This window comes from Lepisosteus oculatus, chromosome 1, assembly GCF_040954835.1.
Source record: "Lepisosteus oculatus isolate fLepOcu1 chromosome 1, fLepOcu1.hap2, whole genome shotgun sequence".
Classification (NCBI taxonomy): Eukaryota; Metazoa; Chordata; class Actinopteri; order Semionotiformes; family Lepisosteidae; genus Lepisosteus; species Lepisosteus oculatus.
The window spans coordinates 67,848,580-68,107,321 of record NC_090696.1 but is presented as its reverse complement, the minus strand read 5'-3'; the positions used below and the strand labels follow the sequence as shown (position 1 = coordinate 68,107,321).

Sequence of the window (258,742 nt, the reverse complement as noted above, 5' to 3'; positions counted from 1 at the left end):
TTCCTGGGAGTGTATTTATTCAAAGACCTGTCAAACAGTTTTTCAGAACGATCGCAATCTGTTTCAAGAGCAGTGGGTCCCAACTCTGGAAGAGTTCTTTCAGCTCTCCTACAGTCTTCAGGAGTGTTAGTTTGTAAATCACGGAAAATTAGTTAATGGAATACGTTTTTCTGTTGCACAACCACAGGCTGGACTTCAATGATGAAGAGAAAAGAAATGTAAAGAAACAAGGCTTTTGGGATATAATTAACAGTAGAGCAAAATTCCACGTATCAGGCTTGAAGCATCTGTCGCATGACATTTACCAAAACGTTATCATCCACTTTCATTGTGCAAAGGTTTTACTGACAGGAAAAATGATACCCGAGGCAAACGCACAGTGTAAATTAAAAAAAGAAAAATAGAAACTTAGTAAAATGCTGTGATGATGCAAGAAAGAGACCATCTATAACTGAACTATTATTGTTGTTGAAAAACGCAGCGTGTTCATTTTGAAATAAAATGCTCTGGCCAGGACGAAATTCTAGAGAGGACGCACGTCCTCGTGAAACTGTGGCAGTCATTGACAATCAGGCTCCAGCAGAAATGTGTCTCATTTCGCATCATCATCGGCCTTAATGCAGTCAAGTCCTCCGTTCTCCCAGTCTAATTGAACAGGAATTCCAAATGCCTTTCTCTCCGCCATTAATAAATGTCTGAAGCAGTTCCAACAGTCTGCTTTTCCTGCCTCTACTGAACACTATAACAGATTCATGCTATTCTTTCACAACAAAACACATTGCATTAATAACCGGTTTTTGACCTCATCCCATGCAGACATCCACTCCTGCTTTTATAGGCTTAGGCTTCTCTCAGTTTTAACTGCTGAGGATGAGATATACATATGACTGAGTTGGTGGCTATAATGCAAGCTACTGTACATCCTGTATCTTTTATCCAATTCCTACACCCCTAGTTCAAAGATAGCTTCCTTACCCAGTACCCATTCATTACTAACGTCATCATTACATCCCTGAAATCTGATCTTGTACCTGTGCTCTCAGCGTCAACCTCTTTCACACCTGTGCTATGAAATTAGCCTTAGCCTCCCAGTATGTAGCAACTACCATCCTATTTCCAATTTGTTAAGCACAATTTTGGAACAGGCAGTGGCAATTAATCTAATCTTGTATGTCATGATCTCTGTAAAAACTTTCCATTTGGGATGTAGACAAAGACACCGCACTGAAACAGCCTTTGTTAATGTAGTTAATGATTTGCTGATGGCTTCTGTCTCTGGTTCATTTTATACTCACTCCTCCTAGATTTAAGTGCAGCTTTCGATACCCATGTCATCCTGCTGGATTGGCAAACAAAATATAAATCACATTGTGCTCTAGCTAATATTTCAGTAATTTGGTCAAATACTAATTGCAATGAGACAAGAAGATGAATATAAAGGGACAGGGTACTTAATATTTTAATATTTGGTGTTAACTTTCCTGGCTGAGGAAATGACATTCCTAGTTGTAAGGTCATATCTGCCACAACCCTCGAGGAATGAGCCAGGGAGGCTGCTGTAAGAGTGAAGATGGGGTGGAGGAAGGCGTGCCAGAAAAGATACACGCAAAGGGTACTCAGCAAATGAGTATTCAAACATCAGACAGCAGAAAAGTGGGATTACAATTTGACTTTCCCCCAAATTTCTGTTTAACAATCAAAAAGTAATCTTTGATTTTTCTGCACCGGAAAAAAAATGTTTTGGTGTTTTAGCTACTGGCAGGGTATGCAATGGATATGGAAGACACTAATTACACTAATTGGAGGGCACCTTAGAATTGTCCTAAATGTTGCAGCAGACCTTGACCCATTGTGAAAATCGAACCTTTTCTTTATTTTTGTGTTTTGACTTTGCGTTTGCAGGCTTGCAAAAGCATCTGAGGCCTTAACTAATATTGAAAGTAAAATTCACTTAATTTATTGACTTATTTTGTGTTGAAACTATGTCTTATATTTATCTGACACAGTACAAAGCAAAAAACAACAGCAACTATCCTGTTTCTTACTAAATGTATATGTTCCAGGAAAGACTTACAAAATGGTGGGGAAAAAACACACAGCATAGAGGACTGACAGAAATTCAATTTGGCGTCATCTCCTCACGCCTCCTCACTGGAGGACGTTTCTTTAAAAGGTGAGGTCTGAGGTGTGTTGCAGTAATGCACATGGAATGTTTACTGCAGCCAATCGCTTCAGTCAGCATTGAGAGGCAGATACTGTACGTAGCAAAAAGAATAAAGAAATACCCATTGAGTCAATGAGAGCCACTCCTCCGGCCTTTGAAAGAGAGGTGCTGTCTCAAAGCCATACCCTCCCACACGCTCGTATCATTGGAACGGTTGCTAGGCAACCCCTGGCCCCGCCATACTGAAGTGACATCAGGTTTAACTGGATTCCCCAGGTGAATGAAACAGAAACAGCAAACTGTTTCGGCCCCCAGGCTTCCAGATATCAGGACATTAACAGCCTTTCCAATGACTAGTCACTGTTCAGCGTTCAGGAGGTGTGGCACTAATCCCAGGGCACTCTGGTTAGCCTGAAGTCAACGACCTGTTATCAGGTGAACTCAGGAAAGAGACCACAGCAGATCTGTAGTTATATGATATTTTAGTACCTTTATCCCCAAACCCTCTAAATCACCTACTAAGGATCAGAGGGTTTCCATCTTCCTTTCTATTACATAATCATATTTGTAAAGATTAAATCCCTTCAGATGTAGGGTCCAATTTACAAGTTGTATTTATTCTCGTTCAGGAAAACAAAATTAAATTAAAAATCACAAAACATCTCCTTTCACTTGCCCAAGATCTTTTTTTTTAAACCTATAGTACTCTTCTCTTCAAACACGAAAAAAACAACACCCTAGCAAACACCACAGATTCCAATCCTGCCTATAGTAGCACTAAACCGTCGCTCTACATTTGAACACAGTATAGTACCAAAAGAGAGGCTCCATCTACGTCAAGAGGGACCTTTCTGTGTCTCCGTCCAGCTGCCGTTCCCTGAACTGATACGCAGTAATGTTATAAATGACAGTCCCCCTGTCCCTATTGACCGTCTGTCCATCACCAGCTTTAAAATCGGAGCTGATGGATGGAGTCTGTGAAAAACTTCCCATGTTCACCCCGCTGCCTCGTTGCATTTTTATTTTGTCGACCAACTGTGGGACTCCTGAAGATACGATGATATACATTTTAAGGCTTTAAGGATGTTACTATTGTAAATGACACTTCAGGAGTGCTATGGTTGGGCAGTGGTTAGCATCGTGTCACGAACCGCACGCAAACGCGCCGGCGCCGCCGCATTCTCACGGGCACTGTTCACCGTAAACGTCCACACGCCGGTTAACACCGCACTTTCCTCTTCAAACACCTCACCCTCGCTCACTTTCGTGGTTTCCTCGCCGAGCTTTTCTACTACTTCCTATTCCAGAAGGACGCTTCTGTCCTTGCTGGCTTGGACTCCATTCTCGGCCACGACTTTGCATTGCGTTTTGGGCTTGTTTGATACGGAACCTTAATAACATCCTGACCAGACGCCACCGGAGACAGCTACGCACAGGGTCCTACCTGTAACTCCTGATGCATTGCTGCTCGGTAGCTGGCGCCCTGTGTTCAATTCCTGAGGTGCTGTCTCTGTATAGTATTATCATTCTAATCTATTATTGGAGTTAGTATTTTAGTGGTTATCAAATAAGAATAACCGGTGTTTTGCTACTTTTGTTGTTGTTATGTGTTAATAAGAGAGATGTGAGAGTAACAATGGTCAGAAACGTGCAAGAAAGGTTTACAGACAACAAGAGACACAAGCACCGACAGGCACAACACAGTATCCCTTCTTAAAGGATTTGAATGTAAAAAATTTTAATAGACTTAAACTTAATGAACAAGCGATCTGAGCATTTATTGCCTGCTGAAGTGGTTATTGTTCCCATATCATCACGCAGGAGTATGTATATAGTATTGCTATATAGTATACAGTATGTATATACAGTAGAAGAGGTTTAGTGGGGCCAGCAGGGGGCGCTCACCCTGCAGTCCATGTGGGTCCTAATGCCCCAGTATAGTGACGGGGACACTATACCGTAAACAGGCGCCGTCCTTCGGATGAGACGTAAAACCGAGGTCCTGACTCTCTGTGGTCATTAAAAATCCCAGGGCGTTTTTTCGAAAAGAGTAGGGGTGTAACCCCGGCGTTCTGGCCAAATTTCCCATTGGCCCTTACCAGTCATGGCCTCCTAATAATCCCCATCTATGAATTGGCTACATTACTCTGCTCTCCTCCCCACTGATATCTGGTGTGTGGTGAGCGTTCTGGTGCACTATGGCTGCTGTCGCATCATCCAGGTGGGGCTGCACATTGGTGGTGGTGGAGGGGAGTCCCCATTACCTGTAAAGCGCTTTGAGTGGAGTGTCCAGAAAAGCGCTATATAAGTGTAAGCAATTATTATTATTATTGAGACATGAAGTAAGGATCTTGTATTGGTGGTGGTGGAACAGTGGTTAGCATAACTGTCTTGCTGCATGGGGGTGCTGAGTTCACTTCTGGATCTGGGGTGGGCCCTGCTTGAATTGTGTCCTGTGTGGGATACCTCTGCGAACTCTAGTTTCAAAGACATACTTCTCGTGCCCATTGCTTGCTGAAGCTCTGGGTCCCCTGGTGACCATGAATTGGACGAAGCAGGTAGAAAATAAATGGATGGATTATCCATTCAATTCTGTAACTCTTAACAAATTATCTAATTTGTCCTCAGACTAAATTACCCATGGAAAAAATGTACATTCACAAGTTAAAGGTTAATGACTTCTGCAGCATCTTCTGCAAGCGCACAGGGTTAATAGGCTCCAGGAAGCTCTTGGTTCTGGAGTTCATGGTCCAATCTGGCTAACTTTTATTCCGCACAACTCTGCGGCGCTGAAACCACACCTGTCGTCTTCTGGAGAAAAGGGGGAAAATTTTGGGATATGTGGGTCTGTGAATAAAAAAAAGAATACTAAATAAAAGTGAAGTAGAAACTTTAGATACAGAAAGCAGGCAAAATGTGTAATGTACTGTATATAGACTGTGTTGACATCTTTCTGTATGACCACGTTTAATTATACTTATTAAGTTATAGTTATTCAATTTTCAAATACCATCACCAAAAAAGTAATAATACTCATTTTCACACGGTAGCGTTACTATTACAATTTTTAATGGTTACTATCCATGGGGACATATTTTAAGAGTTGGAGACAATTTTATTTCTGTATTTTTTTAATTAGGTATTTATTTCTCTTCCATATATCCATTTACTAACCGCTTCTAGCGATTCATGGTCGCACGGAGTTGGAGCCTAACCCGACAAGCAACGGGCGCAAGGTAGGAAGCACCCTGGCCGCTTTATTTTTTTTTAAAAAAAAAAGATTAAAAAAATAAATCCGTTTTCCAAACTCTAATCTTTGTCCAATACTGACCTCTTGTGGATTATCTCCCTTCGGTTTCTGGATATTGATTCGCTTGAGTGAATAATCAACCGTTTACCGTACTGCGGTTCAGGCACGTACGGGACGTGGCGTTTCAATTGCACAGAGAACTTCAAGAGTCCAAAAACACCTTGAACTAGCCAGCTGATGATAAGAATGGAGAAAAACATCACGGCATTATTCCGCAATAATGATTGCGTTTTAACGACATATCATGGTGTATATAATTTAATGGCGAGCGCCTGTCTCAGACGTGCACACGCTCTCGTCGTCCCTTCTGTACTACGAGACAGAAGGGCGCCGCGGACACTTAATTACGCCTGTTTTGGGAGTACCCACATGTGGCCTTTTTATAAAAGAGACTGGTCTTTTTATGTCCACTGATTCATCAGTTTCACTACGGGATTAATAAAGTATTATCTATCTATCCGGGAAAGCACGGTCACTGCTTACAGCCTGTGCACTCGATGACTGTCGTACAGTGCGGCAGAAAACAAATCTGTTTGGCAGTGGCTGTGCGCCTCATTGAAATGTTGAGTTCTTCCCAGCCATCATCTTGGTTTTTCTAGACATTATATGGAAAAACGTTGAGGTGCAGACTGTTCAGGCATTATGTGATGGGAAACGTGTAGCACTGATAGGGTGAGGAGCAGATTGTGCTGGGTGGCCAGACTGTTTTGTTACGCCTATGTGATATTATGTTCAAAAACAAGAAGTGTTCAAAAAGAAAGAAAATTAGGGTATCGGTAGAAATAGACATGGTGAAGTAGAAGCACTATAACGTACAGTATTTCAAGGTAGCATCAACTCCTGAAGAACAGCTGACCTTTGTTAGAAGGGATTCAAGCGCCAATCCTGACTACAGATGAAAGTGTTGTTTGGTTTAAAAAGCTCTCTATATAATTAAGCTGCCTGCCCTAGTTTAGCATCTTCAATTGTTAAATGCCTGCTCCTTGCCCTAAGCTACAGTTTGCTGTCCATGTTTTAGATAACTGCTCAAGTAAAAGCCCATTTTATTTCATTAATTTTTAATTGTGAAATGCCATTAGCTTTTACAGGCAGAAACACGTTAACTACAGCCACTCCAGCAGCTCAAAGAAGCCTATTATAGCACGTCTAGTATGTGGTATATACTGTAACGCTTACGGCCGACAGGCACTGTGTAAGAGCCGGCGTACCAGAGCAGGTGACATCACCGCCCTTCCCTGTGATAGCAGGACCACAGCTACTGGGCTGTGGAGAGATCTCTCTTTAGCTCATGGGGCTAGGTCGCTGCAGAGAGACGCGGGAGTCCCGGGTTCGAGCCTCCAGTCGGGATGGGGCCGACCAGATGCGGCAAGGGCGCCCGCCTGAGCCCCCGTTGCGTTACAATACTATGTGCATTTAAAAAATCTACCTTGTGTTGTATATAAATATAAAGACTGTAGATGCTCATGAACACTACTCCTATCAGTTCTGTCCTGGTAATACACACAGTAGAGGCTCTGGAGTGAAATCAGACAGCTCTGTCAATGGCTGAGTATCACATTGACAGCAGCCTTGATGCATGGAGAGACACTCCTCTTCTCCCCTCCTGAGTTCCTGAGTTCCTAATGTCTCCTGTCATGGAAACCAGACAGCAGCCTCGAAAAGGGGCGAGGAAATTCAAGTGCGTGGTATTAACAGAGCCGAGGAAACGAGGAGGTAACGTTCGCGTAACTATTTACACCACTTGCTGTCTCGTTTTCTCTCATTTGCCTCTGCTTCCGCGGTTCAAAGGCAGACTGATTTTACCTGACACCGACAGCGTCGACTCAGCAGCATGTCTTCGTGCCGAAGAACGGTGCAACACTAACGAGAGGGCACGAGCGGAAACTACAGTAGGTGGAAGTGCATTTTGAAGCAGAAATAGGAGGAGTGTCTTTACGCTAAGGGTTGTGGAAGTGTGGAACAATCTGCTGGCTTCTTTCAGTACACAGCCGGATAAGGTCCTCAGTCAGTCCTCTATCTATTAATTAGCTACTAGCTACCAAACAGGCTCTTTTCATTTCTTATAGTACTGTTGGTACTGTTGGGGCAGGGCAGTGGAGTAGATCTAAGAGGTTACTGTTAACAACTTATAAAGACTTGTGACACGCGCACTTTGAGCAGGTTAGAGTTTAATTGGGTCCATTAAATCAGGAATGGTCAACTGTGGTGCTTGAGGGCTCGGGGGTTAATATTTTTATTTCAAATAATCTCTACGATGTTTTAGTTCTCAATTTACAGTACCTGCATATTCTGTGAAAATAAGGGTTTTCCAAAAGTCTTAACAATTATGGTTTAAGGGTGACATACTAAATCATTATAATTATCCATAGAGGCTGCTGGATTGTGGCTCTCTAAGACAAAGGTTGGCCACCTTTGTTAAAGTTGTTACTTGAAATGTTGCAGAACATTAAAGACAGTGGCCATATTTAACAGGAGTGTTTATAAATAGGAAAACCCACCCAAGGGACTCTCTGTTATCACACCATGCTGCAACTCTACTGTATTGTATGCTGGGGTGGAATGGAATATTACAAATGAATAAAGCAAGGACCCTTTGAGAGCTGCTCTGGCTGGGTTATTGAGCTCTTTAGTTACTTTAGTTACTTCACTGGAATAGCTGGCTTCAGGCATTGGTGACTACCACTCAGGGCCAGCAGGGGGCGGCCTGCTCCAGTCTGCTGTGACATACTGGTTAGTGAGCTGAGCCCTGCTACAGTACAGCTGAAATACGACAGCTGTTTGAAAAGGAAATTACCTTCACAAACAGAAGAACCTGTGCAGCCGCAGTTATATGAAGCCATATTTCAAAATTTTTGTTTTTTTTTGCGCTTGAGCGCCAAGGCGCTTTCTCTTCTGACCCGAAGGTTACCTGAGATTTTAGATTGGTTCTACTTACAACTGTTTACAGCCATACATTACAGTGTAAGTAAAAAAAAAAGTTACAGTTCATGTAAGTCAGTTACAAAAGCAAAATACGTGAAAAAAATCCAATTTGCAGCCTTGAATTCTTTTGCCTGTGAAAACCTTTGTGAGAGGAACACTCCTCAGCCATCAGGATTTCATGAACTCATCTTATGTCTAAACTCTGAAACTTGTGCTGACAGGGTTTTCTTGAGATACATAGACACTGTATACCTTTGAATATTCAGATTTCTCTTTATTACACACAGCATTATCAACAAAGTTATGTACATTACACAGAGGTGCAGCAAGCTTTGTGAGCCAGAGACATAAAGAGATGTCACAGCAAGCATCTAATTTCTATTCACCACTCCATACCTGACTTCCCCTGTGTCATTAGTTCAAATTTGTAAGATAAAAGATCCTCCTGTCTGCCATCTGTCCCTCAGCTGTTTTCTCGTGTATGGAATGTTTTCTGGGATTGTGTGGTTGTGTCTAGCATCGCACAGAGCTGCCCTACCAATTGAGGACAGTGTGAATACAGTATCATCTATGTTAATAATCTGTCGTAATTTGAAAATCTCACTTGCACGTCTCCTTTCCTCAAAAAACACCTTTTGTCCCACGCACAAATTCAAAAGATGTCTTAATTAAGCTCTTCAAAATGCTTGTAGATTAATAAACATTCTCAACACATCTGCTGTGTAGATATAGGGTTCCAATAATGTTACAGCTAGGATTGAAATGATTCGGTGTTTTGCATTTCCTTTCAATTTCCTGGATGGCTGATAAAAAGTATTACTACTAGCTGTAATTGCAGAAGCTGACACCTGACTAACGTCAAAGTTTCAGGTTACTCCTGCAAAAGCCCCTCACACTGTCTTAATTAAGTCATTTCAAATCTTTCCAGAACCCTGGTGTACTTAAACGTCTTACCCTGCTGATTACTTATACCCATTTGTATTGATATGGTCTATGAACACCATGTTGATTTCCAGTGTGAGGCATAACTGAATTAACACATCCCAGATAGCAGCAAGATCTTTGCCCTGTTTAACTGCTTGGTTCAAAATACAGGTAAGTCCATTTGCAACCTCATTCAAAATGTATTTCAAACCACAACAGACCAAAGCATTACAGGTTTATAAATGGAGATGTAATAAGGATCATTTTAGTAAGTCATTTTAATCAATTCTGATTGCAAACTCTAGATCTGAATACATTGCATCGAGACTGGTCTGAGAGTATCACTTAAAACACTGTTAAGAGCTGATTGTATTTCACAGAAATGACAGCTTTACTGTTGGTTTGTGACCAGTGCTGATAACTAAAGTACCCTTGTCCAAAAGTCAGTGTTCTGTCAGAAGAAATTAATTATTTAGCATTGATTAATTTTTATTATGTTCAAGTTCTTATAGACAACTAGTTTGACCACTTCAGGAATATGTTTGATGTGCATATGACTTTTTGGCCAGTTGTTGCAGTACTGGTCAGTCGAGAGTTAAAATGAGTAAAATTAGACATCCCTTTAAACTGTTTTTTTTTTAAAATGGAAATATGAAGACAAACCACCACAAAATGTCCATTTTTTTTTCAAACATCAAAGAAATGGGAAAACGTTTGCTCTGGACTAGACACTCAGAAGCTTTGAATACAATAAAGACAGACTGCACAGGAGGTGTGTCAGGCTAGTAGAGGAGAGACTGACTATTACAGCTTACTTGTACATTAAAGTTCTTTTACATGAGGGGCAACACCAACCCCTGTCCAGACTCAAAGTGTCCGACTTTAAATGGGTCACAAGGCCCTCAGCTAAAGAGCCAGCTGTTCAAAGTCTCCTGTGATTCTGGAGATCTCGGACTTGGACGGTCCACTCAAGTTCTGAAGGACATCTGTTGCTCAGGAGGTTTTTGTGTTGTGCCCACACAATTTTGAAAAAAAAATGAGGTTATTACATCATTGTGGGCTTTATGAAAGCTCCTTCTTTCAGTGCCCATTCTAATGGAATGTAGTCAAGAATCTAGGTGTCTCCATCACTGATGTAACTTACGCAATCTCCATCTGTTTTAGCCTTGCACTTCCCATATTATTGAAGAGGACAAGGCTGACTGATCAATTCTCAGTCTGTTGTTAGCAAAGGACTTTCAGCTTTATCCTTTTCTCTACACTGAGATTTACATTGTCTTCTTCAGGTTATTCTGTGTCTCATGAGCCTAAACAGTGGGTTAACAGATACAGGTGATTGTGAATGACCTGGTGCTCTCGGGACTCAAAATGATCAATTGGCCTCAAATTGTGTTGCATTGTTAATTGTATTTTGAGCCCTTAATCCTTCAATCCTACTGTGTCTATTTTCACACCCCATTCCAGTATTTGATTTGTAATCAATGGAATCTATCTCCTGAAAGGTAATGCAGCATAGACACTAAAACATTATCTTTATACCGATTTCAGATCTTTTTTTTAGCCTTTTAGCCTTTGAGGTCAAATGCATTATATTCCCTTACAATGTCCACTTGTGTCTCTTGGCTGGCCTGTCTGAAAACTCAATAAGGGTTTAACTCTACATGGGTTGGCACGGGCAGATAGGCTAGCAGTGGGGGAAGTTACCATACCTAATTCTAGCTTGCTCTTGAGATTCAGATCCAGAAGGTAAGCATGGCTGGGCCTTGTCACTCCTACGATGGGCGACCAAGGAAAACCAGGCCGCTGCTGTAAGTGTTTTGGTGGACCAGTAGGTGGCTCTCTTCCCACTGGACCAAAATGTCCAAAAGGCAGTGTCCCAGTGTGGCAACTGGCAACAGAGATGAGATGTTAAAACCGTGGTCTTGACTGTTTAATCATTGAGGACTCCAGGATCCTTGCAATGACAGGTGCTGACTGATTAGGTTTCGTTGATGGGTGAATAAGACATAGAAGCAAATAATTGTACTAATCTATGCTACACTGTTCTTAAACAGTGCTTGGCGCATTACTGTATTAGAGAACTTAAGCGTTGTAACAACTAAATGTAATCTTTAATCATACGGTGACACACAAATGCTTTTATAAATGGACCTTAGGTTTATTAACGAAGTATTAATATACCCAAAGGCATTGACAAAGTCAACCCAGTGAATCACCAGTCAAACACAAACCAGAGGACGCAAGTACAAACTACAGGAAGTGCGTTTAAAACTTAGTACAGGAGGCAGATTTCAGAATGAACAGTGAAACAGGAAACTGAAGGAACCAGTGGTAGCTATTGTGCATGGAAATATATTTAAACCTGAGAACTAGACTAAAGTGTTACCCAACATTCCCTGCAACTGGTTCTGAATGTTTATGTAACTGGTCATCCAGTGTGTTTCTGCTTCCAGCTTCTTATTCCATGATAAACACTTCTTCCACCCAGCAATCAGACCCTAGTCTCCTCGGGGTCATGCTTGTGCTCAGCTGGACATGACAGAATTTTAAATGACCTGCTTTCACACAAAAAGCTCCTTAAGGTCAGTTGTTTAGGTTTTTCATGAATGATTACTTGCAAATATCCTGTCTTTAGAATTCGAAACCTGTAACAAAAGATAAACTGCTGTATGACTAATTCACAATACAATACACAGCATTACGTGGGAGGTTTCTAGATGTGCAATACAAGGTTACAGACATTGCAGTTAAGATCCAGAGGACTTAACTCTGCTTAGTCACACTATAACGTGTCATATATCCTCAGTCCAACTGTGTGAATCACAGTTTGGTTTTAGCTGCTTGCTTATACGCTGTATACAGTCCCTGGCAACCATGAAGGCGTCTGTACCCTGCTGCCCACTCCACACACCCTTCTTATCGCACTGAACATTACAAGCACTACATGTCATAAATATTTCCTTGCATTTATATGAAAGTGTATTTTTGCAAAGGCCTCCAGGCAGAGGAGCATGGCCTTGACATCACGTGTAATGTCCCTTCACTCTGCTCCCTCTCCTAGTCAACAGCACGTTTCTGTCTCGAGGTTTTACTGCGTTGCTCGCAGAAGTAATAGCACGCAGAGCTGGCAGTCAGTGGGCAATGAAACACCTTCCTGACGGTGCTGTGAACACATCAAATTTAAAAAACTCAGCAGAATGAATTCACGGTGTGCCCAGAACAACCCTGATAAAGCTGCTGTTAACGGCTGTTCAAAATGGATAGGCATTTCTGGCATTCCCTGTCTCATACACAAATAAATGCATGTTCATTTAAACACCTAGTTTTTTTTTTAAATGCAAACACATTTAACTGGTCTTTTATTTGTTTAGGCTTTAAAATTATACCGTTTTTATTAGGGTCATCTTCTACATCAGCGGTTAAGTCTGTTGTAGTAAGGATCGGAAAGCAATTCTCAGGAGGGATTTTGTCAGGTTCCCACGACAGGTGTGACAGATGTGCTTCCTGTGGCAGACACATTCTGTGGAGGAATGCTAATTCCTCGGCTGAGTGAGGCGACCAGACAAGTGCAACGCTTCACTTGGAATGATCTGCCTCTTTCTGCACAACTGAAGCAGGAAATAATGGATTTTTAACCTGTTGCCTGCATGACAAAACAAATGGGGAGTAGGCATTCCTGTTCCTGTTCCCCTCTTCCCACGAGGCTCATCTGATCAAAGACCAAAAAGCGATCGTTTCCGAAAACCCAGTCATTTGCCTTCTTTTGTTTTTTCGTAAGCCGCACATCTGCAGTCACCACAGCAGCGCACCGTGTGGAGGAGTGGTCAGCTTCATTAGAAAACAGAACACATTTTATGACAATTTGGCACTTTATCAGGTAGCTTATGAATGAGAGCTTGATCGTTTTGGCTAAGATTGACAACGTGGCTCCAAAGAATACACATTTTGATCAAAAGCAGCTGAGTTCAATTGCTAATTGGTTTACGTGAACAATGCTTTGGCTTGTCTCTTTCAATTTTTTCACCTGCTACTTGTGCTTCATGACTCAATATCCTCAGTTTCTGGCCTTCATTACTTTGTCAGCCCTTTATGGGGCTGTAAGGCTCCAGGAAGGATTGAATGGCTCCTGGAGCAATGAAATTCTCCTCTTCCAGGTCTCTCACTTGGCTGGTGCACAGCAACGGAAATACAGGAGCCATCTTGACAAATGTGTCTTTCAAAGCTCATCCCACAGAAGCTCCAGATGGATTGTGCCCGGGGGTGAGGAGAAATGTCTCTAGCCGAAAGACGTGATTGAAGTAGCTACAGTACGCTGTCTTAAGCTTCACCCATGATGAGGTTTTCCTGTTTCCATCAACCCCTGTTTGAGGTTTTTCTTTCTGTCTGTTTTACACAACTGTATTTCCCAGCAACAAGCTCCTCTCTCCTGTAACATGGTATATTTGGTAAAGGGTTAATAATGACTGACAAGATCTTTCCCTTCTCGAATTCTGACAAACGTCTGGTGTCACTCTTTGGCTTGTGCAGTTTGTTGCTGTGTGTTCACACACACACACACAGCACCCCTTGATCAGATAAGGGAAGGAGAGCTTCCCTTTGAATTTCCCTGCGTTTTCTTTGTTATTTTTCTTTGTTTTCATGACCTAAAATTGACACATTTGTCTGGATATTGAAAAAAGGTGATCAGTAGGTTTTGGATGACTAAGAATATGCCTGAACATTTTATTTCACCTTGCTGCACAAATTAAACTTGGGTTTAATAACCCTGTCACTCAGGTAATTGCAGTGCAGAGACCCTGATCACACACAGTTTGCTGTTCCCCCTGATGTCTGAATGGCCCATTAGAGCCTCATTAGAGCCCTGTGATTAGCAGATAGCTGCTTCAAGTTCTCTTACCAGGAGTCTAGACACAAGTTTGCTTTTCATGGCCCTAACATGATACATTTGCAGGCTTTTATCGTTTTAGTCATTTACTACTGTGTTTATATGGGCTGTCTTGTATAAATGTGGGGCTTACAATATAGGCATTATAAATTTCTTGGTCTAATGGCCACATAAAACAACATTAATGTGACTGATGTCAAAGGTAGAAAAGATAAGGAATGTGGAAAGGGTCTAGCATTAAAGGCACATTCCTAACTAGTTATCTCCAGAGTGTCATACACATCTGTGCTCCAGGAGTTGCGTCAGGTGGACCTGCAGACTTGAGAGCTCAAACCATCAGTTCTGAACACTCAGTTCTGCACGGCAACCCAATTTTGTCGACTCCAGCGCATTTCTCTAAAGAACTCAACGCAGTGACTTGTCCCATGCATCCAGTCATCTGAACAGTGAAGTGGTTCATCTACTGACATGACACGTACTGACTGGCATGATACCCCTTCTATAGTTTTGTGATAAAGATTTATAATAAAGACTTCTATCATAAAAGAAGGATGCTGCACTAACTCTATTATAAATGTACTTTCAACAACAAGTTACTCAGTAATATTTTTTTGATAAGCAAAAGAAGTACATGTAACAGTGTCAGTACTTGTTTTTGGATAATATATCCTCTCAGTATAGTTACATACAGTTAGATATACTGTATGTATATATACTGTATATAGTAAGTACTATATGTAAAGCATGTCTTAACTGTGTCTTTATATTGTTTTAAATATAGGCATCAGGCAAAGAGCCTCTATCTCCTGTAACCTCTTGCTGTACAACTTCTCTGCCTCTGCTGTAGGTCAGATTCTGTGCTTTATGTCACAGCGTTAAAAAATAAGCCATGAAAATCCCATTGCGTGTTACTTCATCTTTGAGCAATCTGTGAACAAGCTTTGCCCCTTCCATCTCTCGCTAGGCAGCTTTGACGGCACCGTGCCGAGAGAGGAAAGCCAAATAACTGTCAAGTCACAACATCGCCGCTCACAAAGCCTGCAGCCCGTCCCCGCAATTAAGATCGGCGAAGTATCTCCATGTTTGTTTGTTTATGTTGCGCTTCGTGAGGATCTCAGGCAGGCGATGCGTGTCAACAAGGCAGAACAAAGGCACTGCTGCCCTATTCGCTTTTTACGTCTTCGGCAAAAGCAGAGAGCAGCAGCACACATCTTTTAGCTGCACCGCGCTTGCAATTTACATGACCGCAGCAGCCGTCAATTGGAATTGGAAAAACAAAATCCTTCTGTGAAGGTGAAGGCTAATTATTGTGCCTGATTTAATATTCTAGTCCTCCCACTTACCCCCACTACTGCTTCTTAATACTAGGCGCTATAGCCCTTACTATACTATATAGGGGATACTATATCCCTTCCACCCACCCCTATAAAACTGAGTCTGGAAGGATGACATTTCGAGTTAGTTATGGCTCATGTGGTGCAAGCAAATGCTACAATCTGCAACACTCTCCGTGACTAGCACATCCCTGTAAGGATTAGGGGTAATAAACTTTTGTGAGCATTTCTACACCGCTGACACTCTCTGTAAAAAGGAATATGCTTTAATATCTGTAATGCTTCTTGCTTTACAATTGCCGTTTCAGTATGCCAGGCCATGTTAAGTACAGTATGTCCAGTGATTTAGAATTCTGTTAGGAAGTCATAAGAACACAAGGCAGTGTTGTTTTTATTGTTTATATCGGTGCAAATCTTGTACACCTGACAGGTACGCAAACTTTCTATCCTTCATTGTCTGTGGAAAGATTTCATTCTGCTTGTTCAAGATTTTCTAATGTACAGAAGCTCCCACAATTGTGTTTTTAACAACAGAGTATACACTGAACCTTTTCCAACTGAGGTTCATTGTCAAAGTTCAGGTGTTTTTACTGTGACCACAGCATGCACTGACAACATGCAGACGCTGACAGTTTCTTTGACAGGCTGTTCATCACTGTCCCTTACTCTCCAAATAGTGTCCGTGGCTCACCATGACCCACAGGACATTTCTTAAGGAATGCTTGGAGTTAGTTCATCGGTACTGCAACTTCCAGTCTTAATCTTACATTTAACCCCTCCAGGATGAATGGTAACACTTGAACTTTAATACAATTACAGCTGTTGCCCAGTAAGAGAACCAACTCTGAAACAACTATTCAACTTTGACCTTCTGCTTAAACTGTGTGTCGATCTGCTGCCCGACATGTTATTAGATGAAGTCAGGGTTGCCAAAAACTATGATAAGTGACTTTTAATGGTTAAATGAGTGTCTTCGACTGGGGTTGGACAGTTTTGGTCCAAGGCACCATGATATCATCTGGTTTTCTTTCTAGCTGGGCTCTTAAGTGCTTAACCAAAACGTTTCTTCACCGAATACTTTGCAAATTAGATGTCATTTTTCTGAGTTCTGAGACTCAGGGTAATTTTGTGCATAATGATTAGGAATATGAAATCAGCTTCTCTGTTAGGAGCTGACAACACTTTAAATTGAACATTTATTTTGAGAATGAAAGCCAGCAGAAGCCGGGTTGGCAAGCCCAGTTTTAGAAGCTAAAGTTGAGTTCTGAAATGTATTCAGAAGACTTTTTAATGTCCAGTAGTTCTGTGTGAATATATTGTAAGGGAGCAGGGGGAGTTTAAATAACTGCTGATAAGTAGAAACAAAAGAAAAATAAACAACATTTAGACTATGGAGTCTTAATGAGGTGAATATATTGTGAATCTAATTGGAATGATTTTTTGTGGTTTTTAAATATTTCGCTCAACCACCAAAGGAAAAGATTACATATTTATTTGACTAACTTTGAATAAATATAACACAGCTACAGTATATGTGTTGTGTGAAGGACTTGCAAAGGAATTTTAAAAATACTTCTTCTTTTGTGTTTTTTTCTGTCTCTGAAGTCGAGTCATTTTGGTGGTCTTGGCAGTCATTCTGAGGTCAGCGATTGGAAAGAAAACTGAATTAAAACCTCTATCAGGACTCTCTCTCTCCTGCTACGGTGCTCACAGTTAGTGTACAAAAGCATTTTAACTTTGGGAATAAGCCAATGAGCTTTAACAGAAAGACATTAAACTCAGTGTCTAGAACTGGAACAAAAACTGTTTTTTTTTATTTATTTGTCCAGGGCACAGACAAACACAGAATACTGTGCAAAACTGGAAAGTCTCCCCAGTTACTTTTCTTGCTCTTGTTGTTCCAAAGGGTAATGGGGCAATCTTTATAAAAAACAGCAAATACTGGATAAGGAGGGTGAGGTGTTAAGCACTAACATCACTGTTCAACAAGGCCCATTGAAAGGCCATGCAAGGAGTTGCTATGGAGCTATGGTTCAGCCACACAGGGAGTCAGATGCCACATAGCTGGAGAATCTGACTCAAGAGCATCAAAGGTCTCTGTGAAGGGAGGGATTTACACTTATTTCAAAGATGCTCATTTGAATATGCGACAGTGAACTAGCCACATGAAAGTTTGTTTTACATAAAGCTTACAATGTCTTGCTCGTCGTAGTATCTTCAAACAAATAATAAAATATCGAATGGTAGTCTATATGATGCGCTGTGCTTTCGGTAATTTTGGTAAAATTGAGGGAGTTTTTCAAGAAAAGTGCCAAATATATTATTCTCTTATTCTTTGTTGGATTATTTTAAAATAGATTTTAATGTTGTCGAATTACATATGTAGGCATTCAGTCAACAGATACAGGTACACAAAATTAAATTGTATTATTCCTACACTTTTCAAAGATCATCACCATTTGTTTTGAAATGTTGTAGTTTAATGTAACGATTGCAAGGATAAACTCAATAGACAACAACTGGAAACTTAAGAGACTTTATTTCCTTAGGCCCCTCCCATCTCGTACATGACGGGGGGGCTGGGTTTGTAGACTGTTTCCATAGCGCTGGAAGCTCGACGGTACCAATAGGCAAAAACGGGGGGGGGGGGGGGGCTTCCAAAACTATTGAACTGCTTCAGCCTACAAAATAACTGTGGACCCTCTTCTAGGGCTAGCAGGTATAACTTCAGAAATCAAAACTTAATCCAGTACCCGGACTCAGTGAACGGCTTCTGTCACGCGAGCATGCGTGGCCCGACATCGTGGTGTTGTTCCTACCCCAGGGCGCAGTGGAGCAGTCTGTATTTGAATAATACCGTGTCCAGCGCGGCGAAGGGAGCGGGGCGGGGCTGGTTGTCCCTTCCCTCCGGCACCTGCGAGAGGAGCAGCGGCTCGGCCGTGATTTATTTCAGCGCCTAGCGGAGCCTCCGCTCAGCGCGATGAGAAGTGCTGCTACTGACACTTGAAGCACCCGAGTTGCGTCAACTTCTCAGATCTTTTTGAAGATACGCGTCTGGGTAAGGCTTTGGAAAATCCCGTGCAAAAAGAGACCTGAAAAGGGGACTTCAAGTTAAAAAGCTGCCTCATTTGTGTTCACTGTTCCAGCTGTGACGAAAGTTTATTTTTGTAATGATAACACTACGTCAGTAATAATAAGAGTTGTGCAAGTTACAGGTAGCTGTCCGACTCTGAGCAATATGTAAGCCAGTGTTTTGTTATTGTCTGAACATTTCTAGTGTGTGAATCTCTTAATCCACCAATTCTTGTTTTTAAGACCAATTAAAGCAACAACTATGTGTACTAGAAAAGGTATCGTCATGTAAGTTTTCGGACATATTCAAACTGCAATGTATTTGGATCTGAAAACTATACTACCAGAACAAAAGCGATTCCTGTGCTGTAATTCTCCGGTGAACCCACAGCAACATAACCTGTAGGATTCTTTAGAAATTGTAATACAAATGCAAATATTTTTTCTGTAGAAAAATCGTGACATTTCTGAGATACCTTCGGTTTATTCTCATAAGGGCTGCATTCAATATTTACCGATGAAACTGTACAAGGAAATAAATAGAGTGGTTAGGAACGGTAAATGTTTTCCCTATTGTAATTTAACTGGTATGGTAATCAATAAAGCGAGCAAACGTGACATAGTTGTACTTTGATTTCAGCTGATGACGTATACTTTAACGTCCGTAGTATCGTGAATTAAAACTTAAAAAGACTTCTCCAAACCGAATTTCTATGTCAAAATATATGGCTATGCACACACAGGTATGGGAAAGTTGTTACTCTGCCTTGGAAAAAGTTGCTTCAAATCCACTTGCACAAGTTAAATTCCAATTTGCTCGCATATAGGCCTCAGCAACTTAGATCAACACAGCACTCTACCAAAATAACCCGAAGGCTGCTCCTACTGGGACTCCAGACAGCATCACAACCTTTTCCCAGATGTTTTTCTTTTCATTTACAGCAGACTTGTGGCACATCTCCTAAATAGCAAGCCAGTTCTTTTTTTGAAGCAAGTTAACAAAGGTAAATATGGAGTATGACTTCTCTAAAGCTGTCTTCCAGAGTCTGACAGTAAAATACGTTATCATGGAAGAGTCTGGCTTGGATAATTCTGTCACATGCAGAGTAGGGCTGGTGGCCTAACCGATATTATCCAATGAAATGAGACATATTCTTTTCTAAAAAAAAAAAAGCATTCGTGTTTTAGTTCAAGGTGGGAGCTGCGTCAGCGTGTGTTGGCTGCAAGGGAACAAGTAAAGGTTTGTTCTAGGCTGAAAAGAGAAGACAAGAAACACGACGTTTCAGCTGTGGAGCCTTCTTCAGGTGTGAATTCATGTTTTATACCTCCCTGTGAGAGCAGCAGGTGGGACTGGCACAGATTTTTGCTATGTGTGTGTGTGTGATTGTGGGTGGCATGGTGGCGCAGTGGTCTGTGTGGAGTGTGTATGTTGTCCCTGCTTTCCCAGTGGGTTTCCTCCAGGTGCTTCCAGATATACTGGAAGGTTATTTGGCTTCTGAAAAAATGGCCCTGGTGTGAGTGCGGACGCGTCTGTGTCTGTGTTTGCCCGGCGACGGACTGGCACCCCTTCCAGGGTGTACCCCACCTTGTGCCCATTGCTTGCCAGCTCCCCTCTGACCCCAGATTGGAAGAAGTGGTTCGGAAATGGACGTATGGATGTGTGTGTGAGTTTCAGCCAGTTAATAATGTTGCAGTCTGAGTTCTAGAGGGTCGACACAAGCTTTTTAGGCACTAAGTGACTCAACTGGTAAAGACTGGTGCCCAAGCGCCAGTTGAAGTCTGGGTCATGTCACTGGCTGGCTGTGGCCGGGAAATAACTGACCAGAGCAACTCTTAAATGGCTGAGGCTCTCTTCTTCAGCTCGGCTGCCCCTCTAGCCTCTCAGGCTCTTGCAGATGCAGTGCTGTCAGCGAGGGACACAGCTCTTCTCCAATTGGTGCAGAACCTCCGGCATGGAGGCGTAGATTTTCAACTAGTGAGCAAAATGTTAGGGACGACTCTGCCCTCCTGTGTAAATGTTTCCCCGTTTTTCCCAGACTAGTGGCAACACTTAAATACAGTTGTGATCATCTTTGCCAAAGACTTCTTTTAAGTTCAGGAGCTGAATAACAAAGGGAACAAATGAGCGGCAGAACTGTTTGTATTTTTAAAATGTGGAATATTAAACTTTGACGTGCAGACGGGTGGAGGAGGAGTCGGACAAAAGTGCAGATTACACTTTTGTCGGTGTTCCAGTTCATACGCACCTGTGGGGCGCTAACTCAGGCAGCCAGTGGACAGGGAATGGCACGTACCGATGAAGCATAGGCAATTGTCCATTAGATTCATATTGCTGCTAATGAAGCTACAGTACTTCAAAAAGTCTGACCTCGAAAGCCCACACAAGTGCCAAACCCACTATGCTAAAAGGCCAGCCCCCTGCCATGGAAAGTGTCATGGGGAATGATGTCACTGTATCTTTATGACTGTGCATTGTTAGTCCTGGGATCCTCTAAATTAATTCACAGAATTAAGCATGGGCGCCCACCCCTTCTAACGAAGTTACCTGCCATTGTAATGTTAATGGTTTATGAGATACTGTATAATAATACATTTTTGGCAATTACTTGCCAATCAATTCTTAGTGATGTCTTTCCTTATTTTAGCAAGTGGTAGTCAAGCTTTTCAGGGAATTAACTAAATAACTTACAAAGTCTGTAAACTAAACTGTTGCACTTTGTATTTGAACTTTAACTTGTGTTCTGCTTCTTAAAGGAAACGTGTTGTTTGTAGTGAATTCCAATTAAAACTTGCACACAGTACCATCCGGTCCATGCTTGGGGTGCTCTGACTTGGTGTGGGATGACCCCAGAAAAAGATAGACATTATAGACTAAGTTTAAAGATCCAGCAATTAAATTAAATTGAATTTAAAGAAAAATGCAGTTGATTTCTAAGCTTGAAGTTAAAGTAATTTAGACAGGTTGTAAAGTTCTCTAATTTTGTCATCTTCAGTATTTGTGTTGTAGTGTTTAATCTCATGGCCTCTCACCCCTCTCCAGTGTTACTACTTATACACACTCTTCTTAACTTGCCATGTATATTAAAACACCATTTTTTTAGTTTCTGTACGAAATAGGTTGCACTGCTGTCAAACCACAATGCTTTGACCTTGCCTGCTGTCATATTCCTGGCTGGGTGGTGATGAATTGCTTTTTCAAACTTTCTTGAAGTGTCGAAAAAAGTTGCAGCTTGTTGTGCCCAGTAAACTCCCATAATCAGAAGGGAAAACAATCATTTTCAGTCTCCGTTTAGTCCTGCTTATTGGTTGTCAACACAATTGGACATGAGTAAAAAAAAAATCACTTTTTTATTGCATTGGTTCAATAAGAACTGCTCTGTAATGACTTGTGGTACTATAGAGAGTCACTTTCTCCCCAGAGACTTCTGAGATATATGGATAGATACATTTTGTCTAGAAAATGAAATTACAGTCGTCTGCCTTTATAAATTGATTTTACTAAGGAAAAATAATTATGTTTTTTGACAACATTTTCTATCGCTTTAGCTTATGAAGCTTTGCCTTCTTTGCTTTTACATAAACTTTGATTTACAGTTTAGTAGCTAAATAAATCTAAAATTTCATCCAGTCCAGATGCTCTTAACTACCTGGCTGGGAGAGTATTCCCAATACTCACAACTCTTTGAGTACAGAAATGGTTCCTAAATTGTGTTTCATTATTATTTAAGGATTTCCAAATGATTTCCCAGCAGTGCTGAGTGAAGAAGAAATTTTCTGTCATGGTCAAATTATGGATGGCTGGAAAATGTGATTTTAAGAGGCTTTACTGGTTGAAATTTGGACTTTCTAATATAAGCCAAGTCTGAGATTGACATTCTCCATCCGGAAGTACCATCACCCTTGTGTGTCTGTGTGTTTTAGTGTAAAGCCATGGAAAAAACCATCTTAGACTGAGACAGTTGTTTTCGCTACCTCAACCTCTTTCAAGTTCAGCTATTCATTATTTACAATGGCCAATCACACAATCTTCACTCATGCTTAAATAATGGAGAAGCTGCAAATGATTGTTTTATGAACAACACATTAGAGTTCTACTTTCACTGGAACTGAAGTGCCATACTAAATCATACTTAAAACCCATTTTAATCTAACTTTTCCTGAGATTTATTAAAGGTGAGAGCAAAGTCAAGCAAAATTACCCGTGTTCTGTTGTTAAACAGTGCTGTAAATTAAAGGTGTGAATTATAGGGAAACTTTAATTACAGTGCAGTGCCTTGCAAAAGTGATGTCCCGGATTACACTACAGTATACAATATTATAATATTTAAATTATCTTTACTCAAAACTTGATTGCTCAGCTTGATTGAATAGAATAGAGTGAAGGAAGTTAAATGTCAGCCAAGACGGTCAAGTCCAAAATGAAAATATGCTCATTCAATAATTATTAATTCCCTTGAGTCAATACTTGCCGGAAGTCTCTTTGCCATTAGGATGGTGCAGTTTTCACCTGTTCTTCTCCGCAGACGTGCCGAAGCTTCGTCAGGCTGGCTGGGGACTGCTGATGGATAGCAATCATTTTCAAGCCTTGACACAGATTTTCTGTCATTATTCAAGTTAGTAAATGGGCCGCTGAAGGACTTTCGCTTTCTTCTTCTTGCGCCAGTGTAGCTTGGGGTCGCAGTCCTGCTGAGTGGCGAATTCCTGTCCCAGTCTGAGATCTTTAGCAGACTGAAGCAGGTTTTCCTCTCCCATCCATTTTCAGTCTTGACAAGCTTGGCTGTGGGGATGTGGTTGACTGGGTAATAGACTGGATTGGGTTTCTGCCACGTGTAAGGCTTCTAATTTTGTCTCGTCGTTTCGCAAAATTGTTTGCCACAGTTTGGCGTTATTGCTTAGGTGGTTAGACTCGCATTTTGCCATTCTGCCAGAAAGGCCACCTCTGGGGAGTGAGTGTGATATTGCTGTATATTTTGTCCTTTGACAGCCACTGAACTCTGTAGCTTCTCGGAAGTCACCGGGGGCCTCGCAGTGGCGTCCCCTAAACAGTGTTCTTGCTCTGCTGTTCAGCATGGCCTCGCCAGTGTCTGAGTGGTCTGTCACACTTCACAATGATTGATTTCACTGTGCACAATGAGATTTTTTTTTTCACGCCTTTCTCCTGATCTCTGCCTTTCTACAGCTTTATCCCTGACGTGTTTTGAAAGCTCCTTGGTCTTCGTGGTTAAATCTTTGCTTGACATTCACTACCTGACCGAGGGGACCTTACGGAAATGGATGTATTTGTTCCGGGAAACACTATTACTGGACACAGACACAGACAATAGTTTTGTGCACCTGAATTCTATTAGGTGTCCTATAACAAAGGAGATGGATATGTATGCAATCGACATACTTAAGTTTTATGATTTTTCTTTGCAGGTTGTGCTGAAACGTAACTAATTTTACCCATACGCTGTTTAACTTCCAGCCTTCAATTTTTGGTTAGAAATAGTCATTTAAATGCATATTCATCATGTGTACTTAAACAAAATGGAACGTCATTGGAAAGAGGTAAACACAATTGCAAGGCAATGTACTAAACCCATGTGTGCATTAGGTGGCCTGCAGCATACGTTCAGTGCTAATCGTTAAGAATTTTTGTTTTCTAGTTTAAGCCATCTAGAGTCTAAGAAGTATCCTCTTTGCTAGTTTCTTCATGTTTTAGGATATTATTAGGCTTTCATTGAGTAAGTACCTTTTAAAGCAATGTGGAGAGTCTGACTTATGAGCTCTGAGGGCTGGCTGGAAGAAGCTGGGATCACAACAGGCCAGATCAGCTTTTCCTAATCTTTCGGACAGTTGCTGGCAAGCCTGCAGACTTTATTCATACTTGCCAACATTGGGAGCATTGCTAACCCTTCTATTCAAACCTTGGGTGTCCCAGATACCAGCAGGTGTCTCCTTCACCTTTGGAAAGAAATAGTAAGAAAGGCAATATGACTTGTAATGCCTGCATTCATTCACCTTCTTCGTCGATCTTGTCATTTCAGTCGAAAACGGCTGTGACCGAGATCGGAGAGCAACATGGAGCCCCGGTCTCAGAGTCCTGAGATCGGAGCGGAGATCTCCAGCTTCGGAGACCTGTCCATTTCTCACAAGGTGGATCCTTCCAAGAAGAGCCCCGCGGTTTCAGCTGAAAGCGGTGGCTACCCGGACTACGTCTACGTCCACGCCGCGGCCATCTTCTTCACCATCCACGTGGAGAAACCCGTTGACCGAAGGCTGGTGAGGTACGGCGACCAGATCAGCTTCTCGGTGCCTGAAGCGAAGAATGAAATCGCTCAACATTATGCTCATGAGCTGGCCTTCAACGCGCTGAAATGTAAGTGACTGGAGTTTACTGGACTTGCAACACTCGGTTCCACAAGAGCTTTTCTTATTAAAACCCTTTATAATTGCACAGTACATAGGCAGGGCTGTGACCCAGGCTATTTTCTTCCTTTCTGTTGGACAAGTGAGTGAATTGCTCATTGCAGTGATGTGCACACATGATTTCCAGGCAGAGAGCTCAGGAGGAGTTAATATAGTCTGTCATGGTTTTCATGTACTTCAGGCTGTGATTTCTGTGTTGCTGAAAGCTCTTCTTGCTGTGAAAGCCCCCTATTAATGTGTAAGATCTTCTTGTCGACCTCTTCTTATTATAGACTTACTGAAACACAAGTTAATTTAAACATGTTCCCTACAAAACACAAGTACACTTGACTAACTTGTGAACTTTGTACAGTCTTAATGAAATCAAACTCCATCATGTCTTTGGAGCCTAGATATACTAGATAATTTAACAAAGGCCAAGCAAACATTGCATATAAAACAGAACTGTCACACTATTTCAGAATTTAATTTTATAAATTTATTTTTCTGACACTTTTGTCCAAGGCAACTTTCATTTGCACCTATATACAGTATGCAGGTGGGTGTTTTACTATTTTACAATTCGGGCAAAGTAAGACTCCAACAGTAGTGTCTCCTATGAGATTTGAGCCTACAACCTTCTAATTACAAGTCCAGAACCCTCTCCACTGCTCCACACTGCTGCCCTTGAACCTTTTCTTCCAGTCTGGGATGACAAGCATAATAGTATCTGGCTAAATTGTGTTTCTGCTCGTGGTGGTAGTATCAGTAAGTTCTGTATGGAAGTTGTACAGTACTGTGAGAGGCAAAGGTTCAGAAGGGGGTGGAGTAGGAGAAAGCTGGCGTGAAAGGAGATGGTGACGTGCATGTTTTTTTCTCTTTGAGACCATGAAGGCACTTCAGTAATAAACCAAAAACGACGCTACTCTGTTGCCGGATTTCTTGACACTTCTGAAGTGCCACACGAAGGCACATGAGAGTTTGGAAAGTGTACAGAAGGAGACAAATTCATTCCTGCTCCCACAACGTCTGTGATAAACTATGCACACTGCCGCGCTGTTCCTGTACGTTTACGCATTGCCTTCTCTGAAGGAGTATTATTTGAATGGAGTTAGTAACAGAGGTTCGGGAGGATTACAAGACCCAGTTTTGGCCGATCCCAATCTTCTGCGTGCAAATACAGGTCTTTAGACCACTGTCTCTCGGTGTTCAACACCCCTCTGCCATTCCCTGTGCAGCAGCTCATTGGCTCATGTGGTGTGGGGGGTTCCTTCTGCCTGCAGCCTGGTGCTCAGTCCTCAATAGAGATTCTTCCCACCTTTGCATTATTGGGGTTTCCCTCTATCTTCTGAAACAGTTTTGCGTGGTTTTTTGCACAGACTGTTTTGGAATGCTAGACATACTGTACATGAACTCCATTTGAACATCATGTTTGGCCAATGAAAAGGAAGAGTGTTGCAAACGTGCAAAAGAACAACAGTGAACATTGCACAACTCCTGATGTGCAAAGCTGGGAAAGATTTCTTTAGAAGGTGCTACAACTGCAGGATCCTACCTGGCTTTTGAACCCGCAACCTTTCACTCTGGAGTCCAGAGCTCTTTTCTACTGCTCCACACTGGTACTGGTTGTCTTCCTTTCTGTTGGACAACAGCTGTTTTGCTGATGTTTATTGAGTATTTAAGAATAATACGTTTTGGCTTCAACCCGTTGGGTTAAGAGCCTCCTGGCCATAGGATGAGGAGGATCAACCCCCATTCAGAGAGAGGAGTAAACCAAAGGGCAGCTGCAAAGGTGGAGATGGGGTAGAGGCAGGATGAATACCAAAAAAATGAGAAAGAGGAATTTATTTGCCTTCTATAAATGTACATTCAGATTCTTTTTCACGCTGTTCTCTCCAGATGTGCACAGTACAATAGGCAACGCCACACAATGTGCACAGTACGTTACAAAAGGGTAAATAATAATGACAGTCACAGCCAACCAAAATGCACAACATAGCACAACAACACACAACCGGTCGTACAGAACAATAAACACAGAGGACAGTAGGTGCATGATGGTCAAGGTAGAAAGTGCAGAGTGCAGAAATACACGCAGGAGTTATATATAGCAAAAGCTGGTAATGATTAAATGATTATAATTTAAACCAAGTGGGAGAGTTTTGGCTTATCTTATCTTGTCTTATCCCTCTCAAATTCAGTTAGGAACTCAGATTTACGTTTTGTTTTTTCCTTGCAATTTTTGCCGACAGTTACTCTCTTTCACCCAGAAAAGCATGCAGTTTGAGCGTTCGAGTTTTGATGGAAAATATTCACTGCATTTGTTTCAAGAAAATGAGCCATTTTCCAAGGCACTGTGTCCGTTCTGCTTTCTCAATACACTTTTGCAATGCACAATCAATAACCACAGCTCTGTCAGCCAAACCCAGCCGCGGGGTTGTTATTTGCTGCAGAATAAACATTATCTCTGTGTCACATTGGAAACCTCAACTGCACCCCCATTACTGAATGGCAGTGAGATTCAGTATTGATTATCTGATGATTCTCATTTGTTCTGCTCTTGATTGGAGTCTTCCTTATGGAAAAAAATATAACTTTAGCACATATTCATCAGACAGCTATGAGAAAGCGACAAACTACAAGGAGTAGTTTTTAATTAAAAAAAAGCAATACCCAGTCCAGGGAGACTCTGGAGGGAACGTGACGTGACAGAAATTAACCTTCAACGTTTGCTCTTTCCCACTCCTCTTTCTCAGGTGCTAGTGCGTCACTAGCTAGTCTTGCTAGTTTGAATAATATTCTCTCAGTTGAAAGTGAATATAAAGGATTCTTGCAGTGCAGTTTACATCTAATTCTTGGCAAAAACAAGAAGAATAATGTTCTTAATAACAAAAACAATAAACTAAGGTGGTCTACATGTACATCTTTTATAGCTGTGCACAAATATACATCTGTACTTCACTAAGGATGACCCAGATAAGGTTATTTTAAGGTTAAATCTTAACACCTGTGTAATGAGTGTACATGAAATTCAAAATGAAGCCCGGAAAAAACCTTTACCCCATTCATTTTGTTTTAAATATTGGAGCTCAGATAGGTTTGAGAACTTGCACTATCGTACGTGTTTTACTGCTGTGGTGCTGTATGCTCTATTTCTATGTTGTTCTAAGGGAAAAAACAAAAAAACAGCAAATATTTAAACTTTTATGATCTGAGTGAACACATATTATTATTATCTGTTAAAAGTTAAGTGAGTGGATTACTGTAATCCTTTAAGCAACCAGTAAGATCTCCAGATGTGCTGCAGAAATAGATGATGCTGTGGTTCTATTATGAAAGTTTACCAGGTTAAATTAAATTGATATAGTATTTTTGTAGATTTCCCATGTTTGTACCAAACTGATTCTCTGTTTTTGCCTTGGTTGCCAATGACTTTTTATCTTGCTAAAGAACTAAAGCAAAGTACAACATCAAATTTCTTTGTGCTGTAGAAGCCCCTTATAAAGACCACCAGCATTATGTCTGCTCATCACAGGAACAATACTGAAAACTGTCAATTGATAACTCCGTATGAGATTTTGTTGTGTGACAGATTTTAGCTCGAAACATCATTACCTCTGGGGAATATCAGAATAAACAGAAAAAAACGTTCACCTGTCCCAGCATCTTACACTTCACCGCCTTTGTTAGGAGAGAGAAATACATGAAGCAAAGAGACAGGTTGAAGAAAGTGACTTTCTTTAGACTTGAGGAGGGAGTACAGTGAGACTTAACCTCTTCACCCACTGCGAAACGGGCTGGGGGGTGTGTTTGTAATGCCAAATGTCATTTACATGTAATCGTCCTGTGTAGAGGCAGAGACACACGGAGGTAACCTGTGTTTTGAGGCACTCAGCATCTGGCTGAATTGAGCATGATAACGCAGACATTACATTCATAATATGGGCAGGGGCCTGCACCAGTGTAGGTGACTGTCCATTCAGGTCAGTGTTCGTGTAATCTGACCAAGGTGATCTTCGTTTGGCCATGTGTGGATCCTGAGGAAGAAGCTGGACTCTCTGTAGACAGAGATGGCGGGGAGTACCTTGTAGTTTCACTGAAGTCTATGTTAATATACTCACCTGGACGTTTTGGCTCAGCAGGCAGAAGGCGTTGATTCAAGCCTGGCAAAGTCCTCAATGTGTCTTGAGACAACCTGGTTGGCCTGCTGCCCCCTTCCCCTTTGCAACAAGTTTTCATTTCTACTTTGTCGTACTGGTGAAGGCGGCAGGTGGTTTTAACCCAAGTGTTTCTGTTCTTGACAGAGTCAAACCAGGGGACTTACTTCAGCCAACAGGTACAGGTAGAAACCAAAAGGCTATTCAGACGAGTGAAAACAGGAGACACCCTGTTACACAAAGGGATGTGGGTGTCTCTACAAACAACCTGACCATGTGGTTGACATAGATTTTCTAGTATCTCTGGGAACATGGCTTCATAGATCATGAATCGGTACCTACAGTCAAACTCAACCAATCAAGCTACAAGCAAAGATTTCATCTTTCTTGTGTTCCTGATGTTTTGTTTTTCAGTCAGGACACCTAAGCTAGGTCAAATACATATTTATTCTATACCCCTAGGCTTAGACGTCTTGGCTTGAGCGAAAATAAAAGTCTTTGGACAGTTAGCCAATGGCAGACATGACCATACGCCTGTCCCAGTGATGGGTCCCTGACAGCTCCCTCTAAAATGGGAATGAGCACCTCCACAATCACAACCATGTGCCTTACGCTGTTCTCAAAATCACATTGATGACCGATGCACTCAGACACGCCTGGGGTGGGTCCAGTTTTGTGGTTGCCATTTCCATGCCTTATAAAGCCGAAACGTATGTCCACTGTGTTTGGAAAGTGCAGACCTCCTATCTCAGTCAGACACCTGCAGAATTCATAAATAATTATCATGCTTTGATTTCAGAAGAAATCATGTTGGAGCTTAAGAAATAAGTGTACTATAATGCCTTCAAGATTAAGGAATTGCTGCAGTCTTAGTGAAGCAGTCAGACTCTTATTGAAAAGTGAAATCTCTAAATCTCTTCCTCTGTTCGAGAAGAAATGCCCGTCTCTGAAAAGGGTGTTTTGTGTATTTTATTTCAAATAGGTTTTGCTTGTGGATTATCACACCGTGCCTAAGAGTTGAAATTAGATCTGTTTTAAGTGGAGCTTTCCTGCTAAACTGAAGAGGTGCCGATTCCAAGCCATGCATTTAGAATTTGCCCATTTGAACGTATGCTTGTGTGCTCCGAAGAAAGAAATGAGTTGTTCCTCTTCTGCTCGCCTTCTTGGAAGCAAGGCTTTTGAATAAGGTTATTTTGTGGGCAAAAGTTCCATTTTCCTAGAACGTTCCAAGAAAATTGAGAACCAAACCAATATATATTTTTGAACTGAAGGGTTATAGAGCCAGACGAATCTTTTCCCCATTGATTTAATAATTCACAGAGCCGCTGCTTGTTTGCACTGATCAGATCATTTCAGAATATCTGAAATCACTTCTGTGTTCTATCTCAGAACTCCATCGGAGATGCATTATGAGATTTTAATAAGCTCTCCACTTATTATAGATGGGCTGTTGGCATGTTGTTGACAGGAGCAGAGTTTTTTTGTTTGAAATCTGAATAAAATTTCCCACTGAACAAGCGACCACAAAGCTATTCTTTCAAGGGAGAACCCCTTAGCGATGACTGAAAGCAAGAATAAAACTTGGTGAGATTGATTCTTTCAGACGCTACTACTGAGGAATTTAGTGAAGTCATTTATTTTTTCTTATGCTCAAGTTCGTCCTGGGCAGTATGTGATATTGGATTGTTTTTTAAGCTAATGTTATTCTATTATTTTAGCCATAAAAGTGTAAAGATTGCTGTGCTGTGACTTATGTTGTAATTACAAAGGCACAGTTGGAGCAGAGGCATTGATTTGTGTTCTGCGGAAAAGGTTCAGAGAGTCACAGATCTTCACCTTTCATCTGCAGCCCTTTTATTAGATGAGCATGGGGTGAGATTCAAATCCCTCTTTTTGCCATTTTTTATTTCCTTCTCATAATGTGTTATACTGTGCCCACGTTTATAGGATATTCACCTTGCATTATTAACATCCCCATCTTGCTCTATTCCCATCCTACACTTTTACACTCAAATGCACAATGTAAATGAAGTTTTGATCAGCGATGATTATCGAACCTGACAAGCCTTTTGAGAAAGTGGTTCACAACGTACAGTATAGACCTATTTACAACATTTAAAGCAACCTCACAGTCAGTCACACAAGAATACATATTTGACTCTGTGAAGGGTCTTAATAATTGTGCAGAGAACTGAGTTTGTTTTTCTTTTCCTCATTTCTTATACTGTATTTATTTTTAGTATACCTAAACACTGAACGTAAGCTTCAGATATTTTGATTATTCTGACATCAGTGTATTACTTGGCATTTACACTAAAAAAAGGAGCTTGGTGTGTATTTAATGAAGGCAAAAGAATTGCTGAAATTTTGTAGCAATGCTTTCTGCCCTCTGTGTTGCTCAGTAAATCTTTAGTATTTCTTACATGATGACCTTTACCAAGTGACCTACTTTATTTTTAGTGTTGGTTAAGCTTTTATTTCATCGTGAAGTTAATTGATAATTGCAGTTGCTTATTGCTGTGTACTGTAAGGAGTGTTTATTGATGTGGAAGGCATGAATCACTTGACACTTATCCCTTCTTTAAACTGTTTTCTGTATCCCATGCCCTAGTCAGAGAGGTTTTGACAGCTTTGATGTCTTCTCTGCCTGTGGTTTTTTCTCCCGTGCTTCAAAATAAACAGGAATTGACGTAGACAGGTACTAATCGATTGAAACAGAACGTTTCTCAAATATAAACATGGAGCAAATAAGGTTATTAGATTTGATCAAACAAGAAACTTGTCTTGAGGCAAATGTTGAACTTTATTATGACAATTTATGTAAATGTTCACATAATGCCCAGAGATATCTATTAGCAGCCATTGTTAGCACAATCTGTAAGCATTACAACTCACATTGGTCGCTAAGGATGATATTTAGAAAAGCACTTAAATAAATATCAATAAGGGCAATTGTGAACACGAGTAGATACATCAAAGGTAACCATTGCCAGTATTTTTTGTTGATGTTGTTTAATAAGGTTTCCAGGTGTTATTCCATTGATGAAAAGAAAAAAAACTTAAATAAGAAATTACAAACCATTCAGGTTTCGAATGCAAGGTTATAGAAGACCCTTTTAGAGACAATCAGAACATTACTCAGCTTGAACAAAAATTATCTTCTAGATCTCGTCAGCACTTATTAATACAACATGGACTGTGATGAAATACTAGACTAGATCTTCATCAGTGCATTTTTCTATTAATGTACTTTATTGGGGCTTTCTGAAAGCTTTTGATGATGTGCCACTATGAATTCGGAAATATAAGAATCCAAGGTGGTGTACGCACATGGATTAAGAAATCACCTCCGTCTGGAGTGAAGTCTCCTGAGAGGCACCACAGCGGTCAGTTTTAGGATTACTGCCTTTCCCAGTTTGCATCACTGGTCTAGATTCTGGGTAATATTCTATAAGGCCATAACAGATGGAGTTACAGTAGGGTACTGCATCAGCAGCACAAGCTGTACAGAAAGGCTGCGTGTTTTACTTATGTGAAGAGACACATGGCAAATTAAACTTAATGTCAATGAATGGATGGCATTACAATCAGGCAAAACAGAATGCACAGTTTAAATTTAACATGGGTCGTATTGAACAAAAACTATCGTATGGAAAAAAAATGACGATTTACGTTAACTTGTTGCTTTCGTCATATAGAGAGTGTGATTGTGGGGAAGCAAACGAAAGACTAACATAATTGTTGGCTTTCTAATTAGGAATGTGATATTTATATCGAGGGTAGATCTATAAGAATTTACAAGGTACTGGTTAGATCTCAAATGGAAATTTTTGTTCAGTCCTGGTCACCACCATGCTTTTAGAAATATATTTAAAAGGCACTAATTCCTGATGTGAAGGAGAGCCAGATTCTGACAGATAAAGGGGGACTGAAATGTTTATGGCTGAAACGTGTTGACTTGATTAAAGTATTCAGGATCCTGAAGGGCATCAGCTACAGCAGGTCATGATCAGCAACAAGGGTGAGGAAATACACAAGAGAAAAGTAGGCTGAAGAATACTGGCGACAGAAGACAGGAGACACGTTCTGTACACAGGAGATTGTAGAGGTTTAGACCCATCTCCCTTGCTAGGTTGGCGAAACTCACTGGAAGGGATCCTATGAGAAATGGCCTTGTGGATTTCTGGCTCATTAACCAGCCAATCTAGTGCGATGGACTGCACGCCCCGCGTCTCATTTGTGTCCTTGTTATGTTCTTGTGAATGATTGATCTGAGCGAGGATTTGGGGGATAAATATCCCAGCTGGTCAGTTGGCCAGTTAACCATCACAGCAGACACCTTCTCCATGCATGTCAGGAGGCAAAGGACAGCCTCAGTCACAGCTGAGGACTGGAGCTGACGACTGCGGTCCGGTTTCTGAGTGGAAGCCCTTGATCTGATTTTTTTGAACAGAGAAAAAAACCCCCAACAACACAAGAAAGAAGCTCATAAAAGAAAACGGGGGAAAAAAAAACACAATTAAAAGGTAAAAGCTTGTCAAACAGGATTTGTAAAGAAGAAAGACAATCGGATGTCCTAGCCGACAGAGGTTTGGCAGCTGCACCGATGCGGTCTAACTGTTCGATTTTCCACTAGAGCAGTGTCTCCAAACAAGTGCAGTCATGTATGATTTAAAGTCCCGGTCTCCCAGGAGCACAAGATGGATTTCCTGGCTGTGGGTGCAGCTGACATCTCCTCCACTGCTTAATAGAGACCTGATGATCGTTGCCGAGCAGGAGGTGTCTGGGTCTTGTTGGCATGATCATGGAAGCTATGTCGGAAAGCTCGCCAGTTATACACTTCCAGAACTGGAATTAAGCTATCCTCCTAATACCTTTGGCTGAAAATCCCAGTAGTAAGATTTCAAAACGGGCGTTGTCAATGCAAAAGCTTTAGGATGTTATATGGCTGCCTGCTGAGCTTTTAAAAGTCATAAATACAGTACCTAGCAAATAACTTCAATCGGAGGTGAAAGGATACAAACCACTGGCCTGGGACACAACAATAATTTCTTGTGATGTGAAGGTTGCGAAACAGTCTTTTTAAAGTCGATCTTCTTACAAACTCTTTAATGTCTTCTGGGCAAGCGTTACAGAAGCCGTAGCCAATACTTGGATGGATTTAGCCAAAATCATCTTAGTAGTTGTGTAATTACCATGTAATTAATACTTTGGTTATTACTCATAACCACAGTTAACTTAGAAAAGCCTGGAACAGGAGATTAAAGACTTCAGGCTTGGTCTTTGTGTACCTCTGGGATACCTACAGTAGTCTCAGAAAGTTTTAAGTGGAATTCAGTGCAGGACTGCACTTTGTGACCTAGTTTATGGTATACAGGAAGGCGTGAAGCCTTAACAGTATTTAAACTGTTATAAAATACTATAACATGTTATAAATATGTGAAATATTGCATAATAACATGTTGGATAACCATGAAGTGTAACGGTCTTCTCTAATTGAAAAATGTCTCCTGGAAAACAAATAAGAATAAGATCAGTCCCTTCACATGGATTCCTTTGCATCATTTGTATACCATCTACAAGATCTATGTGCACACGTCTTTCTCTCACTCAGTAATGTTTTCTCTTTGCAGCTTTCAGTTCTAGTTCATTTTTTAACACTTGCTCTCCTTACTTTTGCAGATCAGGACTTACTTGAAGACATAATGATTGACAGCTGCTTTTACCTGTCTCAATCAATTGTGAGTATGCAGATGAGCACTGCAGTACAAGCAGTCCGGTGGATGTTCTGCTTTTCGTGATCGTTTGAAACACGAGAAGGGTTATAATCGAGAGGAGGCTTTTTAGCCCATCCAGTGGGATGGATACTTTTAAGGCTTTTTTTTCCCCCCGTTTTGAAATCTGTATGACACCCTGTCTGTTTTATTGTGCAAAGTATTTGCAATAGAACTACCTGCTCCAGCTGAGAAGCCTAATCAGGTTATACTACCAAGAAGTGAATGGAAGAAGCTCGTAAGCATTGAACCACAGCCTTTGGCACATTGCTTTGTTTCACTAAAGTGCAATTGCACTAAGGTGCAATACTGATATTCCACTCTTAATGTCAGCATCTTTTAATCTACTTTTGCCTTATTTTCAAAAGCTGTATATACTAGATTTGTCAGCTCTACTTCAGCTCACTTCATCGAAACAGGAACAAGGGGAGGAAACTGCATTCAACATACTATGATACCTTTACAGGACACAAAATAGAAGCATAATGTGTCCCAAGACGTGCAACATGTCTTTATGATGCATAATGCAACGGATTAATTTAGCATAATTTATCCCGCATTGGATTGTACCAACGGTTTCTTTAATGATAAGTCTCAGGCTGATATTTTAACAAGAAGCAGGTTCAGTGACAAGAAAAAGACGTCTAATTGCGAACGGGTTTTCTATGTTATGGTACAAAACAACCTATTTTGTCAAACCCTGACTGCTTCCACTATTCTTGCACTTGCAGCAATATCAAATCTGCGATTTCCAGACATGACGAGCAACATTCAAATAATTATTTTCTAGGTTTCTTACCAAGTTTGAGGAATGACCTCTTTTTCTCATCTGCATTTAACTAAGGACTCATTTTTTTGTGGTGTACTCACCCTAAGCCTAATGCAAACAGACTAGCTTTGGTGTTATAAATTCTGTCAGGTCTGTGCTCATCAGGAAGGACCCCTTCTGCTGTTGAGTACTGTTGCTTTTCTTGCAGATCATTGTTATAGGTCATCTGTGGTCCTCAAAGATGCAAACTATGACCCCCGAGAAACTGCACAAGTAAACTAAAATGTCTACTTTGTTAATGATAGAGCTCCTCAAAACCCTTTGCCCATAACGTACAGTATATGTAATTAAAATAAAGGATGCTTGTGGGTTTGCATTTTCACATTAAGTGTGTGCTGGGTCCCTTGGGACTGTTACGAGCGTTATGTGCGTGTGGCCCTCCAAGTACCTTAGGTATCTTAGGTGTGAGCAGCTGTTTCCTTTCACAGTTCTGCCCTCCTTAAAGATGAGAAGAACATTAAATCCCGTAAACACTGGGAGGCAGAAACGCTCAGGGAAACACCTGGACTTCAAATGGCAGCTTTGTTCTCCCGGGTCTAAAGAAAGCTCGGGTACTTCATCACGCGATTCATAATCCGAGGCGGAAAACAATCGCTTATTTCAGTGCAGCAGAAGGAACTGAATTAAGTGCGTATTGTGTTCTGCTAAATGGCTAAATAACTGCTACTTAAGTCTCCCCATTTACCCAGGGACACAAGAAAAATAACATCATGATTTGCTCTGCACAGCTTGGCCCCTGGTGCAAACAGTTCCACACAGCAGCCAGTGGTATATAGCTCCTTTGTTTATGACACCTCCCCACGCATTGGTTTCATTTCAGTCCATCTTGTAAAAGCGATCCTCTTTGCGTTTTCCAAAGTAATACGCTAGGTTCTTGTGAGATGGATCTTGAACTGCATGCGAATGATTCGACGGCTGCTTCTGTAGAACGAGCTGTGAGTACGAACCCCGTGTTAACTTTGCAAGCACATTCATTGCACAGGGGTGAAGAATCCCTAGAGCAGAACTTCCCAGTCCAGGTCCTTCCTGTGCCCTCATGGTTAGCTGGGTTTTATTCCAGCTGAGCTCATCATTGTTGAATTGAACCTCAGTTGTATCTAATCATTTTCTATTTTGATGACGATGAGAATATTTTGAATATTATTATTATTAATAATTTGACATTTAATTAATACTATTTTAATGATAAAATCAAATGAATTCTGCTTAAGAAATATTTGCATTGTTTTAATCTTTGCCCATTGTAGATTGTAGCTGATAAATATTGTTGTGTGCTTACCTGTAGGTCAAATGCACGTACAGTAAGATTGTGAGATCATGAGTCGGAGTATGAATGGGTGGGCAGGTGATCTTATTGTACCTCACCTTGCAGAGCTACAATCGTCGAGAGCAGATATTATAAAGTGTTAAAAAAGCGGAGGTCTTGGATGAAAAGTTTTCCCTAAATTTTGAGGTTGGCTTTTTCAGAAGATGGCCAGCAGTGTATGTGACCATGTTACAGTACATACGAAAGACAGACAGCAAGGAACAGCAGTAAAATTAGAAATAATACTGTGTAGCAGGAGGGATGAGGCAATAAAACAAAAAAAACTATAAACAAATTACAGCTTTGTATAACCTACTCCCCCTGACTTGGTTCCTTCGTGACAAACTGAAACCTGTGAGGTACTGTGCACTGGTGGACCTGTATTTTCAAATTTGTGCAACTATTAAAGTTTCCTTTGTCAGCCTGACAATCAGAATCAAAGGCTGTGTTTTCGGCATCAGTTAAGTGTCATACGGGGATGGTAATTTAGTTTATGAATGAAGTCCTATTCCCCTTGTGCCTTCTTCTGACTGCGTTAATGTTAGCGATGTAGGGGAGAAGATAGAATATAAGGTATGGGGCTTTCAGAGGTGCTTGCAATTAAAAAAAAAATTAGTAATATTAGTCTTTGTATTTTATTTTATGTTTATAAGGATATTTCATCAATATTTGCAGTTTAAGGTATTGTCTGTTTTGTTCTCCCTCTCCAAATGATTCCCTATTGATTAGGAAGCCTCGTGACCTCACTGAGTATTCACTGCCCAGTGGGGGTGTGTTAGTATTAACTGGTATAACGTGCTTGTACTCAAGCCTGTGTCAGGACTGACTGCTATTTTTAATCAAATATCTCTCATAATGTATACAACCTCTACAATCACTAACAGCCCCTTTTTAATTCGAACATTTGTGAGTAAATTGAAAACTCTTTTAGGAGCGGAATTTAATTTAAATAGGTTGTAATCAAGGGTACTAGTAAAGCTAAGTAAACAATAGCTAGAAGAATCCTTACAAAACATTAGCATTTTAACAGTGCATTTGATAATGAAAATATATACAACATTATATATTTAGATTCCCAGAAAGCTTTTGAAAAAGACCCTCGTAAAAGGTTGTCTTAAATTTGAAATTAATTGTAATATATGTAAACAAAATGAAAACCACATATGAATAATGGTCTTGCAGCATTTATTTTCGTAAAAATATTCTATACTGTAATATATAGGTGAGGTTTAGTATTAAGAAGTGCCAGGTAGTGCTTCATTACTCTGCTGTATGCAGTCTGTAGCGAGCCCTCAGTGTGCTCACAGAACTGTGCAGCAGAGCAGGGTATTGCTTGGAACACAACAAGATTTGGCTCAGATCCTCTTCCCCACATCAGGAATTGTGTTTATTAAGGTGAAGCTGTGTTCTCTATCAGTCCTGCCCTACAGTTGCCGGTGGCGAGTGGAAATTATCCTGTGGCTGCCCAGAAATATTTTTGTTACTCGTGATGAACTGCAGCTTTCAAACCTGCGCACTGAGAAGGATATAAATCCAAAATCAGTTTATTTCATATTTGTTTGTGTACCTAGACCATCTGCTAGGTTATGGGCTGAGCCTTGCAGATAGAATCTCTGGGGGGAAAAATATTGTAATTTTTATGTATTATTATTATTGCTTCGGGCTGGTATGTGAAATATATGATTGATGCGTATATATATTTACTGTATCTATTGGAGAGATCAATTGGTTTAAAAATCAGAATGGAAAAATACAGTATTGCATTCAGAATGTGGTTCAGCAATATTGTTGAAGACGGAGGTGTGCTAATCAACCGTGAATGGGTGGCATGCACAGCAATAATGTCAAACACTGGGTTCGGAGCAAGATAGCATTTAATCCAGGAACTAAACTGGAATCAGCATATGTTTAAAATGATAACCATAATTGATTTTGCGCAGCGTATGTTTTTTTTCTTCAGAATGAATTAATGGCCCTCCACAAACATGAAACTAAACTGGCCTTTCCAGCATGTCCAATGCAACAACACTCTAGAAATAATCATAAATAAAATGAGATGTGAAAACAGTTTTGCTTGAGATGAAACTCATTAAGACATAATGTAAGGTAAAACAAGCCATGGGTGTGATTATCTGAGGCGTAGAAATGTCTTTAGATAATCCCATTAAGCCTACCGAACCTTTATAAACCTGTACGCTGCTCATAGTCAGTAGGTTTATGTTGGTGTTACTCTACATCCGTAAAGCATAACAATAAATTCAGATGCAATGAACTGCTCTTTAAAATTCATTTTGCTCCTTTATTGCACCAGGTGTTATAAAGTTCAGCCTTGAAGATATCCCGGTATCCAGTAAAGATCGTAACTCTTACAGGGCCGCAGCAAGAGTGCAGATAGCAGTTTTAATTTCTCTCCCAAAAGAAAAAATGAAAAGATCTTGGGAGATAATCCTGAGAGGTGCAGGACCTGGCACAGCCCAGAATTAACGAGTTCGAATATAAGAAGCAATAATGTATCTTCTCGTTTGAAAAATACAAAATTGGAAAAAATAGGGTTATTTGAGCTTGGTGAAGCAGTTCACTTTATGGTGGGAGACTAGGGATTTACAGTGAAAACAGTAAGGCTGTAAGGGGACACAGTGAAAGTCATGGAGACCCTTTATCTGCAGGAGCACACAGGGAAGAGGAAGATTATGTGTGCTTAGGGATGCTCAGTTCATCCTGGATCAGTGCTGGTCTTGGATCTCAGCTTGGTGACTTAGCAAGTTGCGCTGTTCTTGGCCTAGGATTATGTTGTTGCTGCACAAAGAAGATTCAAATTGAAAACATACAGTAGATGCAAGTCTGGTATATTTTGTCGAGGACCAAAGATGGATGATTGTGTAGTGAAAACTATATGGTGATTCTATAGCATTTAGAGACCTTGTATGATGGCTATGCCTGCATTTTGAAAGTACTATTTTTGTATTATGTTTTTTTTATTATTTTGATCCTCAAAGATAAATTGACTATGACATTTTCAGTTTATGATCCATTTTTTTAGTTTTTGTTTTATTGCGTCAAGTAGTTTTAAATACAGTCAATAAAGTTAGAGTTCGAGTAAGGTTTGGTAACTGTATGGGAAAACTCCTCATGGACTTTCTGTTCCTCTTCCAGCCAGTCTCACATTGGCATTTGAGCCAGACTCTGTTCATTGCTTTAGAGGGTTTAGATTAAGTCAACCACCAGCCTAAAACATGCCATTTGCTTTCTACGGATTTATACAAGTGCAGAATGTGACATTCATACCCATAAAAAGAAGAAGCAGCTACCTATAATAATATCTTTTTCTGTTTTCTAGGCAATAAAAAGCCAAGGGAAGGTTAGGATCTATAGTTCGAAGCACAGAATTCAAGTCAATGTATGTCACGCTACAGTAGTACAATAGACTAATAAGACTTTCTAGTATTGTTCTGGAATCTATCCAGAAGAGAGCCTCCCAGTACCGTCTGAAAACGAAGTCTCTACGCCGACAGGCAAAAACAGCTGAACATGTTTTAGCCTTGAACAGAGAAGACCGTGAGGCAACCTGCTTTGAGCTGATTTGAAATCCACGGAGGCACTGACAGCGTCACTCCAGTGGACTTCTTCAGAACGCGCAGGGAAGCCTGAAGCGGAGGGCACAAATGCTCAAGGGGAAGCATTTGTTTCATGCTCACATGAAACTGGGAGCAGGCAGCTGTGGCTGGAAGGTAGCTGGTTACAATCCCGCGGCCAGCAGAGGAATCCTACTCTGTTGGGCTCCTGAGCAAGACCCTTAACCCCAACTGCTCCAGGGGCGCTGTACAATGGTAGACCCTGCGCTCTGACCCCAAGCTTCTCTCCCTGTCTGTGTGTCTCATGGAGAGCAAGCTGGGGTATGCAAAAAGACGAATCCCAAATGCAAGAAATTGTATATGGCCAATAAAGTGATCTTATCTTATCTTATCTTATCAAATGGCCGAATCAGATCTCCGAATCAGTGACTGAAACCCAGACGGGGCTATATGAGCCGAATGGCCTCCTTGCAAGCTTTGTTAGTTTAACCCCATATTAAAGAACGGTATCAGTGCTCTGGGCCAAGGTTTCACTGCAGTTAGACACCGCTGTCACACACCTACACAGATCATTGCAGAAAATGAAAATGGCTTTGTTCAATTAATGACTTCTACAAAATGTAAAGAAAGCACTAATCAGACACCGCGGTTCCATGTCATTACCTTTACAGATGAGTGATAGCGATCTGTTGTGATTATACCATCTGCTAATAATGTGATCACTGTCTTCTGGTGTGTACACCAAGGAAGAATAATTAAACTCATCCTATAATTAATATATCCCTCCTGAGTTTAATTAGGAAACTGTCTCGGATATTAAAACAAAAATTCATCATAGATAAAGTCCTTATTATGGCGTTCTGTAATTCATGTTGTACTCGGTAATAGTCTAAGAGGTAATAGATATTTATTCAAGTAGTATTTCAACAGTTTTGTTAATAATAATATTGGACTATGATCAAATATCTACAGTATGAAGAGGTGATTGGATTCTGCCTGTTTACATACAAATATGCTAATTATAAAGTGCTACCTACAGTTGTATATTTATCAATAATGTTGTGTGAGAATACGTCAGGAAAGTAATGGGGTTTTAATGTTAATTGATTTGTGTAAAAAAGTAAAGGGAATATAACGTACTTTCATAATGCGAGACGAAGACCATACAAATGACAAGAAGAAAGCTTATGGAGTTCTCAGAATTACTGGGTCTTTGTAAATGTATTAGTTTGAAGAAGAATTCCCATTTTAAAACAGTGTTTCATCTACTGTGAGAATTTAAGATAAAGCTTATCCACAGTAGATCAACATTGCACAAAAATGAGCTGTATCGTCTCTCGCACCCAGATAAAATAAATGAAACTGGAGGAATCCAAAACAGCTGAAGTATGGTTTTGATAGATGATTTTTGTCTATGCTTATATCTTCAGAAACAATAAAAGAACCCATAATTATATGATCCCCCCAGAAATACCCTTTGCTTATTCTTGTGCATCCGTAGATAGATAGATAATACTTTATTAATCCCGTAGGGAAATTGATGATAATACTTTAGTGTACTGTAGTGCTAGTGCTTAGTACATTTTCCTAGCAGCTGGGCCTCAAATGTCCATTAGTCTTAGGACACATTTTTATAAATACTCAGTATCTGATGTGTTGACTGCTTAAATATTCTTCACATCAGTTCAACAGGAGTGGCATCTTCAGGTTGCAGCATGGAAACCCATTTAGTCATTTAAGGTTTGGCCTCATCTTTGATGGACAAACTCTTGAATGATGGAAACAGGAGGGTAAAGGGATGAGAGGGTTTTTCATGTGGAAAAGAGTGGACACTACCCATTTTCAATCCCTGTGGCATCTGAATCTGGTCAGCCACGTACAGTAGCTGGGCTGTAACGATATTACGCACATGTACAGTACGCACGTGACTTATACTTGTGCCACTCTCTTTTCCAGCCTGACGACCTGACCAGCCTGGTGGTGGTCATGCTGTACGACTTCCAGGATCGCAAATTCCTGCCGCGAGCGTGCCCCGAGGAAGAGGAGATTGAGGAAGTGAGAGACGTGGAAAAGTGTCTTCTGAGGTCAGTTTCCACTGCCAACCTTTTCCACACGATCCGTTTCCCAGAACTGCGATTTCTATCCCATCCTGTCCATGTGGTGATGACAGCACTGGCACATAATGCGACCTCAGTCCAGTAAAAACAAACGGCTTGCATAATCCCTGATAGAAAATCAGCACCGTTCAGCTCAAAATACAATTTGTGATATTGGAAGTGGAATTTACTCCAGTAAATGTCTCCCTGCACAGAACCTTCACAGAATCAATTTTCTACCTACAATGCAATTGAATGAGTATGAAACTGAGGAATGCTGACTAGTCTAAAAAAAAATCAATCATTTTTTATATCGTTAATATTTGGAAATTTGATTTTGTGGTAGATTCATGGGGTAAGCCTCAACCGTTTTGTATTGTACAAATAACAAAGAAACAATATTAGAGAATATAACCAACAAAACATTGAGCCCATATACTGGAATTTTGGAGACACGTGCGACACGTGCTGTATATGGAAAACTGAACGCTTGGTAAACAAGACTGTGGTTTTGCAGAGTCAATAAACTATTTGTGGAGGAAAACTCATTCCATTTCTGTAGAAGTGCCTTTGTAGTGAATCCCACTGTGCACTGCTGCGTCCTGGAGAAAGTGCTCCGTGGGGTTCGTTATTGTTACGTGTGTTTCTCAAAGTCATTTTTCTTTCGTTTGCGATTCCCTTTCTGCACAGATACAGGACTAAACTTGCTGCTGCCCTGGCTCGATGTCGAATTAAACACAATCTTCTGACCATTGACTACATTCTACCAGAGTCTGTGCGAAAAAAGCAAGAGAGAGCCAGCACTCTCCCCCTGTATGCCTGGGTAAACACAATGAAAACCAGGTAATTTATTTTTATTTAGCATTACGTGATATACGGCTACATTTATTACTCCACACCTTGGTATTCAGTCATTTTACTCTGAACTCACAACATTTATGGGCATTTCTCATCATTTCTGGAGATCCGTTCTTCAAGAAACGGCTCTGATCCGTTTAGTGCTAATTGCCAAGCAGGCCATAGCCCCCTCTCGTTTGTGCCTGTTTTCTAATCGCATTGAATTCCTTAATTTCATGAGTTTAATCCCGTGCCCAAGTCCATCAGAAAATTCAATAAAATATAAGTTGAGTCTTGAGCAGCAGTGCTTTTGAGAGAAACGAGCATGAATGTGCACCTCTCGTCTCACTGTCACCCTCGCTCCTCAGACACTTTCATGCAGTGCATGCAGAAACGTCATGACCGCTATGAAAGAGTGATGAAATAATCGACACCAAGAAACCTACAGACACTTTGGGTTCTGAGGATCAAGAGGGCGATTTTAATGAACGATCACGATGCATATAAAATGCGAATTTTCCTGTATCATTGATGTGAAAAGCCGTGCCACAGCTCTGAAGGAGGTGTGCCTTAGTCCTGTATCGTGTGCATTAAATAATGTTATTCAGGTCGGTTCAAGCTGTGGGTGAGTTTTGGTGCAGGTTAAAGTAATTTTTCAGTAATGATGTTTTCTGCATTCATTGACCTACAGTACATAAAGGCATGCCCCACTGCGGCGTCCTCATTCCTGGCAGCCATACGTAGCATGTTAAATGGGAGCTCATTTGGTCTTTTGCATAATATCGCTAAAAACATTTTTTTGTTTCCGTATTTGTAACTTACAGCAATTCGAATTTGGACCACTGTTTTAAACCCACAGTGTCAAAGCATCTCATTAACTAAAGTAAATGGAGTTTTCACATTACAACGCACAGTGCTCTTATTTATCAGTTCTCTTTTTTTCTCGTTTTTTAATGGACTGTTTAAGATAACTGTAACAGATCGGACTAGAAAATTGGGAACACAACCAAGAGATGAGGCAGAACGGTTAATTAGTCGAAACAGCATTGGCGTTTTCACAAGGCGATTAAGGAAGCAGCACTGAAGCACTGATGTTGAATGCAGGTGGCCAGGTGGTCGGGGAAACAAACTCATCCTAGCAAACACAGACGGATCACCATGAGGTAAATTAGAGAAAGAAAGGACATCGAGGCAAAACCCAGAGAAGAAATGCATTCACCTTACAGTACGCAAGTCGGAAACAGCCCTTAGCCACTGTGTGAATGCATACAGATAATTACCACTGGTGATATTTGCCCTTGCTGTGTAGGGGAGAGAGGAAGGAGGGACAGGAGAGCAGAACTGTAGGCTCTCTGGGGTTTATTCTCCTTTAATGGTTAACGGGTATCAGAGGGCAAGAGAGAGAATGTAGTAGATGCAGCGAGAGAGCTAGAGAGAAAAGGATTGGAAAATTACCTTGTTTAAATAGGGGGAGAATAATGAAATCCCAATGAATTAAAAAAGTTTTTAAACCTTGTCATTAGAATAATGAAATACCAAATATAGAGTACACTTAAAAGTGCTGAGTACTGTAAACAAATGAGAATGAGCTTTTAGCCAAAATTGTACTGTTCATTACCTTGGATTGTGCGTTTCTGTAATTAAACAGGAAATAAAGCACACAGTAAATAGTACAAATAATAACATCACTTGGGTGCTTCCCTGAAGTGATTCCAATATGCGTTACTCACATAATTCACTGACGGAGTGAGATAATATGCAGAGGTTATCACACTGACTTGAAGGAGGAGCGCGGTTTAAGTATAAAAGAGAGCATTAAGCTCCGCACTGTTCACCACACTACCTGCTCTTTATGCAGGTGATGTGAACTCTCCTTATCTAGAAAATAATATTATGGGGCCAATGGGAGCTTTCTAAGAAGTCAAACTTGCACAAATTGAATCTTGTGTAAATTGGGGAGAGGGCGTACTTAAAAATAACCTAACATAGCCTGCCACCAGTCCTCAAAGAGGCTAGCTGATCACACAACAGACTTTGTAATAATTTCTAACCAAACATAAAGCAAGTTATCTACCACATGCAGGCATTTTGCTTTCCAGTTAGTATCTTGTACATTCTCTGTGTTGGTTATTTTTACTCACAGTCTTACCTGAGTCTGAGGCCATTTTCACCTGCTTGGTCCTCTGGGGATCATCAATCAGATCTGAGAATTATTTTTCTAAAGTACCTCTTGACGCTTTGGCAGGTGTGTGTGTTGCTGGGATCTCAGTGCTGTGAACAAGTTTAAATTAAGAAAGGAGTTCGCTCTCTGATCTCTGATCTGTCAAGAACAGCGTGTTTTATGCTCACTGCAGACATTAATTCTGTTAAGCCCCAGTCATTTATGTATGTTGGCTACAAAATAAATGTTTTTACAGAGCTTGAGTCAGCAGGATTTGGATGACAGAAAAGGCCTTGTTTTTTATGTGCTTTGCAGGGGGCATTCTTAGCTACAGTAGCAAGCTTATTAACTAACCCCAACTGACGCAAGTTAATGGCCTTCAGGACTTGGGATCAACAACTAGATATTAATGTTGAAAAAGAGAAACATTAGAAATCACATTCCCGAGCGAGAGCAGCAGATCCAGTTGTCCTTCAGGGCCATGTTTTCGTCCTTTTAAGGAGTGATGCGAAACTCATGAAATGTGAGATCCATTTCAGTCAGGGCTGTATGGGCTCTGCCGTTATTGAAAATCTGTCAGATGTTATCCAGTCCAGTGTCATAAACGGTAAGGTCATTACTTTCACACAGGTTTGAGCCTAGGATTTACAGTAAGTGCTCTGTGTCTTGTGTACTTGGTATTTGCTGCACTCTAGACAATGTCATTTGTGTTGTGCCGCTGAGCGTGTTTCTCTCCAGCCATTACTTCTCAAGTCTGAGGAGAAAGTGCTTTCACGGCTCTCTGGAGTTCATGGCAACAACTGGGTCCTACTGTATTTACCTACTATCTCTTGTCCAGAAAGAGTATGTGGGGGCTGGGAGCACTTATTAAAATGCTTTTCGGAATATTGAAATTTGGATTCCATTGGAACAAAAATGAACACTATAATGTTCAAGGCTTTTTAGTCCGTGGCAAATTTGTCTTATTTTGTATGTGCCTCTGAGTAACTGCAGTTAAGTTGCAGTTCATTTTTCTTTTAATTTGGAATCGCCAATTACTTTATTATATAACCACCTAATTTGGAGTTTGCTCGTTCTTTCCATTTTGAATCACAGCAACACTTCCTGTGGGGAAGAAAGAACAGTGCTCCTCCAAGCTGCTACGGAGCTCTCAACACGTCACAGGCCCTGAGCCCACTGGAAGAGTAGTTAATATCACCACCCGCCTGCTGGCATCTGGGAAACTGTAGGAGTCGGCCTGGCACTGACCCCAACTGCGCTTGGCCATTCCTTTTCTGCTGCTAGGGGAATCCCAGTCACAGTCGGCTAGTGACATGACTCAGAACATGCGTTTTAGCCAACTTTACTGGAGCACGTTAGGTTTCTCACATAGTGAGTATTAGTCCCATTAGATTTCTTCTGTGGAAACGTGGAGTCATTAGTAGCTTAATTTCAGTGTTTTCAAATACAAGTTTCCATCACTTTTTATAGTACAGTGAATCACAGATACAGGTCATCAGCGATTAAGCAGTCCTGCAGATTTTTAAATATTCCTTATGAGAATTGATTTTGTAATACAGTTTCTCATTAGTGTAATGGTTAAATTGTACAAATGCAATCGATTTTTATCAAACGATCCAACGGTTTTTAATTAATGTGGATATTGGAGGACAAGTTTAGTTGTTGTGGCACAGAAGCCAAAAAAGTCTTCTGTGGGCCAGCTGGGTGAAGAAAAGGCATTTGTCTCTCAAAGAAAAAAAACAAAACAAAATGAAACGTAAAAGCTTTTCAAAAAGCTAGTTCTGTCTCCTGATCTACAGCATGATCAGGAGATCAAGACCGACTAAGAATTCACTGGCACAGAACACTGATGAATGAACGCACACGACTGAAGAAAGAATGCTTTGTTCATGTATCATTGTGCATATAATTAATTTAGACAGCAAAACCTGGCTTTTATAGATAACAAAGAAGATCAAAGGAAATAAAACAGCCACTATAATACTGTAATAAATGTCTGATGTGCATGCTTTGGTGCTCTTCTCTTTGTTTTTTAACATATCTGCTGAAAGAGAAAAATCACATCGGAAATATATTTGAAAACATTACCACAATGCCATTTAATAATTGATGGACACATTAATTCATTTTCTTGCGTGTTTTGCAATTCGTGTTCCCAATCTTAATATTTATCATGTGGTCTGCCTGTTCTGTGAGCCAGGGCATATCAAATATATAGGAACAGATCTTGTTTTCTTGTAATTAGGTACAGATTCTCTTGAGGACATTGACAATATTAGGGTGTTTTTGTAAGCTGCAGAGGAACTGTTCTATTGTTTACAAATGTCTTTGTAAATTCTTTTTTTTTTCTTTTCTTGAATTGGGGAAGGTTACAGAATGAAACTGTCTTTCACCTGGAAAGAAATAAGAGATTTAACTTGTGTGATTTATATTACCAGCCTTGAAGATGTGTGCTGCACCTTGGAGAAAGAGGGATTTTCTGAGGTGAAATCAATCTCCCAGCTCGGAGGATTAACTTTCTGCCTGGACCCTCACTGTCAGGATTTGTTAGTTTTTCCTCCACACCTCAAAGCTGACCTTTACAGGACAAAGCTCTTAACGGAGTACAAGCTCATTATTCAGGTAGGTTTTGCCACAGCACTGTGCTTTTCATTAATGCCTGGAATGTCATTAAAGACTGGAATTAGGCGGAAAGGTTGTTCAGTTTGTGTGGCAATTCCAAACCCTTAGCACCATTTGTGAGTAAAGTTGATATGCCAGCAGCCATATCACCCTGCAACTCACGACTGGCAGCCCACTGAAGCTCAGCAGGTGTGAGCCTGGTCAGTACCTGGATGGGAGACCTCCTGGGAAAAACTAAGGTTGCTGCTGGAAGAGGTGTTAGTGGGGCCAGCAGGGGGCGCTCATGCGGTCCATGTGGGTCCTAATTCCCCAGTATAGTGAAGGGGACACTATACTGTGAACAGGCGCCGTCCTTTGGATGAGACGTAAAACCGAGGTCCTGACTCTCTGTGGTCATTAAAAATCCCAGGGCGTTTCTCAAAAAGAGTAGGGGTGTAAACCTGTTGTCCTGGCCAAATTTCCCATTTGCCCTTATCAATCATGGCCTCCTAATAATGCCCATCTATGAATTGGCTATATTACTCTGCTCTCCTCCCCACTGATAGCTGGTGTGTGGTGAGCGTTCTGGCGCACTATGGCTGCCGTCGCATCATCCAGGTGGGGCTGCACATTGGTGGTGGTGGAGAGGAGACCCCATTACCTGTAAAGCACTTTGAGTGGAGTGTCCAGAAAAACACTATATAAGTGTAAGCAATTATTATTATTATTATTATTAAAGTTGTAGTCTATGCACACAAGACAAGACAGTTTTAGAAAACTTTCATTCGGGAGTTTTAATTGCTTTATTTTTCTTAAAGCACAAGTGCGTTTAGCCACTTGGCATTTATTGGCACACAGATGTTTTATGAATTCTGTCTCAGTGAGTGCAAAGCTCTTTAAAAGCTGTGTGAAATTGTTAAATTGAGGATTAAACATCTAAAAGCCGGGTACATTTTACTGCTTTGGCTTAGACAAACTCGGGTGAATTTAATGGCATATTATCGCCAGCCTCGTTCCTCTGTGCTGTGACGTCCACCTTCAGGATTAAATGCTAAATATGTTTTTGTCTGCAGTTTGTGAAAGTTAACACAGTCTGGGTTATCTCTTTTCACGTGTACTGGCTGGCTATGTGATAGATACTGTATGTGGTACACAGTTCTATTATTGTATCATGTCCTATTTATTGTCATAGTGGTTTCACTCGATAGTATTGCTGACATCAAAGTAGTCTTTACTAGATATTCTCCTCTCCTGTGATTCTTTAATTGTTGACATCCTGAAAAGTATTCAAACTTCTTGAATTTCATCCACACTCCGCAGGTAGAGTGAGCAGAGGTGCCAAATATCAATTCTGTTGACTCAGAAGCAATCTGAAACACCATAAACTGTACCTGTGCCTTTCTGTACTGTACATAGTTCTGTATTTTAATTCCCTCTCCTTCTGTCTGATCCAGCAGCTTTGCCTCCTTATTCTCCAACATCTGCAATCACTTCAACACCTCATCACCTCCCTCACTCGCCCTGCTGTTTTAAAGAAATTCCTGTGCATTTTATCTAAGATATCAATGTCTTGTAAGGGCTTTTGTAATCTTGCCTTAAAACACATGACCTGTTTTGATGACATCTTACAGAAGCAGGCATTCCTGCTGATGGGAAAACTTCAAGCAACTTTATTTTTTATACATAAGAAAACATCAGGGAAATGAGCAAATCTCCAAATACAAATTCTTCTCTCTTTTTGAATGTGTAGGATAAGTCCCGCAGTCTGGCTGCTCACTCTGTGAAGGCCTTGCTGACCGACGACGACGATGTCATCATGGCGAACCTGACCTCTGGCTACACCATTGCCCACATGGCAGCTCTGAGCACGCTGAGCACGGGCAGAGTGTGGGTGTGTGGAGTGAGCCAGGCCAGAGAAGAGCTGCAGGAGATCCTCTCACACATGGAGTGCAAGAGTATGAGCCTACAGCTACTATCATTAAAGGGGAACTGCCACTGTTTTTATATTTGGGGGTTAGAAAGAGTCAGCTTTGAGGAGTGCATTTCAAACCACGGTAAACCTGTTCCAGTTTACATCACAAAACAGGCACAAGTTCCAGGTCTGCGCAGCGCCATATTCTGCGATTTTTCACCAGATCAAAACTTCTGGTGAAGCGAAGTGGCCCTGTTACATTGTAAAGAAGCAATAGAATTGTAATGAATATTTTAATCCAATAGAAATGTTGCTCTTGACTTCAAGACGGTTTTGATATTAAATGACACTTATTAACTCTGCATGCAGATCGAAACTTTCTGCATGTCCGCTGCACAACCTGTGCTTAATTCGCTTGCATATTACATGACATTAGTCATGACGTGACTAGTGAGCAGGAAGGGCCGCTTCATGTCACAGTTTGCGCAAACTCTTGCTCTGGCGAGACCAGCGGGTTTTGACGACAATGGCAACTTTATAGTCCCTTCACAAATGTTTTTCGATTTGTGTGCCTAATGCGTGATTTGTAAAAGTTTTCAGTACCATCAATGATGTTATTTTGTCACTGAGATTTAATAACCGGTCTGAGAAATTGGGACTGCAGTTCCCCCTTTAAATCATCTTTATCCAGTTATCGCAACCTTGAAAATGAAGAGCCTGTAGAAAGTGGAGTAAATCGACGCACTGCTTTCCCAGGGTGCCCCGGCAGTTGAGCAGTTATAAATAAGTTACCTCATAGCTTTGCCTGAATTTTATTCAGTTCTGAGTTTTAATACAGGATTTATACACTCTAAATATATTTTTGCTGTTCACTCATACTTTACTGATTAGTGTGAGTTCTATTTTGCAAACTATTTTATCCTTTAAAACGGAGACGTGATGAACAGTATACTTAGAGGTGGGTTCCACACAATTTGCAATTTGACTTACAATTCTCTTTCTCATTCTCCAGTTTATCAATTTTTCTACAACTGGGAGAGTCAACCACCTGGGAGACGGTACTGTGTGTGGCAAAATAATTAGCACCAGTCATTGGAATCACTGAGGCAGACTGATTCTCTTTCTTTTTCTCTCAATCTCCTTCACAGATGTAAAGCTTCTCCCTGAGAGTTTTACAGATATCGAGCCCACAGACCCATGGCTACAGAAGGCTAAAGTCATCCTGGTGATGCCTCAGTGCTCAGCGACAGGTGTTAGCAACCCAGTGGAGTTCATCTTGAATGACAGCGGAGGTAAAGCACGCAGAACGTTTTATTTGGAATCACATTCACTCTCCTTTCCTGCAGTGTTCTGGCAGGCTCGCGTTGACAGCCTGTGCTTAATGTGTCTAGATGCTGGACTGCTGCAGGACCTGTCTCAGGGGTCCATATCTGAAGATAAGCTGAACACCCTGGTCAGGCAGCAGCTTCAGGACCTCATACACGCTGTGAAGTGTAAGTCCAGGGGATGTCGTTTCTCTTGATGGGGGGGGTGGGGAATAAAGAGCAAGAAGAAAAAATAGCAGCTGTTGTATGTCAAACGCAACAAAAACGTTATGCTGCAGGCCAAACAGTTCTGCTTCCAAAAGATAGATCATCTCTCTTTATTCTACACAGTGAAGAATAAGCTAAAACAAGAAACTTTTTTATCTGTTCTTTCTTTTTTCCCTTTGTGCCTCGTTCATGTGGCAGTGTGGGATTTTGCAGTCAGTCGCTCTGACAGCAATGGTGGTATTCTTTGTGAATTCAACAGTGAACAGCCCCTTTTAACTTTTAACTTTTTAACCTCAATTTAGCCCTTAGCCCTTTTCATTTAGCAGCCCAGGCTTTTGAACTGGGAAGTCACTCAGGCAACCAAAGGTATGAATCTGGTTGCTTCTTTTTCTTGGAAACGTGTCGTTGCAAAGCTGTGGCGTCTTCACAGGAGGCCGTGTCAGAAAAGAAGTGCCTCCACTTTGCTTTTCTCCTATCACAAAAGATTTCCCCCAAAACCATGAAGTCTTCTAGGTCACCTGGAAAGTTCCAGATGAGGGCGATCTAATGAGGGGGTTCTTTTGCATTCTACTGTATAGTTCAATATTAGTTACAATTAGGCTGTCCCAATGCAGAAATTGTATCGGAACACTGACCTTTAAATCTGCATTCCCTTACATGATTTGTAAGATTACATAATAACAGCTATAGCGTCATTTGATTTGAACATTTTCCTCTCTTTCTACGTTGTGTAGCACTGTATTCTTTTCAGAAGATTTTGAATTCAAGGTATACATGCTGTTCAAATGCAGTAATGAAAAATGTGTTTTAGTGAAAGGTAATGAATTGTTAATATTTGACTTGAAATAGCATTAAGGTTGTAAGTCACATGGGGGATTTAAGAAAAGTGCATTAGGATTTGTATATTAGGCTTTTTAGTGTGCTGTATTTTGCCTAGTTAAAGGCACAGTCCAACATTGACCCATCCAAAACAAAAATTAAACATAACACCATGGGAACACTCTTTCTATTCTATCTATCATGAACAGATTTCAGGGAAACTCTAACCCTATCCTTATTCCAGGCTTAAACCACCATTTAAAATGTGCCCTTCAACTGTGTTCAAGATTAATTCAATGATTTTTACTAAGTACAAGGAAACGCAGAATGTTTACCAATGCCAATGAAGTGACTTTAATCGGTTTCCAAAGTGCTGTAGCTTTGTAATAGTTTGCCAGGATACAGTGTGTATCAACTGCAACATTCAAATAAAAAAAACAGCTAGAGGAGAAACGCCATTACTCGTTTCAGGTGTACATACTGCACACAAAGTAGATTCAGTCCATGCTTTCAGCTGCTGTTCTGAAGATGTATTAAAAATGACTGTTTCTGAATTGTAACATTAGTGTTTTGCGCCGTCTGTTCTGCTGCGGATTGCAATGAACGGGCCGTGTTAAGGGAATGGTATTTTCCACCCTTTTGAGATTCCGAACACGGTGCTCGCCTTCAAACCTTCAGTTGTTATTGTATCGTTTCCCTCTGAATGCAGTGTAGTAGAGCTGGTGAGTGAATTCATAGAGAGCTTGAGTGCCACTTTGCAATGAGAGGAAAAGCGGTTTCTGCTGTTTTACTGGCAGCCGGCACGTCAGTGGCTGTGTACTCCATTCTCTGCAGGCGTTGCCCTTTTGTGCTCGTGAAAGTAAGTTTTTACGCAACCATCTCCAGGCGCAGATAAGGGGAAAATAAGTACTCATGCAAGCCTGTTATGTGATACTCGTTCAAATAATTATTGTACTTGCTATACCAATTACACATATATGTAGATATTATAGAAAATGATTCACAAGTTGAATTATTGCAGAAGGTAATGTTTTTTTTTAAAAGCCTTATGCTTCAGGGTTCCAATCCGATTTTCACAGCACATGAGCACTGTATGCACAAATGTCTGGGATTCATTAACAGTCATGCTGCATCAGTGTATTTACACTGTCTGCTATTTACTTGATTCCAGAATTACAGGTGTGATGTCTAACAGTGATTTACAAAGTGTCCTGATCTGTTACTTGCAGTGACAGTAACTGACAGAAAGATGTGGCCGCTGTCTGGAAGGTATATTTGGACTGACTAGGTCCTTGATCTTCAGAGTCTGAGGAAGGAAGTACGAGGGTAGACTGTTTCACAGGGATCAAAGCTGATATTCAGCTATTACGTTGCCGAGGATGCTGACTACTGATAGAATACAGTAAATTTGGGTGAAAAAACTTTAGCTTTCATGTGACTCGGAGTCAGTCAATAATTTGCCAGGTAAAATTTGTTGTGCTTATCATATTTTTTCTTAATTTTGAGTCATCTGAAACCTAGACTTTTTACGAACATTGCTACTGTAGGTCACAGATTCAATATCCAATGTTCAGAATAATTATTGCTTTTAATAGTGCAGACATAATGGTTGTTTTTGGGAATAGGAACTGGAAACCGCCTTCAGATAAGATTGCACATTTTTTAATAGGGCTTAATTAACACACTATCCTTCTAATGTGGTAAAAAAATAAGAGTTTTTTTTATTCCATTACTGTCGCATAATAAATTCTCAAAAATCTTCTGTGATGTCATATCTGAATGTAGCTCCACCCAAACCTTTAAATCAAACAAGCTCAAGAGATTTAAATTACAAGTTTATAGTTCGCCAGTGAAAGTGCTGTACTACTTTTTTCTGCGTTTATATCTCTCAAGTGTCCTGGAGAAACACAGAAGCATCTTTGTCATTATAAGCCACATACAATGCAGCTGTCCTTATAGTAGAAGTTCATTTTTTGTTTTAGATTTTTGCTTGACCTCAGTATTTCATGGCGACACCTTTACTGTGCACATCTCTGAATAGCCTCGGTGTACCAACAGTTAGAATTGTGAGATAAGACCACATGAAAACAATCTAAACGATACACTCCCAAAGTGCAGGCCGTTAATCATGGTGCACAAAATTACTTTCTTGCTCTGACGTGTGTGCACGGAGGGTGTTTCATTTGATCTTGTCTGCGCTGGTGATGGATGGCCCGTGTGTGGTATGCAGGCTTTTTTTGTGAAATCGCAGAGGAAGTGGGGTCAGTGGTTTCAGGAAGTAAAAAGTAACCATCCCTAGACACGATTTGATGCAGCCTTGTACAGTAACTGACTGCTCGATCAATGGAATTATTTTGTTAAAGTTTGCCGGTAAACCTTTTGATGATTCCTTCTGTTTTACTCTCGGACCTTGTAGCCCTGCAGTAGCTCTCTAACATGTATAGTCAGTTTCCTGCACTGCATTGTGTGCAGTTAGTGAAGTTAACTTCGACATCTCAGTGCGCAGCCACAGGTGTGAATTGCTATGGTCATGCCCTGAGTCATGTGGCGGGGAACTCGCAAGTTCTTGTCTTGGTCACACCAAGCTTTGGATATTTCTTTCCCATTCCATAGCAGGAGCAACATTTAACTTGCAGGCTGCTAGAAATTCCAGGTCTGTGGCAAAGTGGTATTCACAGTGCTAGTTATCAGAAATTCCTCTATTCTGCATCAAGCGTGTTGGTATTTTAGTCCCATGTGACTCAGGAAAGCTTCACTAATTTTATGAACCACAGGTTATAAAGCTGCAACAAACTCTGCAGGCTGCAGTATTCGGAGAAGAAACAGAATCACGGACATACATGACTGAGACTTTTCATCACCCGTTGTGCACTGAGACTTGAAAGCTCCACAGTCATTAGAAAAACCACAAAGCTGATGCTATTCTTCATTTTCTGGCCCTAAATTCTGAATTAAGAAACTGACCTCTAAAGTGTGGTCAGGCCTGCTCTATGAGAAATGTTAGTTTAGATAAATAAATGTCAGTATCTTTTTGGCAGCTTGGCTTAAGCAGAAGCCTGTTAGGGGAATAAAAACCTCCTGCCTGTCATGTGCAATATGTAGCTACTCCACCAGCAAGGTACCAGGAGATTTAGTTTAAAAAATGCAAGTCACTTTTTATCTGACTACACACATATGATTCTGTGTTGTGCTTTTAAGGGTTTATAAATAGAAAAGCCCTCCTGTGCTGTACAGCTCTGGGAGTGCATGGCCACACTGAAGACTACGAACCTCCTGGTCTCGTCAGGACATCATCAGAGTAGCAAGAATTGTTTTACATTTCTTAGGCAGTCGCAGGCCTAAAACTGTTTTGCCTTATTCTTTCTAAGCAAGCAAGTATTCATACTGTAGGAGTCTTGGGCACCTTACAAATAACCTGATACTGTACATGATCTAAATAATAGTGGTATTAGACAAGAGTCACCTCTCGTGTGTGAATTCATAGCCTTTAAATAAAGATAAATTACATACAATTCTCATCGTTCTTTCACACTTCATCTGTTTTAACAAAAGTTTTGTTCATTCTGGTGATGTTGATGTTTTTTTTTTTTAAATAGACACATGTTCTTAGGCTTATCTGTCATTTCAATGACATATCTTTCAGTTGAGTCTGAGCTCAATGGAAAACTTGACTGTGATGAAGTTATACATGATTTTTCCACCCTCAAAAAATGGTCTCTTGTAATGCAAAGATCTTGAGTTTACTGTCTATAGCTTCTGGTACCAACAAGCAGCAATGCAAAGCGCTGGATCCTGGATGAAAATGACTGGAACTTCTTAGTCATATTGATAAAGATAATGATTCTAATAAGAGAACGAGGTTTTTTTTTGCCTGGGTTCAATCATTTGGTATGAAGTTTTAGTAGGAGATCGTTTTAAGCAGCTGGTTCCAGCTGTTAAGGTGTCATCCAGAACATTGGCCAAATTGTAGAATCATAAGCTTACTAAAATGGGGGAAGCACACTGGTTAGGCCACTGGGCTTTTGGAGGCCCGTGGATTTGAGTCCCATGCTAAATTACTCCGATCCACCCAGCTCATGCTGTACAAATGGGTACAGCTTAATGACTGGGAGTGTTGTGGGAACTTCTTCCTCAGAGGCACAGGACACAGTCCCGTGCCGATTCAGATTTATAGAGCTGAGTAGTGGAACAGCAACGCACGCTGGGTCTATCCTGCACAGGAGACCAGCTGCAGTGGTTTTACCAGCTCTTATATACAATACACAGGCTCGTAAAGAAGTTTCTTTAACACTTTGAATGTTTGTCCTGTCCTTCCCTATGTGATGAAAGTTGGTTTCACACTTTGAGTATTAGTCATCCCATTAGATGGGATAATTCCTGTTCTTAACACCTTGTAGGAGGAAAATTAGTTGCTGCAGCTGTTAAAGCAAGTTACCTTTATTCTGTCCTACTATACCTTTTACCAAATCTAAATTAACAGATCCCAGCAATGACATTGATATCTTCCACACCATGGTTCAGTAGCAATATTGTAGTGCTGGATATGCGCAGTATAGATATAGGTCCTACTTCAGCTGTAACACAGGAACATGACTAGCATCCCATCAAGGGGGATGGTCACATACTTTCAGTCTGCTTAGCACTACAGAACTTGGGAAGGGAGAACTGACCGGATCTGTAAGGAGAAGAAACAGAGTAGTAGCACAGGAAAAAGGTTAAGTGCTCTTCCTCTCCCCCACCTCTGCCACCACCCTGTGCACATTATGGTATCACCATACCGGCTCACCATGGCGACAGCTGAATAAGGAGAAGAAAGGTGACATCACTCCACTGTCCAGCGTTCGGTGCTTTTGAAAGTGGGTTATTTTTATGGATCCGGCTGCAAGAGAGGGATGAAACCAATCCTACACAGAACTACAAAAGTTTCTTTTTGTATGTAATGGAGAAAAAAAAAGCCCAAGTGGAGTGGTGCGCGGTTGAGTGGGCGCAACATGAAATTTTCATCAAAGTTTAAAAAAGAGTGTCTCCTTAAAATTCTGTAATCGCCAGAAAGTAGTGAAAGCTGGAGAGCTTTGAGGCAATAGTCTGGAACTATAGGAGATGTATTTCTATATTAATGTCTAGAAGGGAATACTGCCTTGAAAATCATTTATTTTTGACAAACAGATTTAGACAGGGAAAAAGAGCTCATAAAAAAAAACAGAATTCTGCGAAGAAGCTGGATGTAGATTCTTGCCACTCTGTTTCAACTTCAACAACATGGCTGGCTAGTTTGTTCCATACTTACACTAGTAGGTCGGTAGATGACAGTAGGATAGTAACAAGTAGTTTAGCATTGGTAATGGCTCTAGACAAGCTCATGAAATCCCAGGGAAGGCCCAAACCTAGGTCTCTTGAAACAGGATACTGTACTTCACTGGAATACATTAGTAATATTAATTTTCATAATTATGATGATCAAAAACTCCTTTATGTGTCGGAAAATATCTGTGTTTCAGTAGTTTGTTTCAAAGTGCAGACATTTTTATAAACCATAAATAAAAATGTCTTATTCCCGTTTCACGGATTCTGTGTTTTGCCTGTCTGTTTTAATTTTCCTAGGTACAGCGGAGAGCATGAATTATAGAAATAGGATGAGAAAACCCTCAAGCACTTCAGTGCTCTTTTTAAATTTGACTAAGTTTCTTATTTGTTGTTGGGGTCATAGAAAAGGTTCAGCTGGAGACTGAGAAGGAATTGTTCTCTAAGCAGAACCTCTGAAAGAACCGAGTGTTGAAGGTCAAGTTTGAAAGGAAATAAAAAACAATATTGTGCAGTTCCTTTGTCCCCAGGTAAATGAAACATTCTCTCCTGCTGTCCTTTGATTTGATAAATGTTTAATAGCACTGATTTTCATTGAGCTGCTCTCATTTATCAGGAAGACTGTAACCTATTTCAAGTAAGGTGGAGAGCTGGTCCCTTTGTTCAATTAAATACGGATCATTTCAAACTGTTTTGACTTTGTCCATTTAGTTTTACTGCACAATATTTCTTTGAGGGGAAATAAACACCCTGCTTTCAAATAAGGTATTGTTTCGTAAATCACAATTATACTTCAAGCTTTGTCGGTGTCAGTTCTTATTGATCTAATGTTTTATTTAGCACTGAGTACGAATTGCAGCTGACTATTGCTAAGTGGTAAAAGCTCCCCAGTCTGTTGTCCAATGCATTGGTGAGCTTAGTCTCTCTAGGATTTGTTCTGACTCTCAAGCAATTGCTGAAATATTTCTGAAAAATGTGAAACTTCTGACATAGAACAGGAAATAAGACAGTGTTACACTTCAAGACCATGTAATTGTCCCACGGATCTCAATGTAGATCATTCTTGAATATGTGGATATTTCATTGTGTGATGAGTTATAGTACAGTACCATACCTACAGCACACCACACCACACCTAATTCTGCCCTCCTTACTGTCCCCCAAGCCCGTCTACATTGTATGGGCGACAGGGCCTTCTCCTGCTATGCCCCCAAGCTCTGGAACTCTTTGCCCAAGGATATTAGAGAGTCACCTTCTCTAAACTCCTTCAAATCCAGACTCAAAACCTTCTTCTTCAGAAAAGCCTTTACTTAACTGGTTCCATTCTTCACCCCTCTGCTCTTCTTAATACCACCTTCCACGGTCTCCTCTATTCTTATTGTTGTATTGTTGTAATTAGAATTGTGTCCTGTCTTGTGAAATCTTATTTATTGTTGTAGTCTTCTTATTTATTGTTATTGTCATCCTGTAAAGCGCTTTGAGAAGCCACCTTTAAAGGCGCTATATAAAATAAAGTTTATTATTATTATTATTATTATTATTATTATTACAGGAAGTATAAAGAGATTCATATTCATTCCATGTAATTGTCCACACGGATCTCAATGTAGATCATTCTTGAATATGTGGATATTTCATTGTGTGATGAGTTATAGTACAGTACCACACCTACAGGAAGTATAAAGAGATTCATATTCATTCCCAGTTTTGTTCTTCAGCGATTGCTGAACCACAGTGTTGTGTCTCACCTCCTGTATGTCGCTTGTATTGCTGTCATATTCGTGACTGTTGCCACAATGCATATTTAACCGCCCATACCCTGAGATGGCTGGGGCATTCTTCCTTCATGGCACCTGTAAAATTTGTTCCGTACCTTTCAGGAGCAAGTTGAGACTTGAGTTTTGCAAATCAAAACAGAAGGGAGGTTGCAATGTTATTTGCAGAGTAAACAAAGCATCACCCTGAGAGAGGCAAGCTAGTGCAGCTGGATTAGTGGAAAAGCCCACAAGATGAAGAACATCTCCCGGAAAATACCCTTTAAAGGCATGAATAGAATATGTAGCAAAACTAAAGTGAGATGTATAATTAGTCTATATATTTTTAAGTAGTTCAGGTGGGTAGCTGCGTCAGCATGCGTAGGCTGCAAAGGAACAAGTGATAGGTTTATTCCATGCTGGAAAAAAGAAGAAAGAAAACACAACGTTTCGGCGCCGAAACTTTGTGTTTTCTTTCTTCTTTTTTTCAGCATGGAATAAACCTATTACTTATATATTTTTTAAGCTTCTCAGTCTTGGTACTAAGACTGACCTGGCAAAACTGAATGCTACACTATTGTTTATTTGTTTTAGAACATGTTTCCCCTGTATATTCTCTGCAAGATGGATGTTCCAAAAAATCCTGAAAGCTCTGCTTCTTTGTTTGCAAGGCTGTAGGCTGACTTATTATTCTGTCAGCCTAGAAAACTGCACATTAGAGTTTACAGGACAAAGGAAACAAAATAAAGTCATGACTTTTGCAGAAGATGAGATTTTACACATTATTAGTGTGATGCCATCTACAATTTATATGTTAGTTTTCAGCTCTGCACAGAGTCTGCACTATCTATCAGTAATTTTAATTTATATTCAGCCAATGTTGTTTTCGTAGTACATGACCATGGCTTTGCATAGCGCCTTTGCATACATTTTAATACATGAAACTGAGTTTACCTTGAACGGTAAAACCATAACTGTATTGCCTGATGTGAAGATGTCAGTAGGAGGAAAGTGTGTTGGAAGGTGTTGTGGATACTGTATGCAGTCAAGACAAGGACATTTTATTTCGGACAGTAGCTAGATTTAAACTCCTAAATAAACTTAATTGTAATTAATAGATTAATTTTCTCTAGGAATGGCTGGATCGTCTAACTTGGAGTGTTGCCCATTCAGATATGTTAACGTCTGTTCTGTGTCACAGTGTTTAAACATTGACAAGTGTGACCTGTAAGGCACAGTCCCACAGAGAACTCATCTAAGTATCTGGTGAATATTTATAACAGATGTAGAAAGCAAAGAAATATACATTTCTTGGATAAACAAATGAGGCACAAATTAATAAACAATAGAATATTACTTGATAGTTATTTAAACTAGGTATATTGTGAATGTAATTCTTCATATTTAATTCAATTCGTTTATACTGGGGCATTGTATGTTTAATAACACTTTTTGTAATAGTAATGGGATGCAGAAATGCAATTTACTTGATCTTCTGGAATCAAGCTGCTTTAATTCATATCAAAGAAAGAATTATATGTTTCATATCAGCCTAAACCAATTATATATAAAATAATAATTTTGATAGCAGAATGCTGAAAGCTGGATTTGCATAACCCAATAATGTCAGGAAAAATAACAATAAACAATCCACACAGTAATTTTGCAGAGTTTACATTAAATTAGGTGAGAACTGCGCAGAGTTGAAAAGGCTCCATTAAATTACTTTAAACTTTCAGTGAATCAAGGTCCTTATGTTTTATGATTTTCAGTTTCTTCCCATATCAACAGTTGCGGGGGATTCCTATGTTCAGGGGCAGTCTGCAGCAGGCGGGCTTGTGGGTTAGAAATATTTCATGTGAGGGTCCCGGGGAGCCGGTCCATTAAAGGCACCAGTGACTCTGCAGTGAGAGTGAAACTCCCCGGCTCTCTTCTTCGTGCTGCAAGCTCTCGGCGTGACAGGACGGCCTGCCACGTTCACAGAATGTGTGTGCGTGGTCTTTGTGTCTCCTCTGTTGCGGAGTGCAAAATAAAGTAAAAAAATAGAAATCCACCACCAGCGTGGATCTTAACGACCTGCAGTGCCCGAATGCACGGAGTCTTGGACCGAGGCCTGAATGATTACGATGTGGCAAAGCATGCCACTTGCAGAGACCTCACCTTCAGACTTGTACAGTACCATTCCTGTCTTCTGAAAGAAATAGTGTGAAATATTATAGCCACCGAGCCTGCCCAAACCATACAGAGGTGTGCTGATTTGAGTGAGCTGGCAGTAATGTTAGTGTCACGCTCAGGAGAATGCCCTTTAACCAGTACTCTTCCACTCTGTCCTTTTAATAATACTAATAATTAATAATTGCTTACACTTATATAGCGCTTTTCTGGACACTCCACTCAAAGCGCTTTACAGGTAATGGGGACTCCCCTCCACCACCACCAATGTGCAGCCCCACCTGGATGATGCGACGGCAGCCATAGTGCGCCAGAACGCTCACCACACATCAGCTATCAGTGAGGAGGAGAGCAGAGTAATGAAGCCAATTCATAGATGGGGATTACTAGGAGGCCATGATTGGTAAAGGCCAGTGGGAAATTTGGCCAGGACGCTGGGGTTACACACCTACTCTTTTCAAGAAACGCCCTGGGATTTTTAATGACCAATCTCACCCGAAGGATGGCGCCTTTTTACAGTATAGTGTCCCCATCACTATACTGGGGCATAAAGACCCACACAGACTGTAGGGTGAGCGCCCCCTGCTGGCTCTTCCAGCAACAACCTTAGTTTTTCCCAGGGAGATTGGTCCTTTGTACCAATCAGTAATAATAATTATAATAATTGCTTACACTTATATAGCGCTTTTCTGGACACTCCACTCAAAGCGCTTTACAGGTAATGGGGATCCCCTCCACCACCACCAATGTGCAGCCCCACCTGGATGATGCGACGGCAGCCATAGTGCGCCAGAATGCTCACCACACATCAGCTCTCAGTGGGGAGGAGAGCAGAGTAATGTAGCCAATTCATAGATGGGAATTATTAGGAGGCCATGATCTATAAGGGCCAATGGGAAATTTGGCCAGGACACCAGGGTTACACCCCTACTCTGTTCGAGAAACGCCCTGGGATTTTTAATGTCCACAGAGAGTCAGGACCTCGGTTTTACATCTCATCCGAAGGACAGCGCCTGTTTACAGTATAGTGTCCCCGTCACTATACTGGGGCATTAGGACCCACATGGACCGCAGGGTGAGCGCCCCCTGCTGGCCCCACTAACACCTCAGTGTGTAGAGTATAGCATTTTTTCTAATGATTTTAATCCCGGGCATGTCGTCCCATTTCCGGGACAGAAGGAAACACCCCCTATCTGAATTGAGGGGGTCGTACTGTAGCTGAACTGCCTGAACATGGGGTCTGGCTGTCTCTGGTCCACAGTTCCCAAGGCGCAGGCCGTGGTGTACTGCACGTGCTCGGTGCACCCGGAGGAGAACGAGGGGGTGGTGAGGAAAGCCCTGCTGTTCAAACCAGAGGGCACCAAGGCGCAGCCTTACAGGTAAGCAGCCGAGCGTCAGGCGCATGCTTTGACGGTCGCAGTGGCCGAACAGTCTCTCGCTGCTTGAGCAAGCAGCATTTCCTTTGCTTAAGCACTTGCATGGCGGACTAACACTGCACTGTAAATCACTCTCCGCCAGCCTCTATAAAGTTTTAACGATAAGGTTTAAAATAAAATGTTTTCTGCACGGTGCCAACAGACTTAGCCCTCCTGTCCTGCCTCTGTGCTGCATGTCAGAGGTCGACAACGCCAGAGAAAACTACTTCAGGCTGGGGCCATGCGAGAGGGCCAATGGCTGTTTCATCGCCGTGCTGACGAGAGAGGTGAGTGAAGACTCCTCTCAGCTTTACAGGCTTACAGGTTGTTCCCCTGAGAGCACATTCTGTACATGTATACCTCAGACATCCTGGGGGAGTGTTTCCAAACCTGTCCTAGGCTGTCACTTACTGAACCAAGTGTTCTGTGTTTAATCTGCCTGGCACCTTCTCATTTCTTTAACTTGCATTGCTGTATACGGGGTTTAAAATGTGCGCATTTTACGTATGTTTTAAATAAAAAAGGACCTATAAGTGTGTCATGCGCAGAGTTCAGTATAGATCTTAAAATACAGGATCAGGTGCTAGTCAAACGGTAGGGAAATTTCTAAAATTATTTTGGAGAGCATAACATATCAGCATAGAGCAAAGCACATAAATATAAGTCAAACACCTACTGTGTAATATAGAAAGTTTTTTCCCCCAAGTGGAAATCAGAGAAGCAGTCTGTTTTTTACATCCATGAGCTGAACATTTTAGCATTTGTATTTTACAATAAAAAATATAATTTCTTTATGGGTTTGTGAGCTCCCTGAAGTGATCTCTCCTGATCTAACCGTTTAATAAATGTGGCATGTTTTGAAGGCATGCATTGTGTGTTCCCCTCAAGCTTTAAAAATATGAAGCGTGACTGAATAATGATCCCTAGACATCTATGGGAACCAGCCAGGTCACGTTTTGTGTCGTGTCCGGGGGATTAAGGCTGTGAAAACTGACAGTGAACTAAAGAGGTGTTTTATTTACATTTCCATAACCTTTCCCCTTGAACACAAATCACTTTTCAGTAAACTTCACGCACTCCATTTTTATTCATATCTGAAAAAAGATAGGCACAAAAACATATAAAATATGTAGAGTTACAGAAACAGTGTCGTGCTGAAAAAAAGTACAAATTATCATACTGTAATCTTAAAAGCATTGCACAGAGCCAGCCATATTTCGTATTATATATCGTATATCCAGACATCCCAAGTTTGAAAATGGCTTGAAAAAAAATGTATAATTAGATAATTTGCTGATAGATACTATAATATATATATATGTAATACACTAGAAATACTAACTCACCAGTCCAGTTGAATCATCTCACTTTCTTTGCAAACTTTCGTTGTACAGATATACGGCTTGTTTAGCAGATTGGAGCAGACTATACTATAGACTATAGATTTCTATACATCGGCACAACAAGCTGTGATTTGAGCTCAGCTGTACAAGGGCATCAGACAGGAGTTTCTGACAAGTCAAGCATTAGACAGAATTAAAGGCTGTAGGAGGTCAGCTAACTCATCCACCCGGCACTTCAGAAATTCTTCAGGGGAGTTTTCAGTAATTCCACTGAAAGCAGTACTGATCTGTGAGGATGATGTTTTTTCCAGCATTTCCAAAAAGCTTTCAGAGATAAAAGCATTAGGGTCACCTCAGGACAGAATACAGTCGTCTTCTGTTTTAGTTCTTTCATCAAAGGGTCCAAATGCTTTCGAAATGGTTGCCATATTAAAGTTATTTTATCTACTATGTATACTTAATATAAATGTAACCTAGATTTGACTTCATTTATAACTTAACAACTGTAACATACACTATTGTGAAGCAACCTGGACTTAAGATGAACACAGCTATTTATATATTGGCTTTGTCATGTTTGTACATGCAAATTGGCTCAGAAGGATGACGTTATACAGGTAGCTAACTTATATGCATGAACCTTTAACTGGTAGAACCTGGAATACCCTGAACTGTAGTAAGTCTTATCTAGATAACATTAGTTCAGCAACATTTTTACAATGAAATTTAAGGGAAGTTGCTTCATTACTTGGATATAAGGTCTTTTGTGTTTTGGGTATGCATAGAGTACGTGTTCTTTCTGTAACACAAGTATAGAAAAGTATAAAAAGTACAAGTTGTTCACCAACCCCCAACATCTTACTGACATACCAGTTTTTGGAATCACTGAATCATGGAGGCAATGCAATACCTTGTGGTATAAGATGTAAAAGATGTAAGACGAGTCTTTTTCAGTAAAGGCTTCATTCTTGCAACTTACCCATACAGCTTTATATGGAGACCAAAATATTGATGATGCATAATTAGTGACCATCTCAGACACAGAACTTTGTGAATCTTTCAAAATCACTGGTGGCTTCATTGTGGCTTCCTTGTGGTTTGGGAGATTGGCTTGATCTAGGTAGAGTCTAGGTTATACTGTATATATACCCACTTCTTAATGGTTGGATCCACTGTACTCAACGAGATCAGTAAACCTCCAGATGTGTGTTTTTCTACCACATTTATCCCAGTTTTGTTTCAAAATCTCCATGGTCTTTGTGGTCGATCTGTTGTTTCACTATGTGAATTGTGGCTCGAAATTCCGTATCTACAGTATCTGAGGTAACATACAAAAAGAGATGCAAACAAATGTTTTGCGCCTGAACTGATTTTAAGGATGCTGCAACAAAAGGGCTTGAATATTTATTCAAATTATAATGTTCTCATTTTCTTTGAGAGTCAAACTACTGTACCTCTACTATCATACTACCAGCTAGCTACAACTAGGTTTGAAACATAAAGTCCTACTTGAAAGTGTCATGTTCGCAAGGAGGAGACAGCAACAAAATGTAGAGTTTTGCAGGTTGGTCCTCTGTCAATGAGTGAAATGCTCTGTAAAGAAGAGTAAAAATATTGAATAAGTTCTATATACATTTCATTTGCACTTTTAGCTGACATTTAACTGCTTAGTTTGAGCATTCAAGTTTTAATCAAAAATATCGTCTTACAAGGTACTGTATTTGTTTCTCGTATTTCATTTATTGACAGAATAGTACAAACTATAGAAAACAATTATTCATATTGAATATTGTAGACTCCACTGTTATCACTTGACCAGATGTATCACCAGACTTAGAAAAATGTTTCCCTGATTACCTGCTCGCTGTATAGTGGCAATAATTTCAGATGAGTTTCATATTCAGACTACAGCTTTTGAACAATATTTGTTTTAGTATGCCTTCGTAGTGCTCCTTTTAATCAATAATGAGACATGAATGAATGGTGTTGCTTCTTGCTGGAAGTGGTTCTTGATAATCATTTTAATGACAATTTGAGGCAGGAAATAGTCCAGTTTTGGAATTAAGATCATAACCCATACCGAACCCCCCCATCATGCTGTAAACTGTTCAGATTACAAAATAGTCTTAACTAGAACAAGCAATGCTGGTTGTGCTTCGTACTAACCGAGAAAAAAGCTCCTTCCAAACTGAGGAGCTCTAGCAGTGATCACACAGCTGCCTCTTCAGCAGGCCCCCTTTTACCCTGATCCTCCTCCCCTGGAGACGGAGGAGGAGTGAGGGTGTTTAGAGGTTAAAGACATCATTAAATCTAGTGTCCTCTTGCAAGGACTAATGTTTTATGTGCCCTGCATAAAAAGCTTGGTTCTCTGAAGAAATTCGCATTTCCTACCCTTGAGGGCCATGGGGTTCTCTTGGGTGACCTTTACGGACAACTAGAAGACTGTGACCTGCTGGAGCCAGTTGTCCACTGGCTTTTCAGTGGGTTGGAAGTGATGTGGAATTAAAAATGCTTATTTTGTATTCTCTCAAAGATAATTCTTTACTTCCTTATTTTAGATTGAACAATATCGTGCATAATATTTTGTAATAAGCAGCATTTAAATTCAGATTTCAGTTGAGATTTGATGTCATTTTGTTCCAATTATGATGCCAATTGGGAAATAATACACATCATTTTACGTTGTGTGTAAAAGTCTTGCTGGCAGATTTAGGAATGTTATTTGTTTGCAGATTAAAATAATGTTAACCCTCTAAGCCTACAAAAAGAAAGTATTTACTATAAAATACTAGAGTATAAAATCATGAATAGACTTCCTAAACATGCATGTTGATGGAGTAAACCTAATTTTAGGAAGAGAATCAACAGTCGGTACTTTGTTCAATCAGATCCTTTGTTCCATGGTAAACTGACAGGTGTGAAATAATTTCTCCTGTTCTGAGCCGCATTAACTGGGCTTGTTTTTGTTAGCCCAAGAGTTACATTTTTGTAATGCATCTGCCCCTACCAAGCAAACGGTGCAAGTGGGTAGAATCGATGAATTATTCAATGCTCTGTCTCCAAGCGTTACTGTCAGCAGATTCACTTTAAATATCTCGTTCAGACTAGCACTCCACAGCTACCCTCCCTCTCCCTTTTACTGTTTATCAATTATGCAGGTCTCTGAAAAGTAAAAAACTTTCAAGTGCGCTTTTGTGTGGTGTGGAGGAGAATGGCCGTTCACTTCACAACATGTCACTTTCAAACTCTGTTATTTTGTACAACACTTGAAGTGGGAACCCGGTAGGCTTTCTCCATTTCTAAAAAAATGCGGTCACCACTCATTAAAAGATATATGTCAGTGTCCTGTTATTCAATTTTAAATCAGTTTCTATTACAAAATGGAACACGTTTCTTTCTCTACCGAGTCTCAAAAATCTAAACACTTCTTCAACTGCAACATATTTTCAAAGTTGGTATCGGGAAAATGACAAAAAAAATTGTAGGACATGCATTCAATATCTGTTTAATTGAACACATATGACTTGCTGTAGGTACAGTAAATTCATTATGCTGATTAATCTAAATTAATAAACAGGGGGGGTCTCAAGTTAGACTAACAGTGTAGTAACATCTGTGGTCTCCTCCTGAAGCAATACAAGCTTGTAAGAAAATTAAGAACTTAGGTTATAAATGATCATTAAGCTAATTTATTCTGTTCAATTGTTAGTAGCTAATTATTCTAAGGATCTCATTAGCGGTCAGTATCGTGGTGGGATAGCCTGTTCTGTATTCTGTTCAGCAGCCATTCTCATTGGGTGTATTACAGAACTAGATGTGCTGGCTAATGTTCTGGTTCAGGTAACTGTGGTTGTGCATGTAACTGGTGAATTTTGTAATCAATAAGCAAAACTCCAGAAAACTAGCCATTCACAGCTTTCTGAGCTGCAAGGAAAGCACATGTACTGTACATTTCACAACATCAGGAATGGCTTAAAAAACAACAAACAAACATGTTTTACATATGAAAACAGAACTGCCAGGCCATTTTAAATAGGTCCATTTAAAAAAGTGTGCTGTTATAAAGAGTGATTGTGCCCTGCAGTCAGCAGAAGTCACGCTGAATGCATGAAATTATTTCTATTTCCCCGTTCCTCCTCATGTGTTAGAATTTAATTCAAGCAAACCTGGGCAATAAATAAACTCATTCAGTAATAATGTATTTTTTAATGCATATGATTGAAAAAGCACTTAAATCATTTTCAAGCCAAAATGGAAAAAGAGCAATCTATTCTTGTACCTGTGACACAATTTCATTTTGCCTCTTGTGAATATCAGTGGGTTGCCTCAGAGGGATTATGGCTATCAAATCACTGTTGCTCTTTAGAGCAGCTCATTTTGTTGGATTTTAAATGAATGCCCAGGGCAGGAAATTGCCCTCTGGGGTCCTGCATATTAAATTCCTGGCAAATTCAGTCAAAATTGGATAACGACAATGTGGCTTTAATCTTTGCACGAGAGCAAACCTTTTCATTTACGGGTTGGCATACCTGGAAAATGGCGCTGTCGCGTCTTGTGTCTTTAAAGCAGGCGGTTCTCCTGAGTTCTCATCATCAAGATAACCACTCTACACACGGTTCAATCTGCTGGTAACAGACCTGGATCCAATCCATTTTCTCACTGGACTGCGAATATACAGTAGGGCAGACCAAACCAAGTCTGTCCAGGGCTGAATTTGTCACTGACGATGGATGAATGCTTCTTATGAGGGCTGTCACACTGATAACGGTGAGAATTTTTTAGGACGTGTGATCATATGAAATGTTGAAAATGAGAGAAACCCTAGGGCTTGTCACGCTTGTTCAGTATTTTTTTGGGGGGGTTCCTTGATTATTTGACCACATCTGAGGCTGTCGGCATCCTATAGACCTTCTCTCACTAAAATAAGAAGAGTTCTTATGACCAGCTGTAGACCGTTTTTCAATATTTTTATACACACCCGGCTCCTATCACCCAAACTCTTGATGTCGCTTAGATGTGAGTCTACTATAGAAAGGGAATTTTGGTGTTCCTCTCTAGCGGACCTTCGGCTGATGATAAGATGTTAGCCAGCAGATAAATGCGATGAGAAAAGGGGTTTCGTTTTGAAGCCCGTTGGCGTCGTCTTGTAATCAAATTGGCACAGAGCCGCAAAGAGCCAAGCAGAACATCTGCAAATTCCCAAAGATTTGTTTTAAAGCTTTGGGTGTGAAGAATCCCTTGGTTCTCATTTTAACAGCTTGAGCAGGTGCTACAAAAATAAACTCTAACCCAGGACACTAGAGATGGAAGTGGACTGGAACGTTTGAGTCTTTACTGCACTCGGATGACATTTCCAATCTGTTCCAGTGTAGAATTCACTGCTTGATTCCTTAATAATTAATTCAGTTATGCAATTAAGCAGCTGTCTGAACCAAGTATGTGCACTAGACTAGACTGAAAGGGCTGGAATTTAATTCTCCCTTTGGTAATGGACAAGGCTTTTTATAACACAGGACTTGAATGCATTAGCAGGACTCCTATCACAAGTGTTTGAAATGATCAACATCTTAGGAGTGTGGGCATGTTGTCGCAGACTTAATGTGAAGGAGAAATCAAAAGTCGCAGTGATGTTTGTAAGCTTTGTAAATTGTGATGTGATCATAATCATCATCATAATACTGGAGAAATATGAGCACTAAGACATATGGATTAATGGGTATTCCTATACTTATCCCAAGAAACGAATGGAAATTGCTTTCTCACTCAAGATCAAAGATTTCTTAGAAGGCTGTGGATCTAAACTTTAAAAGATGTTTAATTTAACCTTTGTTTAAAGAAATTAAAACATGACTTATCTTACTGCACAGCTGGGGAATGTGAGGCTCTCTTGTCATGTGACAGTATTCATTTGGGTAAAGTTATTTGACTTCAACATAGTATCGGGATGGGATTATGTCCCTCCTTTTTCACTATAGCCTTTAATTGTTGTGAATTTATTTGGCTGGCACTTCTATCCAACAAGTCCTGTACACTGGCATTTTCCTGGAGTGATCTGTGCATCCTCTCCCCACCCAGGATTTGAACCCAGCACTCTTAACCACTACTCACCACAGGTGACAGCTCAAGATTTTTCCCCCTGTGCTAAATTCACTTCACCCGAGCTGGCTGGAGAACAGTTCAGCTGGTTAGGTGCCTGGTCTTCTTCCCGAATGAGTCATTGTCTGGTCCGCATTTTGTGTTCCTCCCACGATAGAAGTACAGTCGACTCCAAAATCTTTTTTTTACGAGAATTCGTATATATTTCGAAAAAATAAATGAAAAATTAAATAACCTCAAGTTCAAATCTGGTGTGGCATGGACCTGAGCTATAACCTACAACCTACCAGTGCTTTATCGAGCGGCATCACCGTCGATGGGACAAAGTACAAAGGGGAAAGGGAAGTCCCGAAAAAGTGCCTGATTTGGAGTAAAAAAAAGTCAAGATTTTGAAATCAGATTTGTGCAATCAGAGACCGAGAGAAGGCTATTCGCGAGAGCTAAGCATTATTTCATTATTACATTTTATTTGATCTATTTTGTACACTGTACAGTACCTTATTTGAGGTATTTGTGTTTTCATAAAACTTTAAGTTACATACTAACACGATTGATTTGTGTATTTTAGGAGGGGAATAGGAGGGTCAAAGCCGGTGTTCTGCTCATACGCAATTTTGGGTGTATGTGCTGTGTCAGGAATTTACCGTGTAAAGTGCAAGTCTACTGTATGTGTAAAATGGGTCGCTCCAAGTATAATGTGTGCCACGAGTTGGATGGATATTGGTTGACTGTCCCCTTTCGTACTTTGCAGGACAGCTCACAGACGGTCACTGTCAAGGACGTATTGGCTCGGGCTGCAGCGAAAGGCCTGCTGGAAGGCATCGATACGGGGAAGCCGGCGAAGAAGGAGCGGAGGAAGGCCAAGGCCTCCGTGCTGCCCTCCTCCTCGGCCAGTGCCAGCCAGGCCCGGATCGCGGAGTTCCTCAGCCGAGAGCGGAAGACGACCTCCTCTTCCTCCTCCCTCCTCCTCCCCGCCAAGGCGTGCACCAGCAGCCACGCCCTGCTCCGGGCCGGCCAGCGCGCGCGGACCCCCAAGCCCACCCCCTCCAGCCTCCCCGCCAAGAAGAACGGGAGCAAGCCGCCCCCGGCCGGCCGGCCGCCCGAGAGACGAGCCCACCCCCCCAGGGCCCGGCCGGAGGAGAGGGCGTCCGCGCTGAAGCCGGTGGAGCTGGTCCTCCCGCCCGTCATGTTCCCGGGCTGCGGCCAAAGCCGGAGCCCGCTCCCTCTCTCGTTCTTCCGGTGGAAGGGAACCAGCGGCCACTCCCAGACCTCCCTCAGCCCGTCCTCCCTGAGCGTCAGCCGCCACAGGGAGGCGCTCCGGTCCGGGGTGGTCCTGCATCCGCGGCCCTGGCTGTGACAGTGCGAAGGCTGGCGATCAGGACCCGGGACGCTGGCTATTCCAGAGACTCTTCCCTACTTTATTTCACAGCCGCATTAAAATATTCTGCACCGGAGAGCACGATGGATTCTTTCGTATTTGCGGTCTACGATTTTAGCAGTGTTGAACCTAAAAAGTTAGGTACAGCAGCATCAGGCATTGTCCTTCTGCTGATCGATGTGTGCACATCTGGGTCTGGCTTAACAGACTGCAGTGGGTATCCCAGAGAGCTTTTTACATGTCACAGTATACTGTATTTCGTGTTTTATTGATTAAAATGTAATCGGTGTTAATAGCATCTCAGCCCTATTGTGTGGAAAGTTTAAGTTTCAAGTCATATAACGGAAATGTCCATGTGCTGTGACAGATGACAGCTCTTTCCCCATAATTCTACGACCAAATTAATTTTCATGGGACTAAATTGTTCAGAAACCAAACCCTGGTCCTACAGTACCGGGTTACAGCCCTTACTACAGGCTCTTTTTAAATAAGACCAGGAAAACAGGTTCTCTAATGTGAATTCTTATCCACTGATTTGGTGCAATTATGTCATTAAGGTCTGAGCTGGAACGAAAACCAGAAACAAAAGTGTCGGGGACAAGGGTTGCTCATGACCTGTCCTAGACTACAAAAGCTGAATATAGTGTATTCTAGGAGTAATGTAAAATTAATGTTTGTCATGGCAAATGAATGGAGACACCATTCACAAAGACTGACAATTGAAAGCAGTTTTTTTAATCCTGAATTATTGTTAAATAATATGCCGAATTTAATTTGTAAGTGTGGCCTTATAATACCTGAAATTTAAATTGATTTCAAGGACTGTACCAGTGTAGTGAAGTGTTAATTTAAAAAGGTAGTGTATTGAAAAATCTATAATGCTGATTACTGGTAGCTGACACTCTGACAGCTGTAATAAAAGCAACAACTTCATTTCTGGAGCTCAATCCAGAGAGAACACAGCACAGAAACTCCTGCTGCTTGGCAGAAGTGCTTTTTTATTATACACCCCCTCTTTCCAGCAGGATATTGAAGGTCCAGGAGACCAAGGCATCCTGAGCTACACACGAGACTGGACGAAGAGTATTTGTGGCAATCTGAGAGACGCAAAGATCAGGTATCTCCTGTGTCGAGCCATCTCAGGGAAGACTTAGTTCCGACACAACCCTTGTTGGATGGTCACCAAACTAGAGGAATATTTTCTTTCTTACACCTGATTTTCTGATGGTTTTAGAAAGGAGTTCTTGACACTATTAGCCCACTGCTCCAGAACTATAGCTAGGCATTGCACAAATACCAAACATAAAATCCCAGACTGCAGTGCTACCTGAACCTAGCCCAGCACTTCTGCAACATTTGTCCAGACACCTGTTAATTTCCGAAAGTGGTTCTTAATACCACTGAGTATTATGACACTGCTTTTCAAGAACACATCAGTGACTGCAAGTATTTTACTGTAAATTAACTTATTTTCTTCATCTGCAACTGAAATACTATATCCTCACAATTTTGAATATCTTCACTTGAGATAATAGTCTTAGACATTTCAGTAGTGTAACACTCCATGCAATAACTAATTTTGGCACTGCCTGACCTTGCATTAAGGATTGTTGATACCATTGGCACATTATTGAGATTTATATCAGCGGAACTATCATTCTGTAGACAGGACTCTAAATAATGAGCACAGATGATTTAAAAAGGTGAAATATATACGGTAATTGTATGCAAGGCATAAATACACTTTAAATATCATGGAAGTAGAAAGCACAGTAGGGAAAAGGTTTAGGTATTGTACAATTATCCCTTTCAACTATTTAGCAGTGGAAAGAATCAAAAGGCCAAGCTAGCATACGTAGCAAAGAGTGCAGAATACAGTCCCGAGTTCAAGAAGTCCAGAGGTTATGCTGAAATTGTACAGCACTCTGGTTCCTACATTTGAAATGTTCTATCTATACAGTTCTGGTCTTAATGTGGAACGAATGAATGGGAAAAAGTTCTAGATCGGTGTTTCCCCATCCGGTCACAGTAACTTCTCCTAATCTTACTCTTGCTGGAATTCTTGCCAGAATATTTTTGAAGTCTCCTGCCCCTCAAAAAAAAAAACAGACTAAAATTGATAGTATTAGGGGACAGGACAGTAAACACTCTCATTCCTTAATTCCCTAAACACTCTCTTTCCTTAGACACAACTTGCCACCAAGCAATGACAATACATTACCGTTTTGTTAAAAATAATTCAGATGGGTGATTTTCGAATGAGCACAGCTTGAACAGTGACATGACTGACTCTTCACCACACAATTCCATACCACGCCATCAGCGCTACCTGCGTGGAGTTCGTTTGTTCTCACTGTGTTCACGTGGATTTTTTTGCCAGGTGCTCTGGTTTCCTCCCACAGTCCAAAAACATACTGGGAGGTTCATTGTCTTCTGGGGGAAACTGGCCCTGGTGTGTGTGTGTCCGTGTCCGTGTCCGTGTCCGTGTCCGGTGATGAACTGGCTTTAAGAGCAATACTGGCTCTGCAAACAATTAAAGCAACATATCGTTCTCACTAATTATCACCACTCATTCCTCACCAATTTTAAGTGCAACATCGGTGGAGTTGTGTTGAAAAATGAATGCAAAAAACACAAATAATGGCTTCTATTTGCATGGTTTCCAAGAAATACACCGTGAAAATCTTGCACCCTTCCAATGTTATTGCTTCTCGATGACGCTGGCGAGCACTCTCATAATGGTTTGTAATGCTTCATGCTTACTGCATAATCAGTAAGTACTGTAGTTACATATAACTTAACCAATAATATACATCGCACATTAATGTACAGCACATAATTTAGCATATATGTTAATATATTAACATACATATCGTATAACTACATTAATATAAGATATATAATATTAAGCATAACAAGCTTAACTAATGACGCTTCCAAACTAACAAAACTGGAATGCAACAGGGAAGTCACAGAGCTACCCCAGGATGAGGACTGAGAAACACTGCTCTTGAGCAAGCATGCAGGACCACCAGCTTCATTTCAGAGTCTTGACGACACTTGGCAAACACCAGCCACAGGAATGTGAGCTAAGAGTTAAAAAAGGGATGATACATTGTTTCCTCAAATGTAAAAGTTATGTAAAATAAATTCTGGGACCTTCCAGTTGGATACTGTAATGGACATTGATGAGCTGAATTGCCTAGTGTCCTCTTAAACCTTTCCATTATCGGGATTTACTCTGGGGAAAAAAAGCTGTGGCTCAGTACGTTACACATCGTACTCTTGCCTACATATCATTTATTTAAAAGGCATCTGGATTGGTCTTTTTAAGTATTTATTTTCTTAGTGTTTTTGTATTCCTGCAATCTTTTACAGCTGCTCTACAAATCAGCTCAGGTTCCATGCTTAAAAAATTACAGCCACATAACTATTTACAGCTTCTTCTCTAATAACCCGGACAAACACATTCATGCATTTTATTACTCCCTCCAGTTTACTTTAATCAGCTAATGTATGCAAAAAGACAGAAAAAGGGTAAAGGACAGCCTGTGTCCTTTCATAGCCCGTTACTGTACGTGTGGTAAAAGAACTAGGGTCGGTCTCTTTTACAGGTGGGAATTATTCGGCTACACGCTCGACACACTAACTTCCCTCAGAAGGGAGGCTGGCGAGTCCTGTAAAAGCGTTCCGTGATTTCACAGCCAGTGTAGTTACACAGCTGAGACCCTGACAGACCCTGGGGCCAGGCTGGGACACCACATAGCACTGCAACACTACCAGTGTCATTAGACTCCAGATGCTCGCGAGCTAACTTCAGTTACTCAAGACATCTAGTTTGTCCAAGGCATTTTACTGTACTAAGGTATTAGATGGTTTGTGAATTAAGGTACCATTAGGTATTAATTACAGAGGCCCGAAGGGTTTGTTTAATTAGACCAATGAAGGAACTGGAACAAAAGCCAGGAGACCAGTAGAGATACTCCTCATGAGTACATTTTGAGAGCCTGGTCTACACGTGCTGTACCCAGTGTGCACTCCACTGTCTCTCATGCCACAGTATCCTCTAGTTCCTGTCCAGTCCTTTGTGCTCCAACACTGTCAGTTAGAGGACAATGAAACCGAAACTGTGTTGTATGTGAAAACAGTACACAGTACAGCATGGTTCAGCAGTGAAACTGGAGTCTGTGCTGAAGGAAAGATGTGATTTTTTCAAACGTGGTGGAAAACACCAACCACCACATCTCTAGTAACAAGAATGAAAAGCAGTACTTTTTTTTTTACACTGCATGACATTTTAAAGAGATTTGTAAGAGACAGCAACAGGCAAAAGTGCTCAGGCTGTCTTTTAAAATAATGAGCCCTTCAGCTCTCCGGTGTCACTGATGACAAATGCAGAAAAAGAAAACTGATTTTTTTGGGGAAGACAGTCCAAAATATTCCAAGAATATATAGTGTTACCACGGCAAAGTTGGAACCAGTTTGCACTTGCGATCATGAGATTAATATCACTCTAGTACGTACAATATACATTTTGTTAAACTCATGCATTTGATCATATTAGAACAAACACATACTTTGTGTTCAAACTAACAATTTCAAGTGAACATTCTGTCATTTTTCTGTAAACCGTGTAAAATGTTTTTGTTCTAATGTATGATCAAGTTCATGCAAGGAACTGCCCCAAAATAAAACCAATATTATCCTTATACGGTATATTATTGTTATCCATTCATGATAATCATGATCAGAAATACAAGTTGCTTGCCTGTAAAGGAAATATCGCAGTTTTGAGTTAATTATTCCAATACATCAGGTGTGTACTGTACATCCCAGAAAAAAAAAAACGGGAAAAAACGCTTTTAAGCAAGGTATCAAACAACTACAGGATAAACAGCACAAACTGATGCTGCCCAACAACAACAAATACAATTTACATGAAGACAAAAAAATAACACCGCAGGCAGTGCTGTATTTTAATATGCAGTTTATTCTCACAACAGATTACATTTATATGGTGTAAAATTAGTGAACAGCAGAAGAAACCAACTTTTTTTTTTACTGTAAATCAGCTGCATTACATCCTAGCAGGCTTGAGTATTTTATTTCGAGCACTTGAATGCTACTACTTAACCAAGAGCAACTTAACGTCCAGACCCAAATATACAGAAGTGAAATGAGAACCATCTCCAACCAGGCTGTAGGACTGCAACGCCCTTGGTTTTGTGTGATATGCTTGCTATTCACAATGGTGTCTGATGTGTGACCTATCCAAAGGCGCGCGTCTCCCAGCAGTTTCATGGCCTCTCGGAATGAGGGCAGGTGTGGCTTGACTCCCCCCCTTCTTGCAGAACCACCCAGACATGCCGGTCAAAAGTGCCATCAATATGACGGCAGCCATGTTCAAACGCCGGAAGGGACTTTCTGAAAGCTAACCCACCCTAAAAAGCCACACACCCCTCAAATCTCCCCCCACCTCCCTTAACCCTTCAGTAAAAACATATAGACCCCCCCCCCCACACACACCTCTACCACTGAAGAAGGTTTCACATCGCAGGTACGCTCCCCTATACTTGGGAGTCTTCGGGGCTGTAATGCATGTTATATACACTCAATCTTTTAGTTACTGTACCCTGCAACGAACAGCACTAAACGGGAATTTTTGCTTGAGGAGAAATAAGTGTCTGCCTTCAACAGCAGGGGGTTCCCAGTCCTGCTCCAGCCGAGCTCCGAGTTAAACAGCTGAACCCTCGAGTGACTTAATAACAGGACGAATCGAAAGCGTACCCAGCTCTTGGAAATGACCGTTTAATTTCTTCCCTAAGCCTAAACCGCCAGAAGTTGAACGATTCTAAACGTTCGTGAGTAGAAAAACAGAACTTGCCGATGTACCCACGGAGCAATTTGTTCGTTTAAATAAGGCAACAATTAAGTAATTAAGCTTGGTAGGGAATAAATAGTTGTAGGGGTCTGGGCCTGCAGGACTAGGATTGGGAACACCTGATCTACACGAGGCAAAACAAGAAACAAAAAAGGTTCTAGATCTATGGCACTTGTCTGAGAAATTACCTATATTCTCAGTGTGTGCAGAATTTTCACACTTGGAAGAACAAAAGGGCACATACCAGAGCTCCCTTCTCCCCACCAGCTACAGCTAAGCTGCAGTCATCTGGGATCTGATGTGCACGGTAATGATCCTTTATCTGCAAAACTGCTGGACTAGCACAGGCAGAACATTGATTTAGTGCTGACTACATTGTGTGAGAGAGAGAGATCAGACATTAAACGCAATACCTCCAAACATAATAAACCGGTATACTTCAATATAAAATAGAATAAATAAAATAAAAATATTTCTCTCAAGTCTTTTTTTTTTTTTAAACGTTTTTAAATTGTCACGGGACATGCAAGGCAAAGTGACTTGGCTGTCTGCTTTGAGAATCGCTATATATACGTATAAAGAATGCATAGATAACGCTTGGTTAACTCTAGTCTTACTACAACTAATTGGCCTAACCACAGTAAATAAAATCATATTGACAAGTTTTCTCTTTTTTTTATCTACAACACAGACATCTAAACATTACACTTTGGCCATGAGTGAGTAAAGTGTTGGACAAACATGTTTCAAGGCTTTTAAGTAGAAAAAAAACAAAACGAAACCAGCTTAGAAACTGCGATATAGGTAAGCAAAACTCCTTTATACACACACCCTTTTCACATTGTTTCAACCTTTGAACTGGTTTTAAGAAAAAAAGGTTTCGTTTCCTTGCTGGTTCAACAGCTAATGTCAGGAAGAGTGCAAGCACTGTGATGAAGGGGTCTGAGTGTTCAGATATGCACTGGAAATTCAAGTAATATTAACAAGGTGACGACAGTCCGTCGTCCAATCGAAATCGTGTCCTGGTGGAGACGGACCTTCAACATCAGGTTCTGGGAGCTGAGACTCTCTGAGATGTTGTGTGGAAGAGCTTAAACGTGACAACAGCCCCTACCCCCTCCTCCCGAAAAAAAACTAAGACACAGAGATACATTAGCAAGTGACGGGAAAGATCAGAGCACTGCGGACACCCTCCAGCAAGTCAAATTCACAGACATATCAGAGCAACTAGAGGAAAAAAAAAACACATTCAAAGACATCACCCCCATCTCAACAGAGTTTTAAGAAACACTGGCCATGCTGTTCTAACAGTATATGTACAGCAATGGAACAAGTAAAGGTTTTCCTTTCTCGCACCTGAAGAAGGTCCCACAGCCGAGACGTCGTGTTTCTTTTCTTCTCTTTACAGCATGGAATAAACCTTTACTCCTTCCTTTGCAGCCTACGTATGCTGACACAGCTACCGACTCGAGCTTCTTCAGTATATAGACAGGCTAGGACAGGTTATTTTAAGCACTCAGACTTCTAGCGAATATCTCCATGGCTTTCCCTCTAGTTTTATTCCAACTGGTGCAAGAAATAAATAACGCTGGGCTAAATAAAGTTTCCTAGGCTCCACTTTGCCTGTTAGGAGAGACAGGCTCCACAGAGACAATGTCTACGAGCAGCAGGCAGGACAGATATTGAAGACCTAAAGGAAAGCAAATGTATCTCCAATTCATTTTCACCCTAACGGTTTCCAAAGTATTTTTTCTTCTGTTTCTCAAGGTGAAATGCGCAGGCGGAGAAAATTAAAAGATATGAAAGGGAACGCTGATGCGGTGAGCAGCCAGAAATGAGCAGCTGCACCAGACTAAATTATCATTCTCAATCTACTGCAGTCTGGGTGACAGGCGAGGAAGAAAAGCAGTAGCAACAAAAGGCTTTTTCAGAAGGGCACCAGGGAAGACCATACGAGTGTACCAAGTCCATTAAAGCCAACGTGAAAGAAATTAAAACATATATATTCAAAGACGGTTCACGTGTTTAAAAAAGGTGCTCATTTTGTCTGAACAGCGAAGCAAAATAAAAACAAAATCGTAAAAGAAAAACCTTATCATGCACCTCTTCATATCACATTATGAAGGCTAGAATGTGGGAACATGCTTGCTGTACACATAGCAGGACAAAGCACTGGAGACATTAGAGCCGGCGGTGAAGGAGAAGGAATGCTGAATGTCAGCGTGTTCCGGTGGCTATGAAGTATCCTCACACACGCAGTGACTGTGCGTCAGGGTGGCCGTGAATTGCTTTTCCAGCTGCACATACACCAATTTATTGGGGCAGTTCTGCTACGGGCCTCTTCTGTTTCAAAGTGTCAATGAGGGACAGCACCCCTCGTTTCACGCTGGTTGTGACCCGCCGGGTCACAGAGTCTGATGGCGGGGTGGCCGAGCAGGCCTTCTGCGAGGGAGGCCTCGCCACTAAACACTTCTGGTACCGCAACTGCAAAGAAAGGAGGGAAAAAGACCGTGATGAACGTTTTCACTGGTGCACCAACAGAACAGGTGGGTCTCCTAGCAACAGACACAGGAGAAAGGCAGGCTACTGCCCAGGTAGAAGTGAGACCTTCTTCCCAAAATTCATTAGGGAATGAATTCATTACACCTGCTTCCTAGAAACTGCTAGCTTGGTTTTCGTTAAGACCTACACCTTCGGCTGCCCGTCTGAATTCCCGTCAATGAGCCCAAACTCACTCACTGTCATTGTTTTCAACACAAACTGAGATTCAGATCTTCAAAGCAAGCACAAGTTATTGATCCTCACAGCTTCTGCTCACTGTTACCCCACGCACCCCCTTCTCTGTCCCAGCTGGCTGGGGGAGGGGAGTGAAAGCTAAAATGTGTGCCCACAGAGGAACGCCATACTCTCATGGCAGAACACTCAAGTGCAGACCAGTCTCTGCACTAACTTGTGTTTACCGATGGTGTTGAGGCTGTAAGCCAAGAATCATGAGGTCAGCATGTTGGTACTGGAAAAAAAATGTTTTTATTCAGAGACAAGGGCTTGGCACAGACTGAAGGACATAATCAGCTGTAGTTTCTCCAGGTAAGAAACCGAAAGCTCTCCAGGCCCCGACAGGCCCACCTGCAGCATCTGAGGTGAGTTATAGGCAAATCCAGTTGCCTTTATTTTCAGCGATAAAGGCGATACACTACTGCCACGAACATGGTCCTGCCAGTATGGGCCACTACTCAGAAATAACTGAGAAACTCCAGAACGTCCACCTGTGATGAATGCTAGAGAACAAAACCAAACCATTTTACGTTTAATCACCATTACTCAGCCTTGCTTTTACAATACACTTTCGACTATACATCACAAGCAAAACTTGTCTATTCTCATTTGTTCTCTTAGTATTTTACAGTTATATAACTTTTAAACAAACTATATACATTCAAAATGAGGAAGATGTATACTTTTATGAATATGAAGAGGGAGGAGACTGTATAAAAGTACCTTATTAATTAAGTTTCAGTTATTTTGTATCTCAAGAAATTCAGACCTTAAAAGTTTAATGTACTTAATACTTGTAGCCTATTTCATTATTAATTCAAGACTCAAAATGTTGGTCACGTTGACAATCAAGTACGTAAACAGCATTTTTAAAATCTACTTTTTGTATCAGCCCAAGGCCTTCTGGCTCATAAAACGGGGCTGGTTTCAGTCACCAGTTGGCTAAAGTTATCCTTGTTAACGTTAGCTGTGGAACTGCATGGAGAGAAAAGGAGAACAGACGGATGTAATCACAGAAACCCCATTTCACATTCTCAAAAAACGACGGCCTTGTTAAACTAAACACTAAAACTGAAAAAAGTAATAACCTAAGCATTGGGACATATTCTCAGACGTACTATAATATTTACACTGATGAATAATTCAAAGTGCAGAAGGGGCTGATGATCGATACGCAGAGAGATACTCATTTTCAGGAATCACAGGCATGTTTAGTTCATCAGTGTAATAAAGATACGGCCCGACGACTGCCTGCATTCTTGTTTTGTAGGGAATTCAGCCCTCAGGGAGTAGTACGGAGAGCAGTTCACTCTGTTATTGAAATTAAAATGCTGGCAAAACAGACAGGGGCCAGACATAATCTTGGGCAATTACAGGTGATGACTTCAGGCCGGCTTTTAATCAGATGTTAAATCTGGCTATTTCACAAGGGAATGGTCATTGAAAGTTTAATGCATCTAGCTTTCAGACACCTATGGGAAAAAATATTAAGCCTGCACCCTGCTTTCCTGCAGCGCTCTGCATTCTCAGAGCCTCTTCAGTGTCTGCAGTGAGTCTCTATAACTCTGACCCCCATAGAAACTGGCTCCAACTTTGTTCTTACTTTGTCCTCCTTTTTATGACTGTCTTTGCGATCCAGTGGCACCAAGACAGGCTGGCTTCTACTTCAACGAGGAAAGCGCGAGGGTTCTGCGGGGGAAACTCACCATGCAAGCTGCCTGTACAGCCTCCGATACACTCCCAGCGTTGGGATCGCACCAGAACACGTGACACTCAAAGTGCTGGTTTCCCGAGTCCATGATAAAGGCGAAGGTGTGCACGTCTCTCCCCACTCCCATGAAGGACAGGAAGCGGACACGGCACTCCACCAGCACCTCCCCCTCCTTCTGTCGGGGAAAAACGGCGACAACAACAACAACTTGAACCGGGAACAGAGATCAGAGTTTCAGCTACAGCCTCTTTTAAAAACTGAGCCCGCGTGCGCACCGGTTGGCTTATCCCTGTGCAGCTGCCCGAGCTCTTTTGAATCTTTTGACTCTCAACAACATGGTAACATCCTGGGCACTCACTGGGGATGTTACCGAGATGTAAAAAACTCAAGACACAGCGAAATAATTGGCGACTCTTGTTAAAGTATAAATTATTTTCTACCAACAACAGGCTTTCAAGAGAAAAGAATAATACACTGTTGTATTACTCCTGAGAAGTAATTGGTTATGGTGATACACTGAATAAACAACAAACACTAATGCACTGCAAAAACTGCTTTTCAAGCATAGGCAACTAGTGTTAAAATATCATATTTCCTATTTTAGGTATGTTCTATGCATAGTAACAACTTTCTGGTAAAAAAAAAAAACCTCATGTTACAGTACTTTAATCTCAATATTGTACTTCAGTGTTGAAAATTAATCACTAGGGGGAGTGGTCGTGCAGTTTTCTGGAACAACCCTGGCACTGATCAGCTTGTGCAATTTTTCCTGAGAAGCAGAATACAGAGAAAACATCTTCAACCTGAGATGGGAGTGTATCTTTTCACTGAATACGATGGAAGACCACAGTGCTTCTTATGGTTTCAATTTCTGCCAGCGGAAAAAAAGGTACAGCTTAAATCATCACTACAGTAGCCTTCACAGAGGCAAGCTGGAGAAGTACACAAAGTGACACTAGAAAAGCTAGAAACTGCCGAACTAAAAATGAAACTTTTGAGGCTGCAGAGCTGTTTGTCAAGAGTTACCAGTGTCCACACCTCCAATGGTACTGTGCCGCAAGAAACAACGCCACTGACAGATGAAACAGTATAACTTTTAATTCAGTACAAATGACAAAGGCTGTTAGAGATGACAAAAAGGCAAGAAAGTCAGAAACCATACCTCTTCATAGAGCTTAGAGTTCCAAAAAAATTCAAATAGGCATGAATATATTGAACATAGTCATATTTTGATTTACATTTGTAAATCCATATACAATTGAAAGTGTTTTTACCATACATGAAGAACCTTTGGAGTTTGTCTCACTACACAGAACGACAAAGGGCCCTGATATTTTTGGTGGGGTCCAGGAAACTGCTGATGTTTTAGAAATTTGTTGGCGATCATTATGGAGGTTCACAGTTTTGTTCAATTTTAGCCAGCCTTTTGATTTATATTAAGAGTGGGTGTATAATGCAGAGCAGTCCATCCAAGAAGCACTGTGAAAAACAGCTTCAGTAATGTTGTGAACATTGCCACAGAACAAACTAACATGATTGGAGGGGAACAGTTCATTGGCCCATTGCAAATTTGTAGCTCTCCTTGAGCAAGTGGAAGCCACATTTGATAAATTAGTTCTGCACACTGAGTGCGATGGATGGTTAAGAGAAAATGCCTCATATAACTCTTTTCACTTCGTTGGGAAATTGCCGCCATTTGCAAAAAAAACACAGTTCAGAAATGAGGAAGTTTCCAAAAGAAGCTGGAGGATTTAAGTTTTCTTTGTGATCTGAGTTTTTTGACTGACCTTTCCCAACATCTGAATTACCAGTTGCAAGGCAGCAGATTAAAGGGAGCAAGCAGGAACTTTTAAAGAGTCAGCTGTTACATATGGATCAGACCCACTTCCCAGTTTGTGCTGAGTGAGTTACTGAACTTTTAGAGAGCATGCTGCTTCCCAGATATGAGAGAGTGGGCGCTGAAATTCAGCTCTGTGTCTGGGACCACATACATTCAAGGAAGGAAAATCTTGACACTGAACCATCTGAAGTAAAAAAAAAAAAGCTACAGTTGAAAAGCTCTTCTAACACATGTGGATTGGATGCATAAAACTTTACATAGATAGGCAGTCTTTGGTGCTCAAACTAGACTAACTGTAAGTATTCCTTAAAGATTTGAAAAACCTTTTTTACTTTCAATATTTTTACTTTACAAAATGTTTTACACTTCATGCTCCTAGTGTTTATGAACAGAAATTCAGTAAACAAGTTTTAGTGATGTATGTTGCCTCCAGGGACATTAAAGTTGCTCATCCTTGGTTATTAAGAAGCACACGTGGGCAACAGCCGATACTGATGTGCATTATGGGGATTTAAAACCCAGAACATCTCAGTTAAAGCTGGACGACCGTGCAGAAAAAGAGTTATTTGATTATGCCTCGTTTACCTATAAAAACTCTCCTTGACCTCTTTATTACCTTGTCAAAAACAAATGACAGCCTCAGACAAAGCAAGCAAACTTCCTACTACAGCGTGGCTCCTGTGCCTTCAACTTACTTTTTCTTTGATGACTGTGACTGTGGCATCAGCGACGTTCATGATAACTGGCATCCAATCCTCTTTGCCACAGGAGGCCATGAGGCTGTCGATGGCTCCATTCAGGATATCCATACCTGGGAAAAGCACACGTTACAGACATGGAGAATCAGTCTGGAGGCGGCCTTTAATTCTTTATTTTGATATTTGTTTATCCTGTTTTCCACTCATTTTAAATTATATCACACACATTTTTCACAGTGGAAAAAACGGTAAAGTTTCCTTATCCAGTTGCTGAAAGGTAGACGCTTCTTCAGGAAATTATTTTGCGCCTGGCTGAACTGATACAGGCAGGTAAAACAAAGGTGCAGGGATCTACCTCAGCAGCTCAGCTAAAGGCTGTAAAACCGTTGAGACTTTGAACTGACAGAACCAGATCATTTTTCTATGTTAATCTGAGCTGCCATGAAAACGTCATGTTGAAAAAAGGATGCTGCTGTATCTCCCGTTTCACAAAACACGTTTGCCGGGATAAAAACAACAGGCACTGGAAATCTGGCAGCAAACTGCTTCTTTAAGGATAACTTTGCTGCTCATCAAAATCCCCTTTTCCATTGTTGAAACTACCCATCTTAAAACAGCTCAGAATGTTTCCACTTATAATTCATATCACCGGTAAAACAAAGACTTTACCGGAAGACATGAAATTCTCCGGTCCTAGTTTAAGTTAAGACCACAACCCAGTTAGTAAAAAAAAAACCTGCTTTTTTTAAATAAAAATAGCAACAGTGTTATTTAAAAGCAAACCGCTATTTAAGAAAAAAAACATTAAGGTAAGGTACAATGAAAGAAAACATTCTCCACCTTCAGTCTAATAGGATAAAAAAAGCACTTTAAAAGCAAGTGATGGAGCTTGTATCTCTATACAGTACATCACTATGTGTTGTTAAATAGCATGCCTGTCATTTTTCACTTCAAGAGCCCAATGAGTTCCTTCTAGACATCTTCCATAATCCCATGAATCCCCTCCTGCTGGGTACAGCCTGTCAGACATCACTCACAGCGGACAGACAAACTCTCTTGTCCAGACCTTGACATGACTGAGATGTCTCTCCAGCTCCACACAACGACATCAAACAGCAGCCTCTGAAATGCTTTGAAAACGACTCGTATGTTTGCCAACTCACCCGATTTTTGGTTTTCCTTTACCGGAAAGAAATAACAGATATTTTCCAACAATGTCCAGGGACGAAACTATGTATACAAGAACCCCAAAGTTCTCTTTATTGTTCTCAACACAAAGAAACTCTTTGACAGACGTGGGAACTCTTTTATGGATGGGTCTTTTCACACACCCAGAGGCCAAGTTAGTGTGGGGGTCACTGAGGGTTTTGAACAAAGACAGCAGGGATTTCCACAGGTCTGGAGTTCGAGAAACAAGCGCGTACAGTCCCAAACAGCCGCATGCTTTAGAATTGTGAAAGCGTTTCAGACACCATTTAAATTTGGTAAATCCTCAAAAAAACACACCGCTGCAGCCCGGGAGCTGATCGGAACCAACAGCCTGAGAATTACAGCTTTCCAAGTGTCGCCACTGCACGCATTATCCAGTCTTTCATTCCTGGGCATGAAAACGGGATTTTTAGGAAAAGCCTAAACCTGTGACATCTAGCCTTGCAGTAAATCTGAAGCTGGATGGATTTTCAAAGGAATAAAGAAGTGATTTAACAAAAATAAAATAAAAAAACTCTTTACAATATTCAGCCTACATATATAAGTTACGTGTAGCCTTGTATCCAGTGGTTTCTGTACACTTGTTAGCTATAGTACACGAAACAGTATCCTAGTTTCTTATGGGTTTGCCCCATTAAAAGTGTTTGAATTCCAGCAGGTATCTGCATCCTGCTTAGATCTTCAGCGGACGAACACACGAAGCTCGTTTCCCCACTTGTGAGGGAGCCTCCCTGGGGCAGCAGTGGCTGAGCCAGCAGCTGGAAGGAGCTGTCTGCGTCAGAGGGGAGATGGGGGAAACTGAGGCTTTCTGAACTGGTTAGACTCCGAGCAACCACCAGGGATGGGGGCAGTGGGGTGGATTAAGTAGAGAGCAGGGGAGTGCATTCTCTGGACAATAAACCGTTCAAAACCACGTCGGAGGTCCTGAGTTTGATCAGGCTTATACTTAAAGAGCTAAGGGCATTAAACGGCTGTTCTGTGGGTAACTGTGTTTGAGTCTTTCAATAACCTCATGCTACAATATACAAAACCATTAAAGATATCATATCTTTAAAATCTGCCAGTCCAAGCCACTTTTATTTAGAGAGCTTAGTGCTTCTTAGATATGAAACAGAAACACCGAATGAGAGTACAGGCTGCTTACTTGCTTTAATATCCTTTGATAGTTTAGGAAGCTCGTTCCTTCTGGACTCCTGGAGGGCCATTTTGAATAATTCCGAAATCTGCACGAGTCTGTCCCAGCCTCAATAAATTTGCCCAGCTACTTTGATCTGCTCATGACACCAACCTAGATCTGACATACCAACTCACAAGTGATTCACATAGCCGATACAAAGCCCTCCAGGCAAATATATCTGCTCAATAAAGCAAAAAGCAGCGATGGCAGTGTGCTGTACTGCAAACATAATTAGATGACCTGTCATAAGGATTACGTTTCTGAAAAGCAATTCTGCAGCAAAGTTATAATTCAACAGACAGCCCATTATGGTACAGAAAGCTTCGAGAATGCTTAATATTAACCTCTGCTTTTGCTGAAAGAAAAGGCAGCTTTGCATCAGTCATATTAATTGCAATGGCAAAGTGATGTGTGGCATCAAGGGCTGGGATATAAGCTGAACAGCTCCACAGTGCAGGCGGGTTTGGCACAGACAGGCACGTCTGCACATTCAGAAATCACTTGAAACTGGGCTCCAGAAGGCAGTGCTTTGCTGGAGAGGTAAAGAATGTTAAAACACATCAAGGAGCTCATAAGTACACACCTGTTCTTAACGTGTTGCACCGAGACCACAGGGCCTTTAATTTGGAGCTTCTGTCACTGCTGTAAAGGTATTCGCCAATTATATCACGAGAGACTTCCATTTCACACAAGGGACAAAGATGGGAGGGGGAAGATGGAGAAGAAACCATTGTTTCAACTTCATCAGAACTTCCACTACTTAATTTAACTGAAAAAAATCAGCACTAGAAGCTATTATTGAAGCATTTCTTATTCCCCAGCTTAGCCTAGTTCTTCTGATTTGAACAAAGAGCCACTTGCTGTTTATAGCTACTGACTGAATTCTGCAAGTTGTTGCCTCCAGGTATTTTAATTGCAAAGAAAACAAGACGTAAAGACTTTAGCAACACCGTGACTGGGACCAACAACAGATTATGTCGTCCTCAATAAAAAAACCCTTAAAGTTTAAAATCCTCTGCCTCCTTAAAATACATCGTCACTCCGTCTTTCTAGCACCGGATGTATTACATACTGAATTATGAAAATCTGACCGAAGCAGTATATACCACAGCCTTCACCCAAATAAGAAAACCAACAAACACCAAATTACAAAACAAAAGGCGTAAATAATCCCCAACAGTTTGACGGATATGGAATTCAGAAATGCCCATTTCCATCAGACTTTTACAGCCGCATTTCCACCTCTCGGTAAAATTCCTCGCTTGGTGAACCAGCACTTTTTTTTATAAGTGAAACTTGTATTTTTGGAACAGGGCAATTTCAACAGTATTATCCAAGTGATTGCATATCAGGTTATTCGAAAAAGAAAAACCCGAAAAAACAATCAACGAGACAGCAATTGACAACAGATACGGACAAACAGAAGGCAGACGGACTGAAGGAACAGCGGACAGATGGACATGGACAGTGTCTTGCCTACCTATTGGTCTGGCAACGGGCATCATTCCCAGGTACATCACGTGGAACTTCTGCACCAGCTCGGTCTTTGGCGTAGGGAAATCTGAGGACAGAGGAGATCAATTGCATGTGTAGAGAAGGAGAATCTGTCAGATGCGAGATTAGATCTGTGTGCAGTGCAGAGGATCTTATGCAGCAGAGAAAGAGATCCACTGGGGATGGAGGAAGGGAGAATCCGTCGTACAGGGTGGGATCAGATCTGTGTATTGGGCAGGAGATTGCTGCTGGACGGAAAGAGATGAGCACGTGTTTTACTACCACACATGGCTCAGATCCAGGGAAAATTGCAGCAGGGAAAAAAGTCAATGCAATTCCAATTGGCAAAAGACCAGTGTACTGTAAGTCAATTGAGATGCGAGACTTATTTCCAACAACACTGTTGATCTCAGTAAGAAATATACCCAATGTCTGGAACTCCAGCTATCAACGTTCATTAATCGGTTTCAGATTAGGTCAGGGGAATGAAATTACTTAGCGATTTGGAACACTCTAATGCACAAGGTCCTCCTCTCATGAATCAAACCAACAAAATGAAAGCCCTTCCAGTAAATCAACCACAAATACTGTATTCTTGTGCAGTTAAAGAACGTGAATTTACCGGTACACTGCTCAGCGAACCTGTCGACATCTTATCCTTTGTTCTTCTCTTTTAACTTGCTGGTTCAGATTACTTTTAAGGTGGTAACTGTCAATCAGTGATGGCTGATGCCCCACAGAAAGAATGTAATTATCGCGCTATGCGCTAACTACTCCGAGGAAGGACTGGGACTCCATTTTTTCAGCAATAAAAAAATTCTTCCGAGCACAGCGGGCTGGAAGTTGCCCTTTATGCTCCTCTGGGTTAATGAAAATCTTGCACACTGCAGTGAAAAATCTAATCAGGCACACTACCGTGTTTTTTTTATCATGAAATAATCATTCACCTTGGATCCCCTGGAGGCTGTGTGTGGTCCAATAGCTAAGACATGGGGCTTATTACCAGTAGGTACCAGTTAAAGCTCACTCTGTCTACCCTGATCGTGTTACTGACACTACTCACACCCTCTCGGTAGGATGAGAGGACAAACTGTTGTACGTTAATTCAGGTGTTGCAGCTCCTGCTGCCATATTTTACCTCTGCATTCTAAATAAAAGCATCCACTAAATGCTTAACTACAAAATGAGTGATTTGATCACGCACACATATGTGTGACGCTGACAACTCCGTCAGTCTCTGTGGTGATGTGTGATGTTTTTTTCATTCATTTCAGCGATTCCCCGATTGAAAAACACATGGGATTGCAATCTAAAAGTTTAGAATCTGTTTGAAGCGAATTACAATGCGACACTGAAAGCTGCTTCACTAAGGAGAGGGATAATAAAGTCTGTTCTTCCTCTGTCTGAAGAAGTTCCGCAGACCTGCTGAATAGGCTTTCACAGGTTTCCTTCTCTTTTGGAGAAGGGAAAGACTGGGGATTTTTCTCTCCGTGTCTGTATCCAGGTAGGATGTACTGCCGAAAGAGCGATCACTATCTGGAACAGACCGCAAAAACGCCAATAGAAAGTCTACGCCGAGACTGAGCAGAACTTTCTACTGCTTCAGCAGGATTCATTACACATTTAACAGGAGACCCCTGCAGCTGGCAAATCCAGAGAACTGTCAGATACACCCCCTCCCCGGGCTACACCAGACTCGACGCCTGCAACTTCAGGCTTACCACAAATCCTCCTGTGTCTTTTGTGTTGACAATTGGGTTCAAACCGTACTGTACACATGACAGGGAAGCACCTAAGTGATATTGTTATTTATTGTTTACCGCATTTTTTATTTTGTGTTTAATTCCTGAACAGTACAGTGTAGGGAAATGAAATGTTCAGTAAATTTAAAATTTGTTAAAAAGGTAATTTCCCGCTCTTCCTAATGTTTAATTTCCTAACATCGAGGAGGATCGCTGCAATATCATGAACAGAAATTATCTATGCAGGTTCATGCAATGGCTAAGAAAGGGTCCTTTCTGATTTACTTAAAATTCAGATGACATTCCATCCAGGTATAAGCTGAGGGGTGGGTGTACATTTGTTAGGTTTTACTGACATCTCCAAGTTTCCATTCGAGCAGTTAATTGCATTCAAATGGGCAAAATGGCCCAACAAGCCTCTTCTGTTCCTTAGCAACACAGGAACACCACCCAGAGGAGATAAGTGGAAACTACTGTATGCGAAAGTGAGTTTAAAACTAAGAATGGGATGTGGGGCAATGGGACATTCATGTCGTTGGATACTGATACCCTGGCATCTTTCAAGAAATAGCTGGATGATGGATCAACAAGCTACTGATATTGGGAACAAGTTATAAGACGCTGGGTCGGCTAGACCCTCCCATTCGTAACTGCTCTTACATACTGACACGCCCAGGCCGACTGACGTCGTAGGAGCTACCCTGCACCCACCTTGGAGAGGAACATCCAAGCCCACTTGAATTCGCTCCTGCAATGAGCTGCCGGCCACAGCCCTGGCGTTCTTGCGTTCTGCCATAATCTGTGGAGGAGCGAGAAAGTACAGATTTCATGCTCGGTGGTTCAGAGGACATTTCACAACACTGCCGTCGGCCGGTGTTGCCAGGCGACCGGGCCCCTCCTTCAGGGAAAGGATCTGCGTGGCCAGGAGCGTCAGGAGAGCATTTGCATTCTGCTCGTGTGGACAGCCAGGGCTGGCCCAGAAAGCAGACACTCTCCATCACTGTCAAGTACACTGGGGCAAGCAGAAAAGCAATGAGATCGGACAAAAACTCCATATTCTGCTGAACAGGACTCAAAAGCTGGAGGAGGGATCTTTCCTCCTCCACGTCAGACTTGTTCCTTGCATCCCCATCCATCTTCAACTTGAAGGCCAGCTGGGCTCTTGCACGTCTGAAACATCGATGAGCCCCGATACATGGTTTAATTAGGCCTTGATAATTGGCTTCAGCTCCAAATGTGATGGGGGGAGATCTCTAGATGCCAAAGACAATCAACTTACTTCATATCTGCTACTTTGTAGAAGCTAGAAACAATCGCACCGAAGTCCAAGCACGTTTCGCAAAGCTGCAGTTTAATTAAGCACTCAATTAATGACCTAGAGCTCAGCTCAGCTGAACGTAGAAGACACTAGATCAGCCCTGACTGGAAGCCCATTCTGAGCCCTTTCTGTGTGACATGAGTCCTTGTCATCACAAATCTGCATACTGTAAGAAACACCCACAATAGGACAGATTAACTGCTCACCTGCCAGTTAAAGTGGCTTAGCAAATACCACATTAAACACTGTTGTATAACAATCTATCACACAGCATCTATTGTTCAATGTGGAAAAAGGAGACTTCACATACATTTTAATTGTTAGTTACACCATGGTTTTCTGACTCATAAGGAGGCTTATATGCACTGCACAGGAAAGCATACAACATCCTGCTCTTCAAAACTAACAGAAAAGTAGATATTCTGAAGAACAGGACAATTGGTCTGTCATGTGGCACATACTGTACACTTTTGCTGAGGTCATCACAATATGTGACTCACCAATGCAATCTAGGATGTGTTTGGAATTCTGTACAAAGGACAGGCATCTTTCTTTTGCTGACTTTGGTGGATTCTTAAAGCTACACAAGGACCATGACACAACAGTTCCCCATATTTTGGGGCAATCAGATCAGACACTCACACGAAAATCTTTTTCGATAGCACATAAAGCCATCCTGTTTCTCTTGCAAGACAGACAAAAGAAGAGGAGCCTATTTATATGGAAAACCATAGCAATTTTCTGAGAAACTAACCCCAAGAGAGAACAAGGCACTACAGTATGCTTGATGAGAAATGACCTACTTTTCCTCCACCCCTCTGTTTGTGAATATGCTTCCGAAGAAATATCCATATCCAAGTGAAGAGACGCACCCTGGACTAGAAAAGGTATTCTCCACTTCCAGTACGAGTCTCAATTCAACATAAAGAAAATGTGCGTCATCAGCACAAAACAGGATTACACTTTTAGAAGAATGTTTTTAGAACACTTTGCAAAGTTTTACGATTCAATATCATTCTTATGCATTCTCTGTTATTAATATAACATATTAATATAAAGTTCTAGGTCATTAATTGAGTGCTTAATTAAACTGTGAGTGACATAACATAGAACGCATAAGGATGCATATTTCTAGAAATAATCCTAGACACAACTGATTTTAGATAGCAGACATTTCTGGGAGAAGGCCTGACTCAAGATATTACCTACTGTGTCCAGAGACTTAACAGCATTCTCATTATCAGCAGAAGCTTTGGTCAACTTTCTCTTGTCTTTAGTGCCAATTCACTTCAACAAAGAGATAAGATCACTGTAGGAGTTCTTATACAAGAACTGAACTCCTTATATTTCACCATGAAACAACAACCAGAGGAGCAGGGAATATCACATAGCAGATGAGCCCTGTGCTGCTAATCACCCTTAACAACTGCACTTAAGAGACATGTTTGTTTAAGCAACAGCAGAGATGGGAAGACAAACGTTGACTGCTGCTTAAAATAGCCGTTACGAAGTTACTCTCTTTTCAGGTCATCAACCAAATTCAGGTTCACAAATCTCAGCTCATTAAGGAAAACAACCCCCTTATCTTTGCCTTAATGTGGCATTAATTTTTAAACAAACTCATGGAAAATAAAAAACAGCAAACATTAGAAGTTACTGTAACTCCTTATTAATTCAAATGACTGCAATTGACAAAAAAAAACTACCAATAAGGACAATTTGCTAAAAGAAATCACTAAAAGGTTGTAAAAGCTCATTATGTTCACTTCATTACAGATTTCCATTTAAACCTGAAGCTGTTATCTTTACGATGACAATTCTTAACAGGAGAAGCACAGAAAGCCCACAGTTCCAGCAGCTTTGCAGGCAGATACCCACCTTGGAACAGATTTCGTGAAGACTTGTGGCGATGGCTTTTGCTGGGGTGTCACATCGGAACACATGACATTTTAGTATCCGGGTGTCTTTGTCCCTTGCTACATAGGCAAAGTCTCTGCAAAGGATGAGGGGAAAATGAGTCATTCTGTGGCATTAAAAAACAAACACTATGGAGTACATACTGTACAGTACACGGTTACCATCAACTTGATGAAACTAAAACCTGGATTCTCCCATCCAAACGTTTTCCTTCTGGCCAGAAGCTATATCACCCTGCAACTGACAACTGGCAACCCACTGAAGCTGAGCAGGTGTGAGCCTGGTCAGTACGTGGATGGAAGACCTCCTGGGAAAAACTAAGGTTGTTGCAGGAAGCGGCGTTATTTGGACCAGTAGGGGGCGCTCACCCTGCAGTCTGTGTCTGTCCTAATGCCCACTGTAATAATACTGTACAATACTGTAAAAAGACGGCATACTTTGGATGAGAGGTAAAACTGAGGTCCTGACTCTGTGGTCATTAATAATCCCAGAGCGTTTCTTGAAAAGAGTAGGAGTGTTACCCTGGCATCTTGGCCAAATTTCCCCCTGGCCTTTACCAATCATGGCCTCCTAATAATCCCCATCTCTGAACTGGCTTCATCACTCTGTTCTCCTCCCCACTGATAGCTGGAGCGTGGTTGAGCATACTGGTGCACTGTACAGTGGAGTGCCCAGAAAAGCTACATCAGTGTAAGGATTATTTATTTATTACATTACTCCTCATTTTTATGAAAGCGCACTGCTGACATCAGCGATGCTACATTAAGATCTGCTTGCCGTTACCAGCTTCGTCTGGAGAAATGAGCGCTATGCCGCAGATATTAGAAAGCTTCTAGCCCGAGGAACGGCAAGCAAAACTAGAAAGAGTTAATGCTATATCTGAATGAGGCTAGAAAACACCTCTGTAACTCCTTAATTTAAAAGCCGAGTCGTGTATGAAGGTCCTGTGGCAACATAAGATCACAAAGATACCAGGACCTCTGTAACTCAGCTGCGTCAGAGGAAAGTCCTGGTGACGTCTTTCATGGTGCCGCCCAATCAATCAACTTCAAACCAATGTGTATTTTCAATCTATACCATTCTCAAGGCACACAGATCATACATACTGTACAGAAAGGGAGTATGGCAAACAGCAAAAAACAAGTCCAAAACAAGCAAGCTTTACAAACATCGGCAGAGGATGTGTTTTTAACATGATCAGGAAGAGGATTTCAAAGATGAGGGCTCCAGCCTGATTCCCTAACGTATGACACGTCTTCCACTGTTGTCACCTGGCGTCTCTCTACATGAAGTCTTGCTCTTAGATTTTGACAGAAACGACGCTGTTCGTGAACTGTTAAGATTAGTTGCATGCTCAATGACTTGTCACGGCATATGCACTGTTTGTGAAGGAGTTAGTATGCTTTTGTTGCGTCAATCGAGTCAACATTTCAAATGGTGAGAATGTCATTTTCATGTCAGCACTTGGGTTTGCTGAAATGCACTCATAAACAAATGAGTTTTTAAGTGGATAGGAGCTACATTGAAGATGCAGGAGAAGAGGACAGAGTGACATTTCCTTTGCAGGGAAAGAATTGATCCTCCCCAATTATTTTTTTTTCTTTCTCAGCTTCTGTAATCGAGCTCCTTGCTTTTTACTTAATCAGAGGGAGAAGCCAACCGCTTCTGGCAAACAGGGTGAGACTCACATCCCTGCAGTTCAACACGGGGAGCGCTCAATGAAATTAGTCACACGGAGAAAGGAAAAAAGGAAGCAGGATTCTAACCCTGCAGTTCAGAAAACGGATCTACCAATATTGGGCAAAGAAAGACTTAACTCGTATCTGGACAAAAAACCGATAAATCAAAACTCTTCTCTACTCCCGTGAGCCTTCATCATGATTGTAGCCCATTTTAAATTAATTTTAGAAATAACACTCAGTTTGGATTTATTTTAATAAACCCCAAAATTGAAGTAAAAGGGTTTATGGAGGCTTGTGTTAACACCAGCAGCATGGATGAATCTACTGCAATTCTCTAATGTATATCCTCTCAAGAGAAGAGACCGGTCTGGCCACTGCCTGTTTTAAAGGCAGAGGAATGACTGCAGTGAACTATGTGAAGACAGAGAAGACAGAGCACATGCAGAGCCCACAGCTGGCAAACCCACTGGACTGGAAAGTCATCCTGGAAGCCTGGACTGAAATCTAAGATTTGCAGCGCGTGGTGAAGCTCCGATAAGAGAATGTGGGGGTAGATGCTGAATTCCTAGGGTGTGCTAAATGCAGATACATCCTCCCCCACATCTGGGATTAAAACTGGAAAACTGTTTTGAAAAATAAATGAACGCAAGGCCTAGCTGAACGTATTATCCAGGGCAAAAACAAAGCAGGCTTTTTATGTGTGAATCTTACACACGATGCCCCATTTAGAATAATGGCTGTTTCAACAACCACAGTGGTCGAGGATGAACTCCTGTTTTCACTGTACAATAAAAACAACAATAAATGTCAGGTCTGTTCAGTCAAATGTCAAAGGAAGCAATAAACATTGTAGGGTAAACAAGTAATACCAATTAACAATTCTGCATTAATATCATCATTTATCTTCATAATATAGAACTTCTATATTAAAACATTGACAGGGGTAAAAGATAGCTTCCCTTTCTTATTCACAGTAGAAAGGGAGCAATTTGATATAAAAAGTACAAAAAGGGCAGTTTTTTAATCACAAAACAGGTACGCTTTCTGGAAATGAGCTGAGAAGTTTAAAGGGCGCTGAAGTAGCACCCTTGTTGTTGCCTCAACCCTCAAGCAAGCAAAGCATCGGACATGACCTCGTTTCTCGTTTTGGCAGTGGTATAATGCACAGCAAGCCAATCTTAAGATATCAGCCGGCATTACTTTTAAGTCTTGTAACTGGAGCTAGTTACCTTGTACATAGTTTCCTGTGTTTATTTTATTATGACACACCTCACTTTAAAAGGTATCAGCACCTAGTGAGTCTTCACTACATTCAAATTTACCAATACTTCACATTCTGATATATTTTTCCCATCATTTTGGCCTTATTTAAAACAAATGTACAGGAATTGTGATTTTTATACACAACAGACTGTTTTTGAAAATAAATTTAGGGCATTATTTTCAACAACTGGCAAAAATGTCACCATAAAAAGATATTTAGTGCTTTTAACTGGGAAGGAATCACTCCAGGGTTGAAAGACACACAGACATGACAGACAAGACACGAAAGGCAGGACACTACCCAAACTGCAGTTCGTTGGGCTCAAATGATAATAAAAGCAATCTTGTAATAGTGCTTTTCTCCAGAATCATAATGACCACTACCTGAGAAACATCTAAATTCCAGTTCCTTTGCTTTTCAGCGCACAATTTCACTAGCTACTTTCTTTCCATTTGAAACCACACTGCATATTCCAAGACAATTGGACCAGCGCTGTGATGACTTCCTTTCTTTCAACATCTTGACTGAATAATAAGTAGAGCAACATTTTCTTCCGACAGAATTGCAAAATAGATTTCCTTGCCTATATCCACTGAGATTCACATTCTAGCTCGCACGGTTTTAATATCAAGATAGACCTGATCCCCAGCAACACGTTACTACTAACCTACTGTAAGTTACTGCACAAATGAGTAAGAACCTCAGAGTATTAGAAAAGCATTAAATGAACGGAAAGAATTATTAACTAGGACCTACCAAGCTTTGCAGGCTAAGCATGTTTCAGGGGTTGCAGTGTTTTTTTTTATATATACAAAACTTGTATAATCACCTTCTTCAAAGATAGAATAACATGACTATCTTCATAAACGATTCTACCCATTTGGATGAAATGGTCAATATTTAACCACAAATAAGTCCATAATTTAAAGTTGTGCGTTCCTCTCCTGTGTTTTCAAATAGAGGTACACGTACGGCCTGTTAAGAGGCCTCAGTTAAATTGTATTTAAAACCGTGTTCAGATGGACTTTGCCGACTTTTGGAAAACCGGTTCTCCAGTTTTATTTCCGGTTGTCCAGGATTTCCAGTGGCCCGCGACAGCAGAGCTACAGTGTCGCAGCCCGGGAGTGGGTACAATACTGCAAAGCTGCAGCCTGGAATGCTGACAGAGAGGGAGGGGTACTGCCCACCCCCCCCGCCCCCTCCACCACACACACACACACTCTAGGCTCCCGCCTCACCGATTCACAACAGGCCGCCGCCTTTCACCGATGGCTCCTCGGGGCTGCGATCCAAAGGCCACCGACTTTGACCTTTCCATTGAATTTTAATGGGCAGCATTACAGTACAATTTCGGATTCCCGAGCTCCCCGGGGAAAATTTACTTTCGTGTCCAGATCGTGTTTATCGGAGCCAAATCCTCTCGTGCGTTTCACAGAGGGGGAACGGCCCTGTTTATATCCAGTACGTCATGGGTTCAAAAACAAATGGTTACACAGCTCTTTAGGGCAAGGCATTAAAGCTACCTCTACAGCAGAAATTTGCTAGAATTCATCACGTCCGATTTATTAGTGTGGAACCACTGACATTCCTCGACAAACGGGAGGTGAAAGGGTCACAGCAGATTTTATCAATGAATAGGAATGACAAAATGTGTTCACACACTCATATAGGGAGTAGATGGAACAGCAAGAAGAACGGTCATCACAAGCACAAATACAAGGAAATAAAAGATATGTAAGAATGTATGAATGGACATGACACAAGCTACAATTTAAATGCTAATATAAGTGCTCTAATGAATGAATGAATGAGAGAATTATTAGCTGTATTATTAATATTCCTTTCTAGTACATTTCTCATATTTGCAAATCCTCCACAAACATTGAGGATGAGTAGATTGTGTATTATTTCAATGAACACATGCATCTTATATTACACCATTCTTCGAGGTAGTTCTCTGAGGTTGCTTGGCACCCTACTGTCAACATTTTTGATGTAATCTCAATACTTGCTGTACTATGAGATTCTGGAATATAACACTCACAGTTATACCTGATGGTAAGAAACGATGCAGTCCGGACAATTACAGCACTCTTTTCTACAACAGAGTTTTACGTGAGACATTATTTAAAACCAACCAATGCAAAATGAGCTCTTGTTTCAATTTATGGACCATTCTGAGCGTAGCTGCCCAGACTGGACCCACACTCTGTAACAGACTCTCCTGATCCTGAGGAACCCAGTGTCAGCTGGGGCTCAGTGACTCCATCAGGTCATTAATTTGCTTCGAAACGATCTGTAAAAACCTGCGAGTTACTGACCACATTAAAGTGAACTTGAGATCCCTAGTCATGTCAGCCCTGAATCCAAAGTAATAACTATTCGATCAATTTATCCTTTCAACGAAGGGTTCGATAAAATGACAGAACTCACTGGAGGGGACAGTGGGGTCACCAGGACCAGAATTTGGAAGCCCTTCCCTATGAGAAGACCCCCACACACGTACTTGTAGTCTCAGGGAGGTGGTGTGTGCAAGCAATCAAACGCCCAAGGGCACACACAAGACAGGAGGTGAAGGAGCAACTCGGTTCACAGCGAGGTGAAAACAATTTAAACAGAAAGCATTACAAGCTTCCTCAAACAATCGCGCTGTGCAAACCCTTCTTGCATCAGGGAGCTTGTGTCAGCAAGAACTGCAGGTGCCTGCAAGAGGGACATGAATACTGATCGATGGAGATCTGTAGTCAGTAGCATAACTGTTGTATTCCTTAATACACAGCTCTGCGCCAATGTTATATTCCTTAACACAACTCTGCACCAGTGTTCAACGCCTTAACACTGATGAATACACACCTCTGCACCAGTGTTAAACTCCTTAACAATGATGAATACACACCTCTGCACCGACGTTATATTCCTTAACTCTGATGAATACACAACTCTACACTGGTGTTAAACTCCTTAACACTGATGCATACACAACTCTGTACTGGTGTTATATACTGTACATTAACAAAGTAACGTGCCTACACAATTGTGCAGGCCTTCCAGAAAGGGTGATCTGTCTTTAGTACTCATCTTTGAGAGACAAAGGTTAGTTGCTGAATACAATATCAACAGCCTGTCTTGGGTCATGAATGCCCCAGACAGTGTCATTAATTATTTCTCATAGGCAAGATGTTCATGTGCGAGAACCATATAGCCAAGGTTAACGAGATTTAATCTCCTATATTTGCGCAGGTCACCAGCAGCACACTGCTGTTGGGGTCTCCAGGGAATGTTGTGGAACATGGAGGGAATACAGTGAAGACTGAGAAAGTCAGAGGAGAACAAGGAAGCATATTTAGCAGGCAGAAAAAAAGAAGATTACCTCTCTCTGGGTCCAGGAAAGCATTAAAAAGGGAGAAAAAAGCAAGAGTACAGTCAGCAGAAACCCAAGCAGCACATGAGAAGTTTAGTTACAGAATAGTTCAGGACTTTCAAAGTAATGACATTTTAGCATAAGAGCAGTGTCTGAAAAAGATGTTCTTTCATTATTATTTGACAACCGTTTTTAGGAGTTTCGAGTAGCAGACGATATGCAATGCATTACATCTTTCCTGCCTGTAACACAACCATTAGAGCAGCAATCCAATGTGAAATAGCAGATTCTTCTGTCCACCCCTGAAAAAATCTGAATATTGCAAGGAAATTAAATGTGAATCATTAATACGTTGCTCATTTTGTCTGTAAAAAGGTTTAAATACGACACATTCCTGTGTGTAAACGCTGAAAAGAGCAAGGTAAAGTCTGTCACTTATCTATAGCAGAAGAAAAAAGACAATGTCGATGGCCTCTCCTATTCTGGAGGTGAGGAATCAGTTTTCTGTTTTCCCCAAGACCACCAACAGGATGGTGTTTGGGATGCTGACCTACTATATGTCCGTATGTAGACTGAGGGCTAAACTGAAAACATCCATCTCACCAGTTGATAACACCAGCAGTGTTACGAACGTTGGCCACAACACTTACACTTCAAAGACAAGAGGCTGATCCTTCAGGCTCAGCAGGTGTATGAAGAGAGTAATTAACAGCATTTACACATTTCCTGAATCCAGTTTCTGACTTCTGATCCCGAAAAAAAAAGCACCCCAGCATTAGTCCACACTCACATACTGCATGATGCAGATAACAAGCTAAGTATCGCCTTTCCACATACTGTATGAACATGGAGCACTGTTGTGTAACAGCAGGTGAAGGTGAAAGAGAGAAGTCACATGATCTGAGACTTAATTGAGCACTTATAAAGGAACAGCCTGGTCAATTCCATTCCTGTTCCTGCGACAAGAGGAGGTCAAAAGTACTCTGGAACACAGATTGGTACCGAAAGGTGACAAAGAATACAGAGTTCGATGCATTTTTTTACATAGGCACAGCTGTAGCTTCATGTCCTGTGGTAACACAAACACCGTGAGGGGCCAGTTGTAGACTGTGACATCCCCAGCGCAAGCCAACAGACAAATGGCTACCACACAGCCACCAAGCCAGTGTCACCTCACAGCAAAAACACCACAAAACCATCAATCCATTTTAACACTTTCATACCAAGCCTATGGCATATGAAGACATTAATTACAATGAATTACACAAATACTAATAACTAAGAAAAGCAAGCTGAAAATAATTGAAGGTACAGAATATTCCAAAAAACTGAGGCTGGTTGTTCCATCCTTCCATCAAAATCGACTTGGTAGTCTGGTATAAGGACTAAAATCATGTAACTCATTAATGGATCATGCTACAATACAACTAATGTCTTTAACCATTTTCTGGAGCTCTGGAAAATATATTAAAGAGCACAGTGCGGAGGAGTGTCTAGGAGCTCGAGAGTCCTCAATCAGAGCGTTGTGGGTTCGAAGCCCAGGTAGGGACATTACTCCAGTACCCTAGAGAAGGGAAATTACAACCTCTGTGAGTCGAATTGCTGTCAAGAATCAGCCAAATAAATTAAAAACAGCGTTAACTCTGGAAGGACTGTCTTATTATGGGGTGAGGTTCTGAATCATGCAAAAATAATACAGTAAAGCCATGACTTTTGCTGCAATAATTTAATCCAGCAGGATGGGTATCCACACTGGATAGACACAGACATCGAGACATGTGAGAAGATGCCAGAACCAAAGTTCAAGCCCCTGTGATCTCTCTGACGTGACACGTACTCGTCTGCCTCTGCAGAACAGCTGGGGTCACAACCCTATTAAAGATCCATTAGGCAGAACGAAATGCCTGCTTCTGAGATTTAAGAGTTACTGGGGAATAATGAGATACCACAACATGAGCCATGTTAACTCATCCATTCAGGATCAAATTCCGTGAGTCCGTCTAGCAGTCCAGGCAATTCATTTAAGTTATCACTAGCAAAAGACATCATTTCTGAGTGATGTCTTTCCTGTGCGACAATTCCTACTACTTCATTCCTCATACCAAATCAACTGCAAGAACAGATATGCAAAGCATCATCATTTGAAGTTGGTGAAGTTGAAAAATAAACATTCAATATAAACTTAAAACAAATACACCCAGTGATGCTTGTTTTTCTTAAATATGACCTTGATCACAATTTAGGTGCCCACAGCTCACACTGTTCACACAATGCGCAGAACTGGGAAACGCCAGCACACCTAATCAAGTCTATAAGCATGGTGATGAGACAAAAACCACTGGAAAATAAAATCCTGAGAACCATTTTATTGTAATACTCTTCTATAAAACTAAAATAGCTAATATCTCTGATACTAATAAAGACACACGTTTCAGTGAAGGCATGTTGCTGACGTTTTTACCCAACCAACTTTCACCTGATCCAAAGCAATAATTTGTATTTTTATGGAAAGCCCCTCCATATTTGCAGCTAATGATCAAACCATGACAGAGTTCACCTATGATGTGTTTCTTACGATCTGGCAAAAAAAAAGATTGCTTTGCATCTCTGACATAAAAACTTGGATGACTCAAAATTTCCTTCATCTTAACTGTGACAAGACTGAAGTCATGCTTACTGGCACCTCCCATCGACTCAGTAAAGCCAATCCTGTAACCCTGTCTGTTGATGATACTGTACTTGAACAAACTCCAGTATGTCCAAAATTTGGCAGACAGAATCCTGACCAAGTCTTCTCAGAGAATATCAGAGAGTCACCTTCTCTAAACCCCTTCAAATCCAGACTCAAAACCTTCTTCTTTAGAAGAGCCTTTACTTAACTGGTTACATTTACGTTACCCCTCTGCCCCTACTGTATTTAGTACCACCATCTACTGTTTTCCTCTGTGTATTCTCATCATGTTTATCTTGTGTATTTTTTATTGTGTATTTTCAGTTGTTGTTGTTGCTGTTGTCATTCAGTAAAGCGCTTTGAGGAGCCACCTTTAAAGGTGCTATATAAAATAAAGTTCATTATTATTTTTGATATAATATTACGTGTAACCACAGGTTCAACAATAACTGCTTTACATTTTTCCGAACTCTTTGACAACAACTGGACAAGTACAAAGACAGACGCCAAAATATTTTTGAGATCAGTCTAGAACCTGAAAATCCAACAAAGAAAAAAAAAAGCAGTACAATACTACGCTCCTTCATGGCGTTTTTAACAGGCCCTCTATTTTAATGTTGCTGTATTGGAAAAATTCACTTTGTGTGTAAGGTATCAATCTGTAAAAAACTGTAAATGCTTCCTTATTAGTGAAATGAATAATCACACAAAATACCTCCAATCAATAATACAGACAACCAACCCAGAGGGACTGAAGTCACTTAGCGAAGGCAAGTTCTTCAACAACTAGAGCATCGGCAGTCTCAAGAGATGACTAATGCTAATATTTGATTTAGGGGCTGGAGGGGACATCTGTAAATTAGAAAAGCAATTCGCTGACAGAAGTAGCTTATTGGCAGCTAATGTATGATAATTCATACATCACACATTAACCTCTTTACCATGAGGACTGGGCTCTACAGCACTACGCCATTAACACTGCGACATGAAGTGCCAAGTACAATTTGGAATCACAGTGCGATTACACCGTGGGACCAGCACGATCATTAGCATACAGAGTGTACCAGGCCACTTCATTCCAACTGGGACAATGATTTTTTTTTGGGGGGTCTGTCAGCACTTGTCCACTTCCTTTCTTCCATCAATCTGTTGTCCCAGTTGCTTTATCTGGTACAGGAGCAAAGAATGGGTGCAAGGCGGGTCACCAGGGGCCAGTTTTCCCAGAGACCAGCTAACCTGCCAGTATGTCTCGAGGCTGTGGGTAGAAACTGGAGCACCTGGCAGAAGCCCATGTGAACAAGGGGGAGAACATCAGACAGCACCCCAGGAACTGAACCCAGAGCCCCAATGTTAACCACTTCTTCCTACTCTTAAAACTTAAAACAAACATTACTGCATTAACTTAGGGCTTTTATCAGAACAGTTGGGTCTTTACCCCTCTGCTCCTACTGTATTTAGTACCACCATCCACTGTCTCTTCGTTTGGACAGCCATTTATCCATACTGATCTTTTTAGTGCGTGTGAGACAAGTCATCACACAATAGTTTTGTAATTAATAACAATACAAACCATTAACATTGGGAGCTGTGTGCCATTTCTGGAGTGCTGGAGAAAAAAATAAGTTATCTCACTGTCGTTCCTCTCCTCCACTGTCCGCTGGGTTCTGCAATGCTGCGGCAGACCTGCAGTAGGTCAATTTCTGAGTGACAGATGTTAGCAGTCAATTTCCCTGCCTCAGACCCTCGGTGTGCTGCTGTCCTTCTACGTGAGCAATTTCTTTGCTATAGAAAAAATCAAATCCACTGGTGTGCAGAAAAAGCTCATAGCCACCCTCCTAATAGCAGTATGGTTGAAGAATACCCTTCGGGATGAACTAGAAAGTCCAGTGTGAGACACTATGGGCTGGTTTCACACACCAAGAAAAGCTGTTCAACTGTAAAACACCGGATAAACACTATAGAGTTAACTGGACTCTGTGAAGCCAATGGTGAATCTGCTGTTTTTGAAAAAAAAACATTTAAATGATCTTTTTTGGGTCATATCCACCTGATTTCTGGAATAAACAATTGTGTTTTTCATATCTTGGCTCACAGCTATAAACTCTGCAACCGCACACGGGAGAATAAGGAAGTGCAGGCAGGCTCCGCCCACCTTCGAGCCAATTGGCTTGTCACAAGTCACAAGACTTCGTAGCCTGGCAACAGAAGTTCAGTGTAGACTGGAGGAGAGGCGTGCCCTTAACTGTCAGGCCACGGAGGGCACGGGGGTCGCTTCGCATTCCCATGAGAGCCCTGGCTGACTAGTCCCACTCAGCTCTTAAGAGTCACCCATTAAATTGTGTGTTGCTGCTCTGGGAATCCCAGTCATGGTAGAACAGGCTTGAACCTGCAACGTTTGAATCACGTTTGAACCACTCGGAGGAGTGCACTTACCAGCTGAGCCACTTGGGAGGCGCAGTCTACTGATTTTAAGTCAAAACACCATGGTGTTTTACCGACTACATATGATGACTATTCTAACTGTGCAGCAGGACAAAATTAAACTGCGCCACCTTTAAATTCAGCATTAAAAATCTATTCTGTATCTACTGTACTACACGAGAATCTGCAATTGGAACAGCATATTCCACCCCCTCACCCCCACTCACACTGACCTTATTAGCGTCTGTCTGGGGAGGGCAAGTCAACACAGTGTTACAGAGAAATACAGTACTTCTATGATGTTGCTCTGTGGTTTGAGCTGACATTGCAAATACAAAGAAAAGATTCAATTTTGTGTAACTAAATGAAGTGCAGTATGGTTAAAGGTTACACACATGAGGAATGGCCAAAGACGGGACAAACTGTGTCCGTAAGGATGACACAAGTCATACGGTCCTGAGAAGCACCCACAGCACCCAGACACTCTGCTCGAGTGGACTCTCACTGAACGTGTAGTGTTAAGGGAAAATCCTCAATTCTGCTCTGTTGGGCTCAGATCAGACCAGATTCATGATTCTAGCCAGCCAGATTCCTGCTTTTTATTTATTTGTTTTACCTCTGTATTTTCTTTTTCACATATTTTGAACTTCTGTTCTGAAAGGTGGCAGTGTCCGGTTACGTGTTTTTGGTAAAACTATTTGCTTGCACCTTTCTGACTTCCACTTTGGAATCATTTTTACTTCTAAGAATAATAGAAAAGGCGAATCCAAACTGGCATAAAAACCCAAAGTAGAAGTGCAATTGTTCGCAGTTTACTCGTGATCAACAAACAAAAAATCAGCAATTTTAAATACTTTTGAGTGCTGCCATGGCAAAATTCACTATGTTTACATATATGGTCTTTTTTAATCATACTAACATAAAACCTCATTAAACAGACACAATTGGCCTTGTTAAGACATCATTTCTACAGTTCTTGACTACCTTTACAGACAGGGTCCTTTCACACAAAATAACCTTTTATCTTATTTTTATTAAAAAAAACTTGTTTTACCCGAATTCTTAATCGACACAAGGGCTCATCCGAAAAAAAAAAAAACAAGCTTAAAATATAATCTAAAGCTTTCAAGAAAAGAACCAGAAATGTCTTTTTAACATGAGAGAAATGTTCTTTCCTAAAAGTAAAGTATGAGAGAAAATGTCTACCAAGATGAAAGGTAATTTTTAGACCATCAGACAAACAACATCAAGAAGGGCAGGGTTATGGCCATCCAAGGGCTATCACATAATAGTGATCAGTGTTTCCATATACAAACCACTATTTTTTTTCAGGCTGTTTGAAGGAGTAAATATGATATTGGTTTATTCTGAATTCCTATAATTATAACACACCCTGCTGAATCAATGATCTTACATCAATTTACTGGTTAAATACACATTGTTCATGACAAATGTGTCTTCTGCGGCACACACATAAAACGCGTTAGATGTGTTGAAGAAAAATACCAGATTCATTTCCCAGACTGAAATATCCTTGTGTGGCTAACGTGAAGCTGTTGAATATTCAGTTAGGCTTAATTAAACAGAAAACAATCTGATAAATGCTCTTAATTTGTATATTAATCATAGTTACTTTAATCTTTAGCAGGGCTTCCTGACGCTGTTTGTGAAGCAAAGACAAAAGCAATTCAGGCTTCATGTTTTACTGCTGGTGTCACGTTACATTAGGCAAATTTATGCAAATTGTAGCTCATTTACACCATTGAAAGCTGTGTAAAACGATCTATGTACCTCAATAAAAATGCCTATTGATTATCAGACACCTCAGTGCATCTATATAGTTTGTTTCCAGTATGGCTGTAACAGCACAAACTGGCCAATGCTAATTCAGGGTATGAAGAACCCACCATCACAACACCAGAGGTAGAATACTGAAGGCATATTTCATTTATGCAGAAAAAAGAGTATTAATAAATATTATGTTATGATTCATTTTAGTGTTTGCTGTTGAAGGAGCTCAATTTTACTTGATCGAATCGGGCAAGTATTTTAAATGATCCTCCACAAAGCAGAACCAAATCCCAGGACAGATTTTTCAGAACCTTGGGTGATTTGGGATAAAACAGAAATGGCCATTTTTACTGAAACTACACAACAGTCCTGTGTGGGGTTTTTTTTTACTACCTTGGTACAAGAACTATTCAAAAATTCAAATCCCAGTGAAGTCACCCACATGCCCATACATGCGGGTTATCTAATCTAAAGGATCCTCATCCCTTCGGAGACAAGAGGAGGTGAAATCAAACAGCTCTTCCAACAAGGCCATCAATTTCGGAGAGCTGAAAACCACAGTCCATTTTTCCCCACCAGCACCCAGATGCGAAGCTAGTTTTCAACTCAATCATCAGAAACTTAATTAAAGGCAGATAAGTATCCAGCAATTCAGAGGTGTCAGGATGTAGAGGCGTAATTTATGACGGTGTCCCAGATTAAGTGAGTGTCCATCCAAATGGAATGGATTCACATTTTCTGTCCAGCTGATGTGACGGCTTTTGGCAACATAAAATCAAGACAGATTAGCTTTAGTGCAAATAGAAAACAAGAAAGAAATCTTCATTACACAGCAGGGACTCTATCGGAGCCTGTGCGAGTATAATGTATGGAGGAACACTGACAGGTTTTAACACCCTCTCTCTGCTGGGACTAGTCACCAGCACTGGAGGAGCAAGAGACAAGGAAATCTCATTAAATAATGAAAGGTTAATGATGCAGGCTGGTGGCAATGCATGTTAACGCTTGGATTCACCACCACACATCCTCTCCTGAAATGCCAAGGTACAACTTCAAGACAGGGCTGCTGTACAGTAGCGCCTCTGAGAAACCCAGCCTTCGGACAGAGCAGAGGATGGGCTGTTGTAAACAATCGAGCCGGGCAGTTACCTTGCTTTCTGGTTTCAATATTCGGTCTTTCCAGGAAAGCGCAATCTTTCTCTCTCTCTTTTTTTGCAAAAGGTACTTGGTTACAAAAAAAAATGGACCACAAAAGACTTTGAAATCACAACACTGGTTAGATCTCGTGCTCATGTTCTGCCCCTATTCCCCTCACAGACTAACCTCTTGCTCACATCAGCAGCCACGTACCCTATGGTAATATGCCTTGTTATTTAATTCGAATGGCTGTTTTGTGCCAGTTATATATATATTCCCAAGTGCATCTCTCTGCTGTAACTGTTCACTTTAACTCCTAGAACATTAATCTTTCATTTCACGGCACCACCATTAATCCTGTCAAGCTCGAAACCCTGCAGTGAGTTTTTACTGACTGAGGTGAAAGGAACTGCTTTTAAGCCTGCTCTCTACTACAGGCTGAGAGAGAGGGGGTCTGTGCTGCCTCCGAGTAACAGAGCTCTTTCCGTGAAGCCGGGCTGCATGGCACATAGTACTGATGCACTCAGCAGTGCCTGTTGTCAAGTCCAACACTAGGCTGGGTGACATTTTCTTAATGGTGATTATAAGTGGTATTCTCTTCCAGAAGAGTCACAGTCATTCTTGCCGTTAACCGAAGAACTAGAACGTGCAATTAAACAGCCAGACCCTTTGCATTAATCAAACAGAGCTAGAAACTGACATGTACTCCTCTCCTTCCATTATTTCACAGTGGTTTTGACCATGTCAGACACAGCAGTAAACTAGTTGAAACGGATCAACTCACTAGTCTTCCACAGACACGAAGTCGAGAGTTTAAACATTAGTTGACTGTCAGCTAGTAGTTAAAAACTACCAAAGGAAATATTAAAGATGAAGTACGCGAAACAGAAGCCATTCTGTTACGAAACAAATCAGAAGCTGAGGTCTCTGAGAAATAACATCAGGCTAAGTGAACTTTTATAATCCAATCTCTGAATTCCAGTCCTACCGCAATTCCCAGTGACTTTTCAGGAAATTCAGATAGCCTTTGCCAACTTTTCTCACGTAGAGGAGAGCTTTACAACCCACACTACAGTAGCAGCGCTAGATACACTGGAATTGCCCAGGGAGAGACAACTCTTCTCCTGTGACTGTGTATCTCCTTACACGCCCCCTCAAAACCGGCCAAGTACTTGACTTGGTTTTAATGTCTTGAGTTACAAACAGAAACGAGCGCCAGAAACATCGCCAGCCCCCGCAGCATCACGACAGCAGAGCACCAGAATAGAGCAGCTGGAGTACTTACACTCAGTGAAACACACGGTCAGTCCTACGTTCGCATCCTGCCATTCCCTGGGTCATTAACCACATCACCGGAGCAGAGCGTGCGGCTTCTACGACGGGTTACGGAATGATGGTCCTCTCTCTTTTTTTAGTCTCTCCAACCCACCCGCCCCCCCCCACCCTTGTCCCCCCTCCCCTCACGTCTAGTGAAACCGTAGCCCCCTCCCGCAGAAGGACAGCTCTCTTTAAAACCGGGATCCCGCTCACTCTCCTCTCACACTTCCCGATATCCTCCTGTCTTCCACCGCAGAGAGTGGAAGTGGGAAAGGGGAGTGCGACTGATGGAGAAAGAGAAACAGAGAGAGAGAGAGAGAGAGAGAGAGAGAGAGAGAGGGGGCTGAATGCGGAGCACGTCAGATGTCTCCACTAACGCGCTCGGAGATCAGGCTGGTTCCTGCACCCCCCCACCCCCTCCCCACAACCACCACCCCCACCCACCCAGGCGGTCGGTATGCATCAGATGATGCGAAAGTGCTCCTGATAGAGCCGTGTACTTCAACAGCCTGTGGCAAACTCCCCCCCCCGACCAGAGAGACCGGAGGCTCATTCATTTTGTATCAAGTGGATTCCGAACGCCGCCGCCACTGCTGCTACCAGCCAAACTCCCTCCAGCAACCAAACCCCCCTCCCCCCTCACACCCTGTCTCGCTCGCTAACCTCCCTCCCTCCTCCCTCTCGCGGAGCATCACTAACCAGAGCAGACAAAGAGCAGGAGAGGGGGCTATTTTCAGGCCCGCCGCCGCCGTGCAGATCTCAGTGGGTTTCCATGCGCGTTTCTGCGCATAACACCACGCACTGCCTCGCACGCCTCTCAAACCGAAATGTGCTTCGGCTACTCCATATAGGTTAGGAAAAAACGGGGAAACCAAGCATAGGTTACCAGCCGAAAGCGAATCAAATATTAAAAGACACATTTTCTATTCAGAGTGAGCCCCGCTTTTTAAACAAACGAATTCTACACATTTGCTAGAAATACAATATTGCTGAAAACCCTGTGAGGAAGGGGATTTGGTTCTATGAAAATCCAGTTAACTGTAATCCTTTTTTCAATTGTCTTTCCACTCTTGTTCAAATGGGCAGCAGGTTCATTAACACTTCTCCTCAGTGGCCCACCTGGCCAATTAGACATCTTGCATTCGAGTACCCGACTCTTGTCACGACACTTAATCGTTTAAGAGAAGCACAGGAAAGTCCAGCTGTAATCTGCAGAAAAATTCAGTGTGGATGCGCAACTTCTTTCCAGCCAGACATGACCAAAAAAAAAAAAAAAAAACACCTGGAGTTAACTCCTAAACCAGCAATACGGGCAGACTGGCCTCCTGTGGGAAGTTCCTATTTTAAAGCCCAACTCATAGTCCACCCATCCAGAATGCGTTTGATCCCAGTGAGGGTAGCGTCACGTCAGAGCCTATCCAGGAAGGACAGGGCACAACTACCCCCCCTCCTAGACAGGACAGCAGTCCATCACAGAGCCACGGTCCAGCACACAAAGTACCACAAGAAAAGCGAGCGTTCCTCTGTGATGTGACAGAGTACAGTGGGGGGCAGGGCAGCTGCTCATTTTATTGTGGCAGGACACAAAATACGATGTAGGCTGATGTGGCAAAGCGTGACGAGCTGTTGGACAGCACAGTACATCATGGTATAACTGCAGGGAAGCTGCGGACACTTAGGAAATGTACTGCATGGTAACATCATATAGAGGTATGGCGTGGGGCTGAGATGGTACAATCACACCCCCTGGACAGTCTTCTGCAAATTATACGGCCTGGGCATGGGCCCTTCTGGCCAGAGGCAGCTGGGAAAAGGCATCACCATCGTTGGAGGAACTCATGAATCACACCTTATGCACAGAACATTCAGACAATTCAGGCAGGGACCAGCTCACAAAGAGCTGAACGTTATTCTCCAGGATTGTCAGCCACAACGCTTGCTCCAGCTTCTGATGGCCCCACCCCAAAATACCGCCGGTCATTTTCGGCCTCTGAAACGCTCACAAGGAGAGAGCGACACTAAGCACGTTTGTCGGTAAGTTTGGAGTATAAAGAGTAGTGTCTGCTGAATGAAGTTTTTTCTTATCACGACATTCTGTGCTGCCATCCATTTGTCACATATCTCGCCAAGCAAACTTGCTCGGGCAACTCTGAAAAGTCCGTTTTGCAGCAACAAACCACTCGCCTCGAAAAGCAAAGTGGAGAAAACGCACAGCGCACTACAAATAAAAAAAAAACCTAGAAAAAAATAGCTGAATTGCAATCTCTAAAAGAAAAGGTTGGCCTAAATTGTACTGAATGTCATATCCATAGAATCTGTTTTATCCACGTTAAAATATCTCAGCACATTTGTTCATGAGTAATTAGTCTGGAAAATCCAGTTTTCAATGATTCTTATTAGTACAGCGCCAAGATTATTTCCTCTAGCAGTCTTCCTGAATATCCCAGATTTCTTCCTTTAAAGTAGGATGCATTTGTTTCTTTCATTTTTTAATGTTAAATGCTATTATAGGCCTTTTCTTTAATTATTCCCTTTCATAATCATTTTTGTCTACTGCATTACTGCAACAATTAGGGGAATTTGGCATGATAACGAGACACACATTTCCATTCGCGATGCAGCCAAGCAAAGGCTGTGCTGTGGGTCTCATTTTGATGAAGGATGCAAATGGTTGAAATAATCTGTATTCTTGCAGTGAAGGCCTCACGAGAATTTTCAGAGTTTCGCAGTTTGACTAAATGCCCCGTTCACGCAGAAACGGCCGAGGAATTCCAGAGATGGTATCAGTTCTCTCTTCTTTGTATTGGGAGTATTATTCTGACTTTGCACAAGGTTTGCAAACAAGCACTCTTCAGAGAAGCATGGCATTGTGCGCAGTACTAGATGTACCGATGGTGTTTTAGGTGTACAAGTAGCGAGGAGGATCAAGCTGCATTTGGAAAGAAATGCTGCATCAATGAGCCCCTTTGCAGACGCAAAGACATTAGTAATGCAATACAGGAGTCCCACTGCCCTGTGTCCCTGGCTGAGCTGCCCTCGTTTCACTGGGTTGGAATGCACAGATCTGGTAACAAGTGAAAGGGTGATGGTGAGAATAAAACAAAGAAGAAAGGAGAAGGAGAATGTGAAGAAAAAAAAAGAGGAAAATGAAGACGAACGGAGGGAAATCAACGTCTGTATATTTGCTTGCTTGGCCGCATGCAATTTGCACAAGCAGTGATGCAACTCTGAAGCCGCCTGTCGCTCCAAGGGACCAGAACATCTCCTTGCCTGAAAATTCCTCCACTTCCTAAACTACTTAAAACACCTCAGGTCCCTCTGTATCCACTTCCTACACACCAGTAACAGGCTGGATGAGAGGGCTGATGTAGACACGGACAAAGTCAATGCTCCCCTGAAATCAATCTGCACTGACTGAACAGAAAACCCTTTTTACAAGCACTCCTTACAAACAACTTATTACCTTATAATTACCTTGAAGCAAAATGAGGTGATGTTTTGTTAGATGACAGATGACTGATGACAGTTACCGCTATTTTGCAAATCAGCGTAGCAGGAGAAGCTCAAATGGTGTTAACTGCAGGCAGGAAGGCTTTTAATATTAAAGCATATTAACAGAGGATAATATTTTAATATTGAAGCACCAGCAAAGACGATACTTAGAGGAAGAACTGAGAGGGTGAAGAAGGAAGCCGGGTGAAGTCCATTTTCTATTCCCAATCCTCAGAGGCACAGAGGCACACACCTTCAGACGCAACAGTGAAACACAAACCAGAACGCACAAGTGTAAAAACTGCTTTGACGTGCACTTAAAACAGAAGGCCCTTCTTTATCTGAAGGTTTGTGGGAGCATAGAACACACTTCCCAGCCATGGAGTTTCTTTCAAGAAACAGCTGGATAACTGATCCCTGAAACAATTAACTCCTAACTACGAAAACAGGCTAGATGACTGAACGGCCTCCTCTCATTTTTAATCTTTGTTGTGCTCTGAAGTGCCCAATTGCCCTGACAAAATTCAAAACTGTTCATGACTAAATTCTGGCACCAAAAGTGCTTTCAAGTTCCACATAATAGTATTGACTATTATCAAGTCAGTGCTTCTCCCACATACAGTAGCATTGGCTGTTATCAGGTCTGTGTGAATCCTGCACAGTACTGGCTATTAGCAAGTCTGGAATTTATTTTTACACATTACAAGATTGTAACGCATTTTTCTCTCGCGGAGACCAAAACAATGCATCACAGGCTACCACTAGCTATTCGAGGAAGGCTGGCTCGGATTCAAGTTTTTAAAACAAGTCGCCTGACTTGCTGTTGAATCACCGTCTCGCACAAAGGGTCTGATACTGCCTACACGGCAGAACTGCCCTGCTTTTTTTGACAAGGTGTTAACACCCTCTCGTTTTCTGCCAGGTGCCCTTCACCAAGGCCCTCGGTAAACCAGAAAAGGACATCCAACGAACAGCTGATGACCTTCATCACCGCATAAGTCTGGCTCAATTACACTTTCACAATTGGTTGGTCCAAGTGTCGACGGTAGGTGCTGATGCACTTTTGACCCATCGCTTTACAGCTCTTTTCGATGTGAGTGCACAAATCTCATCAGCAGATCCCTTTTGTGAAAGTAACTGCATGCCAGGTAAGCTCCACTCTTCAAAGACCACATGGATCAAAAATCCCAGAATCTGCTACAATATGATTTGTTTCACAATTAGTGGTGAATAGTTTTCTGGTATTACACAGGGCTGGCAATGTGGGTGAAAGTACAAGTTTAACCTAGAATCAGTTTCAACAAAACTGCAAAGAGTAGACCTGAAATGTCCTCTAAAACCTGCTGCCTTTACTCTATTCCTACTGCAGTGTTTTAGCTTATACCCATTTTTTTTTCCACCATAGGCACCCAATCATTTTCTTTGGATATTGTGCTACTTTCTCTCAGTCTTGTTGCAGCTACACCTTTGTAAAGAAAAACAAAACCATAGCCTGATATCTTGTCTAATTACAAGTCATTTCTAATTACAAGTCATGAGTTTCAAGTCATCTCTTCCTAGCCAGGGTTAATGTGTATGGAGTAACATCCCAGCTTCAAGGCCGTTTAATGACAAACAAGCTCTTTGAGCTTTTAAACTCAGGCTACCTGAGAACCTGCCTTCTACCTTTGACATGATCAATCCTGCACTCCTCTAGCAAGAAGAAACCTGTTGGCATCTCAGGAGGTCCTCTTAGTTGGTTTAGATCCTATCTTCCTGATCACGTGCAATTTGTGACAACAGAACAAACAGCATCTGACCTGTCAGGTGTTCCGCAAGGCTCAATTTTGGGACCTATTGTATTGAGCATCTGTATGTGACAATTCGGTCCAAATATCCAACTTCTTTGTGTTAACTAGTGCTATTACAACCACTTAGATTTACATGCAAACTTGAGGCAGACATTGATCTACTGTCTGAATGCAGCAAAACATAATGATAAGCAAAAGTATTGTTACTGGAGAAGATGGTTACTTTTACTCTAAAGTGCTTTGAGATGTTGACATGAAAGCAGTTATATAAATTAAAACCACGAGAGGACAATTTTTCCCATTATGATACACAAGTGTACTGCAATCAGACTCACATAAATAAGTACTACTGACATAACAGTAAAATACTAACAAGCTAAAGCTGTTCATCCCTTCAGGGCTTCATATATAATGAGTGTCTCTGCCATACAACCTGTGAATCACACTAACTTTAGGAAAACTCCTGAGCTTTCAGCCTCCAAAAAACAAAACAAAAAAACATTTGCACACGACTCCATCTAGCAACCCTATAGCATTTACCCATGTACAAATATTATATGGGTAAACCTGAAGAACCTTTTATATCTTGCTTTAGATTACTGAAACTCATCAGATGAGCTCTGAGTCTTCAAAACCCAGAACTCCTCACTAGAAAAAAAGTGAACCACAATTCTGCACTCGCTCATATGCAGAAGTGTCAAATTAATTTTGCTGGAGACACTACATAAAAACAGCCTGAAAGACTGCTCCATCCACAGCCTCAAAGCAAACACATTAGAGGATTCAACGTTCATCAGCAGATCTCTTTACTTAAATCAGTCTTACAGTATATTTTGCCAGTCAGAATCAGAATCAAACAATAAGAAATCATTACATGACCCTTCATTAGCTGACAAAGTGTTTATACTGTACTACAAACATATAACCATGCACTGTACAAACGCCTGTTAACACAGCTCTCGGACAATTCTAGCCTTTCGTTCTATAATATATCTTATCATCAATACAAACATCTCTTCTTTTACAAAGCTTTTCCATTACTATTGGAAAGGAGCTTGTAACTTTTCTGAGCCCTGAAGATGTGAATGCCTTACGGCCTGGAGAGAACAGTCTTGGCCCGAGTCACCCAGTGGGAGGCAGGTAGGTCGTGGTTTTGTCACGTTCAGTTTGGCTGGAGTCAGTCATCACTGGAGAACACAACTGGCAAGAATGAGTATCGAAACACAACAGGACAGGATTGTCCAGGGGAAGAACAAATCTGTGATGTCGGTTTTGTGCCTCATTTGATTTTCTTTTGGGAAAGTTTGTTCTTTTAGTCCTTCTTGATAGCGCAGTGGTAATTCAGCCTGCATGCAAAAAGGCAACATTTTCAAAGTAGCCATAGAAAAAACTAATTAATTTGGATTTTGGCAAAAGGATAGCTCTCTTTTCAGTCTCCAGCATACTTAATATGCTGTGTAATGTTGTCTTGCATAAATGATCGATTTTGGATCACGTCCGTTCAACCTGTCAGATGAATTCAGACTCTGACAAACTGTAGGAACTATGACAAAACACTGAAAGGCAAAATCAGAGACAGTGAGGACAGTACTAAAAGAAACCACTCTAAAGCAAACTGTTGTGCACTTACGGAATAAAATCAAGCTCCGTCTAAAATTCAGTCCTACAAAACCTCTAAATGAAGCCTAACTAGAAACGCACTCATGGTATAATTATGCTGGCCAGTTCCTAGTCCACAGAAATTTAGTCATTTCTTCACTACACCCAAGAAGGCTGAACCTTTTTAGTTTTGAACAGAGAAGAGTGGACCCGATACAAGTATTCAAAATCCTCAAAGGCACTGACAAATTGTCAAGCCAGGAGACGTCTTCAGAATTGACAGCGAAACACGAACCCGCATGAACCTGTGGAAATTGTTTATAATCTTAAAAAGGAAATTGCCTTGGTTTTAAGGCAGAGGTTAGGTAGACATCACTCAGAAGGAGATTTCACGTCAGAGACCTCTGCTACTTTGCAATAAACTCTGAATCATTCTGTCATAAGATGTCCTTACTGAATTGCCAGTAAATCACCAAGATCCTGTTCAACTTTATGGGGGTGGGTGTATTCCCAGTGTCGAGAACAGCACGTTGTAAATACCACGGGAAAATCATAATCATCATTCTGTGAAACATTTTCACGGGCAAATCTGATAATGTCATACTTCATATTAGTCTGCGAAAACAAATAATTTAGCCTTGTGTCCGTATATATCCACAGCACACAGATTAGAATTCAATTTTGAGAAATTTTAAACAGTGTTGTTGAATGGGGCATGTAAGCCTGCCCCCTATATCTAAAATATATAAACGTGTAGCTGAATCGTTCTTGATAAACTCACAGTTCAGACGCTTAGGATAACCCAGTTTGTTTTAAAAAACAGGCCCTACAGATAGTGGAGAAATTTGTAAGTCTGGGTTGCTGAGCTGGTTTGTTTTCCGTAGCTTTGTTCCTCTGGGCCGTGAGAGGTACTGTCCTACGTCTCTCGGCCTACAGTGCTCGTCTCCTGGGCCCCACCTTGCAGTTGTCTACCTCACTAAGTACTTATCAAGCGTCCCGGAACACAGTGTCTGAAGAAGTTATCACAGCAGACACAGTGCTCAGCGCTTTGAATCCCCTCACCTCCCTCCCACTATCCAGCTACTGCTCGTACTTCTAAAGAGGCCTGCTGTTTCATCTTTTCTTCAAAGTACTGCAAAACTCCCCTGTTGTCTCCGGCTCTTCAAGTTTCAAAGACGTGCCCGTTTCCTACCCACATGAGTGGCGCGAGCAGGCGGACAGGGACTGCCCCTGTGAAATCAAAATTGTGACCCCCCCCTGCCGATCAGAACCAACCGACAACCTGCCAATCAACATCGATCGGTGCTCGATGGTGACTGGGTACAAGAGGCTCCTTATATCTGCAGTACCTAATGGAAACTCGCCATCAAGTACTGGATATGTAATTGGAGTCTGGAAAGTGGGTGAGGGTTGGATTTAAACCAGTACTGGTGGTTTTACATTCTTTCCTAAATCTACATTATCTGGCTTTTGGTATGTCACCACGGGACTTTAATAGCTGTTTTTTCTAGTCATTTTAAATGGCTGCCCCTATACTAGACTTCCAAGCTCACTCTGGAAAGAAGGAGAAAACAAAGCCGCTGGTCTTTGTGAGGTTTAGTTTTATAGCTCTGTTAGTCGCCAGCAAAGCACACGCGTCAAGATCTGAAAAGGCAGCAGAAGAAAAAAACAAAACAAACGCCAGCAGTTTTATTATTTTTCTTAAAGCAATAAACATACAAGTATCTATGGAGCAAGGTCTGACCTCCAGGAGAAGTTAAGGTCAGATGTATTCATTAAAGAGATCTGAAAAAGAACTCCCTCAACCTAACCGTGCCAATTCTTAAAGAAAAAAGGTAAGTGTTTTAGAAGCTGCGTGTAATGGTAGACAGGACAGGACCTTCTCCATTTTAATTAGGTGAGAGACTAACTGCTGCAGCAGCTCCACTCGGCAGCATGTTAAAATGCCAAAACCTGCTCTGGTTAGAGTAAGTGGCTTGAAAGACGCACAGTAAGGCTTCTTCACAAGATAACCACAGTCCTTAAGGGCACAATTAGGGCCGCCACCTGGGCCTCAGGAAATCTTGGACACAGGATAAAGGAGGCAGGACAGGCTTTTAAAGTAACCTCTATGCTGAAGGTAATTAAGGGGTAAGTGGCCAATTACACCTTCATTAAACTGCGTAAGAGCACAGGCCTGGTAAGGACCTCATTCCTAGACCCCTCCGGGGGAACGAGTGGCTGCTTAAAAAACTGGAAGGGGAAGCTGCCAGTGTCAGTCTAGTCTGGGGGAGTGCTGGAGGGGGCAGAAGGCAGAACCCGTGTGTATACCACTCGCCCGGAGAAGGCGAAGGACTGACCAAGGACCAAGGATCTGTGAGTTCTGTCTGTTTTAGAAAGGCCTCAATTGGCGAGATTCTGAGAGCACGAAACTTTGCGTGTTTGGGAAGCGTTGAGAAGAGTCTCCGAGAGCGAAAGAAACTATTTTGTTTTGAAGAGTCTGGGAGAGGCCTGACAGATTGCTGGGAGGCTGGTAAGCAGCGAGTGTGCGGCCATGACAGAGAGGGATTCCAGGGAGAAGTCCGGTCAGGAGCTCAGAAAAGCTTCGGCATTAGTTGTGGTTTTGTTTGGCTGTGGTGTTTTAAGTTCCACTGCACTGCAAATGAAGGTGCTACGATGATTTCTGAACCTCACAACTGTGTGTGTGTGTGTTGACTTCGACCGGCGTATTTCTACAGATACTGTTACAAGACCATATCATAATTGGCACTTCAACCATTGTGACGGAACATTACAATACAACAGAATCAGGGATGCCACCTGTCTCTGTCTCTCCAGAACTACATGCAAAAGAAGATTTTAATGTCTTTAAAACATAAGTGACTTGAAAAGCAGGTGTTCTCTTCAGACATGTCAGACTAAACCACATGACCCTGGCCACTCTCTACTAACAACAAAGAGTGTCAGGTCTCCCTTTACCAACCAAACTGATCAATGCTCCACATTCAATACGAAAGACGATGAACACCCATTACAAAACGGGGTACGCCACCTCACAACTGCGATCCAAAAGTATTTCTACAAAAATATGCTAAACATTTTACCCTCTTAACCAGAGCAGCACTGCAAAGCCACTTTGCTGTAATCAAGTATTATCAATTTACTAAAGGCTTCACACATTTTTCAATCTTTTCATTCATTTAAGGGGCAGCAGTACACAACCGTTCTGTCTCTGTATGGGATTTACAGATACAGTGCCTTGCGAAAGTATTCGGCCCCCTGGAACTTTTCAACCTTTTGCCACATTTCAGGCTTCAAACATAAAGATATAAATTTTTTATTTTATGTGAATAATCACCAACAAGTGGGACACAATTGTGAAGTGGAACGAAATCTATTGGATTTTTGAAACTTTTTTAACTAATAAAAAAATGAAAAGTGTGGCGCGCAAAATTATTCGGCCCCCTTGCGTTAATACTTTGTAGAGCCACCTTTTGCTGCGATTACAGCTGCAAGTCGCTTGGGGTATGTCTCTATCAGTTTTGCACATCGAGAGACTGAAATTCTTGCCCATTCTTCCTTGCAAAACAGCTCGAGCTCAGTCAGGTTGGATGGAGAGCGTTTGTGAACAGCAGTTTTCAGCTCTTTCCACAGATTCTCGATTGGATTCAGGTCTGGACTTTGACTTGGCCATTCAAACACCTGGATACGTTTATTTGTGAACCATTCCTTTGTAGATTTTGCTGTATGTTTGGGATCATTGTCTTGTTGGAAGATAAATCTCCGTCCCAGTTTCAGGTCTTTTGCAGACTCCAACAGGTTTTCATCCAGAATGGTCCTGTTTTTGGCTGCATCCATCTTCCCCTCAATTTTAACCATCTTCCCTGTCCCTGCTGAAGAAAAGCAGGCCCAAACCATGATGCTGCCACCACCATGTTTGACAGTGGGGATGGTGTGTTGAGGGTGATGAGCTGTGTTGCTTTTACGCCAAACATATCGTTTTGCATTGTGGCCAAAAAGTTCGATTTTGGTTTCATCTGACCAGAGCACCTTCTTCCACATGTTTGGGGTGTCTCCCAGGTGGCTTGTGGCAAACTTTAGACGAGACTTTTTATGGATATCTTTGAGAAATGGCTTTCTTCTTGCCACTCTTCCATTGCAGTGTAAGACTGATTGTTGTCCTATGGACAGACTCTCCCACCTCAGCTGTAGTTCTCTGCAGTTCATCCAGAGTGATCATGGGCCTCTTGGCTGCATCTCTGATCAGTCTTCTCCTTGTCTGAGCTGAAAGTTTAGAGGGACGGCCAGGTCTTGGTAGATTTGCAGTGGTCTGATACTCCTTCCATTTCAAGATGATCGCTTGCACAGTGCTCCTTGGGATGTTTGAAGCTTGGGAAATCTTTTTGTATCCAAATCCGGCTTTAAACTTCTCCACAACAGTATTACGGACCTGCCTGGTGTGTTCCTTGGTCTTCATGATGCTCTCTGCACTTTCAACAGAACCTTGAGACTATCACAGAGCAGGTGCATTTATACAGAGACTTGATTACACACAGGTGGATTCTATTTATCACCATCAGTCATTTAGGACAACATTGGATCATTCAGAGATCCTCGCTGAACTTCTGGAGTGAGTTTGTTGCACTGAAAGTAAAGGGGCCGAATAATTTTGCACGCCCCACTTTTCATTTTTTTATTAGTTAAAAAAGTTTCAAAAATCCAAAAGATTTCGTTCCACTTCACAATTGTGTCCCACTTGTTGGTGATTCTTCACATAAAATAAAAAATTTATATCTTTATGTTTAAAGCCTGAAATGTGGCAAAAGGTTGAAAAGTTCAAGGGGGCCGAATACTTTCGCAAGGCACTGTATATGCAGGCATAACTATACAGAAGCTCACCCTTCTAAGAAATATGAACGACTATCTGAAATCCAATGTAAAACCTTTCCTCATTTTCGAATGTACATGCACTTTTCCGAAAAGCCAGTTCCAAAAAGCATTGCATCTATGCTCTAAGGAACCCACAGATTCCTTAGAGCATAAATTAAAGATTTTTGCTGCAAATCAACCCTTGGCACGTGCAGTGACGAGTGTGTGAAAACTTGGGAGTCCAAAGGAAAATACAGTCAATGTGTATGTTAGTTAACAGTTAATGGGTGTTTTGAAAGTATATCGCAGAAGCTTTTTTGCATTTCAAGCTGTGTTGCCAAAAATATTTCCTTACAGGGCTGCCATCTCATGATGCCCCAGAATGACATGAACCCACGTCTCCAGAGCATGGTTAGAAAAGAGGTAACATGTTTTTCCATCGAACCACTGCGCTTTGATATCATTCTCAACGAATGACCAGAGACTTGGAAATCGATGAGTGAAAGAGACCCAGAAAGAGCCTACGACTCATTAAGTGTCACCTAAATCAAGAGAGGGTGTCTTTCAGCATGACCAATCCATATTTTAAACGTCTTTGGTCTTTAATGTCCCACTGATCTTCAGAAATTTACTGAGCTCTCTTCAGAGTGTTTGTGTGTTTGATTCTTATCCTTCTAACCAGGCGCCAACATCTGGCAGTGGAAAAGAATCCAAGCCGTGTCAAATTTATCTTATCACAGCTCATTAGAATGACCATGCGTATAAAGACTGATTTGGCCAACTGTATTCAAAACATTGCAGCCGTCTGCAATGGCCTGTCAGATGATTCCTCATGACTCGCATATATTCGCCAAGAACAGGGAGTCACAGGCGATGACTAGGATATCACTGAAGGTTCCCATACAGGGATCATGGATGTAGGACTGTGCCATGGTGCTCGTTTTCAGATCCAACATTTAATTCAACCACTGCGTCTCCAAAATTGTATTGTTTCAAACCAACTCGCATAAAAAGAACAGGAATGGGTGAGACACATGGCCTTCTTCGGAAATGCAACTTGGACGTGAAGGCCCACAATAGCAAAATTAAATTAGCATTGAGCCCTAATGTGACCAGTGCCCTTGAACCTGTGATTTTTTTCTTTAAAGACGGAAAGTCTCCTGCCATTGTTTGTTTGTAATTTCACACGGCACCCTCACACCACATCTTGCAGGGAAAAAGCAAAGATGCAGGCTCTAACAGTTGGTGGTGGAAAAAAAAAAGAATCAATGCAATCATGCTGATAAGAGCAAAAAAAGAAAAGGAGAGAAAAATGATATTTTTCTGGCGTGTGGCTATGCTCCCCTGCTGCGTTTGCATATTAAAAATCACTATCAAAGTCCCTTAACCCTTCAAACAACGGCAGATGTTCTGACTGCTACATTTTATTCACAGCTTCTGAAGAAGCGACAATGTGACAAGATTAATTTACACAATCCATCCCTGGCTTATGTACCAACATTTCTCATAGTCCTGCTTCACACTGTACTTCAATAAATACTGAGGAAAAGCACTACAGAAGACATAGAGCAAAATGTGATTTTTCACAAGTGTGGAGGGTTTGTGGTCTTCACACAAAACCCCCGGTACAGCAAGTCCTGTTTGCACTCTATAAACATCGGACATTTACTGTACATACATGATTTCCCTTAGATTTAAACTACACAGCATGAAGAAAAAATTATTTGTCTTTGCACACGTCACAAAAAGCAAAAGACAGGCCCACAGATTCACATCAGGTATGCACCAACACATTTTAACCAGGCTCTGCATAAATACAGAAAAATAAACAGCACTTCAGCAGAGAAACAGTCCCCGTCTCGAGTCGTTCGTTTTGTAAGCATTCAGGACAGAAGAGCGAGGAATTGAAAAGAAAAATCTTAACAGTCGTGAAGACTGAGGCGAGGCAATCAGCAGGACCTGTCCATCAGCATCATATTCGAGTCGCCCCCCGCCCCTCACCTGCCATTGTCCCGGCCCACGCCCCACACGCGGATGCTGACGATGGGCTGAGAGTGCAGAATGGAGCGATCCATGGGGTCCACCAGGTTCAGCATGTTGTTCTCCAGAATCAGGTACATGTCCTTGCCCTGGAACAGAAGCAAGAGAGATAAAGGCTGCGACTGTATTTGACGAACACCAAGCCTCTACAGTGTCGAGAGAAAGATCAAGGACAGGTATGAAAAGAGTATGGGTGTTACCCTGGCGTCCTGGCCAAATTTCCCCCTGGCCTTCACCAATCATGGCCTCCTAATAATCCCCATCTATGAATTGGCTACATTACTCTGCTCTCCTCCCCACTGATATCTGGTGTGTGGTGAGCGTTCTGGTGCACTATGGCTGCCGTTGCATCATCCAGGTGGGGCTGCACGTTGGTGATGTTGGTGGAGGGGAGTCCCCATTACCTGTAAAGCGCTTTGAGTGGAGTGTCCAGAAAAGGTGTAAGGAATCATTATTAATATTTTATTATCGGCATCAGGGTCATCCAGCCACTGGAAATTAAAAATTGCTTTCTTGGTTTCACCCTCCGTCCGGGGTAAATCAAACGCTTCTGAAACAGCTGTTTTCTGTTTTGACACCCACAATGTGCCATCGCCGGTCATTTCTGGACACCTTGGCTATCGGCGAGGACGGCCGGACTCCACAGGCAGAAGAGCACCCCCAAAACCGCCATGAGACATTTCCCCATCACCTGCTGCAAAATCCACAGCGACAAACAGGTTTCTCGCAAACATCGCGTGCAAGAGCAGCCGCCCAAGGGTCAAAGCCTTTACTGGCCCAACCCGAGCCCGATCCCTGGTGGATCTGCCAGTGGGGTGCGGCGCCGCGAGGAATTCAGCCTCTCCCAAGGATCACCACCTGCACACGGAGTAACTGTCTTCAGTGGCTGAGCCTCAATGGAGAGCTTGCAAAGCCAAAGCCCTTTATATCAGAACTACGCATACAATGCGAATTTGTATGTTGGGTCTCCCTCGCTAACATTCGATCACATTTGAACAAAACCATGCTTTCTGTTCAAGTGATAAGAAGTACTGTATAGGGACACATTTACATTAGACTGAATGTTTAATCATGCACTTGGTTGGATAGCCCTTGGATGCACTAACTTCATGAAACCCGTGACCAGCTGAGCTCACCAGACTTTCTGTGATCATTTGAGATGCACGGCCATCTCTGGAACCCCACTCGTCTTAATTGATGATTTCATCCGCGTGGAAGTCCCCCAGAATTAAGCGATATTACATGTTCGTTATCATTTATATTAACATACTGTAATGTATATGATAAAGACGGCAGCCTCTCTCACTCTGCAGCTCTGGTAGCCCACTGAAGCTCATTATTATTATTAATACACATTGCTTGAATGGAAAACAAAAATGGGAGGTTGGACTTTGTCGGCCCAGGACCTTCGGAGGGCGCTGTATATAATAGTGAATGAAATTCAGAACCCATAGGTAGGGCCTGTGGCAAATCTATGACTGTCTGCCTAACATCAGAAAAACGTAAATCGCCACATGAAAAGACAGTGGCTCAAGGCTGTAATTTCTGTGAAGATGACAGCCCACCCTGAGGGTAAACATATAGAAAGGAAACTGCGCTTCCAGAGACGTGTATTTAAGGTCTTGAGATGCCACATCTAAGACTGTTCAACAGCAAAATGACTAAGCTACAAAGATACCAGTCACTGCACATCTCTTTAAAATTGTTTCCACTCCACATCCTCGAGAAGCTTATTTTCATAGTCTTAGCATCAGTATTAAAGGGATCTCAAACGATACTGTGGCTTCCTTCCTGCCACCTCAGTGCTTCAAAGACTTCAAGGTTTTGGGCCAGATCGCTCCACATTTGCATAATGCTCCTGGACATGCTGCCCGCTTCAGAAACAGGAACTCCCTTCCAAGGAAATTTACTTCAGAAAAGCCAAAACTAACAGGGTCTTAAAAGGAGAGATGACATTACATGCTATTGCTGAAAAGCAAGGAAGAGGAAATTAACACGAGAGGGCCAACGACAGCCTGCCACAGGTCAGTTCATAGAAGAGTTGTTTAAAACTGAGCCTGGGATAAGGTTAGTCGACCAGTTTGACTGACCGCCTGGTCTGCTCCAATGGAACCAGTCAACCAAAACATTGTCTCCCAGTGACCAGGAACAATTCGGCTTCTTAGCTAGTCACCTGTGCTCCCCTGTACCCTTCCTGGGACTGAAAACATCGAGAACTCTTCTTCCCAAGTCGCTCCATCTCGCCTTGTGTTCTCAGTTCAGACAACAGGTAAACATCCAGGTCAAAGCTTAGTCACATTTCAAGGAGTGAATTGTTCATGGAGCAGTATTAGCCTGAATGAAAAACCAGAGAATCCCAGAGCCCCTGAGGTCTGAATTTAGACTCTAGCAAAGAAAGAGATGCAGCTCCAACTGCAGTTGTCCTTCATGGCTCCTCTGGTCGAACTCCCAAAGACGGAGACCGCTGGCCGACGGCTGGTTAGGAATAATCGGCCGCCACTCCTCACCTCTCCCCAGATGCCCACGGTGTCCCGGATGTCATTCTTGCAGTACGACAGCTGTCGGATGCAGTTATTCACGGCCACGCTGCTCTTCCCTGGGGCCAGGTCGTCCTCAGCCATCTCCACCCAGCCCAGAGAGCGCACCGCAAAGCACTGAAGGACAACAGAGAGGCAAGGTGCTTGTTACTACGGTAACAGCAGCCCAGAATCCCCCAAAACATCGTTAACACAAGAGTCCTGGTGAGCAGCCACTCAGCAAATATTAAGGCTCCACTTCTGAAGATCAGAGTTGCCAACGCCTCAAGCCACGTCTGTAAAAACATCATCACCAAAGGGCAAGGAACTGACTTCTGATAGTTCTTTGCCCATTTTTGTCACTATTTTTATTTTGTCACAGACCTGCAGGCATGAAATAATGAACTTCACTTTCGGAGCTTGTTGACATCAGTGAGGGGCGCTTTATACAGGAACCGACATCCACATATCTGGAATTAATTAAAGATCTGCTTTTAATCCGATAAACAGGAATAACCTGCACACATGACCAGCGGCAACAGCGCTGTTCAGTCTTCCAAGGTGTATAGCTAAGGAGGAAACAGAATCTTTCTTTTCACCAGCACCTGCCAGTTTATCTCAGGAGCCTAGCAATTACACAATAGCTTCCTTTTTATTTAGATGAAACCAACGGCTCTATTTTAGTGCAACCCATTTATAAATCATAGGACAACTGTACTTCGAGAACGTGACTCCAGCAGCAAGAAAAGTCAATGAGAGCACTAGACAATGACATTTAACATCCTCTTGCTAATGCAGCATCACTGTAAGGCTGCCAATACTATATTAAGACTACAGAACAATCGGTAACACCACTTGCAGCTGGGCAAGGCCTAACTGATGAAACAGTGTCGATATCATGATGAATGGGTCATTTTCAGGACCCACTGCTTTTATCAGCCTGTGCTTGTCCTTTTGAACACCGTTCCGGTAGACGCAGAGAGGTGAATTCAATATTGGCTTTCCTGTCCTTGCACTGCAACAAAATGCCACAAAACACAGAATTCATACTTCTGCACATACAGTATATAAGGCTTGACAGGCAAAATCTAAAATCGCAAATTACGTTTACAGCAAGATAAGGATCCGTCAGACAAAAAAAGCTCTTCCAAAATGGCAACCATGTTCCCCCCCCTGTGCTACATCTCTGTCTGTTCCCTGGGGGAGTCTCTGCAGGGTGGAGTTCTTTCTGCTTCACTAGAGACAAGCAGCTCCTGCCCACTCTCTCTCCCCCAAACGGGAGAGGCTGTGGGGCTTCGAGGACACGAGGCTGATTAAACAATGTCCCATCTCCAGTTTAATGACAGCCCAGAGGACAGTCGTCCTCACTCACCCCCATCTATCGGACGCGCTCTCTGTACAACGGACCACTGCTGCCCGCAGCTGGTCAGAGAAGTTGGGAGGCCTGCAGCAGACGAAGAAATCGCTGCTGCGCTCCAGCCTATTCAGCCCCACCAGGGGGTTTCCGAAAGGCAAATGCATATTAAGAAACAGAAGAAGCCGGCCTGTTCTACATCAGCAAAGTCTCCGTCCTGCAAAACTGCAACACTGTCTCGGGCTCTGCTTTCAGAAAGTGCAAGAACTCGGGGAGCGATTAAGCTGGTCTTGCCCCTTCCTCACTAGAACAGGACCTTAAACTAAAGAGTCAAGTAAAGGAGCACAAACTAAAATTTAATGAATGCCATCATATCAAGCAGCTCTTCAGTGTTTTCGCCTCCAACTTCAACGGCCGCCTACTTTGCTTTCAGGCTGAATAGCTGATTTTGTGCACTCAGGGTAATGTTTGAGAAGTCCTTGGCGTACAAGCTCTGACCCACATCTTTAGCATAACCGTGTACCGGTTAAATATTCAAACAAAAACCTTCAAATTGCAACAGACAAAATCCAGGATGAGTGCTGCAGCTCAATTTTAGAACTACCCAACAAAATGAGTTTCTGTGAGGGAGAAGCAGGAGAAATGAAAAACTGCCATCTTTTGACAAAGCTCGTAACTTCTCAGATACGGGTGAGGCGAATTTTTAGGAGTGCCTATAAGAGCCCGGTCAGATCTTTTTCCTCTTTCATCAAGTCTGCAGGAGGCTCTGATCAATATTCTGCTAAGGATAAGAAGTTGAAACTTTTATTTTGTTCACAATAAGAACGACACGGAAATCAGGGAGATTCACGAATGTACTTCTTAATACTGCACAGTAGACAAAGGTTTTTCCGTTATATTTCTAAATGGAATTTTGGACCTTTAGAAAATGAACCATTTTCACAGCAAACAGTAAAAGAAGAGTAATTCAACTACAGGACCAGGACGGGATAAAATGTGAGTAACATTCCAAATGTTGGAGTTATCTTTTTGATGAGGGATGCCAAAATAAAATGGATTTCAAACCAATTTAACTTCCCTCCCTCACCTTTGCAGTATGAAAGGCCACTCTGAAATATCATGAAAGCAGATTTGTGGCTACACATTATGACAGCTGGAAAATACAGATAGACTGGCAAACACTGCCACCCACTGGTCAATACAGAGAGCAAACACACATTACCACAACGAGCTACAATACCTACAGAACAGGTAAGTCCCTCTCTTGCTCTGATTAGTAGCCTCTCTGTTCAAAGACGTCAAGACAGTGTAGAAATATTTCTAAGGAAAATATTATCCCTAAAGAATGAGTTGTGAGGTTCCAAAAATATATCATTACACAGTACATTTCTGTAACTCCACATAAAGCATCCTTTACTTCACTGTACAGGTTACCTCTGTTAATTTCAGCGGATATCTTTCTCTCCATTTTTCACTTCCCTATAAAGTCTTTTAACCTGCAAGATGTATTCTGTATTCCGAAGCCTGATGCTTCTGAAAGAGTAAGTTGGGAGTTGGGAAGAGGCTGGGGCTGATTGACAGATCTCAGCAGAGGAGTGATGCCTTGTGTTTAGACCACTGTACTGTACGAGAAGAAGTTGCAGGGAGTTCCATCTCTGGCGAAAGTGCAGTAACATCTGCTGCAGCATTAATATAACTTCAGAAGAACGGAAACATTAGTCAACTGTGGAAAGAGTGAATTCTGTAGAGAAGCTACTGTATGTTCTCACTAACTGTGGCTGAGAAGCTGATCAACACATTTGTGTCCTCCCGAATTGACTGCTGTAATGCTCCACTCGCTGGGGTATCTAAATCCACATTGAACAAACTCCAGTATGTCCAAAATTCGGCAGCCAGAATCCTGACCAGGTCTAGTGCAAGTGATCACGTTACTCCTATCCTGGAGTCCTTGCACTGGCTTCCTGTCAAGTTTCGCGTCGACTTCAAAATCCTCATCCTCACCTATAAGGCTCTGCATACTGTAGCTTGGCACCTCAGTACCTTTCTGATCTATTATCGCCCTACTCCCCACCTCGCAACCTTCGCTCTTCTAATTCTGGTTTCTTAACTGTCCCCCAAGCCCGTCTACACTCTATGGGTGACAGGGCCTTGTCCTGTTATGCCCCTAAGCTCTGGAACTCTCTCCCCAAGGCTATCAGAGAATCACCTTCTCTAAACTCCTTCAAATCCGGACTCAAAACCTTCTTCTTTAGAAGAGCCTTTTCTTAACCGGCTCCAATCTTTACCCCTCTGCTCCTACTGTATTTCGTACCACCATCTACTGTTTCCTCTGCTTATTCTCATTGTGTTTATCTTGTTTATTTTTTATTGTTTATTGTGCATTTTTAATTGTTGTTGTTGCTGTTGTCATTCTGTAAAGCGCGTTGAGAAGCCACCTTTAAAGGGCTATACTGTATAAAATAAAGCTTATTTTTATTTATATGTTGACCTTGTCCACCCAGTAGTGTACTGACTTCACACAGTAGCTTATACTCAGTCAGCTCCACAGGCTGTCCCAGAAAAACACTCTTCTTTCTAAGGCCATTTCATGCAGTATGTCAAGCCTAGTCTCATGTCTATTTCCAGTCAAGACCAGAAAGACAATACCAAAGGTTGATATAAAATCTGAGAATTTCGAGAAACACTTTTAACTAATATTTAAAACAAGGAACAAAACTGGGGGGGTGGACAATGGAGCTAGCCGAAGGCATCCAAAAAGCCAAGCAATTCTGACTGCGCATCAAATATGTATGGAGTCAACCACAACTCCCACCTTTAAAACAAGTTCATAACAGCCGAGTCCCTGAAGCAGACCAGCTTTCAGCAGAATTCCAAATTCGTTCTCTTGTGAAGCAAAGTTTGTGTGTGCATATGGGGGGGAATGGGGGAAGGGCAGTGTTCCAAAAATAACAACTCCCAGCTCCTGCATTTAAAACATTTAAAACATGGGCTTCCAAAGCCACAGAAATCCACCATAATGCTAACGTGGCGCATCGAATAACAGAAAACTGGTACTGTGATTGGCACCCAAAAATACATGCAGGAGAAGCATTACTGCCAGACATTACTTCTCACGTGAAAAAGAAATGGAATATAAATGTAATAATAAAATAAGGCCTTTCGACCCACGTAGCCTGTTTTAGAGTTATTCTGAATGTTATAGGTGTCTGGTACAGCGCTGGTCTTGGAGTATGCTTGTCCCTTACGTTTTCATTCCAAATGGTAATATCAGTTTAGTCTTTTACCGAAAAAAACTTTTTCAGAAAAATGCATTGCCTAAAAACGAATAAAACGGCCAAGTTAAGCGCTCACCCATTATTCAGCTACCGTGTCAACAAAAGAACAGAGAGCTGAGAGACGAAACCATCAGGCAACGTTGGTGCCTCCAGGCCCTCAAGCCCATGGTCCATAAAGTGCAACAAAAGTTTTAATTTTATTTTTAGTTTGTTGCTCATTAAAGCACAAGGAAACTACTATGTGTAGGGGATACTATACCTACTTTTAAGACATAAAACTGAGCAAATTCTCAATGTTTATGATACCTATCTTTATTTAAATGGAAGGTTTACTTTACCGGAAGTTTCTAATGTTTTGGTGCCTTTTCCCGCTAAAGGGACTCTGGAGGCCCGAAACTCTCCTGAAACAATGATCTGGGCTCTTGAAACAGAGAAAATTACTAGACAAGAAGAAAGACACCTGCAGTGTCGAGCACATTTACTGGATCACAGAGCCTTCCTGGTTTGCGAAGAAATGAGAAACAAAATATTGAGCATTTTCGCCATTTGTTTTGGGAAAGAGGTGGAGATTCTAAAAAGACGACGAAAATCACTTTTAACTGTTGAAAGTTAAAGTTAAAGTTAAACCGGTTCCAACTGGACACGACCAATTTTCGTTGTCTGAGATGGATCTTGAAGCAGCGCCTGAAAAACCACACATAGCCCAAGGATACACCTTTTTAGTTTTTGTGATCCTTAGTAGATATCCCATTCTGTGGTGCCACATGACTGTTGAATGCACAAAAGTACTCTCCATAAATCAAATTCAGATTTGTGAGGAGGTGGTATAGGTATATCTGATCCATTTCTAAATTCCTGGGCTCTTACAAGCAATGCAAATGCACAGTTAGCAGTCTGTCAAGCTACTTTCTGACCAGTGTCACTACTGATACTGCCTACAGCATAGTGTGCGCCAGAGATGATGTGACATTTTGAGAAAATTTACAGCCAGGCTGGTCTGGATCAGTAGGGACCCTGCTCAAACTCTTGTTCTGAAGTCAGCTCAGCTCTAAAGGGAAAAAAATGGCTTTTATCAGCGGCATATAGTATACTTTAAAAAATTAAAAAATAATCCAAATTCTAAAGGTTCAGCCTCTCTCTGCTTGCCATGTTTGTACCTTATGAAAAGGTACTACACAGCTTATAAGGGCTGTGGAAAATAAAAGTCTTTTGTAAGGAAAACTGTTTAGTTGTTTCGGTGCTACCTAATTTTCTTGTTCAGTCAAACAGGTGCTACAAAAAGTACAAATGTTTGAAACTACGGCATAGAAATAATTCCTAAAAAAACAGACGCTTTCAGAGAAACAAAACAAAATGTTTGCATGAGAACAGCCCTTTTCCCCAAGAAGTATGTCTATATTCTCCTCCCTCATTCACACAAAATGAAGTATTGTGAAATGGATTCTCTACACTTCTTATTAAAGGTCTTAAGCAGTTTGGCAAAGCCCATCTTATACTTTCCTGCCAGTTCACAAAAAGACACCAGGAACTCCCAGTCTGCTCTTTTCCTTGCCTTTGTCGATCATTTTTCTATTGGGAATTAAAACCTAATACTGAACTAAAATTAAAAAGATACAGAAATCTATTTATGCGTTTGGTCTCTTGGAAAAGTAAACCTCCGGTTGCACAAATGTTAGACTGACTTCTTGCTCCCTTCAAAACAGGGTTCTCATTTGGCAGACTTACATTCATTTTTTATTGGTTCATAGAGCATCGTAGATTGAAAATGGAACTCGGGGCTCTGCTAAAACCCTTCATAAGCACTTCCTCCTCCCTCCCAGCGAGAGTCAGATACGACAAGGGTCTGATAAATAATTAGAACACAAACTATGCTTCGGTAGGCTTGAATCTAATGGGGTCTGGCCTCATTTTCAACTCCAGCAATCCAAATATGCTTTAAAGACTGCTTGGAGAGTGAAAAAAAAAAAAAGATGGGCAACATTCAGTTAGACGCTTAACTGTTTGTGGTGATTTGTGCAGCATATCTATTTATTTGTTCGGTAATAGTAAGGTAGCAAAATTTAAGACAAAGGCATTAAGTAGTGAAATCTGCTCTGCTCGTTTTACACAATGGTTTTAAACCACGTACGTTTTTTGCCCACACTACAGATGTCAGAAGTTGGACTGCAAAATACAGCAGCGTCTTTAACACTCTGTAACTGCTGTACACTGCATTCCACGCTGTTCAAAGCAACAAGTCCCTGGACAGCTAGCTTGTCCACATCTGGCTAGGAATTCACTCACTGGCACAAGCCACTAGTGTGAGATTTATCGCGTGTCATTTCAATTAAAATGAGTGTGTTCTTCACGTTTTCACCTAAGCTACACCTTAAATTACAAGGACAATGCCTGCAACTGCTGTCAGCAGAGAAGCCCGTTCGCCTACTGACACAACACAAACCTTCGTTTTTCCACTAAAGGCTGATGAACAGCTATAAATAAGACGCATGTTTAAAATTACCCCAGCATCACACCACATCAGACATATTTAGGGCACCCTCATGAATAAGATTAATTGCTGCCGATTTTACTTTTACCCTGCAGAGTACTTTTTAGTTTGTCTGAAAACATAATCCAGTCCTCCTGACTTCTGGAAAACGAGAGAACTGAAGGTACCGCATATTTCACTTAATGAAAGCTGGATAAAGGAAAGCCTCCAATCTCCAGGAATTAAAAATTCTTTTAGCGCTTCAGAAGCCTTTTCGGAAAGGATATTTCTGTTTCTCTGTAATGGGTACTGCATTATTTATCTGCATGCAGTTAGCAGGCCACTGTAATGCTGTGCTTGGCATTGGGCCAGATACCCAACTCCCCACGCCGCCACACTGGGATCTGAGGAAGCTAGGATGGACCTGATTTTAGCAAGACAAGTGACATCATGCTCTCTCTGGGGCAAGTGTGCCTTCATTCAACTAGAAGACGCCACACCTCTAATACAGGGTACAGTACATGCACCAAGTGTTTAATACTGTCCTATGGTCACACGCTCCTTAATGTCTTTTTACAGAAATAGACTGGCATTAGTTTAGCAACATTCGATCAATGGTGAGCCTTTAAAATAAGACTTGGCAGCAAACATGCCAGAGCTCCAGCACTGACCTGGACAGTGGATTTTGTGAACTCCCCATCTCTTTTAAGAAACGAATTCATAAGCCACCAGCACATGGTCCTGCATTACGTAAGAGAACCGCATCTGTCAGTGATGACGCAAGTGACCTCGTTGCAGAAGAGATGATAAAACAAGAAGCAAGAGCATCATGGGAGCAGCCTGCTGTTGGAGACTCCAGATACCCCAGAGGGTGGAAACCATGAAGCTCAGAATGAAATCAAGGAAACTTTAATGTCGACTGCTGAGCGAATGGATTCATCGTATTTACTTTTCTGTTCAAGCAACAACCTGATCAAACAAGACAGGACAAAAAAACAAGCCTCCTCTCATTTGCAATCTCTCTAAAGTTACTGTAGCTCTGGTTTCTGAAGGACAAAATTAAAGATGCTAGCATGAAGTTCAAGAGGGTTTTCCAGAATTTGTGCGGACACAGTAAGTTGCTCATGGAAATGAAAAACGCATTTCAAAAGAAATAGTGTGGAAACTTTATGAGGGTCTGAAAAAGAAATATTTTTTTCTGCGGCTCAGAGGTGTTTAAAATTGCTGAGTTAAACAATTAACTATTCATGTTCAGATAAAAAACTGCAATAACTGCGTTATGTTGCGTCTGGTGACACAATCTTCATTGTGTACATACAACATACAAATGCGGTCACAATTATGTATTTTAAAAGCATTTACAGTACCGTATATGCTTATTTTAAAGCCATTATATGATGGGTTATCAAATTAGGCAGCTTGAATTTTGGTAAGGGTAAAAACATGCAGTATCATAATTCACGGATCTTACTCTGTGCATTTGTATTCTTTGCATCCATACCAAATTATTTCAAAATAAACTGGGTAACCTAGTTTCTTATCACTGCCCCTTGGAAATGGAACTGTCCTGTCAAGATTAAGCTCCCAAGGTAATGACTCCTCCTAAAACATTCTGTGCTGGCAGAGAATGTCTGCTACCACACCCTCAACAAGTAATCGATTTTTACAATATATAAAGCTCGTGGCTAGACAGAAAGATGAGGAGGAATCCGATTCTCCCTTCAGACGCTCGTATCAAGACTAAGCAGTAAGACTCGGTTTGCCAGGCAATATTCTTTGCTAGACAATCAAAAACGGATCCAGTCGCAAAGCTTGAGTGTCTGGTCTAAAACAAGCAGGTTTTGTTAAACTTTTTTTTGTTAGTCTTCAGCTGTATGTCCTTCTTCTTCAAACACTTGGTCAGTATTAATCATTAAACAGTACTTAGAACTTTCAGTTTATAGGCTGGCTATATTAAATATGAGGCTAAGCTACAGGCTATATTAAAATGGTTAGAAAAGAGAAACCGGAATTATCCGTTCTTGCCTAAAATATTTTTTTTCAAATCTGGAGCAAAGAAATACACAGCTTCAACCACTAAAAAAAGCCTCTGCTTAATAAATCATAGGAAAGCAAAATGGCATATTAAATAAAACTTACATTTTAGGTTTCATATAAAAGTATATACAACTTGTGAAAATCCGACTTTATGTAAAAAGACGCGTGCGGCCTCCCTCTTGTTCAGTACTGCCCTGTGAGGATATTTTCTATTCTGGGAATTATCTGGAACATTTTCCACCTCGTGTTTGCTGGATTACCCTTTGAGTCTCAGCTAGAAAGCGTGAAAGGCAGTGTGAAAAGTGTGAAAAGGTGCCATATTAATTTCAATGCAGTAGCTATTCTGGTCTTAACAACAATATTTACAATTGTTCAGCGGGTTGATTATTTTCTCCAGACGCTGCATAACATTTAAAGCTGTACAATGCTCAGAGTGCAAGAGGGGATCACCAGTTTTAGCTCAAACATCAATTGCAAATTGTACTGATTATAATATCCTTTACTTCATGACTACTTAAAACAAAAAGGTTTATCTTGCAGAAGCAATTACAGCAGACTTCCAGATGGTGGCAGCACTTGAATGCGCATTGTCGAGCTTAGTGGAGAACAAATACTAAAAACCATGGGGCTTGCATGTCCCACTCCAACGCAAAGCAAATCACTTATGGGCCATATTTGTAAACCTTCTTATGCTCTTATACCCTGCCTTGCGCTTTCAGGACTTTAGGCTTCTGATTATCTTTGGGGAGACTGAAAACCCGATTTGGAATCCTCAAACTTTTTGACCTCGGAGGGGAACAAATACTAAAAACAGGAACTTCCTCCCAAGTTCAATTCTAGGGTATCTGTATGCATGTTCAAATAGCATATAAAAACTGAGATATTTTCCACTTAGAAACCATTTTAAATGCTCTTAGTATAGTAGTGCACAACACCGCACTGTAATTGCTAAATCTATTTTAAATAATGCCCAAGTCCCTGTTTCTGGGACTGTAAAGCTGCCAGGGAGAGAAGCCTGTGTGAAGAATGACTGAATTCTAGAGGATAAGGACCCAAAGATCAAAGAATACTGTAGCAGTGACCCAGACTGTCACTACTACAGTATGGTCATTCAGAATGATTACTCTTGATGCTACAAAATAGACTGAGTTCAATGCAAACTGTTCAATATAAATGTTTGCTAACTCACAACTGACTGAGTAAAAAGAAACTTCATGTGGTGAAGAGCAAAGCTTCTCCTGAAGTTTCAAAACAGGGGAAAATGTCCAGGTGGAGATGTCAATGCAATGCTCTATGTGCACACTAGATGGCAGGAGCAGCAAACAAAATGGAAAAATCCTTCGGCATTACACCAAACGCCATTTGACCCAGAGAGTAACTCAGGCCTCACAGCAACCAGCACTTAGCAGATTTTTCAGCCATCAGATTGGACAGGGCCTTACCGTCAGATCTCATGCAGATCAACTCCACATTTTGCACATTTTGCTCAAAACGATATAGTTTACAGTCTCAATATGATCTGGGAAAGTGTGCAACAGTCTTTTCAGAGGGATGTTCAAAAAGCTGGTGATACCCATCACCCTTAACTGGAAAATAAAGATTTCACAGTTTGTGCGCACTGTTATTCCAACTCACCAATGTGCTCAGAAGCCAAACTACATGTAGAGCAGCTTTTGTGTCTGATCGAGGTTTGTATGACTAAGATCAACACAAACAAATGAGTTTTATTAATGGGCTTCTGGAGTTATTAATGAAACCTAATCCTATCAAAACTGTTTCCAATTTTCAAAAATAGTTTCCAATTTTATATTGCTAATCCTTCAACAACAGTGTTTTCAACCAGCAAGCATTTTTGTTGTTGTTTTGCCTTGTCTTTGGAACCTTTAACAAGGGCTGTTCAATGTACTAATTTATATAATTATATCATCAGTAATGGTGTAAACTGTGTATCACCCTGAACAGATGGCATATTGACATGCATTTTAGACAACGTCTTAATTCCTGCTTCATCTGTTGTTGTTGATGATTTTTGGTGGCTGTTAACGAGCAGAAAATCAATTACACGTCAATGACCTGTCAGAATTACTGGCACAAACGTTTCAGTGAAGAGAGCCAGCCCTTTTCCTGCAGGATCTCTCTCTTCACACACCCCCACAAGAAGTTTTAGGGGGTTAATTTTATCAATTCGCAACTAAACTAAATGTGCTGCCTTACCTGAAGTTTTAGTTCAACAATTACTCCTCCCCCACTCCTTATGCTATATAAATATCCTGTACTCCTAGAGTCTTCCAAATTCACATGGAAAGGGAGGCGACAGTGTATAACATTTTCAGTTCTACGGCACGAAAGGTCTGTAGGAGGTCTGGCTCCGTCAAACTTTCCAAATAATGTCTATGTTTTTGATTGTCCACTTGTTTGTTTGTGTGGCTTAAAGCCGACACTCCTGAATGATGGTGCTCACGTGAAATCAGTCTCTCTGTACAGACCTCCCAATTTGATTTGTACTGGTGTACCTCTTAGAATTTGTAGGCTGCATTAGGAAATTAACTGTACATTCAGTAGGAAAATTCACGAAAACATGGAAGATATGAAAAATATGTGAATGTGTATGCCGTAATCACAAGATCAGTACCAGGCCATTCTCCTTTCTCTTCTTCACACTGGAATGTCAAAAGGATGCAGGTTCTGACAGACATTTTGAATGAGGATGGGCTTCGCTCATTTTAGGATTTGCAATCACATTATGGGCTTCTGAGCTCCTTTCTACAATGTGTGCCTCTGGCACCCCCTAGTGGACAAGGTTTTCTAAGCGCCCAATGTATAATCTGTGGGACCTCAAGGGCTAGGAGGATTAAGGGATTAATTTCCTTTATTTAAGACATTTAAAGTGCATATAAGCAGCTATTAATATCTGGAATAAGGGCTTGAATACCAGAGATAAGGCAATGGACGATATCTGAGAACTGACCTTAGCTTCAGGATCACTGTTAATGCTGCAGGTGTCCTCTTCATCTGAATGTGGCGGATGTCTAGAAAGAGCAGGAGAGGGCGGTTAGGTATCTGGAAGACAAAGGGATGCTCCGACTAGCAGTGGGACAGCTCCCAAAAAAAATCTGAAGAAACTCACCGCAGTTTCAGGGAAGCGTAGCGCAAGGTAGCCCCCTCAAACTCCTTTAGGCTGGGGTCTGGGTTTACTGTAGCTGCCTGCAGATCCTGCAGAAAAAGGGTAGGGTTTGGCAAGGAAGGCTACTTCAGCACTGAGAAATGAGGTCCTTAAATGAACAACAGTGGGAACTTTAGTTAAACTCTCCAGTGCACTGGCATGCATCATACAAAAACCAAAATCGTTTGTTTCCAGTGAAGCTGACTGCATGAGTAACACATGCCTAGAACATCATCTCCAGGTAGATTAGAACAAAGGAAAAATAAAACTTCTCATTAACAAAATCATTTGAGTGGTTTGAAAATAAAAAAAAAAGTTTTTCGAGTGCCTTTTTTCTCTCTCAGCCACTGCAACCAAAAACTGCGAAAAGTAAAACAAAAAAGCAACCAAAAAAAAAAGGAAAACTGCCGAGCAGAACTGAGGGTTGGACAGATGAAGCAGCTGACATGCACAAGTCATTCCGTATCGTCGTAGACCGACGAGTTCGTTTTGTACATACTTGCCTTCCAAATCTCACTATCAATCTTTCCCCCATTCAGCACAGCAAAATCACTCCACGGCTGTTTCTAGACATACAGTTATTCACACAGATGAAGGGAAACACATTCATAAAAAAAGGAAAAAAAGACAAGACATGGCTATTAGCACATTATTTCAAGATTGGGGTTAGTGATACAACAGGCCAATCTCTGCAGTCGTATCTTCCCTAGTCACTACGTCATCTGGATGTCAACGACTTAACAAAGATAAAAAAAAGACAACACAACAAAACAACACCTAACTCCCAAAAGAGGAAATGGGGCAAGTCACTTCACGCCCAAGGAAGGGAAAAAAAAAATGTTTATTTCACATTTAGGCAACCGCCCTCTCGGAGCCAGCCTCAGCACTGTGGGAAAACGGCCGTCAGGTTACAGAGGAAACGAGAGGAGATCTTCACATTCCTACCTTGCTCACTTCCTCCTGCGTGAACTCGGTATGATTTTCGTTTTCTGCCATGATCTGTAATGACGATGAGTGAGGCTACAAAAGTTGAGATGTTGAGTACACAGTGGAAAGCACTCCTCTCTTCCCCCAGCATTCCCCGATATATCATGCACACTAAACGGCGTTCAGCTCGCACGGGCAGCATGACATGACGAGAGGTCTGAGCTACCAAGAAATGGTCACTCCAGCTTATCCCCACAACTGGCTTTTTTTATTTTATACAAACTAGCAAAATCATTTCAGGCTGGGGTTTGTCAGGAGTTGCCAACCTCACTGAGCAAAAAGTACCCAGAACTTTCCCCCCAAAAAAATAAATTCGTAATATATTTCAGTATAATTTACCACTCATTTCAATCAATATAACAGAGGAATGAGCTTTAGTTCCCAATACTATCCATGCCACGACAACTTCAGTTGTGTTACTCTATGCAATACAACCAGTCCATGATGACACAGAAAACTATTACACAACGTAATTCTTAAAGATATTAAGACTGGAGTGACTTGACAGTACAACTCATTCCACCTACAACAAAACATAAGTTGTATATCTGGCCACTCAATATTTCTCAATAAATATTTCAATATCTCAATATATTTCAATCCACTCAATATATTGGCCCAAAATATTTTCACTTCAGTATTGTTCCTATCAGAACTGTACTGTTATTATTATTTGCTTAGCAGACTTTCTATAGCTTCATTTGTCATGTTCGAAATCCCAGGAGGAAGTATTTCAGTGGTACACCTCCTTCGCTACACAGGGTTTTGCCTGAGCTCTGTTTTCAACGTCGGGTTCCTGCTTTTGGCCTCTGATTTGTGGTTATATATGCAGCAATACCATTGGACCTCAGTTACGTAGGACATCTTATTTAATTACCAGGCTGGTTCAATGGTTCAATTTTGGTAGCTGCTAATTACAGTTTCAAAGGCAGAGCGGCTAAGAAATGTGCCACAGGACAGCGTTTCCACTTTATCTGTCCATTTTTCACATTTGCGAGATGTTCTTCTAGCTTTATACTGGAGGCAAACAATGGAAAAAAACGGAACATTCTAGCAAAATCTGCAGCGATGCAGAAAGCATACCGGTGTCAGCATATTAGAGACACCAGGCAACCATTTCTCGTCCAGCATGTTGAACAAAAGCAAGCAGAAAGTTTCGAGCAAGTTACTTCTGGAAGGGCACGACAGGAACATCTGCAATATCACAGACTCTACCACCTTATCGTTTTGGCATGCCACCAAGAGAAGTGTGCCAAATACCCAGATGGTGACCTTTGTAAAAACTAAGCTGAATAAAACATCCACTTAATATTACCAGCCTGGGGTTGCATGAAGCCGTTTGCCTGGGTGCTGATTTGGGCAGATCAAAATTATGTTATTTGCTGATTTAGGAGAGAATCCTGCTCAGAAGAGCTCTTTATTGCTTTAGGACTCTGCCAAACCGATCTATGAAACAATTCCTTCAGCACTTACGGAGCCAGTGAGGTTGGATGACTGAAGGACGACAAAAATCCTAAACATCCCACAGATATCCATGCAGAGACATGCAGTAAACAGAAAGAGAGCTCGGCAGAGTGTGCCAGATGACAAGCAAGTGGGTTTGCTTCTGAAGGTAGAAGAACACAGCAATGTGCAACAGCAGTCATTTTACACATAGCTGTTGACATTTCGTTTAAAAGTTCTACATACTGTAGTTTTAGGGAAACAAGTACCTCATTATTTTGTTAATGTTATAATTTGCTAATTTGTTTCAGTAATGAAGTTTTAAGAAACCAACCATATAACTCTTCCATCACAGATTGCTTTTGTAACCCAAGTTCTTTTTTAAAACTCAGCAAAGCCCAGAACAGGGGTCACGTGTGGAAGCTAAGGGTACATATACATATCTTTACACAGACTGTTGCGGGCAAAACTGCCCACCCAGGATGCTTAAGTCAGCAATCTGTCTTTCTTCAAAAACAGCTGCACAAGAATTTGGTGATGTACAAGCAATCAAACACGCAAGACAGGGTTAGGGTTAATGCCTCTTTCAGGCTGACATTTGACATGAACGTCTAATGTTCCTCTGAATGCGCATGTGAACAAATATCGGCGAAATGCACCACTGTACTCTGTTAGGGCCTTATTTGCCCCTCTTGGAGACGAGGCTTTTTTTTAATATCGCGCCACACTGCTCGAGGCATCACATTAGCACCGCACACTCAATAGCAAGACAAGAAATGTACACAAGACAAACATTTCTCGTCATCCCTAACAGAGCTTTATAACTGGTAAGGGTGTTCACCCAATTGCAGGTGGAGCTCTTATGATTCGGGTGTTGCCAGTTCAAGCCCAGATCATGCTACTTGCCAGCTGGGCCTCGGATTCCCCAAGCAACGGCACACTCCTGGCTGACAGGGTGGGATTAGTGGACCAGGGACCCCTCAGCGAGGGACGCGCCTATCCTCCAATCGGCGCTGAACCCCCAGATATGACTAACTCTCATTCGGCCCTGCGTGGGACCCCGAGCAGTTCCGCAACCCCCCAACCTGCCCCCACTCCTCAGACAGGAAGAGCCAGAGGCCTCCACTTACGAAGTAGCAGCTGTTGACGAATCCACAGGAAGGTACGGAGATCTCGGAGGAGGAGACAGCGGGCGGCTCCAGGGAGCTCTCGGACGTGGCGCTCCCAGAGAGATTCTCCTGGGAGAACAACTCCTCATGGTGCGTGGCGGCCTGCTGCAGAGACAGAGACAGGAAGGGTTAAGGACAGGGGTGCCTCCACACCTGCTTCTTTGGAACCCTGTGCATTGTGGGTTCTCACCATGGAGTTCTTGGGTACCTTACTGAATCCTGAATTGCGATAATCACAATTATGTTACATGACTTGCTCTCCAAATACCAGGCCCTCCCAAATTAGTTTGGTTTCTTTTCAGACATTGTAAGAGGGCAGTAAGATGACACCCCATGGAGATCGCCGTATGAACTACATTCCCCAGACTGCTGTGGGGGGGTGCTGCAGCCAATCACCTGAGCAGCTCTGAGAAGGTGATGGGTCAGGTGACAATTACCAACCAAGAAACACACTCTTTCTGGATCAGTCTTATCTGCCATCTGGGGACAGGAAACTGGTACATGTTCCTAACCAGAATTATTAAACACATAAAAATTAACTAAATTGAGAGGATCCAATCTTCTCTGTCCAACACATCTGCCAGTTCACACTAAAACTATACCGAACAGCACCCCCCATTAACAAAAAAGAGCCTAGACTGACAGTGCAGCATATTTGCCATCAAAGGGCTTATGAAGGGTTTAAAGACAGATCTCAGGTTTTAGTCTGTCAAGTGACAAGGGACTGTGATAAATTATTCACACCAAAGAGTCAGACATCTTACATGGACTCCTCCTTGTAGCACTAATTTTAAGCCATTAATCTATTACCCCTAAAGTGAATAATCAATGGTGTGTTAAATAATTAAGCACTTTCAGTAACATCATTGAAAAAGACCAACGGCAGTTCAGAAGCAACACGAGGCACAATGAAAGTATGGCTCATGAGTCAACGCAGCGATATGTACGAGCTGGAGTTGTATAGACGGAGCTCCCAACACAAATATTACACCACAAAGGGTGGACATGTTTGAGTGCAGGCTGAGCTCTGTGATCATGGGTTTGTGCCCCAGTCATACCACTACGATTTTTCCCAGCGCTGGCACACCATCGACCGATTGCCGCTGAGGGTGGGATAAATTGGCCAGGGCCTCTTGTGGATCCCTTGTGGTTTCCCAGGTGCTTGAAGGCTGGCCATGCTCCCAGGCAAGGGACAAACCTCTCCTCAAATCTGTGCTGAATCTCTGCTAGGGGGCCGTGTTGCCTGTGACTTTTTAACGTAACAAGTGTCTTGAAAGCGGACGTCTGCCTACACTTCCTCTTCCTCCCCCGTGTGCGCTCACAGGGTTGGCATCTGCACACCGAGACGTGAAAAAATACAACTGGGCGTCGGACCCAAAATCAGGTGAGTGTGTAAGAAAAACTTTCATTTCTACATTTAAAAAAAGGAAAACACACTATGAACCAAAGTCCTTAACAATGCTCAGTAGCCTTGTCACAGATTTACAAACCATGAGCAAAGATGGGCAAAATGACATTCCTCTCCCATGTGTAAACCTTCTTATGTTCTTAAGAGTGGGGGAACGGCTTTGACACACTTCCTAACCTGCAAGTCATTCAGGACAGTCTCTTATCTAGAACGTTCTAGCACTTCAAAAGCTCTTAGTCCTCTCATTTACACTATTCCACTGACTCTCAGCCTAGGTTCGCAGGTACTCCAGTCTTCTTTCGAACGCTATGAACAAGGACACGATGGGCACTATCCCACAATAACCCGCAAGCATCTAAGCTACCACAGTCAATGGAATCATTGGACCCCAGCAGAGGTACAACCTGTGATGTCAGACCTGAGTGGTCCAGCTCCTGTTCATTGGATAATATTACAATATACATTCAATTATTATATTAGAATATGTATATTACAAATTAAAATACTAAAATTACTAATATATATATTTTAGCTGATGTGTGGTGAGCGTTCTGGCGCACTATGGCTGCCGTCGCATCATCCAGGTGGGGCTGCACAGTGGTGGTGGTGGTGGAGGGGAGTCCCCATTACCTGTAAAGCGCTTTGAGTGGAATGTACAGAAAAGCACTATATATATGTGTAAGGAATTATTATTTTTATCAGTATTAGTAGTAGTAGTAAAAAAGAATATCCCAACTGACTACATTAAGACAACCACATCATCATTCGGATTCTTATTTCTGCTGTTGAAATGTGTGTTGCAAAGGCCTTTTTATAAAATACAGTCTTGTCTAACCCAGCAGAATGAAAATCAGATGTGGGACTTAAAATAAATAGATCCTATAAAACATTCCCTAAGCAATGACAGAGCTTCTCATATCTCAATGCCCTGACTCCTGATGATAACCTGGTTTCCTCTCTTGGAGCACATTACAGTAGGGTGACCTTCAGTCTGAACTGGGTATTAAAAAGAAAAGATGAGCTTTTTTTTTCTAATTCAATCATATTTTACTTCCTTTCACAGGCAGAGGAGCAACGCTTGCGATACACATTCAATTTGCCGAATAAGAGATGCAATGATGTGCGTCGCCAACATTTATTATTGCACAACCTGCGATTTAAGATAAAAACACGAGCATTATTCAACACTGGAAAGCAATCTTTCTATGTGTGTGATGACAGTAAAGCAGAAGAGCTGTTGACAAGTTAAGGACTAATCAACAGGTCTGCTTCGTTTTCCTACCCTGACAGGCCGAAAAAACTGAGCCTTGTTATTCTTGAACACAGAAGACTACGAGGGGGACCCGATACAATTATTCAAAATCCTCAAAGGCACTGACCTGGCAATGTCGGTCCCAACTGGGTATCAGAACAAACAGTGAAACACAAACAAGGCAAGTGAGAACTTCATGGAAGAGCATTTAAAACCGAGAAGAGAAGGCACTTCTTTACAAAAGGGCTGCCTCTGGAGCCTTCTTCAGGTATGTGAAGAAGGTTGAAGAACTCCACTGAAGAAGGCTCTGCATCTGTAACGTCCTGTCTCATTTCTTTCCTTTTCGGCACAGAAGAAAACGTTCCCGTTCCTTTGTATCCTACATTTCTCCTTTACTCTTAAAAAAGGACAAATGCGTGAATTCCACATCTCCACCGCCAGCTGCACCTCAACACCAAGAAATAGCTCTGGCTGCGTCTTTCCTCAGCACCAACGAAAACGGTTCAGTTTCCGTTTTTCCTCAGAACGGTTCTGGTTTGGGGGGGGGGGAACGAATCTCGGGGTGTATGGGAAGAGGTGAGGGAGCTACCTCATTCTCCGGCGTGGGTGACGGGGTAACGGAACTCAGAGAGCCCTTCCGCAAGCCCTCGGGGTCGACTGACGGGGCCACAGGCCTCTGCCACTGCGTGGTGCCAGTGGGTATGTGCCAGTAGTAGATCCCAGCGATGTCGTTGATCTTCTTCCAGCCCGGAGGTAGGTCTGGGTCTGTCTGAAATGACTGGTCACTCCATATATCTGCTCCACAGACAAGAGAGGGGGGGAGGGGTGGGATGAAAAGAGACAACATTTAAACGCCTCTGGAAGACTCGGAAACAGGCGTCCCAAAAATAAATCAAGGAGAGGAGGTGAGCTCCCGTTATTAAAACGCTAAAACATTTCCATTTTTTAAATGACTGTTTTGAAAAATCCAATATCGCAGAGGTTGCCAGGCAACAGAGCTGTCATTCTGTAAACCGAAATCTCATCTGTGATTACCTGCAAAACAAACTCAAAAAAATAAACTGTTTGATTGTTCCCTGGGAAGATCACAGAATAACAACACGAAGGCTCCTCAGCAGGCAGAAAAACTGGATGTTTTTTGCAGTTGAAAGTGTTGGAATTCAAAATATTACAGCCTGAAAATACCAGCATCTACACATTCAAGTGCAAAAGCAGCTGTTCGTAAAACTGCAGGGAACACTCTTTTGCAAGGGATAGAAAAATAAAATACAATGAAGTACAATCTCCCCAATGCAAAACAAATCAGCAAGAGAAAGCAATAAGATGCACACATCAGAAAGACTGCAGTCTGCTCCTGCATACTTTTCATTTGCATGTCAGCGTGTGTGCTATCAAAGGCACTGAAACCCATCCTTGGGTGGGCGTCTGTAGTTCAGAAACATCGGCTTCCCAAGCACAAGTGTGTAGGGTTTTGCAGATGAATTCACCTTGCCAGATCAGCAGCCCACCAACAATACCAGACTTTGACCCCACCAGGACAGAATCATGTCAGAAGTACACTGTTGTGCATCTTCTATAACACACAGATCTCCACAATGTTGGATACAGCAACGCTTCGGCAGACTGGATTGACATTGTAATACATTGATTTTTTTGCTGCTTGGATACAAACATGTTTTAAGGCTGCTGAGACAGGTTTGAGGCACAATAACAAAGCTGAAAGTCTTCAAAATTCAACCCAGTGCACCCAAGTACTTATATGGGTCACTGTGCAATTTGCAAGTCCGGAAAGCATAAAGAATTTTTAAAGGTTTTAGCTTCAGGGCTACTGTATTAATATCTAGGATACTCCTTGTACTGAACCACCACCTCAGGCCACTGCAAATTAACTCCTCTATCACTCTCCTCAGAGAGCAGTCCCTGTGGGGTAGAAATGAAACAAAGAAACTTCAAAATAATGCCTGTCCTCTGCAGACTAACTTTCAGCAAAAGTAATGAATTGCCAAAACTCTACTCAATATTTTTTCCATTTCAAAGTCATACAAAACCAGAGCCGAGAATCAAAGGATAAAGATCATTACCATTCCTTAGAAACTTTTAAAAGGCTCCCTTTTCCTTTACATTTCTGGAGTTATGGTTTCCCTCAACAGTGCACATTTCCCTTTTCAATCACCAGGGATGTAATCAGGCAGATTTCAGAGAAGGGAGACCTTTGTTTTTTGTAATCAAGAGCTCCTGTTGAAACAGATTCTTCATACTGGAACTCAAGCGAGCTCATTTACACTCCTGTTTCACACAACGGCAAAATAACCGAAGAAACTATTTGCCCATATAAAATAACTCGAAACGCAAAAGAAAAAAATACGTTGAAGACGAATGCTTGAAAAAGAAGGTAAAAAAAATAAAAGAGGGGTCGAGATCACAGGTTCTGTTCTGGACTGTCATTTGCCAGCTCTGGCAGAGATAACCCAAACAGAGAAGCACCACCTGTGCTGATTTTGGATCGATTCCAGGGCAGGGCTGCTCAAGCTCACTGCTGAACAGCGCCTCTGTGTGGCCAGTGAGGGTACCTATATGCTCACAACTTTACCAGTGAAAGCCATGTTAACCCACCAGCTGAAACTTGAGCTTTGCACTTGGAAAAGAAGGAGCTTGGCTTGAAAAGAAGCAGATATCTTGACCCCACGTATAGTTTGGCTTCATATCATGCTGGTAGAGGAGGGTTAATGGCAAATCACAAAGTAGGGGTTAAAAGAAAAACATCTGCATGTTCCCGACATGTGCCTTTCTTAATCATCCCAGGACCAAAATATATTAGTTCCAACCACAGCCTGCCACCTCTTCGACACTGTGCAGAATCTGCCCTTCGCTGAGCTGGGGGGAAAGGAGACAATCGTGCGAGCTCCACCAGGTTCTCTGCAGTGCTGCCCGCAGGTCACACCGGCAGAGTGAAAACAAAACCCCAAAGGAAAACTCTCAAGCCAAAAGGAAAGCTTTGATACACAGAACAATACAAGCATTCAAAATGCCTAAAGGGGAACAGAATCAGACACCGGCAGGAACAGGAAAAGGACTTGACTCGCATGATCACCCTCTGGATAATCCTGTGCCAGTGAGGAACACAATGGCCTTTCACATGCTGTCCACCACCACGGCTGTGCTACTGCTCTCAGTATGTCACAACCTGGGCAGCATGACGGTCAGCACCACAGCTCCTGGGTATCCCTGCTCCTTCCCACCTCCAGAGACCTGCAGCGATGGGGCCGATGGGCCATTCTACGAAACAGTGCCCTGCGACCTCCTCTCGGCTCTGGCATTTCCAGAAAACGTGGGCAATTTCTTTTGTACTGGCAAACCTTTTCAACATCCTGGCTGGTGCTGGCTACAGCCTCTAATCCTATATAATAACAATTAGCCTTTATGGGCTGCTAGGGCTGGGGCTGCCATCCAATGGCCCTGTCTGATCACGGGTCAACAACTGATGCTGTATATTTATGGCCAGCAGCTATAGCACCCTGCAACTCACAACTGGCAACCCACTGAAGCTAAGCGGGTGTGAGCCTGGTCAGTACCTGGATGGGAGACCTCCTGGGAAAAACTAAGGTTGTTGCTGGAAGAGGTGTTAGTGGGGCCAGCAGGGGGCACTCACCCTGCGGTCCATGTGGGTCCTAATACCCTAGTAATAGTGACACTATACTGTAAACAGGCACCGTCCTTCTGATGAGACATAAAACCAAGGTCCTGACTTCCTGTGGTCATTAAAAATCCCAGGGCGTTTCTCGAAAAGAGTAGGGGTGTAACCCCGGCGTCCTGGTCAAATTTCCCATTGGCCCTGACCAATCAATGCCTCCTGATAATCCCCCTCTATGAATTGGCTTCATCACTCTGCTCTCCTCCCCACTGATAGCTGATGTGTGGTGAGCGCTCTGGCGCACTATGGCTGCTGTCGCATCATCCAGGTGGGGCTGCACATTGGTGGTGGTGGAGGGGAGTCCCCATTAGCTGTAAAGCGCTTTGAGTGGAGTGTCCAGAAATGTAAGCTCTTATTATTATTACTACTGGGGACCATTGCCCAGGAAAGGGTTTTCATTAAAGAAGCCACTTGGGTGACACTGTGTACGGACCCAGAGACTGATTTACCAGCCCGTCCCTCAAGTCCTTGGGATGTACTGCCATTCTCCTCTCATTCAGATGAAGTGCTGAAAATGTTCTAGGCAGCAGTGAGAGGATGCCAACTGCTTTAACAAGCTTCTCTCCAGCTGAGATGCTAGATGCTGAGTCACTGCCTCACAACAGGTCAAGCTTACTCTGGCACCACAGAACACCATTTTATTACACTGCGAAAACAAGGCCGTGTACAATTTGCCCTCCCAAATCAGGCCCACCGTTTCCTATTCCAGCCTTCCAACATGATACAACATCGGCAATGAAAAAGGTCTTATATTTTGTCACTGTCACTTGCCCTACAGAAATACTCTACAGCATGAGGCAGAGAAGCATGTAACGGCATTTACCTTGTTTTTCACTGGTTTAGAAAAGCACAAGAAAACAAAGGCCGACTCTTTCCTTGCTATGGTGAAGATTCAAAAACTTGCTGCACGTCTCATGGTAACAGAAGACAATAGACAAGAGAGAGAAAAGAGTATAGCGAGCGTTCAAGATACGACCCGAAGATGCCAGAGCATGCATTACCATGGATTACAGAAACCCGCAATGCCATAAGTGTAGAGCTCAATTCTGAGCTCTGAAACTAGACCTTTACCGCTGAAGCCTCTTGGAAATTCTCCTAGTAGAAACCCCTTCATAAGATGATACCATAAAAACCATCGAGGGCTGTGTACAACGGCAGTGGAATTGCACCACTCCTGTTCTGTAAAACAGATGCAATTGAACTTTAAAATGGGATTTCCTTTCTGCCCTTTCCACTGGCCCACAACATCACACCTTCGTACAACCCAATAGCAGCGCGATTTTCAGCTGAAAGAAAAAAGTCTCTCCCAGAATGCTTTCTGAACATTCTGGAAGCAAGGAGCTGTTCAACAGGAAATGTTGAAACGGTATTTTGGGGGAAATGCTGATATTCTATCGATGTGCAGAAAGATTCAGTGGACTGGAATGATTGCATGCCAGAGGAACGAGATCAAAAGTTTTTCTTCAGGCTATCTCAGCAATTTCAATCCACACAATTTCAGCTTTGATTTAGTTCATTGTACACCTCCTTTATATTCCTCTTCTTAAATAGACATACAATACTGCCCCAATGCATCTTAATGCAAATAATGCCACACCCACTATGTAGCAAGTCTATTTAAAGTGTTTTGGCCACTTTAAAGTGGACACCATTCAACACCCAACTTTCCACAGATCTCCTCAGCTAAAACAGTTGGAAAAGCAAACTATTTAGATATTCATTGTAAATTCATCTAAGTGATTTAATCCAATTAATTAGTAGATAACCCTTTCCAGGTTTTTTCAGGGGTTGCCCTGGGCTAGTTTCTCAGTGGTAGCAATTAAGCAGGTACCCGCTTTAATAAGAAGCACCACTTAACACTATGCTCTGTACAAAAAAATCCAAAGTATTTAACATAGAGCACAGAATGCGTTGGAAATGCGTCGAATGAACGAGAAACACACTTCAGCCATATTGTCCCTGCTTCACAATCACAGCAGGCCTCATTCCTTTGGAAGCGGTCACAAAACCGTGAAAAAAGCTGACAGGCCAGCTGAAACTGCAGGACCCGAAGAAGAGATTTGTTTTCTTTAGTGCTCGCTTCATCAATGCGACACCAAACGGAACTGGGCCTGAGCACAACTTGCATTTGAGTTGTGCTGATTGAATCCCGGGCAGCACAGTGGCGCAGTAGTTAGCACTGCTACCTCACAGCACTGGGACCCTGGATTCAAATCCAGACCTGGAGTGCCACCTGTGTGGAGTTTGTATGTTCTCCCCAGGTTTGTGTGGGTTTCCTCCAGGTGCTATAGTTTCCTCCCAAAGTCCAAAGACATGCTGGGAGGTTAACTAGCTTCTGGGAAAACTACTTGTGTCTGTTTGTGCCCTGTGATGGAATGGTGTCCCAACTCTGCTTTCCGCCAACTGCTTGCCAGAATAGGCTTCAGCTCCTACACTGAGAACGACCTACACTGGATTGGTGTGAATTATCCTTTGCGGGTAAAGAGAATCCCTCACTGAGTGAGAGTTGTTTCCCAGGTGGCTCAACCAGGCTCAGTTCTATGATCGTGGGTCTGAGCCTGGGTCATGTCATTATCGGACTGCAACCAGGACTTCTCAAGCCTCAATGCACGATAAGCTGAGCACTGGGAATAGCTGACGAGGGCTCTTCAGGCTCACAGTTACTCCTGTGAATTCCCAGGCACTTGTGGTACAGAAGAGGAGACAAGCAATCTTCCTCCAACAGGCGCTGAGCCTCCAGCAGTGGGCTGTTATGCCTGTGAAGTGTTAAACGAGTAAGGTGTATGCTTACATTACCTCCTTCTCTCATGGAATGAGGAGCTGTGAGCCAAGACATGAAAGACACAATTAACCTTCCCGAATTGGGTGGCTACGACGAAAATAATCGGTCGCTCTAAATTTAGCAAAAGAAAAGGGAGGGAGATGCAAAGAGACATGTCACACAAAAAAAGGTCCAAGAAACGTTTCTGAAATGGCCAAGTTGTGAACAGGAAACCACAATGGAATGAAGCACACCAAGCACTGTGAACATTCAAACACTCAGTTTTGACTACTACATTTTGCAACTAATTGAAGGAGGATTTCGGGAGTCATTTTCATACTTTTCACCGTCAACTGGCTCGGTGTGGGAAAACGCTAGAAAAACAATTAAATATGACTTCAGTAATACAGTCATAATCTGCTTCCAGGTGTTTTTTGGTGTTCAAATTGTAACTGAACTAACAGGCTACAGGTAACAAGCTTGTGCCCTTATAGCCAAGACAACTGTAACAATTGCCTGGAAACAGTAACACGTTGCAAACAAACCCAAGTCTCAGAGAAAGCTACACATCCCAATGATTCGCCATATGGTTACATCTTGCAGACCATCAGACCATCTAACTTTAGAGCTGTGTCCAGGGTTCAGATATGGCTGACTCTGGGATCTCCAGACTCTCTTGCAAACCCATTAGCCCCCTCAGTAACCGGTACTCAGTACCAGGACATAAGGACGGTTGACACCTTCAATTTGCACTCTGGGAAGAAGAGTTAACAGGTTGTGTGGTATGTACTGTAGCTTTAGGCCACTAAATTGGGGGCCCAGGACCTTCTGAGAATCAGGGATAAGAATATACTGATTAGTGTAGCACGAGCAGAAAAGAGCATCATCCGCACTAAGAGAACTGCCTGCAGTCTCAGACCATACACAAGTTAAACAGCCAGAGGATTTCATGTCTGCCATGTTTGAGGCTTCTGTGCTTTAAATCAGGATTAGGTCTCTCTTTTAGCCAGCAGATCAGGAGCACGCCCGCTCAGATTGTACATCAAGGCACTGAACAGTTTAAGTATTAAAATAGGATCCCTGCAGCCTACAATGGCTCAAAATCATTATTTCACAGCTGTAAAACTGTCTTGCCACAGCAAAGTGTTCACTTATTATCTGACTACGCCAGTCTGCTGGGTGCCAACAGGAATACAGAGCATACTAACCCTCTCCCCAATATATTTTCATATGAAAATCACTGGCATGCACATCTTAAGACTAAAAGTCGTACCTACCCTCGTAATTAACAATAACAATGGCCAGCATGTAGTCTTTTCCAAGCATCATGGCAAAAACGTACTGTATTAGCATAAAAATAAAAATAAAAACATAGGAGGCTTTTTATTTCTTTTTTTAAATCGCAGGCTAGCAGGAAAAACAATTACAAGCCAGACTTCCTGTCTGGGTCATGCAGACTCGGTCATCCCAGGGTAGTGTTAAACGGCAAAGAAACTGATCATTTGGAAAGTCCTTCCTCTAGGCACATACAGTAGTGTTGTCGTAGCAACCTGAAGATCATCTTTCCTGCAGTATCAGTGAGCACAAAGTCACGTGACCCCAGCCACAGTGAGAGGCAATCCTGCAGCTTCTGGAACAGCAGAGACACCGCGCAGACGCCAAAGCGAGCTCGCACACACAAAACTGACACCTACACCAACACCGAAACGCAACCAGGAGGTATGGTGACATGGGGAACAGGGGAGACACGAGACCGCTGAACCTCAGAATCATTCAGAATTAGAAAGGCATGAGGCCAGCGCCTGCTAGTTAAAGCTGCAGTGTACCAAATAAATCTGACTTACAAAACGAACTTATATGACACACCTCATGGCAAGTACTCTCCATTCTTTGAGCAGTGCAAGGTAAAAATATAAAAACAAGACCCTACGAGTCATGAAAAGGACTGAGATTATAGAAAAATACATTCAAACAGGAGTACGCTCACAAAATCCCACACAAAAACCAACACCAGAGATGTCACCAAAATGGTTATAACTGATTTATCACATACATTTGGAATTTGTGAACTGAGATACCTGCACCTTAGATTATGATGTTCTGGGGTGGTTTTGCATCTACAGGTCATGGAGTCTTTTTTTACAACAGGTGGAATCATGAACACCAACACATACCAAGATATTCCAGCCAAACTGGTTTCTTCTGCTAAGAAGCTCAAACTTGACAGAAAATGGACATTCCAGTAAAACAGCAATACAAAACATGCATCCAAGATCCCATAATCAATAAATTATTAGGAACCTTAAGAGTAAGACAGGCTGAACAACCCTACTGTCATTGCTTGTATTTCAAACATTCTTAAGTTACTCAGTTCTTATACCCCCAACAAAATTTGGAATTGGTTACCAACCCTCATACCAACAAGTGGAGGAGACGAGGGCTACGCCTGCTTTCCTTTAAAAATTAGTTGGAGCCACCAGCAACTTCTCACACTGCGAGCCCCAAAATGCTGGCAGAATAGCTAGCACCAACACACTGGTCACAGATGACTAGAGATGTAACCCAGACTCAACGCCGACATGTCTGGGACTATAGGTCACCAAGGGCACTTCGAACAAGTGTCTTCACTGGCGTCGCAGTACAATTCAGCTGTACTGACGAGGAATCTGCAGCCGGCAAATCCTCAGTCAGAGCTTGAGATTTTACCCTCTCTGGTGACAAGAGCCAAGGAAAGGGCGACAGTGCACATCAAACTAAAACCTCTACAGCATGTCGTTGCAAAACACAAGGGAGGCTAACTGCCAAAGCTGGTTTGTCAGTTGCTCCTATTCTAGGAAGATGACAGGGATCACATGGGTCAGACAAGCTTTTAGCAGCTACTAGTTGGTTTCAGACAGTCCTGGATCACTTGATAAGCCAGCCTGACTGAGGAGTCTTCTCATTCGAGCCTCTACAGTTGATGCCACTGCACTGTGCATTATCCTTCGGATGTGATGTAAAACCTGACTCTCTGTGGTCATTAAAAATCCCAGGGCGTTTCTCGAAAAGAGTAGGGGTGTAACTGGATTTTCTTCCCCTCTTTGGACCAAGTTTCACTTACCACTATGTGCAAATCGTGAGACCCCACGAGTGACCTAAAAGTATCTGGACATCAAAAGGACTGGGGGCAGATACAAAAAATTCTTACTTTTCTCTCTTAGTATTCCAGGAGTTTAAGGCACAGTGTAGCTAAAGAGATCCTAAGTGAAGGGAAATGTACTGAAGTTATTTAACAATAAGGGTGCTTTGGGTAACTAAAACGCCCATCGAAGTTGTAAAAACAGGTACAAAAAACATGCTAAAAGCCACTCCGCCCACAGAGTGTTACAAACACACCATGACTCCGCCCACAGAGTGACAATGAGTGACTCCGCCCACAGAGTGACAAACACACCATGACGCCGCCCACAGAGTGACACAAACACACTGTGACGCCGCCCACAGAGTGACCACAAACACACCATGACTCCGCCCACAGAGTGACAATGAGTGACCCCGCCCACAGAGTGACCACAAACACATCATGACTCCGCCCACAAAGTGACACAAACACACCATGACCCCGCCCACAAATTGACACAAACACACCATGACTCCGCCCACAGAGTGACACAAACACACCGCGACGCCGCCCAGAGTGACCACAAACACACCGTGACGCCGCCCACAGAGTGACAATGAGTGACTCCGCCCACAGAGTGACCACAAACACACCATGACTCCGCCCACAGAGTGACAATGAGTGACTCCGCCCACAGAGTGACCACAAACACACCGTGACGCCGCCCACAGAGTGAACACAAACACACCATGACTCCGCCCACAAAGTGACACAAACACACCATGACTCCGCCCACAAAGTGACACAAACACACCGTGACGCCGCCCACAGAGTGACAATGAGTGACTCCGCCCACAGAGTGACCACAAACACACCATGACTCCGCCCACAGAGTGACAATGAGTGACGCCGCCCACAGTGACCACAAACACACCGTGACTCCGCCCACAGAGTGACAATGAGTGACTCCGCCCACAGAGTGACACAAACACACCATGAGGCCGCCCACAGAGTGACCACAAACACACCATGACGCCGCCCACAGAGTGACAATGAGTGACAAACACAGCACGCGTGAGTGACAAACCCTGCAGGTTATCTAGCTTTATCACCATGATGGCTAAATGTAGGTTTCTGAAGATAAATTATTAAACCATTCGACAGGCCAAAGCTATATTAAGCTAAATGCCTGGCAGTTCACTAAAAGATGAAGTAACATGTCTTAATATTGTACTTTATATTGAAAACCATTACTGGTTATACATAGTATTTGAGACAAACTGTTAGGTAAATAGTAATTTCATAACTTTTGAAGGTAGCTTGTAAACCACAGTACAGAAATTAGGTATCATATTCATAACATTTCATGATGGTTTTAGCTACTTATGACAAGGACATTTCTGTTACTGAACAGCTTTGTTTAATCATAGCTTAAATGGGCTGCTTTACTCCTCGAATGAAATGCCTTCTTTACACTTATAATGGAGAAGAAGAAAGAAAAATAATAGGGAGGAGGGTTCAAAACTTTTTCTTCTAAACCCCCTGTGGTGATTTCACTCTGGTTCATGACCGCACTGGCTAGATCAAACAACACAGATGAAGAGTCAATATCTTACAGTTGGAATGCACAAAGCAGCTCCGTATGGTCAATAAGAGGTCTGTGCATGGAACCTGCTGGTGTTAAATTCACTGTCTTATGTTCAATGTCTTATTGTAAGAGATGTGGTATCTTAAAGCACTTGTACGCTACAACAGAAACACCATATACTGTACATAAAACTCAAATATGGCAAACAGAACTAAAAGCTACAGCTGCAACATAGTAATAAGATGGATGTTTTGAATGTGCCAAATGATTTGCAAGATCTGACATGGGCTGAAATACCAATGCGTAGTCTTGGAGGGACACAACAGAATAGAAAAGCATGGTCTCCCAAAGCTTGGAGCCTCAGACTGGCTATTGAAAAAGACCATACAACACACAAGTATGTAGAGGGTCAACAGTGCACTGATATAGTCAGGAGCCAATATTCAGTGTTCAGTCACTATTCTGTAAGAGACCCTTGACCCTGTAATAAATAAGCTGGTCTAGTACTTTGACAATCATTCCTAGTACAGCTACAAGGACTCTTACAGGGGGAATTAAAAGGTCATGATTAAATGAACTATTATACTGAGAGATAAATAAAAAACCCTGTGCTTATCACATGCTGTTATACTTGTGGCAGAAAGCTGTGCTCTGGGCTATGGCTCCCTGCGTTCAAGAACCATGTAACCAGTAGCATAAGCCCAAATCTGCGAAGTAGAGGCAACCTGGAGCTGATAAAACAATGGTTAAATCACAGGAGAATTTCCATGGGTTGAACTGCAGGAGAATTGACCAATGATTCAAGGATTAATTATAAATGCAGAAGAGCTAAGTAAGGGCTCCACGGCCACATCACAGCTCTTGTATGTCGAATCTACACATCACACGTCTGACACACACCCCAACTTCCACCCATTTTTTAAGCTCATGGGGGAACTGAGGCCTATCCCAGCAAGCACTGGGAGCAAGGCATGATACACTCACCCAAGTGACAATTTTCCCAGAGGCCAGTCCACCTACCAGTCTGTCTTTAGACTGTGGGAGGAAAGTGGAGCACCTGAAGGAAACCCACTCGAACGCCGAGAGAACATACAGATAGCGGCCCCAGGTCCTGAACGCAGCGGCCCAGAGCTGAGAAGCAGCAATGTGCCACCGTGACGTCCCATACACCAACGCTCAAATAAAAAGACACAAGTCACACGAAATTTCAAATCATTCAGGAACAAGCCAAAAGCCACCAAAAAATCAATACACAACAAAATAACCATCACCATACTGCTGTTCCGTTAGAAAGCTTACAAAAGAGGTAGAATACTGACAGTGAGGTTAGAAAAAAACACAGGAAAACACAAGGATAGGCTGAAGGATGTAGAAACCCTTATACTTACAAGGTCTCTCTTCCTCTGGGCAGACAGGCTGTAGCTGTCCTGCTACCAGCATCCTTTAGCCTCAGACACTGCACAGCACAGACACTGCACTGCAACCCCTCTCTAACGAGGGCTAGAGGGAAACTGCACACAGCAGGCATTACCTTAATTACCTTGAGCAGAAAAACTGACTTCGGAAATATTATTGTGGCAACCCCCCCCCCCACACACACACACACAGCAGCCTGCATGCCTCCCATTAACTAAACAAATGAATACCTATTTCAATGCGCCTGTTTAGTCGATGACCATGAAGAACCAGCAACACGTCAAGTTTGCACGCGTACAATGCATCTGGAATCAAACTGACTACATACAGCAAGGACAGTGATATTTTCCGTGCAGGTTTAGTACAGAAGCCCTAAACTGTGCACACAGCTGTTAATCTTTATGCCATATTGTACCGCAAACCTCGGAAGCATTTGGACAGAGAAACTGTGAGGCCTAGACAGAGAGTGAAAACTGAGCTGACCAAACATTTTGCAGGACAGTCTCTCTCAAAATAAAGCGTGGCCGGCTCCCTGCCTTCTTCTACTCCCCGGCAGAGTGCCGCAGTAATGGAAGAAATTGATTTAGCCCAGGGCTCTCATTAAGGAGCTCCGCCATCTTTAAAACCAGTCCTTCCTCTTGCTCAAAGATCAATAGCCTAAACAGAGCCCAGGCAGTATACATCATCTCTGCAATGTGAAGACGTTTGTTTTTCACTCTACTTTCCTTTGAATTGGTAAAATCTCTTATGAAATAGCATCTGAAAAAACAGCATACATTCTTCACAGGTGGTTCTAAGAATATGGCAGGGCTCAGCGTCCACTTGATTATTTTTTTAGGTTTCACCCATGTGCCACAAACACAGGCACTCGTGACTCTGCTCCACAGAGCGACACAAAAGCAGCGTGACACAAACGCAGGCACTCGTGACTCCGCCCACAGCGCGACACAAACGCAGGCACTCGTGACTCCGCCCACAGCGTGACAAACGCAGGCACTCGTGACTCCGCCCACAGGGTAACTAAAACACACCATGACGCCGCCCACAGAGTGACCACAAACACACCATGACTCCGCCCAGAGTGACAATGAGTGTCTCCGCCCACAGAGTGACCACAAACAAACCGTGACGCCGCCCACAGAGTGACAATGAGTAACCACAGAGTGACACAACCACGAGTGACTCCGCCCACAGCGCGGCACAAACACAGGCACTCGTGACTCCGCCCACAGCGCGACACAAACGCAGGCACTAGTGACTCCGCCCACAGCGCGACACAAACGCAGGCACTAGTGACTCCGCCCACAGCGCAACACAAACACAGGCAGTCATGACTCCGCCCACAGCGCGACACAAACGCAGGCACTCCCGACTCCTCCCACAGCACAACAAATGCAGGCACTCCCGACCTCGCCCACAGCGCGACACAAACACAGCATGACTCCGCCCACAGTGACACAAACACAGCATGACGCCACCCACAGAGAGACAGCACGCGTGACCCAGTGCACAAACACGTGTGGCAGTAATAGCGGCAGCACCAGCTTGGCTTTCCTCTCCTGATTATAGAATGCTGCTATAATCAATCATCAGTGAGGGAACTATGACAATCTGCACCTACTGTACAAGCGGCATCTGATTCCTCTCTTGACATATTCCCCCCAAAAGTATTTTTTTTATCCAGTAGGATAAAATGTCCACACTTAATGGATAACTATTAAAATAGGCAAATCCCTTAGGGAAAATCACTTGTACAATTTATGTATCATTAATCTTCGTTTTCTGGATGTGGTTTGTTTTAGGGTAGATATCTATTCCCCTTCAGAACCCGACTGATGCAAGTCAGTGGATAAACCTTAGAGATTTCAGACTTCTGCCTAGCTGCTACGGAAAGGGTGTATTCAATTATTCTCTCCACCCTTTAAACCCTGTAGCAACCTCAGCGACTTGCACACCAAGCAATTTCTGTAGTAAATCCAACTTACAGCAAACTTGTGACCCCATTCCATCTCGAACCTTGGTCTAAGAGATATATACAGTAAACAGCAAAAGAGGTCAAATTCACTCATGTAAAAGGCTGGTGCAAAGAAGCAGGGATGTGTCACAGTTTCACATTTACAAACTGAGCTGTGAGCAAGCTGGTTAATAAGCACCATCCTGTTGGAGGTTACTCCTTGAGCTACACTATCCAAAATGACCCAAATTAAAATAAAAGCAAAGATGCCCAAGACGTGCACAAATAGCAGTCAAAGTGAAGTATTTCAGCAGCAGATTTCCCTTTTATTAGTCATCCATCAGGTAAAGACTATCTTGTTTTCTGGAGTTTACCAGATAGAGATTAAGGTAAATAAGATCTGCTCAGCACCTCCTACAAATCGCCTCAGTGCAGAAAAGGGTCATAATGTGGCAGATTAACTTTAGGAAAATCCCTACATTCAGATTTTAAAGCTGAAATCAACTGTTAATCTACTTTTCAACTGAAAGTAGGCCTTAAGAAGATAAAGGTTTCAAAGGAGATTAGTGCATCATTCATCCATCCCTACAAGTACGAGTCCTGTAGCAACTAGACATTCCTAAACAGATCATCACATGTGGAGATCCCTAATGACTGGCTTGCTGTGCACATTAAGTAGTGTATCTTTCTGCACAGTTTGTGCTGTACTCAGTGATGTCCACAGGATGGTTTACAGAACGGTTTTGCTCATCACTACAGAGGACTTGGCTCTACATTTATAATAATAATAATTGCTTACACTTATATATTGTATATATAAGTGTGCTTATATACAAGCGCTTTTCTGGACACTCCACTCAAAGCGCTTTACAGATAATGGGGATCCCTTCCACCATCACCAATGTGCAGCCCCACCTGGATGATGCGATGGCAGCCAAAGTGCGCCAGAATCCTCACCCCACACCAGCTATCAGTGGGGAGGTGAGCAGAGTAATGAAGCCATTTCATAGACGGGGATTATTAGGAGGCCATTATTGATAAAGGCCAATGTTAAATGTAGCCAGGACGCCAGGGTTACACCCCTACTCTTTTTGAGAAACGCCCTGGGATTTTTAATGACCACAGAGAGTCAGGACCTCGGTTTTACGTCTCATCCGAAGGACGGCGCCTGTTTACAGTATAGTGTCCCCGTCACTATACTGGGGCATTAGGACCCACATAGACTGCAGGGTGAGCGCCCCCTGCTGGCCCCACTAACACCTCTTCCAGCAGCAACCTTAGTTTTCCCCAGGAGGTCTCCCATCCAGGTACTGACCAGGCTCACACCTGCTGAGCTCCAGTGAGCTGCCAGTTGTGAGTTGCAGAGTGATATGGCTGCTGGCAATTTGGGAGGTCCACTGAGATCTTGCTCCAAACAAAGGCAGCCCAAAGGCCCCGTGCTCTTGATAAGTGGCCTTGTCGGTTCCTCTCTGCACTCTTCTATCAAAATTGTAAACAGAGTAGATCTCATCAGGTCACTTCATCATCGAGGTGGTTTAATGATTAATCAAACATCAAGCAAATGCATCTACTCACTATGCCAAATGTGTATTATATTGCTCTAAAACACACAGTACACGTACAGAGTGATATGTTTATTTTGATGCCCATTATGGCATTTTCCCTAAACTTCAGAACTTTACCTGAAGGATTCTCATTTTTACTTCATCCTTTACCACTCACTTGGTGTTGAAATGCTGAGAAAAATATTATTTAAGCCTCCATTGCATCATATGCATATCTGTTGGCCTTAAAAGTTTCCATTTCTATATCTACAGTAGGTGCTGTTTGTTTATTTGATAAAGTGCTCTCTTTCTCCTTACTTAACTCCTTCAGTAGACAACTACCTAGTGACAATGTGACAAATGTGGCAAACAAGACACCATAAATGAAAGAACAGCATTGTCTGAATTATAACAGACCAACCAAATGTGTCATTTTGTTTCTTCAGATGCATTCTAAGTGCTTTCTGTCTGTATGCAGATGTGACGGTAAAATGTTGGATGCAGTTCCCACTGAAGACAGCACCGAATGGAAAAACCCAAGAACAACGAGCTATGAGGAAGACATTATGTTCAATACTGATGGCAAATCACCACATACAGTATGAAGCTCCTCTATTGCTGCAGTGTTTCCCTTTAACCTTACCGCGTGCCACACTTAACTCTCCCTTTGAAAAGCACATTTCCTCAATGGTTCAAATTTATTTCACAGCATGTTCCTAGCATTTATTCAGAGATCAGCATTGAAGATTTTTTTTTCCAGTTGCCTTTTTTGTATTTTTCTTAGTTATGCCCTGAATCTTAATTGCGCCTTGAGTCTAAGCACTAACAACAAATTCAGCGGATCACGTCTGCCATTGATATTCAGCTCCAGCAGAAAGCCATGGGAGTTTAACTGCTTTTTTCAGACAACAAGCACAGCTGTAAACATCATGCAACAGGCTCTTCAAACCGAGAGGTAACACTTCTGCTCTCTGGAAGTGTTGTGTGCCAGATGGACACTGAACGCACAATGTTTTATAAAAAGCTTCCCATGAACCAAGGGACAGCTGCAGGAGGAAGTGAAGAGTGCACTGCTATCTGTAATCTAAAAATATTCACTTGAAATCGGTATCAGAACAAAGTTTCTTCCATCCAACCATTTTCTACCTGTTTCACCCAATTCAGGGTCATAAGCGGAGTTTATTTCAGTAAGCATCAGGAATAAGACAAGATACACAGAGGATGAGACGTCAGTCCATCGCAGGCCACATACAGATATGTCCACACTCACACCAGGGGCAATTTTTCAGAAGGGCCTTATTTATTAAGAAATCCCCATTTATACGGTGATTTGCATACAATACATAAACACAAAAATAAATCTTTTAAGTACAGTAAAAAAAATATATATATATATGTGCATCTTCACATGTAACAGACCTGTAGTAGCCTTAATCGTGAGACCTAAACTTCCAACCTTGTCATCCAGTTACATACTGTTGCTTCACATGCACACAGCCTTAAGAAAGGACACATAAACATAACTGCCGCCCAGATCATACAAACAAACCTCTCCCACTCATGGGGTCAGAGACACCAACAACACACGACCACTTTATTACCTTTTTACCAACTTTCAGTTTCCGTCCATGGCAAACAAAATCAGACGATACACAATTCTTTTCATTCACACAACACATGCAGTAAGAAACACTGTAAACGTCTGGAAAACAGTGTGCTTCGCTGCACAGGCAGTATTAAAAGAGTGTAGAGTTCTGGATTAGGATTTGACAAGCAGCAAAATTAAGAGTCATAAGAATTCAATTTTCTCTCGACACACTCGGAATTCACACCATCTGGAGGGCAGTGATGAAATGATGGTGTCAGTTAAAACACCTTTAGAAACAACACATTCTACATCTTGGCCAGTTCTATGGACTGACTTTTTCTTCGAATACGGTGCACTCTTCATTTGCGTTTCCTTATTTTGCTTCCAGGCAGCGATGTCTGAGTTAATAAAGATAAACGAAGAGCTGCCACAAAGGTCAGTAAATGGGTCGGGACCATACCTGCTTCCTCTGGAGAGCTGAGGGAGGCGCTGTCCTGCGACAGGGTTGTCCAGCTAGAGTCCTCATCGCTGGGGGCCAGGTTTTGGATGCGGTTGAGCGCGCAGTCCGTTTTGGCCCCCGTCTTGGGCTGATCCTTCTTGGTTTCGGGGCTGGAGGAGGACATCACGGAGATCTGGCTGTCCTCGGGGCTGGCCGACCCAATGGAGTGCTTGGAGGCCGGGGGATCGTCTCCAGGGCTGGGGGGGTCCTTGGGCGGGTTGGAGTTGGTGCGATCCACCAGCAGGGGCTGTCCCTCCAGAGTGGAGTCACCCAGGACACCATAGTAGTTGAGGAAGCTCTTGGTCCTGCGGGGCGGAGCCGTACCTTGGTGGGGCCCCTCTTTCCCCTCAAGCTTTTCGGAGATGATGTTGCGGCCGTCGGCGGGAGCCGGGTTTTTGTTGAGGTCCTGGCGCTCTGCTGCCTTACGGAGCTGGTTCTCGCCATTCTTGGCCAGTTTGGGATTGGCAGAGGAGCTGGAGTTGACACTGTTGCCCAGCAACGGCTGAGAAGCCGGTTCGCTCAGGCCCATGGCGCTCTGAATGCTGGTGAGGGCATATTTCTTCCGGCACTTCGGAGGAGTGGTGCCCTTCACCTCCGAGTGCTTGACGTCGGAGTTGAGCAGCTCGTTGTGAGAGGAACGCAGGCTGAGCGAGTTTGGCGGGGTGGCCGGGCCGTTCCGGTTCACCACGTCTGTTGCTCCAGCGTTCGATGCCACGCACACCGACATCACGTCTGAAGAGGAGTCCACTAGAAGCAGAGACAAAGAAAACCAGTGATCTCTCGCACTGCGATTTTCGCAAGTTATAACTTTCTAGCAATTCACTGGAAGAAAAGCACTGGTCCAAAGACTATCCAATATTCATATGTAATCTATAGCCCTGTTTAAGCCCTTCCTGGGTTTCAGAAAAGCAAGACAAATGTGTTGAAGATCAATACAAACTGTGCTGTGGCTAGAGGTCTTTGAAGCACTAAGTGTGTGGTTATAAATATTTCCCAAGTATGTAACGTCTCCCATGATTAATGTATGCACACTGAGAATTCTGTGGAAGCGAACCTGTAAGAACAAATTAACTCCTATATCTGCATGATTAAAATTCATTTAATAAGGTTCTAGAAATGTCACTGTCACAATTCTCAAAAGCCTATATTTCAACTCTTCAGTCTATAAGCCGTCTTCCTTTCTGAAGATATTACGTGATCCAAATACAGCCATTTCCAGTCGGACAGTCAGAAAACGACAGTAATGGCCCTCCTATCACAGTTATAGTCTTCTCCAGGGCACTCGGGCCAGCAGCACTGTCTCTGCCAACAAGACTAAGCAGCACCTCCTCTCTACATGAGAAACCCCAGCCTCCTACGGCTCCATCTACACACATCTCTTCAAAATATCCTTCAACAGATCCCAACAGCCAGCTGAGGAAAGGGAGAGGGTCAGATCCAGATACGTGCCTGAGGCTCCAGGGAGACAACACCTTGTTGTGCAGCCTTGCCTCCTGGCTGGAAAAGCTCCTCCCAGCCTGTGGACCTAGAGATAACCAACCGCCACACTGGCTAGACTGCAAAGGGAAAGGGCCAGCCACCTGACTTCTTTTCAGCTCTACCTAGGTCAGCTTCATAACAGTGAGCATATACATAATATAAACTGACAAACATTAACAGTTGGGGTGGAGTTTCGGGGGAAAAAAAAGACTGACATCCAATAAAAAAAGAGCTTGATAGCAGATACCAACTCGGCAGAAACTGTGCTACACCAAACCCGAGACACCAGCTTTGAGTTGTACACCTCAACTAATGCAGTTATTTTTTCCTGGTGGGATCACTGGCAGACAGATTGCCGGGTGTGCCTTCCCATTTACCCAACTCCTAGAAAGAAACGATTTCCTTGAAAGGTTATTTTCCGGAAAGAAACAGATGCTGAAGGCTGAAGGTGTAACTGATAGGCCCTGATACTGCCCCACACGGCATCGAGGCTCTGTCTGATAACATCCAGTCAGTCAGCTTTCCTTAAGAAACAGAAATACCTGGTTTTCCCAAACAAGACATTTTAATTTGCTGGGTCATCACTCATGTCTAACAAAACTACCGGTGACACTGACAAACCCTACATCAGACATCTGAAAAACAAGCCATTTATAAAAACCGGACATTTCAACAGTGAAATAAAGGACAAATGAAATAAAAAATGTTTTGAGGGGCCTAAACCAGCAACACCCGAAGTTCGTCCACAGGACTTTTCTTGTTCTGACCATTTGCTCTTCCTTATACAATAAAAGGCTTAAACAACCTAACAATAAATGTATCTGAAATTTACAACCCATCTTCCAAGTTTTAAAAACCCGAGTTTTGAAAGCAGTCTATAAAATCAAACGATCAAGGGCAGAGAACCTCGTAAGAAATTAAATCATTTAGTCAAGGAGAAGCTGACACTGAAACACAAACCAGGAGGCACAGGAACAGTGTTTGTTTCTTTCCATAAAAAAACATTTTTCACAAAAACACACATTTGTTTTATTAAAGCTGACAAATATTCTACCTGGACTTGTGCGTATTTAATGCTGGAGTGTTGCGGTTTCCCAGATCGACCACTACATACAATACAGTAAATGTAACCATCTCTTAAACGTCTCATCCATCTAATGATTTTCTGAACAAAACGTCAAGTTTAACCCGGCTGTCAGACCCACAAGACAGTGTGTTTGAAACAGATGAAAGGATGTCTAACCTGGAAGCAGTTCAGACATGAATCACTTGGGGGCCTTCAACAATGGAGATATCTGGATTTGTTATAATTTGAAATCTGAAAAAAGGGATCATTTAAAGCAATTAAAAAAACAAACTGGATAAAACAAAGATCCAGAGGTATCAAGGCAGAGGCACACGGAGCGACTTTTAGAAATCTCATTCTCTTGAGCTTCATGGCGATTTTAGAATCAAAGAAATCGAACTCGCTCTCGGCTCGGTTTTTCAAATGAGCTGCAAGGGTGTGCGATGGCCTTGATAGATCCGGCTCGAAACAAACAACACAATCACAGAAAGCAATTCACCAAAACAAACTGTAAAACAGAAGACGAACAGGGGGACTGGGGGGGTTAAGACATTTGAGAAAACAACAGGACCAAAAAAAAGAGAAAGGAATTTCGGACATTCAGTTATAAGGAGAACAATGTGCATAACTGGAAAACGTCTTTTCCACAAACACCAGCCAAAGCCTTTGGAAAGAAACACATCTCAAGGTCAATGTTTAAATAAGTACAATTCAAAATAATCATTTACCGCCTTTTAATGGCTTTCCTAATCCAGGGGTAATAAATATTGATTCCTGTTTTTCCATGCACAGGTCTAAATGAAGGAGGAAAGAAAAAACAAAGCACTCTTAAATCCGCCGGCACTGCAGCAAGCAAATTATCAAGGGCAATCTGTCTTCAGCTTCCATCTTCCAGAGACTGTCAGGAGTGAGCACCTTCAGAACTGCCTCACCACAGAGACCTGTCTAACGCCTCGCCCTGCACCACATTAGCACCAGTGTGATGCATTCAGTGCACTGCTCATTCAGAGAACAGGCGTTGTCCCAGAGGCGCACATCAGTTCAGCAGGTCTGACTGATGCTTCAGAGCACAGGGCTTCTCTGCATTTAATGGTGTGCTTGGAGGCATTCTCGAGACCAGAAATCATTGACCAGTTAGTCCTCTTAAATGAGGCTTTTGCCCAAAGCAACCTGAATAGAAGGTGCGCTGAGGACTGAATCCCAGCTGGAGCACAAAGAGGACAAGTTGCTGGTGCAGCATGGCAGCCAGTGATTCACAAGTGGACTAAGGGAGAGCAAACCTCTCTCTGGACCCGGGCAGCTCGACCACAGAGCTGCCTCCCGTCTACAGAAAAATCTAGGCTTTGAATGCATGACTGATGTCGGAGGAACTTTTATTTTGTATCGATCTGAAGCTTTGCAAGACATTTTCAATTCCGAGCTCACATAAAGCGAGAGCTTTGGAGGGAAAACATGCTCTTTTCAGCCTGATTCCTGACAGCCCCTAGATTTTTAACTAAAACTTGACCACTAACAAAAGGCTGATCTTCAGATCATTTTCTGTAACTGTAATCTTTTTATTGGTAGTTATTCATGAACAGCCTACAGTTACGGGCTTTTTGCAGTACTGCAGCATTGACAAGTTTTACTTTAAATAAAAGAAACAATCAGACGTTAAGGCCCTGAACCTGGGCCATCAGCTGAGTCGAGCATAAGGGTTGAGCCTCTTCTGACCTGGCTCAGGTGGTTCAGCTTGCTCTGTTATAGCAGTGAGCATCCACAGCTGCTCATCAGTGTAAGACAGCGATGTCCAAACTAACTCTTAAGAGGAAAACTATGGCTTCTGGCTTTTGCTCAGGCCAAGTTCATAATCACAGGCTAAATGATTTCTGCTTTGGATTTGGGGCATACTTACATACAGCTCTTAAAAGGTCAAAATTAGATTTTCAACCCAGTATCGATTTCAGAGTTTCAGAAATGCCCTTATTCAGGCGTGCTGCTTGAAAAGTGACTTAATGAACCTCTGTAGAAGGAAAACAAGGCTTCCTTTGGGTGTTTCTGATGCCTCCACAAGTAAGATCTATTTAGTCAGAAGTAACAGCCAGCGAGAGGTGAGCCTGTGTAATGTTCTTATCGCTAAAGTTGTTGGAAACCAGACCCTCAAAGCGTAGTATTTCTGACACTCGGAGCTGACTGAAGAAACAAGTTGAATACAAGTCTGAACAAGCAAGGAGATTAAGCCATCAATTAGCACGGCACATTCAGAGTTCCTCTGGAATGAAAACTCACAGACAGTGTTCCTCCAGGACCAGGGTAGGGAACCACCTGTGGAGGTCAACTGTGAGTCATGAGTTGTTGTTTTTCACAATGTTGCTGGTGGAATTTGCTAACGCTTCAGAAAAGTTGATGGGGGATCCTCATAAAAGCAGATACAGAGTGTCCAGAATTCACACACTGAAAACGTGGTGTTAACACATACTATACAAAAGATGTATGTTCTTCGTAAAGTGTTCATAAAGACGAAACAGGAACAGCAAGTTTATGCTGGTGCCATGCCTTACTACGACAAGACCATCAGTGAATGCTGTTGAGATACATTATCATTTACCTCAGATTATTATTCCTGTTAAACTCCCTCTGTGTAGCCAATTAACTTCTAATTTATGTCTCTTATTTGTCAAGGGGTTCGTGTTGTGTTAAATGTATTGTATATTGTGTTATGTCTTTTACCCGCCTGCAAAGCAAATTTCCCCATCTGGGACAATAAAAGGAAGGAAGGAAGTAAATCCATCTGCCCAGGAAGTGTTTTAATAAACCTGCACACGACTGGAGTAGTAGTGTATTGCACCATCCCAGGAAAAGTAGCTGCAATCTACATTTTAATCTGGGATGGAAATAACACAAGTCTGCTTCAAAATGTGATCTTTCCTCTCCAGCCAATGCATGTTATATTGATTACCGACGAAGAACATACATATGCATATAATTGATGCCTGCCACCTTAATTAAAATGTGTTACCATGTCTAGTCAAGGGTTTATATACTCAGCTCTGCTGCTCTGGTTCCAACACAGTTGGGCTATCTGGAAGACGAGATCGAGCAACTGCAGGGGGTCGTAAACGAAAAGATTCAAGGCTATGATATTCTAACAGGCTTTGCATCTCAAAGTTAAGTGTTCAGATGGCTCACCAGATATCCACAAGTTTTAAATTTGGCCCAAATCGGCACCGACTAGAGTATATCCCCTGCCCTCCCTTTCTTGTCTGAGAATGGGACAAGCGATCAGAGACAAGCATTCCTCCTCACTGCGTCTCAGGTGGCATCCGAGCTCCAAGGGGACACAGCCCAACAGCTTTTGATCTCCCTCACAGTCTACAGTCTGGATATGCTCTATCCGCCTGGATCAAAGGTATTGACAGGTGGCTCCGCTCAGGAAAAAATGGGAAAGAAACGCCGCCGTGAGCAGGAACAGAACCGGCTCTTCATTTTACGAACTGATGAGACGGGCTAAACTACATGCTTGAGGGATCAAGGACTTCACGCACTGTCAAGCCACAGGATAGGAACTATACCTCACACCAAAAAAAAAAAAAAGGTTATACTCTCGAAGGTTCATCTCTCAGTCCGTAAAGACAAATATTCTCAAGACAGGAGAAACACAAAAGGCCATCTCTGCAATTACACTTGGCCATTACCAGCCTAAATCAAAAAGGCAGCGCTTCTGAAGTTCCCAGTTAGATCCCTCAGAGTGACATGTCACACTGCCTCCATTACTGGCAGTACAGTAAACTGAAGTGAAGAATTAAAGCCTAATACTAAGAAGCAGTTGTCTCAGACAAGCTGGATATTCTCTCCACTATCAAAGCTTTTATTGAAAAAAGCAATGGTAACCTAACCTAACCTGTGTAGACACTTGCATTTGAAGACTGAAACTTTACGACAGAAAGGAACAGAATTTGCTTCTGCTGAGCGATGTGTAGAAAGTCTTTCAAGATCTGCTCCGTCCACAGAAGATTATCTCACACCACATCATCATATCATATCATATCTTGGATCTCAGTGCAAGACAAACACACATACCCCTCTTCTTACATTACTGAAGAAGCAAAAAAACAACCCATGTTTGATCAGCAGCAAAGTCAAATTACAAAAAAATCCCTGACTGAAACAAAATCATACAGGCCGGAAAACCAACAAATCTGAAGGCAGATATTAACGTCATGAGTAAAACTATTTTAAATTTTTTGAATTTACTTTAAAACACTGTGCACGTCTAATCACATTTCTACTGTAGGTTAACGAGCATGAAATGTCCATAATCATCGCCCAGTGATTGCTTCAATACACCAGCCTGCAGCTGGCTTAAATTACAAATGGGTGAAAACGGCACCTACTGTATATTGGAGGGTTATTTCCATTTCTGGTTTGACATTTATAGCCAACAATTTTTCCGACTCAACCGAACATAGGAGGAATTGCCGTAAATTACTAATAATACCATAAACCTAAGAAACAAAGTTGAATTACACGGCCAGTATTCTTTAAGGTGACCTGGGAAGGATTCTCAGACAATCCCTGGTTAAATAAAGAAAGAGACAAGCATAATTAGGGGATGAGCCATTTTATCCAATAGGATTTTTAATTAAGTACAAACTGATATATCGGGGTCAAACATATAAGTGCAAGTCTTTACAGAACAAAAAGACAAATCAGCTCTCTCTCTTAGTGGTATCACCCTCATAAGTGAGTTGCCAGCAACCTCGTTTTCGAGATGACAATAAAACCTGTCCCATGACAAGGATCAAAACGACGGAGACAACTAATCAACACTGCGTCTGCTGGGTAATGCAATGATACAATATTACCGACTATGGCAGCATGCTCTACATTAAAACACAACTTGGAACAGCTGTTGTGACTGATCCACATTACTGCCGAACATCCCGAAAATCGGCAAGCAGAGGCGCTCGTTAAATTATTCCGATCAAGTTTCACAGGAGCGGCCTGATCCACATGTTGAGGACGTGAAGACTGGGTGGGCCAGTTCGATCCCTCAGTGAGCCCGGCAGGGATGAAGCCACTGCCGATGACAAACCCCACTCCGAATAAAATTGCCGACAATAAACGCTTCTGTAAAAGTAGGTCAGACCCTACATTCTTTTAACAATCTTACAAAAATAAACACTCCCAGGTCACAAAAATGTAAGATGTTATTCCACAGAGCGCACTGCCAGCCAGAGTGCTGTTTAAATGATTAGCTCCAATCGCAGAAACGAATCACCCCACATTCTATCCCCCTCATTTGGGCCTGTGCTGCAATGACCTCCCTTGGGGGCCGGTGTCATTTTCTTCAAGTTCTTAGATCTGAATTTAATTGCTGCGGATCAGGCTAACGAGGATCAAACTAACAAGCAAATGAACCAGATGTGTCCAGGTCAGTTTGGGTTTACCTGCTGGTTCACAAGGCCACAGGAATACACTTCGATTCCAAAAGAACAAAAAAAAAGTATGTTTAGAGAAAATCCTTTCTCCCTTTGATGAAAAAAAAAAGTTCGGCCCACGGACTGAAATGGAAAATGAAACCCCAACCGCTGCAATAAATCCTAAAAACAGGAGAAAAAAATACAACTCAGAATACCAATTAAAGACATTTCCCCATGACTTTCTTCTTTGGTTTAATCAGCTATTAACCAAAATATTTTTGAAATATTTGGAACTGGTTTAACAGGACTGACTGCAAACACGGAGGGTCTAACCAAAGACCTTAACCAGGCTCATCGAGACATACTGTAAGTGCTTATTCCTTAACCAGCAAGAGGAACCCCCTGAGGGTTAATTCAGTGATGCGAAAGCTACACTTATCTTGAAGGATAACAGGATAAAAGAGCAAGGAAACGGTACTACGGAATATCAATGTTTTTTGTCCTGTAGCTGCAACCCTTGATTTCCTGAAGCAGCCTGGAGACAGGACCTCCATACTGCTCCTCCCTGTGATAGCCAAGCCTGCTCCTGTTGTACATCTGGACTGATTTTCAGTTTTTGGACCCACACAATGTAAACTGAAAACTGGTTTCAGTTTCTGAAACCACACAACGGAATCTCTTCTCTAAGAGACGCACAACGTGGGATAATGAACTGACGTCCACTCCGTTTTGAGCAGTGGATTCTTTTTAAGATGAGCGACTGGTACATTGCTGCTTCCAGTGCAATTCCGCAGCAGAAGCCACTGTGTCAGGAGACGTGAAGAATGGGTGTAAGTGGCAAAGCAGGACCAGTAGAAGCAGCTCTGCTTCATGCTTGCTGACGTCAGCGAGACATGTTGCTTCTCAGACCCAGCCCTAGTCTCCCATAAGACATGGTGGCGTTGTCAGGTTGTGTCGGTGTAAAATAAATCCCCATGAGATGCAGAAGCCTTAACCTTCATCAGAGGCTTCAAAAGGAAACTAATAATAAGAACAACTCCACAAGAGATATTTGTGCAAACTGCAGTCTGTTCTTCATGCTCTTTGGCCAAAGCAGCTGTTATTTCGTGTACAGGAAACTGAAGGGTCATGACCCCTCAATCTCAAGATTCACAGATACAAGAAGGCTAAGGGAGGGTTCTTTTCACATCAGAAACCGAGGTCTGTCTCAGTTTGGAAAGAAAATAACTTTCTGGCAGAGATAAATCAGTGTCTTTTTAAGTCCTGAAGTTCAGATGAAGTCATGAAACAGGAAACAACGTTTTGTTAAATACCAACAGCAAACTGCAGTAGCTGTACAGGAGAAACATCCAGGTATACTGGAGTTGCAGTGACTCACTGGTAGTGATCAGTAGTGATTATTAAAAAAAACAGAAATGTGCTAAAGGCAAGAGCAACACGTTTCACTCAGCCAAATGTGCCCAAATGACAAATGGTCCGATTCCTTAAATGAAGAGCACTGTTTTTACATAACAAACATACTTTAGGGCTACTGAACAGTCCCTGGGCAAATCTGGAAAAAAAAAAACAGCAATGCAGTTAAAGAAAACATTTTAAGTATCTGTAATATTACTCAAGAATTTGACAAGACAGAACAACTCTCAATTATCAGCTCACAGCACTGGCCTGGTCCTCCATGCTGTGCACCAGGGCCACACTGCTCCCCCTGTTGGCCGTCCATGGGAAAGAGGTCAGAACAGCACCACAGAGTTATTTATTTTGCTCCGCTGAATCAACCCCTCCCCCCTTCTCACGTGTAAACCCGGACTTCGGGGTTCTCATTCTTGGTCCCTGGGGTCCCACACAACTGCTGGTTTCTGTTCCAGCCCGGCTCTCAGTCCCACAGTTGAGCCCTCAGGTTTTCAGCTCTCAAACATGTTGGACCTCGCCTTTTACCTATATTATAAAATCTCAAACTTCGTAGACATTTCCAATATTCCGTTGAGGCTTCGATGAGGTCATTCAGCTCAGCTGGAGTGAAAGCCAGTAGGCGTGTGGGCCCCCAGGACCAGAACTGGGATCCCCTGGCCCGGACACTCGCACGGAGCCTGTACTGACCGCAACGGAGTGAAGGAACCGGTGGCGTACGTACAGGAGTTGTGAGGAGGGTAGTATGCTCCCGGGAAACGCCTGCCCATACTGGTGTGTCAGCGCATTACAGCCACCGGGGGAAAGCTGATGGAGTGGCCTTCACCGTGAGGAAACACAGCGTCTTTCTGGGGTGAGGGAAGAAAAAAAAAACACGATTAAAAAAAAAAGGAAACCAGATGAGGAGACAAGGCCAACCCAGCCTCTCATCAAAATGGCACCACCCGTGGGTTAGACTGTACATGGTGATAAACAAGGAAGCACAGCAGAGTGATTACTTCTATTAGAATAATAACTCTTTACTCTTTAGTTTTAACATGCAGCAGAGTTTTGAAAAGCAAACCATTATAATGATTATCCCTACACTTCACAAGTGCTTTTCGGGACACTCCACTCAAAGCGCTTCACAGGTAATGAGGACTCCTCTCCGCCCCACCACCAAAGTGCAGCCCCCACCTGGATGATCATTTTTTACCTACTTAACACCATCCATTGCTTTCTGCATCAGAAAAAAAAAGAACCAAGAGTCTTAGTCTATTACAGCAAAAGCAGGAGGAACCAAGAAATTCAGTTAAATTCAGCTAATATTTAAAAATAAACAGAGGCATTAATAACTCAACTAAAACTATTGGTTCCAATCCTCATTTTTTTGCATTTGTTATTCTTCTCAGTATATTGATATTTTAGTTCTAATCTTGTGCAGAGCAAAAATGTAGCTAAAAGACCTTTTGTTTTATAACTTCACAAGATATGATTTGAAATTCACGAGGAAATTGCCCTCTAGAGCTAAGAGAAGTTTGAAATTGGTCTCCTTTTTTAAAAAAAAAAGAGCGTCTCCAGTGAAGTCGACAGAGAGTGGTGAATTTTCATCTCCTTCAAAGATAAGACTAGTGAAAAAGTGACGACACAAACTTATTTTTACACAAACACTCACTAAACACATTTAACATTACACTGTTTGCTCAGTTTACAGACATGAGGTACAACATGCTAAATGTTACCTGCAGATAAGGAAAGAAGTACAAAAGCTTTTTAATTATCAAAGACGGATCCTGAAGCTGAAGGCAAGTTATTCATGTAACGGTTACATAGTTGTGTTTTAGGTGTGGTAGGGACAAAAAAAAATAAAATTGGCAGTCCACTAAAGTATTTTAGGCTTCACATCTTTAAATATTTCCTGTCCAACAATGAAAAAGCAGGATACACTCCTCATGTTGGTCAGTAAAGACCAGTGTGTTGATTTTAACCTTCCCTACAATCAGGGAAAAAATTCTGAATTCTGATGCTGCAGTCAATAGCCCTACATTTTAGTTCATCCTAACAAAGCTGAACAAAAGTGATGTGGCTTTTCAACCACACCTGGACCGTGGTATCTTTCCAAATAAATCACCAATTTAAAATTTCCCACACTCGACATGTGCAGTTCCAAGCCAAGTCAGAAACTACAGGTTTCCGCTTCTCTCTTTGGAAATTGTTGGCGCCAAAGATCTTTCAAAGTTTCACAATTACCCCAGACTGGAATTGGGCAGCGTGACCATTATCATTAAGAGATAGTCAATTTCACTGAAAAAAATGTGAAGTTCTGTAAACTGAAAAGTAGCAGGCATTAGGACCAACAGCCAGACAACTAGTTGCTCTGACTGGAAAAGCTACCTCCACTTCTAATACAACTTTGTTTTCCCACTAGCAAACTACTCATGGTACCAGGTTATACCAAATCAGGAAGATGAGCAAACACCACAGAAGCTGCACAGGAAATTCGAAAAGAGAAAAACAAGAGTGTGTTACATGCAGATGAAAAACAACTACAAAATGAAAGACGAGGAGCTAAAAGAAGCTACCTATGAAAAAGTTAGGCGTTCGTAAGATTTATATGGGGAAGCAACAAAAAGGGCAAACCATACTAAGCTGTCCTGTTAGATATGTGGAATTTAAATCAAGCAATAGTATGTTAAAAGTGCACAAAACACTAGAAAGATTTACAATATTGTGTAACCTTTAGGTCGCCACATCACAAAAAATATATTACCGCTCTGAAATCAGTCTAAAGGAGGGTTACCAAGTACATTCCTCGGCTCAAAAAGAATGTCCTGCTCAGACAGGCTAAAATACTGAATCTTTTTATTCTTATTCGGAAAAGACAGCGAGAGGGTCCTTCAAATATTCAAAATCCTTAAGAGCTGCGACTACGTTAACTCGTTTTTTTCCCAAATTAACATTTAAACACTACCCAAAGGACACGAACAGGTCAATAAGAGAAGGTGCGTGGAGACAAAGGAACTTTCCAGAAGGGGTTGTGGAAAGTATGGAACAAGCCATACCCGGCCGTGTTGTTATCTTTCAAAAAAAAAAAAAAAAGCTGGATTACATCCTTGGATCAATTAACTACTAACAAACTAACAAGCCAGATGGGCCCAATGACTTCCTCTCACTTGCCATCTTGGATTTAAAGGTCAGTTTGTACAGTGGGCTGCCCTGTTGCTTAGATCTGAGAGGAAGTAAGTTATGCGCTTTGTACAAAGCAAGTCTCTCTAGAGCTCAGGACTCTATAGAAGGTACATCTTTCACGATCCACAAAAAGGTCGAGTCTAGTTCCCCTTTTTCCCCAGGGCCAGGAGATAGTAGGACAAGGGTTCAAATGTAAAGCAAGGGCACAGGTAGGCTTTTAAACAGGGGTCAGCCTACAGGCTAGGGGTGTGCTGCCTAGCCTACCATGGGCTGCACGTTAAACCAATGGCTGAAGCAATTTCTCACTCCTCTGCTTCCTCGTCTGTGGTGTATTTGTGCATGGTGGCTACTGTGTGTTACCCTCACCACCAAAACCAATCAAAGACAAAGCCAATCTGCTCCTACAGGTAAAGACTTTGGGATCTTATAGGATGCAAAGCACTATCTGTGCCAAGAGGCATTAAAAACAAAACATGTTCTAAGACCTGTCTGTTGAACGTTTAATGTCTTCAGTATAAATGTAATTTAATTTCATACTGTTCCAACCCCAACAACTGAAACTATAAAATTATCATTAAAGATTGACAATAAAGCTTCACTTAAAAGACTGAACAATGGGGTGGTGTTTGTAGGTTGTTTCATCCAGAAGTGTATAAATGGCGCTTTAGCTGACTGCTTAATGTTAATATGCTTTGTACACCTTTCCTTAAAATATCCTGAAAAAAGGGCAAAAAGAGATCAGCCCCATGTAACAACCACACTGCTGTCATACCAGTGGAAATCCATTACACTGTTGTGTTCTCTGCCACCTATATTCTACTTGACAGCTTGTGTTAGATCCAAAAGATATTGTATAGCAAATTATCATTCTACAGTTACTTGACTCATGAAAGGGGAAGGTAAGGCAAAAAAAAGTCTTGCCTTCACCTCAAATCACAATGTTCATTCCAGAATATCAAGCAGACCCACCTATGTCAACATTTCTCCAAAGTGGCCCTGGATGGTACTACTGCCTTTTCCTGTTGTTACTCAAGTTCAAGTTTTAATCCCCAAGACATTTGTCTCAACGTTCTGTTTTAGGTGTGCTTTTCAATTTTCTTTCACCTCTTCTCAAGTTGCGAGGGGTTGGTAATTCGTCTCCATCCTGTGCCAACGCCAGAGTTTCAAAACTCCCTTCACTGAGCCGTGCCCTCGTGACATGAACTCTTCAGGAAGTGCGACCAACTGGACTTGAGCAACACACACCCCTCGTGAGAATGTTTTGATACAAAGCAACTCCCGCCTGTGCCTGTTCATTCACTCTTAATCCTTTGCCCGTTAAGAGCTCTTTAGTCGGGAACAAGGGAGCAAATTTCTTAAACAGCAGGCTGAGGAGAGACGGCATGATGTTCAGTACGCAGAGCTTGTTGGAAAGAATATACTTTAATTGGGTGTTTGTAAGAGCCAAGGAAAGGGAAATAAGCCCAAACAAGCCGGCAAATTCCACGCGGCATTTAATCTCGGCTGAAGGTGTTGTGGAGCTACAACAATGTGAGAACTGGCTGCTGGGCTCACGTCAAGAGAAAAACGTGGGCAGCCCTTGTTCCTCCTGTACTATTACCAGGGTCGAGTAACCATTAGCTATTCTTCCAATGGAGTGATGTTGGAAGAGCGTCGTGAATAGGAGGGGGAAAAGTTTCCAATTCCCTTCTGGAAATGCATGCTGCCTTTGTTCGCTCCTATCTGTAGGAAAATGCCATTTCTGAACCGTTTCCGAGCTGTAAAACGACTGGGCACGCGCCGTTGGAAGACAGTAGACGAAAGTCACCCAACGCCCTGTATCTCAGCCGAACAAGCGAGTGAGATGTCCTGGGCGTGCCGAGTGTGGCTTGGGGAATCATAGCTAGAGAAATGGCATTCGCACCTCATGCAGAACAAAATTCAGCAATGAAAGGATAACCGCATCCGGACAAAATCCGACAGGATCGTGGTGTTGCAAGACATCACGTGCTGACAGCTGATCATCAGTCATTTAGGGAAGTTACTAAGGCGCTAAAATCGGTGCTTCTGCCAGCCAGTGCTGAGGACTCCTCCAACAGCTGAGCCATTAAACAATTAAGCATCTTAAACTGCTCAATTACGATTCAAATGCTCTCAACTCATAAAAGGACTTCACATTATCCATACAAATGACCAAAATAGCTTAAAATGTTACATTTCAGGAGCTGGTGCAAACGGGGGGAAAAAAAAGGTTTAAGAAATGACTGTGGCATGGAGAAGATGAAACCTCTGGCATGAAAACCCATCGGAAGTCCGTTAGTGAGATGGAATAGACACGGAGCAGGCCCGGAAGGAAGTCTGCTTGGGCTTCACGTTGCCCAGGATTAACGGAGTCGAGTCGGATTCTATACATGTGCGTCATTCACAGAAGTCCCCTTCACCTACAGCAGACTTGATGGAATGGAATGAGTTAGAGAGGAGAGCAAAGTATAAATGGGACAATTATGCAGTGCTGCATTTTATATAAAATACCCCCCCATTTTATACAGCCTATTGTACAGGGGCTGCTCTCAAAAGATTACCACCAAACAATGAAGCTGCACAGTGCACATAAGGCAAACACTTAAGGTTCTTAAATCTGATTGGAATTAGTTTGTCACTGTTGCCGAGGTGCATTAAGCTACAGAAATCGTAAAGGGCTGCTTTTCCATTTTTAAATCTCAGGCCACTGCCATACGCTACAGTAGCAGTCATCAACAAACCAACCTAGCTGCGGAAAGACTCGCTTTCGGTTATCGGCCACTCTTGGCTACAACAGCACTGGGAGTGTGGGAAGCACCAGGGAGGAGATAATATCAAATTAAAACATAGCTTGGTGGTTTGAATTCTCCTGCCGCCTCTTTTCGGAAAATCTTAATGAACTGGAGACGATGTAGCCTGGCCCGATTTGAATTCTTTCGAATCTCGCGGAAAGCCCAGAGATCCACAGGGAGAGTAAGCAGCATCAGGGCACAGACCGAGCGAAGCTGACCGCACATTAGCACTCGGCGCTGGCTGCTGATGGGACAAGACGGTATGCCGGCCCGCTCCTGGGCTGCCGGGACCCAGTACTCTCCCGCTGCTGGATCCCACGCTTGGGAGTTTCCCCACGCGAGCACACCAGCGCCGCGCAGATGAAAGCAGTGGAGTCGTAAATCCGTGCTGCTTCGTCGGAAATAAGACGCCCAGACGAGAGTCTCGGGACTCATCCCATCTGCTACACTTTCCAACTCTCTCCCCCCCAGCTCCCTGCACCACACGTACACAGAAGATTCTCTATTCCCAGCCCACCCTCCCCTCTGCTCGTTATAGAAAAGCAGGCTTCTGCACCCTGTTTCTGTCCCAAGGAGTTTATTAAATTGCTTCTATTATCTCTTGAAATGCATTCCACCTCCTGTCATCTTCGCCCTCTCTAAATATTAATAGCACGCTCTCGAAGACGTGGTTAGCCACTGTGCTTTACACGGGGGCCCACGATTTATTGCATTCTGTGACTTTAGGCCATAAGTCCACTACAGCTCCCTCATTAGCTGAATTCTCATGCTGGACACACCAAAGCACTCTACCCCCCCCATTCAGATATTATAAGGATGGGACATCAATCACTGCACCAGCATGTCCTGGAATTTTACTGTTACATGGAGGAAAAACATCCCAAGCAAGGTTAAATGAGCTGCAATGTATGCAGTGAAGAAAGAATAATGCTAAGGCAGTGAAATCATTTTAAATAAATTAAAACCAAGCCAACAGGCAGGGTCACCAGAACAAGTTCAGCGCAACCCCTTTCCCTCTCGCCAAAAGACAGGAAAACCTATTTTGCCCTTCCTCAGTCTGAGCTCCGAGGTTGATATTGGTTTTTTTTTTTAATTAAAAAAATTCAAGCAGGCAAGAAGAGCAAGCGGTCTTCTCAAAGCATGCTCGGCTAACAGCCAGCAGAAAGGCTGACGGAGTAAACGGGTCTGGTTAAATCACAGCCCTCTTTTTCACCCACTTCCGTTCGAGCAGTCCAAGGACAGACGGCTCTCAGCTGACGCACAGACCGCCGCTTCTTTCATTGAGACCAACTCCCGGCCGGAGGCAGCGTGTGACACCGAGCAGGACCGGCTGCGCGGCGGTGCCCTCGTTTCTCTCTCTGCAGAAAGCCTCGGCTCGCCCGGACGGACGGGAACCCGCGCCTCGGCTCAGCCCCGCGGCTGGGGGGGGCTGGGGGTGCTCGGAGGCGGCGATCGCGATCGAGCAGCCAGAGAGAGAGATTGAGGAGTGCGAGTCAGTGGGCTCCCGCCTCCCCCCTGCTGCAATCTTGTGCAAGACCCAGGGGGAAGGAGCGCACGTGACCGCTGTACCTGCGTCATAGCAACCAGCGAGAACAGGCGGGAGGGTGCATGTTCGGGAGTACAGGGGGAAGGACAGGCATTAAAAATACAAGGGCTCCTCTTACCCTCCCTCCAGCACTCGGACGTCCACAGAGCCACAATGCCTCTCCTAGTCGCCCCTCTGCTGAATCTCACCCTTCAATATTCATATATTCAGTATTCTGTTTTGTCTTGACATAAGACGGTCCGCAAAACTTGCCATAATAAGGAACAGCAGCCCTTTGCTTTTCCCGTGTGGAGAGTGAAGAAAAGCTCCGTATTCCCTCTCATGAGAGCATCTAAAACACTGTATCATAGAGGTTACAAATCAGAAGAACTATTTCTGCTCCAAGGAGCCTTTCAAGTTACAAGTTTATGAAGAGCACAGGTGGGCGCAATCAGCACCTGTGCCTGTGAGCAAGGCAGCAAGACAAAATCCTTTTTTTATTACCTGCACTGCAAGAATGGGCGTGGAAAAGACGTCAAAAGCAGACAGAAGTGAAAGACCTTGTGAAGATCACCGTACAGTCCTCAGCACCACATCGAGCTGCAGAAGTAAAAAAAAGAACAACCAGACTACTCCCAAAAGAAATCACCCAACAGTGCCCCAAGATAGCACCTTGCTACCGTCTGTGTGGGTTCGGTTTAGCGCAAGAAGGACTGTCACATTTTCCTTTGTACCCTTTCTGGCCCTTCAACTTCATCTGCTAGAGAAAGGCGGTTAAGTGAATAAGTAAATTGGCAACACGCTGTGACGAACAGACATTTTGTGGGCAAGCGAGGGTCATGGTAATTTCTGCAGCTCCCGTCTAGGGCAGGGAGACAAGACAGTTAACCTCTCCCCCCTGTTATCAGAGGCTCAAACTGTCTAGAGGTTCCTGGCTCCCTAGCAACCATCCCCCAGCATACACCAGACAAGCACAGGTAGGGGATGTTTGGCTTAAACCGGCTCCTTCAGCATGAAATCACTTGTGAAACAACACCGATATTAGAGCTTCCAAGTAAAAACAGGGCCTGAACCCCTGGGAGGTGAACTATATATATCAATATCATCAAGGTTACCAAAGTCTCAACTCCCAGTTAATGTGAGCTTCGGTCAGGTGATGTACCCCTAGGGACTGGTCTGAAGCATCTGTCCTTTTTCATTTTTAAATGTTGTTCGGTGGTATTAAGCCAACGGGATCACAAAGGAAAAATCTCCCTAAATTTTCTGTAAACTCAAAACCAGTACCATCCTCAACCCCCTAGCAACAATACCAGAAGAATTATGGCTGAAGAGCAGCCATACACCTGAAGTATCCCAGCCCAAAGCACACGTGTTCATGAATTTCTGCTTCCAAACAGCGCTGCGGTTTTGTCACCTGATACTGCTCAAAACAAGGCCTACTAAAGCAGCAGCTGCAATTGACTCCACCTGTTCCAGGGAAATGGGACTTAATCTTGGCACTTCTATGCCACTGCTAGCCTTTGCTCAAGTAATCCCTAATTATCAAAGACATCTGCAGGGCCTGGGTTAGTTAGTCCTATACTGGTACTGACGGAAAATACCACAGCTCTAGAAGAAAGCTTCACTGGAGCAACATCCCTCATGCTTCCTGATCTCACAAACTATACGTTAGTCGTTGATCTTTCCTAACTTCTTTCTGTATAACTAAGTTCCATTAAGACATGACCAAATCATTTCCACCGCTTGTAACATGCAATTTCAAACAGAAACGAAACTTCATTTTTGACCGCTTTTTTGCGCCACTCACCTCTGTCCATTCCGTGCGAAACAGACTGTGTGTGGGAGATTTCTGGCACTTATTGCAGGTCTCAGCGTGTTTTAATCAAGCAGATTGTACAACAGTAGGAGCAGCTTTTCAGAAACAGCTGCTAGCTTGCTATTTTATATTTTAATGTTTATTTGTTATATTTTGAGGACTCTGGAACGCACATAGTTCACTGATGCAGAAGTCGAGTATCATGAATACAGTTGTAAGAAGTGCAGAACTGCAATTAAAGACCTAAATTATTAGCATTCATATTTTACTTATAGGCATAAATAGATACCACTTTTGAGACGAAGCAATAAAGCATATTGTGCTAATTGTTTTCGTTAGCTTAGCCCTTTAGGAGAGCACAATTATCGGAGTCAAAGGTCAAGGCTAAAGGCCCATCACTTTTTGTAACATCACAAGAGGTTTTAACTTCACTGTTGACTTACCAAGCGGGTGTCTTATCAAAATTACAACAAAAGCATCTCTCCAACTCAAACAGTGACCAATGGTTTTGATTTTCAAAACCTAAAACTGATACCATGCATGCTTTCAAACCCGCCAACCAATTACAACTGCAATCTGAAACTCAACCCAAATAAATTTCACTGAAATCTGAAATGATGTTTTCAATGTGTTAGTACATGTCAAGGAATGAAGATTATCTGTAATGATAATCCAGCCTGCAATCAGTTGTTTGAGAAAACAGACACAAATATCAAAGTTTCTGCGAAATGTCCATTATAGTCTTTGTACTGCATTATTAACAAAGGAGTACTAAATGTACTATACATGTTTTTCTTATAGCTTTGTTCTTCATTCTTGAATGGGATTCTTTTCAATACACAAAGTACTGTGTACTCATTTGTCAAGAAATATCAAATTCAGGTATGTATTCAGAAAAATCGTGTTACAGTATACCTGCTACGGGCTAGAATTTTAATTAACTCTACAGCAGTGATAGCAAAGTTAAAATACAACACTTTATTTTCTTTTTAACGTATGCCCTGCAATATCCTACAGTACGCTTTGTCACCCAGAGGGCCAGCGTGACATAGGATGAGGAAACTCCAGGTCCGATAAGAGGGGACAAGTCTTTTAGCAGAAGGGTGTGGCGGCCATCCGGGCAGTGCAGACTGGGACATGGGGAAGTGTGTGTGATGGGAGGTGTGACCACTACGCTACGCCCGAGTCCACAGTTTCTCCCCTGTCCACTCCCACCAAGCTGCAGCTGACAGAGGAGCTGCGGTACGGTACACCACCGAGGAGATACGGCACACCACCGACTCTCAATCGTGGTGCTGGAGACCACTGCCTGCTGGTTCTCTTTCCGCTCTAAATCCCCAGTCCTAATTAATGACTTATTTGACCTCTGCCTGTTCGGACTTTTATTTACCTTGTTTCTTCCGTCAGGCCAGAGCCTCAAAAATACCCTACTACAGGCATACCATTTCACAAATGACTCCCTCAGACCATCTGTGAGACCCACACTTTATGTTCCAGGCATACGCAATGTACACAGGTAGCACACAATAGCACACTTTGTAGTTCAGGGAGGTTTTCTCATGATCTAAAAAATATCTATCTGTTTGCAGATCTAGAAACTTCATCAGATCCTCACCCTCAGGTCACAGAAAATGCAATTTCTTTCTCTTCTTAGCTGCCTTGCTTTAAATTACCTACTATAGCAACAATATGCTGCACAGGAAAAGATCAGGAGCAGATACTGAATCATTGCAGAAAGAGACATCCATAGAGAATTAACAGTAAACACAAAGCAAACAAGTGTCTCCAATTTCAGTTTTACACATTACTGCCACTACTTTCAGTCCCAAAGTAGTGCCTTGGGTTGGCTTTATTAATATCTCTGAAGATATTAAACATTTCGTCTTGTACATATAACAATTTCCCTTACCACCTCTCTGTTTAAGACAAAAGACATTTAAGCAGAATGTCTGTAAAAGAAACACACTTACATTGCTGCTTTCATTGTTTCCTGTCATGACTAATCATTAATCTGGCCTCCTAAATTCACTGTAGCATGGCCAGATCAGCACATACGGAACTACAAATCCAGGATTTTGTCTTCACTTCAATTTCAATGGCATTCAGTGGTACTACTGGTCCAGTAACAGTGAAGATCTACAGTGGGTTTTATGAAATAATAAGTGGGATTGACATGGTTTAGAGAGAGGCCTACCATTTCCAGGTAACACAACAGCAACAGCAAGAAGAACAGCAGGAAGACAAGACATGACGAAAATGAATTCCCATGCTGCATTGCAGTCTGTCACCCAAACAAGACGCTCAGTGCTGGCGCCAGGTTTTTCTTAAACATGCCTAATACCTGCAGTGGTATTTGTAAGGCTGGAACACCGTATCTGCCCAACCACATGTCCAGAATGGCACACAGTTCCATTAGGCACACAGGATCATGGGAATCCTGAACAGACTGCTTCTACACAGAGAAGCACCAAGGTCAGTGGAGGCCGTGGTGGGCACCACGTTTACTCCAGAGCCCACCAGAGCCTGGATTCAGTTCTCTCAGCAAGGAGAGTTGGGTTAGAGCCAAACGATGCTGAAAATCACCTGATCCACAGAACAAGTCTCTCTGGCAAAGACCAACAGTTTCTTCTTAAAAAAACAAGACACGTTTGACAAGCACAAGTTGGGCTTTTGCTGAGTGCATTTCTAAACGTAACCCCCCCTTCTATGCTGGCATAATGTCATTAGTTAATTATATAAAAAAACATAATATAATAGCAAAATGAAAGAATAATGCAGTATATTATTTTACTTTGTATATGTTGTATCTGTAAATCCATTTTTTGTTAAGAAAGAAAATGAAAGCCCACCATACCTGAACTCAACTGAAGAAATCCTGATCCTTTATCAAATGCTAAATTGTAATTATTATTTAATGTTTTCTTTTCTGTTGTTTAACAAGACTTGATAAAGCCTTTGCTTGCTGTATATTTTGTATTTGACTCCTTGGACTTTTCGGGGAGATTCTCTGAATAAACCTTTGGTGTTGACCTTACCGAGGCGCTTTAAATTTAAAAAGCACAACTGCAGGCATAATGATTACAGGTCATTTCTTCTTTATATTAACGTCTGCACTCTCTCGCAGGTTACGTGCACAGCCCCCAATGACTTCTTTCATTTAAACATTTCCCCTTCTCCAAAATCAATTTGCCATTTGCAACTTTTTAACAAGAGGTTGGAAATAATCCCTGTAAGCTGAATTCTGCTGGCGGATGTTCGTGCCTGAGACCCTGAGCTTGGGCTGTTTCCATCACTCTCCTCCCTGTCTCCACATCTCTCCACAGGAGAGAGACTGAAGAATAAGCAGTGTTAATTACAACAGACAGGGCCTCCGGGGCAAGAAAAACAGTTCACAGATAACAGAAGCAAAACCGCCTTGCTTCTGGTAACATGGTCTTGGATATTGTTGTTAAAACTGCCCTAAATGGACAAGGACCACAATAAAACTGGGGTTCACTCAGCGGTCAAAGATGAACCAATGAAAAAGCACTGCATACAGTAGATTGAGGTTTGTGTCTGCGCCAATATTTCAGGGGATAGTGTGAACTTTCGGGCTGAAACAAAAGGTTAAAAAATACAGGTTCAGGTTAATCTGAGACACCAAACACAACTGAAATCCAACTGACCTGCACACAGTATGCAGGCCTCCTTATCGCAGGATGAACTGATAAATTAGAGAGTGATCACTTCCTTATAACTCTTAAGAAGGGACCGAATGAGTCATACTTCTGGCAAAGCTCTCCGTCTGTAATGGTCACAGACTTTTTCGCTGATGCCTAATTTCTGCATTACTGTTGCATAAAAGGATTATTGAGTTGTCCTTTCAAAGTCTACTAGGCCAAAATAATGGCCTAAACCAATTAACTTGTGGAATTCTATCCTGCCTTTTTTTTCCTGCACAGCAATTGTACTTTTTCACCAGCAGACTCAAGACCTCCCTGCCTGGAGTAGCGAGATATATCCCGTGCCAGCTGGAGTGACTGGTCAGCTCTGCGTGTCTCATCTAGACCAGGGACCCAGAAATCTGGAGTCATGGAAACCCACAGGCTTTTCACAACATAAGGTCCTCCATACAACCTTCAGCATGAGGTCACCCAGCCTATTATAGCCAGGCTGTGCTTTCACCCTGACAGCAGGACAAAAATACACACCTTCCGGTCGCCAATAGCGATGCAGGGAGCCTCACTCTGTACACACTGCCGATATCGCCACGACACCACAGTGACCGCTTTCTGACAGCTCGCGAGCCGACTGACTGACAACCTCCCCCCGTCCTCGGGAGCTTGTTGAGTCTGCTCAGGCAGGGAATTTGACTCTGAAAGGAGGAAGGAGGATAAAGCAAGGAGAAATGTCAAGCGACTCGGCAGGGCTTCTGCAGTTTGTTTTCCCACAGATATCCATACAGGAGGTGATATCAGCTTCCCAGGATAAACGGGGAGGATTTGGTTAAGACCCACCAATTCCTCCTTTGCTTCAGCCAGCCCAACAAGCAGGCGCCAGCTGCACAAATCCAGGAATAACACTGCTGCTGATGGGAAAACATTCACCTTCTGCATTTTTACACCCTCCCACTGTGTCCCACCCTCTAGTTCATGATTCTTTCATCCATTGCTACGTTTTAAGCCTAAGTGGTCTCCACAAATGAAGAGGGCCAGAGGGAGCTGGGAAATGGGCACAACAAAGGATTGAGAAACACTCTTTTAAATGAGAAGTGCATTATGCCACTTTAAAATCCCTTAATTTAAATTTTCCAGCTTTCACTATTTAACCTAACATAGGGTTGGGCAACCCTGAGCCTTGTACTGAACGGCTAGTTGAATTCCAGTGCAGAGTCACTCACTCACGCACACACATCACTCCCTCCATTCCCTCTTGCATGGGGATAAATGTCAGTCTAAGGAGTTGAGCCTTAAAGGAACAGGTCTCAGCTGTCCCGCACGAGGAAGGTAACTTGTGCCTTGGGCAGCTGGTCCCCAGAACAACCAAGGGTTGTGGAGGGCAGTTGTAACAAAGCCCCCTGGAGATTGTCCTGTTAAGGTCTAGCCCTCTTGATGAGTTTGGGAATTCTGTCACCTCAGTTGACGGTCTCTTTTTCTTGTCCTCAAAACCAGAAGAGGAAAGGTGATGACTGTTCACTTTGCATCTGGTGGCCTTCTAGTTTTCTCTGTTCAAAACTAAAAAGGTTTGGTTCTTTTAGCCTGTCAGTGTAGGATATTTCAAGTGCCAGAATACATCTGGTTGGTCTTCTCTGGGCTGATATCAGAGCAGTAATGTCTTTTTTTTTTGTAAAGTGGTGACCAAAAGAGTAAAAGATCTCAAAGCACTGGAAGACAACATACAGTTTTAATTTCACTATTTACAGACAGTAAAAGGACAGAAAGATCGACCAAATTGTGTGTTCCTGTCTATATTTAAACCATGTAAACTATGAATGTCCCTTTAACGTGTAACTGAGGAATTTCTTTTTCGCACTTTCTACCATAGTGAGCCTGATCATTTCCCAAAGATTTGCCACATTCGAACTCTGCTTTGGTTTTGGTTGGTGTAAGACGGCGCTGCAACAGGCTGGCTGGATCGTCAGGCAGGGCCCACAGGGAGTCTGCTGGATCACGTGATCAGCTCCCAACACACAGAACAGCCTTCCTTTCATCTACCACAACCCTGATGAATTCGAATGAGCTGACGCCGCTGGAAAGAAGTTGCTTCTGTTTCATCAACGCCGAGCGCAAAGCCGCGTTTCACATTGAGCCCCAGCAAGAAAACCAGAGCGGCGTTCGCAAGCAACACCGACACGGAAGCAGCTGTGCTCGAAACAGATATAAACCCCTTCTGTTCCTTTTACATTCTCATTAGGTAACAAATCATCTCTCTGAAATCACTGCGATGATAGGGGGCATTTCTGAGTCACGCCAGAACAGACGCAGGCTTTCACAAACGATTAGAAAAGCAAGTTATAAGTAACATTTGGAAATCCATTCTGGGGATTAAAACTACAATTATTTCTGTCAGAAGTCTTGCCCAGACAGGTATGCAATACCAGAGGAGGGGTCTCTCTGAGTGAGAAGGTTGTGCAGGTATTTACTCTAAGGACATGTTACACAATCAAAAGAGTGGGGAACAGATGCAGCCTGCTGTCTCAGCCCCACCTTACTCAAGATTAATTGGGCAGCACTGTGGTGGGAGTGGTTTGGTCCCTGAACTCGGAACTGTGGATTCTGCAACCTTCCAGTTAAGGGTGGGTTTGAGATCGATTCTGCACATTCAAGCCTGAGATTCTAGCAGATGAGTTCTGAGAAACATCCAGACATTTTTTGAGGGTACGGGTTTCTCAGAACGTACCTCAGAAACACCTAAAGCATGCAAACTGTGAACTGCGGCCAAAGTTCGTATTTTCAGCCCGCCCTCTTCAGATTCCATTTTTTAAAAACACTAGCTTCTCAAGTTGCAGCTGCCGCGCAATCTACAAATAACACAAGAAGGAAACAACACCCGTAACATAGTTTTTAAAACAGCCAAGACGCTGGACTCTAAGAGGCGACAGAAATCCTGTGTGCTGCTCATGAACAGACTATGAGTGAGGTTTTAAGATCACAGTAGCAAAGGATCTGGAACTCATTGCAGATGTTTTCATAGCGTGCCACCCATGTAAAGATTCCAAAACGCCGCTGGTTTGTGCTGGCCCTGGGCCTGCTCACTGGGCCCTTGCCTGGCCACAAAAAAGAGGCCCTGTGGTTTCTGGGGTTGCATGTGAAGAAACCAAAGTAAGAGCCGTGAGTGAAGGACAACCTCCTCTCTCTCTCTCTCCAACCTGCGGTAAAAACAGATGGGCAAAACGTGCTGCCCAGCCGATGCCAGAGAAGAAACACAAGAATTCAGCTCACAGCAAATGCGTCTTCTGCCATCCAGACACTGCGGCGTTATCAAGACCTCTGCAAACGCATTCAGTGCCACACGACACCTGGGAGAGACAGACGACAGCTGTCTCACACTTAACAAATCAAGGTTAAATCTCAAGGGCACTTCGGAAAATGGTTTCTTTCTCCTGCGGACAACTGCACGTGCCGTACCAGCATCTGCAGATGAGCAGCGGTCAGTCTGGGGCCTTTCCTTCCACTCCTCCCAGAGGAATTCCCCGAAGGCCTTCACAAGGCCAGAGCAACTGCCAGGTGCCGTTCACAAGAACAGCCCATGTCAAACCCACAGAGTCACCAGAGTTAAGGACAGCAGAGCAAAACACAGCACAGCCGAGCGCAACGCAGCTGAGATCAGAGGGAAGGTTTGAAATGAGAGGAGATCGTTTGGTCTGGCGAGCCTGTTCGGTAGGTAGTTGAACTGAGAATCATGCAGATGTTTCTCAAAGGAAGCCAGGATATCATCTTCAAGAAAATGGCTGGGCAGCTTCCACCATACGCCCACAACTCTTTAAGATCAGGAGTTCCAGTGGGTTGGCCAGGGTGATTTTAAATACCTGTAACTGATCTGTAGGACATTCCTTTAAACCCTGGAATTGATCTATTTTCTCTTTTCTGGACCAATACCAGCATAGCAAGATGTTTAGCATGATGTCCTTAGAATTAAATTCTACACTTTTTAACTATACAGTACATGTGTACATTCTGTTTGCTTTTTTATCATTTCCCGACAATATGAATGTCAGCATAAAAACTTTTTGCCAGTTGATTATATATCCTGCCTTTAAAGGTGACATTTTTTAAGTGAGTGATCTGCCTTGAATAAGTTGAACAGATGGTATCTGATGGGGATGTCTCACCTTGACAAATACAACCCCAAAGACATTAGAACAGCGTTTCCAAACCTGAACACAGCAAATTACAGCAATTTAACTTAAAAAACACATTTGATGTACGTGTCATTTACCTCACAGGGCTTGCTTGCTCTAAGCCAGGCTTTTGAAGTCATCAGCTTAAATTTTCAATTCCAACAAATATGGCGCTGTAAACATCCTGAAATCATTAGCCCCTCTCTTTAAAAGCAGAGATGATATAAATGTTTCTTATAGAGCTCTTCTTACTATGATAGCTAGCCTTGATTAAAACTTCAGAAAATAACCTTGAGGCGCCCAGTTTTAGAAAACCACTCACAGGTGCGCACCAGATGGAAATCAGCCAAGAGGTTTCAAAATTAAATTTCCTCGGCACATTACCATAACACGCGAAAACAGACATCTACTCACTGAGTACAACCAGTCACAGTATGTAAACATGCACTTAAGTTAAAGTAAATGCTAGTTAAGGTTTATTGCACTGGGAGTGTGATTTTATTACACAGCAATGATTAGGAACCTGCATAACATTCAATTCAAGTTCATTCCAAATAGCTCAATTGTACTTTGACCTAGCACATATACCCTACTAATGAAGAAGTACTGCAAGCTGTACACCTTTGTACAACACACCTGCAAAAACATGTACTAATTACTTTGGAACACATGTGCAAACCACTTTTACTTTCAAATGAACACCCAAGAAACAATGCGGTTGTTTGTTTTTGTTCCAGTACAATTCATTTCCTGCAAGAACACAAAAGCATCAAGATGACTGGGCATTTCTAGCGCTCTGAGACCTAGAATCCTGGGAGCAGAGGTTGGGCAGCCTCAGCACACAGCCTTGGAGGGGAAGAGATGTAACACTAACACCAGACAGCATCCATCACCGTCCAACATGGGAACAGGAACCTGGAGTCACTGCAGACTACAAAATCCTCGGTTTGCTAAGGTACATTAGCAGCTGGGACCATCCTGGGCCTTTCAAAATCAACGTAGAATAGTGAAACCCTAACTCTTAAAACTCCTTCATGAAGACGTGGGCACTCTTAGTACTGAGCTTTTCCACCTTCCTCTGGAATCACCATCATTCTGCAAAGCACCAGCTTCACTGAAAAAAAAAACCACAATTCATTACAAGACGTGCGAAATTAGACACGAGAGCGAAAGTCATGACGATCCCCGGCCGAACAGAAAACGTCTGTTCAGAAAACAATTACACTTGGTTAGTCAAACTACTGTATATGCCTAATCCTGTTCCTTAAATATAAATCACAGAGCATTCAAGTCAATGCTGCTTTAGTTCAGAGGGTATTCAATATATCACACTCAAAGAATTGGAACTGAAGCTCCAAAAACATGTATTATTTCGATTAAAATGATGAAGCATCACAATCCACTTTCACTTATCAGCCCCTCAATGGGACCTACACACTCCGGGGAAACTCTAACAGCATAGGAGATACGGGTGGAACCCTGTCCAGTTTCTACCAGCTGAAGACTCTTACATCTGGAATATTATACATCAACCAACGTAAATTGCACATTTCAAACGTGCCTAATTAACTCATATTAAAATTAGCTATTTCTCAGTTCAGCTTCACAATGGCACTTTGTAGAAAAGCATGCAGCTGAAAAAACTTAAAAGGCGACAAACTCATGAAGAACCCCCTAAAAGTCTCACTACTTCTAAAACATTATTAACATTAATGCACGTAGACAGTTATGCAGATATTTGACTTTTAACTCCTTATAAATCCATGTTTGTAACCATCACAACCCTTATACAGCACTTTATATGAACTGCTCTCAAATAGTGACCATGATACACACTGGTGCTACAAAAAAACAAGACACACAAACTATGGCACCGTCCCACAATAGTAATTCAATTCACCCCAGCTCCATCAAAAGATTAAATGACAGTGACAGGACCTGTGGCATCCTTGAGCTGATCCTGCAAAGCACATCAAGAAAATAACCCCCTCGTACAGGATTATACAGGGATCAAAACATAATTCCATTCTCTCACAGAAACAGGTTAGGATGTCTTTGGCCCCTTGCCTAGGGAGAAAGCAAAGAAACACGGCTCAGCTCAGCCGGGCTCATCTCTGCGGGCGGGCAGGACAGGCCGTGAGCTCAGAGAGCTGTGTGCGAGTCAGCTGCCTGACGCAGTGAAGCATGACAAGAATCCCTATCGATGAGCACTCTCAGGGCAGCAGGGCCGACCACAGAGACATGAACAGGGAGAGTACAGCGCGATGGAGGGGACACACAAAAGGGCCTGAACCTAGTCCACCCCCCCACCAAACATCCAGTCAAGATCTGAAAGATGTTTTCCATGCACATCAGCTTCCAAGAGGCCTGTCTAAATGTTCAAGTAAATCACAGGCAATGATCAAGCTGTTTGAGCTCATCCAACCATTAAAAGGGGATATTTACAACATGCCTGCACCGTCCTGGAAAGATGGGAATAAATTCCCATCAATGACTGGTAAATCAATGGAAAAAAAAAATGAAGCTGGACATGTAACAGTTCACTCGAAGGCAGCACAGCCATTTTTTTTCTTTTTGCTAGACAAATCATTGACAATAATAATTGTCCTTACACTACCACCAATGTGTCGCCTCATCTGGATGATGCAACTGGCAGCTATAGTGCGCTATCAGTGGGGCAGAGAAGAGAGTAATGAAGCTAATTTATAGATGGGGATGAGAAAACTACAACAACAGCTGCATAAGGGGTATTATTGTGAGCTTGCAGAAATTAAGTAAATACCTCCAAATTATCAAGATCAATCTTAAAGTTAATGGTCAATAAGTGTGGGCGAGGCTCCGACTCACAATTAACACCCTACTTAAGGTCCAAGAGCTTGATATTCTGTCTCCAGTCCTCAGTCACCTTGTCACCTTCAAATGGATGAACTGGAAGCAAAACTTGACTGAATGAGGAAAGCCATCACATCACAACGAAATTTCATTCATTCAACACAAAAAAAAACTGAAATGAAACAGAGTACAAAGCTATGGTTCATTAATCTGACATTCAACCATCCACGTTCTAAAGAGGTTAATGGAAATATGACAACATTTTAATTATGAACTACATCGGCACCATTACGTTCTTAAAACTGAGCACCTGAAGCATGATTCAAACAGACTGTTGCTTTTCACACTGAGCTTCAACCTGTGCCTTCCAACCAGACTGTGTAAAAGCCCTTAAATGATGTAGGGGCAATTTTCTTATGTGAATTGGTCCTTTGCACTCACAGAACACTGTTCAGCAGACACTGTGCAACTTAAACCCCACATTGTTTGTCGAACTAAGATACGTAGTGCTGTCATTTGATCAAGATTTTGAAAAGGTACAGAAAAAAACATTGCCTCAGTATGCATTTTTGGTGAGAGTGTTTAATACCCCGTTTGACATTGTATTGGCCCCGTATCACGGAATAAACAGCCACTGGAATTTGCAACCGCAACGGAAAAAAAAAAATTAGAGCTTCAGGCTTAGACAAGTTTCTAGTCTGCAGCGGATTCATACCCAGGTCATATCTCACATTCTCATACTGTTATTGAAAATATACGACAAATTCCATCCAAGCCAGCAAACGGCATGTAGCCTTTTCCCTAATGAGAGAACAGTTCAGTGAAGGTTTGTCGAGATTCAGATATAAGACTCCCTTGTAGATAATACATGTTTTTTTTTGGTTAAGACTTCATCAAGGATTCCCAACAGAGGCACAGCAGAGGACTAGAAGAAGAGTCAACATATTTCTGAATTGTGAAGGGAGACTCCTCTCCCAACTTTGCCAGACCTCTTCTTCAAGAAACAAAGCTAATGTACCGCTGCTTTTTTTTAAAATAAAAAAAAAGATCTGTTTTTTCTCTAGAAAAGGTCTATCACTCACCAGCTGATCACCCTGAATACATACAGTGTGAAAACGCTTCTGAATTCAGTCTCGGGACTCAGCAGCTTGTGTGGGAGGAGGAACGTTATTCAGGATCACGACAATAAAGCTGAGAGCCGACTTCTCCCTTAAACTCACGCCGAGAGGATTCACGTGGAAAGGAGCAGCTCTGCCCAGTTCGTTTTCGAAAAACAACACATTCCATCTGCTAGACGTTCAGATATGCTCTAAATCCACATGGTCTTCAGCTCATGCACTGTAGGGCTCCAACTAAAGCCAGCATGTCAAACAGTTACATTGAGGACACTAAGGGTCCCCAGAGAGGCCTGAAGGAAGATACAGGTGAGCAAGAAGCAGCTACACAAGACACTCAGCCAGCAACTGGGAGCTCAGGAAGGTTGACTTTGACGGAGGCAATTAACACTTAAAACCTAGGAACAGCTGCAAGAGTCCATGTAGGTCAATTAGCACGCTGTGGGAAGAACTGAAAAAAGCCTGACTCATCTGGCAAGAGATGTGTGTGTCGGTTCTCATCCTTCGTACAAACTGTCCTAAATTAAAGGTTGTTGTTTTTTTTTTCCCCGTTTGACTGCATAAGTGGTAAGCCAACATGGGTGGAAAATCAAAGCACTGACTCCCTAAACAACTCCTCCAAGCCAACACTCGGATGAAAAGAAAATCACCCTGGAGCGAGCACGCATGCACAGTCATTCCCATTTAAATGAACCTGCGAGGCTTTTACAGCCGAGCGCCGTGTGAATCACAGTCACGCACCAACAGCTCTCCTCGAAAGAGAAGCCTCATGGAGGACTAATGATTAAGCTGAAGCATCACCTACTGATCTCCACAATGTCCGCACCTGGGAATTCCTACAGAAACATCCGTGAGTTTTCAGCGACCAGTTCCTTTCGCAGTCCGTCGTGCAAGCTAAATTCTGGACAGTGGCAGATGTGGAGATCATCCTCATCGCAACTCAACTCATCTAATCCAAACTCAACTCATCTGATGGTCCAAAGGAATCACCATAGCAACACAATACGAGACAAAACAACCATTACGTCTCTGTAATAGTTAAGCTAAAATATTAATAAAAACGTAAGTTTTATGGCTTTTGCTTTTCTTCCCATTATTTTTTCAGGAGGTTGTCTCAATGTCCATGTTCAAGCTGAGGGCTTTTCGTCTCAACAGTTGATGTTTTCTGCAGGTAAAAGGGAGTTGTGTTCTTTTAAATTTTCTATTTATACACAAAATAAAAGTGGACTGGAATGAATAAATCACTCCAAATTATTAGGTTGCCTTTACACTTCCTTTTTTAAACAAATTTGCTACAGTACTCTTTTTTTAACATTCAATTTTTAGTATATCCTGTACGTGAATTATACAATAATTGTTCTACAATTCTTCACTTCTATCCAGTCATTTTGTCGCTTAAACAAGGTCAGTAATTGGCATTTTCAACCTAATTAGGCTCGCAGCCTTTTTGTACACAAAATCTTGGCAAAACCAGCAGGCTGCTTTTAAATTGAACTTTTTTTCTTCAGGCAGAGAGACAAGCCAGCTGAAAGTACTTGCTGGTGTTTTTAAACTAACTTTAAAAGAAAATGCAAACCGCTGGCAAGATCAGTTGGCATTCTTTTGTAGCAAGCTTGAAAGTGTTTTTTCAGACTGAGAGTACTAAGCTGTACCATGTAGTTGAATCTTTTATTTTTCCAAATAAAAGCCTATTTCACCTCCAAAAGTCACTATTTTGTGATAATAATAATTCCTTACACTTACAGTATATAGCACTCTTCTGGAAACTCCACTCAAAGCGCTTTACAGGTAATGGGGACTCCCCTCCACCACCACCAATGTGCAGGCCCACCTGGATGATGCGACAGCAGCCATAGTGCACCAGAACGCTCCTCACCACACACCAGCTATCAGTGGGGAGGAGAACAGAGTGAAGAAGCCGATTCAAAGATGGGTATATCATCCAGGTGGGGCTGCACATTGGTGGTGGTGGAGGGGAGTCCCCATTACCTGTAAAGTGCTTTGATTGGAGTGTCCAGAAAAACCACTACATAAGTGTAAGCAATTATTAATTATCATTATTATTCATTAGGAGGCCATGATTGGTAAAGGTCACAGGCAAATGTGGCTGAGATGCCTGAGTAACACCCCTACTCTTTTAGAAAAACATCCTGGGATTTTTAATGACCATAGAGAGTCAGGACCTTGGTTTTACATCTCATCTGAAGAACGGAACCTTTTTACAGTATAGTGTCCCCGTCACACAGACTGCAGTGTGAGCGCCCCCTACTGGCCCCTCAATACTTCCTCCAGCAGCAGCCTTAGTTTTTCCCAGGAGGTCTCCCATCCAGGTACTGACCAGGCTCACACCTGCTGAGCTCCAGTGGGCTGCCACTTGGGAGTTGCAGGGTGAGATGGCTGGTGGATGTGTATGTGATTACATACAATCATAATTTCACCAATTTTTAGTCTTTTTTTCACTAGTCCTTTTACACATTTTTCCAATAATCAGCACCGCTGAGGTGCTGTGGTGATAACGGTGATGAAACCGAACGATCGTTTTTTTAACATTTGAACATAACTGTGCCACTTACATTAATTAAGCAGCAGATGGAGAATAATAATACTGTGGGTGTCTGTGAAAGAAGAGAATATGAGCACAAACGCCGTTAGCAATTAAGGTAGCAGTTTTTCCAGTCAAAGACATTATATTGCAAATGTTTTTTTTTTCCTAAAAGGTTTCCATTGGAATTACTTTGAGAATATGTTCTGGAGATATTCATTTTGATGTTGCGGAAAATGTGATTGCTTCTCCCCTTATCTCTTCAATCCAAAAGCAATCAAAGGGCAATGAGATGCATCTGATCTTTGGGGATAATAAATATACCTGCACTATACAAAGAGATTTACTGGGACCTTCATTAAAACAGTGGGCTGGCATTTACATCTGAGCAAAAGGCAACTCCACTCAATGTCAGGACGTCCAACTTCCAGAGGATCAACCTCAGCAGATCTGGATCAGCTTCCCTCACTCACAACAAACGGTCAGGGGAAAGTGTGGTCACTCAGCAGGTCCATCAGTGATTGACAGCAGAGATCAAAAACATCCCAGCTGTGCTCCAGATCATTCATTATTAATCCCTTACTTTACATACAGACATGACAACAGCTACTTTGCTGTGTTTTTAGCAGTGAAGGTTAACACTGATGCTTCTTCATTTCTCCATTTGAATACGGATGTATTTGAATGTTGTACATATAATATATATATATAGTAAACAACTCCTCTGTAAGCCCCAAAATGACCAATAAGCATTCAAAAGGGTTTAGAATAAAAACAAAAATGGCAAAATCACTTTGAGAACATTTTTGTAATTTGAATGTATTTACACTTTTGGGGAAATAAAAATAAAATGGGCACATTTCTTTTTTTAAGTGATAAAATATCAGAATAACACAAGATGACTCTGCATTGCAGGTCCCCCCCCCAAATATGATTTTAAAAGAACAGAAGAATGAAGATACCACAGCTCTGGAGGCTGCCTAACAGCATGAAAAATGAAGCCCACTTTCAACTCCTCTCAGATTTTGCCATTTTTATCTTTTGTCCTCCTGCCCTGAAGGGAAAGATTAAAGCTTGCTGCTCCGGTACAAATCCGAGGTCACTAATCCTTCACTGAACCTGGTGATGAGCATACATTCCTAGGAAACGGTAGGAAGGAAACGTTTACTGCTGCACTTATGAGTAAAAAAAACCTTTCATTGAGTGTGGAGCATAGCTCTGTTATTCGTTCTCCCAATCCTACCTCCCCAACATCCCTCCAGCGCCTCAGTCCTCCGTACAGTGGTTCCCTGGTCTCTAACGATGCAAGAGCTCTGACCACGTCCTCCACATGGACAGGTCAGTCTTGCCCGAGTCCAGGAGCGTTCACGATGGATTAATGCATTAACCCCTCTGTAAATGCTTGACACTGTGGGGTGAGACTGTGCATCATTAGAGCATCACTGAACTTTGCCTTTGCAAAGACAAAGCAGTATAACTCAATGTTCCTGAATTCAGTTTTACCAGCAGCCATCTCACCCTGCAGCTCGCAGCTGGCAGCCCACTGAAGCTCAGCAGGCGTGAGCCTGGTCAGCACCTGGATGGGAGACATCCTGGGAAAAACTAAGGTTGCTGCTGGAAGAGGTGTCAGTGGGGCCAGAAGGGGGCGCTCACCCTGCTGTCTGTGTGGGTCCTAATGCCCCAGTATAGTGACGGGGACACTATACTGTAAACAGGCGCAGTCCTTAGGATGAGACGTAAAGCCGAGGTCCTGAGTCTCTGTGGTCATTAAAAAGCCCAGGGTGTTTCTCGAAAAGAGTAGGGGTGTAACCCTGGCGTCCTGGCCAAGTTTCCTACTGGCTTTTAACAATCAATGCCTCCTGATAATCCCCATCTATGAACCGGCTTCATCACTCTGCTCTCCTCCCCACTGATAGCTGATGTGTGGTGAGCGTTCTGGCGCACTATGGCTGCCGTCGCATCACCCAGGTGGGGCTGCACATTGGTGGTGGTGGAGGGGATCCCCATTACCTGTAAAGTGCTTTGAGTGGAGTGTCCAGAAAAGCACTATATAAGTGTAAGGAATAATACAAATTATTATATTATCAGAATACAGACATGAAAAACTCTGACAACAGTTTATTTTCCTATGCTTATGCTGCAACTTCAATGTGTAGAAAGTGTAAAATACCCCCAAAGGGCGCAGCATAACTTTCGTCTTCCACTGAGATAATAGACTTGATATCCCAAAGAGATATAAAAGGAAAAGATACTGTCCAGCGTTAATTCACTGCAAAGCTGAACAAATGACGGTTCACCCCTTTATGCTGCCTGGTGTCAGTACTGCAAATCACTGGAAAAGGTCTCATTTGATTAAAAAAAGATAAGCCCAAAGGCAATGAAAGCACACAGACACAATGGCAGAACATGTGCAGCGCTCCCCTTTCTCAATGTGTTTGTCAGCATTTGCGATCTACACACTGGTAGGAAAGCAAACCAGATAAACCAATGACCCCTAGTCAAGCGAGCTGAAACGGCTGCGATTTAATCAAGCCCGAAACCCAGCCGTTTCATTCCAGAGGTCGTGTGGGCTGCTGGCGAAGACGGCCACAGCTAGCATTCCCAAACCTTTTTTTTTACGGCCCGAAATGTTCCCACAGAACAAAAATGCAGAAAATTGCAAAGAGCGGGACAGAAGGAGAGGGAGGCGCAAGAGCAGCAGTTCGCGTTGCGGCCGATACCATATTTGACCAATCCAGAACCGCACACACAGCTATTCCAAGCAGCGCAGAAAAACAGCTACTCAAATATCGTCTCAAAACAAATCGAGCAGTGAAGGGTTTCGCCGCCCACAGCAAGGCATCAAGAGGACTGGTGCGGTGCGGATGCAGAGTCAACACCACAGTTCCTTTCTGAGGCTATTTCAGAGTAGAACCACACGATAAAACCCACCAATCATTTTCCTTAAAACAATACAGCTCCCTGCATACCAACCCTGAGTCTACCTATGCAGCATGGTGATTGGGCTACTCTTTTTGTCTCGCCCAGGGTGACTGTAAGCTGAGTTTCAAGTTACTGTATTTCAAATTGTTATACTTTGGTCACGTAAGGAGGCCCTTGTCAAATCACGGAGTTGGTTATGGCAGATCTCGGATGGCATGTGTTCCCGACCTGAAACCTTGTAATTTCTTAGGAATGGAGGGCAAAGGAGTCCTTCACAGACAACAGCAGATCTGAAAAGTGAAAACCAAAGCTGCAGTGGGCCGTGCAGAAGAATAACGACTTGAAAAAACCCACATGAAGAAACAAGACCGGCTCCGCTGCCCATTCCTTTAGCAGACTGGGTGAAACATCCTTTTGATATGTACATGGGGGGAAAAAAAGTGATTTGTGAAAAAAGTCGCAAGGTGAGAGTCTGAGTCAGGTCAAGAGCCGTAGTCCTGAAGGTTTTATAGATACCCTAGAAAACAACTTCCCATTACAGACTTGGAAATTTTTTACTCAAATTTTACCATTATTTTAGTACGTTAGTGAAAGAGTGTGAGTGCATGTGGGGCCAGAAGCTATTGTACGTGCCTACTACATGTCAGAGTGACAAGTGTCATGAAGGTATGAGGATACCATGGTTTAAATCATTTATACAACACTTGCCAAGCTCCACAAAACTAGCCGGCAACACCTAACAGCATGCCTGCTATCACAAACTGTGCCTGATTTTGTTGGCTGAGAACTGTGGTAAGCAAATTCTTAATATTTTATTGCACGTTGTTTATTGTTCTTCTATAAGATTACTTATAGAAGAACATTGTATATTGAACATTGTATATTGTATATAAGATATTGTATATGGCCAATAGGCCATATACAATATCTTGTATTAGGAATTTGTCTTTTCGCATATCCCAACTTGCTCTTCATGAGACACACAGACAGGGAGAGAGAAGCTTGGGGTCAGAGCGCAGGGCCAGACATTTATACGGGGCCCTTGGAGTAGTTGTGGTTAAGGGCCTTGCTCAGGGGCCCAATGGAGTAGGATTCCTCTGCTGGCCGCGGGATTTGAACCGGCAACCTTCCAGCCACAGGTGCAGATCCTTAGCCACAGAGCTACCCACCACCCCCAAAGAGCAGTTCCACTCGGTGAAAAGGTCACGGCACACCACCGGTTATTAATCTTCTTAAAACAGGATGACCAAGATCTTCAAAAGAAAGCAGCCAAACTGGTCTGCCGCAGTCCAGAGCCCTTGAAAATAAGACTTTCCAGTACAAACATGAGACTGCAGGCCTGAAATCCTACAAAACTCATTTCAAGTATTAGCGACACTCCTGGAAGACCTCTTGATGAGCTACCTTCTCGATTACATAGATCCACCTCAGTCACAAACAGCATCCTCATCCTTCATACTGAGGGCTGAACTGCCAACGCAAAACCTTGATTCTGCTGCCAAACATATTTCCTGCTTCTTCATAGTTGGGAGCTTCAGCCAAGAAAAACACTGCATGCTTGTTCAACAAAAAAAAGATTACAGCAGAAAACTTAAGTATACACAAAAATGCCTAATTAGGATATTGGTGGTCGCTTATTAATACCCAGCAGTACACTGCACACTTAGGCCACAGTTGGCACAAAAAGGCAAAGAGCCACAGTGTACAACAGAATCTGCCTTCCTTCACAGTGAGCCGACAGAGCTGTAGGAACTGTGATGCATCAGACAGGACTGTACAGTCCTGGATAGCATGTCAGCCAGGGGTTTCTGAAAAGCCCTTATTGGCTTACAACACAAACCGCTAAGAGGAGTTTGAACACAACATAGGAACATGCATTGGCTTCAGAAATCTGAACATGGAATCTGGAATCTGTACACATGGATCAAACATCCTGGCTTTGTCACGGGACTCTTCCTTTAAAAGTCATCGACCAGCCTTACTGTCCCTGAGCGCCAACAGCACTTGTTCGGAACAAAGCAAAAATTCATTATGCCACAGTTATTTCCTGTACGCGTCAAGAGTCTAGGAGTTAAAGCACAGCAGGATTTACGAGCCGGCACTCACAGTAGGTCAGGGACGAGGGTAAAGCTTGCAGTCCAAAAACATAACTCAGGACATTTTTCTGATAGGGTTGTCATGTCCAAGGTTAAAGAAGGACATCCTCTCGGCACCACAAGCGATTGCGATTCTTATTACGAGAAGATTATTTTTCTTTTAATCCCACTATCAACACCAAAATGCAACACAATTTCATATGTTCAAATACACAATGAAGAAGCTGCAAAGCCAAATAAATCTATGACGCTGCTTTATACTTTATATTAAACCAAGAGAGCAGTCCATACATTGCGCAACTCAAGGTTATCTGCAAGGTTGCAGTGTAATAGAGCGAACGTTAAGCAACGCCTCTCAGCTGGACTACACCTGTGTACTCTAACCATGCTTACTTTTTTCATTGGTGTCTACTATCACAAACTATCCCATCTCAATTCAGATTTAATCCTACTTGTTTCTAAGCCCATACTCTATGACCTACACTGAAAAACACAAATGGGTAGATGTTAGTGCTACTTCATGCAGTTTCTCCTCTTTCAATAGGATTTACTGACTGACTGGATAAGAGCTCTGCAGGAGCAGGGTTGGAGAGATCTGGGTAAAATATGGATTGGAGTTCTCCAGGACCAGTGTTGACTAACTGGATTGGGGATCCACAGGACTTGGGTGTGAGGACCCAGAACTACACGAAGAATTTTCTGCATCCATTCTATAATTTGGCGGCCTGTTCATCACTGCATCTTCCCACCCTGGAGCTCAAAGCCCAGAGCTCATTGAGAAGCCAATTAAACAATCATCCTATTTTTTAAATTAAAAATATAATCATGAAATATGAGGTTTCTCTCAAGGTCTTTTACATTTGTGAAAGTGAGATACAGATATTCACTTCATCAAAGATACAGTTACATACAAATCGCCTCAGAGCGTGGTAAGAAATAATACAAAAATGTAGTTCATTCAATAACAACAAGACCTCTCACAGATAACATAGCTGGAACAAAAACTAAAGGACACAAGGCCCTCAAGGATGTTGTCTGAGACCCCTGACCTAAAGGGTCTACATGTGTCCTCAACCTGTAGACAGAGATAACTTTTGTCTGAATAAAGTAAACTGGCCAGTATTGGACAAAGAACTGACCGCTAGTCTGGAATAAAAAGCAGTGGTTCTCCCTATACACGACCAGGGTCTCTGCTAATGTAGAGGGGTACAGTCAGATTTCAATAATAACTGAACATGTTTTCAGCTGATTCATTCTGTTAACGATTTCACACAGCACTTGTATTTCATACAAGAAATGAAACCCAAGCCAAGTCCGTGACACAATTTGTCACAATCTTTATTCCTACCACCAGGTTTGTGGTCTTGTGTTGTTACTTTACTTAATGCGACCTCCAATCTTCAGAAATTATCCATTGTTTTAGTGTATTTACTGTAAGCAGTAGCTCCTGCCATTTTAATGTAAAAATATTTTGAACACACCTACTGTATCGTCATCATTTTCAGAGAAAGTAGTGCCGATTTAATGCTAGGAATCTGAACTGCAGACCCATCGACGCTTCCTTCCAGTGTCACAGACAGCAGTAAGAAGTGCAAAACATAAAATAAAATTATTGACTCAATAAAAACTAAATATTTTATTATAATTTTATGTAGGTATAGTTACATAAAGAGGTAACTGCATAATATCTCCTGACACACCTCTTTTGATGTAGAAACTGAACTGGCATGATGAAACTGTAGGTCACTGCTATGCAATGTCATGCTGACCAATTTTATTTCCTAAAAAACGCAGCCTTCAGTGATTCATCAACACCTGGTACATTTTACACAGGTCTACTGCATGAATCACTAATGGTGATATGAGTATATATGATTCAGGAAAGATATCTTCCAGCCAGATGAAACAGAGGCTAAAATGTCCACAGAGCTACCCAAGAAGAACAAGCAGCCCCACTCTTACCAGCCAAAGTACTTCTTGGTACTCATAACTCATACAAAACTCTCTTTTTTCCCAGGAGCCATCTAGAGCTATAATAAAGTGCTGTTGTTGTGGGATACTTCCTCATCATGCGTTTCTATTTTTTAAGTGGTAATGGCAACAGTGGAAAATACACTATATCTTTAACAGAAGGCGCGCAATGAAGGATGACCTTGTATAACTAAAACAGTGCATATTTATGAAGGGTTTGACTTTCTCCTCATTTCCCCCTCTGCAGACATCTTTGGGTCATTTTTTTTCCATTTCTGTTTTTAATTCCATCTTGACAAAAAATTCAACAATTTGCTAAGTAAACTGCATAAATGGTTTTGCTAAAAGCCTGTCAGCAGCCTTTGGTACAGCTGGAGTCCAGTGCCTCTTTCTTCTATATATAGCTTCACGCTTAAAGACTGCAAAAACAACTGAACCTGACCTAAACGGGCAGCTTTGTGACGCTTTTAATTAAGAAACTAAAAATACCTCCAGCTATCACAAAGAAAAGTGCTAAATAACATCTAGAAATGGGTTGTCCTGTGCCCTACATTCCAAGGAAATGATTCAGCTCTCAACATCTGCTCATTCACATATTACATGTACCATAATCAGGAGAGCCACTGTCACACAGTTGCTGTCAGCCCACAATTGCCAAACAGAGCTTCCGACCCAATACCGATACTGAATCAATCAGATTAAATGCAGTACACTCTTAATTCATCGCAGAGTGCTCCTCAGGGTAATTATCTTGGCCAGAGAAGTCCGAATCTGCCGCCATATTGCACTAGGGCTGCAACAAGGTCAACTGAAGGGACAGACTTGGAGAAACGGCCATAAAACACCGCCAGAGACCACCCATCTGCAAGGAGGCAGGATGTGCGGCTTGTGTTAAAAGCTCGATTAAGTCCTCACTTGCCCTGCCAGCTGCAGTTATGCCCCACAGCTCGACTACAAAACTGATGTCTGTTGACAGCCATCGCCTCAGCACAATTTCAGAAGAGGATCTCCAGCATCCCCAACGCCCCTCTCTTCAAAGTTAGCAGGCATAGGGCATGCCCACATGGGTCTTCCATTTCTTTTTCTGTCCCATTAAATGTCAGGTACCAGTGTAATTAGCGCAAGCACTCTTCTTATTCTCTCGCTGAAGCACTTCAATGTCCAATGCAAGCCTTCATACAGTGCTGTAGCAAATTCAAAGTAAGCATGATGTGCATTCTGACTTCTCTTCTTTACTGTTCTGTAACAATTCTTTCTCTTGCCATGAGATACAATTAACATCACATGTATAACTAAAACCCCTTTACAGAAAAGGTATGTATAAGTGTTATTTCTCATCCGTATGACTGGCAATATCCCAGAGAGTTGAGCAGTCTACATGTGTCAATCCAATGCTGGAAAAAAGACCACGTTTGTGACTGTACACATTGCACACTGCTTTTTCAAAGAAGCTTGTTGCACATACCTTTTTTTTTACCCCAGAGGGATTAAAGAATAACTACCTGAGATGAGCAACATTTATGGCCTTCAAAACAAGCAGGATGAGATGAGGAAGTTTCCCATAATAATCACCAAAGCGTGTGAAACTACAGGAGGCTCAGGCCAACTAATACCAACATAACAAAGTCACAGGCAAGATGTCAGAATGCTGTCCCTCATCAAATGGCTTCTCACCTGCCAGCTGCTCAAAGCCTTAACACAGCTTCTGAAGAGGAACCTGATTGTGAGGCACAGGGATTAATGTCTCTCTGCGGGGAGTTTCTGCTACATTCCTGCAGTTGCCTCCAACCAATTCTTTTCTGCAGTTCCGCTTGTCATCTTTCTAGTGAATTTCTAGCTCTCGAAAACAGACTACTTCAACTTTCCTCCACTTGAAAACCATCCAAAAGTATGAAAGGGTGACAACAACTCAAAGACTCCCAAAACTGAGCACAGCTGGGCGTTTTGTTTTCCAAGCAAGGTTCACCACCTGATCTGTTAACACGTGTGGACGGCGTCATAATTGTGTGCCAAAAGCCGTTACCATAGAATTGGCTTCAAAAGACAGACACCACAAAAGATTGCTTCTCCTCACGTTCCTATGTTTTCAACAGCAAATGTCCTCCACCAGACTGGAATTCTTTCGCTTCAGAGCCCCTGAAACACTACCCCCAGATTGCTACATGGTGGATGAGAAAATTCAACTCAACTACCAACTCTAGTTCAAATAACCTTCAAAATGTGCCCTTTAAAGTGGCAAAGCACACTGACGCAAATACGTTTCAGTTTCATCACATTTTCTGCTTGATCTACAAAAAAAAAAACGCTGTCAAGGCTATGCTATGCTGAAGACAACGGAGCCGGAAAATATGACTAGGCGCAGTGTTGAGCTGTCGAGAAAACAAGCAGCCGGTGAAGAATGCAGCTCTTGGGAAAAGAGCCCAGAGGTCTCGGCACGTTTCTGCCCGGCGATTCTACTGCCACCACACTCCAGATGTCCAAACTGAAACCAGCTGTAAGATTCAAGTGCTTGACTTGAATTTTATGAACCTGAAACTGAAATAAAAATGAATCTATGAGGGAAAAACTCCCAAGTCAGGGGTAAACTCCTGCTCTTTCATTTTAACCCACTAAACTTCCTAAACAATAAGGCGTGAACTGTTGTGTTGAGTCATCTCAAATTCCCAAACCCCCCCACAGCAATCTCTTTTCACACCAGCTGTGTGTTATTGTTGCAGAAGAACTAACAAGAGGTCAGAGGCATCACCCAGTCGGATCTCTATAACACCTCACTACCACCCCCGATCTCAATTTGAGCACTGCTCTCTTGCTCTGGTGCTGCAGAGGTCGAGTCCTTCCTGTTTGACAGGAACCATCATTCAGTGCCTAGAGACCACCATCATCTTGACTACTAAAACCCACCGGCTGATTGTTTTAAATACACTCAGAACTGTCATGGAATTAAAAGTGGAAAAGAGCCAGGTTCTCTCCAGGACCAGTACTGAAGACCTCTGGTATAAATGCATCTACCTTTTGCAGAACCCTTCTTGAGAATATCAGGAATAAGTCATCCGCCCATAGCCTTCTCATGTGACCCCAAATTTCCAAGTACACACTGAACATGCTACCTCATTATATTCCTGCTCAATGATATCTATTCCTGTCCGCAAGCAGGTGGCAGGTTACAGAAATACAGCAGGAAGTGAGTTAAGTGCATAAGAATACTTACAAACATGGAGTCCATTTAGTCCATCTGTCCCAATTGTTAGGGACTGGCTGAATGTTAGCGCTTATGACTAACATCAGCGTCGCTAGCATAGAAAATAACTTTTTTAACTTGGAAGTTTTTTATCGTTAGAATTCAGACTCACTGAATGTGTCCGGCTGGGATGCAACAATGGCTGCAACTCCTGCACCACTCTGGAGGAAACAAAGTAAGCAGACATGGGCCTCCGACACACCTACCAGCGAAACCATCCGGCATCAAGGCTCTGTCTGACAGGACAGAGGTGACGCCACCACGTCAACACTCGCTGACATCACAGCAAGTCTGCAGGCACCCAGGAAATCACAGTAAAGCAGGGAGGAACCTCATCAACTCATACCAATCCAGGAAGCATTCCACAAACTCTCTGCTTGAGGAATCCTGATCAGTGATAAGGCCCAAGGTTCAAACCAGTTCCAAGAAATTGGCCTTTTTGGCCAATTCTATTAATATGTCGGCAACAGTCTACAATGATCTTTAAGTTTAAGATGATGATTAAGACATACAGGGCAAAGACGATGTTTGATTCCAGTAGTTTGCTTGAGCCAGGGCAGATACCAACGTGCACATCGTCACTTAAAAATAAGACAGCTAATGCGCTTGTGAATTAGTTAACTACTAAACCAAGTCTCAGCTTCAGAGACTGTAAAAAAGGCACTACTGGGCAACAGATTGCTTAGCGGAATAACATTTCACATTCTGCAGTCAAGTCAGGAGACAAAGACCACCCACAGCGTACACAATTAACACTAATGGCTGGTTCCTCAATTAGCTGAATTACCAAGTGCTGTTGTTCTGGGGAGTTCTAACACTCCAGAGCTGCTGTTTTACCTACCGACCCCACAAGCAGGAAAAAACCTCTCACACTTCACAAACATGAAAAAAATTGCTGCTTCAGCAAGAAGGGTTCAGGGGAAAGAAATGGGTTGTCTCTGTGATGAGGAAGTTTTACAGTGGCTGCTTCCAAATCAACCCTGGAGGCTCTGAAAAAAAGTCTGTCCCTCTGAGTTAAATAAAGGAATCAGTCAAGAGTTTTCCGATAATTTATGTTTTTCAGGGTTTTTTTTCTGGTGGCGCGGGCTGAAATAGGATGCAGCTGGACATTCCTGGGTACTGAAGCTGCTTAAATCTTCAGTCCTACTCCTATCCTGCCCTAAAACTACGATTCTTGCACAGGCTCCCCCAACGGTTACAAACAGCTACAAGACGTGAGCAAAGCACCATAAGATATTTAAATAATTTGGGCACACCAACATACGTACACGCTGTTCAGTTTCATGCTCGATAGCATTCAGAGTGAAATCAGTGCACGTCTGTTTCATTAGTGAGCCAAACAAAAAACCCTAATCACAGCTGATAAGTACTAGTAATACATCAAGCATCAAGGAAAAGGCAGCCTCAGAGAAAGGAGAATGACTATTACAGATCAGGTATGTCAAATGGCTCTACAATCACCAAAGACAAAGCCAGAATCCGAGAAATGTGAAAGTATTGTGTCATTATTAGTACTGCAACAGTACAGTTCTCTATTAAACAAAAATTAAACAGGCTTCTGTGGACTACCCATTTTCAACATTGTTTCTAAGGGATAAAGTTTAAAAAAGCAACATTTAAAAAACCCTGGATACGAGTTTGGCCAAAATTGTTTATTATAGCAAGAAATAATGGACATCGGCTTAAAGGTATCAGTCATCCAACATCAGATATGCTGACAGAGAACAAATTGTGATTTACACAATCAGCCCAGCTAAGAAACGGACACGACTGCAGCAGAAAGCACCTTCAGAGCCTACAAACGTACTGAAACAAAACAAAAATGAAAAGTATGCAGAAAGAGCCTCATTACAGTTCAAACTGTCCTCAGGTTTTCATGAAAAACACTTGGGTTTGAGTGTGGGCATGTCAACCATCATCAAGGCCCTGTCCGCAAGAGGACACCGAACTAGAACAGCCTTCTACGCGACAGTGAAGGCTAGAGTTCGCACAGAAAACGCATATCCAGCTTCAGGCCGGAATTCTTGATTCTAGGCACGCCAACGCACGTCAACACAGCAAGCCTATCCACGTGGACATAGCAGTATAAACACCCACTTTAAGCAATCTCTGACAAGGGGTGTTTTCTGACCGGACTTCAGCCTTGTCCAAACATGCCTCCCATTTCTGGATCCCAAACAATGAAAACAATCTGGCTACCATTCCGTCCTGGAATCGTCCAAAAAACAATTTGTCCATTGTGGACCTTTTAATGGCGCATTCAGCTGAGACAGGCCCGTTCGCCCCGGACGAAAACAGGCTAGACCAGTCAGGGGCTTCACGGCAAGACTCTGGGCGAGACGAACAAAGAGCAGCACTTTGTTCAGAGGTGCGAAGCAAACAAAGGACACTTCTGAAACTTGTCGACTCATTTCAAAACACTGCCGACACCCAGCCCTAGCAAGAAATTAAAATCGCATCACTTACATCGCAGTCTCCTCGTTCTCGACTCCATTCTTCTTTCTTAGTGCAGAGTTAATTGTTTCATATGCCAGAAACGCATTTGTTTGCGGCACGTCACAGCGTATTGAGGCCCGGCTGTGCTGCACTTGTAGGTAGGTGACATTCCGGTTTATTGGCCTAGCACCCGGGTGGAAGTACCACTGGCTTCACATCAATAAAAGGAGCTATAGATCAGTGCCAGATCCACAAAAGAATGATAATTCCTTACACGTATGTAGTGCTTTTCTGGACACTCAACTCAGAGGGCTTAACAGGTAATGGGGATCCCCTCCACCACCACCAATGTGCAGCCCCACCTGGATGATGCGACGGCAGCCAAAGTGCGCCAGAACGCTCACCACACATCAGCTATCAGTGGGGAGGAGAACAGAGCGATGAAACCAGTTCATAGATGGGGATTATTAGGATGTCAGATTGGTAAAAGCCAGTTGGAAATTTGGCCAGGACGCCGGGGTAACACTCCTACTCTTTTCAAGAAACACCCTGGGATTTTTAATAACCACAAAGAGTCAGGACCTTGGTTTTACGTCTCATCCAAAAGATGGCCCCTTTTTACAGTATAGTGTCCCCGTCACTAAACTGGGGCATTAGGACCCACATGGACTGCAGGGTGAGCGCCCCCTGCTGGCCCCACTAACACCTTTTCCAGCAGCAACCTTAGTTTTTCCCAGGAGTCTCCCATAAAGGGACTGGCCAGGCTCACACCTGCTGAGCTTCAGTGGGCTGCCAGCTATGAGTTACAGGGTGATATGGCTGCTAGCGAATGATGACAACATCACATGGTACTTTCCTAAATCCTGAAATTAGACCCCCCCCCAAGTCATTTTTGAGTTTAGCTGAGGGATGCTGTACAAAGCAGCTGCACAAATCGTACTAAATATCCTTGTCAACAGAAAAGGTATCAATACATGACACAGTATTAAAGGCATTTATACTGAATTCAGTTAAATGGAACCAGCTCCAGTGCCTTTAGTTCCTTTCCTGCTTCACTGCCTTTTATGCCTTTGGCGTTTTTCTGCCAAATGCCCTCAACCCAGTCCTCTGGTCTCCTTCCAGTCCAGCACACACTGCTAACTGCTGTGTCCGTTTCTTCTGCAGGCCTGAGCTGGTGATCGGTCAGTGACGTCAGGTCCCGGTCATCGTGAAAAGACAGTCTCTTCCCAAGACTCTCTCCCCTTTCTACCCTCAGACAAGATATTGTTTCCTCCTGTAGAAACACGAAGGAACTGGCAGGGGACCATAAAGCTAAAAACTACATTTAGTATTGTACCTCTCTAGGAGGACTATCTCTTATCTTAATGCAATACAGCTATTGTTTCAGTGGGAAACTGACAAAGAACTAGGTTTCTGCATAAAACAAAAATATTATGAGGGCAATTAAAAACCTAACAGGTGAATATTGGAACCAATTATATTTGTTGCTTTTCAATGCCTCTCAGTATTTTAGGGAAAACAACAGAACACCAAAAGTAAATGTAATTATAAAAAGTGAGAGGCTAGAGTTGTTTATTATTTTATTATTTAGTTCCTTAAGACAGCTCAAGTCACATGGTTCCATAAAATTGCCAATTCAGTGTTTGGGATTTTAGCTGTTAAAGCTGAGTAAGAAACTAAATTACTGTTCACAATATTTGTTTTTTAATAAATTGAAAACGTAATTGATCAAATCCATTTGAACCAAGTGTTTGGCTGTATTATGTACACTGGTATATGCCACTAAGTGCTTGTCATGTTAAACACGTATCTTAGTAAAGATGTGCTGAAAACCAGTATCTGAGGTCTTTGATTTTTTTTGTCAGATTCCCTGCCCTCAGCCCTGGGCGGGGCTCTGTACTCGCCAACAACATGTTTTCAAGACAGACTTAAGCACGGCGATGTATTCCCACTATCATATGTCCCCGGGCAGTTGTTATAGTTACAGCAGCACAGGAGTGGAGACAGGAGAGGACAGGAGAAGACTGGCTGTTGTGGCCTTTGGGTACTGCCTGGAGCTGCGATGGTGTTCAGTACTTTGACAGAACCAGGCTACAGCCCTGCGTTTTTCCAAGGCAGCGACACTGAAAAGGTGCTGAAAGGCTGTTGGCTGTTGAAAAGGTGCGTGACTGAAAGTCACCGGCCCCACTTCAACAGAGCGGGCTCCGTTTCCTTAACAACAATTTCCCAGGAAGATCGCACGATACATGGAAAACAACACAGCCAGCGGACTAAAATTGTGTGTGATCAGCACACCAGCATACACCAAGCGAAACTAACACACAAACCATGCGCGTGACAAAAATGTTCCCCTTTTCTTTAAAAAAAATTGAAAATTAAAAAAAATGTTGTCTTCGTCCCCCTCCAGAAATCTCTCGGTCGCTGTTATTGGTCAGATGAGCTGACCAGAACAGGCTTTATCCCTGCACAGGAGCCTTTAAGACAACATGAAAGAACATGATTGGCATCTCTAAACTGCTCGTGATCTTAGGACAAGTGACTTGCAAGGTCCCATCCAGGATGTAGTCCCTGACCTGTGTTCACAGAATAGGTTCCAGGTTGCTGTGATCCTTACCAGGAAAATTCGGCTTTCTGATACCTGAATAGGCATCCATACCTCAGAATGGGCTCTGGCAGCTCAGTGCTCTATTTCACAGTGGCAAGTCAGGACAGACTCAGTTGACTCACACCTCCAGCCAGCTGCCCTTCTAGGAAACCTTATCACAGTGCTCCCATGACAGAGCACTGCAGAATGGTATCGTAGCTGTACTGTGAGCACAGGCCTGCGTCTCACCTTCTCAATACCACCATGATGGACAATACAGCACCAGCAGAAAGCCCCTCTCTGGAGCTCGTCTAACTAATGCCCACTGATTTTCTATGCCAGGGATATGCTCCCATTAGGTAATTCACACAGAAAATATGCTGCTTCAGTACGAGCTCTGAACTGTCTTATCAGCACTGTGGGCACAGAGTATGACATCAGCATTTATCAGATATTCACGCTTTTCTGAAAAACATCAAAAGCACAGAAGCCGATAACAGTTTGGTGTGCCAAACATCTTCTAAGCAAGCGATGCATCCATTTCTGTAATATCAGTGTTATTTTGTTTGGGAAAAATATCTACTGGGAACTATCACATTTTTGTTGTAAAAAAAATTAATCTCGGATAACCTATCTTTGTTGTACAATACACTACACTACCTTCAACATTTGTTTTCTCAAACAGCACACAAAGGCCAGCATACTACAAAGGCCCCTCAAAAAGGTATGCTGCTTTGATTAAGTCGTTTTGTAATTTGTGTTCACGAGGGTCCCATGAATCTTCCCTTAGATGACTGGTAACAGCTGTTACATTACAACTAAAAGTGCCATACACCATCACAATCTCCAGCAGCCAGTACTGGGGCTTGTTTCAGTGTTCACCTGAGGCACTCTTAACTGCTCTAGAAGACGAAGGTCTAATGATAAAACCCTTTTCTCTGAGAAGATGAAGATCTAACGATACAACTGTTTCTCAGAGACTCCGTGATAAATCCACTGATTTTGCTATGAGCCAGGATCTTCCTCAGAGCCTGCTCTGGTATACCAGAACGAGACAGTGCTGGCTGGTAGCCCCTATCAGATGGACAAGTGTTTTTTTTTCCTCCTGTGATGTGAGGTCAGGAACTATTCATCACACTAACCCGTTTAATCACTACCGCACAACTGACAGTGTTAGCAGGGAGCTGCGTCAGCATGTGTAGGCTGCAAAGGAACAGGTAAAGGTTTATGCCATGCTGAAAAGAGAAGAAAAGAGACACGATGTCTTGGCTGTGGTGCCTTCTTCAGGTGCCAGGTCTTGGAACAGATCGCTGTTTAGTGAATGCCAGTTTAGTGAGAGAAGAGGGCAAGTAGCTCAGGGAAGAGGAGAAGGAATGATGAAGCGATCTAGAAAAAGATTTAGCAGAAGACAGAGTGGGTCGTGGCAGGAATGGGTTGAAGACGTTCAAGTAGGTAGCTGAAGAAGGCTCCACAGACGAAACGTTGTGTCTCTTTTCTTTTCAGCATGGAACAAACCCTTAGCTGTTCATTTGCAGTGCTACGAAACTCATGAATCTTAAATAAAGGATTGGTGGATTAAGTTTGGCTTTTATTCTCTAAGTGCAAAACAGGTTTCAGACAGGCCACCAGCAGTCTACCAGCCTGTGTCAATGTCACTGTGAAGGGTCAACATGTAGGCCGCCTGGCTAACAGCTCTCAGTTTCACAGAGACCATCATTAGCCGAGCGGCCCAGAAGTCACCACACAGATACAGGAATTGCCCCCCGACTCCCAAATGCTTGAGACGACCACCCTCAGAGACACAGGAACAGGCACCGCAGTGGAAGCACGTGCGGCCTACCCCAGCTTTCTGTGCAGCGTGTGGACTGACAGGCGAGACTCACAGACTGTTGAGTGTTCCTAGATCAGGAAGCTGCATCCGCATTTACAGATAAAGAAACCCCAGTAACAAACCTTTTTGCTGCTCATACTGGTCCTAGCTGCAGCTTTAATGCTGTAGTTGTCTAGATGTAAAATTGACTCCAACTCATCCACCGGGTTTTGAAGGTAAACTGGGTGATGAATTCGAAATAACATATTCAGTGCATTCCTCTAGGAAAGATCTCACACTTTTGGGTCTCTTTATTAATTTATTTATATATATACACACACAGATTTATTCTTCTTTAGTAAAGTGTAACAAACAAAATGAGCTTTAGAATACAGGCTGTAGGCCCTATTTATAACAACAAAGATTTTTAAAGTGCCACATAAATCTTCCAAGAAGTTTTTTTATGAGGTCATATTCAATACCTTTTTCTCATTAGAAATCAACAATGATGAATCTGTAAGGTCGCAAACCTTTCAATGAAGGTAATTCAACAGTCGATCTAGGCCTGTAATTATTTTGTCAAATAATTTGTTTGTGCCTTAATACAGAATCTAAAGTACAGACAGGAGGCGAACTGTGATAAATGAGTTGAAAAATGTGTACACAGCACTGTACTAATGCTTCAGAGCCTGGTGCTGGAGTCCCTCCTGTATCTACAGGTTTGTGTTCCAGCTAGGCCCTTATTCACCAGTGTTACTTGCTTCCAGTAACTGATCTGCTTGCTGGTTTAGACTTTTTTTATGCACTTAGTCCTTGGTTTAAAAAACAAAAACAGCAGGCACAGTTTGCTCCAGGACCAGGATAAGGAATCACAGAAACTAGATCTTTTGAACTGCTCACCTAAAACATAGGCCTATCTGCCAAGTGAACTTGCTGAACTTATCATGAACTATTATATTAGGAACAACAACAGTAATAAAAAATTATTTGACCCCACCCCCAATAAAAGTTTCAGCTTTCACCTCTCTTAGTCGGCAGTTTCTAAATTAAATTAAAGATTTACCATTAGATTTCTTTAAAGCAATCCAATTCAATTTCTATTTCTATCTTTCTTACAGGTTATCCCAACAGCTCTTACACTGCAAGAATCATTCACTGACTTCATTTCTCTGCTTGGCAGCCACCACTGCTTGATATATCACCTGTAGAGCTTTTTGGTAATTCTCACAAGTGCAGGATCTCTTTTGTCTTGACCTGATCAATGATACAGAATTCTAACGATGTTCTACCCTGCTACCTGCAGGTAGCACGGTTAACTAAAATGTCCCTCATTTCCCTATATTCCTTGTAGAACTGGCTATAACCCATGAAAGGTCTCTTCAGATACTGTCAAGACATTCGAGCAGCCAGACTTGTTATAATAGTGAGACTCTCGGTACTGACTCCCAGCATCGCCATTACAAGAAGACCTTTTGCCTTTCAATCCTGTGCCAACACAGTAAGACATAGTTAACTGCAATAAAGTAAAAGTTACGAGGCTTTCTGTTGCCGGCACTGCCTATATTAAGGCAATTTCTAAACCACGGTGGTCCACATATCAAACCGTGACTCACATTTTCCACGTCAGCTTTACAACCTTAAAAAATGGCCAGCCGTTTCTATTAGTGACACAGTCGATTCGAATATTCTTCACATTCTTCAGAGCGCTATTGAGGCCTTCAGTTTCCATTGTGGTTAGCCCTAAATGTTGACTAATGTGTAACTAAATGAATGGGATTAACAGGTTGTTGACCTACTCACTCAGGAAGGCATACCTTAAACACAACCTGGTCTCTTGTTCATTTCTGTTATGTACTGAGCTGACTGAGGACTGTGGAACCTAGAGCTGTTGTCTGAGGTCCTTGCTTGCAGATCGTGCTTCAGGTGTGGAGTTAGACACCTGAGAAGAGAAAGCGCTTAGCTGCCTCTTTTGCTTTCTACGTTCCTACGTAGTATTAACCTCTGCAAGCGCATCGCAAAATCGACATACAGGTGTGTGCAGTCTCCTGACATTACCCACAATGCAAGGACAAGCGTAACAGAACTCAGAAAAAATAAAGACTGCTGCCACCAGAAAGATGATCTGGACGGGAAGTGACCACGATCGAATGAACAGCAACAGACAGGCACAGCTACAGTTATGTTTATGTGGAGTGTCTGGTCAATTAAATGTAAAATAAAAAAAAATCAGGAGTTTCTGTCGATTCTTGCCTTCATAGCTGTATTCCAGTAACACTGTTTAAGCGAGCTCACAGTGTTAGCTGACAGTTGATAAGTGGCAGGGAACCAGGATATTCCTCAACACATCACCACGCTATAGCCTACTACAGCAGGAGCAAGCCATTCTGGTCCTGGAGGTTCAGTGTGTTAGCCTGCTTTCAGTCCAGCTCAGCCCTTCAGCTCAATCAGCCTCATTAATGAGGCCAATTTAACAGCTTTCTTCCAACTCCACTTCAGGTGCTGCAACTGAGAAGAGACCCAGCAAACCCGCCGGCCCACCCAGACCCCCCAGGGCCAGTGCAGCACAGGTCTGGAAAAACTCCCCTGTCACCAGTCCCTAGGGCTGACCAGAGCCCGCCGGTACAAATCTAAGATAAAGCCGATCTCTGTGCCAGCGCTAGACACATCAAGAAAGACTGGCTCAATGCAATGAACCTTCATTTCACTCCTTATATGACAGGTCTGTGTGTACGTCCTGCACAAAATCTCAGTCTGTATTCTGCCATCATTCTCCCTTTTGTCATCCGAGTTGTTTTTGTTCACTTTAAACCTAGCACATACGAGCAAAACGTAACACACCAGTTTAAACATGTCATCAGCTCAAATATTCAGATTACCTCTGTACAGTACAGATTCCCATATTTCAGGTTTAACACCAGTGGTGTTATGTTCTCTGCATTTGCGTACTTGGCACACTTAATTCTTCCATTAGGATTTCTTTTAGTGTGTAGGGTTTAATTCAGTCTTTAATCCAGTAAATACATTTCAATTTATTTAAACATGCAATAACACCACCCCAGCTAACTGTTCCGAGCAAGGCCTAATATACCCAAGCACTGTACCATTTTCAACCTCTGAGCAGTTGCATATCAAGCACAATAAAACTAGCCCCAGAACGAAATCTTAAATCCTGTAACAAGTATATTCAGAACTGTGAAAATTATAATAGAAAAACTCCAACGTGTGTTTTACTCCAAAACAGGGTTGAAATGTTCGCGGGTGACTGCAGAAATGCTGGTCAAGAATAAGACACCAATTCTCCAGAGACAACCCAAGGGTGAAAAACAAGCTGACAACGTCTCACGTATGATGACGGCCAGGAATTTTTTATTCAGCATCCCACTGTTTCTAAAATACTGCAGTGTAAAAGAGTATTAACAAAGAGAATATTTTTCCTAGCGCGTAATTAAAAAAAAACATTCCAAGTCAGAAACAGACTTCTGACCAGCAATAACCCTCAAACAACGCAGTTTTTTTTAATGTCCTGGCCTGTTTCAGCTTTCATGCGGTTGTATGAAGTGTTACTCTTTGATCTCCAACTGCGTAGCGCAGTTTTGAAGTCATTTTCTCCGAGGTGGTCTCTTGTTAACGAAAGGACGGCAAACCGCTCTTCTAATGCAGAACATTTGTCTGTGGTTATGTCATGATGTTCATTTTATTTACAGTGTTGCAGCCCGTTGAACACATCAAGTCAGCTACAGGCTGTCGTGTATTCCTTTAAAGGCTACTTAGAGCCATCTCTGGCCACCGTTTGTCCCCTTGAAAAGACACTTAAGTTTGCAAACTGAAGCGTTAATTGCCCTCAAGCACGGTTTATTTATCGTTGCTGCAGAGGATACTGGCAGCGATATCTGCAGACGCTTGTGACCGAAGCCAATAACGTAACCAGCTCTGCTGCAAGAAAAAAAAAATTAAACACTGTGCAATTTTTTTTTTACAAAAATGCAAGCTACCAAACTTAGGGGCGCTTAAACAAACGGATAGTTTCGCATTCGGGCTTCAGATGAACGTTTTTAAGAAAAACGGAAAGATGGCAGCAGTAAGCACCGATGCCATTATTTAAAGGTTTAAGATGCAGCACGTTTCGGGGTCCTCGACGCGACCCTTCCCAGAAGAAAAGCGGACCGAAAATTACATCGACGGGCGCTTGGTTCTGGATTTAAGGAAAAAAAAAAGGATTAGAGCGCAACAAGAGGAACGGCGAAATTGAAACAGCGCGTCCGAGGTCTCTTTCCCCGGTGGCCACCGCTCCGCTCGGCTACCAGCGCCGCTCCTCAGAATAACGCACGCACAAGCGAACAGTCGCAGAACGCACAAAACCCATCACCGGCATGTATCGATTGATCCGGACACGATTGTCTTGAGAACCGGCTGTCGCTGCGTCTGCCTGGAGTATTGATCCCCGTTATGTTTAATATTAATATCGCCTCCCCGACGCTCGCCTTCAGAAAACTGCCAGAATCTCGAGTCCCAGATGCTCAGATTTGACACATAAGCCTCGCTCGCTATGGAAAGAGCACGGTGTCGTAACTTTCCAGTCAAGGTAAAATATGTGGCTTGTTCTGCCTTCCTTCGCTATCCTATTCCCCCCATCAATCTAAACCATATTTCCCCCACAGCTAGACAGAGCGTGTCTCCAATTCTCTTATTCGCAAGGCAATGCTGAAGTTCGGACCGTGCAATTTCAGAAGGCAATCAGACAAATGACATATAAAACAGATTCCCAGAGAAAACCTTTGCCGTTATTACGAGATCACGGATACAAGACACAACTAAGTTCAGATGCAGCAGCGTCCATACCAGACCGAGGACCCTTCTCTGCCGCAAACCTCCCCTCCTCCCGACATTCTGGTGGAAGGCGATTTGCAAGCGCCGAGAAACCAAAATAAGTTACTCGCAATTGCAACTCGAATTGACGCGTCTCTGAGCTAAGGAGAGGCCGGTTTCTTGCTGCAATAAACAATTAAGCGTCCGGTTTAAAGAGAAATTCGCTGCATTCCAATATCACTCACCTCCCCTGCTTGCGTCTCCGGGCTCAGCTCTTTTTCCAGATGTCTCTGCCTCTGAGAGAGCAGCACTCAGCGCTCCGGAACTGAACGCTCCAATCACAGCTTCAACCACAGGAAACAATTCCTCGGATCCTCTCTCTCTCTTTCTGGGAAATGGATAAGGACCCTGAAAACAACGACGAGAGTGCACCACATGGTGACAACACCTTGTTCTTTTTTGAAGCCGGATTGTTATCTCTTTTGTTTTTTCGTGGAGAGAAGGGGAACTGGTAGTAAAAAAAAAAATACAATTCAGAAAACATTTCGTCTGTCTCAGATTTGCTCCCAAGGAGGTTTCACTTTTATGTTTGTTTTCTCTGTAGTCAAGACTTTTCAGCCTCTTCGTGATGAATTAAAGAAATACATGTTCAGCAGAATTCTACACGACCTTGTTGAGTATTTTAATCCACAGAGACTGTAAAGATGGCAGCATATAACTTAAAGAGTAAAAAAATGTCCAAAATGCACACTGTGAAAGGTAATAAAACCACATTCCAGAAAGATGTAAAGAATACACAGTAAATTTGTATTATAAAAGGATTGTCGTGCAATGTCGTCCGTGTTGAAAATGGTGTTTATCTGTTCTCTAAAATACAAAAATTAAAAAATACACAGATATCAATTTGGTTCACAAATAAATGATGCATGAGTATTCACACTTACTATTAACTTGTATTGCAGTTATTAATTGCAATACAAGTTAATAAGGATAAGGTGCTTCAGCAGATGAATCTCATAGTCGACTGCTGTGATTGTAATTATTGACTGGCATGCAGATCACAGTTTTCACTTAATTGCAACAGATCAATTCTGGTTCTGAGGTCCTGGTTGAACTGAAATCCTAAAATTCCACCAGGGATCTCCAACCCTGATCCTGGGGAGCCCTAATCCAGCAGCTTAAACATCTTACCATTAAATCCCCAATTTCTAAAGATACAGAACAATTCCATTGTGATCAATTACATTGCAATAACTCAGAGATCAACATACTCTTCAGTCCTCAAAGACTAGAGGTATCTTAATTGAATTGATTACTCAATTCATCAATCGCTTACAAGTATTGCCAGTCTTTAAAAATAGGTGACTTATAAGCCTAAATGGACAGGGGCTTCCCAGCACCACAGCTGTAGATCCTCTGAATTACATGATCTGTAAGAGTTGACTTGCTGTTTGTGAAACAGCTCCTGGTGACCCCAGTACTTGCTGGGGTTTTCATTCCAGCTCGAACTTTGATTGCCTAATTGACCTGCTGATGTGATTGAATGAGGCTTTTTAATTGCTTTCTGCTCCCTCGGAGTCGACATTTTCAACTTCTGACTGTTTCTACATAAAGAAGCCTCTTACACCTGCAGAGCGGAAAAAAATTAAAAATGTGTAATTAGTATTAGTTATTAGTTAAATCTAAGTCTAATTAAATCATCAAGGAACTCACACACTGAAGTACGGAGGACTAGGAAACCTAACTGTAAAGGCTCTTGTTACTCATCTCAATATACAGTAGTATTGATGTGAACAGCTTTAGTTTCATGGTGCAACTCTATAGGATGTGGAAACCTTTATCTCCTTACCTGTAATCCAAACCATTACTTTCTTTTAAAGTAAGATGTTCCCAGTCCAACAGATTTCCTAAGTCCCTGTGAATCCTCATTTGTCTAAGATTAATGGAAGATATTGAAACTGATCCACTTAAGTCTCAGATGAACTAAAGCTGTTGATGATTAAAAAAGCACTAAAAAAACCAGTTGGATTCTGCACTTTAGTGACCTGCATTGGGGATCAGATCAGTTCACTATGATCTGAGTTTACCATGGTTGGTCTTTACTGTGTGACGAGTAACACACCTACAGATTATACAGGTGATGTCCAGTAAAAAACTGATGAAAATAGCAGAAGCTACCACGCACACTCTACTCCAAAACAATTTATTTACACTTGTCTACACTGAACACTGAAAACATTGACAAGTGTTAATAAATACATCATTGTGGTGCAGAGAGAATTTGCTCCTGATGGGTTCTCCTTTTGTGAGAAATGTGCCAAACACTTGTACACAGAGAGAGATAAAAACATGATTTCCTTTCATTATGTCAGTGTTGTCTGAGAAATTCCCAAAGGGAAAACGAAACAAGAAAATGACCTTGTTGTTTACATGAGAGGACATCTCTGCTGAAAATGAAAAACAAAACACTGAAAAAAAAAATGAAACAAGTCTTTTGATTAAAAAAGATTAGAGAAAGTCTACCTAGCTTGTGATACCCTGCCCTGAATTCAGATAAATAAAGGTTTTAATACCACCCTGTTATCTGCTTCTATATTTGGCAGAGGAATTTACTTTCTCTCATTAACTTGCTTCTATACAGAAAGTGCACTGCAACTGTCCTTAGTAACCTACAGTATGGTCTCGGCCTCTGTTTTCGAAAGGGGGGTGGAATAATGATCTCCAGTCTTTTTCCACTAGGGACTTTCCTATTTAACCTGAAACTAGACACATACCTCTCTCATATCTGCCAATATTTCGCAAATAAAACTGTAGATGTTGCTTAAACTCTTGAATAAACTTAAATGTTTTTCATCCTCAACATCCCGATATCATTATTGTACAGTTGATATAGACTTTGATTCCTGTCTTGAATTGTTTTAAGGGTGTTATGGTTTTGGAGGCCTCCCCCCCCCCCATATTTCAATGAACTTTTCTCTCCCTCAGACCTTCCGCTGTTCTTTTCATCTTTAATTGCAGTTAATTGTATTGTAATTATTTTCTTTAGTATTTCCTATCTCCCAATTTTCTCTATTGGTTTTTATTCAAACATGAAATCTTGGGAACGTTTGTATGGGGGACATCTAACTTCTTTCCCCCTGAAAGTGTTTCAAGTTCTGGTTGATAAAACACACTGTGTGGCCATCATTTGCAGGTGAAATGCAACAAAACAGTCTATAAATTGGAAGGTGAATCATTTCATCCACTGCAGAACAGTTGTTTGAGGAGTGGTTGGGTCTTTGGATTCAGAAGAAGAAAACAGCTGAGAAGCAATGTGACCAAACTGGCTAATCAAGACAATATTGGCTTCTTCACCAAGCGTTTTGGAAAATTAAGTACATTAAGTGCAAGTGTCTGGAGCTGAGAGAGAAAGATAGAAAGGAAGGGAAAAGCTTGAGGCTGCTGACCAAAAAGCTCAAGTGACGACAAAGGAGTGAGTGAGAGGGTATGACTGGTACTTGGTAGAACGTGTTTAATGTATATGTAATTTAGCATGAGAACCCCCAATACTTTAATGAAGCATACTCCAAGGATACAATCCCTCCCTCTAGTAGGTGCTGTGATAAACGGAATGAGAAAGCAATCATTAGTTACGTGAATCATTTCAGCTGCTGGGAATCCTGATGTTTTTTTCACAATCTGTGGGAGAAAAATTAGTCTCCCATGACAACTATGTCTTCCAATACATATATATCCCCAATTCAATTATGTAAAACAACATTGTAATCTATATCATAATCAAAACACTTGTTGTGTGCTATAGATTACACCAAAAATCCTTTGAATGTTTATTTTACAAGGATGACATACCAAAAGTAATAGCAATACTGGAGTGTAACAAGTTACAATAAAAAGTGAAAGAAAATTGAACACAAACTTCCTGGATAGAACGTAAGGTGACCAGACATAAGCCCTAGTGAAAAGGGTGCGTTTTGAGTTTGGATTTGAAGAGGGTCAAAGAATTTGTCTCTCGGAGAGTTGGAGCAAGGACATTCCACGACAAAGGATCAGCAACCAAAAAAAGAATAGTCACCAGATGTCTGAGATTTAGTCTTAGGTACAGTGAGCAAAGGATTGGCCTCAACTGACCCGTCTTCAGGAGGGAGTGTAAACCTGACAGAGCTCAGAGATGTATGATCGAGCCACATTAGTAATAGATTTAAAAGTTGGTAACAAGATCTTATGTTGAATATGTGTCTATAGACAACCAATGTAGATACAGTACTGTAGTGTAGGAGTGATGTGCTGCCAAGGTCTACTGTGAGTTAAAAGTCTAGCTGCAGAGTTCTGGACAGATTGCAAGCCACCATGTTACAAATGCATGAATCATTTGTGAATCAGGCACTCAGCATCAGATATTGAGAGCAATTTCATAATGCTGGCAATATTTCGAAGGTGAGAAAAAAATGTCTTAATAGAATTTTTTCACATGGGGCTCAAAGGACAGGAGAGAATCAACTGCGATTCCCAAATTCCTGAGTAAGGCCGACACTTGATGGGAAGCCTTCAACTATTACTGTGAAGCGCTCCAGTTTTTCCAGTTGACATTTGCTCCCCACCAGCAAAATGTCTGTTTTGTCGCTTCAGGGAATTTGATGTCAGTCAGAGCTGGATGTCATGCAGATGAGGGATAACTGATGGAGGTGGGAGAAGTTTTAATGTAAATCTGAGTATCATCTGCATATCAATGAAACTGAAGACCATGTCTGCATATAACCTGACGGAGAGGAAACATACTGTATAAATAATAAAAAGCAATGATCCCAAGACTGAACCCTGGACACACTGCAATTGACTGGGGCCATGGGGAGTTTGTGAGGACCAAGAGAAACAAGATGCTGCCTGCAAGTCTGATGACGGCATATCTTCAGAAGGCAGGAGGATACCAAGTACAGCTGGTGCAAACCCACAGCAACACAGAAAGAACATGCAAACTCCATACAGACAGGCACTCCGAACGAGATTTGTACCCTGGACCCATGTGGCTGTGATTTTTGAAAAGGTTTTTTCCTAAATGTGGTTCCTCTATGTGCGAGTGAGACAGACACATCATGTGTGAAGTGCCTGCAAAAAAAAAAGGACAGGATGGAGTGGTGGCTCTGTGGCTAAGGATCAGTGTCTGTGGCTGGAAGGTTGTTGGTTCAAATCCTGCAGCTGGCAGAGGAATCCTACTCTGTTGGGCCCCTGAGCAAGGCCCTTAACCCCAACTGCTCTAGGGGCACTGTACAATGGCTGACCCTGCGCTCTGACCCCAAGCTTCTCTCTCCCTGTCTGTCTCATGGAGAGCAAGTTGGGGGTATTAGAAAAGACGAATTCCTAATACAAGAAATTGTATATGGCTAATAAAGTGATCTTATCTAGTGTGTGACATTTCAGAGCGGCTGGGATTATAAATTTTGTCAGAAATACCATTGTTTTATGTATGGTAATCTGTATGAGGAACCTAAATGTTATTACTTAATACATGATTTTACACAAAAAGTTTAACACATTGAGTACAGCTCTAAATTGCATCAAAATGTGTTATGCACAAGACTGTATCAAATAAAAATTAAGGTTTTGAACTTGAACACTTTATTATTTTTGTATACACACCTCATTTAGAATCAGCAATGTGTGCTTATCCTTATCTCTCTGCAAGGAATCATACCCCAGTCCCTCCACAGGGAGGAATGAGAAAATGCAGGTGAATACCACTGACAGCCCAACCATTTTGACATATCACAGGCTTTGCAGCAATATCCACAGAGTCTCAAGGGCCCCACTTTAACCAGGAACCATCAGAGCCCTGGCCAATTCATCCCAAGCTTCCCCCAGCAGTAATGAGCCAATTAACTACTGCTGCTTGGAGAATCCTGGTCAGAGTTAACCGGTGATATGACTCAGGCTTGAACCTGCCACATCTGGATCATAGAGCAAACCATTACACACAGATGACTCTACTAGTTGAGTCACTTAGCAACTCCTAAAGAATGCACTTCTTAATTGTAAACCTTTATCTGTTTGTCTAATTGGTTGCCATGTCTTTTTGCAAGATTTGGGTACAGTTTCTTCCTTACTGTATGTAATCAAACCAAGCAATATGTTCTAGTGAAGTGTTAATTCAGTGATGTTTAAAAACGATTGGCAGAATTAAATTCCTTAATATATCAGACCCTCCTATTACTGGATTACTTTAGCTCTGTAATGTTTCTACTACTAACGGGTGAAAAATCAGTTTTCACTTTTTTTTTACTTTTCATCATAAGGGCCCAACACAAATCTACATTGTTTAACCCACTTCACACAAATAATAAATTCCTTCCTTAATAGGCATCGATATGCAGGACAGGGAATGCAGTTTGAGGTTGGACATGATGGATTACAGCGTAAGCGAAGTTAGTAAACTAGCAATAAACAACCACAGAAAACAAAGAGCCCCTAAACTTTTGAAAAGATACAACAAGATACACAATTAAACCTTTCTGGGAATTGAAAGTTTACAATGGAGTCCAAACCTGAACATGCTGGAGTCCTCAAAGGCTGGAATTCGACATAATGGCACTAAACTAATCAAGATTCCTAACCCAAACTGAGATTAAATCAAAACCTCACCCCACCTGCAAGTCATAAATTCCAGAGGTGTTTGGTATCTGCCACAGGCTTCAGCTCTGTACCCAAGGGAAAGCCAACACCATCAAGCAAAGGACTTGAACTTTCCAATAGCTGTGCTGGTAGATGTTTTGTCTCAGTACAGCTCAAAGACCATATAGTTTGCTTGGTTCTAGGAGTGCATGTTACATACTGTCACAGTCAGAGCCTCCAATGCCAAGGCCTCCCAGGTTTACCACAAAGCCTGTCATACTGAATCACATTCGTGAAGATCAACAGTGCAGGAATTCACTGGCAGTTTCTACTTAAAGATAAGGAAGTCTGTTGTTTTTCTCCTTTTCTCTGTGAAGCACAGAGTCTGAAATGCACTTTATACCAATACTGTAACGGCTGTTTTTTTACACCTCAGTAAAACACCTTTTACACCTTTGTGATCTGTGTACAAACCATCACTAAACCTTTCTGAAGTGATTCAAAGACCTGTTGCAAAGTTACAGTATGAGCAACTACTCATTGCATTAATGTGCTGAATTATAAAAACCCACAGTTTCTCCGATTAGCCATATACAGTACATCTCAGACCCCAACAGAGCAGCACAGTTACTCATAGTATACTGTAAAATGGCATAGTCACAGTATGGAATCGCTACGTCTTGCACTCCTTAATGCATATACACAGCCCAGGCAGGAAGGAAGGTGCTTAGAAAGATCTATTAGCCATTTGGAACGGTGTTATTTACTAGCCAGTCACAAGACATTAGGGGACCGGCACAGAAGAAAAGTCTGGAAACACAGGGAATGACAATGACAAATCACAAACTAAAAAAAAACACCGTACGGTAATAAAACGTAAGGAGGAATGGCCTGCATTAATTGAAACTGCAAGCTCTTTGTCTGAGATGCTCCTAAATCGCCATTAAGATTTGCGTCACGTCGCAGGTCCGTCTCTAGGAGTCCGCAGGTGGAGGGAGAGATAAGAGACCGGCTGAGTAATGAGTTGCGCCGCGGCGAGGTGGGCTGGCGGGCGTCCCTCTGCAGCTGACAGCGCAGAGTCCACAGTCTGCCCTCTGCGCCCACAAAGACTCCGCCAGCAGCCTTTATTGGACGATCTCGCCGCATTAATGCTGACCCATCCCAATCATTCGGAAAAAGAAGCCCACGCTTATACTTCACCGTCGCAACCACCCTGACAGAGGAGATAATCACTGGTTATACAGTACGTGTCCTCCGCTATATGGTTTAAACGCAAACGCAAGCAGTTACTTGTGTTATGTGAAAGATGACAGATTTGTGAAAGATGACGGTTTTTGCTTCACATTGAAAAACCGGCTTTCAGTGCATACTGTATGTAGGCAGGACCCTATTCAACATTTTTATTTTTGATGCATTTCAATGAGAGCAATGAAACCCCAGATTTTTTTTTTATCTAATGAGCTCTGCTGCCGCTGTTGTGAGGTTTCCAAGAAGGCAGATGAAGAGCAGCTTGTTTGAGCCCCAGACTGGAAAGCATGAATCAGACAACGTGGTATTAATGAAAGCCTGAGGTAACAGTATAAACCTGATTATAATATGAATGTGTCCTTTAGACCCTTTCTCGTGACCATAGGCAGTGCAAAACTCAGCAGATACCAGCTGAAGTAGAAGAGGCAGCCAGATTTGGTTTTCAGATTACCCACAGCATGCATCTCCAACCCTCATCCCTTAGAGCCCCAGTCCAGCAGGTGTCTCAGGTCACCTTTAAACTACACATTTCTAAAGGTATAGAACAGGTGATCAACTAAACAGGTCAGGTGTTAAATTAAGTCATTTACAGATCATTTTGGACTACAATCTAAGTACTCCCCAGTCCTCAAGGTCCAGAGTTCTCGAAAGTGAACAGATTACTTGCTTGAGGTATGAATATCTTACAGGTGTTGACAGTCTTTAAAAACAGGTTTCCTACAAGCCCAACTGGAATGGAGCTCTTCTGGACTACAGTACGTCTGGAGGCCCCTGGCCTACAGAAATGTTGATTTGACTCCCTTTCTGATAAGATGGAAAAATTGGAGAATGTGCTGAGTCCAGCCTTTGAGTTTTATCTCGTTCAGCGCTGTTAACTGTAGCAGTCACGGTTCAATAACCAAAACCGATGCCCTGCTCTGATACTAGAGTCTTATCAGAAGCTGGTTTGCATAAAAAGCCAACATAATAGTCCTTAGAGTTGTGGCCTCACAGGTCAGCAAATAAACCAAGCTCGAAGCTAGAGGTCAGGTTGGCAGGTAGATTAGGCCTCAGGCTCTTGACCCATTTATCAAAATACTTTGTAAGTAAACTGTACAGATTTAACTGCGTTTCTGAAAGGGGGTGAGCAAGGTCTCTCTGGGAATCGGCTCATTTCCTTTCAGAACTCAAACTCCGACTCACAGCGAGGCTTCGCAACAAAGGCATCTGGTATTTCACACAGTGGAGTCGATTGATGAAGAGGGAAAACAATCCTTTCAATCAAGACAGGCAGAAGCCTCCGTTAATTGACAGACAGATCATCTGTTTATTGAAGCACATTCAGAGTTCAGATGTATGGAGAAGGAACCAGCCGTCTGCGAAGGACTTTACAATGTGATCTGCTTCTACGTGATTCATGTGCATAGAAATGTACATGTATACAAGCTCTCCACAGGGCAACAGAGGAGTCTAAGGTCATTGTCAATGAGAAGACAAGCGATGAAAACTGAGGTGTGCAAAAAAACATCAAACCCCGCAGGCTGGAGAAACTGCAAATTCTATGAACCAGGGAGTAACCTATACCATTTAAAATGCACAGGTTGTATTGACTGAGACTGCTTACATATTTACACCATTATGCTGCATCAAAGACACAAACCCAAGAGCTGCTGTTTTACTGCTGTAATGGCCTGGACAGGTCTCGGGTTTTAAAATAACTTTGATCAACAAATGATTGAAAAAAAACATTACGAAAAGAAACAAAACTCGTCATAAACATGTCATACATGTCCAGTACCTGCAAAATGTATTTTCTATACAGTATCCACTTCCTCTCTGAAAGACTGCAGATAATTACAAATACCACAGGTGAGTTCACAATTGTCCTTCCTCGGCCACAAGCAACACATTCTCCATCCCCCAAAAACCTGTAAAAATACATTCATTTCCCTGTTAAGAAATCCTTCCAAGCAGTAATCTGGAGCTGGAAAAGCAATGCAAGACAGAGAAAGTGACACTCTTCAAAAATGTTTTCATTTGGGTGTCAAAACCTGCATCTTGCTACCTCTACAGCCTTTAAAAAAGCGTTTAAAAAGTTGAACCATAGCGTTCTGTGGCTCACATTGAGATGCAGCAGATTACCCTGCAGGGCTATTAAGATCATCAGGATCCTTTTACAGTGGCTCAGTGTGCATCTGAGCTGTTCTCAGTACAGTTCTCCAAATACCATGCGCTCTCTGCTTCTGTGTGGCATAACACATGACTGGGTGATGAGGACAAAAACAAGGACAACGGACTGAAAGGAGGTTTAAGGAACACAGGCATTGCAGTGCACCCAGGTTATTATGAATAAAACTCACAATCCTTGCAATCTACAGAAATGGAGAGAAGAGGTCTGGGGGTAATAATGGAGGAGTACACAGTGTGTGATATCGCCAGCTATGGGTTTATAACCTGGTGCTGTCTTTGCCGGACGGATTACAACACAATGCCTGAGACGAACAACATTACAGATGCCCCATAGTGCAACAGCTCATCTCTCACAACGGAATGCTTCTTATTCCAACACTGTGGACAAGTTACAGAGTCTCCCCATACCTACGTTGATTGAGGATGTGGTCAGGCTTTCCTTTTTGTTCAGGAATTCATCCAGTATATCTGGCAGTATGATATTTACGTGTTCTACAGCCATCTCTCCTGCTTACTGTATATCCTCATCCTGAATCACACAGTTACATTAAGCCAATGTATTGGAACATGGAAAGGCTTAGGATATAAGCTGAAAATGAATCTGAAATTAGAAACAAAGAGCACCCAGCCACTGTTCAAGGACAAGATGCCACCTCACACTGAAAATTCTTATTCCTTCACAGTAGTAGTCCCCCGTAGAGCACACACAGACACAGACACACAGTGGTTAGCAGTGTTGCCTCTCAGCACTGGGGCCCAGGTTCAATGTCAGACCTGGAGTCTATCTGTGAGGAGTTTGTATGTTCTCTCCGTGTTTGCGTGGGTTTCCTCCTTGTGCTCTGGTTTCCCCCCCAACAGTCCAAAGTCATACAGGAAGGTTAATTGACTTCTGGACATCCTTATTCCTATTGCAGTCAAAATAAAGAGATACTGCATGCTACTTATAGCAGAGATTGAGAACCTGGGTCCAGGAGAAATGAAGAGTCTTTATTGCAGACTGCTGCCCCTGGGCTCACTGCCCATTTAAGATATGCAGGACCATGGTTGTCCTGGATCAGAGCAGGTTTGCGTACGTTCTCTCAAAAGCCAGCAGTGACATCGAGACACGTTGCCGAGATCAAATAACTCGAGATGGATTCTCCTGTGGCCCTCAGTAAAAGCAGACTTGATTCGAAACAGACTGAGGTGCTGCAACAGTTAAAACTGTGAGCTTCTGCAGCACTGAAAATGAGATCACCAAGAAACATCACTGTCTAAACTCTCTAGATTTCACCATGCTGGTCATTATCAACCCATTTTGTTATGATTCCTAACTGGAAGTGATTGGACGTCATGTCTGCTCCATATTTTGAAAGTACTATTCAAGTTCACATTTAACCCAAGGATACCTTGAGTTTTTTGCTTTAATTCCAGTTTGATCCTGTTATATAAGAAAATACTGTTTCTTCATGGCTTTTTTGTTTGTATTTCCTTTTAAAAGAAACACTGTATAATTGTGCAAGTACTGCGATTGTGTAGTCAAGAATGCAATATTGACATCAGGGGAACTAACCTGTACGGAGTTGCTTTTAGTCTGATATATGGTAAGTGTAATGCGTAGATGTTTTGTTAAGCACAACCTACTAGCCTTAAAAAATGAAAGGTAACAGCCCCAAACACTCAAGGATTCTGTACTGGCTTGCCGGAATAGTCTCCTGTTCCCCCGCGATCCTAAACTGGATGATGCGATTAGCAACTGGATGGAATGGTGACAGTGCATACCCGTCCATTCTTCTGAGAGGGTGTTCTGACGCCCTCTGCTGGCACATAGTGAAAATACAGTCTTGAAAACTTGAAAGCGACCCACACTGTCAAAACGCAGAAATTTGGAAATAATGCCCTGGTTTGTTATCTCCTACCACAATTTCATGATGTATTATCACCATCTTGGATGAATGTATGCTTATTTTAATGTCGAAAGAACTTAACATGTTACCTTTACTTTTATAATAAAGAATTAACACGACAAACGCAAAGCTTCAGAAAGAACTGCAATGATATGGCCTGTGAGAGAGGTAACCCTTTTTGGTTTATATTTGATGTTTTATCGTGAAACATATGTGTGGATTTTGCTTTAACTGTCTATCCAAGTGCATCTGCTTCATTGCTTGGTTTGTCTTGCCCTTATTGGGCTGTACAGGAGATGCTGTTCAATGGCCCTCTCTAAAAGGCAATAATGCAGCAGATATTTCCTGATCGGCCAAAGAAAAAGAAACAGTCAGCCAGTGTCAACTAATTCATGTCAACTAATTCATCAATCAGCGTACAGTGGTTTACATTGCAAAACACCTTTGAAATGGCTTTTGACAGGCCTGCGCAGCAGGGGAAAACACACAAGGTTATTTCGAGGACAGCAGAGCAGCTTTCTGAACTGCAGTGCTCAATCTGTTCTGTATCGGAACAAGAGCCAATCAATACTAACGCACAGCTCTCAGCCATGCTTCCCGCAAGCTGTGACAATGCACGATCGGCGCTCTCTGAAACAAAACCCCCCCGAGCCAGACTGCTGTCCAGTTTTTTAACGACTGGCTCTTGTTCTCCACCAGAAGCGTCACCAACAAAAAAATGTAAAAAATAAAATAAAATAAAAAAGTTCTCAATTGAAAGGATTTCTCTTCCTCAGAGTAACACTTTGGTTGCCATCGCTCGCCATCCTTTGTTTAACAAGATATTAGGTAATTTGATTGGTCCTAAATTAATTATACTGGTACATCTAAATTCCTCATTCTTTTCTAGCCTTCATTGAATTTTAAACCTTATTTCTGAACTGGAGACCCCATAATTCTGTCTAATTTGATTTATAGTAGTAATCATATGATTATATTCTGATAAATGTATATCTAGAAATGTTCATTTTTGGATGGTCACGCTGATAGTGTTGCAGATGTCAATTAGTTTTCATTTCTAGGCTAAAAGGGCCAGGCTCGGAAACTTGTCCTGGAGTGTAGAAACAGAAACTACAGTATGTAACAAGGAGGGGCACTGCATGGCTCTGCAGCTACATACTGTAGGGATCTTATTGACAATCTACCGAAATGAACTCAGATAATTCATCTGGAATCTTCTCTGCAACAACCTGACAAAAGTAATCACTGTTTAATAAATGTTGCAGTTCTTTAAAAGTAGAATTAAAGTAAGCTAAGAAACTGCTGAATTTCACTGATGCCAATACTTCTGTTTGTGATTACACGTTGCAGACTTCAGTTTCAGCAGGCTGGAGCCCCGGGCATCAGTGAGAATGCCGACTGATGGCTTTTTTAACCTTTGTCAGTTCTGCCTAAATCTCAAACAGTGAAGCTTATGAGGGACCCGATCCAATTATTCCTAATAAGTCATTAACAAAGCCGTTGCCAAATGAATTTCCTCAGTACCAGTGAAACAGGAACAAGATGTCACCAATGGAAAGGATGTGGAAATGTGTTTAAGTCTGGCAGCAGGTGGCACTTCTTTACACAAAGGGTTGTGGGAGTATGAAACAGCCATATTTTCAAAGCAAAGGCACTAGCTTGTTTTAAAAAAAATGCAAACTGGCAAGAGGAACCAGATGGCCTCTCCTCTTGTTTATAACCCTTCTTCTGTGCTTGTGCTTGATTTAGGTCCAGAATCAATATCTCAGCCCAGAAAGAGCCATTTCAGCAGTTTAATTCCCTGCACCATTCATCACAATAGAAGATTTGAGTTCTTTTCAAGAAACGTCCTGTTAAGGACAACAGTATGCACACTGAATAGTTTCCATACAAAATGATTGAATTCCTCCTATATTGATTAGGCAGCAGCAATATCACCTTCCAACTCACAGCTGGCAGCCCACTGGAGCGAAGCAGGTGTGATCCTGTCCAGTACCTGGATGGGAGAATACCTAGTAAAGCTAAGGTTGCTGCCGGAAGAGGTATTTGGGGGGGGGCAGTAGGGGGCACTCATCCCGTAGTCTGTGCAGGTGGAGACACCATACTATAAAAAGGCACCGTCTTTTGGATGAGATGTAAAACAGAGGTCCTGACTCTCTGTGGTCATTAAAAATCCCTGGGCGTTTCTAGAAAAGAGTAGGGGTGTAACTCCGGTGTCCTGGCAAAATTTCCCATTGGCCCTTACCAATCATGGCTTCCTAATAATCCCCATCTCTGAATTGGCTTCATTACTCTGCTCTCCTCCACACTGATAGCTGATGTATCATATAGCGCACTATGGCTGCCGTCGCATCATCCAGGTGGATGCTGCACATTGGTGGTGGTGGAGGGGATCCCCATTACCTGTAAAGCGCTTTGAGTGGAGTGTCCAGAAAAGTGCTACTGTATGTAAGTGAATGGTATTGTTATTATTAAGAATTTAATGTGTCACAACTCCTATATTTAATGTAGTTGATGAGAATAGAAATATTTTAAAAATCATTCAAATTTAACCAGCAATTTTATTAATTCGTTTTTGGTCAATTGCTTTATTTTACATTCTAAAAATAAGCCTCTGTGATAAAAAAAAAGAAAAACTGTCAGCTGGAAGAGAATAACAGTTTTTTAGGACTTCATTTGAAATGTTACAGACAGGGATATCTAGGGTGACTGGACAACCAAAAAGTATAGGTGCTAAAAAGAATCTCTGAAAAATACGCACGTTTAATATTCTCTCATTTCAGTAGCGTTAATAATAATGAGTGAAAGCATTTTGTATTGGATAGACAGAAATGTATAGAAGCATGTCTGAGGCTCCATAAGATGAGACAGGCTGCTATAAAACCAGTACTTAGTTTAGGAAAGAAATACAGGCTAAAACTGGATGTGTCTTCTGTCCTGCTTCAAAAGCAGATTCAGTCCCAAAATTGCATTTGTGGGTCTATTTAATAGTGTCACATTCAAGGGTTACACTCTAAGCATAAATAATTATTGTACTGTATATGGACGTATTCCATATACACAATATGACAGCCATACAGTTTAGTAACAACATAATATGCTTTTCAAAGTTGCTTTACCATTAAATGCAAAAGGCTGTCTAAGTCTAAAATGAAAAATATTTTTATGTAATGTTTAGAAACTTGTGACAATTTATTTTTCATATGAGAGAATGCTAGAACCTTACTTTAGAATAGCTTTTAGAATATCAAACACAGATACATCCTATGGAATTTCTTGCTAATCTCTCGTTCTCACGAACAAGAACCTGTAGCACAATTTGTGAATTTGGTGAATTACATAGCAAACATGTTGTGTTGAATTAAACCTGACAGAACTGACGATGAACATCATAAGATCCCCAGGGTGGATCTATTGCCCAAACTTTCAGACTTGGGAAAACTCACTCCTAGAAGTACACAAGTCTTTCACATTGAAATCTTCTGTGCTCCTTGCATTCTGTGTTTCAACTTTATGCCAAAACGGCACATCTACTCCCAGGCTTAGCGGTAAAAAAATTATCATGGGGTTTCTCATAACCCACACAGAGAAATGCCTGCTTACATCCTATAGTATTCAATGTTTTACAAAAAAAAAAGTCATAGTATATCATTTTGAAGGGAAGGAGTGGAATTCTTCAATTTTGTATCTGTTAAAGAACACGCAGCAGCCCCGTTCCTGAACTGGGAGGTTGCCTTGGTAACAGCAGGCCTCAAGAGAGCACGTGTGTGTCCTGTCACTGGGGAAACATCACAACAAAAGTTCAGCGCTTGCCCATAAACATCTCGCACAGTGCAGAGTACAGGCCTCTGACATATGTCCACCTTTGATTTTTTTTTTTGTATGCTGATTTAATTTCTTCGAATGAATATATGGGAACAAAAACATACTCCTAAATGTTCCAACTGCTTCATGGATCATTCTTTCACAAAAGAGACAATGCATCCCTCTAGGTGATATTTAAAAAACAATTGCACCTCATGTCTTCACCTCCTCCACTGCTGCAATCTGCGCCAGCTCCTCAGGTCTGTATGATCTGGGGAAAGTGAGGGTTGGTCCAAAGTACCCTAGAAGACCTATAGCCAGATGCTGAGCCCTCAGGTGACAGGTTAGAGGAAAACCCTACCATCATAAGCTCAGCCTGCAACTACTAATTCATTCTTGTCCGAAGTACTGAACCTCAAGATGTGCAAGACTGAACTTTTGACTGCATCTGAAGTATTGCAAGAGCCATTTCACATGATGAAATGTCCTCATTCCTGTGTGCTAAATAGATGATGTCTTTGTTAATGACATGTCATGTTATTTGCCGAATCGCTTTATACCATAAGGAGTTGTGGGAAGCCAGAGCCTACCTGGCAAGCAACGAGCGCAAGAGCAAGCAACGAGCCTGGACGGGGCGCCAGTCCATCGCAGGGCAAGTGCAAGCCAATCATACATGGGGACAATTTGGAGGCCATGGTAAAGGCTAAGGGGGGAAATTTGACCAGGACACCGGGATAACTCCCTTCTCTAACTGAGAAATGCCCGGGGATCTTTAATGATGAGAGTCAGGACCTCGGTTTAACGTTTCATCCAAAAGACGGCGCCCCCTACAGTATAGTGTCCCCACCACTATACTAAGGGCATTAGGACCCACACAGGCCGCAGGGTGGGCTCCCCTCACTGGTCCCGCTAACACCTCTTCCAGCAGCAACCTTAGCTTCCCAGGAGGTCTCCCATCCAGGTACTAACAAGGCTCAGCTGCAGTGGGTAGCCAGCCAGAGCTGCAGGGTGATATGGCTGCTGGCGTTAATTGATTACATGTGCACCAGGAAAACTTTATATCTGCAATCGGGTCACGAACAAAAAAAAGACTTTTAAGATGTCAGTTTCTGCATCAGGAAACCAGTTGTGGGGATCTGCCTATGATTGAGATTAACAGAATTAAGAGTCGGAAAGCAGGAAAAGATGGTTACTTTGGACAGGGAATAGAAACAGCACATATTGTACATGATTTATAATATTGGGCATTTTATTTCAAACATGTCTTCTTTCTTATGAACTCAACCTAAATATTTCTATAGAAATGCTAAAGAAAAATAAAATCAATTTTTAAGTTGTTCTTTATTAGGATTTTTTTATTAGGAACGACTGTATGAGATCCTCAGATTATTTAGGACTACCAACCAAACAAGATACAGTACATAGGGCAAATAGCTTAGTCTTGTTTGTACCCTTTCTCATGTTTTTGGACATTTTCCTAATACTGTACAAAACCAATAAGGCTAGAATAGGAGAGCAGGTGTATATTGTTATAGCAGTCTAGTGTTTCAAATCAGGCTGAGAACAATGTCAGTCCCCAAAAAACTGTGAAATAGCATTCTTTCATTACGCATAACACAATCTGAGCCAGCCTTATCCTTGTTTCAGCTTAGAAATCCCAACCTGGCACTCTAAGGTCTTGGGAAAGGGGCCAAGCCATCATGCTCGTCATGTAACTAAGCCAAGATCATTTCTTTCTAAACTGATCCCTGTTTCCATTTTGCACGTAAGGTAATGTTTTCCTCAGAGGTGGCCAATACAACAAGCTAACAATAAAAAGACTGTTATCTAAAATTGTAACCAAGATAATAAGAAATCGTTTTCCAGAATTTTTTTTTTCAGTTAAAATGAATGTTACTCTCAAGCCTCAGGTGTGTTGAAACGTGTTCCCTGTTTATCAATGGTGATGAGTGATCAGAGAATCAGACTGAAGTAACCAGGACCTACACAGATCATCCTACAGGACATATACTGTATTCTGTATAGCAGTATTTCATGTATCAGGAACAGTGTATACCAAACTGATACACCTTGTACATCAGCTCTTAGGCTAACTGAACACTACACTTTTCCAAGACTATTGCCCTATATAGCACATACGTTTCCAACATTTTAATTAAATCACTAGAATATAAAAACGGTTATAAATGAGGAAACTATTCAGCTCATCTAGCTCATTTGGCTTGTAGTGCCTAACTGATTTTGAGGAAATCGTTCAGCTGCTACCAGCTTTAAATCCCCTTGGGACAAAAAGTTCCTGCTTTGTGATTTTGTTGATATGTCACATCAGTCTCGGGATAATTTTATTAACCAAACCATAGGCAACCATACAGTCTTGTGGTTTTGGTGAGAGTGCAGTGGATCTTGTGGTTGTTTAACCACAGTTGTCTCACATACCAGAAAAGTGGAAAGACAAAACACCATGTCAATAATGTAGAATCTCCCGTAATAGGGCAAAAAGGAGAAAGGGGGAAAAATAATTCAGATTGGCTGCTTCTCGCAAATAGACAGTGAATAATGATTGTGCTGCCAGACCTGTCCATTGTCTATACCAGGAGTGCCCAATTCTGGTCCTGGAGGGCTGGAGTGCTTGCTTGCTTTCTGGTGTCTTTGCACCTGAATCAGCCCCAGGAGAGCAAGCTGGATGGTGTTTAAATGGTTAAAACAGCTGGTTGAGCTCATTTAAAGCTGATTGGGAATGGCAACCTGAAAACAAATCATCCCTCCAGGCCCAGAACTGGACACCCCTGGTAAAGTATAAACCATATACAGTATTTGTTTAGAGACCAGTCATCACTACTGTAAAGCTACCACGATCAACTACCATTCCTTTAATCACGTTCCAGAAAACTGCCTGTCATGGTTACTCTGTCTCTTTAAATCAGGTGATCTTAAGTGCCACATCTACACAAAACTGGAACACAATTTATGAACATTTCTATCCTCTACTTTGTAATATTCTCCACTGCATTAAGTATGAAAATGGTCTTCAAAGCAATCAATCACTGAAACCCAATTTTACTGTTCATGCACATAGATCACTTGGAAAGATTAGTTTTTTTGCCCATAATGTTCACTTTAGTCAGCTACCGTGTGGTTAAATATGCTTAAATCTTCTTTTACCCTGTTAAGCGTTTGTTCCTAGGTAAAGCACAATGTGTTTTGCCAAGTGTACTAAATAGAAATAAGAACTTTTCTTGATGAATTACTCCTAAAATATAGTTCATTGTCGTTTAGAATTGACCATATTTACAATATTGTGTACAATTTTGGTCACTAGGTTACAAAATAAACTATTAGTGGTCTTGCAAAGAGAAGAGCAACTGATACACTACCAGGCGCAAGGGAACTGACAGGCTAAAAGAATTGCCTTGAATTTATAGAATTCAAAATCCTCAAAGGCACTGAGAGTCATTCCAGTGAACTTCTTCATAATAAACAGCGAAACTCAAATGATCGGACACAAGTCTGAACAATGTGGAAGTACTGTACATTGAGAACAGGAAGAACTCTACGCCAATGGTTGTGGAAGGGTGGTGCCAAACACTAATTGAAGCACAATTAGAAAAGTAGAGTAACAGAACTGTTAGTGTTACACGATCTGTACTGTAGTTGTGTGTGAGAATGAGCACAGCGAAATCTAAGCATCTTTTATCCATTTGGCCGCCTGCCTTGAGGTGGTTATTTGATCATGTGACGGACGAATCCACACAGTAAAATCACTAACTACATGAATGAAAAATTATCAAGTCTCGATAAATTATAAATATGACGAGGGGGTCCGCGTTGCCTGTTATCTACAGTTTATTTTGACAACATGCACTTATTGGTATTTGACAATATGCATTAAGGAGTTAGGTAATGTTTTTAAAGAATGGAGTGATGACTAAAAATGGAGACCTGCACCAACTTGTATTGCTCAGTTCTTGACAATAATTTAAGCACTCCGTTCCTTTCGTTTAATGTACCGAAAAAAAACAAGTCTCTCGCAGGCGCTGCACAGCTCTTTCGAACTGGCAAGCTCCCCCGTGGGTATTTGCTAGCAACTTCCAGACGAATCATGCGACCTGGACTGTGCTATTATTTCCAGTCTCCACAGAACTTGCAAACGTGGTGCCGCTTTCTCGCGAATCAAAGTGTTTCTTGATATGAGTGGTGAATCACCGCCCAAGCAATGTTGCTTTCGCTGGGGAGGCAAATCTGCTCTTCGATATAATCTAATTAGAAATTTCCGTCCCCCTCTCCTGTGCGAGAATGGGATAGGACCACTTCTATATGAGCAGCGGCGTGGGCACCCTTTGATACTGGTGATATAAACGGTGGAGCAGCCGGACAGAAGCGCTATTTCTAGCTCGTGTGACGCTCAAGCCCAACTCGACCGCCATGGAGTGGAAGCCTATGGAAATCAACCCTGAGGTACCTTCTGCTGTTACTCGCCTGCTTGCGGCAGACGGGAATGTTGCTGTCACTTGGAAGCACCTTGCTTTCCGAGACGACTGCTCACTGCGCGTTTCTCTTGTCTTTTCAGATGCTGAACAAAGTACGTGCTCGCTGCTGAGTCATTTGTGCATCGAAAAGCCTCTCCGAAGTGTTGCCACTTAGAGCCACCTGCAGCCTGAGCGGATTTGTTAAATGCGTACTCTTTTACTCTTGTCATCCTCCGCGTTTTATATAAGGGCGTGGTCTGTCTCAACTTGATCAAAATTGAATTAAAAAATGGATTGGGTTCATCCAGTGTCAGAGTGCACGGTTAAAGATTAGAAAAAAATAAGTCAAACGCACGAATATATTGCTTGCGGATACATTGCGAAATCTGATTGTGGTTTAGGGGTTCAGTGTTTTTACGTTATGCGCTGCCTAGAACGCCTATTTGAGGTTTGCTTTCTCCCTCCCCGCCCCAGGTGTTGTCTAAACTGGGCGTGGGCGACAGCTGGCGTTTCGTTGATGTCTTGGGGTTCGAGGACGAGCCTCTGGCCTCGGTGCCGAAGCCATCTTGCGCGGTGATGCTGCTGTTTCCTCTCACGCCTCAGGTAGGGCGCTGGTCGGGGCTCCGCCGGTGACGCGTCTGTGCGCCTCCGACTAGCGCAGTGCTGGGAAGACCTGTCCTAGCACAGGCGAAACAAGGCTTTTAGTGCATCCGAGGGATTTTTGTCATTCAGGAGTGTTGGGACTGTGGGCCGTTCAAACGCATAGAAGCGATTAATCTGGCAATCCTCCGCAAAAGATGGTTATCTGCATCATGCGGTTTTGAAATCGGTTCAGTTCGGGACACGAATCGACAGGGCGTCCGGTTGATGCTATAAAGGAGGATGCGGTCATCCGTGCTAATGGTTTTGCGTATTGATTTTTTCTGTATTTTAGAAAGTACAGTAGAATGAAATCCTTATCCAGCACGGGTTGTGTGGGGTTGATGTTATGTACTGGATGAGTTTCTCAGACCTTAAAATCTTTCGGAGTTGCCCTGTGTGATTCAAAAATAACTGACCCTTTGTCCGATTTCCAGTGTGAAACCGAGAAATCATTTTTTTTTTAAATTAACTCTGCTGGTATTTTACCGGTCTTTAAATTTTAATATGCACCTACTGTACCAAGTGTCAAGTGCAGGAACGACCATAAAAAAATCTTGCTGGAAGTGTTTTATTCCTCCCTCTGGGATTTGTAGTTGAAAGGGGAAGCTGGAAGCTCAAAAATGATTATGCAGGCACATCAAGAAAGGAAATGGACTTGGAGCCTAATGTGCTTTTGTCTGGCTTCTGTGACCTACATCTGAAACCAATATTGATTGCTTCAACAGCCGGCTCTGTGAGATATTGGTGTTTTGTATCCACTAAGCAGCCTAGAGCTTGATGGTAAGAAAGCCATTCAGTGGCTGTACTGGGTTACTGGGACTGCTGTAATGGTGGTAATGCCTTCCTCTCTGGCAGCATGAGACCTTCAGAGAAAAGCAGTCCACAGAGCTGGCTGAGAAGGCCAAGGAGATCCCCAGCGTGTACTTTATCAAGCAGACCATCGTCAACTCCTGTGGCACAGTCGGGCTACTGCATGCTGTAGCCAACAACAAGGACAAACTGGAATTCAGTGAGTTTTGTGATGGGGGGAGTGTCTAGAGGAGATTGGAAGTAGCAAGGCTGCCCGCTCCTGCTCAGAATAGATTCCTTGTTCTGGTTCGGCCCATTCCGCTTTTCTTTGCACCTGCCAAAGAAAAGCCAAGCTCTGTTCCAGAAGTTTTCAGATCGTGGGGGTGTCCCTTTTCAAAATGCACCCAAGATCTGAGAACACCTCTTCTAAAGATGAGTAGGTGGGATTTTCCCAAGTCGGTATTGACTTGATTCACATGACCGGTTTAAGTTGCGCACACATTTCTGGCTTATGATTTAGGATTTACAGATGGTAGTTCCATATCAAACACCAGTTTTTTTTTTTGTAGAACAGAGGAAATGGGTAGAACTGGCCCTGCAAGTAGAACAGCAGCAGCAGAGCAGTGATTATTTTTTTTCCTCATCTTGGTTTTTGCCTTTTAAACATTTCACCTTGCATTAACGCTGAAAGCTTCCCTTTCTCAGAGAGTGGATCGGCACTGAAGAGCTTCCTGGATACAACCGCCAGCATGTCTGCAGAAGACCGGGCCAAGGAGCTGGAGAAGAGCCAGGTACGTATCCACAGGGTGGAATGTTCTGCACCACTTTCAGCATATCGACGGGTTTTGCCAGCAGTCAGTTCTTATGGTCTCCCCCATACTGGAAATGCAGTTTTTATTGTCTGAGTGGGCACTGGACCCAATCTTTACTAGTTATCAATCAAGAAGCTTACCTTGATTGGGTTAAAGCACAAACAACCTGTAGATAGCTTGCCAACGCTTGAATATTTCAGACCAAACCAGAAGACACAACTTGAAACTAATGGAAAAGCCTATTTTAAACCTAGGTCTGGAAGCTTTTTTTTTTTTGCACTTGTGGTTATGTGGAAGACATGATTTCAACAGTCTTGGGTTGCTTAGTTTCTACTAATAAGATCTAAATTCTAGGAAAATATGCTTTGCAAGATTTGACGAAACTCCTTTTCTCTGACGTCTCATGTCGGAACGCCAAGCTCCTGAACTTCCAAGTGAAAATGTCATTTTTGACAGTAAATACAGCAAGGCAGACTACCAGAAAATAAATGTGCATTTCTTCCAAGACTGACTTGATGCTTGTAGCACGTATTAGTGTTCAACTGCTTGGAGTCTCAGAAGGTGCGGAAACCATGGGATTTTCCACTGCTCACTTGATAGGCTTGTCACACCCATTTCTGGTTCATGATTTACAGGCGGTGGCTCTAAATGAACACCCGTTTATGTTCCATCTGGGATCGAACGTAATTCAACCTTGCCAGCTTAATTGCAACTTTTTGATTATTGCTTTTTAACTACAGCGTCGTGTAAGAAGCTTTAATCTCCACTTTTCAAATGGGGGTGGGGGGAAGGGTTGCCATAACTTCTATGAGCTCTGCTGGAGGAACAACCAGCAAGTGTATGGACCTGCAGGAACAAAACTGGAGCCCCAGCCTTAAGGAAACTGATGCTGTGGAAGTGAATGTACAAAGATTCTCCATGGCTTGGTTTTGAAGCCCCCTATTCATGACCCTGAGACCCCTTTATTTAACCTGGCCTTGAAGAAGCCATCTTACTCCATTTTGGTGAACATGCCTGCCATCTGCACACCCAAAGTGGGCATACTCGGTCTTGATGAAAGTGATTTACTCTAAACTGAAGCATCTGGACACCTCAAATGGCAGTACGGTATTTGTGTATAAACAGGTGGTCCTGCACTGTAGATGAACAAGTCCACTAGAGGGCACTACTGCTATTCTGTAATGGTTTGTCTCAGAGGGGTTCAAAATGTAGTAGTCTTTATTGGACAGGATGTGATGGAGAATCATCTTGTAATTCCCACACATGGCCTATAGTATTTCCGATATAATGGAAACATAGGGCACATGATGGGGAAACGGAAGCCAAGCTATGTTCATATTGGGTTTTTCTTAAATGTTCTCTTGAAATTAAATCCAAAACCGTATTGGAGAATTACTGTGAATACTCCTTTTCTAAGAATCTGAATGTTTCTTCTCATGACAGGCCATCCATACAGCCCATGATGAAGTAGCAGCAGAAGGACAGTGCAGGGTACGCTTGCTTTCTTTTTTTCCTATATGAAATTCACTGAAAACCTTCAAGTTAACCTTATGAGCAGCTGATTTAGTCTCAGTTTCTGTACTGAAGTTACTTTCCTTTTGCATGTAGTAGGAAAGCTTAAACATGGGCTTTGAACATATGTGGTTAGTACTGGATATAGTCTTTGCTCTTATCACACCTCCTGTTAGTCTTCAGGGGAACTGTAGTTGGTAGTTAACTCCTGTGGTGTTATGGCAGGGCATTCTGAAGCGATAGGTTGAGATCTGTTGTCTAACTTGTGACCTGAACATCCCATTAGGTAGAGGAAGATAAAGTGAATTTCCACTTCATTACCTTCATCAATGTGGACGGGCACCTGTATGAACTGGGTGAGTAAGGATACTTATTAAAGGTCTTGAGCAAGGCTTAACTCCACTCCTGCATTCTTGCATCTGCTGTGCAATGGTTTTTACTAGCTCTTGATCTCTGAAATCTCATGGTGGGCTCGGTGCTAATTTAATTCCACTGATGCAAGCATGAATCCAGCAACTGAGCTTGACAACTTGTGCCATCTGAAGATCCTCATTTCCAGGAACATGACTGTGGGGAACCTCAATATATTAACCTCTCTCTGATGGAGGATTAGTAGGTGCTGGTATTAAGGCTTTTTTTTAATGAACAGTTTAGAGTGACTTCCTCAGCAGACTAATCTAATAAATGCAGTGGTTACTCCTCTGCTGGTAGGCCAGCTTTATGTAAGCTTCTTGACTCGGGCCTTCCAACCACATGAACAGCCAAATGCTGCCACCATCATTGGCACTAACCCAGCTTCTACAAACCCATGTGATAAGCCTTGGTGAAAAGAGGTGTTAGTGGGGCCAGCAGGGGGCGCTCACCCTGCGGTCTGTGTGGGTCCTAATGCCCCAGTATAGTGATGGGGACACTATACTGTAAACGGGCGCCGTCCTTCGGATGAGACGTAAAACCGAGGTCCTGACTCTCTGTGGTCATTAAAAATCCCAGGGCGTTTCTCGAAAAGAGTAGGGGTGTAACCCCGGCGTCCTGGCCAAATTTCCCATTGGCCCTTACCAATCATGGCCTCCTAATAATCCCCCTCTGTGAATTGGCTTCATTACTCTGCTCTCCTCCCCACTGATAGCTGATGTGTGGTGAGCGTTCTGGCGCACTATGGCTGCCGTCGCATCATCCAGGTGGGGCTGCACATTGGTGGTGGTGGAGGGGATCCCCATTACCTGTAAAGCACTTTGAGTGGAGTGTCCAGGAAAGCGCTATATAAGTGTAAGTTATTATTTCTCAAAACTATTGAACAGCTGACCTGATGGAAGCTGCAGTCTTTCAAGTCTCCTTGGAGGCCTCCAGTGGCCCTGCTGTTGCTCTTCCAGGCTTTGTCCGTCCTTAATAGTTAACCTGTGAAGAATGCAGAGCTGGATTCTGATTTCTTTTAACAATTTTCCTAGATGGAAGAATGAGTGTGCCTGTTGATCATGGGGCTACAAAAGATGACTCGTTCATCATGGTAGGTTGCACAGTTTGATTTCCTTACCGTGATAAGCGTTTGATTATGTCTTGAGAAGGGGTGACTTTTTAGCAGCGGACTGCATTTGTCTTGCATGCAATGTAGTGCAGTATAACACTTGTAAGGCCTGAGCTCCACAGAGACACTGTGGAACTGGTATGAAAATATGGGCTCAGCTTTTGGTCTGGGTTTAGTAGTGACTTATAAAGAATTTTAGAAGTAAGATTTTTTTTTTTGCTGTTTAGCTTTACATACTATACTAACCCATTTGGGGAATTTTGTTTTACTGATGTGGGTTTCTGTGTTGCAGGATGCTGCCAAGATCTGCAGGCAGTTTGTGGAGCGTGAGAAGGGGGAAGTTCGATTCTCGGCGGTGGCGCTGTGCAAAGCTGCCTAAGCCCGTAGTTGCGTGCTCGCGAGGGGGGGGAGAGATGCAGTTTGCACCAAAAACTAGCACACGCGCACAGCACGTAGAGCCAAGCTTGCAGAAGCCTTGTGTTTTGGTGTCTCCTACCAAGATGGGGAATTCTTGTAGCAGTTCTTAAGTACTAAAATGTCAGTTGTCCCATCTCTTCTCTGACCACTTCCCACCTTTCCTTTCTGGTGTTGGAATAGTTGTTGAGGATGGGCCTTCTGGAGGTGGGGAAAAAAAAAAAATGCTAAAGTGCCTCTTTGTGGTTTTGAAGTTGCCGGGGCGGGGGGAGAACATGCTGAGATGTTCCAGTTATGAGTTTCTACCTTTTTGAAGGCCGCAGTACTCTGTTGCCTTTCTCGCCATGTCCATTTTGTTCACTTTGTTCCGTGTTTAGCGCTGAGCTGTTGTGGAAGACCATTAAATGCCTCTGGGCAACAATCTGGGTGTCCTGTTTTTATTTTTTTTAAACTGCTTGGTTTCAGGCATTGCTGTTGAAGCTGGAGCTTTGCCTTTGGTATTATGCAGGTATTCCAGCGCTGCCATTATCGCATGCAGATTATGAACTACTTGGACGTTTAGCATCTCTTAAGATACCCAGTCTACTAGCCTCATGTGCCCAGGATGGAATATGAATGCCTTCAGCTAGTATGTTAAAAAATAAATATGGATATACTATAAATTAGTATGTTTGTAACTAGCCACCTCTGCACTGAGGTTTTGGGAGTTGAAATGGTCTTTTTAACAGTTATTGCATGAAAGACCATCAATATTGTACCAAATCAGTTTTGGAGAAATAATATTCCAGAATACTGGTGCTCTGGCTCTTACTTGCAGGTTGTAATTAAATGAACAAGTAACCAGGCCCAAAACTTTGGATTAATCTGTAGTTTTTGATTAAAGGGTTCTCACAATGCATCTTGGTTTATGCTGTCCTTAGTTACAAACCTCAAGTTACTGTATTTTAAATGGGACTGAAGTAAAATGCATAAGAAATTAATGCCTATTTAAAAAAAAAAAGCCTTTTTACCATTTGTGCTCAAACGGTCTTACCAGGTGCTGTACTTAGCTTAAAAGGCTCTAGCAAAATTATGCTGACATTATGCTAAGATCCTTCATTAATGGTCTGGAGAAGGTACCTCAAGAAGTGGTCAACTGATTAAGACAGCCCCACTGGCCCCATCCAGTGGGGGACTGTCCTAATGCACTGCTAACTTGAAAAGTCTTTCAGTAAAAGACTGGAAGTTGATGAAAACATTGCTTGTGAAACTCCATTTCACCAGTAGATGTCATTGCATGCCACAAATCAAACTCTTGCCATGAATATTTACATGCATCTCTGGGTATAATTGTGAGTACAGGAGCAGCATTCAGATTTGTTTCCTCTTTGTAGTAAGAGGAGAATGAACTGCAGCATAAATTCTTTTTTAACGGTTTGGATTATCCTGTACTTTATAAAGTTGTGTGCTTACGGTTCTCTTGTCTTTGGTAATGTCTCAAACTGCTCCTTAGAAAGCTTGCCTGTAGCACCAGGTTGTAAAGCTCTCTCAGAACACCACTACAGCTGTGGGAGGAAAAATTGACCATTTTAATTAAGAAATTATTCGTTGCGGAGGCATGCACAATTGGAGGCCTCCTTTACTGGGTGCTAGGAGCCCTTAATGACCCTGCCCTCTCATCTTTCTTTGTGCTGCTGTAGGATAATCAAGAGACCTTCTGTCCCTGGGTACTTCCCCTCTTCATTCTCGTCTCTGGGTTTTCCTTCCCCCCCTGACTTGGTTCTGGTGGTAGACCAATGAGCAGAAAGCGTTCAAGCAACTGAAACCACAGAGAACAGAGTTGCATTTTAAAAATTTCAAAGCCTTTCTAGCACTTACTAAATTTATAACCATGTCTAGTTCTTGGCACCACACTTTTTTTCTAGACATTTCTTGAGCTTTACAAGTAATTGTAAGACATGCTATTGTGATTTTGCTTTCGCAGAGAATGCTTCACAGTTTTGATCCGCTTACAACTTGGAAGTTCTCTCGATCACTGCATTCCTCCTGTTCTTGATCAATATAGTACAAAAAGCAGCACTGCAGTTATTTTCCTCTGTGAGAGTCTGTAGAATTGGAGTGAAATTGCAACAGTTATGTAAAACCATTCCTCCTGCAGAGCAGATATTTACTGCATTGTTTAATCCCCCAAAAAATTTGCTGCTGTTTTCCATTGCACACTGCTCCCTCATGGTGTCTTTGTGCCTGGACAAATTGCTGTTCTGTATGTGCACTATGTTCTAGAGTTTGGAACTTTTAAACTTTATTGTACTGCAATGACAGCACTGCTAACACATTATAGTCTGATCCCATCGGCTCTCGGAAGGTAAGCAAGGCTGGGCCGGGTCATTTCTGTGATGGTTGACCACTGAGGAAGACAAGGCTGGTGCATTAAGTGGTTGTTGGTGGACAAGTAGGTGGGGATCTCCCTTCAAGCAGAATTCAACCTTCGGCTGAAATGGGAGAAAATGTTTGTGGGTCAACAATATCCCAGTGAATCCATAAACCTGGCCTTGGCATTTTATGGGCTAGAGGCCGAGTGTTACATCTGACACAAAATCAGTCAGTGAAAACCATTCCTAATGTCAAGCATAGTGGTGGTGTCATTAGGTTATAATTTTGCTTCTCTTCAGCTGGGACTAGGAATCTTGTCAAGACCTGATTGAAACACAGATGGAGCAAGGGCAGAGAAAGCTGATTCAGACCAAAAACTGGGACAGCAATTCACCTTTTCAGCAGGACAGGGATGCAAGGCACAAGGCCAAAGTTACACTGGAGTGGTTTAAGGAGCAGAAGGTGAATGTACTTGACTGGGCCAGTCCTGACTTGAATTCAATTGGGAATCTGTGGAGAAACTTAAAAACTGTCTGTCCATAAGTGATCCATAAGCACCCTGAGAGAGCATGACCACATCCATCAAGAACAATGGGCACAAAGTACACAAGGCTGGTGAGAAATGGATAAGTCTGGTGAGACTTATCCAAAGCTTAAGGGATACTTTTTCTTCCACAAAATACAGATCTATCAGGATATCAGGATCAGTTTTTTTTTTCAGAAAGAAGAAAACCAGAGTGAAAAAAACAATTATATGAAATATCTAAGACTGTTGCACATAAATGCATATACAATACAGTATGTATTTTGTACAGTATATAGAAACAAACTCAGAACTATACTGTAAGATTAATAATATCCATTTCATCAAACTCGAACACAATTTAGTACAAAAAACTGGAGCGGTCTGTCAGTTCCTGGTCTGGACTGAATCTGCACAATTGTATTTCTCACAGCAGCATAAAGTGCACCATGTACAAATGCTCTGTAGGCGTGAATGGAATCCTTTTTTGAGCATTCAGTGGCAATCAGCTTGGGGAGAATTTAACGCTCTGTGAGTCTGACAGTTGGTTCAAGGACTGTCTTTGCAGTACAGCATTTGATTTACATGCAGGCAAAAGGATCTCTGAGCTACTGAATCTAGCTTCTCATTCATGTATTCACTCAAGCCTAAAATGGCATGAACTCAAAGATGGTAAAATACATTCTGTTTTTCTAGCTACATGAGCAATGGCAAGAGATAAAGGGACAAAAGTTGAGAAAATGTAATATTTGCAAACTAGTGAGAAGCTTCTCCGAGCCATCAGTTTCACTTTATCTAAGCCTGACGGGCCTTCAGATCTTCCATGCAATTACGTCGCATTATTTTCCTATAACTTCTTGGCCATCAGGCATCTCTTTACCAAATCCCTCTTATGTAATAAATAATAAGTTATCCTTACACTTATAATACGCTTTTCTGGACCCTCTACTTAAAGCGCTCTACAATTAATGGGGGCTCCCCTGCCCCACCATCCATGCCATCCATGGAACCATCTTGGATGATGCTACGGCAGCAATAGTGCGCCAGTACGCTCACCACACACCAGCTATCAGTGGGGAGGAGAACAGAGTGATGAAGCCAGTTCATAGGTGGAGATAATTGGGAGGCCATGACTGGTAAAGTCCAGGGGGAAACTTGGCCAGGACACCAGAGTAACACCCCTAATCTTTTTTTTGACACACCCTGGGATAATTAACGACCATGGGGAGTCAGGATCTCTGTTTTACATCTCATTCAAAGGACGGTGCCTTTTTTACAACATAGTGTCCCCTTCACTATACTGGGGCATTAGGACCCATACAGTCCGCAAGGTGAGCGCCCCCTACTGGTCCCGCCCATGTCCAGCAACCTTAGCTTTCCCAGCAGGTACCATCCAGGTATCGGACAGGCTTGGCTTCAATGGGTTGATAGTTGGGAATTGCAGGGTGATTTTCTTTAAAGAAAGTTCAATGGCTTTATGTAATGGATCAGGAAATCTGTGGATTTCTTGACTCTACCGTTGAAAACAGAAGTACATAAGGATTGGTAAGATAAGAAGAGGCACTTCTGCCCATCTACTTTATGTTTTAAGTATTCATCTTTTCTCAGTCCATCCAATTACGTCGCATTATTTGTTTTAGTGCGAGATATGTGGTCAGTTGTTTCCCAGGGAAACGTCAAAGTGAACTCACAGAATGAAACACATATTAAAGTATAAAATAAATAAAAGAATACAAATCAACTGGGAATGATTGGTGAAGCTTGTTATTGTTAGAAATAAAATCAAGGTGATTTAATTGAATTTCTGTCTGTATATAAAGAAACAATATGGGCTGCCAAAGTATTTAAAGCAAATCCTGATTTCCATTATTCCACAACCAAACACATCTTCTGAGTTAACTGACATCCGATTACATTGCTTACCAATGACTTTAAAATTCCTATGGCCATATGAGAAAATGAAAAAAAAATCAATAATAGAGTTGATGAAACATAAAGAGGACAACAATGCTAATAATATAAGATTCGTTTTGGATTCATAAAAATACATCCAGATTATAAAATGGAGGAAGAGCTAAACCACATGTACACCTTGTAAGAACATGCTAAATCTATACAAAAGGCTCTATAAATTGCAGTCTAACTCAGGACCCTAGAGCAAAGAGGTAGGAGCAGAGCTAACTTCCAAGCCACACATCATAGTTTTAATAGAAACTAAATAAAAATATCTGATAAACATAATAAAAATCAGAATTTTTCACTTCTGATATAATAATCTGTTAAATATTAGATCAGTTAGGAGAAATTAAAGACTGGCAACACCTAAACAAATAAACAAGTAATCTGTTAAATAAAGAGACCTCTGATCCTTGGAGGCTGAGAAATCATTCGGTTTTACAGCTAAATAATAATAATAAAATTATAATTACTTACACTTCTATAGCACTTTTCTGGACACTCTATTCAAAGCTTTTTACAGGTAATGGGGGCAGCCATAATGTGCCAGTACCCTACACATACACTTCACATCAGCTAACAGTGGGGAGGACTGTCTTTGCAGTACAAAGTGATGAAGCCAATACAGAGAGAGGGATTATTAGGGGGTCATGATTGGTAAAGGCAAATGGGAACTTTGGCCAGGATATCAGGGTAATACCTCTATAGATTTTCAAGAAACACCCTGGGATTTTTAATGACCACAGAGAGCCAGCACCTCAGTTTTACATCTCATCTGAAGGACAGCACCTTTTTACAGTATAGTGTCCCTGTCATTAGGGGCATTAGGAACCACACACACCACAGGGACAACACACAGCATCTCTTCCAGCAGCAACCTTAGATTTTCCCAGGAGGTCTCCCATCCACATACTGACCAGGCTCACACCTGCTTAGCAGCAGTAGTGGTGGTTTGCCAGTTGTGAGCTGCAGGGTGATATGGCTGTTGGCTGTAAAGTATCTCCAATATACTTAATTAAACAAATCAACTGTGACCTGTAATACTGAATTATAAAGCTCTTTGGTTCAGCTTCTCCAGGAACAGAGTTAAAGTTCTCTGCTCAAGCATGTAAGCATCTGAATCTACAGAGTGTTTTAGTGTCTAAGAGAGTGTTGATCATTTCCACCTGTGCGTGGACATTATTACTAGTAACCTATTGAGAATTGTTTAGACAGAAATGAATTGTTTTCTTCCGTTTATGGAAACAGTATACTATACTGCATCTGGGGCAGCACTATTCTGAAACCAATGATTACACAGTACAGAAATAGGTTTAAAAGGGCCAATCAAGCAAGTAGTTTAATTAAAGGGAATTTATACAGGTAATCAGAGTTCTGTAGCAGTCACAGGAGTGGGCAACATCAGTCCTCCAGAGTTTTAGAGCTCTCAATTTTCATACCACCTATTTGAACTAATTAATTAAGTCAAAACAGCTGTTTTTAAGTGTTGGTTAGTTGCAAAGAGAAATGTAAACCTTGCAAGAACTGAATTGGAAGAGTAGAATGGCCTATTACTTTAGAACGATAACATTTAGCTTTGGTTTTCAATAAAAAAAGGTTAATTCTAAAATCAAGTTAAAAATTACCGCAGCTGAAGACTGGTGATTGGCATTTTGTCTGAGAGAGTGCCATGTCTTTTTTTTTGGTGGAATTCCAGCTAACCTTTTTGAACCCTCTTAGATGAAAAGGCCAGGACCGATAACATTGTAAATGATTCTGTGGTTTGAATTTGCTGCAATTAAGATTAGAGCGCCGGTCAGTGTTAGTTATTGTCAGACTACAAAAAAAAACCCTCTTCACCACTTGCCTGCTTGTGTCAGATTGTACACTACAGAGCATGTGATAACGGGCGGCGGAGGAGGTGGCTGCTAGTTTTGCATTGGTTGAAGGCAAAGCTTCGCTTGTCTGCTTTATTTTTAGCCATTGGTTCGTCTCACATTGCAGTGTGTGTCGATAGCGCCTCACTTCCAGCGGTCGAGGCTGAAGGAGCCGAGCGCAGCGCAGTGCAGTTTTTGCGGCGGCAGGTAACCGCAGCTTGGAGTGAAAGTACCGCACTAGCGAATAATATCTCGGAGGGGGTTCGGAACTTTCTGCGCACATTTGCTTTGCCTTCCCTGTTCACGCAGGATTGCCATAACAGTTCAATTAGTTCGGCCTCTGCGAAGGTTTGCCAATGGCCAGTACCGGGTTAGACTTGGGGCGCAACCAGCACCAGGACTCGTCTCCTGAACCAGCATTTCAAGAGGCACAGAAATGGATCGAGGTAAGGTTGTTCTTTTTCAGTCGGGAGTTCATTATTTTATATAGTTGACGCGGCCAAATGTTTAGTTCACTGTGTAAGCACTTGTCCCGTTTGATACGTACTGCACACACGAAGAACTCTCTCTCTGTGCATTTCAGTAACTCTATACCTAAGGGAACAAGTGATGAATAATGTACGTTCACCTGTTGTAAAAGTGTCACTAAGTTGCCATTTGCTGTGAATATTTGGTTACGTTTGTGCTTTGGCGAAACAATAGGGGCATCATGTGGAAAGGATTTATACCGCATTGCGAGTTTAGAGAGGGACAATCGTCAGACAAACGCGTTTTTGTTTTGGAGAGAATTTGAACCATGTGCCAATCATCAGTTGGTAGTACCTTTAACTTTGGTTGTGGCTAGCGTTTATGAATTGCTTTATTTTTGAAATGGTGGGTGTTTTTACTCCACAGTTGGAGTTTACTTTCGGGAAATAAACATACCCTTTGTGATGTCGCATTGCAATTCTCTCTTGATTTTTTTCCAGAAAACGTAACCTCATTTCGCGTTTGAAATCTGTAAAATGTCTTTATAAAACGCAGAAAAGGGGGGCATGGTACGTGACCATTGATTGCGTTGTTGTGTTGAGACAAACTTCATGTCCATTGAAGTGAATGAAGATATGGTTACTATAGTTACTCTGGTGTTGCTGTCGACCTTCTAATCCGGTCCATTTCATGCTTTTTGTGTACAGCGATTGAACAGATTCCTTGCTAAACTATGAACTGCAGGCAGAGCTGACGAATAAAAAAAATGCTAAGTACGTAGGCTATATCCACTAAGGCGATTGACGGATAGTACTGGGGATTATATTTTCATTGATAACGGCATCTGTTGTTTTCCTCGCTCCGGTTTTGAGAAGAGACCCAACTTTTAATAAAAGCTACCCCTCTCTCCCGAGAGCTCCCTTTCTGATCAATAATGCGGAACACGGGAGCACAAAGCACTGAACCGATATGCGCACAACTTCCAGATAGAGAGATTATTGTGTGATGACCTATTTTTAATAACGCTCTTCAGCTGTGGTAGTGTTCCGGTGGTGGAGATAACGTAATGATCAAACAAAAGCGCTTAGCTGCTGCTGTTTATTTTTGGGCTCTCTGTCGTACCTTTTTTGCGATGTCGGGGAACGTTTGCCTTTTATGCAACCCATATATTAACCTATTTAGCATAACGTTAACATATACTTGCTATGGGTTAGTTGTCAGTATTCTAAAACCCTGTCCTATATATAGTTCTGTCTCCTCTTGTATTCAGACAGAACTATTTTAATTTGAGGACAGCCTCGACTCTGGTGTATTGTTACAAAGTAACTCTTGTAAGCGTAGACGGTTGTTACGGAAGCATTTACATTTTATGCACTGGTATGCTTCAGTTGTTTAGGGTCCCATAGTACACCTGACTTCAAAACTAGGAAAGAATGGATGCAGTATAGTGGACTGCACGTATCATCTCTGTGTGGTGCCCTTTTACGGACTTCCTATTCCTCTCACCTCTTGAGGTCGTTACAATAAAAATGTGCCCCTTGCTGACTGCCTATTGGGGAGAGAGAGAAAGAGAGCAAGCCGTTTTTCTGCAAGGTTTGAAAGAACTGAAATAACACTGCTTGTGTCCTCTGGGCAGGTTTTATATGTTTTAAAATAGCTGCTGGAATATGGTTGCTATCATTCACTACCCTAGGACTGTATGCTAGGAGTGGACAACTCTGGTGCTGGAAGTCCTTAGTGCTGTAGGGTTTATAGGACTTCTGGCTTATAAAGGCTTGTAACAACTTAGCAGGAAGTCTATTGATTTAAACTAAGAGGGTAAAACTTTGCTCGCGGTGGGCTGCAGGGACAGTGTCCCTTATAAAAAGGCTTATAAAGCTTTCAAGGACAAGACGGGTTCCTCTAGGTCTTTGATTTTAGGAACACTTACAGTAAATTCTTTTGACTTGGAGAAATGGTATCTGAGAACTTGGCTGTCTATTTCAAGTGCATGATCAGATCTGAGTCAAGTTTAAAGCTGCCTACAGATAATCAGTTTAAGATCAAGCGAGTGTGATGCCTTGATTCTGTGGGGATTTGTAAAGCACGGGCAGCCTTGGTCCTCAAGGGCCTGTATTTCCACCTCAGAATTTTACTGTTTTGAGAAAGTGGTTATGTTGGTTAGTTTCTTTTTTCCAGGTTACAAACATTTAAGGAGTGGGTGGTTTTTGGCTGGCCTTGAGATTCAGTGGACACAGGTCAATATCTCCCCCATGTGAAAATCTTTTTTTAGTGTGTGTGTGTGTGGCTTTATTAGCCCTATAAAATTTCTTGCATTAGGAATTTGTCTTTTCACATACCCCAACTTGCTCTCCGTGAGAGACAGACACACAGACAGGGAGAGAAGCTTGGGGTCAGAGCGCAGGGTCAGCCATTGTACAGCACCCCTGGAGCAGCTGGGGTTAAGGGCCTTGCTCAGGGGCCCAACGGAGTAGGATTCCTCTGCCGGCTGCGGGATTTGAACCGGCAACCTTCCAGTCACAGGCGCATATCCTCAGCCACAGAGCCACTGCTGAGCCAGGTCATGGTTTTAAGTCTTTCAGCATTTGGGAAGGGTTGAAAAGTACTTCAGAATAAAAAATGAGTTACTTTCATAGTTTTAACAAATGAAAATCTTATCCTTAACCATGTCATTGGTATCATTCCCCCTAATGTTGTTGTGTAACTTGTCACAGATGTGGCGATACGATTTGCTTCTGTAGAAAACTTTGAATTTAATCTTTCTACTTCACCTATTCCTGCCTGTTGCTGTCGTCTGAATTGATCATGGGTTGTTTCCATAATGCATTGGAGAAGCCCATCCTTGTTAAGACCTGTCCCACAGGCCTGTTTTCACCTGATCTGCTTTGAAGTAACAAAAACAAATCGGATCACTTGGACAGAAAGCAATTCAGTCGAAACAAATTAGCAGCCAGTGTTTTGGGCTTCTTCAACTAGTGCCTGTTGATTTTTCTTTTAATAAGTGGAACCTTGTCGTCCATCCTTTAAAGGATTGATGTCCTTAAAGAGATTAATACATTTGCCAGCTAACTGCGCAATGAACTGATGTGTGGTGGAAACTGAATTAACGCCTGAGCTCATTTGCTTTGGAGGAGTATAAATAGTCCGTTTCTCTCATGTCAAGCTCTAAACATTTCTAATACCTTTGGTAGACCAAAGTGTGGTTTTTCGCTGTTGGAAGATAGAAGTGAGCACTCCTAAACTGGAGGTAGCGTAAAGGTGTGTGTGTGTGGTCTAATATTTTTCAGAAGTGTTTAACCATATGATTCGAGGGAAGAGGGCCTAGACCAATCAAATGTTTAGATTTGGGATAGAATTTGCCAGAAAAAAAGACAACTCTTTACAGTACGTCGTCCAAGCAGGTAGCTGTATCAGCATGTGTAGGCTGCATGGAACAAGGAGAGGTTTATTCCATGCTGAAAAGAGAAGAAAGGAAACACAACCAGGCACCCAAAGAAGGCTCCACATCCGAAATGTGGTTCTTTTCTTCTCTTTTCAGCATGGAATAAACCTTTACTTGTTCCTTTGCAGCTCTTGACATAGTTCTGGTGCTGCGTGTTTTTCACTTTCCTTGAATGTCGGTAGTAACCGAATGATCTAGCAGCACGTTCACTTAAAACCCTGTTATTTTTTTTATTTTTTTAGGATATTAAAATGTGTGTCGGATTTCTATCTAGGGTGTGCAAGCAGAACTAGATTTGGGAAGATGTTGCTCAGCCGCTCAAACGTGTAACTTGCGTATGGTTTCCCTGTCTCTTAAAGCTGAGAAAGTAAGGCTCTAATCCCACAGCTATGATCTTCTTAATCCCCCCTGTTCTTGATTTCAGCACTTCACTGCAGGGCTGGCTGTGTGTTGCCAAAATAATGGCAGCTTTCCTGCCTCTCCATTCCATGAGAGGCGAATTAGTATGCAGGGCTGTAAAAAAACCTTTTCTGAGCACGACGCTCTGGGATAGAAAAATGAGCAGCCTTGATTTGGAGATGGTATGTGTGGTTGAACAGGAAAACGGGGCGCAGGCAGACCTGGGAAGTCTGCTGTGATGCGCGCCGCTGCTTCGTTGTTGGGGCGAATGCCGCCGCACAAAGCTGATATTTACTTAGCCTGTGCTAGGAGGGAGACGCGCAGAAGACACCGTTAGTGCCTGGCTTTATTCAAAAAGTACTAATGGCCGTCCTTTGTACCCCAGCATCTACTTTTATGTTGGTTTTTGTTCCCTGGTCTGTTTTGTGACATCTCCAGCTCCTGTATCCACTGAGGTACTGTGCCTGTTCCTTGAGTAACATGGTGTGCCTACAGTGTGCGGCACCCTTTGGTTTGAGAAGCTGTTGAGCCTCTGGGACCGGTATCTCATGGGGTGGAAATCTGAAAGGTTGGAGGGGAAGCGCTGTGGCTCGTGCAGGGTTATTGCATACCTCCAAGGAGCTATACGTGCTTCTTTGTTTGTGTTGGAGAGTGAAAATGACTCTGTAGGGCTTCGTAGGACATAGAAATTAAGTTGAACGTCTTGCAAATGGGGTAAATGATTCTGCTTGCAGTGTCCTCTCTCGGAAAAGTGCCTGCAGATATTTCTTTTGCTCTGTGTGTTGCATTTTTGTTTCCTTTAATCCTCAGTAATTTCTTATTTTAAACCTACATGTGACCATTCCTCCTCCTCCTTTTCCAGCAGAATGGATTATTAGTTGAAAGCCTGTTTCACCACAAATATGCCGTTACTGGAGCTCCTTTTTCTATTTTAGCTCTGTGCTAGCTCACTAAGGCTGGGTCATGATTCAGTTTGATGCTGCCTCAATGGAGTTGTATTCGCCGGTTGAGGTTGTTAAGTGCTTTTGATTATCTTTGTTCCCCCTTTTTGCGCAGGACGTCTTTGTGTTGAGCAAATGGCAAGGGTTCAGCGTGCAAGGATACAACGAATGATCTCTTCATTCTGTTACCCCCACCCCAGTCTTTGAAAATGTGTGTTGACTTTTGGTTTGGCAGCCCTGTTGTCACTGGAGAGCCTGAAAGTACCCCCACAAAGAATTGTCCACCATGTTCCTGGAGAAGCTTTAAGCAGGAGCAAGAAGGCATTGGTCTGCATTTTTGGGTGAAATTTCCTTCAGTTCACTATTAGTTCTTGTTCTCTAAACATTACATGAGGTAAAACAAATAGCTTCTCAGTATTATAAATTAATACAACACCACAAGGGTGCAGGAGATAAGGAGAAGACTAATAAATGAATGATTTGATGGATATTTTACACAATTATTCTCCTCTATTTCCCTCTGTTTGCCTTAAATGTATTTGATGTATTTTGTAGGCACACTCAGGTCTTTCCCACTCATTAGTGTTTGTATAAAAGTTCAATGATCCATTTAAGATATGTTTGGTGTTGGTTTATCGTTAAACCATAGTTTAACTATTGCACTATGTTTAGTCTTTGTACAGTAGCGACATATGTTTACAAATCTAAAAAGAGTTAACTTGATGAAGAAATATTAATTGTATCTCGACGTATGTGCTTCATAGTTAATCTCAACATGATGTATGGTGGTTTCATAAGATTAAATTGCATTCAAGTAAATGGAGCTCTCAACACTCAAGATTCCTAGGAATTATTTTTAAAAACAAGTATGCGAAAGACAAGTTTTTTCCATTGCTTGAATTTTGCCTACTTCAGAGAGACTCTAGTGAATAGAAACATCTTTACTTTTTTCAGTCATCTAAACCACTTGCCAAACAACAAGTTGGCAACAAAAATGTTATCCAGTCTGAAGCATAACTTGAACAGGAGGCGTCTGCAGGAACAAGAGATTTTCTTCAAGAAATGAAAACATTCCCCTGGGGGTGATAATTGTGATTAAACAAGTCCTTGTTCAGAGTCTTCCTGAGGTGAAATCAACTATATAAATTCAAAACCAGGAGCCATATCAACCTAGGGGTGCACTCACTCTGCAGTCTGTGTGGGTCCTAATGCCCCAGTGTAATGTGGGGGACACTGTACTGTAAAAAAGGCACGTCCTCTGGATCGGATGTAAAACCGAGGTCCTGACTCTCTGTGGTTATTTAAAATCCCAGGGTGTTTCTTGAAAAGAGTAGGGGTGTAACCCTGGCCTCCTAGCCAAGTTTCCCATGGACCCTTACCAATCATGGCCTCCTAATAATTCCCATCTATGAATTGGCTTCATCACTCTGTTCTCCTCCCCACTGAGAGCTGGTGTGTGGTGAGGATTCTGGAGCACTATGGCTGCCATCGCATCATCCAAGTGGGGCTGCACATTGGTGGTGGTGGAGGGGAGTCCCCATTACCTGTAAAGAGCTTTGTCTGGAGTGTCCAGAAGTGTAAGCAATTATTATAATACAGGAAAGGGACCCACTTCTTCCACCACTGAAGTGCATCTTTAACAAGGCTCTGTGCCATCATCAGCCCCCTCTGAAATTTAGACATTGTAAAACTCTGCGTTGGCAGAGCGTCTGGCCTCTTGGCCTGGTGGAGTTATCTGCTGTCTAGGCGCTGTGCATGCTCTGATCCTGCGAGGAACTGAGTTGAATCCTTGCAGGGACAGAGAGAGCTGGACACATCACCACAGACACACACAGACACACACAGACACACACAGACACACACAGACACACACAGACACACACAGACACACACACAGACACACACACAGACACACACACCAGTTGTTACGAGCCAGCCAGCAGCCCTAATACAGAGCAGATCTGGAGAAATTGCATCATCAATTAAATTGACATGAGAGGGAACTTTCAAGCTAGATTGTACAAGCCCAGAGCAGAATTTATATAGGACGTCAGGGTTAATATCCCTGTTCTTATACATAGTGTCCTAGGATCATTACTGACTCCTAGGTAGTTGGGATCCACGTCAGAGTCCCCAGTCGCCGTACTGGGGCATTCAAAACTCTGGTCTAGAGAGAAGAGTACCATATCCCTGGCCCACCAACTCCGCTTAGCAAAGAGTTTTGACTTGCTCAAGAAAAGAGGATGGGACCCAGATTTATTTGGTTTTGTGCGGAGTGTTAATTGTTTTTGGCATCGCCTTTATCTTTTCACACCTCCCCCTTGTGTGCGCAGCCTTGTCAAGCAGGAAAGGCCTAACTTGCTTAACGTTTTATAATAAGCCTATCGGGATGCAAATGTGTTAGAGCTTAGTGCCGATAAGGCTTGCCACTTGCACCTGTGATCCCTGGATGCTTTTAACTGCTGGGGACAAATTTTATGTTTTCCTTTTTAGAGAGACTGAATGCGTTCATACCGGTGACCTGTATTTCTGCCCTCATGCTATTTTTCTGTCACTGAGCGCATAAGTGTTCTTGCTTTTAGTTGCACTTTGAATATGGATAATCTGTCCGTCTCTGCCAAAATAACATCTTCGCTGCCTGCACCTGTGCTTAACAGAAATAATATATTGCAGTAGTGCTACCAGGGATTCTAGTATCGGAAAAAGAAAAAAAGCTTTATGGTACCCAAATAGATTCTGCACATTATGTAATGGGATATAGAATAAGTATTGGTTTGATAAAGGCAGGACAAGTAGAGGATTCACACAGCTGAGTCCCTAACGAGGCCAGAGTTAAATTACAGGCTCCAGAAGGGTAGCCTATTATGCAACAGCATTGCGCAACACTTTGAAGGGACGTTAAACTTAATTTTGAACTAATCCAGCCAAATTGGAAGTAGAAAATAGCTTTTGAAAGTACAAGCAATCTTAAAGTAATTTTTCACATGTGCAGTATATGCCCCGAGCAGCTCATAAACGATTTCCAGAAGTGGATTACTGGTCTGCCTTTACATGTATTGCAAACAGAACTGTAGTGCCCTTTCATCTTTCAGTGTAATCTTATATGAGCCTTTTTCATTTTGTATATGAAGTAAATTTACAAATCTGGAAGCCAAGGCTGAAGTGTCTTCTCTTTCACCTAGTGTTTTTAGTGGTGAGGTTCTGCAATTGGTGTCTTTATGGCTGGTTCCGATATTTCACCCTCCATTCATTTCTTTGAGTCTTTTGGAGGTTTACCGTTGTAGCGTCTTACTCACGCATGCCTGAGCTGGACTGAGTTTCTTTTTGTTCTGCTGCTTTCTTTTGGTCAGGGTTATACATTCGCTGCCAGGCCTAGAAGGTTCAGCTAGAAACGGCATTGCTTTCCAGTGACCACATGGAAGAGAGTGTCCGAATACCCTCAGTGGTGGAAAGGACAATGCCATCTTTGCTGAATGGCCTCTTTCACTGCTGGCTGGCTGCTTGTGTTGCTGATTATGCATGAAGTGTACATGTTTACCAATATGCTCTGGCAGAGAAGCCTCATGACTCGGACGTGCTGTTTCCACAACAATGCAGCCTATTTCCAGGCCCAGGGACGCGGATGGACACAGTACTGAAGTAATCGCTTTCTTGTCTTTCACCGATGGG

General features: G+C 42.3%; 4 protein-coding genes across 32 annotated transcripts in view; 3 read left to right on the top strand and 1 right to left on the bottom strand.

Annotated features, from left to right (window-relative positions):
- The first annotated feature begins 18,190 nt into the window (after positions 1 to 18,190).
- Positions 18,191 to 72,354, top strand: LOC102696834 (putative methyltransferase NSUN7). 2 transcript variants are annotated; one of them, XM_015345981.2, is made up of 13 exons: positions 18,511 to 18,597; positions 19,554 to 19,615; positions 24,641 to 24,972; positions 34,841 to 34,899; positions 42,596 to 42,723; positions 43,426 to 43,578; positions 48,172 to 48,355; positions 50,085 to 50,289; positions 51,395 to 51,538; positions 51,638 to 51,739; positions 63,086 to 63,203; positions 63,403 to 63,526; positions 71,430 to 72,354. In XM_015345981.2, the coding sequence occupies exons 3-13, from the start codon at positions 24,675 to 24,677 to the stop codon at positions 72,033 to 72,035; spliced, it is 2,121 nt and encodes a 706-aa protein (XP_015201467.2). In that variant the 5' UTR covers positions 18,511 to 18,597; positions 19,554 to 19,615; positions 24,641 to 24,674; the 3' UTR covers positions 72,036 to 72,354. The 2 variants fall into 2 exon arrangements, with proteins under 2 accessions (XP_015201466.2, XP_015201467.2); XM_015345980.2 differs by lacking the exon at positions 19,554 to 19,615 and having other exon boundaries at positions 18,191 to 18,597.
- A 4,672-nt stretch (positions 72,355 to 77,026) lies between these two features.
- On the bottom strand, positions 77,027 to 217,619 carry LOC102696635 (amyloid beta precursor protein binding family B member 2). Of its 12 annotated transcripts, XM_069191725.1 has the most exons (20): positions 217,515 to 217,596; positions 185,289 to 185,452; positions 179,787 to 179,882; positions 172,522 to 172,645; positions 165,166 to 165,240; positions 162,405 to 163,190; positions 144,892 to 145,097; positions 141,604 to 141,747; positions 138,989 to 139,063; positions 138,547 to 138,609; positions 138,008 to 138,093; positions 137,849 to 137,909; positions 125,739 to 125,885; positions 123,193 to 123,320; positions 93,780 to 93,894; positions 91,295 to 91,382; positions 88,828 to 88,908; positions 84,959 to 85,074; positions 82,419 to 82,598; positions 77,027 to 80,421 (listed from the first exon to the last, which is right to left on the bottom strand). In XM_069191725.1, exons 5-20 carry the CDS (start codon positions 165,182 to 165,184, stop codon positions 80,251 to 80,253), a joined length of 2,466 nt encoding a protein of 821 aa, XP_069047826.1. In that variant the 5' UTR covers positions 165,185 to 165,240; positions 172,522 to 172,645; positions 179,787 to 179,882; positions 185,289 to 185,452; positions 217,515 to 217,596; the 3' UTR covers positions 77,027 to 80,250. The 12 variants fall into 12 exon arrangements, with proteins under 12 accessions (XP_069047826.1, XP_069047821.1, XP_069047823.1 ...); XM_069191720.1 differs by lacking the exon at positions 165,166 to 165,240 and having other exon boundaries at positions 217,515 to 217,597; XM_069191722.1 differs by lacking the exons at positions 165,166 to 165,240; positions 179,787 to 179,882 and having other exon boundaries at positions 217,515 to 217,597.
- A 19,681-nt stretch (positions 217,620 to 237,300) lies between these two features.
- uchl1 (ubiquitin carboxyl-terminal esterase L1 (ubiquitin thiolesterase)) lies at positions 237,301 to 243,557 on the top strand. Its single transcript, XM_015345366.2, has 9 exons — positions 237,301 to 237,434; positions 237,547 to 237,558; positions 237,920 to 238,048; positions 238,943 to 239,096; positions 239,582 to 239,667; positions 241,132 to 241,179; positions 241,487 to 241,556; positions 242,646 to 242,704; positions 243,015 to 243,557. Exons 1-9 carry the CDS (start codon positions 237,402 to 237,404, stop codon positions 243,099 to 243,101), a joined length of 678 nt encoding a protein of 225 aa, XP_015200852.2. The 5' UTR covers positions 237,301 to 237,401; the 3' UTR covers positions 243,102 to 243,557.
- Positions 243,558 to 249,605: 6,048 nt separating this feature from the next.
- limch1a (LIM and calponin homology domains 1a) overlaps positions 249,606 to 258,742 on the top strand; it is a 149,366-nt gene continuing 140,229 nt past the window's right edge. For 3 of the 17 annotated variants that reach the window (XM_069191712.1, XM_069191711.1, XM_069191708.1), the window contains exon 1: positions 249,606 to 250,269. In XM_069191712.1, the coding sequence (XP_069047813.1) occupies positions 250,180 to 250,269 (90 nt within the window). In that variant the 5' untranslated portion in view covers positions 249,606 to 250,179. The remainder of the gene's footprint in view (positions 250,270 to 258,742) is intronic. The other 14 variants (XM_069191705.1, XM_069191710.1, XM_069191702.1 and 11 more) reach the window with 9 other exon arrangements.

Excerpts from the sequence above, each read along its gene's own strand:
- LOC102696834 (XM_015345980.2), top strand. The coding sequence starts at position 24,675 with ATGGAGCCCCGGTCTCAGAGTCCTGAGATCGGAGCGGAGATCTCCAGC. Across the intron at positions 50,290-51,394 it reads CTCACACATGGAGTGCAAGA|ATGTAAAGCTTCTCCCTGAG; the intron begins GTATGAGCCTAC and ends TCTCCTTCACAG. Across the intron at positions 51,539-51,637 it reads CATCTTGAATGACAGCGGAG|ATGCTGGACTGCTGCAGGAC; the intron begins GTAAAGCACGCA and ends TAATGTGTCTAG.
- LOC102696635 (XM_015345599.2), bottom strand. The coding sequence starts at position 172,567 with ATGGGCAGGCGTTTCCCGGGAGCATACTACCCTCCTCACAACTCCT. Across the intron at positions 145,098-162,404 it reads CAGCTCTCCAGAGGAAGCAG|ATATATGGAGTGACCAGTCA; the intron begins GTATGGTCCCGA and ends TCTGTGGAGCAG. Across the intron at positions 137,910-138,007 it reads TACGCTTCCCTGAAACTGCG|ACATCCGCCACATTCAGATG; the intron begins GTGAGTTTCTTC and ends TGCTCTTTCTAG.
- uchl1 (XM_015345366.2), top strand. The coding sequence starts at position 237,402 with ATGGAGTGGAAGCCTATGGAAATCAACCCTGAG. Across the intron at positions 239,097-239,581 it reads CAAGGACAAACTGGAATTCA|AGAGTGGATCGGCACTGAAG; the intron begins GTGAGTTTTGTG and ends TCCCTTTCTCAG. Across the intron at positions 241,557-242,645 it reads CGGGCACCTGTATGAACTGG|ATGGAAGAATGAGTGTGCCT; the intron begins GTGAGTAAGGAT and ends CAATTTTCCTAG.